The sequence below is a fragment of the Sciurus vulgaris genome (genome assembly GCF_902686455.1).
Source record: "Sciurus vulgaris genome assembly, chromosome: 2".
In the NCBI taxonomy this organism is placed as follows: domain Eukaryota; kingdom Metazoa; phylum Chordata; class Mammalia; order Rodentia; family Sciuridae; genus Sciurus; species Sciurus vulgaris.
Window position 1 is genome coordinate 120,407,470 of NC_136462.1, and position 283,445 is coordinate 120,690,914.

The window sequence follows — 283,445 nt, forward strand, 5'->3', positions numbered from 1 at the left end:
GTTTTTGATACTAATCTCATTGCATTTGTTAGAGAATGTTGTATGATGTTGATTATTTGGTGATTATTAGAACTTGGTTTGAAGAACAATATGTAGTCAGTTTTTATAAATGTTCATATGAGCTTAAAAAGAATGTTCTTGAATTGTTGGGTTCACAATTTTTACAAGTTCATTAGATCTGGTTTGTTAATTTTGTTTGTTACATAGTCTCTATTTTCTCACTGGTGTTTGGTCTGCTTTCTCTATTAATTTCTGAGGAAGGTGTTTCAAAATCTATGATTGTGGATTTGTCCCATTTTTCCTTGTAATTTTGCATTGTTTATTTTTAAAAATTTTTATTATTCTTTTATTTATTGTTTGTTTGGTACCAGAGATTGAACACAGAAGCACTTAATCACTGAGCCACTTCCCCAGCCCTTTTTTATTTTATTTTGAGACAGGGCCTAGCAAAGGTGCCAAGGCTGGCTTTGAACTTGTGATACTCCTGCCTCAGCCTCCAGAGCTGCTGGGATTACAGGCATGTGCCACCATGCCTGGTTTGCTTTGTTTATTCATGAGGTCATGTCAGAAGGTGTATTTATCTTTATTTAAGTGCACCACACAGAAAAATATTTCAAAAAGAGAAAACAACAATATAACCTGCACCCAGTTCAACAAAAATGAAAATCACCAGCACCCTAGTTGCCTCTCTGTTTCCTGAGTAGCCCCTCCCCAACCATCCTGACTTTGAACATAATATGTTAGTTTGCCTGTACTTGAACTTCATATAGTGGAATTACGCAGTGCGTGCTCTTTGTGTAGAGCTTCTGTTCAACCTTATGATTGTGTGAGATTCATCCATGTGATTAGAGAAATCACCCATTCTCGCTTTTGTGTGTTCTGTTGTATGAAGGTACCACACTTCCTGTACTTATCCTATTGTTGATGGACATTTGTGCTGTTTCCAGTTTGGAGCTATTACAAATAATGCCATTGTAAATACTCCCTATAGGTCTTTTGGGAATTGTTAACATTTCTGTAGGCTTGTGTCCAGTGTGTTGATGCTCAGTTTTGGTAAATGCTGTCAAAGAATTTTTTATATACACCAATTTACACCTGTCCAGTTATGAGAGTTTCACTGACACTTGTTATTTTATTATTATTATTATTATCATTATTATTTGGTACCAGAGATTGAACACAGGGGCATTCAACCACTGAACCACAACTCAGCCCTTTTTATTTTTTATTCTGAGACAGGGTCTCACTAAGTTGTTTAGGGTCTTGCTAAACTGCTGAGGCTGGCTTTGAATTTGTGATCCTCCTGCCTCAGCCTCCCCAGCTGCTGGGATTACAGGCGTGCACCACCACACCTGGCCTGACACTCATTATTGTCATTTTTTGGTTTTAGGCCTTCTAGTATTAGTATTGTGCTTTGTTTTAGTTGGCATTATCCTGATGAGTAATGAAGTTGAACACCTTTGTTGACTGTCCTTTTGGATATCTCTTATGTAAATTGTGTCCCCTCTTTTTTATTGGGTTATCAATCTTTTTCTTATTGATTTATAATAATTTTTTTATACTTTGGATGTGGATTTTTTGTGTTTAAAATATCTTCTCCCTCTCCTCAGCCTCTCTTTTCACTCTTTAATGGTATCTTTTTATGAAGGGCTGTTTTTAATTTTAATGTATTCCAATTTGTCAATTTTTTTCTCTATGGCTAATACTTTTTTGGACCATATTTAAGAAATCTTTGTTTATACCAAGATCATGAAAATATTCTCCAGTTTTCTTCTAAAAGCATTCTTTTCTGTTTATGATCCATCTGGAAGTTGTTTTTGTTTATGGAGTCAGTGGAGTCAAGTGGAGTCAAGACTCTTTTTTTCCTATGTGGATGTTCAGTTGATCCAACGCTTTTTATTGCAAAGGTTATCTTTTCCCCACTATGAGGCCTTGCCACATTTATCATTAGTTAGGTGACCATATGTGTTTTGTTTCATTCTGTTTTGTTTTGTTTCCACCTTTTGGATGTTCCAACCCTGCTACATCTCTTTCTCTGACTCTTTTCTGCATCCCTCTACCACTTTTAAAAATCCTTCTGATTGTACTGCGTCCACCTGGATAATCCAGGATAATCTCCCCATCTTAAAGTTAAGTGCTAACAACTGTAATGTTCTCTGCAACCTCAGTTCCCTGTACCATGTAACCCAACATATTCACAAGTTCTGGGGATTAGGACATACATATCTTTGAAGGTCCATTATTCCACCTACCACAATGAGTGACCCACTTTCTCTGCATCCTCACTAGCATTTTGTGTTGTCATTGTTTATAACTTTAGTTTTCCTGATAAGTGTGTAGTGATATCTTCTTGTGGATTTTTTGTTATTGTTGTTTCTTTGTTTTTGTTTTTTGGTTTTATTATTTATTTATTTAGGTACTGGGGATTTAACCCAGGGCCATACCCAGTTCTTTTTATTTTTTATTTTGAGACAAGATCTCTCTAAGTTGCTTAGGGCTTTGCTAAATTGCTGAGGTTGGCTTTGAACTTGAGATCCCCCTGCCTTAGCCTCCCAAGTCACTAGGATTACAGGTGTGCATTGGGATTACAGGCATGTACCACTGCACCCAGAGAGTTGGATATATGGTTTGCAATACTTCCTACTGATCTGTAGCTTGTCTTTTTTTCTTTTGATACTGGTGATTTAACCCAGGAGAAATTTACCACTGAGCCACATCCCCAGTCCTTTTATTTTTTATTTTAAGACAGAATCTCAATAAGTTGCTTAGGGCCTTGCTAAATTGCTGAGGCTGGCCTTAAATTTATGATTCTCCTATCTCAAACTGCTGGGATTATAGGCATGTGCCTCTATACCTAACTATACCTTGTCTTTTCAACCCCTTAACTGAGTCTTTCATTTAGAATAGCCTTTTTAATGTTAATGAAGTCAGGCTTATCAAATTTTCCTTTCATGAATTGTGTTTGTGGTGTTAAATTTAAGAACTCCTTGCTTAATTCTAGATCCTGGAGATCTTTTCTCATCTTTTATCTAAAAGTTTTATAGTTATAGATTTTATACATACATTCATGATCCATTTTCAGTTAATTTTTGCATAAGGTGTGAGGTTCAGGCAGACCCCTCCTTACCTTCCTTACCTACGTGTGTCCAATTGCTCCAGTAGTACTTGTTGGAAAGGCTGTTCTTCCTCCACTGAACTGCTTTTGACCTTTGTAAAAAAATCAGATGGGTGAGCCAGGCATGATGGCGCATGCCTGAAAACCTAGCTACTTGGGAGGCCAGGGCAAGAGGATTGCAAGTTCCAGGCCAGTCTCAGTAACTTGGCAAAATGTTGTCTCAAAAAAAAAAAACCAAAAAGGACTGGGGCTATAGCTCAGTGGTAGAGTGCTTGCCTAACATGCATGAGGCTCTGGTCTCAATCCCCCGTACCTCCCCAAAAAAGTCATTGAATTTCTATGTTATGTATATTTTACTACAATAAAAAGTTTCTAATTCCAGTTGAATTTCCTCTTTAACCCAAGAATTTTTATAAGCGCATTTGAAATTCTTCAGGTGGATATTGTTTAATTTGGCTACTCCTTAAAAAATAAAGAAAAGAAAAAAACTCCTAATTTTATTAAACAGGGTTTGGGAACATGTCATGTAGGATTTCTGTTTTTTGAGTTTTATTAATTGCTTTTGTGGACTAGTGTTTGTGTTTGGAAACTTCGTGTATGCTTGAAGAGAATATATGCTTTTCAGTTATTGGGTAAAATATTTTAGTTTACCTTTAAGATTAAGCTACTTAATTATCATTGAACCATCCACAGCATTAGTTCTTTTCTGTCTCTCTGATCTGTGGACTTCTGGAAGATGTATTAAAAATCTCCCACTCTGTATATGCACAATGAACCCAGTGTTCTCTACAATTATTATGTGCCAATAAAAAAAAGCCTTTCGTTTTCAGAAGAAACATTTGTGTTTGCACTGTTTTTGAGTAAAAATTTCAAAAAGGAAAGAAAACCCTCCCACATTGATCGTAGATTTGTTTTATCCTTGGATTTTTGTCAATGCTGTCTTAGAGGTGTGAATGCCTGTCATGCTTTCCAGGTGGACAGTACTGTCTATTCATATAGCACAGCCTCCTTGTTCTTCATGTATTTTGCCTCGAATTTATTTTTTCTGATGTTAACATTGTAACTCCCACCTAATTTTTTTAGTATGTACCTAATATACCTTTTTTCTATTATTAAAACTTATTAAAAATAAAATAATTCTCTGAGGTTTATAATAATAATGATAATGATAATAATAATAATAATAATAATAATAATAAACAGTCCTGTGCTTCACCTGATTCCTGTTCCCTAGGGTCATCCCTTTCAACTTTGTTTCTTCTGCTCTTTCCTACCAAATATATATATATTTTAAATAACATGCTTTCCTGTTATTTTTTCAATTTTCTATATGACTTACTGACTTCCTATGGAGATTGAAGAATTAGCTCTCTCACATAGGCACGCACACAACTTCCCTCCATCCTTTCAGTAAGATGAAATTGCAATTTTTGCGTAAGTTGGTGTTCAATGTTTTCATTATGATAATTATGCAAACACTATTCACAGCTGGTCCATGTAATGAATTATGCTCATACTTCTTTTCTTATACAACCTTTTGTTCTCTCTGGAGTTGATAATTACCTTGTTTTTCTCATTTGCTTATTTTCTTTATTTCTATTGCTGCAGCCCCAAACTTGTTGCCGAAGTACAAATTTCCTCCCAATATATTTACATAATTAGATATCCGATTGGTTTCTTTTCTTCCCTTGGAGACACCTGGAGCACTGGGCCCTCTCCTCCCACCAGAGCTGCTGGATTTCCAGGATGCACAGTTTTCAACCTGGGACTTTCCTGGCCAACATCCCTGTGTCTTGCATCCTCTGTCTTCCTTTTCTTGATTTATTTCCTCTTTGAGATAAAGTACCTTCTTTAGAGAAGCAGGTGATGATCCCAATTTTGTGGGTCCCAAAATGTACACAGTTATAAGAAAAATCACAAATGGAAAATTATGCATCATAGACAATATTACTTCACAATGAAAAAAAAAAAAAAGAAATGACAACAAATTGCCATTTGGGGAAAATGGTAAAAATGAGCACAAACCACAAAATCAGGAAATTAACATTAAATTGCATTGCATACTTTATAATAATTTTCTCCTGAGCTTTTTAGTTGGTGTTAGTCAAGTTTCAGTCAGAAGATCCCACTAGAAGGATGTAGTTCTTTCTCTCATATCTATTACCTATCTATCTATCTATCTATCTATCTATCTATCTATCTATCTATCTATCTGCCATCTATATTTGTTACGGGGCTTTGACCTTACCCAGCTGTGGAAGTTGGTCAAGCCCTCACACTTTGTACAGCCTTTCCTTTGCCTCTAATGCTGGAGTTTGATGTCCACAGGGCAGGCCTGATGGAAAGGAAGATGTGTATAAAAATGGAAGTGACCCAGCAAAAGCTGGAACCAAGAGCAAGAGCTGGGGCCCATGAGGACAGACCAGAACTGTTTCTTGCCTTGATCACATGGGTGTCCTTCAAGAGAAGTTGGTGCCTCCCTCAAAGAGCTAACTGCACACCTGTCCCAACTATCAGAGAAGTTGAAGGGAAAGAGGAGTATTCACAGACCTGCTGCTGCCCCACACATAGAAGTGAACGGGCAGGTAAGCAATGAATGGCTGCTGTTTGTCTTCCACTCTCCATGCTGCCTTCAAAAATATCTCTTGTGGTCACTCCAACTGGGATTATTCCAGAAAGGGAATTCTGAGAAACTATTCAGCCTAGCCAAGCTAACATATTACAAAGCCACTGACTGGGCTTCTTAGTGGAAATGATTTCACAATATTTTCCTTAGAAAAAATAAAAAGATAATTCAGGCATTTCTTTAGCATTTTTGATCAAAACAATTTTTTCCAGTGCTGGGAATCAAACTCAGGGCTTTGCACATGCTAGGCAAGCACTCTTCCACTGAACTACATCCCAGCCCCCAAAATTTGTTTTTATTAATGTTAGTTGAGATTCATGAAACATCTGACTTCACACAAGTAGATTGAAGTTCCTAATGCAGTTGCATTTTTGTATTCTACCAACAGATTCTAATAAGCTCTACTTCATGTGATTCCCACTCAAAAAGAAAAAAGAAGCTGAGTGTGGCATACACCTGTAATCAAGTGACATGGGAGACTGAGGCAGGAGGATCCCACGTTCAAGGCTAGCCTTGGCGACTTACTAAGATCCTATTTCAAAATGAAAAATTAAAAAGTGCTAGTGATGTTGATCAGTGACAAAACCCCTGTGTTCAATCCCCAGTAAAAAAAGGAGAAGGAGAAGAAGAAAAGAGAAAAGAGAAAAAAAAGTGCCCTCATTTAATTAATAATTTGATTAGGCATGAATATGTAACAATGAATCTCACCATTATGTACAACTATATTGAACCAATGTAAAACATGGAAAAATTATTTGGTTTGGCATAGAATCTAATACCATTTTCCTTAGGGTTTTTTGTTTGTTTGTTTGTTTGTTTGTTTTGATTCTGGGAATTGAACCCGGGGATGCTTTACTACTGAGCTACATCTCCAGCCCTATTTATTTTTTTTATTTTGAGACAGGGTCTTGCTAAGTTGTCCAGGTTGATCTTCCTGTCTTTGTCTCCTGCATAACTGAGATTATGGGTGTGTGCCACTATTCCTGGCTTACCTTAGTATTTTGAAGGTACACATCTATTTTGCAATATAGAATATATTCTTGACCAAGACTCCTGACTTTGACTAAGCCTTAATAAGAACTGAATATTCTTCTTACAAATTTGTACATCTAATGATGCAAAGAATTTTCTTCAGACTTGTTTTGCCTCTACATTTTTTTCCCTTCCCTACCCACATACATCATTGCCAGATGCTGTAGAACAAATTCATATAATGATATAACATTTGGCCCTGTCCCTTCAAGTCATAATGCTGGTGAGTGGGCCCAGTGGGTGGTAGGAATATTCCCAAACCTCTTTTTTGTAGTAAGATAACCACTAGCACATAAAGACAGCTGAGGTGCCCAGTCAATAGCAATTACCAACTGTCAGACATATATCGAGGACATCTGGGACCCTCCAGCCCTCTTGAGTGGTCAGTTGACAACAGCCGTATCAGTAACCTCCGCAAGAACAACAGAACTGCCCAGATCAGGCTGAGTGGTACCACTCTGATCCCAGCAATGTGGGAGGTTGGGAATAGAGACATGTACCCAAGTCATTGGGATTACAAGTTTGAGGCCAGCTTTAGCAATTTAGCAAGATCCTGTCTCAAAATAAAAAATAAAAGGGTCTGGAGATGTGGTTCAGTAGTATAGCACCCCTGGGTTCAGTCTCCAGTACCAAGAAAAAAAAACAAAGAAAGAACTGCCCAGATCACTAACCACAGGATTGTGAAAAATGATGATAAATCATTTTTGTCTAAAACCACTAAGTTTTGGAGTGTTTGTTTGTAGCAATAGATAACAAAGCACTTATAAATCACATCTAAATGAATTTTCACAAACCTAGTAGGAATGCCTTTCTTTTAATGGATAACAACTGATTCACAATTTATTATCCTTAACGATACATTTGGATTGGTTCTTAACACCTTATTTTGAGTTTTCTAGACTCATGCTCCCCTCCCCCTCCCCCATCATTTTGTCTTTCTTTAGATCACGATTTATTTATTGTATTTTTCCTGTCATGGTCTGGATATTACAAATCCTATTTCTGTTCTTCTGGCCTTTCTTATTCAAGAAACAAAGGAATCTATCTGAATCTGTTTCCTCATTGTTCCCTTAGCTATTGGGTGTGCTTCAGGTTTAATTAGGTTGAATTTTACCCATCAGAAGGGAGTTACAGCGAGTGGCCTAGAAAACTATGAAATATAGAGTAAAGCAATCAAAATCACCACAGGAAGGAAGCCCTGTGGGTCCGTCTGAACGGACGTGTGAATGGATGCTTCTCAGAAAATAGTGGAGGAATGCAACCCATCAGTAGAAGCCTTTACTTACCAGCCACCTGTCTGACACTTATCAACAGCATCAGTTCCAGACATTGGCTGAGTGTCTGCAATGGCTTGTTTCTTACCCTCTGCATTGCCTTGATCAAACTTCAGGCAGCTTCTCTTTCCTACAGGCTCCAGAGCTCTGCATTCTCCAAGCCTGAGATAGCACAGGAAAAAAAAAAAAGTGGACCATGACCCCATTATCAGCCTCTCCTGGGAGTTGCCTGACTGCAGCCAGCACTTCCTCCCAGGCCCTCTTGCAGGTTCAGCTTCGCCCTGGAAGATTTTCCTTGTTTTTGCTCACCCCCGCTTCACCCCAGGAAAAAAAAATCGCTTCTTTTGTTTGATTTTGAGATGCGTAACAGATTCTGGAGATGGGGTTCCCCATGTTGAAATGTGTTTCTTTCTAATTACATTCTCTCCTTATCTAAGTGTGGATTTTTTAAAGTTTAACAAATGGTACATAGTCACCATTTCATGGGAATGAAAATGTGGGTAATATCAGAAACCGGGAGGGCCTACTCCTTACAGTCAGAAATACTATTCACACATGCTTCTTTCCTGGGACTTGGTGCTTGGGGTGTAGTGGGTGCTTAATGTGTGTTTTATGAATGAATGAACAAACATTTGCTAAACACAAGAGACAGAAAAGGACCTGGTGTCTGGCCCCAGCTTTGCCTAGGTGCTAGTTTCTCCTCATTCACAGTTGAAGCTGTCAGGAATTATGGAAATACGTCTTGCTGCTATGGAAATGAATGCAGTCACAGGGTGGGCAAACCAAAGTTACTTTTCTGAGAAAGTTAAGACACTCAAGAGCAGATCTCTAAGAGTCTTGGCTTCTGCAAGAGTTGGTGATAGGGTGACAGTAATCAAGTTCACATGGCTCACTGTGACAGCTAAGAGAACTGTTTGGAAATGCAAAAATTATTGCCAGTTACTTGAGATCCCCACCAGCCCTCGCCTTGCCTTGCCCACATCTACCTTCTCCAGCTTCTTGCAACCAGATGTGTACACGTGTCCCAGCAGCCGCCTGGCCCACCCTGATGACTGAGGCAGGAAGTCGATCTCTGCGCCTCAGCTGCTTTTGAGAAAGCTGAGTCAACTAAAATCTGTTCACTCTTCTCCCTGAATCTGCTGCTCAGGCTGCTCCCCACCCGCTGGAGGCTTTGCCAGGTCTTGTCATCACACTCGACCATCTCTGGATTATTTCTGGATCCATATCTGCCCTCTGACACACCTGGCATCTTTGCCAGCTTCCTGATGTCTGTAACTCTAGGAGGCATGGAAAAATGACACTGTCCAACAGATATTGTCCACTGTGCCAAAATAACAGAATCACCAGAAGTAATCTGGGCACGCATGAACGTCCCTTGGAATGGAATACCCCCAGTCCCTGCTTTTCTCCATCTGCGTAATTTGTTTTCCAAGGAAAAGTTTTGCAAACATTTATGCATCTTGAGACATTTTTATGATTTGAGTTTCTAATTTTGATGGATTTTTTCCCCTTTAGTTAAGAAATCATTTAAATCCATTTAGGGCTGATTATTTCCCCTCTGTAATAGTAACAAGCTAGGACCAATGGAATTATCCAGTCATAGGAGGTACTTCCTCACCATCCTGTGTGCTCTTTGGGGTTTGGGCTGAAGGCTACTGACCTCCTCCCACTGGCCTTGTGGCTAACCTGTGGCTTGGCAGCCCAGCCCTCTCTTTTTTAAAAAGTTGACCTCTTCTTGGCCCTTCCCAACCTGACAGAGCACCTTCTTGTTCAGGGTGGGGAGAGGGGCTAATGGAACACAGTCCCACCCACGGATAATTGATGACAAAATTACATTCAATACATGTGCACAACCTGCTCCCTGTTCCATGAAAGTGGCTGCATCCAAGGAGCTGCATCTACCCCCCTCCTCCACCCCTGCCCAGAGAGGGCATCTTGTTAATGAAAGCCTCAGGTCACTCCCAGTGCCCCACACCCCCCTCTTCTTTCAGTCACATGGAAAGCCCAGAAGGGGGTAGGATGATTACAGTCTCACCTCCCACCTTCCCAGCTGCATGGTTGAACAGCTGAGCATCAGTCTAGAAAAGTCACCCTGAAAAACAGTTCTAGTTTGGGAAGGTGACACATTCTTGCTCTATCCCACTGTGGTCCTTGCAGTGGGGGGAGTGTGTCCTGGGCTGAGTGTAGGAGGAAGCTAAGTCTCAGCAGTCTGAGATGAGACAGGTACTTCAAAAAATCAATCAATCATTTATTCAATATCAATCAATCAATTTTTTTTCCACTTTCAAAAAAACACTAAAGGTCATTTGAAAATACCAGTCACTGAATTAGCCTGGGTTCATCACACCAATAACTTGCATTACCACATTGTTTCCTTGATGCTTTAAGAAATTGAGTAAAGTTATGTTTCATGATTTGGAGGCAACAACTAAAATATCCTGTGAGGGAATAAAAGGGGACTTTTTTTTTTTTTTTTTTTTTTTTTTTTTTTGGTGCTGGGGATCGCACCCACAGCCTTGTGCTTACAAGGCAAGCACTCTTCTGACTGAGCTATCTCCCCAGCCCCAAAAGGGGACATTTTGATAACTGATAGGACCTCCCTTTTACAGCATAGAGCTGATTCTGTGAGCTATTCCAACAAGCATGCTTTCTATATTATATCAAGCAAATTATGAAAAAAAAAAGTGTTCTCCCTGTCTCTTTGGGTATTTGGAGTTTCAAGTTTTCCTGATTTCTGTAAAGATTTTAATGATTTTGATGAAGATCTATAATGGTCTTAATTGCAGAAAATGTAAAACCAAAGATGTTTGATATCATGCCCAAATTCAAAGTAGACCTTGTTCATCTAGCTGAATTCCTGGCAAATGGAGCAAATGTAAATTTTGGAAAATTCCACTCAGTCTATAAACTTTTTATCCAAGAAAAATTTAGAAACTTACCTTGCTAAATGTCCGGAGCATCTTTTATATAACCCGGCTAAAAAGAGATGTGATTTGCTTGCCTGCGATATTGACGATTTCATAATGAAATTTGTGATCACCTTTTCAGTTCTCTCAAATCATGCAGAAGCAAGCACTTTATGAGCTTGTTGACTTATGGAAATGGAAGAAGATAGACTTCTTAGACATATGCCTACAAGATGTCATGTAGAAAAGATGTTAAAATGTAGACCTATCATAAAATCACATTTCAAAGTGTGAGATGAGAAAAAAATATCCTTTCTGTAATTTGAAAATACACTGAGGATGAGAACAGAGAAGACTACTGTCAAGAGGAATATGTATGCCATGTCTTCAAAACTGCTTCAGAATATTTAAGGGACCAGAGAAAAGGATGAACTTTTTACCTGACTCCTTCCATTTAGATGTGGGTTGTGACAAAAAAAAAAAAAAAAAAAAAACCCTCATCTGGTGGAAAATGACTCATTTCTTAGTATAAGACTCTTTTGGAACTTGGGGAAAAAATCATCAGAAAAGGACAGCCAAGTTAAACAGGACTTTCTCAATTTCTTTGCTAAAACTGTAACTTATTGAGAATCCAAATTCAATTTCACAAGTTTGAACTGCCTCTGTGCTTTACATCCATTTTCCCAAGAAAAGTGGCTTACCTTAGATGACATTCAAGGGCCTTTGAAGTGTTTTAAGATGATGGAGTTTTTATACACGGTTAGCTTGTCTGATGAATTTATGGATGCAAATACCTGGCTGACATTTGTCTACTGAACAAGGCTGGTCTATAACCAGCCTTTCCCTACAAAAGGTAGACATTAATTCCCACAAGTCTAAAAATCTGCTGTTGCTAGTAAATAAAACCTACATATTCCATGCTCAGACACTGTCGAGAAGATATTTAGCTTCATGTCATCACATCAATCTGACACAAGGAATTGGTGTACTGTGGGCTTGCGAAGAGCAGAGCTGGAGGTCAGAGTGACTTTTACATTTGCCTCTATCTGGTTTTACCACTACATAAAAGAAAAGATCGATGGCCTGAATGCCACAGGCAATCATAGAAATATTTTAGAAAATGAAACTGGAAGAGAAACAAATCTCCTGGGGCAGAAGAAAATGTGTCATTAGTATCTTTTATTAAATATATGTAATATTTGTTTGGTTAATCCTATTGCATTTATGTTTTCCTTTCTAGAAGGCTTATATTTGCATATCTTAAGAATATACAATAGCCAGGTGTGGTGGCACACACCTGTCATCCCAGCAGCTTGGGAGGCTGAGGCAGGAGTATCGCAAGTTCAGAGCCTGCCTCAGCAAATGGAGGTGCAAAGTAACTCAGTAAGACCCTGTCTCTAAATAAGATACAAACTAGGGATGCGGATGTGGTTCAGTGGTCGAGTGCCCCTGAGTTCAATCCCTGGTACCAAATAAATAAATAAATAGTCTATAAAATCTAAATATTGGGCTGGGGTTGTGGCTCAGTGGTAGAGCACCTGACTAACTGGTGATGCTGTCAGACTGTGCTGTCAGAAGCACTCAGCACTGTGCTTCTGAGATTACTCATGCTGTCATGCATGTCACTAGTTCAATTCTCTTTGTTACTAAGTAGTGTTCCTTCATATGAACATACCCCTGGTGGGTTTTTTATTTTGTTATGTTACCCAGGCTGGCTTTGAACTTGCAATCCTGCTTCAGTCTCCCGAGCAGCTGGGATTACAGATATATGCCACCTTCCCCAGTTTACCCCTGGTGTTTTTGTTTGTTTTACCTATTCACTAGCTGGTGGACATTTGGGTTGTTTCCAGTTTGGGGTGATTATGAATATACTATTATAAATATGTGCATGCAGGCTTTTGTATGAACGCATGTTTTTGTTTTTCTTGGATAACTACCCGATGACAGAATTAATGGATTGTATGGTAGTTGTATATTTTGCTTTGTAAGAAACCCCCAAATGATTTCCCAAAATGACTGAACCATTTTGCATTCCCACCAGCAATGTATGAGCTGCTTTGCATTCTAGCTAGCACTTGATGATTTCAGAGTTTTTTTTTTTTTTTTTTTTTTTTTTTTTTTTTTTTTTTTTGCTTCTTCAGTCATTCCAGTAGGTGTACAGTGGTATTTCATTATCTTAAAGTTTCACACCATGCATTTTGATGGACAGTCACAACTGCCTCCCATGGAATTGAGACAAAAAGAAAATATAAAGAAAGAAAATTCCTCCTGTGAAACCAAAGAATGGGAACAGGTGTGGTCAGGGTCTGGGAAATGTGTGTGACATGGAGCACATCCTGGGTAAAGATTTAGCTTTGGCTGAGCAAGAGTATGTGGGAGTGGTCAACCAGACCCTCCCTCCCCTCCGAAGCTCAGAGCTCTGAACGTTCCTCTGTTGCAGCTTCAAGAGGAAAGAAGGAGTGGGGGAGGGGAGCGGAGAGCTCTTGCTCAGAACGTTCATTCTTGGAGAGTGGTGTTCATGTCACTGGTTGTGAGCTCCATGAAGGTAGCTGGTCATCACTTTGTCCACTGCTCTGCCCCCAGAATCTGTGGGGGTTCAGTGCCAGCCTCAAAAGGAGCCCTCGAGGTACTTGTGGAGTGAATGAAATGAGCCAGTGTCTCTGGTCTGCTTAGGCTACCTCCCCTTACCCTCTCACTAGTAACCATCACCTGGAAGCGGTGACTGTGCTCTTTCTGCAAGTCTGGGAAAAGCCTTATTTTGCTCACCTAACCCAATTCATGGCCCATTTAGTCATCTCTTACCCCCTCCACTGTCCCCCTTCCTCCCCCTTCTTCTCTGTGCTACTGACACAGCCTCCTAGCCACCTCCCTGCCTTCACCAGTCCCCTTATCTCCCCCACTTTGTGTCTGTTTATCTGCAGTGGATGCCAATTTTTTTTTTTTTTTCTTTTTAATTGGGAATTGAACCCAGGGGCACTTAACCACTGAGCCACATCCTCAGCTCTTTTTTATATATTTTTTTAAATTTAGAGACAGGTCTCACTGAGTTGGTCAGGGCCTCACTAAATTGCTGAGGTTGGCTTTGAAGTCTTGATCCTCCTGCTTCAGTCTCCCAAGCACTTGGGATTACAGGTATGCACTACCATGCCCAGTTAGATGCCAAATTTATAAATCCTAGCTCTTATTCTGTACCTCTCACATCCAAGCACCTGTTCTGGCTCCTAGGTACATATAAGAGAATAGCCATCAGAGCGTCTGGTCCTGGCTCCTTCCTACATTCCAGCTCTCAGTGGCCCCCTGGAAGGCTCAGAATTTTGGTCAGATTCTACCTTCATGTCCTGCCCTTTCCAAGATCAGACAAGATCAGGCCCGTTCAGTGTGGTACGGCCGTAGACAATCCTGCCCTTTCCTGCTGAATTCCGTCTTGTCCAGTCTGAATGGCCCCTCATTGGAATGGAGGGGACAGAATTTGAGAATCAGAGTCTTGAGTTTGGATTCTGGTCCTCTATTTCCTAACCAAAGGGACATCAATGAATTCTTTAATGTGAACCTTAATGTTCTTTTTTCTGGGCAATAGAAGTTTCTGCCTTGTAGTGCGGTTGTAAGGATCTGTTATATATGAAGGGCATGGCTTGTAGCAAAGAAGAAGAGATATAATTGTTGATAATTCCTGCCTTTAATAAAAAAGGAAAAAAAGCTAAAAAGAGGGGTATGATGAATAAAATTTTTCTAATTCTCTTCTATCCAAAAAACAGGAGGACACTTCCCTAAGGATGTTGAAGGAATTGCCTAGGTGGAGGTAGGATTTCAAGGGTGGGTGCCACTGCCCCCACCTAGTGAGTAGCACACCCTGAAGAGAATCTGATCAGTCAAGATACTGCCCCCTACTCCCCTCTACCTTGGGACACAGGCCTAATTGGTTAAAACCCAAGCACATAGCAAGAGGAAACAGTCTGTGAAAGAGAATGCTTCCATTCCCAACTGCAGACATTTGGGACCATTCCAGGAGCGAGTATCATGAAGGAAAAAGAAAAAGACAAACGAAAGCAGCTCCCTGGCTGGAGGCTCCATAACACCAATAAGTATCTAAAGGATGGTTTGGGTTTGCTATGGTTTGTGTGATGGTGTCCTTTCCAAAATTCGTATTGAAACTGAATTCCCAATACAACAGTATTACAGAGTGGCCTTTAGGAGGTCATTCTTTTCCCTCCTAAATGAGATTAGACACCATTAGAAAAGGGTTTGAAGGAGGGAATTCTCCCCTTCCATTCCTCTGCTCCTTCCCTCCAGAAGACATAGCAACAAGGCGCCATCTTAGAAGCAGATAGCCGTCCTCCCCAACAACTCAACCTGCTGGTGCCTTGATCTTGGATTTTTCAATCTCCAGAACTGTGAGAAACTATATTTCCTTTCTTCATAAATTCCCCATCCCAGGCGTTTTGTTACAGCAGCACAAATGACCCAAGACAAAGTTGTTCTAAGAAGAAGACCCTCAAAACTTTTCCAAAATGGATGGACCTTCTTGAAGTGGAAAGTCCCTCCAACTCCAAATTGATGGGATTCTAGAAGGGACATGATAATTACATATCAGGGAAGAGAGTATAGCTTCACATGGGCTCCTTAATTAAATGTCTTCTGAAGTTCAGCCTCATTTTAGGTTCTACAACTGTGAAGGTTTTGGGGTCTCCATGGAATCCTAGTTGCTTGAAAAGCAAAAATAAGTAGAAGCAGCTTGTATGTCAGTAAGACAAGTAATTAAGGAAAGTGGATACATTTAAAGCCAGGTTACATCAGCACAAAGAGATGTACACAAAGCTGAGTTATTTTTAGTGTTTGGTAAAGGAACATTATTCTTCTGACAATAAGCATAAAGAAAGCAATTAGAAACTCCAGGAAAACCAAAACCTGTACAAAAAGGTCAAAGCCCATATACAAATCAAATGAAATGTGGTGTGCCTTTGAGCAACCGATGAAGCATATGAAAATTGGATACATTTGACCTTGATACTAAGAACCCCTTCCAAGTGGCCTGGGTATCATGACATTGAATCAGGAGGGATGGAAATGTAATCCTTGGATATTTCTTGACTCAGCAGTAGCAGTGAACTGCACGCATGCGGACATGAGAATGTAATATTGGTTTATTGATTTTTTAAAAACTTTTAAAGTCAATCTATGGGCAAAATACAACCAATGCAATGATGACTTCAGAACAATATCTAAATATCATATTTTAAAATGTAAAAGTAAGACAATGAAAGACGCAAATTGAGAGGAAAGAAGTTGAAGGAGAAGAGGAGAAGCAGGATGATGTCTGTCATTCTATGTAGAGGGATATTATTAGATTTTATCTCCACTCTGTGAAATAGGAAGTAAGGTATTATTTAAAGCTCCAATGTCACCAACAGAAGAACCAAGAATATTTCAACTAGCAAAATCCAAGAGGAGTAAGGAGAGATGACCAGGAGCCACCTAAGTGAACTGAGACCTTATTTCTCATAGGAGAGTATATTTGTTTTCTAGGGCTGCCACATTATGTACCAAAATCTGGGTGACTTAGACAATTGAAATTTATCACCTCACAGTTACAGATGCCAGGAATGTGAAGTCGAGGTGGTGGCAGGGCTGGTCCCTTCTGAGGGTTGTGAGCTGGGATCCGTTCCCTGCATCTCTGCAGACATCTGCCCCTTGGCTGGCCATCTTTGGTGTTTCTTGGTTGTTGAATTCATCACTGCAGTAGCCACCTTCCTCTCTATTTGCATCCTTCCTGTGTCTTCACATTGTCTTTTTGGTGTCTAAATGTGCACTTTTTACAAGTACACCAAAAATTCTAACCTTGATCTTGGTTTTCCAGGTGGTCATTAAGGTACATTTGTCAAGGCAGGAGAATAGGACACACGAAACAACTTGTAGGATGTACACCTTTTAAATATTTGACATATGGTGTGTGGTCCTCCCCCTGTACCCACACCCCTAACCCTGCAAATGTTCCAGGCAGGCCTGAGGTGCCTGACCACAGCAGAAGTAAACACAGAAACCGTCAGAAGTCGCCTCTGGAGAGTGGCGAGAGGAAGGGAAAGTGGGAGAAAGACGATTGTAGTGTTTTGTTGTAAACTTCTCTATCAATCTGATTTTCTGTTTGACCATTTACATGCTTTACTTTGGTAAAACTTAGGAAAATTATTCAAATTCCCACTTGCTCCCTAGAGTCTTCCTGATCCCCAGCTCTCGCCTCGCCTCCCTCCTTCTATAACCTTCAGTGGCTACACACCCTGCTGTCCTGCCCCAGGCTGCCCTTCCAAAGACTCTGCAGCCAATGCCACCTCTCCAGGCCACCTGCCTTCTCCTTTTGTCTCCCCCTAAGGTGTTCCTCTGGGCTGAGGTCAGTGCAGCCTTTTCGCTCTGCCCTTCCCATGGCCAGCAGCCTCAGCCAGAACCTGTCCCCTCCCTCAGTGTCCAGCCAGGGCTACTGCCTCCTAGTAGCCCCCATGGGTTGGGAGGATCCAGGCCCTTTTTGCAGCCGGTGTCTAGGGGTTGGTGTGGAGCAGCATGGAAACAGCACCGCAGCCTTACACGTTAATGAGAAGCAGGTGTCTGCAGCACCACGTGGCTCTCTGCTGTCAGCAAGAGGCGGGTCTTGCTCCTGCTGTCCTGGGCCTTTCCCACCACAGTTCTCTTTCTGCTTCCCCCTCCCCCTTGCATCTGCCCCTCTTCCCCCAGTTTTCCTTGTTCTCTCTCTATTCCTCTTTTCCTCAGGGGGACCCTTCTTTACCCACAAAACCTGTATCCATACTTAATCCTGGCCTTTCACCCTGACCCCCAACAAGGCCCTTGGCCCATTCCTAGGCCCTTGTGGCTGAATATAGGGGCAAGATCCTAACCCTGGAACTCTGTTCCCAGTTTAGAAACTTGATCTAAAGCGTCTCATTCATATTCCAAAAGCCTTTGGAAGAGGCTGAAAACTGGACATCTGCCCTGGGGGTGTGGCCAGGGCCAGCATTGCTGGAGATTGCAGGACCAGCTTGGAGAACAAAAAGGATTCCTATGAAATACATCCCAGGGAGCCCTGCTACAGAGAAGGACTGAGGGGAAGGCCAGGAGGGGGCAGTGAGAGGGAGGGCAGTGACACACAGGGAACAGGGCTCAGGAGTCCCTGGACAGAGTAGGAGGGCTGGCAAAGGTTTCCGGCTGGAGGACAGAGGTCATTCTTCATTCAGTCACTCGACAACTATTTATTGAGCACCACCCAAGTGGCAATCCCTTTGCCAGGACCTGGGAGACAGCAATAACAGAACCAAGTCCCCACCCACGTGGGCCTCACACTCATATTGGGGAGACATATGAAAACACACTAAAAGATATGTTGAATGACAAAGTCTGTTTACATAAGGTGGCGTGGGAAGGACTTTCTGAGGAGTAGCATCTGAATGAATTTTAAATGACCAAAAGAAGTGAGCTCTGCAAATATGAGGACACTGTCTAGTTTAAGGAAAGAGCAAGAACAGTGGCCTTAAGGTGAGAGCAGGTGACATGTGAGGCTGGACATACTGCACAAGGACAGAGACAGTGGGTGACTTCAGAGAAGTAGCAGGGTCTTGATTTACCATGAGGCTAGTCCTGGATTCCAAGGTCCTGAGAGAAGGGGAGAGTCCCCAAGAGGCGGAAGTGGCATATGGAGAGTAGAGAGGAGATGGGAGTGTAGCTACCCCATGTAGGGTGAGGGTGGCCTGGAATAGGGCCAGTTAGGCACAGCAGGAAGAAGATGTGGCCTGAGCCATTTCCCCATCGATGGCTCCATGTGTGCACACGGTGAGCTGAGGCTTGCTCCTCTCCACCCAGAATACACACCACCCAAGCACAGGTGAAAAGGAAGCACAGGCTTGCCTCCCTATACACACACAGAGAAATAAAGATGCACGAACACACGCACAGACTCCTCATATAAATGCAGACATTCGTGAGAATTCTAGCATGGCAAGATATCAAGGCTGGAGGACTTTAGACCAACTCCCACATAGGACAGAGGAACGGAAGCCCAGAGAATGGAAATCTCATTTGGTGGTCTAGGCAGACCTCAGTAGGTCCCCTCCACGTGTACCAGCCCAGGGCTCCCTCCGTGGCCCCTCTTCTCAAGGTTCAGGCCAGCCAGACCCTCCCTAGAGACCCACAGGTTTAATCAAGTCCCAACAGGAGTGAGCTGAGCTCCTCTCAATTATTCCAGCAAGCTGTGTGTTGGACATGTGGGCTGGGGACTGAGGTCAACTATGCCCTTCGATCAGGATGATGACAGCGCCCACAACTATGGCCGAGCTCATGTTGCAGCAGCACCCCTCCGTCTGTTCCAGGGCCTGTGGTGCTTTGTCTCTTTCTGGGCCTTGTCTCTTTCTTCCTTTCTCTGCCCTGGGTCTACCCTGACTGGCTGTGATTCCATCCCCCTCCCCCTTCCTCCAGGTCTCTCTCCCACTTCTATCTCTCTTTCTCTCCAGTCCTCTCTCTTTATGCTGGGCTCCATCCCTCTCTCTCCATTTTCTCTTCAGGATCTTTTTTTTTTTTTTTTTTTCCCTGTCCAGGAAAAGTTGACATGGCTCCATGCCAGCAGCAGCCCAGGGCCTCTCCAGGCTGAACAGCCGCTGCTGGAGCCGGGCTGGCCACCTTGTTTGGAGATAGCAGGACTCAAGCAGAGAGGAGGTGGGAGGAGCAGGAGAGAGGGCTGAGTCTCTGCAAAGCAGGAAAGGGAGGGAGTGGAGGAAGTCCCTGTGACAGTGACCAACTGTTCTGGTTTGCCTGAGAATGTCCAGATGTTAGCACTGCAAATCCCGCGTCCCAGGAAACCCATCAATTCCAAGAAAGCCAGAACAGTTAGTTGTTCACCTAACATGTTGCCATGAGTCCTGGGGTCAGGACTCCCAAATATGAACCCTTTTTCCCCTGCCAGGGCCCCCGATTCTCCCTTTCTCTGCTGCAGGGTTGCTGAGGGCCCGGGATGGTATAAGGACTTGATAGGGTCTGAGAAGAACTCTCCAGTCCAGAGTCTCTGGGTTGCCATCAGTGATCTGGGGACAGTCAGGGTGCCACACCCATCAAGGCCCCCCACCTCTGGGTTTGAACCATGGTGGCCCAGGCACATTCAGGGAGCTTCAGGCTGGGAAGAGGATGGGACACTGGGCTTCTGGCTGGTCTCCTAGCTTACTGTTATGTCCTGTGGGGTGAGTTTTACAGGAAGAACTTCAACTGGGGACAGCAAGGAGGAGAGGGACAGCCCAGAAGGTAATAAGTACCTTGAAAGGGTACATAACAACTCCTTAAGCTCGGCCCAGGGTGGTCCCACATGTCCCATTGCGAAACACCACAGAGGGTCAGATAGTCCTTAGCTGAAGTCCACTCAGCCCTGGTGACCCTTATCTGACTGTCTTTCCTTGTGGTGGCACAGGGCTACACTCTGCTGGCTGCAGTAGGACCTGGGCAGATCAGTGATTGACACGCACATTCTGACTTCTGCCTAAGTGGGCTGGTTCCTCTTGCTTCTCCTGCCCCCAACCCTGGGGTTGTTCTGACTAGGGATTCTGAGAACAGCCTAGTAGTGTTTGGCTACCATCAAGGTCTTCAGTGACGGAGAGTTAGAGGCCAGAGTTCCCAGACCCCAGGAATGCTGGTGACACACTCATCTACCCAACTAAGTGTTGGTCTTCTATGCCATATGCAGTCTTCTCTGCAGTGTCACCCTTGTAAGGGACAGCATGACCTTGGGCACATCCCTTCCCCAGTCTAGGCCCAGAGTCCCCATCTATAGGACAAATGGATGAGCCCTAAAGCACTTCCCTTTCTGGCATCCAAGGAAGAGTGGACTCCCCGATTCATTCAACCAAAAATGTTTATTGAGGTACTTCTCTGTGCCAGAAATGGATAGCAACTGGGAAGACAAGGCATCTGCCCTCAAGAGACTCCCCCTCTAATACAGGGGTTCCACTTTAAACACATATGAATAAATCATTGCAATTACAGGAAGTACATAAAGGAAACCAGGAGGTTGTGAGAGCAATGAATGGAGACCTCCTTCAGACTAGGTGGCCTCTGAGGGGCTGCTCCGATGAGGTGGGATTTAATGAATGTGCCAGGAGGAACTAGCCACACCAGGAGGGACTGGGGCTTGGACAGTGGTGGGAGTTTCACTCTAACCCTCGTGTTTCAGAGGATGGGGAAGAGAAGAGAACTGCGAGCTTCCTTAGGTGCCTGGATGTGAGGATGTTGGCAAGGCCTTTGTGCAAGTGAGAGTGCAGCCAATGAAACCCCCTCCACCAGGAAGTTCTCCCTGACTGACACTGAGGTCACTGGTGTCCCACCTGCTTTACTGACCCCTGGATGTGTATGCTTCCAGCTTCCAACTCACCAATTCAGGACTTTCTCAGAAACTCTCCAGCACAGAAAGGATGATGCAGGAGGGGGCTTCATCTGCAGGGAGTGGGATCTAAATTAAACCACAGTGATATCCTCAGCATCAGACCCCGGCATTTGCAGACAGCACACTGTGGACTTCTGAAGCTTTGCTTGGTGAGAGAGGGGTGTGATGAGCTGGAATCAGGCTCCTCAGACGCTTCCAGCCAAAGATGGTTCCTGTTTGTTCTTGGCCCTGCCAAGAGTGTAAGTTAAGTCACGAGCAGAATTCAGCAAGTTAAGAGACAGAAGGAGCAGGCAGCTTGGGCGAGGGTTGCTAAGGGGTCATGAATAGGCTCATCTGTGGAGGGTAGGTTGATCTAGTCTAGAAAGTTCTTTTCGGGCACTCCCTCATCTTTTGGTTTCTCCTTCAGCTCCCTGGTTTTCGATCTCTTCGTGTTTCCATTTCTATTCCCCTGGGCCCTCGTATTTGGAAAAAAATGTCCAATGTATACCCCTTCACATGGTGTGTGGACTGCCGGGTCCAGAGGGGACAAGGTGACTGCATGGATGTACAGCACGGATGGTGGATTTCAAGCACTTCGAGGCCACAGAGAGAATCTTCCAGGAGTGAGGCCCTCCACCTCAGGCCTGTATGCCAGGTGGGCAGTGCTGGATGCAACCTCTCTAGGAGCCTGGGTGTCCCAGAAACCCAGCCAGGGACACTGATGCTCAACTGGTTCATGTCCCAAGATTTCTGTGAGCCAGGTTTCCTGTAGGCCCACCAGCCTCCTGTCTCTCCCTGCTCAGTTTGGGTGGGGTTGGGGTTGGACACTTGGGAGCTCCCTGGGCACCACCAGTCGAAGCTGCCTTGGCCAGCAGGATGTTTTCCTAAAAACACGCCTAACATTCTGGCTTCTTGCTGAGGGTTGGGACCTGGCAGCTGCTTCATACACTTTGACCTTCTCAGTTTCTCACTGAGACCCCCCTCCTGCCCGTACACATAAGTACACACTCACTTCCACACACAAACACACACATCAAGACAGACACAGGGTGTCACACCCACACGGACACACAGAATCCCAGCACACAGAGACACAGCCGATCCCACCCCACAAACTTTCTGAAATGCAAATCCACACACACAGCCTCACAACAAAATCTACGCTAACACCTACAAACTCATCCACACACAGTAATACACAATCTCAGCCCCCTAAATTTGTGCAGGCTCACACGTACACACACAAACACCCGGACAGACAGCTGGGAGAAAGGAGCCGCTCTTTTTTTTCCTGTTTGAAGTGAGGTTAGAAGTTTCCCACTTTCCATGAGATCCAATTTCTCACCCTCCCCCCCATAAAAACCCTTCTGGCCTCATCTTTTCTTGGGTCCAGTCCAGACAGTGCTGTGTCTTTAAGGAAGTTGAAACTGCTAAAAGTGAGAGAGGAAAAGGGAGAGAGAGAGGGAGAGAGAGAAAACACAACCCAAAAAAATTTGGCCTCTTTCCCCCTCCCGTTTCTGGTGTCACTTATGAAACACGGGTCCCTGTTGTTGCAGTGCAGCAGTTGTTTTTCTGGATGAAGGAAGCAAGTAGCTGCCCTGGCTCCTCCCTGCAGCCTCATCTCCGTGCACGGTTCCCAGGCCACAGGCGTGCAAATTGAAGGTGCCGTGGGACCAGGCCGCCCCTTCCTCCAGCATCCTCCTCCTCCGTTGGGCGCCCTGGCCTTGCTAACTCTCGGCGCTAACTTTGTCCTTTGTTGCTCTTTGGTTCCATCTTCGAAGACGCTCTGCTGGACTAAGGAAGAGTAGTTTGAAGGTAAGTCAGGGCGGAGGAGGGCTTGCAGGGCCTGCGGGTGGAGGCAGGGCCTGTTGGACTACTTGGCACGTCCCTGTTGGTTCAGGGTGCTGGGGACAATCCCTTGCTTGGAACCATCCAGGGAGCATCTTGCTCCTTCAACAACCAAGACCCCGGAAATCCCAGCTGTGTTTGGGTCGAGCCACTGGCCTTGCCCAAGTCAGCTGAGAGGTCCTGGCAGGGGTTTATTTAGGCAGCTGCCTGGTGTAGTTTGAACAGAACAGGCCACGGGTGTGATTCTGCAGAAAGGGCCTGGTGTCTGCTGTGGTCACGGCTGGAGCAGCAGGAGGGAGCGGGTGGGGAGATGGGGGTGGGTGCAGTGCACAAGAGGCCTTGTCTAGACCAGGGCAAAGCTTACCTATGGGGGGCTCCAGTGGGAGGGACTGCCGCCAGGATGTGGGAGGGCAGGAGGGTGGTTCTGTAAAGAGCTGGAGGAGGGGGCGTCTGGAAAACAGATTTCAAGTCATAAAGCGAGCTAGGAACAGGCTGAGGCAGGGAGAGCTCTCTGTTCGGAGAAGTTGAGATCCTCTTTCATCCTTTCTTCACCCTGCCTGGCTGCGTGATCTTGGCAAGTCCCTGCCCTTCTCTGGGCCTCAATTTCCCCTTCTGCAGAATGGGGATGGCGGCTTTAGCTGGATTATGTGGGAGAGGGCCTTGGGATGGGGGTGAGTTTGGGCTAGGGTCCTGGGAGGGACGAGTCATTTGGGCAGGTCCTCGGGATCACCTGGGTGATGTGTCCTTTTCCACAGGAGGTACCATGCAGGAGCTGCGCCTGCTCTGCTGGGCAGTTCTCTTGGGCTTGGTGCAGTCCTGCCCTGAGCCCTGTGACTGTGGGGAGAAGTACGGCTTCCAGATAGCTGACTGTGCCTACCGTGATCTGGAGGCTGTGCCACCTGGCTTCCCAGCCAATGTGACCACACTGAGCCTGTCAGCTAACCGGCTGCCGGGCTTGCCAGAGGGCGCCTTCAGGGAGGTGCCTCTGCTGCAGTCACTGTGGCTGGCGCACAACGAGATCCGCACAGTGGCTGCTGGTGCTCTGTCCCCTCTGGGCCACCTTAAGAGCCTGGACCTCAGTCACAACCTCATCTCTGACTTTGCCTGGAGCGACCTGCACAACCTCAGTGCCCTCCAGTTGCTCAAGATGGACAGCAATGAGCTGACCTCCATCCCCCGTGACGCCTTCCGCAGTCTCCGAGCGCTGCGCTCGCTGCAGCTAAACCACAACCGCTTACACACGGTGGCCGAGGGCACCTTTGCACCGCTCACGGCACTGTCCCACCTGCAGATCAATGACAACCCCTTCGACTGTACCTGTGGCATTGTGTGGCTCAAGACATGGGCCCTGGCCACGGCTGTGTCCATCCCGGAGCAGGACAACATCGCCTGCACTTCGCCCCACGTGCTCAAGGGCACTCCGCTCAGCCGCCTGCCGCCACTGCCTTGCTCCGCACCCTCAGTGCAGCTCAGCTACCAGCCAAGCCAGGATGGTGCCGAGCTGCGGCCTGGCTTCGTGCTGGCACTCCACTGTGATGTGGACGGGCAGCCGGCCCCCCAGCTTCATTGGCACATCCAGACGCCCGGCGGCACTGTAGAGATTGCCAGCCCCAACGTGGGCACTGACGGGCGTGCCCTGCCCAGCACCCTAGCCGCCAACAGCCGACCGCGCTTCCAGGCCTTTGCCAATGGCAGCCTGCTCATCCCTGACTTTGGCAAACTGGAGGAGGGTACCTACAGCTGCCTGGCCACCAATGAGCTGGGCAGCGCCGAGAGCTCAGTGAACGTGGCACTGGCCACACCGGGTGAAGGTGGGGAGGACGCACTGGGGCGCAGGTTCCATGGCAAAGCAGTGGAAGGCAAGGGCTGCTATACGGTTGACAATGAGGTGCAGCCATCTGGGCCTGAGGACAACGTGGTCATCATCTACCTCAGCCGTGCTGGGAGCCCTGAGACTGCAGCAGCAGGGGGAGGGGCGGCTAGGCAGCCGCTCCCAGGCCTGTTCCTGCTGGGCCAGAGCCTCCTCATCTTCTTCCTTGCTTCCTTCTAGCTGTACCCTGACCCAGGCATGGCTGGAGCAGGAGGCCTCCCTAACTTCTCTCCCACGCTGCCCTTCCTCCTTGTAAGTGCCCAGGGCTCTGGAGATGGCAAGGTTTGAGGCCTGCTTAGGCAACTCCACATTTTCCTACCTCCCCTCCTGATCTCTTCTGGGACACCCACCACCCCAGCTTCTAGACCTGCTCAGAGCTAGTGACTAGGATCCGGGAACTTGATCCCCGCACTCACCGTCTGTGGTGCTAATGCTGCTAACAGCATCGCCGGGGTCTCCCTATCAGGGGCGGCATGCTAGAGGGGTGATGCCCTAACCAGCCTGGGAATTCCAGGCACTGTGACTGACAAGCTGGTGGGGGCTACCCAGGAGGTGGGAGTGGGCATGGGGGTGTGGCTGAGATGTGGCCTGGGGCAGGCAGCACAGGAGAGGGTCAAGGATGTGGGCAGTAGCCGGGGATTCTGCGTGCCCTGCTGGAGCTCCTCTTGCCCCCCTGGTGTTCTCTGACCTTGTGGGGGGATCTCAAGAGTACTTCTGCCCTCACCCTAAACAGGATGGAGGATCCAGGCTGGGCCTCCCTCCCCTCTCACCCTTCCTCTCAGCCTGCGCCCTCTGCCCAGGACACCCCTCTTCTTTTTTCTTCAAGTATGCATCTACAGCCTGCCCCTCCTAAGAGGCCAGCCAGCCTAGGGGTGGCAGAGAAATAAATAGCATTTCTGATGCTTCCCTGTGTCTGCCTGGAGTTTTGTCTGGATCTAAGAGTCCATCCTGGGGCTTAGGATCAGGAGTCGCAGAGTCAGGATAGCAACATATGTGTAGCCACATATAGGTGCCCACATAGGACATGAGTCTATGGGACATACACGGACCCTGTGGCAGGCAGCACGGGAGGGGTGACCCAGCAGCGAGTGGGGGCAGGGCCTTGGCTTGAGAGGGGTGCAGATGTTTCCTGCCTCCAAATTAGCCCACAGGACAAATGGGGGTAGGAGCCTGACAACCATGACAAAGTTTTCCTGGGGTCACTAGTGACCCTGAGCAGTGCTTTATACCAGCAGTGACCTCAAGGCATTTTGGAAATGGAAGGATCTGGGTTGTGGCCTCACTTTCCTGTCCTCCCTCTGGAAAAGACGTTAGAAATGGAGTGGAAAGGGGGACATACAGGGCGAGAGGGAGGAGAGATGAGAAGGGAGGAGGCAGGGGGTATAGGATGGGGAGAGAGAAAACTCCAGAGAGACTGAGAACAGGAAAGCAGACAGGAAGGAGAGCCGGGGGGAAATGAACCGTGCTTGTCTCTCCACTTTCCAGGAAGATGAGATAGCATTCCCAGAGGTCTCAGTAGGAAATTCTCCCCTTGGATTAGATGGGTAAGTTACTGACCTGGGGTGGAGTGGGGGTGGGGGCTGGCCACAACTGGTGGGTCTCTCATAATGCGGGAATATGGGTGCGTTCAGACCCTCGAGACTGCAGAACCTCATACTTGTGCCAAGTCAGAGATGTCTCCCTACTGTCTCCATTCTGTCAATTTCAAGAATGAGGACACTGCGCACAGGGACAATGACCCAGAGGGGGAGGCTCTGCAGCCTCTGCCCAGGGTTCCCAGAACTGCTGAGCTCAGCGAAGTGGAGGAGTCTGAGGAGTCTGGGGTAGCAGCTGTGAGCCTTGGCAGCTGGCCAGTTCCTCCCCCGCCTCCTGGTCCACGTAAGGGGCCTCCCCCTGTTTCCTGGTTCTCCATCAACTTGCAGCTCTGATTGAGCTCATGTCTCCAGCAGTCAGTAGCCTGGACTTACGTTTGTTGGAAAGCAGCAGGATGGAACCAGATTCCATGTGCAGTGCCACCTTGGGTAAGTCATTGCCCATCTCTGGGTTCGGTTGCCTCAGAAATCAAATGACAGGGTAGAACTGAAAGGGTAGGACAGGTATTGCTTCAGGGCTCAACTGACTAGTTATGGAATGCTTGACTATCCTGACCTGACTTGGACCCTGCCGTCTCGTTCCTTTCAGAGGTGAGTGGGCTTAGCTTCTTGAAACGGGAGGTGCAGGTACAACCCAAGTCAAGCAGCCTGGGCTCAACTGGGCCAAGTGCTACTCCCCTGTCTTGAAGTCTTCCCTGGCTTCCACTGCCCTTGAGGAAGCCTGAATTTCCTAACCTCTGCACCTTTACTTGTACCGTCCCCAGCCTGTGCACCCTTTCCCTGTTTTTCATTCAGCTAAGCCAGTCTTTAAGATGCAGCTCAGATACCACCTCTTCCAGGAAGCCTTCCAGATGTCCCCTGTCCCCAGTGTGGTGCAATCCCCTTCTTTGCTCACAGCCCTAGGTCCTGTAACCCAGCTGATCACATTCCATTGTGACTCTGCCTCCTCATCAAGAGCAGAGTCCGAATCTGAGTTCTTGTCTCTGGGACACTGTCCATGGCTAGCTAACACAGGGCCAGAAAGGCATTTTCCAGTGGGCTATAGGGGGAAAGAGCATGCCCTCTTTGGCCTCCCTGGGCAGCCTGGAATGTGGATTGGAGTTCCCCATCCTCACTTTGTGTTTCAGGGTCTAGTGGGCAGGAACAGTGTGGGGTTGCCGGTCTCTAATTGCACAGACCATGGACATTTCTTGAGGCCCGCTGCCTGTGCAGCGACCATACCTTCCCTGTAGCCCCCAGTCCCATCGTGGCCCACACCCAGAGTCTCTCCCTTACTCAAGCATCTCCTACCCGCACCAAGCCCGGCAGGGAAGGGTCCCCAGTTGATCTCAAACCCCTTCCCTTCTGCATACTTGGTCTACTGTCACCCCACAGTGCGGCACCCCTGTCCCACCTCCAAGCCCTTTATTCATACCACTTCCCCAACACTCCTCCTTCCCACAAAAACTCTGCCGGTTCTTTAAGATTCAGAAGTTCAACATACACTTGCTTGGCAGTGGCATCTCAGAGTCCCATCTTCATCACCCAGAGGGATGTATCTATGGGCTCTCTCTGCCCCCATCTGTGCCCAACCCAGCACATAGCCAGATACTCCCACTCATCCAAGTGTGGATTGACTGACGGTGTGGGCAGGGTTCCCCTGCATCCCCTCTCCCCATAAGAAGGGCTGTTGCTCAGGGACAAGTTTATTATCAGGAACACACTAACTTCTTTCATAATAGCTAAATGCATAAAAACTACAAAAATAGCCATCTCTCAGGAGTGGGCAGCTCGGTGTGGGGCCTGATCTGTGACTTTGCCACGAGGCAGGAGCCCATGTCTTCCTCATGATCTTCCTTTCAGGCCCCACAGCTGGGGAATCTTCCCGCCACTCCTGGAGGAGAGGAGAGGGGAGAGCTGGGGAGAGGGAGCACCATGGCTGGCAGCCACAGAGGGCCAGCACTGAGGTGGGGCTGAGCTGGAATGCAAGGCTGGCCTGGAATCACGGAGCCTGTTCAGGAGAGGCCTCAGTGAGGCCCTGCAAGGTCGGTGGGCAGAGCCAGGGTTGGGAGGGGCTTGGATGCGGCCACCCTGCTCCGCTGCTCCTGGACCGACAGCCTAAACCCCCAGTTGCTTTCTCCAGAGCCCTCTCTGCATTCCAAGACCAAAGCGGCAGATGAGGGTCCTGCTGAGACTCACAGGAGGAACAGACCTTCATTCAACCTTAGTGAGCCCAGTCCTCAGCTGGTCACTGGGGCCCTCATCCCAACAACCTGCTGAGGTGCTGCCAAGGGGAGGGGCTGCCATGGTTGGGTGGTGCTGGGAAGGGAGGAGGAGGGTAGACGGGCATGTGCCCCGACATACAGGGCAGATGGGCTGCTTTCCTTGCCCTCAGGCCTGAGCACCGTTAGCCTGGACACCTGACAGGGCTGTCTTCCGGAAGGCCTGCAGGGCTGGGTTGTTCAGTAGTGTGTAGGCCAGACCCCAGCGGGCCCTGCTTCGGCTGGCTCTAGGCCCCATTCCCTTGGCCATAGGGTCCTTTGTCTGTAGCAACTGCATCCCTGAGAGGAAGAGAGACCTTCTGTGAGTAACTCTAACACCCAGTCAAGCCTCTCCAGGCCCCAGACTCTGCAAATCCCAGAGAGTCTGCAAATCCCATGCATAGTAAGGGTGTTGAGACTGGGGTTCCAGCTGCCAGCTTGGAGTGGGAAATCAGAAGAAGCTGGGGTTGCAGAGGGGGGATTGGTGAAGGCTCAGGATGTCAGGTGGCAGACAGAAGCAGGAGGGGCTGAGGTTGGTGGAGGGACTAAAGGCAGGGCTAGCACAAAGGCACAGAGCTGGCTTAGTATTGCCTTCTATTATACACTTCCTGGGCAGTAGGGAAGGAAAGACCTCACACTTCCTGGGGAGAGGTGTGGGTAGCCTGGTGAGCATGACAGAGCCCCTTAGCAAGGCAGCCATTTCCTTCTGTCTGCATACATTTGGGGTGGATTGGAGTATACCTTTGTATCACTGGAAAAAAAGTTATCACAAGACTGGACCAGGATGGGGGACCTCAGGCAGCCAAGGGGGAGAGGAGTGAGAATTTTCCTGGATGTTCGCTGTGCTGGCAGCGGGCATGCTGAGTGGGGCTTGCTGGGCCCCCATCCCAGTGGGAGGGCACACCTTCTTCTTCCTCCCCAGTTCTGAGGTTGCCTTTGGGGCCTGCTGGGGCTGGGGACCGGGGGCTCCGCGCTGGAAGTAGCAGTGTGCAGAAGGCCATCACGGCAGGATGCGACTGGCTGGCCTCCATCTTCAGGAAGTTTCTGTATGTGCAGTAGCCTGGGATGGGGCAGGGGACAGCAGTGCTTGGGCAGGAGGGGGCCAGTGGCAGACTAGAGGCACCCAAACACTCCTGATGCACGCAAGGACGCACATGTATCAGAGCATGTGGACACATCAGGCCGTGTCACACACACTGCACAAGGACATGTGTGGACCCATGGAACATGCCACACGTACTGCACACCCTGCAGAGCCCCAGCAGCACACAGAACCCACAGATGCTCACAGTCACAAACATCCTCCATGAACGAATCTGCTGGGAGGTCACTGTAGGCCCCCAGCCCCTGCCCAGCAATCTTACCGGGGTCCAGAGTGGCAGCTCTTGGTGGCAGCAGACTGAGGTCCATCTGACTGAGGTGGACGGTGTTATAAAGGGCGGAGAGGGACACTCGCCAGGTGGCCACCACCCCACCCACCAGCATGTTGATGGGAAAGAGGAGAAAGGTGGCAGCGTAGAGCACTCGCCTGGGGCAGGGAGGAGAAAGGCTGAAGCAGGCTCCCCAGAGCCACTTCCCCAGGACCAGAGTCACACCTAGAGACCCACAGCAGCTGTGGACTTATTGAGCACCTACTGTTTATTAAGTATGCCTTCTGTGAGGCATGCTCTATGCTAGGCCTTCCCTCTCAACCCACCACCCTGGAAGATAGGTGGGAGCACCTTCTTCTGTAGAAGGGAAACTAAGGCCTAAGAGAGCCTGGTGACTTTGCCAAGTCTATCTAGTTACTCAATGGCAGGACTGGGATTTTAGTTCATTCTTTCCTTGAACCCAGTGTCTTCCACCTCCTCCTATGGGTTCCCTGTCCACTAATTACAAATTCTTCATGGGGCCAAAATTCTCCCACAACTCTGCCATCTGACACAGAACCTCTTTTCTGCAAAGTGAGGAGATGTAGGGTTTTGGGGGGAACTGAGGATCCAGGGAGAGGAGCATAGATCCCCCAGATAAAAAAGGCTCCCAGAGATACGAATTGGAAAAGAAGAACTCAAACTATCCCTGTTCGCTGATGACATGATTATATATTTAGAGGAACCTGGAAATTCCACCAGAAAACTCTTAGAACTCATAAGTGATTTCAGTAAAGTAGCAGGTTACAAGATCAATGCCCATAAATCCAACGCATTTTTATACATAAGTGATGAATCTTCAGAAAGAGAAATTAGGAAAACTACCCCATTCACAATAGCCTCGAAAAAAATAAAATACTTGGGAATCAATCTCACAAAAGAGGTGAAAGACCTCTACAATGAGAACTATACAACACTAAAGAAAGAAATTAAAGAACACCTTAGAAGATGGAAAGATCTTCCATGTTCTTGGATAGGAAGAATTAATATTGTCAAAATGGCCATACTACCTAAAGTGCTATACAAATTCAATGCAATTCCAATTAAAATCCCAATGACGTACCTTACAGAAATAGAGCAGGCAATTATGAAATTCATCTGGAAGAATAAGAAACCCAGAATAGCTAAAGCAATCCTTAGCAGGAAGAGTGAAACAGGGGGTATTGCAATACCAGATCTTCAACTCTACTACAAAGCAATAGTAACAAAAACGGCATGGTATTGGTACCAAAATAGAAAGGTAGATCAATGGTACAGAATAGAGGACACGGACACAAACCCAAATAAATACAATTTTCTCATACTAGACAAAGGGGCCAAAAATATGCAATGGAGAAAAGATAGCCTCTTCAACAAATGGTGCTGGGAGAATTGGAAATCCATATGCAACAGAATGAAACTAAACCCATATCTCTCACCATGCACGAAACTAAACTCAAAATGGATTAAGGACCTCGGAATCAGACCAGAGACCCTGCAGATTATAGAAGAAAAAGTAGGTCCAAATCTTCATCTTGTTGGTCTAGGACCAGACTTCCTTAACAGGACTCCCATAGCACAAGAAATAAAAGCTAGAATCAACCACTGGGATAGATTCAAACTAAAAAGCTTTCTCTCAGCAAAGGAAACCATCAGCAATGCGAAGAAAGAGCCTACAGAGTGGGAGAATATCTTTGCCAATCATACTTCAGATAGCGCACTAATCTCCAGAATCTATAAAGAACTCAAAAAACTCTACTCCAAGAATTCAAACAGTCCAGTCAACAAATGGGCTAAGGAAATGAATAGACACTTCACAGAAGAAGATCTACAAGCAATCAACAAACATATGGAAAAATGTTCAACATCTCTAGTAATAAGAGAAATGCAAATCAAAACCACCCTAAGGTTCCATCTCACCCCAATTAGAATGGCGATTATCAAGAATACGAGCAACAACAGGTGTTGGCGAGGATGTGGGGAGAAAGGTACACTCATACACTGCTGGTGGGGCTGCAAATTAGTGCAGCCGCTATGGAAAGCAGTGTGGAGATTCCTTAGAAAACTTGGAATGGAACCACCATTTGACCCAGCTATCCCACTCCTTGGCCTATACCCAAAGGACTTAAAATCTGCATACTACAGAAATACAGCCACATCAATGTTCATAGCTGCTCAATTCACAATAGCCAGACTGTGGAACCAACCTAGATGCCCTTCAATTGATGAGTGGATAAAGAAACTGTGGTATATATATACTATGGAATATTACTCAGCCATAAAGAATGATAAAATTATGACATTTGCAGGCAAATGGATGAAATTGGAGAATATCATGCTAAGTGAGATAAGCCAATCTCAAAAAGCCAAAGGACGAATGATATCGCTAATAAGTGGAGGTTGACACATAATGGGGGGGAGGGAAGGGTTAGAGTTAGGGTTAGGGAGGGGGGCAAGTATAGAGGAAGGAACTACTGTATAGAGGGTAAAGAGGGGTGGGAGGGGTGGGGGGAAGGGAAAAAAGTAACAGAATGAATCAAACAACATTGCTCTATGTAAATTTATGATTACACAAATGGTATGCCTTTACGCCATGTACAAACAGAGAAACAACATGTATCCCATTTGTTTACAAAAAAAAAAAAAAAAAAAAAAAAAAAAAAAAAAAGGCTCCCAGAGATGATTTATGTCATCTTATGCCAAATATAGAGAAAGATATCTTGGTAAGGCAAGCTCTTTCTTCTACCTGCTGTGTAGGACACACTGAAGAAGAGGCTGTGTGCCCTAGGGAACCACAAACTCAGAGACCACCTCACCTGTTGGTTAGCTCTGGGTGTACATGGTGAGTCTCCAGGAAGACCCAATGGGCTGCTATGATCTGCAGGGTCACAGCTAGGGCCAAAGTCAGCCAGAAGGGCCTGCAGGTGGGTCAAGGAGGGTGGTTGCATTTAGCAGTCCTCTACAAAATGGTCCCAGAACCCTCTACTCCTTGCCTCACTCACCATGAAGACTCCAGGGATCGTAGGAGCAGGAGGTTCCTGCCGTGCAGTACAGGCATGAACACCAGGAAGGCAAGGGCTGTGGTCCCCAGGAAGAAGATAATCTGCTGCACCAGGAGCCCTGCAAAATCAGAAGTAACAAGGAGACAGACACCAAGTTCTTTGGGAACCGGTCCACCTCTGCCTCCCTCAGGAATCCAAGAGCTTTGGATCCAAGGACTGGCCGAGTTTCAGATCCCTGCTCTGCCACTGCTTAGCTATGCTGCCTTGAGCAAGTAACGTTACCTCTCTGAGATGTGGTGTCTTTCTTTGCAAAATGGTAATAGTAGTCCCTCCCTCGGAGGGCTGTCATGTGATCCAAAGAGATTCGATCAGTTGCAACTCTTTGAAATCAAAGACTTTACAAGCATTATTTCCCCCCACTTGCTCCTGAGTTCATGGGGACAATACCATCCTGTAAATTAACATTTGCATTCCTACCAGCCAGAGCCTGGTGCATCATAGGTGCCCAAGAGTTGTCTGTGGAAGCAACCAGACATTGATCACATGGGATAATGTGTACAAAAGGGTTTGGGAAGCCAGGCATGGTGCCACACGCCTATAATCCCAGCTGCTCAGAAGGCTGAGAGAGGAGAATCACAAGTTCAAGGACAGTCTGGACAACTTGCCAAGACCATCTCAAAATAAAAAATAAAATAAAATAAAAAGACTGTTATGTCACTCAGTGGTAGAGCACCCTGGAGTTCAACCCCCAGTACTGGGAGGAAAAAGAAAAAAGAAAATAAAAAGATGACAGAAATCATGCCTTTTCATCCCAATACTTCCTCTCCATTATCATCCTATCATCTTTCTCCTCCTCCAAGGGGGTGAGAACCAAAGTAACTGAAGGGAGAGGCGCAGGCCCTTAGATTCCAGCCGCCTAGTTTCAGGATGCTTTCCTGGCTGCAGGGGCCAAGGGGAGAAACAGGACTCAGAGGGTTCCTTGAAGCCCATCTGGTCCAGCTCTCTCAGGGCAGGAACCCCTTGGGAATCCCCAAAAATGTCCATGGAACCCTGCTTTCGTATCTGAGTGACAGGGCTCCCCTCACCTTCTGAGGCAGCCCATTGTGGCACAGCCCTCCCTTACAGGAGCAGGAATGTGCCACCTTGAACTTGCCACCTCCAGACTTGGGTACACCCCTGCCCATCAACACCTGGTGGAACCAGGGTTGGTCTTCACGGGAAGGGTGCCCTCCAAATGCTCCCTGATGCTCTTGCTCTACATCTGCCCAGCATGACTAGGACCAGCTGAGTGTGAGTCCCTCCCCCAACTGGAGTCAAGGTCGGGGGCAGGGGTGGGGGAGGGGGCTCACCAAGGCAGGTGAAGGCAGTCTGGTAGGCACAGAAGCTCATCCAACAGAACACGGCCTGGCGGGACGGTCGAGTGCTCTGGAGCGGGGGACCCAAGTCCAGGGCAGCCCCTCGGTGCAAAGCTTGAAGATTGGCCCTGGGGTGTGAGCCAGGGAGGCAGTGCCCTCAGGGAGGAGTACACACTCCCAGATGCCCCCTGGGCAGACTCTGGCCAAGCCCCTAGCCTAAGTACAACCCTCAGCAGGGGTGCTCAGAGCTGTGGGAGCTCTGAGGCCACTGACTCAAGCTGCGAGGTCTTCCTGGAAGAGGTGATGTCCGGGGAGTCTTACAGGGTGAATAAGGAAACAAAATCAGGAAGAGGTTCAACCTGAGCCATGTCAGAAGAGTGGGAACCAACATCGAGAATGGAAGAGACACAGTTGGCCACCAGGGCAGAAGGCAGGTGAGCATTCTAGTGGAGCCTTGAATGCTAGGGTCAGTGGGGCCAAACCGGTGGGAAAAGACCCCTGAACAGGGTCTCTGAGGGCTGTCCAATGCGCAGCACCTGGGGCCAGTTCTCTGACATGGTGAGCGCCCGCCTCCCCTTCCCTCACTGCCGGCTCCCACTCAGAACTCATCTCCCCTCTGCTAGGATGCCTCAGGCTCTTCGGCACTCACCATAAAAGGGCAAGCTAGGCAGCTTGGCCCCTGCCCCTGCCAGGCACCCATTCCCGTTGTTGGGTGCACCCACCTCTCTGCTCTTGCCCATGAGGTTCCTCTGGCCTGTAGCACCCTCTGACCCTTGCCACCTACCTCTTCTTCCACTCCTAGGTAGAACACCAGCTCCCCAGGTAGCCTCCCTAATTAATTCAGCTCTCCCAGTGGCCCCTTCTCAGAGGTGACCCCCTCCCTTCAGTCACGCCCCATGCCCCTCACAGGTGTTTTCCCAACCAGACAAATGCTCAGAGGGAGCGAGGGCCCACCTCTCCACCCACCACTGTGCAGTCAGTCTCCAGCAGACTTGGTGACAGCCCGGGCCTGCACAGGCCTTCCCTCCCTGCAGCCCCAGGGCTCCCCACATGCCCTCTTGGGTCTGCCCCCTTCCCACCTCTGTGCAGGGTGAGTCAGAGCTGCCACCAACCTGTGCGTTGTCAGCGAGCGAATCAGGAGCAGGAAGGTGAGTGCGCAAGACAAGACCAAGGCGGAGATGTAGCAAGCTGGAGGGGAAGAGGGGCCACAGTGGGAGGTCAGGGCCTGGGGGGTCTCTGGGGAGCCTCCAACCTCCTGCCAGAATGGGACCTCGGTGCGAGTTACCTTGGCCCCCATCCCCTTTTGAATCTTGGGACCTCTTGGTCCCATTCCCATCTCTCAGGTCTAGTGCAAACTGACGACCTCAGCAGCTACATCCTGCCCCATGGCGTGGTGTCCAGGATGGGGAGAGGACAGCTCTGAGACACATACCTGACCTTCACCTGGGTTTTGTGGCTTAAACTTGTTGTGGTCTTCAGCAAGGGATTCCACCCAACCCAGCTCCTGCCTCTAGCTCCACCACTTCCTGGCTGTGTGAACTTCAGGGGGGCACTTCACCCCTGAGCCTTGCTTTGTTGGTGTGCTCCCTGCCAGGCACTCAACCACGCTGCCCATCTCCAGGGTAACTCAAGCCACAAGCCCGTCCCTGCCTGTATCGATGACCTTTGTTTAGGGCACAGAGGATGTGAGTCCACAGCAGTGTGCCAAGTCTATCAGGACAAAGAAGGTGGCCCTGCTACCTATCTCTGGGGTGTGGCCCCACCTCTCAGCTCCCTCACCCCCAACCTGGCCATGCACGCAGGTAATGAGATTGCTGGTTCCATGGCAGCCGGGAAAGAGTGGAGGGTGTGTTGGGAACAAATAATAAAGAGTATCAGAGTGCAGCCCTCCCACCCTCCATCCACAGCCAGCCTCACCCTGGACCCTCAGAGCAACCTCAGGAGGTCAGACACAGGAATTGTTCCCAGGAGGCCAAAGAAGAAACCAGCTCAGAGAGGAGGCCTAACACAGCCAACCCCACTGCCAGGCATGACAAGTGCAGTCTGCCACCAGATCCAAAATGATCCACAGCTGCCTGCACTCTGGGCTTGTAAGTCAGCCCCAAGAAGTGTCCCTGGTTCCTGTGTTTCCACCAGAAACCTGGAAAAGTGATGGCAAATACACATGGGTAAGACACATGCCCATTCCATGTAGCCAGAGATGTGGGGGCAGTGAGTCTCGGCACTGGTGGCACACTGGGGGGACCTGAAGCTGCCCAAACTCCCCACTGCCTAGGCTGTATCCAGACCAGTTAAATGAGAGTTTCTGTGGGTCAGACCCAGCAAGGTGCTGGGAAAGCAACCGGGATTCCAGGGTGCAGCCCGGCCGAGCAGCACTGGTCTGGAGGTAGAGCCTTCAGGAGTCTCTTATGAGGCAGGCAGGTGGATCTCCCATAGGCAGATAGGATAAGGGCCTTTGGAGAAGGATGGGAGGGGAGCGGGACCATCACACCAACCTAAGAGGAGACAGGAGATCTGAAAGACATCATGTGACTTGCTGCTCCCTGCCAGAGTTAACCACAATGCCTTCTTCTGTCATAGAATACTTGTCTCTGTCCCTCATAGCTGCCACCACAGCAGCCTTCCTTAGTTACCTTTGCCCTTACCCCTCACGACGGCTGTCCACAAGCAAGCAGACCCGTACCTGAAATGCTTCCCCTTTCTTGAAAGAATAGTCAGAATTGACTGGGAACTATAAATGCAAGGTGTGGTAAGTAGAAGACTCACGGCCCTGGACACATCACTTCTTGCCGGAGCCTCAGTTTCCTGTTCTATGAACCAGGATCAATAATACTGATCTAACGGGGCCACTGCAAGTAAGGATCAGAGCTTGGATGTGAGTATAGCTAGGCCATGTCTGTTCCTGCCTGTGTCCCAGGTCACAGCCCTCCCCAAACCTGTCACCTGTCCAGGTTGTAGGCCTCAGCCGCAGCTCCCAGGCAGCATCCAGTGTGAGAGCTGAGGCATTCAGGCATGCGGTGGGAAGGGTAGGCAGGGAAGGAAGAGGTCATTGGCCATGCCCCTGCCTCTTCCCCACTCTACACCCCACTTCCTGCCATGCAGCCATGCCAGTGTGCCTTGGTCTGTGGGACAGGATGATGTTAATGGTCAGGAAAGCTGCTGAGCAGTCTACAATGCTGGCAGTCTATGCTCCCAACTACCATAGGTCATTCCCCAGGAGCCAGGGGTTCCACTATTGAGGGGCCCTCAGATTTGCCAAGGGGATAGGCCCCAGGACTCTTGATCTCCAGACTTATGGTGATGGAGAGAGCCCCAGCCTGGGCTCCAGGTGACCTGTGTGGCTCCCTGACTCTGCTCTGCCCTGCAACCCAGCCTCAGGTCAGCTGTCTTCCTGCACCCAGTGGGGAGCATTTGGGGAGGCCTGGGAGGTGGGGTAGGGAGGTGACTGCAGGAATAGGGCTGCAGGTGGCATCTGTTATTCCTGGACTTAGGGACACATTTCAGGGAAGGCAAGGAGAGAGGAGATGGCCCGAGCAGAGAGGGACTAGGAGAGAAAACAGCGCCTTGACCAACCCCATCCCCTGCCAGGGATTAGCACAGAAATCCTGGCCCACTGCCCCACATCACTCTCCTTTCCTCCTTCCCCTCCCTCAGCTCACACTGCCCAGCCTTCTCTGTCACCACTCCTGGGAGTTGGTCAAAGACCCTGGGGCTGGGGACAGGGACCCTGAAGAAGCTGATAAGGGGCAGGGGGCTGCCCAGACAGGTCCCTTCAGGTCTCAGAAACTTGGAACTGGAAGCTCCAGTTGCCCCCATTTGGAAATGAGGCAATGGAGTCCCAGAGAGGGGAAGGAAGGTGTCCGAGGGTACCCAGGATGTCTGTGGCAGGCTGGGACCCAGCTTGGGTATCCTGACTCCTGTCCCCTCTGTGGCTTCAGGGCTCCTGAGGAGGGACCTCACCTTCCAGAGCCCACAGATAATGTTTCACCAGCTTCACCACCTCCTGCCTGTCTTCAGAAAGCACGATCCCAAAGCCAGCCAGCAAGAAGGAGACGTCCTTGGTGACCCCTGCCCTCACCTTCTGCATGGTAGGAACCACGCTCACCAGCAGTAGCAGAGCCACCTGGGAAAACCCCACAGTGAGGACATCAGGGCCTGGCTATACACATGCCAGGCATCCCACCCAGAAAGTGTTTCCTGTGCAAGCAGAGGGACTTCAGGGGGTAGCATGCTAGCTACAGCCACGTGCCCAGCAAGTGGATTGGAGTGTCCTATCCACACCTTATACCAGCGGCCACACACCTCTACGCAGTATGTTACAGACACCTCTGTAGCCTGGCAGCCCCCAAGAAGCATAAATGCATACTACACCTCTGCCTATCTATTATCTATGGATCTAGCTAAACTTCAGAATATAAAATTTCTAATTTTTCTATATTGGACAAAACAAATGAGTATTGACATTAAATGTAGAAATACCCAGATTCAGATTTTGGCGATTCTGGGATAACTTAGCTGTAGAAACTCAGCCAAGTCAAAATTCTCTGAGCCTCAACTCCCCTATCTGTAAAAGGGAGAGAAATTATACCTTCCAGGATTTAGTTTTGGGTTTTTTTTTTTTGTTGTTGTTGTTGTTGTTTTGTTTTGTTTTTTTTTTTTTTTTTTGCGGGGAGTGGGGCTATTGGGGGGGATATTTGTCAAATATATGATCTCATTAAATCTTCTCAACTAGCCAAAGAGGAGAATGATTCTATTTTTTCCACTTTGCAGATGAGCTAACAGGTTCAGAGAGGTTGAATGGCTTGTTCAAGGTCACACAGGAGGCAAATAATGGAGGTAATATTTAAATCCATTTTTATGTGACTCCAAAGCCCATGCTCTGAGCTGCTATATGAGCCAACAGGGCTTTCACCCTTCCCTTCTGGGCCAGCACTCCCAAAATGGCCAGAAACAGTTAGATAGGATCATGGGTGGGACATTTGGAGAGCTGAGTTGGGTCTGAGTTGTTCCAGGTCTGGGGGTTCAAGGATCCAGAGGAAGATGGCACTACAGGGCATAGGACATACCTGGTAAATGACTGTCCCTGTCAAGGTGGCTGAGATCACCAACTTCAAGGGGAGGCGGAATCCTGCAGAACCCAAAAGAAGGGGTGTGGTGAATAGTACCACCAAGGCTCAGGGGTCCCATCCCTCCCAAGGGACCCAGGACCACCAAGGCCAGGCCAGGATCTTGCCCTTATCCCAAGCTGGCAGTTGTCTCTCCTGACGACAAAGGAGTGGGGAAACAGGAGCCAGCCCTCCACTGCTGCTTCTGGGCAAAGGAGAGGTGAGGATACCTGTCCCGCGCAGTACCTGGCTGTGGAGTGTAGGTGTAGCCTTGGCAGCAGCTCCAGAACCGGGCCAGGAAGCCATGCTTGGAGGTATGACAGGAGCTGTAAAGACCCAGGCAGGCAGGAGAGACCCCAGGTAAGGCTCCGGCCCTAAGACCAAGCCACAGAGCCTGGTCACTCCTCACCTCTGTCCCCACTGGGCACCAGCTTCCTGAACACGCCTACTCACCAGCACCCCCACCACTCCATGTGCCTGGGACCTCACCCGCTTTCCTGCTTCTTTTGGCGAAGGAGACTCCTCAGATACTCTTCGGAGTAGCTGCTGTGCAGCCCCTGTGGAGACGGGGAAGGAGTTGAGCAGATGAGACCCGCCTTGAACCATTCCTGGGACCCTGACTTAGGGCATCAGAGTGGACACTGAGTAGGTCCCCATAAAAACTTGGCTGTGGTGGCGATTGTGGAGTATGGAGAGGGTGACTTGTGACCTATGGGGTCAAGGTACATGACCTGCAAAAGTGTCCTCTTTTCCTGGCAAGGAATCCTCCTCTCGATGCTGTTCTTCTTCCAATCTCTCTCTTGCTTTACTCGCTGCTTCCCTTCTCCCGCCCCACCTTCTTCTAGCTGTGACTAGGGTAAAGGAAAGCCTATGTCCCTTGGGCCCATCTCTGACTAGGACACAGGATGGGGCCATTCTGGGGCAGATCCCCCAGGCTTCTGCTCCTGCTCAAGGGAGATCACAAGGGTGATCAGATTTGCCTAAGCCACATTCCAGGCCTTAAGCTGCCTGCAAAGTGGCAGAAGCCCATGGGAACATGAGGTTAGCAACTGCCCTGGATCACAGGGAGAACAGGCCATGGTCACCTGTTGCCACAGCAACACCAGGACCTAGGGCTGGAGTGGGTCAGCTCAAAGCTTGACTGGTCCTTTGTGGTTTAAATCTCTTTGACCAAAGTCCAAAGAGGATTTTATTCCTTTCAAGTCTTGGCAGAGAGGTTTGCCATGGAGGAAGAAGAGAGGCAGAGGAAGCCCTGGAGAGGAGAGAAGAGGACCCCCATGGGAGAGCTGCTTCCCTTTTCTAAGCCAGCCATGAAACGGAGGGGACCACAGGCTCCCTGGAGGAGTGTGAGCCTCAGGAGGGCAGGGGTGGCAAGCACCAAGAACCCCCTGCCTGCTGTGCGGGAGCCCGACCAAGAGGCTGGGGCCTTTGAGACCAGAGGGCTGCCCGGCAAGCTGGCCCACCTCGCCTCTCCTCACTCCCCATTCCTCCTCAGCCTTTCTAGAACCTGCCTCTGCCCCTTTGAGGGCCTCTGGAGTGTTCCTCTCTTCTCACCTGAGAAAGCCACTTGGCCCTGCCTACACCTGTTCCCATAGCATCTGGAGGAGCCCACTGCACATTTCACATGTCTTGTCCGTGTGTGTCACTTCACCCATCTCCCCACCACAGGGAGGCTCCTGGAGGCCCAGCAAGGATCGGTCAGCTCTGAGGCCCTAGCACAGAGTTCAAGGCCTGACATGTGGTGGGTGTGTCTTAATAAGATTGCAGTATCTTTTAAGAATTCTCTCTCACAAGATGTATCTATCCATCCATCCAAAAATTCAATATTTGCTGAGTATCTATTATGTGCTACAACCTGCTCTATGCTGCCAGTGTCACACCCCTCTGTCACCTAACTCATGCTCCTGCTCATGCCTGCAGTGCCTGCTCCTATTCTCTCCCCACTGCAGGCCCTGCTTGTCCTTCAAGTCTCTGCTAAAGTCTACCTCCCCCAAGAAGCCCTCCCAGACTTCTCCTTTGTCCGACATCATCCAACTGAATCCAGCCTGGCATTGATTTGTAATGCAGTTCCGCATTCATCCTGAGTCATTTCAGCATCTGCAGAACCCCGAGGAGGCCCAAGGCTCCTGGCCCAGCTCAGTTCTCCAGCTAGATCCTCAGGGTTTCACAAACAGGGCTATGACTTCCTGTTTTCTGATCCAGTTCTCCTTTGTTGAATTCCTGCTGTGCACACAACCCAGTGCCCCGGGTATCCTGAGTGTTGATCAAAGGCCCAGCCACTAAGCAGTCACCTTGTGACTCAGAAAACATTTTCTGAGCACTTCTTACCTGCTAGACCTCATAGCAAGCATGGCCGTGTATTGGGGACCAGAGACATGGGGGAGTCTGGTGTCTTGGCTGCTGAGTAGGAACCAGCCCAGCCCTGCCCTGTCCCTTCACCTTGGAACCTGCTCCTGTCCTGTGGCTGAAGCTTCGCACCAGCTGCACCGGGTACCACACACTCAGGAATCCAAGGCCCAGCAGGAGAGGCAGGGAGGCCAGTAGCGAGTAGTACTTGTAAATCTGGACAGACACACAGACACTCAGATAGACCCACCTTCTGCTTTCTTCCCTGACTAAGAACTAGAGTCCGTTTCCCTTCCTACCTCATACTGCCATGAGGATGCTCTGGAGGGCCATGGGAAGGCTTCCGGTTTTGGGGACCCCCAACTTTGGCCACCCCTCACCAACACACCCACTTCACGTTTTCAGGCCCTGTAGAGATGCTTGCCCCTCCCCTAGGCTCCTGGACTCCCACAGGCCTGGGAGGAGCCAAAGGGAGGTTACTAGTCCCCGCGCCACCCCCAGGGGCTGCAGAGAGCCCTGAGTGGAGGATGCCCACTCCCCAGGTTCCCATGTTCCGGGCATGTCAGGACACAGGCCCCTGAAAATTGGACAAAGGCCTAATTTCGTCTACATGCAGTTTGCCACCTCGGAATCAAGAAGCCCATGCGCTGCCTCCAGAGGCCTTCCTGGGTTGGGCTCCTTATGTATTCATTCATTTGTTTGTTAATTTCATGTCTTTTTATTGAGAACTTAGTGTGTGCCAGGTTCTAGGTGTGAAAAAGACCCACCAAGTCCCTCCTCTCAAAGAAACCTCCTATCTTCACCTCGCCCCAAGGGATTGGTCCTACCGACTCTATTTATTGGTGGGGAAACTGAGTCTCAGAGAGGTAGCACTTTCCTCAAGTCACCTGGCATCACTTTTCTTATTTGTTTTTTGTGTCTCCCCTTCTAGAACAGCTCTTGGGAGTCCAAGGACTTGGGTTGGCCTGTTCACAGCTGTATTCCAATGCCTGGAGATGTCCCTGGTATAGAGTACATGCCTCAAACACGTTTGTTGAGTAAGGCAGACTGGGCAGCTTCACAGTCCTGACCAGCAGCTAGGGAACCAGGTTCCGAGGTTCTGGGATTCTCTAGCCCTCTGAGACCGTCCCCCAACATGGTACCTGCCATCCTCCATCCCTCTTCACTTCCGTTCCCACTCCAGCCTGACCTAGGGAAGGCTGGGGAGTCAGTGAGGGGGGTTTGCTGGCCTTCTCTTCTTCCTCTGCTCCCTCCTGACCTAGAAGTTGCTAAGGGCAGCTTGGAGAAGCTGGTTGGCACAGGTGCATGTTGAAAGATGTGGAATCCCGTGCATAATGAAAGGAGGCAGAGAGGCCCAGCATACAAGCAGAGATGAAAGGAGCCATGCAGGTTGAAGCAGGCTCCTCCATGCGCCCCCTGCCCCAGGCTATGGTGAGTCAATGGTTACCTTGGGTGTCTGGGGACACTCTGCCCTCTGCCAGACCTGGATGCTAAAGTGAGCCCAGGATAGTGCGCTGCCAAGCAGGTATGCAGCTCCATGCCCGGCTGTGGCACAGGCAGCCAAAGGGTAGTAGAGAGCAGGATAATAGAGCAGGGCCAGAATCTTCCAGGACTCTGGAAGGTGAAAGAGGCAGAGAACACATGAAGGGGGCAGACATGGGGCCTGAGTGGTCCCCACTCAGATTTCTCTCCCATCTCCCTCTTCCAAGCCCTCACTGGGTCTATGGGCAAGAGCCCGGGGTTCAAACCCAGACTCTGAACAATATCAGCTGTCATCTGGGGCAAGTTACCTCTTGGGGTCTTGGCTTTCCCATCTGTGAAATGGAAAGAATCACAGTATATCAACAAGGGCAAAAGGAGAAGGTCTAAACACAGTGCTCAGCCCAGCACCTGAGTCAGTTCCTGATAAATTAAGGTTGTACTTTGTTGCTTCTTTTTCTCACTCTCAGTTCCCTCCACTGCAAAATGGGGCTAATGTCCACCCTTCGTGGGGTCTAATGATCTAAAGCAGTCATGCCACAGAGCAAAGGCTCCTCCCATTGACAAGTGCTCTGGTTTCCATCACCTCCCGAGCCAAGCTTAATACTCCTGGAACCCACCCTGCCCCATCCCATCAAGCCTACCCCTGGCCTCGGATGCACTGGGTACCTGCATTGGGCAGTGAGGCAAGACTCAGGAAGGGCAGCGGGTCCTTGTCAGAGAGCAGCAAACACAGGGAGCTGAAGAGGACCATGAAGACAGCAGCGGGCACTGTCTGGGGTCTGTCCCCAGCCAAGAAATTCACAGGGCTGACACAAAGACAGGGAAGAACAGGAGAGGTTGCTCAGTCCCTGTACCCCCATTACCTCCAGCTATGTTCCATAAAGAGGGTGGTAGAGTCAGTCCCACTTCCCAGATGGAAAAACTGAGGCCTAAGGCCCGTTCATTATTCATTCATTCTATAAATATCTGTGAGTGCCTCCCATCTACCAGCTCTGGGTGCTATGGCAGAGGGATGCACACACAGTGGCAACAAGCACTGCTTCCCCTGCCCACCCAGGAAGGTCCAGGAACCAGCCACCTCCTCACTAATCCATCTGTCTGTCTGAGATGGCAGATCTTTGGAGAAAACAGTGAGTCGCTGCTTCCTTGTGCAACAGCCCCAACCCTGGGCTGGGTGTGGCCCAGGGTATAGGACAGACAGCAGGCCCAGATGTCCCAGTGTCAACCCTCTGGGCTCAGGGCAGGCTTCTGCTTCTCTATTCCAGCTTGCCCTCATGAAGCTCTTCCTCTCCCAACCCTCCCAAGTAGGGCAAGCTCTTTCCTGGGCCAGCCAGAGACCTCAGGTGGCTCACCACAAAGCCAGCACAGCAATACCCATTTCAGTGTGCAACTCAGGTCTCGGGTACAAAACTGTCTACACCAGGGTTACACCTGCCACTTCCCGCAACCCTTTGGTGTCTCCTACACCAGTGCCCAGTCCCATCTCCTCAGTGTCATGCCTGCAGGCTCTGGGGTTGCAGGGCTGAACCAGAAAGAAGGAGAAAGTTCCAGCTGGAGGCCAGTCCCTCATCAATCAGGGTCCGAGTGAAAACCTCAGGGAAAATGATGGTTAAGATAGCATCCGGTGGCTGTGACCAGTCCAAACCCTGGAGCCTGTGTGAGAGGACTGTGTTCCCTGAAGACTTTTCCTCCATTTCCTGGACCACAGAAGCAAAGGGAGCTGGGCAAGTCCCTCCCTTCCCTCCGGGGTTCCTGACTAATCCAGGAGACCTGGATGGGGGTGGGGAGAGCCCCAGACAGAGAGAAGTGGGGGTGTCTCTGAAGCCAGATTTGGCTTTTAGGTACCTAACAAGTTGCCCACCCTCCCAGAAAACCCTGTCAGTCAGGCCCCCTGAGTGGAGGTATCCAGGCCCTGGGAACCAACCTGGGCAGTCTGGGCCTGCCATGCCCACAGCTAGGCCAGAGCTGGTGGCGCCTCACCAGCACAGCCAGCAACAGCAGCACGAGGATCTGGAAGGAGAGTACAGAAGATGCTCAGGGTGCCCAGGGTGTCCCCAAGGGTCTGCGTCTGGACTCAGTTAGTCCCAGAACACCTCCCACCCACCCAGTACACCCTCATGTGGCATCTTGAGGACTGGCCAAGAGGTGACAGAAGTCTGGCAGGTTGGACATGGCCTGCATCCTGCTTTGGGCCCCCACCTGGGGAAAACTTCCAGATCCCTCTATGACTCCCAGGGTCCCCCTGCACCAGCCCCAGGAAAGGACACAAACCCCTTTGCCCAGACTGGAATCAGGTTGCAAGCCAGGTTGAACTCACCGATAGCGAGGCCAGGCAGGCATGGAACAGGGCGGGTGGCACACTGGGGTCACAGGAGGGCACAGCCCTACAGAGCAAATGGAGGCTGGCTCAGGCCCCCTGAGTGTGCAGCTGGGCCTGGGATTGGAGGTTGTCTAGGCTGAGGCTCCACCTAGAACTTTCCAGCACTTTCTGCTCCCCTCATGGTATGCTGGCCCAGTGCAGTGCCAAGCTCCAGAGTGATAGAGCCAGAGCCAGGAGGCTCCCGGGAGGAAGCAGAGGGTGCCAGCTCAGTGAGCACCTTTCTTGCTCACCCAAAGCCTTCCTATCCTTCAAGGCCCACTTCCTCACTCCTCCTCCAAGAAGTCTCCATGACTACTCCTGCCCTCAGAGCTCTTCTCAGAACCTCGGGTCTACTGCCTGGATCAAACACCTCATTGTATGATTTGCCCTCTACTCACTGATACCTCAGATTGATCTGTGACTGAAAGGATCTTTCCAGGTCCCCTCTTTTCCTGTTTTCATGTCATTAAGAGTTTCCACGTACAGTTGGGCAGGTTGCTTGCTGCACAAGGATGCTCGCTCATGGAATTGAGTATAACAGGAAGTGCCCCCCACGCCCTGTACCTACAGCTGAATACACCTAAATGGGGGGCCCTTTATCTAATATCACAAAAGCTTCCTCTGGTTTGGCAGAGGTCTTGCTCTCAGGGCAGCTGAACACAGAGGGAGGACTGTGGTGAAGATAAAGAGATCAGTGTGGTCAGTGAAAGTCTCCCTGACCAGGTAGTATGACAGAGAAAGCAAGTCAGCAGGAGCCCTGAGCTCACAGCTGGAGCTGGAGCTGGGTCAGGGTGATCTCCAGGTAGCCCAGCTGGAGTTCGTGAGCCAGAGGAAGGACACCTGCATGGACACGGGGTGAATGCAGAGCCCTGGGACCCTCTGAGGGACATCTCCCCTCTCCAGCTTTGTTTTGTTCAGGAAATGCCAGAGGGCAAGCAGTAGAAAAGAAACTGGTCCTTGGGCTTATCCTTGGGGCGTGGGGCCTGAATAAGTCTTCTAGACTAGGGCAGAGCTGGCTTCTTCCCAAAACCCTGGTGGAGGAGGGGCCATGGAGGCAATCAGGTTTCCAAGGCTAAGCTGGGGCCTTACCTCTCCACCCTCAGCTCTGCCTTGGCACACTCAGGGGTGTGGGGTGGGCTTGGGCTCAGTCCCATCCTCAGAGCTCAGGACCACCACTCAGCCCTCCAGTCTGCACCCTTCGGGTGACTCAGTCCTGCCCTACTCTGTTCTCTGAGGCCCAGTCAGGACAGAGACCGGCACACTGTCCTGGAGCAGCTGAGCCAAACTAGGAGCCGCCCCAGCCCTGGGAATCTCCTCCAGGGCCCTGTCTGGGAGAACATCTGTATCCTCTGCGGTCCTCTTCTGACCCCTCAGCTCTGTGTTCCTCGAGCACATGTTTGGGTGATGGCTTGTGGACTTGGGTTTTGTGTCGTGGGACAGGCATCTCACGGGGAGTCACGCAGGGAGGGAGGGAAGCTCCATGCTTAGAGAGGACGGAGAAATGGGGTTGGATTTGAGTTTGAAAGATGGGTAGCATCTTTTTAAGCAAAGAAGGGAAAAGGAAGCTCTGTTGAGAGGACAGCATGAGGAAGCAGTGACAGGCAGAGTCAGTGTGACCGGCACCAGGCAAGTCCTTTTAGTTTGATGGAGGCTCAGAGGGGTGAGAGACAAGGTTAGAGCAAGCACAGAGGCACTAGGAAGCCACTGCGGGTCTCTGAAGTAGGATATTTCTGTGGCTGAGTCCGTCTGGGCCACTCTTAGAGTGCCCACCAACCCTGACTCCAGCAGTGAGGTGCACGGGGGAGCTACCATCCGGAGCGCCTCAAGGTTTTCATGCACCTCATCACTGGGGTGTGACTCACACTTGGAGAGGTGAGCCCAAGTTCATCTTCGTGGGATTCCCCTGAGCACCCAGCTTCCCGCTCCCAGCTTTCAGGGATGGGGGTTGGGGAAGGGCAAATCTCTAGACTTGCTTTTACTAAACAAGTAGATTCAAATACTCTTCTTTAGTCTCATGGGCTCCATGTCCTACTGTGGGAGAAGGGAGCTACAGAGTCCAAGTACCACACACATGACAGGCAGCTAGCAGTCCCCATCACCCAGTTCCTACCATGCCAGGACTTTATTCTGAGACTATCTAAATATGCCAAGCACAGTACTGGTTGCAGGCACCTGGGTCCCAGCCAATGCCCAGGCCCTTGTGCTCTCAAGGAGATAACTTCCAGGGCTGGGGATGTAGCTCAGTTGGTAGAGTGCTTGCCTCGCAAGCACAAGGCCCTGGGTTCAATTCCTGCACAAAAAAAAAAAAAAAAAAAAAAAAAAAAAGGAGACAATTTCCTAGAATCCATCTCAACCAGTCAGGGAAGGTGAGCGGGGAAACATCCACTCAGCAGGGCTGTTCTCCAGGTGTCAGAACCCTGAGTCTTTCAAAGGATGGCTCCTTCCCCTAGGCCTGGGTGGGGCCTCTGTCCCTGCTGGGTGACCCAAGCCTGGCCGGGGTGCAACCTCAGCCCCTGGGGAGGCACTTGAGCATTTTTCTTCTTTAGTTTCAAATTTTAATGGAGAACAGATGTTCTCACATCTGGTTCAGCACCCTCCCCCCTTCACCTTTCCAGTTCCTGAAACCCTCAGAGGAGCAGGGAGGCAGGGGAAGGACCAGGGCCAGGAACAACAGGGCCGAACTGAGCTCTGGGTCCCACAGAGGCGACAGCCTTGGCAGCAGGTGGGGGCACAGAGAGGCCCAGGTCCTCTGCCAGAGTGCCCAGACTAAACAAAGATAGAAAGGGTCTGGGCCAAGAGTCCTTGGGTCACCCTGGGGGGTGCTGGCTGCCCCCTCCCTCTCTCTGCACCCTCCCTGGCTTTGGCCTGAGCACTCTCAGTTACAGAAAACAGAACCTCCTCATCTTCCCTCCCCAGACTAAGCCATCCCAGACAATGGGCCACAGGGTCCCTCCCTGAGTGACTTCCCCCTAGACTTTGGTCCCAGTTATCTGCCTCCCCCACTCTTCCTCAGCCTGCTCCAAGAACCTGAGGCTTGTAAACACCACACCCTAAGTCCTCACCACAGAGACCAGTAACCCCTCCACTGCTTCCCCATCCCGGCTTCAGGCCAGATCACCCAGGGAGCAGCCCAGGCCTGCTGGAGCTGAACCTGCAAGGATGGGGCCCAGGAATCTGTTTTTAACACAGCACACAAGTGCTTTTCAGATGACCAGGTTCCCCCACCTCAAGCATCTTAACAGCAGGCCAAGGGCTATTGTTCTATATCAGAAGCCCAGAGAGGCTGTGACTTGCCTAAGAGTCACACAGCAAATGACTGGTTGAACCAGTTCTTAATAGCTCTTGTTCAGGGTCTGCACACACACACACACACACACACACACATACACACACACACACACACACCAATTGGTAACCTCTGCCACACCCCACTCTGGAGTCAGGAGTGCCACACTCACCCCTCTGGCTGGACCTTCTCGCCCCCCTGGGGCTCATCGATGTACCAGCTGTTGTAGTCATCATCTGCTGCCCCTGAGAACGAGGTCTGGTTCCCTGCTGCCTGGGACGACATTCTTGGGCCCTTCTCCTTTGACCCCCAGACAAGAGAGAGAGAGAGAGAGAGAGAGAAAGCCACTACAAATGTGAAAAGAAGCTTAAAGGAAAGAAAGAAAATCCTAACAAAGAAACATTTCTTTTTAATCCTAAAGGTTACTTTCTTGCTTTTAGCTCTCTGGGAAAGCCCTCTGGGACTGCAGGCCTGGGGAGGCTGGCGCAGGAGGAGGGGAAGGGCCTCTCATGTTCCTCCTGTCATGTTCCTCCTCTCCCTTCCCGTCCAAACGTGCCCCATCCTGTGGTTATCTTAGTGCACCCCCTCAGGGTCCCTGGGCTCTCATGGAGTACCCATCTGGTCATTGAACGGCAAGCAGCTGACCTTCGCTCAAACGACCATTTTCCAAAATTTTCCCAGTCAGTCCAAGCTGCCCACAGAGACCCCTCTCCGTCCCCTCCCAGCCCACCTAGATGGACCCGCAGACACAGCAGAAGGGAGGACCAGGAGGAAGGAGTGCAGAGATGAAAGGGTGGGCAGGCTGCAGGAGGCTGCGCTTGGTCTGCGGGACCAGGCCCTCCCAGCTGGGTTTCCACCCCTTCTGTGCTAGGGGTCCAGCCCCAGGGGCCCAGCCCAAGCCTCCCTCACTTTGCCCAGGCTCCCTGGAGACCATCCCCCAGCCTCAGCCTCCCCCTCTCTCACCATTTGTGCCCAGGTGATGGGGATACACGTAATCCCAGACAAAGCCCCCTCCTGGGAGGAGGTCCCAGCACTCTGGTCATCTTGCCCTGGAGGCGGGCAGCCAGGAGGGGGGCAGCCAGGAGGGCGGCACCTGGCTGCACATGCACACATACCTGCTTCAGTGCCTGCCCCCGAGCCCCCACATCTCTGCCCACTGCCTTCCCAGAGTCCAGCCTTGTGGCAACCCACAGAGGGGGCTGAGCGGCTGAGGCAGGGAGCAGGGCCCGTCCATGACTTCTTCTGGGATTTCCATGAAGAAGGCCGCATGTGTTTCAGTGGTAAAACCTTTTTGTTCCTACAACTTGATTTCACAAGAAGATAACTCACCCGCATGGGCGGAAATGAGTCCTTTAAACACGAACCAGATCCAGGGGCAGGCAAGGAGTGCCCCGCCTGCCTGCTGCTCCTCCAGGGCCTGGGGCGAGGGTTCCTCCCGTCCTCCTCCCCTGAGGAGCTGGACCCCTTGCTGCCTCCCCTCCCTCTCCCTGGCCCAGCCCGCAGGGAGGGGCGAAATGCAGACAGGCAGAGAACTGTGCTCAGCCACTGCCCCTGGGTGGGGGTTTGGGCCCTGAAACTTTTGAGGGTCCCTGTCCTTCCAGTACTCCACAGGGGCTTGGGCCTTGTCCTACCCAGCTATGTGTTCAGCAAAGAAACTTTTCTTAAAAAAGACATTCATTTGTTGCAGGGCCTGGTGGCATAATCCTGTAATATGTTGGCAACTAGGGAGGCTGAGGCAGGAGAGACACAGGTTTGAGGCCTTGTGACACCCTCAGCAACTTAGGAAGACCCACCTCAAAATAAAATAAAAAAGGACTGGAGGTGTACTTTCATGTTAGAGTGCCCCTGAGTTTACTACCAGTTTACCCCCACAAAAGCATTTGTTTATTTTTTTCCATAGACACTTATTGAACGCCTATTATGTGCCAGCAGTGTTCCCTGAAATGAGAGAGAGTACAGTTCTGAGGGTGGAGGGCCCAGACGAGTTTAAAATAGCCTCGGGAGCAGAGGGTTGCAGAGGGGAGGCACAGGTGCCCTGATTATATCCTGGGAAAATGAATTTGGTCTGAGAATTGGGTGTGGGGAGGATTCCTGAAGAAAATCACTTTGGGTGAAGATCTGAAGTTAGGAAAGCCAGCTGGGCCGAAGAAGGGGTGGGGCAGTTCAAAGTGTGATCCTGACATGGGGAACAGCCTGCGTGAATCTCAGGGTAGCAGGCTTTGAAGTCCTAAGCCTCCCCACCCACCCACAAGGCAGGATTAGGGCCTGAGCACTGGTAACCTCTTCCTCAGCCTCCTTCCCAAACAGCCACTCTTCCAGGAAAGGGGCTCTGACCTCCCTCCTGTACCACAGAGAGGTCAGCTGTGCTGACTCAGAGCTGAACCTGAGGTCACTTGATGCAATGGGTCACAGAAGCCCATGACCAGGCCCTCGGATCCCAGGTTCTCAGGTGAATCCCTGAGGGTGGAATCCCTGCCTCCTCTTCCCTTCCTGATGCACAATGCCTGGCTCTGGGGTCAGAGAGGCTTTAGCAATTGAGTTTGGTGAAGCCATTGCTTGTTCTGGTGACTATCATTTGTCCATGGGCCTGTGCTGTTGTGCCCTGAGGCTCACCCACTGGGTTTTCCAGAGCCTCTGCTCAATGCCAAAGCCCAACTGCCCATCGCCACTCAAGGATCTGAGACTCTCAGCTTAGAGTACAATCAGCTCCTATCTGATCTTAAATTCCCTGCATGATACCTCCAACAATTGGAGGCTAGAGTCCCAGAGAGGAACGCCCTCCCTGCACGCGGCAGAGATGTGCGTGCGGTTGGTCAGAACCACGTCCTGCCCTGGAGGGAGCCTAGCTCTGTCTCTCCCAGGCTCATTCACTCCTTCAACAAATATGTGCCAGGTTGTGTTCTTGGTGCTAGTGATACAGCACAGGACAAGTCCTGCCCCTCGGGCAATTTAACATAGAATGGGGGTGGGAAGGTGGCTGAGAAGGAAAATAAAGCAGGGAAAGAGAAGAGAAGCAGAGACACAGAAGATGGCTGTTCTGGATCCAGGTGGTCAGGGAAGGCTTCAGTGAGGAGGTGGTATTTGGCTTGTAGCTGAAGGGATGGAGGGACCCCATCAGGCTACCTAAAGGAGTCTCTACTAGCATCAGGGGTGCAGCCAAGTTAGGCCTAGTGGAGCCAGGCACAGTCCCTCCCTCACCTCCCTGAACCAAACCTGCTCCTGCTAAAGGACTACTGTGGGCACTGCCCCTCCCTGTCCCCCCTCCACAGCCCAGCTTCCATCATAACACCTTCCTCTTCAGTGGGGAGACCCAGAAGTCACCCTCAGGCAAGCCCTATCAGAGGTGACTGGAGGGCTTTGTCCCTCTCCCCTGACGTGGGCCCAGCTGGCAGAGGGCATCCTTATGGCAGTATGGTATAGATACCATGGGCAGGGCTGAGCTGCAGACAGGAAGGGGCTGGTGGGAAGATAGGGTGGGGCGGGAAACGCCAGTTGGTAAGGTGGCCTACCTGAGTTTGAGCCCCGGGCTGGCCCTGCGGCCTTGAGTGGGTCCCTTCCCTCCTCGGTCTTGGCCCAACCTCTGTCTCCTCCAGCCTACAGATTCTTCTATTGTGGGTTCTCCTGCCCAAGGCCCCCACTCCCTGCCCTCAGTGACTTCATGGCCCAAGAATGTGCATCCAGCACATCAGACACTGGTTATAGCAAGCAGATCAAAGCCACAGAGGCTGGCTGTAACTTCATGGGTGCCCCATTGCCTTCTGCCCACCTTCCTGGCCTCCAGCTCCCACATCCCCTCTGGCAGAGGCATGGGATAGTCCATGGGTACTGGGTGGCCACAGAGCTCCAGCTTGAATAAGACCCCACTTCTTGAGCCCAAAGTACCTCCTTAGCCTGGGGCCAGAATAGCTTGGAGCTGCAAATGGGAGGGCTGGTTCTCAGATGTCAGGAAAGAGGCCACCTGGCCAGACTACAGAAGAATTACTGGGGACAAGAAAAGGGTAAGATGCACCACTGAAGAATTTCTCCAAAGGCCTGGGGAGCAGGGGCAGGGCCTGCCCTCAGGGGTCAGTTGCACAGGAATGCTGATACCCAGGAGAATCAGAGACTAGCCCTGCCATCAGGACAGGAGAGGAACTCAGGAGACAACTGCAGAGGCTCAGAGGAAAGGGAGAAAGAGGGAGGAAGGTGATAGCTGGGATGATCTTGGGGGCTTCCTGGAGGAAGAGGGTGGAGCAGAGCCCTGAGGCCAGAGAGGGTCAGGAATGGTAGCAAGAATGAAGTCCTAAGTGTCTCAGGAGAGCCGAGAGGTGGGAGAGGCCAGGAGAAAGCCCATCTGGGATAAGGGCAGGGCTGGCCTCCTGCTGAGGCCAGCAATGAGACCCTGTGGGCACACTCGGATGAAGCTTATGCCAATGTCCCAGGAGTAGCTGAGGCCAGCAGGACTCAGGATGGATTTGGATGGGGGTGGCTAAGCCCGGCCCACTGTAGGAGGATGTTCTCAGCTTCTGGACTATGAGCCAATGAAGGTCATCTGCCACCTTGGCCTGGCACAAAGCTGCCCTGCCCCCTAGGCTGGAGCTGGCCTGTGAAAGCCTTGGGACAGGGCTTCCTTCCTCTCCATGCTTTTGTTCAAGTTGATTAAACCTCAGGAATGCTTGTGACAGGAACAGAGAGGCCTGCGTGCCTGCCTTCAGCTGCCTGTGGTTATCAAAATCTTCAAAGGGCAAAGTGCTAAGATCAGAAGGAGCTAAGAGTTGTCTGGAAGGAATAGAGAAATTCAGCAGCACCCCACAAACTTAGAAACACTCCCAAGAGCCCCGGACTTCAGAACCCCTCCAGAACCTCAGCAACATTCCCTGAATTTCAGTAATGACAGTAGAACTCAGAACCTCAGTGTTGTACCCAAGCGCTCTCAGAAGTTCCAAAACACAACAGAACTCTAAAACACCTTAGGGCACCAACTGTACTCCAAGGACCCTCACTCGGACACTGGCAAAGCAAGGACAGGTTGTGGCAGAATGAGCCAAACCACAGTGAGCAGCTGCAGGAACGAGCGACCTCCCCCAGGACTCCCTCGGCTCTGAGTCCAACAGCACACCCCAAAGTCCTCTGACACCCAAGCCCCAGTAACACCCCAATCCCACAGCACAGCAGAGAGGGCCCAAAAAGGGGTGCTTCAATCTTACAGTGGGGCATGGCCTGGGCCCACCTGGGCAGCCTGGTGCCCTGTGAGTCCATGGGTGAGCAGTCAAGGCTGAGTCAAGCTCAGGCACTCAGGGACCTCAGGGTCTGCTCACGTGGACACTCTCGCACACACGTATGTGTCGCGCACACACACAGAACAGCATCCAGCACACATAGGGTCTTAACTAGCCTCTCTCTCTCTCTCTCTCTGTCACACACACACGCACACACACAGGAGAAAGAGGAAGAGTGTGGCTCTGACGTCCTCCATCCCTCTCCCCTGCCATGCAAGAGGCAGAGCATCATACAGTACATAAGCCCTTCCTGGAACTCTTGTCGCCCTCACCAGTAGCACCATCCTGACGTGAGGAACTTAGGTCATGCTGCTGTGGTGGGACTAAGGACTTGGTGAGGAGGAGAAAGAGGCAGTGCGTGCTTCCCCTCCCAGAAGGCTGGGCACGAACTGATTCGGAGGAGGGAAGGCAGGGAGGCAGATTTCAGCTCAGTTCAAGGGAAGCTTTCTTACTCTCACAAAGTAAGCAATCAAGAAAAGGCTGAGCTGGGTGCAGGTGGTGCTTGCCTGTAGGCGCAGCTGAGGCAGGAGCATCACATAAACCCAGGAGGTTCAAGGCCAGCCTGGACAATATAGCAAGACCCTGTCTCAAAAAAAAAAAAAAAAAAAAGACTGGTGACACCTAGGTGCTACAGAGGGTTTCCTGCCTTCAGCTGCAGACAGGCCAAAGGCCATGAGGATTCCCCAGCTGTAAGAGCCCCAGATTCTCCTTTGCCAGCACGCGCTCCCTAGACCACTATGGTGTGGTCTTGAGAAGTAGCTTCGTGCTGGACACTGACCGCAGGACTCAGGGCAGGGCTCTCCTCCTGCCTGTGAATGTAACATTGCCCTGTACTGGTTCCCCAGTGGCCGCTGAGGACAGCCATCCCCTGATCCCTCAGAATGCCCGCCCTATCAGTCCTGCCCCTTCCTGCCTCCAAGCCTCAGCTCATGCTCCAGCCCAGGGCCACCCCTTCTCCCTGCTCCCCGACCTGTCCCCATCCTACCTGGCCTTCCAGGCCCTGCTCCAACCCCACCTCTTCCAGTCGCGTCTTATTCTCTCCCTCTGTTTCTCTTCTTCGGTTTCTTATCACTCTGGGGAGACTTCAGGGTGCTCCCCTCACAACTGGCTTGATTCTGAGACCCTCTGGGACCAAGAGGCTGGTTGATTGTGTGGGCTCAGCAATTGGCCCTGAGCAGGGTCCCCAGCACCTGCTTTAAAAGGTGCTTGATCTCCTCCTCCCCCACCCGGAAGGCAGCCCCCTCCTTCCCAACTCTGGCCCTGCCCCTCCTCCTGTCCCCCAGATCTCCCGCCTGCCATTCCGGGATCAGAGAAGCCCACCCCACCCCCTCCTCCCTGGCTGCGAAGGGGCCCCACACAGCACACAGGGCAGCTTGTCTCCCGCAGCGGAGCCTCTCCGCCCCTCAAACCATTTGCCCGAAACTTGATCTCTTTGGCCCTCAGAGTCACCTCAGTGGAGAAGCCTGCACAGGGCTTTGATGGCTGGGTTTCCCCAGCTGTGGTGTGGATGGGCTCAGGAACCCCCTACCTCCCCTCATTTGTCACCATCCATCACTCCCAGGAGGCCATTGCCTGATGAATTGCACTGAGACCGGCCACCAACTCAGCTTTTAATAACCGATCAGCATCCTGCTGCTGCCCAGCTGGGCTGAGGGCCCTAACCATGGTTGGGAGGGGTGCCCGCAGTGCAGGAAGGGGGTAATCACACTTTCTTGTGACTTGGGGTTGGAAGTCAGGTATAGTCCATCCCATGGGGAAGCCAAAAAGACCCCCTCAGAGAGCTTTCTCCTCCAATCCTTGTAGAGAGGCTGCAGTTCTGGGGTCCTGCTCATCACCCCTGGGCACACTTCTGCAAACCCCAAGGCTACAGGGACAGCCAACCCTGACTTCTCAGCACCTGAGCAGGGTTCACCGTGCTCCTCCCTCCGCCTCCTAGAGGGGACACCCAGCAGGGATGCAAATAAGACCAGGGAAGGAAAACAGCAGCTTTAAAAGTATAAAAATCCCAGGGTGGGGGAAGGAAAGCTAATAGAATGAGACAAACAACATCACCCTATGTACACGTATGAATACACAAATGGTACAACTCTACTTCACGTACAACCAGGTATAGAAACCTATGCTGTGGCAGGAGGGAGAGGAGGGGTGGATAAAGGCTGAGACAAGAAGGGGGCTATAAATTCTTAAGAGAAAGGAACTGGGGAAGGGGTCTCTTTCTCTCTGAAGACTAAAGGCAATGCAGTCAATAAACGGGTTGGACAGTCTAGAGGCCCAGGCCTTAGGGATGTGAGCCTGGTTTCCAGGATGAGAGGGCGCAGGGGCAAGAATGGTGCCAAGGTGGGCAGCTGCCAGGAGGAGAGAAAGGCAGGGAGAAAAGCACCCTCTTTGCAGCCCAAGCCAAGACAGAGAAGTGGTGAGCCAGCTCTGACCTGCCCGCCATCTTCCTCATGCAGAATTGTCCATAGAAGAAGGATAAGACCCACATAAAGAGATAGGCATGATGGTAGTGCACACTTGTAATTCCAGTAGCTCTAGGAGGCTGAGGCAGGAGGATCTCAAGTTTGAGACCAGTCTCAACAACTTAGTGAGACCCTGTCTCAAAATTTAATTTTTTTTAAAAAGACTAGAGATGTATGTAGCTCAGTGGTAAAGTACTCCTAGGTTCCATATCCAGTAACCAACCTGCCCACACCTGAAAAAAAGAACTAAAGAACGAAAAAAGAAAAGACACACACGAAGGGAGAAGTGACCTCTGGCTCACTTTTAGGAATCCATCGCCAAAAAAGCTTACATAGATAGGCAGCCAAGATGCCCAAGGCTATTGTAATAAAAAAAAAAAAAAAAAAAAAAATCGACAATAAACCCAATATCCATGAACAAGTTTTTAAACCTTTTTTTTTTGTTGTTGTTGTTGTTTTGTTTGTTTGCCATATTGGTGTTTGAGCTTGCTAGGCAAGCAAGCACTCTACCACTGAGCTGAGCTCCCATCCATAAGCTTTAATAATCTATATAGTGAAGTGCCATTTCTTTGGGGTTTTGTTGTTGTTCTTGATGTTTATTTCTTTTTTGGTACCAGGGTGCTTAAACACTGAGCCACATCTCTGGCCCTTTTTAAAATTTTTTATTTTGAGACAGGGTCTCACTATGTTGCTTAGGGCCTTGCTAAGTTGCTAGGGCTGGCTTTGAACTTGTGATGCTCCTGCTTTGGCCTCCTGAGTCACTGGGTTTACGGGCATGCACCACCATGCCAGTGTGAAATACTATTTCACTGTTAAAAAAGAACAAGGTATTTCCTGATGGTAGAACTTCCAAGACATACTGCCAAGTAACAGTAACACAGTAACCAAGAAAGCTAGTTGTTGAACAATACATCAGTCGCAATCCCATTTTATGCTTACACTAGGTAGATGTGTGTGTGCGTGCGTGGATGCGTGCGTGTGTGTGTGTGTGTGTGTGAAGATATAAAAGTGAATCTGGCAGCCACACAGCAAACTGTTGGCAGTGGTCACATTTGAAGAGGGGTGAATTTGACAGAGAGCAGGGGATTTTCACTTGTTTGGAATGTGTATTTTAAAACTTGCATTGCCTATGTAATTTTTTTTTTTTTTTTTTTGTATGTAATAAGCAAAAGGAAACTGTAAGCTCTGTTGAAGGTTGATGTGAGCACAGATCTGTGAAGGCATCACTGAGTTCAGTGTGAATGGATTTCATCCCTAGCCTCCCTCCAAGTAAGATGCAGCCCTAAGATACAGACTCAGCATTGGCCAACGAGTTGGGAAAAGAAGTTTTAACCCAGCATGGTGGTGCACACCTGTAATCCCAGTGACTTGAGAAGCTGGGGCAGGAGGATCGTAGGTTCAAAGCCAGCCTCAGCAATTTAGTGAGACTCTAAGCAACCTAGTGAGACCCTATCTCAAAATTAAAACAAAACAAAACAAAAAACAGGACTGGGGATGTGACTCAGTGGTTAAGTGCCTCTGGGTTCAATCCCTGGCACCAAAAAAAAAAAAAAAAAAGTTTTGAGCTTAATTCTTGGGATGGATATGTTCTTTAAAAAGGGAAGTGCTTTCTTTATCCCTTCCTCCTTCCAGCTGGCTGAAATGCTGTTGTGATGGCTAGATCTCAAGAAGCCATACTGGACTACGATGCAGAGGTCATAAAGTTCAGTAGGATGGAGCAGTAAGTTAGCTGCAAAGACAGAGCCTGAGCTAAGTTCACATCATAAGGCTGCCAGAGACCTCAGAGCCTCCTACTGCACTCTATATTCCCTCACATCCAAGGGAAACTTAAGCCCAGAGAGATCACATGATGTGCCAGATCAGTGACTGAGCTAAGTTTTGCCAGAGATTCCCACCCCTAAGCCACCCTACCCCCACTTTACTCACCGCTCACTGTTTTTTTCCCCAGAAACCTCCCTTTCTAGAACTTGGACTATGTTCTGCTCTGTGGAAGCCCCCCATCCAGTTGGTTAATCTAAATGGAAGGTCTGGTGCACCTGTCAGCAGAACCTTACCCAGGTCGCTCCCTGTGTGTCTATCTTTCCTATTTGACTTTTCTCTATCTCATTATCCTTCTGTCAGTCTGTGTGTCCCTGTCCATCAGTCTCTCTTTCCATCCCTATTATTGTCGCCCTGTGTCTCATCCTAACTCCGTCTGTCTCCTATCTTTCTGTCTCTCCTTCTGTCTCTCCGCTTCATTCTTTCCTATGAGTCTCTCTCTCTGACTTTTCTCCTCCTCCTCCTCCTCCTCCTCCTCCTCCTTCTCCTCCTTTTTCTGTCCCTCCATCTTCCCCACCTCTCTCTCCCTGGCTGTTTATCTCTTTCCTCTAAAAGGTTTCAGGCAGTACCTTTCCTAAGCTAGACCCTGCCCTGCCTAAGTCTGAGCTTGTGCCTGGCCAGGGCTGGCCTGGTGCTGCCCCTGCTGAGGCCTGCTCTCTCTGCCCCCTTACCTGTTCTTTCTGTCCCCGGCACTACTGGTGATCACAAGGAAGGACTGGTGCCAGTCTCAGAGCCCCCAGAGTCTGCAGGATCCAAGCCAGCAGGACACCACCATCTGGAGGTTGAGTCCAGGGAGTCTGCTGTAGTAGCTGGACAGCTGGGTATGCAGAGGCAAAGGCCAGTCCTGCTGGAGCTTCCCGTGAGGCCACCCCCACCTTCTGCCACCCCTGGAACTTCAGGCACTCTGAGGCAAGGCTGGCCAAGGGGGGCTGTCGGAGCGAGCCCAGGGGTCACCCAGGGAGCCCTAACTCTCCTCCTCCAGTTCCTGCCCAGCTAAAGTCAGGACAGAGGGCTTAGGGGAGGCCTGAGCTGCTCCCCGGAGCCTGGGGTAGGACACCAGGAGGGAAGGCAGGGTATGCGGCCTGAGTGGGCCTGAGGTGTAGGGACAGGACCACAAATGCCATTTACAGGGGACAGTTTATAGGCCCTCTGTGGAGGGAGGAGACCAGGCTTCTAATTTTGTCTTTACCATTTACTAGCTAAATGACAACCGTGGTCCTTCCCTGCTCTGGATCTCAGTTTCCCCATCTGTGCAGTGGAAACAGAAGGCTGCCATGTTTCACTATGCCAGCCTGAGTCTGTGACTCTGTCACCCTCACAAGCCTGTACTTGGATCTGAAGGGAGTGGTATAGGACTTGCAAGGGAGGGGAGCTGCGGGGACAGCCTGGGGCTGCAGGCCCATGTTCCATTTGTGGAGCAGTGGTGACCGCCTGAGCCCGTGGGCCTGGGAGTCAGAGACCTGCATCCACCCTTCACCACCCACCTGTTCTCTGGAGACTCTTTTATCCTCTGTGGCAGGGGATGTTGGTCGCAGTCCCACGTCCAGTAAAGATCCAGAGGACTCACAGATGTCCCTGCTTTACCAGGAAGACTCAGCTCTGAGCAGAGACCAGGAGTGGGTGGGCAGGGAGGGAGTTGGAGGTGGATGCTTGAGGATGGGTGTCTAAGAGCCCTCAGGACCCTGGGGAGGGTTGGGGGAGGGGTAGGCTGAAAGGAGTCATTGTGGGAAGCAGGAAGAGGGACTCTGGGGTGGGCTAATTACAGGCCCAGGCTCTTCTAGACAAAGCCAGCGGCTTCTGAGTGGCCATTCTTCTGGGGGAAAAAAGAAGAGTCCAGGCCCTATTAAATCATTCAGGCTGGGGCTGTGGAAGGTGGTTTGGAAGTCAGCCTTCCAGGGCTGCTCCCCCACCCATCCCACTCCCTCCCAACTCCCTGGGGTTGGGGGCAGTCAGGCCCTGACACCCAGAGACAGCCTCGCCTGGAATTTAAACCTTTGGAAAACTGCCAGTGGCTGAACTAGGGAGGTAACTAGGAGTAGAAAGAATCCTGGGGTGGGAGTAAGGACCTGTCCTGCTCTGCACTGTTGGGCTTAGTTTCTCCAGCTATAAAATGGGCATGTCATCGAGCCCTGCCATGCTAAAATTCACTGAGATTTCCAGGCTTTCTCTGCAGAACTAAGGCCAGGTCTCAAGAAGCCTGATCACCAGTAGCCCCTGCCTCCTGCCCTGCTGCTTACCTGCCTCATTGCTACCCTTCCTCCTGGGCACCAGCTTGCCCATGGAGGCCCCAGGATGCTTCTCTCTAAGGCCAAGTTTGACTCAAAATCCCCAAATGGTTTTTGCTTCTCATGGATGAAATCCAGATAAAACAACCAAAGACAGAAGCTGAGTTGGGTTTGCCTATTCATTCATTCATTCATTCATTCATTCATTCATTCATTCATTCATTCCATAATGCTTTAACAATGCCCAGCCACCCATCCCTTGCCCAGACCTGTACTGGATATGTGCATGTGATTCCTGAAGAAATGTTCAGTTAAGGGTAGACAGGTCATCACATGAGATAGGAAAGGAAGAGGGCCTTGTTGCTCATCCAGGTAGCAGGTAGAGGTTTTACTAGTCAGCGGAAGTAGCAGATGACTCCAAATAGAGCTAGCAGTTTTGGGCAGAGGAAACCACAGTGGCAAAGGCAGGAGGTAAGCAAGGGCAAAAGCTACTTCTCCAGGGCATGAAACAAGCCAGTCACAAAAGGACACATACTGTACGGTTCCACCCATCTGTGTACCTGGAGCAGTCATCCATAGAGACAGGTGGAAGGGTGGTGACCAGGGCCCAGGGAATGAAGAGTGGAATTCTTGTCTAATGGGCACAGAGTTTGTTTTACAAGATAAAAAATAGTTCTGGAGATTCATTGTACAACAAAGTAGATGTATTAGCACTTCTGAACTGTGCATTTAAAAATTATTAAGTTTTTTTTTTTTTTTTTTTGTTTTGTTTTGTTTTGTTTTTGTACCAGTGGCTAAACCCAGGGGCGCTTAACCACTGAGCCATGTCCCCAGCCCATTTTTATTTTTGATTTTGAGACAGGGTCTCGCTAAGTTGCTAAGACTGGCTTTGAACTTGCAGTCCTTCTGCCTCAGCCTCCCAAGCTGCTTGGATTACAGACATGCACCACCACGCCTGGCAAGATGATAAATTTTATGTTCTGTTATTTTACCTTTTTTTCCTTAAAAAAAAAAAAAATACACACCCACACCAAAGTGAGCCTAGCCTGGAAGCATAGTGGAGGAGAGGAGGCCAGACATGGGGTAGGAAGTAGGGAAGCCAGATGGCAGAAGGCCCTAAAATCATGAGAAAGCCAACATGGCCACCTCAGAGGCTTTGTAGAAAGTTGGGGAGAGAAAGGAAGGGGAAGGGGAAAGAGGGGACATATTGAAGAGACTCAGGGGGAACAGACTGGGGAAGATGGGCTCTGGGCAAGAGACTTGGCCCCAGGGGCACAGGGTGGGGGTGCATGCAGTGCACAGCGGTTGACCCTCAGGTCAAAGGTACTGATGCCCATCTGTAGCATCTCTGGGATGCACTTCAAACATGCAAAGGAATACAGCTGCTTTACTGAATCACTGAGTGCCAGGACCAGGACGGCCCATGCTCACCTACTGGGGCAAAGGCTTCTAAGCAGCCTCTGCCACTCACCTTCTCCCCCATAAGACTACCTTGTCGCCCTTCCCAACAGGACTTATAGAGCTTCAGACCACAAGAGCTGAGGGATGGTTATCCACTTGCTCCCACCTGTTAAGCAGAAGAGGGCACTGGCACCTAGATCAAGAGATCTACCGAACTTCACCTGCAGGGCAGGTCACTAGAATTCTGTTCCTCAGTTTCCCCTCGGGGATCTGAAGAAACTGAATTTTAATCATTGCAGAGGAAGCATGACGCATACATTGGGACTCTTAACTGGACTGGCCAATACCATCTTTGGACCAGCGTCTTTTCCTCTATGAAATCATGCATTCCGGTCAACATAATTCATTCCAAGTAAACTTTTAAAAGAGCAATCTAGGCTGTCCATAAATGTTCTCTTCAGACTCAGAATTGTTCTTTTGCAGTTTTAGAATACAAAATTCCTTAATAGAATTCATCTGAAGCTTTGAGCCAGTCCTAGGGCATGCTCAGTAGGAGAGAGTATAGAGAGACTTAGGTTCAGTTCTCGACTCTTGTTTATTGACCATGTGATCTGAGATGGATTTCTTTACATTGTTTCAGCCTCAGATTCTTCATCTCTAAAACAAGAAATAGGGTTTGGGGTTGTGGCTCAGTGGTGGAGCACTTGCTTAGCACCTGTGAGACACTGGGTTCAATCCTCAGTACCACATAAAAATTAATAAATAAAATAAAGGTATCGTGTCTGTCTACAACTAAAAAAATGTTTTAAAAAATCAGGATATAATTGTATGTACCTCAGAGAGCTATGCAGAGTGCCTTATATCTAATAGCTGCTCAATGAAAAGCATCATCAATGATAATGATATTGATAAAGGATAATGATAATGGAGGTGATGATGGTAGTGGTGGTTATGGTGATGGTGGTGATGGCGGCAGTAATGGTGGTGGTGGTGATGGAGATAGTGGTGGTGGTGGTGGTGGTTGTTGTTGGTGGTGGTGGTAATGGTAGTACATGTGGTTCTTACTGAGGGGTATCCATCGGGTATTAGCAAGACTCAGGATCAGGGAGGATGGATTTCAGCTTGACCATTCTTCAGTGTGAGAGTCTCTGAGCTCTTTGTGAAGTGAAATTGTGCCCCATATTGTGTTTTGATTAAGAGGGTAAACTGAATTGGGTGCTCAGGGCACGCTCCCAGGGAACAGACGCCACCCCTTCCCTCACAGCCCAGTTCACACCTGAGTGAAGAATCCTTGGGGGTGAATAGACATATGGAGACAGGCTTTCCCAGAAATGGAAAATTCTGGATAGCATACACCCATGTACCTCTCCACTCTGATCCTGCTCTGATTTTTTTCCATAGAATTTATCATCTTCTAGCTTACATTATAATTTATTTTCTATATTCATGTTCATTTTTGTCTTCTTTCCCTTCCTTTCCACTAGAAAACAAGCTTTAGGAGGGTAGGAATCTTTGGTTCACAATTGTATTTCAAATGCTTAAAATAGCACCTCACACAGAATATATGCTCAATGAATATTTGTTGAAGGAACAAATGCTAAAAGAGGGATTCATGGCTGCCTTGGTTCCCCAGGACAGGCCCAGCTTTCTGGCTTGTTACCTGGTTTCTCAAACAAACCGTGAGAGGTGGGGTGTGGCCCTGAGCACCCAGCCTTTAGACTTTCAGACTGGGCACAGGCTGGGACTATGGGCAGGAGAGCAGTGCTCAGCCTGGGGTCAGGCCCCGAACATGACCATGTCCTTTAGGGGGCCTGAACCCTGGCTCCCTGCATCCTTGATAGGGCGGAGGCTGAAGGCTGAGGAGAAGACACTGGACCTGGAGTTCGAGGTCTTGAGCGTGGGATTTAACGAGAAAGGCAGATATGCCCTGCGGCTGTCAGCTGAGAACCCACTGCTGGCAGGCTCTGGAGATGGCGTGCAGTTGCAGGTGAATGATGGGAACCCCCTCCCAGCCTGCTCTGCTGTCACTGATGTCATTGAGCAGCAGGATCCTGGCCAGAGCCTCACCCTCTCCAGGAACAAGTTCATCTTTACTTTGCCCAAAGGTACAATGTGGGAATGGGAGTGAGAGGGAGAGAAGGTCCCTGGGTTTCTGCCCCAGCCCCTGTCAAGGACCCTAGGGAATCTCAGGATTGCTGGGAGGGGTGGGCAGATCCCCAGACTAAACTCCAAAAGCCTGGCCTGAGTGACCTTGGGGATACTGGCCCTCTGTGAGACATTCTGTGTGACACAGGATGCTGGTATTGCTCCCACAGGGTTGGGTGAGGGACAAATGGAGGGACAGGTGTGAATTTAAAAGAACCGAGCCCACAGTAGGTTTGGATCCAGTCCTGGGTAGTGCACATTATAGTGAGTAACACTAGAACCCGCCCTAAGTGCTGAGCCCTGAGCATCACTTAGTTGTGGGTATGGGGGATGAACAGGGACAAGGAGACTCAGATCTTGCCTTCTAGAAGCTTTAAGACCAGGTGAAGAGAGGCAGGAATCTTAATTAGAGAATGGCTAAGAGAGCTAAAAGGAGAAAAAGATCCACCCTGCCCAGCTTCCCGGTGGAAGAGGGGCATGAGGGAATGGGGAAACAAAGTCCCAGATTTTGGTGACGAAAATCAGGGGCAGGTTGAAGTCTTCCTTGGAGCAGAGTGGCTTCAGGACCCAGGATGGTCCCATAGGCTTAGCGCCCTCCCTTCCTCACTCCAGTGGGCTGGTACCCAGCATGGGTAAAGGGAGGGAGCTACAGGTGGGGACCTGAAAGGGGGCTCACCCACCAGGGAAAACTTTGCCAAGCCTATTTGGCTTTGACTCAACAGCTAGGCAGCCCAGGTAGGGAGACCCCAGAGACCACATTCAAATCCCACGTTTCCCACCCAGGATTCTGCAAGAATGACGGGCATCATGATGCGCGGTTGCGAGTGGAGGCTCTGCGGCTGGATGGAGCCTCAGGACAGGCAGCCCAGCGGGTGGGCCAGGCCATCTTCCCCATCTACCCACGGCCAGACCAACCCCGCATGAACCTGGAGGCACGGGAGCATGAGGACCTGTACCGCTACTGTGGCAACCTGGCTCTGCTCCGGGCCAGCGAGGACCCCACGATCCGCCACTGCGGTGGCCTGACCTATAGCGTGGCTTTCCATGTGCACCGGGCCCCTCGGCCTCCTGTTTCAAACAGTCCTCCAGCACACAGCCAAACAGAACTGACAGCACCAAATCCAGAGCCTCAGCTCCCCAGGCTGCAGGTGGGTGCTTCCTGGGTCCCATTTCATTGGGCAGAGCAGCAAAGCCTCCCAAGGCTGACTCCTTTCAGTCTGGGGACATGCAGTCTGTCCCCATGCAGGAGTCTCAGCTTAAAGGGACAGACAAAAAAAATAAAAACAGATGGAACCAAGGCCACACAGAGCAGGAACACAGGAGGGTGGGGAATCTTTTGCTTGGTGTGTGTGTTCCCTGAGAACACTCTCTCCTTAATCTCACATATTCTCCCCAGGGTTTGAGGGAGGCTCTGTCACAAGATAGACATCTCCGCTGTGTGCCCACCCTCAAGTTCCTCCAGCTCCCACTGTGACCAGGAGAGGCTCATCCCTGAACCAGGACCCTGGCAGCCTCAGGCCCAGGCAAGGGGGTCTAGTCCTTTTCTGAGCACAGGAGGGTTTCCCACTTCCGCAGCCAGACAGCGTGTCTAGAGGCCTCAGAGCCAGCACGAAGAAGCCACTAGAGTAAATGGTAGCCCATTTCACAGGTAGAGAAACCGAGACTCAAGGATACATGATTCCATTTAATGCCAACAACATTCCTGGTGACACAATAGTGCTTGGAACCCAAAGCTAGGTCAGTCCTTAAGGTGGGGCCCTCCTGCAGTGCCTCTCTCCCAACCAGTGCTCTGGTGTGTTGCTGGGCAGAGCCTGGGTAAGGGGCTGAGTCTGGCTGGAAGAGGGCTGGTGGATGGGAGAAACCAGAGGAAATGGAGGGTAGTGGCAGAAGAGCAGAGGTGGATGTCAGTTTGGAAGGCATTGGGGAGCCACTGGAGGGTTGTGCATAGAAAGACAGGAGGGGAGCTGTGGCTTTGGCAGAGCGAGCAGGAAGTGCATACCAAGAACCCAGGGACCAACCTCTCTCTGCCAGGGCTCCAGCCTGTTAACATGGCACACTCTGGCTCTGTTCATTCATTCGTAAGTCAATCAACACATGCTTTTGACTCCTCGCTGTACCCCCAGGTCTGTGCTGTGTGCTGAGCTTGTAAAATGAGATGGGTGTCACCTAGATTCCTAGGGAACATTCTGTTCCCTCAGATGGCAAGTTCCCTGGCTTCAGAGCCTGGGCCCTGGCCTTTCTGTCCTATGGTCTATCATGGGACAAGGCTTGTAGGAGGCTCTGAGCTTGGGGACAGGTTGATCCCTCTACTCCAGGTCCCAGCATGGCTTGGTCACCCCCAGCCCTGGGCCACAGGGCCAGGCTGCTCTTTGAAATGCATGTGAGGGAGGGTGGGGCTGCTGGGGGAAGGGGGCTGGCTAGATGGCTGTGGCAGACTCGGCAGCTCTAATTTCTGTTATTTAAAGCCATCATCTCTGCGCCACACTCCCTCTTAAAGTGTCAGATGTCTGCTTCTACCAAGACAAGAAAATGGTTTTAAAGGGAGAGAGAAATCGCCCCCTCCAGGGGGTCAGCAATCACAGCCCTGACAACAGCACAGAAGCCCAAGGGAATAGACAATGGAGTGTCCCTCTAGAATAGAGGGCTGGGCTTGTAGTCAGGCAAACTCAGTCCAGCCATTCAGAGACAGGAAGACAAGCATCTTTCTGGCATTGCCTTTTGGGGGCTCAGACACAGTTGGAAATCGGCATCAAGACCAAGCTCAGGGTTGGGGATGTAGCTCAGTTGGTAGAGTGTTTGCCTCGCCAACACTAAGGCCCTGGGTTCAAACCCCAGCACCGAAAAAAAAAAAAAAAAGATCAAGTTCAATGGGACCCACATTGTCCTTTGGACCTGTGTCAGTTCCCTAAGGAAGTGGATGTGACCTAGAACCACAGGGACCCTCAAAACCACACACTCTTCCCTGCATCTCCCAATTTGTGGATAAGGACAAGGAAGCCCCGGAAGGGAGGACTTCACTCAGCTCTCGTTTGTCCTATTGAGGGGGAGAAATAAAGTTGGAATGGGGGGAGGGGCAGCAGAAGAAAAGGTCTTGAGGAAAAAGGCTAGAGAAGACAGAAGAGGACTCCATTCTCGGGATGTAGTTCCAACTCAGCAATATTCAGTTCAGGTCCAGGAATGGATTGCTGGGCTCCAGATACAAAAGTCTAAATTCAAGGCCACCTCCTCCAGGAAGTTTGCTCACCATTGATTTCATCCCTTTCAAGCTATTCTCAGTCCTGTCTGCATTAGGCATCTCAACAACTGAATCTATTCAATTTGGGACTTTTTCGTAGGCTCAAAAGTTGTTCTCTTATTTTCATAGTGTTTGCCATTTTTTCAGCCAGAACTGATGATGGTGATGGTGCTGGGCAGTGGAGATGGGGTCAGGGGAGGCATGAAGGACAGGCGATTGGGAATGCAAAGATTAGGATGCTCAAGGGTAAGCAGGGGACGGGGCAGTGTTCAGGGTGTGACCAAGACCATCTTCAAGGACTGACTTGAATCACTTTGTTTCTCAGCCCTATAGGTTGCTGGCCCTAAATAACCACACAAATGCAGGGTTAAGAAGGAACAGTCCCCACAAATGTTTTCAGTGTGAAACAATCAGATGCCAGGATGAAGGTCACTCCTAGGACCTCTGACCCACAAAAGAGGGCACTGGGAGTTTGCCAGAAGGGGCTACAGAAGGTTCTCTCAGCATGAAAGGGCAACCGCTGGGGGTTCCCTGCCAGCCACAGGCACATGGTGCGTCCTCACTGGGTGGAGCTCCCCCAGACTCAGCCCACTCCCTCTGCTGTCACCTCTTGGCAACTTTGAGACTATCTGACTGGCCACCCCAGTACCCTGCCCCTCCTTGTCCAATGGCAAGGGTGAGTTATCAGACCAAAAGGAGGTGGCCGGCACTGGGCAGAGTGGGTGGGTGCCCGGGCTCCAGGAAGCTGCAGAAAAGTGCAGTGGGAAGCCTGGCCAAGGGGCATCAGAGGTGACTCTGCTGAACACCTGTGAGGGCAAATGATGTCTCTGTGAGGGCCTGGGGAGGTCACAGCAGCTTTGTGCCTGGAGCCATTGGGTCCTCAAAGACTGCACCTCCTGAAACCTCACTCCCTACTCCTAGAGATCTCTGACAGTTCAAGGACAACTTCCCATGGGTAGAGCTGTTTAAGAGGGAAACTTTGGACTGGAAATTCCCAGGGATAAAATATCTGGACACATGAATTTAAAAATTCCTTGTTCTTAACTCTGGGAGCCATCCTAGGGGCTCCGTCTGGAGGCCCTGAGCTTCCTCCCACACAGCTCTGCGCTCTGGATTCCTGGCAGGGAGGGAGGAGGAGGAGGGCGAGGGCGTGGTGGGCTCCCTCCCCCAGCAGTTACCTCTGTCAAACAATTGCAGTTTTGTTTCGTGGAAGCAATTGGGTTTTCCAAGAGCTTTTTAAATGGCACTTTCAAGGGTTTTTTCCTTCCTTTCTTTCTTTTTATTTCTTCCATTTAAAACACCTTCCCCTGCCCCCCGCCGAGGGGGAAAAATGAAAGAAGAAAAAGCTAATAAAGCAATCACCAAAAGCTGAGCACCTGGCTCCAAGCCTGTGCATTCTGATTGTGGATTTGGCATCCACAGGCTGGAGGGGCTTTCATTAAGGAGAAATGGAGGGGAATGGAGACCAGTCATGGACTACTAGTGGCTTGCCTAGAGTCCCCTCTGCCCTCAGTCCCTACACCTCTGAGGCCGTGTCCTCCCTTTGTTCCTCCCTGTTCCCACCCTCCATTCTGCCCGTCGGCCTCAGCCCTGATTCTGGCGGGAGCCCCAGGCCAGCACTTTCCCCATCCCAGGCACCCTCCCACCTCCCGGCCAGATCACTGCGGAGTCCTTGCTCTCCAGTCTCTGCTCTGCTTTTAAATTCATTATGTTTTTTATTGCTCGCTGTTTCTATTGCCCTGGAGACTAGAATGGTTCAAGCAGGGAGAGACCCCCAATGTGGATTTCATTAACTTTACTCTTTACTGCACGTTGAATCTCTGGGGACTGGCCTGGCTGGGAGAGACGGGCACCTCTTTGTTCGTGCCCCTTCACGTAGGTGCCAGCCCTTTTGCAGGCTGGCTTCCCTGGTTTTGAGCAGTCTCCCCTCAGAGGCTCCGTCCCACTGTCCTGGGGGAGGGGAACTCCAGGCCCATTTCACAGGTAGGGAAACAGGCTCCAGAAAACACCGCTTGGCCTGAGCTGAGGAAGGTGAAAACCGGTTAGACCAGGACTGCCAACACTTCTCAGGCTGATACCCCAGTCCCTCACCCGGCGACCCCAAAACTGCCCCTCCCCTGCTTTTCCTGCCTCCATCAAATACAAGGACCTGCAGCAGGGCAGCCCCTCCTTGCAAATGAGGCAGTTTTATAGGCTTTAGAAAAACACTCCAATTGTTCCCTCAATTACCCTGGAGCAGATTGAATATATTAATCTCTCTCTTAACTCGAGTTAGAGACTTGGCTGCCGCCCCTCCCCCCAGCCACCAGCACCCCTCCACTGGCACGTGCCAGGCATCAATTCCCAGCCCCCACCTTCCTTCGTCTTGAGCTCTAAGCAGGTCAGCATTTGTCCAGGCTGCATGCTTCTGCTCAGGCTGTGCCATCGCAAGCAGGCACACGCATGTGCATACACACGTGTGCGCTTGCGTACACACACACACACACACACACACACTCGGCAGACAGCTGCTTTACATTTCTCTATCAATTTTCATTGATTTTCTCCTTTGCCACTCTTTGAAAGAGCTTTTTTCTTGAGTAAATGCGATTGTGGGGGCTCCCCCCCAGAAGGGGGCGGGTGGGAACTGCAGGCGGCTCCCCCTTCTCCTCCTGTGACAACTGCCTCCAGCTTAAACACACTGTGCCCCAGGCAGCTGAGCCCGTTAAAAGCTACCTGAGGTTTCCCTTTGTAGCTCGATTTTCTTTTATTTCAGGGGAACAAAGACACTGTCAAGGCGCTCTCAGAGAGCATCGTCACCCACGCAGGGAGGGGTGCAGACCTGTCACTGTGGTGGAAGGTTGACTGAGGCTGGCAGGAGGAGCAGGGCAGGCCAATACTAGCCCTGGGAGCGAGCGTGGGCACTTCCAGTCACCCCAACCTCAGGAGGAGAGGCCGGGGGCTAAATGCCCCACAGTTACCTTGCTGGCCTCGTGCCAGCTCCTCTTCCTCCTCTGTGTGAACTGAAACACTTTTCTGCCCAAGGGTCCTCCAGAGACCCCAGGAGTCCAGGGTGGGTATCCTGGATGGGACCTAAAGGTGCATAAATTAGAGAAGTCTCTTATTTATATCCTTGCTCAAGCCTGTCGCTCCACCTCCACCCTGCCTGATTTCCAATCATGGCTTTGAAGTTCCATCAGGATCTGCGCTTAGAACTCGCTGGGTGGAGTGCCAGATTTGAGATGCAGCCAGCTTAGGGTGACAGGCAGGTACCTTGGGGTCAGTGGAGCTGAATGCAAATTAAGCTCTGCCATTTATTTAGTAGTCGTTTGACCCTATGCAAGTAGCATCTCCCCCAATCCCCATTGTCCTCTATGACTGGGAAGATTTAATGAGTTAGGGTCCCGTTAGTCCTGCCCTCCAGGAAGTACTTAATGAATGTTTGCCATATTCGTAATGATCGAGTTGGGATGTCTGTGTTAGGCAAGGTAGATGGGTCTGGGCCTCCTCAGTTTTTGCATCTAGAAGATGGGGTTGCTCCTTCTTGCCCAGACAGGGAAGGGTGTCACAAATTTGTGAGATGCTCAGTCTCTGGGCCAGATACCAGGCTCCAAGTAGAGAAGGCCAGCCTGAGTGCTAGTCTGGGAAGTGGCTCCTTTAGCAGATTGTGGTAAGGAACACACCAGATGGTCCTGCTCCCCCTCCCCCAGCTTCCCTCCTCACTTCCCCCACCACAGCCCTGGGGGCTGACACTGGCTCCACCTGGAGGTCTGTGTGTGTGTGTGTGTGTGTGTGTGTGTGAGAGAGAGAGAGAAAGAGAGAGGGGGGGTGTGTGCTTGATGTGGTGGTGTAGGTTGGTGTAGGTTGAGATGCAGAGGAAGGGGCTCCTGCCTCTGATGTCCTCCTGGTGGGCCCAGCCCTGATGAATAGCTGATAAGCTCCAGGGGAGGGAAAGTGGGGCAGCCTTCTCATCTCCAGAAGTCATCTTCAAGGTGAAAGAAGGGGGATGAAGTTCAGGAGGACCCAGTTATGGTGATCTTTTCTGGTCCTTACATCCCTAGGAGATGAATGTGTCCCTAACCCTGAACACAGCCAACCTCACAAGTACTCAGACACACAACACATGTATGTGAGCACACACAGACCCACCACATCCTGGATTTGCAGAGACCCTCCTCTTCACAAAGATAGGGTTCACACCAACACACTGAAGAACACACCTAGGAAGTACACATCCTCCCCCACCCAGACCCACGCATCCTGGAGACCCTCCTGTCTTCATTTCGATACACACCCCCCCAAGTGTAGTTGTCTAAATGAGTAAGAGGTGTCAGGGACATGACATTTGTGATGTATGAGGTGAGATTAAAACTCCATGTGAAACCCATCTTTAATACAACTCTGACAGCAGATGGGGGAGGGCAGCTGGGAAGGAAGACTGACAGCCCTAGTCTGCCACCATGGCCCTGATGAGGTTGGCCTATTAGAGATCACCCCAAGCTTGTTCTGCAGAGTCCCAGAGTCAGGAGCAGCTGAGGCCAACAGGGAGCAGCCCCCTTCCTGGGATAGAGGAGGATACATATGGGATGTCCTTTTCCATCTGGATCTGACAGCCTGCCCTGGGCTCCATGGTTCATCCTCCCCAGGCAGAAGGTGACCTTCCTTCCTTCCTTTCTTCCTTCCTTTCTTTTTTCCTTCCTTCCTTTCTTCCTTCCTTCTTTCCTTCCTTCATTTACCTATTCACTCCCCCAAGCAGTAAATTAGATTGCTGTATGCCCTGCCCTTGGGGAGATGCCAGGCTGGACAGTGGAGGAAACAGGAGAGCAATGACTTTTCAAGCCCACTGGGACAAGGTGGGTGGTCATCAAGGACACAGTCTGCTATAGGGAAACAGTCCTGACTGGGAGTCAGGAGGTTCTGGCTTAAAACCTCATTTCCCAGTTCCATCTGAGCACTTATGACTTGAGCAAGTCACTCAGCTCCCTGGATCACAAATTCCTCATCTGTGCAAGGAATGGACCAAGTAGTGCTTACTGACAAGAAGGAAGGGAGGTTCAGGTGGGGAAGAGGGTAGAAGTTACATGGTACATTAAAGCCCACCTCACACAAGTCAGGAAGACAGTTGAGTTCTGCCCTCAGGACGGTGGGATTCCAGCAGGACAGAGAACAGCTTTATGGTGCAGAGGACAATAGGGGCAAATGGGTAGAGGCAGGAATACAGAGGGGTGCAAGGGACAAACAAGTGGGAGGCAAGCAGGAAGTATTTTCGTGGGATGGGGGAAGTTAGTAGGGGATGCCAAGGAAATGAACAGCCATCCCTGAGGGCTCTGCACTCTCTGCTATCCCCTTCGTAGTGGAGGATTCTCTGAGCCAGGCTGGCGAAGGCAGAACTCACATCCCACTGAAGGCCCACAAAGCCCATTGGAGCTTCACCTTGGTCCAGGAGGTGGAACAGGAACTGAGCCCCTAGAGGAGATGAAAGACTTGCCCGAAATGTCTTCTTGATTCTAGCGGAAAGGCCAGGTTGGAATCCGGGTCTCCACGGCATGTTTCAGTGTTTCTGATCTAGTAACCAGCACACAGGTGGGAATGACTTGCAGTATCCCTCCCCAGGGAGACTCACACTTTGCAAACTGTTCTTAGACCACTGGAATAAGGTACAGAACACTGGGCTTTCTGGATCCTGTGACAGGATCATGAGGAAGCAGTTCACAGGAGCAGATTTGTTCTTGGCTCCCATATCACACTAAGACCAGCCAAAATACGTTACTCTGTGTTCACTGACCACCACAATGAGTGCTCAATTGCACTGGATATTCTGGGAGCAAGGCTGGGAGTAGAGGCAGGCTGTCATGGGTCAGGGTCTAGGGCACCCCCACCTAGAAAGAAGTATTGTATAAATGTCTTCACCCAGAAACAAACCTTTAGCCCTTACTGGAGGCATGACAGGAGTCACAGCCACAAAGGTTTACAGTGGCCAAACTTTAGACTGAAGTTTGAATTGAGACTCTTGCTCTGCCTTGCACTAGGTATTTCTGCACTAGTCCTTTGGCTTTTCTGACCCTCTGTTTTCTCATCTGTAGAAGTGGGTAATGGTACCTGTTTTGCAATGTGGTTGTGAGAGACTTGGATAATGTACTATCCTCACAGCAGACCAGGAGGGCTTCTTGGAGGAGAGGGGATCCTAACAATTCCCAGAACACAGAGAGCTTGGAAATTAACATGGGTTCAGCCTTGGAGACAGAAATGATCACACAGCCTTACCCCACTACAGGAAGCTATTATGGAGTCTCCCAGCAGCGTGTTTGTTGGGCCCTGATTCTGTGCCAGACATGGCCTCTCAGAGCTTCCAAGAAGACAACAGCACCACAGTGAAACCATGCAGTCGCTTGGGTATAGGAGGGAGGCAGCTAGACCCATCCCATGGAGGCTAAAGTCACAGAGGAGTACACTTGCCCCTTGGACCCTGGGGGATTGGTTCCCAGGAACCACTCAGATATCTATATATCTAGCTATATATCTATATCTATAATCTATCTCTCTCTATATATATTTGCATATAATCTATACAATCCTCCCATGTGCTTTATTTATTTATTTAGAGACAGGGTCCCACTAAGTGGCTGAGGCTGACTTTGAAGTTGTGATCCCTCTGCCTCAGACTCTGGAGTAGCTGGTATTACAAGCATGTACCACCAAGCCTGGCTCTCCTGCATACTTTAAATCATCCCTAGGTTATTTATAATGCCTGGTACAATGTAAATGTTATGTAAATGGCTGTTGTACTATATTCTTTAGGGAATAACAACAAGAAAAAAATGTCTATACACGTTCAGTACAGGCACAATTTTTTAAATTTATTTTTTTGTAGTACTGGGGATCAGACCCAGGGCCTCATACATGCTAAGCATCTGCTGTGCCACTGAACTATACCCCAACTCCAGACAGAAATTTTTCTCAATATATATATGTAGGTATGTATGTGTGTGTGTGTGTGTTGGTACTGCGAATTGAACCCAGGGGTGCTTTGCTCCTGAGCTACATTCCCAGCCCCTCCCCGACTCTTTAAATTTTGAGACAGGCCCTCATTAAGTTGCCGGGGGTCTCGCTAAGTTGCTGAAACTGGCCTCAAACTTTCAATCCTCCTGCCTCGGCATCCTGAGTCCCTGGGATTACAAGCACAGGCCATGGTACCCAGCTTCCAAATATTTTTGATCCAAGTTTCCTTAAATCTGCAGATTTGGAACCCGCAGACTCAGAAGGCCAGCTATACTTGAGTCAGGACAGGAAGGCAGGGAAGAGAGCAGTGAAAAATTCTAGTTTCTCTGTTTTGCCACCTTCCACCTATGGGACTTACCTCTCTGCAGCTTATTTTCTCATCTGTAAAGTGGGGGTGATGGCAGTCCTCCCCAGAGGGAGCGTTGAATTGTACTTAAAGAATACAGCATATGCTCACAAAGGGGCCAGGATCATTGGGCAGGTAAATGGCAGCTTGTCAGAGTCACAGGGTTGAGGCTGCGCTCCAGTGAGGTAGAAAACCAGAACAGGACTCAGAGACTTGAGAGAACCTGGCTTCTTTGGGGAACGCAAAGACTCTCTGTGGAGGTGGTATGCTGGGGCAGATGAAGGCCCAGTCATGGGGACCCCCACCCCTCACCCAGAAGGAAGCTTGCCCTGAGCCATCACTGGGCCAAATGAAGCTGAGGCCCTCGGGTGGGCACGTGTGTGGGAGGGGGTAGACATTATTTTAATCTTCCTCTTAAAGCATAATTGCTTTTTGTCTGCGGGTGTTCCTGGAGACGCCTCCCTGCGAGATTGCTTGCCAGGCTCCTCTCTCTTCCAGGAGACAGGCAGGGCCAGGCCAGCTCCACGCTGCATTAATACGCTGCAAATGCGATTTCATGGCCTCAAATGAGATTAGGGCCAGAGGCTCTGCTCTCTGGGTGAGACGGCGGTTCAGGCAAGGGTGGCCAGACTGAGCAGAGAATCTGAGAGAGGGATCCCAGGCTGAGTTGGCCTGAATAAGAAGTTTCCTGTAACAGGAGCCCCCAAGACCTACTGGGTCTCCTGGCTGCAGAGCCAACCCTGAGGCCTCATCCCGTGGGTGGGGTGTCAGGGCTGACCTCCACCCAGCCCCAGGCTCCCCACAAGCACTTTATTTTGGAACAGCACTCTGATAAAGAACACAAGTTCTGTAGCCCAATAGCCTGGTCCTAAAACTGATCTCCTTTCCTCCTGGTTCTGCCTTAGTTTTCTTATCTTTAAAGTGGGAACGATAGCAGTGACAATCTTGGATGCGGTTATAAGGACTAGCACGAGTGGCGCCTGCACAGTGTAAGGGCTCACTAATTGTTAGCTGTTATGGTGAGGTTCATATACACAACTATTCACACCCTAGTAGGGGGAGAGGCACTGAAGGCTTGCACTCTAGAGAAGGGGAGGTTTTGGGGTACAGGCATCACTGTCCCAGGCTAAAGTAGCAGAGAGGAGGAAGGTATCTGATGCCAATTTTATCTCCCATTCATTCAACAAGCACCCACTTGGTACCAACTCTGTGCCAGGCCACATGCTGAGTCCTAGGGACCCAACAACCCCCAAGTATGGTCCCTGTGCCCTAGGGAGACAGACTGTGTCTGAGAAGTCCATAGTGGGTCATGAACCAGGGTAGGGGGAGGCCCAGGGCTTGTGGATCTGACACCCTGGAATGGGGGTGGGGTGGAGGCGGTGGCGGGGAGGTTTCAAGGAAGGTTTGAGGGAGGCTGTGCTGTTTGTGTCTTGAAGAAGAACCATAAATTATTCTGGCTGGTTGAGGGAGGACAGTGCAGGGATATGGGCAGTGTATCTGAAGTCTCCAAAACTGGAGAGACCACCTACTTCTTGGGGGGACAACAGTTGTGTTGTGAGACTTAAGTGTGGATGTGAGGCAGGGATGGGGTAAGCCGAGAGGGAGGTTCCTGGGGAGCAGACCAGAGGCCTGCAGAGGTCTCCCAAGAACTTGGGGCCTTGCTAAACTGTTAATCGAAGCAGAGGAAGGACTTGGTCAGATCTGTGGTTTGGCAGAGTCGGGGGGGAGGGGACACAGATCTTTTTCAGACTGGTTGAGTCTGGCTGCCCTCTAAGTGGGTCCCCCCACCTTGGCAGGGCAATTCTGCCAAGGGAAGGGAATAGCGGGCAGCTTCATCACTTACCCCTTTATTCAGCCCCTTGGTAACAAGTTATTGATTTTTTTAAAAGAAAAATGTCCAAAAGTCACGTTGCACTTCAGCAAAGTGATTTATGAATTGATGGTGGGACCTGGGTGGCCAGAGCTCTGGCTACCAAACCAGAGCTACCAAACCAGAGCTCTGGCTACCAAACACTGAGAGGAATCCTACAACACGTGCCTGCTGAGCAAACGGAAGCGGTGCTGACCAAGAACGAGAACGCTGACCCCTTTAACATCCCCCCCAAGTCTCCTGTCACCAAAGCCCCCCGGCTGTGGGGGCACCATATTGGCTTCATATTGGTGTGAACATGAGGGAAAGCTCCCTTTGGGGGCTGCCCGCTATGTGCTGGGCTTCATTCTCTTGTCTAGTCCTCACCTGGCTCTGCAGATCCGCTTGGTAGGTGAGGAATTAGAGGATCCAAAGTGTCAATTGACAGTTCCCTGTGGTACCGGTTGAGTTCCAAGGTGTCCTGCTATTTTGGCTGCCCACATCTTTCCTTCCCACTTGGTAGCACTAGACCAGGCTGTCCCAGGGGACTGGAACAAGGGGCTTAAGACAAGGTCAGGACTATCATAGAACAGGGTCTGTGACAAAACATGGAACATATAGATATAGCCCAGTAGCCAGTTACTGAAGTCACCTCTGTCTAGTAAGGAACTGGGGGAAGGGTGGAAAGCAGTTCCCCAGGACCCCAGGATCCTACCACAGCCCACGCGGCCAACAAGCCCTGAGTCAACAACCTGAATCCAAGGGCTTGGCTTGAACTGGGAGTGAGCCACCATGAGTGCTTCCAGTCACAGCTGGGTGTCTGACCCACCAACCCTCAGGGTCCAAAGGACCCATTTGTGCTGGATAGAAAGGCTTCCTCCACACACCCTGCGTCTGCCCTATTTACAGTGGCCTCCCCAGTTGAGGCTCTAGAACTTGCCTCCATATTCTCCTCTGCAAGAGGAGTGTCTGGGCTACATGACTACAAAGCCCCAATCTGTGTGGCCTCATTCAAAAGGACAGGTGGAGCCAGGCATGTGTCACACACCTCAAATCCCAGCGGCTCAGGAGGCTGAGGTATGGCTGGGTTGAGATATGCAGATGTCACCCCTGCAGACAGTGCTCACTCTTCTGGTCCCTGTCTGTCGGGGAGAACCACGTCTAAGTCTGAACTTGGTTAGCTGAGAAAACAAGCCATGTATGGAGTACTTAACTGTCAGTGTTAAGTGCTTTACCTGTGAGGTCTCACTTAGCCCTTGGCCTCACTGTATAAGAGAGGGAACTAAAGCCCAGAGAGGTTTAATATTTTGTCCAAAGTCACACAGCTTTGAAAATCATTTGCTACAAAATCACACTACCTGATTTCCCACCTCAAACAACTCAGCAGCCCAGTGAAAGCAGGAAAGAAAATGAGAGTCCTAGGGGTGGAGGCAGGACAGGGTTAAGGGGAAAGTAAAGGCCAAGCTGGGGGTTCTGGGATAGACATGCTTCACTGGGACTTGCTGCATGGGCAGTTAGGCCCAAAGGGCTGCCTTCTCAGAATCCAGGCCCTGGAACATGGAGGAGGAAGCCACATCAATGATTATAGATTACACGTACCTACCAGACTCTTCTTGCTGCCCACAAGCCCAGAGCAAAGCCCAAAAAGGAAGCAAAAGCCCTCCTTCTCCACTAGCCTGCCTTGGATTCAACCACAGGGCCTCACTCCTGCCTGAGTGGTGGGCTCCCTAATGACTGTGTTTGACCCCTGGCCACCTAATGATGCATGCTCTGTCCTGGGGGACAGGTTGAATGGGGCAGCATGGTTACCAATTAGCTGTAAGATTAATCATTACCTGCTTCATCTCACACTGGAATCACCCTGAGTCATCAAAGCCTGGGGCTGGACCCTGGGCAGTGCAGCAGAAGTTTCTCTGGAAATTTGGGAAGCAGGCACATGTCCCTGGGCTGGGAGAGGTGGAGCTCCCCGACTGGGGAAGGGAAGAGAAGGACGAATAGCTGGGGCACATGCTGTCCTCAAGCCCGTCTCACTGGCCAGTGGAAGCAGAGCTGGGGAGGTTAGGACAGGCACAGGAGCCAGTGTCCCAAGGCTCCTTGGTCCAGGGAAATGGACAATCATTGAAAGGCAGTGAGAGGGCCCTCCTGCTGGTGGCTGCTGGGTGTGCAGGGCCTGCTGGTGCTATGGAGCCAGAGGGCCTGAAACCAGTGCCCATTTGCATTTTGTTCCTCTCAGCAAGAAGAGCACAGGGCTAGGGCTGCAGAGGCAGAAGCTCAGATGCTAGGTCAGTCAGCTGTGGGAGAGAGCCCAGAGCTTTGGATGCTGGAGTGGCATAGCTGTCCCATACAGGTGAGAGGAGGTCCCCAGCCCCACCCACCCCTGGCAGCCCAGAAGAGGGGGAAAACTAGGAGTGGGACTCCTGATTTCCACTGCCAATTTTCTGGGTGATCTTGACTGGTCCTTTCTAGTGCTAATCAAAGACCAGGCCTCAGTTTTTCTGTCTCTACACTGGGGAGAACCACCTCCTTCCTGCCTCTCTCTCTGGACAGGGGATAGAGGAGGAAACTCCTGCCTCCTCACTGCCAGGCTGGTCCTGCTCTTGAGCCCCAAACTAAGCAAGATGGGAAGGCCCCCAAGATGGGACCAAAAACAGCTGGCAGAATAGTAAGGCAGGCCACAGGTTTCTCCCAAACAACTCTAAACCCCACCCAGCACCCCTAATCATCCTTCAAGGCCTAGTTTTCACAACCTGCATGAAGCAGCCTCCCATCTCCACTAGTCACTCTTTTATTTTTTATTTATTTTCGGTTCTTTTCAGTTATGTACAACAGCAGAACCCATTTTGATATATATCTTATATATAAGATATATATGTAAGATATAAGAATATTTCTTATTCTAATTAGGACCCCATTCTTGTGGATGTACATGATGGTGAGATTCATCTAGTCATTCTTTATTCTGCCATTTTGTCCTTCTGAAAGCATATAGAAGTTAGGTATGTGACACATACCTGTAATCCCAGCAACTTGCAAAACTGAGACAGGAGGATCACAAGTTCAAGGTCAATCTCAGCAACTTAGTGAGACCCTGACTCCAAAAAAATTTTTTAAAAGTGGAGGGTGGGGGTGTAGCTTAATGGTAGAATGCCTCTGGGTCCAATCTCCAGTACAAAAAGAACTTTGCCTGACATGAAGTGCTTAATAAAAAGGCTCTTTGTCTTTGTAATAATTTTTGTGTGGCTCTCAGTTGGATTCACCATAATACAGCTTCATACTTTAGTACCACTGTTGGTTCATACATGATCCTCTTTAATTGTTTAATTACAATTTATTTTCAATAATACAGTAGTTCCCCCAACTGTTATTCATAGGGATATGTTTCAAGACCCTCAGTGGATGCCTGAAACCATGGATTGTACCAAACCCTATATACAGTGATTTTTTATACATATGTTTATGATAAAATTGAATTTATAAATTAGGCATAATAAGAGATAAATAACAATAACTAATAACAAAACAGGACAATTATAACAGTATACTACATTAAAATTTATTTAAAACTCATGAACTGTTTATTTCTAGAATTTTCCATTTGGTACTTTCAGACTGTGGTTGGTTACACCACAACTATGAAAGAGAAACAGTGGTAAGGCAGGGCCACTGTACTCCCAGTAACTGATCACTCAATCTAAAAAACATGATGTTACCCACAACATATCTACTTAGGCATCCTTTCCCTCTTCTCCCTCTTCCCACCTGTCCTCCAAAAGAAACCTCCTCTTGAATTTTATTATTAAACTAAAGGAAGACTGTAGGTACCCAAAGAGGTAGGATGGCTGCAGATTCTTTAACTGAAGTAGCTCTTGTACCAACCAAGTTGCAACTCCCTTGGGGGGCAGGGCCTGGCTGTCCTTTGCTTCAGTGTGAGGTACCCTGGGGTACCAAGAGCAGGAAGGTGAGGACTGGATGCCAGGCAGCAGAAAAGACAGCTCCAGAAAGAGGAGATCCCACCCCACGGCACCTGCACATGGGCCTGTGTGACTTTGGCTCTGCCCTGTGATGTCACACAGTGTTGCCCTGGTGATCCAACTGGGTCTGGGCAGAGAGAGGGCCACTCCTCTCTTCACCTTCCTGGGGGTGCTAAGAGTCAATTGCCCCAGGCCCCTGACCAACTGGCCATGGCCCTGATCCCCCAAGGTTCTTCCACCCACAGAACTTCTTGGTGCTGAGAAAGATCCAGACCCCCGTCCACTGCCCACCCTTCTGCTTTCCCCGGTTCAAGCCTCAGGGCTGATATATAGCAGCCAAGAGACAGTACTGACACTCCATATTCTTCATCACCCCCAAAGACTCTAAGGCACCCGGGCCAGCTGCTGGGCAGGACTGTTCATCCCAGGTACCAAATCCCAAGATTGCTAAACAAAGCCAAACACTCCTGTCCTGAGAGGATGGGACGGAAAAAGACGAAGGTGAGGACTGGGGACAGAGGCCATGCACCTGCATGAACCCATCCCTCCTTCAAACTCTGTTTGGTTCGCTTCCCTTCTCTGGGCCTCAGTTCTCACAGCTGTGAAATGGGTGGGTAAGGCAGTCTCTATGGCTCTTCCTATCTGGACGTTAGGACACATGGGAGTTGTAATGCAGTATGCTCGCGGGTGTTGTGGAATCAGACTGCCCTTACCTGCTTGCTTCTGTCCTCTTGTTGCTGGGCTCAGAGAGCCCACCCAGATGGCTCATCATCTCCTGCAAGATCCCTGCAGCACCCACACCCTGCTGCCCCCATACCCTCCTTGCCGCTGCCCTGCCCTCCCTCCTGAGGCCTAGGCCCCCTGTTTGGTACAGATGCTTGAACCCCTGAAGAAAAGGCATCTGGGATCTGTTTTGATTACTACTCAGAACAGTGTCTGACACATAGTAGGCATTCAATAAAAAGCTGTGGCAGAGCAGCAGGGCCCTGCCAGGAAGGGACTAGAATCTCAGTGCAATGAATGCCAACAGCTCAGTGTAAGTTCCTAGATTGCCACCCTCCTCTTTAAGATTCCTAGACTGTAATGCATCCAGACTGGCCTGACCCAGGAGCCCTAAGCAGCCAACTGGATCCCACCTGCCCTACTAAGCTGGAGGGACCCAGGCAGTGTGAGAGTACTGAGGGGGAGCCAGATGTTTTATTTGATGGGTAGCTTTCAGAAATATTTTATTTTTTAAAATTAATTAATTAAATGTTTGATACCAGGAATTGAACCCAGGGGCACTTAACCATTGGGCTACATCCCCAGCCCTTTTTTATATTTTATTTTGAGACAAGGTCTCACTAAATTGCTTAGGGCCTCACTAAATTGTTGAGGCTGGCTTTGAACTCACGTTCCTCCTGGCTCAGCCTCTCACAATGCTGAGATTACAGGCATGCGCCACTGTGTTTGGTTCAGAAACATTTTAATAGCTGGGTAGAATCCTCCACAAGGATGTTCATAATGTATATGAAGCATTATATATTCATATTCCTTCTTTTGTGAATCCCCAGATCAGATCTTCTATTGGGGAGATGTTTACAAACGTCAGTGCTTTGCATATTAGGGATTTTAATCCTTTTTTATTCCACCTTTTTTTTTTTTTTGGTATTGTGGTGAATTGGGGGCCATTATAAAAATTGGTGTGGAGGCTTAAAAATGTAATCAAAATTCTTTATGATTTCTAACTTTTGTTTCATCATCTTCTTTTCTCCCCACTTGGTGCTGGGGATGGAAATCAGGGCCTCACACATTCTCTGCCACTGAGCTCTACCACCAGCCCCGTGTGATCTTTTGAAAGGTTTTCCTGCCCCAGATGCTACAACCTCTCGCTACTGTCAATGAGTACTCAGGTTACAGGGGTTACAGCCCTGAGAATGAGCCCCACGTCCAAAGCAACGTGGTTTGGGCAGAGCAGAGGCCTCAGGTCATGGGGACACACAAACCCTTGTTCTAGTCCCAGCTCTGTCGCCACTGGCTCAGCCGAGTACCTTGGGTAAAGGGGTTTCACTCCCCGAGTAGGTTTCATTGCTCTAAAGGGGCCTTCACCTGGCCATAGTAACCCTGGGCAAGTCCAGATGCTGAAACTAGAAGGAGTGCAAAGAACCATTTTAATTCAAGGCCCACTAGAGTCTAGTAACGTGCCCAAATGACAGATGAGGGCAGCCAGGGCAGCCTCTGAGGGCCCAGCAGAGCCTCTCCAGCTGGTATGGCTTCCAGACACAGGAGCCTTCTGGAGGGAGAACCTGGGTTTCTTAGCTTCCAGTGACCTTCCAGATTCCTAGAAGGAGGGGTGGCAGGTAGGAGGGACTGAGGATAGGGAGTGGATTTCATTCCATCCCTATCCCTACCAGAACCAATTTAAGCTACCCACTCGTGGGAGCTGAATTAAATGGGCCATTAACTCCTTCACTGCTGGTCCTATCCTCCTCCTCTCCCCGCATCCACTCCTCTCTACACACATTCCAAACTGCGCTGAGTGATAGGCAGTCTTGGGGCTCCGAGGACAGCTGCTGGCTAATCCTGGCGTATTAAGGACAAGTCTGCCTGTCTGGATTGCCAAGGCATGGATCAAATGGCTTCCAAGCCTGCCACATGTGAGCCCTGTGGTATAGCTGGGAGTCCACAGGCTTCCATACTCAGGACCTGCTTGCCATCTATAGGCTGGGTGACCTTGGAGGGAACCGAGGCAAACCCTCGCCTAGAAAAGTGGCCTTCTGAGCTCTGCTCTGAGCAGTGGTGAGTGGGTGAGCTGAGGGTGAGTTTGAGAGCCCAGCGTTGCTCCCAGGCCACAGGAGACAATCAGAGGAGGTGAATTTCCTCCCAGGATTCTCTCGCTCCATGGATGCATCCACGGCCTGAGACTTAGGGAGGTTCGCATCTCCCACAGTTCACTCCCCAGCATGTGACCCAGCACCAGCATTTTTTTCTTCTCTTTTTTTTTTTTGGTACTAGGAATTAAACTCAGAGGCGCTCTTCCACCAAACTGTACTTCCCAGCTCTTTTATTTTATTTTGAGATAGTGTCACACTAAGTTACTGGGGCTGGCCTCAAACTTGTGATCCTCCTGCCTCAGCCTCCCAAGTAACTGAGAGTACAGGCATGCGCCATGGTGCCTGGCTCCCACACACGCATCTTCTATTCCTTCAAAAATTCTTCATTGCTGGTCAGGAATGGGGGACATGCAGGGAACATGGATTCTGACACAGGGACATCTCTGAGGGAAGAAAGTCTGCAGATTTCCATTCAGAAGTTGGAAGGAAAGGGGGAAAAGGAAGGTTGAGGCCCTGGCCCACCATTCCCACTGGAGTCCTCACCTTTGGCCACAGGCCTCCCTGGCCCTGGACCCAGCCTGCCCAATGGGCACATGCCCATAGGCCTCACCAGGAGGCGCCAGCCTGGCAGCTGGCCTCATGCCCAGAAGTGAAGCATGAGCAGTGCCTGCCAAATCCTCTGCAGGCTATATTTCCTGGAAGGCTCTTCCTGAGGGGAAGGCACAGGGCCGGTAGGGAAAGAGACAGCACAACTCTGGGCCTTGCTAGAGGCCTACTTGAGCTCTGGGGCTGCCAGGGAGTCAGTGAGAGACTGGACGCTGCTGTGCTTCTGGACCTTCACTCTGTGCCTCTAAGGTGCTTATAGTAGGCTAGTGCCCCCATAGCAATGAGGCTCAATCTAGGGGTGGGAGGGACATTAGCTGCCTCACTGCAGGAATCTCAGGCACATCGACCAGGAGGAGGGCTGCATTCCAAACACTGCCCTGAGGCTCAGAGAACTGGAGGCAAAGCTGGCTAAAACTTCACAGACCAAACCTGATGGGGACTGGGTTGGGGAACACTGGCAAGCATGCAATCTGACCTCAGAGGGGAGGCAGCGGGCTGTGGCCGTCTCCCTGCAGTCCCTCCATCTGGTGGGGGTTCCCTCCCCTTCCTCTCACCCTGACCTGGCAGGGGAATAGTGGAGGCTGCTGGAGTTGGGGGGCCTCATCTCTCATCAACACCTCTGCAGATGGTGACAGGTCCTGCTGCAGGAGGGATGGTACCCTCCTCAGTCAGAGGAAGGGGAGGGGCCTCTCTGTAGAGCTGGCACTTCAGAGGTGGAAGCAGGGAGCAGGTATATTCTCATCCTCTAATGAGTCTTTTGTTAGGCAAGGACAGCCTACACCAGGACAGCCAAAGGAAGCTTGGGAGCAAGGTACAGGAATAACGGTCCTGCGTAAAATCTGGGAAGAGCAGCCCAGGCAGAGGGAACAACCAGGACAAGGGCTGGGAGGCAGGAGGAAGTTTGGTGTGTGTGAGAAACAGCTAGGAGGCCAGTGTGGCTGGAGCAGAGTGAATCAGGGGACCCGGGACAAGACAAGACTCTGAGAGACAGGGAGCTATGGCAGGATTATATGTCAAGGAGTGGTTTAAATTCCTAAAGGATCCCTCTGGCTGCAGTGTGAGATGGGATGGAATGGAGAGGGTCAGAAGGGAAAGAGCCATGAGGAGCCAGAGCAGACATCCAGGTGTCTTGGGACCCAGTGCTTGACATGCAGAGGGTGGGAAGGGATGATTCTAGAGATGGATTAAGGTAGGGCTGACAGGATGTGCTGATGGACTGGATGAGGGTTGTCAGGAGGACTCCAAGCTCTGGGGCTTGAGCAAGTACAAGAATGGAGCCCCCGTTAGTTGTGTTGGGGCAAGAACTGAATGAAGTCACATCCCTAAAACTCCTCAGGGTTGAGCAAGGCCTCAAGCACTTAGCCTTTCCTTTTCCCTTTGCCTGAGGCTTCTAGGTGCCAGAAGGGTACCACTGTGCCCTGGATCCCCAGCCCAAGGAGGCAGCAGGTCAACTCCCAGACAGGCTGGTCTAAATTCTCAGTGTCCCTGTGGGGAAATCCACTCTCAGAATGTGGCTGCCCTGCGTCCCACAGTGGAAAGCAGCAGAACTAGGCAATCCCAGCTGCTCCAGCAGTGCTCATCAGAGGCCACCAGAGCAAGCAGGTCCTTGCTCCTCTCTGGGCCTCAGTCTCCCTTAGTATAACAGGACATCCTCCTCCGCCCCTGCCCCCAGGGCCTGCCCTAGAATGCAGGTAAGAGGGTCAGCTCTCAGGGCCCCATCTCTAACCTGAGAGCACCATTGCTTCTCTCCCAGGGCCATGAAGGCCTCTCCGTATGGCTACGTATCAGCAGAAGGGACAAAGGGAATAGGTGGCATCCTGTCAGGTGATGCCTAGCAAGGGTTAACATCAGTCTATTGGGTCGACTCCAGGTACTGGGAATGAAGGTCAGTCAACCAGCCAGTACAGAGGAAGGATCAGGACACCCCAAAACCACTCTCCTCTCCTCTCCTCTCCAGCACTAGGTGTTCACCCACCACAAACATCCCCAGCTCTGCCACCTTCCCTGCCTTCCCCTGCTCTGTGGTCACACAGCCTCATCTGGCCTCAGACACCTCCCTCCCCTTCCCACTTCACTGCTCCGTCCCAGGCTGCAACCTTCTGCCTTCTGGCTTGAACTGACTTCGCTTTACATGTTCTCCCCACCCTTGAAGGCCTCCGTCCCACTGCCCTTCCCAACTGCCCCAGCTGCCATTGCTGTCCCCTCTCAGCAACTCTCATCACTGTGCCCCTTTGGGTCATGAATCCATGCTGTCCAGTTGTTGAGTCCCTGCACAAGTCTGCCTAGGATGCCCGGCCTAGGAGGTCTGGGCATTACACGGGCAGCACCTCTCCTCCTCCACGTGCAGGGTTCTCTGGGGAGAACACATATCCATCATCTCCACTAAAACAACGATGACTTCACAGATGGGGATAAGCTTTATAATGTACAGTGCTGTGCCCAGGAAGGACCTGAAGTGACTGACGGGTGGCTGAGGTGAAGTTACAGAAAAGACTGAAGAAGGTGGCCAATCTCTAGGACCTGAAGAGCAGGTGGGGTTGAGGAATTATAAGTAAAGATAGACGCAAAAGCAGAGGCTTAGAGGTAGGACCTGACTTGAGAGGGGAGGTGGCCTTTCTCCTGCTGCAGGAAGGGACAATCCAGGACTGGAGAAGAGACACTGAAGGGCATGTGGCCTATGGGACAGAGGTAGGGAGAAAATGGTTTCGAGGGCAACTGCCCTGTAATTCTGGGGTAGGGGAAATGACAGAGGAAGACAGCTGCTAAGAGGGGAGGCTAGAGGTTATAGAGGGGCAGTAAAGGGAGATGCCAAGTCAAAAGAGGCCACTCCGCTCTGACTCTCCCCACAGGTCACTGAGGGCCCAGAGAAGCCCTTGAACACCTCCCAGAGCATGAAACCTGACATCAGCCACCTGTCTCCCCCTAACATGGAGACCATCGCGGTCACTCTCCACGGGGCTACCAACCTTCCCACCTGCAAGGATGGCTCTGAACCATGGCCCTATGTGGTAGTGTAAGTAGCTGGGTGAGGGTGGGGCAGCAGTGGTGCTGGGCTGTGAGCAGAAATTAGGGGATGAATATTTGGATAATAAGCACCAGAGGGTTCAGGGGAGAAGTTGCACAGGGGCCGTGGGCTCTGCAAAACAAAGGCCTGGTGCACTTCCTTGCTATGTGGCAACTGCACATAAGGCCAGGAAGGAAGGACACCAAGGGGTCCAGAGGGCCACTTCTTGATTCCACAACCAGTCAGGCAGGGCTTGGCCACAGCTCCACCTCAGCAGGGCCCTTGTATGCAGAGGCCTAGGCTGGGCTCAGTCGGAGGTGATGGTCAGAGAGATGACTTAGGGTCTGCCTCTCCTGTCTTTGGATGCCCTATCCCACCATGCCCTAGATGTTATGGTCCTTAAAACCACCCTCCCCCTTGGCCCCCATCTCTCTCCAATCATGTCCATCGTGGGGCTTCTTTTTTCTTTTCTTTCTTTTCTTCCTTTCTTCCTTTCTTCCTTTTCTTTCTTTCTTTCTTTTGTTCTTCCTTTCTTCCTTTCTTCCTTTTCTTTCTTTCTTTCTTTTGTTCTTTCTTTCTTTCTTTCTTTTGTTCTTTCTTTCTTTCTTTCTTTCTTTCTTTCTTTCTTTCTTTCTTTCTTTCTTTCTTTCTTTCTTTCTTTCTTTTCTTTCTTTCTTATCAGGTGTTAACCAGGGGCACTTAACCACTGAGCCACATCTCTAGCCCTTTATATAATATATATTTTTTAAAATTCAGAGAGAATCTCACTAAGTTGCTTAGGGCCTTGGCTAAGTTTCTGAGGCTGGCTTTGAATTCTCAATCCTCCTGCCTTCCCTCCCAACTTCTGGGACTATGGGTGTGTGCCATCGTGCCCGGCTGTCAGGGGGCTTCTGGATCCTTTAATGTACCCCATAGCCCCAGCCAGCAGTTGATGATACACACTTCTCCTCCTGGTTTCTAAGCCCCAGCATACCATATCTGCTGCCCACCTCTCTTAGAAGGCCATCAAGCAACAACACAGTGTCCAGTAGCCAGCCTTCCCTGTGGAGGTGGGACTTCTGCTCAGTTTTTATCTTAGAGCATCATGCATTAATTAACCTCTCCAAGGAGCTTGTCTTCCCTTGACCCCTTCTGTAGACACTGAGCAGCCACAGCCTCCCACCAAGCTACGCTCTGCCAATGCTGGCATCATTGAGTTCCTGTCTACAGGCTTTTACCTGCATTTCCTTGTGGGGAGTGCCTGTCCCAACCTTCCCACCCACTCCTGCTGAAATCTCACCTTCAATGCCTCGATAATGATGCCTCCTCCAGGCAGCCACCAGAGTTCAGCTCTTCATCCTCTGAAGCCCCACAGCAGTGGCAACACTAGACTGAAATACTTTTTATAAATATGGTCTATGTGTTCCTCTTCTATCCCCCTAACTGAGGCTCCCTGAGGATCTCAAGTTCCATTCTCCATTTCTGCAACATTGCACCCAACACAGGACTGAGCACAGACTTACAGCCAAAGAGGCAAACACCTGGTTATAACAAGCAGCCCGCCTACCACTCACAGGGAAAGGGGGATAGATGCTGTGCTGGAGACCAACAGGTGAAATGCTTGCCTTGCTTGCCTCCAAAACCCATTTGCGCCAGCCCAGGGCCTCAGCCCTCCCCTCCCCCACCTCCATTTCCGTGGTGAGGGAAGGACAGGTGGCAGAGAGCGGGCTTGGCGGGGAGGCTGGTTTCTAACAGGGAGCTCGCCTTCTCCTCTCAGCTATTTCCATAAACCAATTATCGCCGATCATCTCGGGAGATTGAGGCCGTGCCTGTCACCAATCCAGCCTGGGCGGCAGCGGGGCGGGTAGCTGGGTGGCCGCGTTGCTCCTCAGCAGGACCGCAACCCCGCGCCATCACCCCGTTGCTATGGAAACGAGCGGGGGAGGGAGCCTAGGCTACTTGAGCCTGGGTGGGAGTGTGGAGAACTGGGCACACCTCGTCGCCTGCGCCCTCCCAGTGGCAGCGACTTGTGGGAAGGAGAGGGGGAGGGGAAAGCGCATCGCTACACCCTTCTCCTTGCTGGGAGCAGGGCCTGGGCCAGGACGCACCCGCTCCCAAAGCTCCAGGCAGAGCTGCCACCAGCTCCAAGTGGTGCTAATGAGATGCAAATGAAAGGAGAAGGGAGGGATTCTGAGAACAGGGCCCAGCTGTCAGGACCCGGAGGTGGCTTTCAGTGCTAGCCCCCAGCCCCAGGCAAGAACCAGAGGGAGGGCCTGAACCTTTAGAGTCCCTAGACCTTGGAAAGAATTTGATGTCCTCCTGTGTCTAATCACAATACACAGCAACAAAGCATACGATAGGCATAGGAAAGTCCACTGAAGTTCTCAGTTTTTCTCAGGAGTATTTCAGTGCTTTAAAGAAAAACTTATAAATACTTATATGTAAAATCTGAAACTGTGAAACTCCTGGAAGAAAATAGGGGAGAAACTCTTTACACGAGTCTTGGCCATTTTTTTTTTTTTTTTTAATTTGACACCAAAGTACAATTAAATCAAAAATAAACAAGCAGGACTACAACAAACTAAAAAGCTCTGTACAACAAAGGAAGCAATCGACAAAATGAAAAAAAAAAACCTATGGAATGAGAGAAAATATTTGCAAGTCATGTAAGGAATTTATACAACTCAATAGCAGAAAAAAGCCTGATTTTAAAATGTCCAAAAGAACCTGAATAGACATTTTCCAAAGAAGATATATAGATGGCCAAGAAGCATGTGAAAAGGTTCTCAACATCACTAATCATCAGGGAAATGCAAAGAAAACCACAAGGAGATACCACCTCATGCTCCTTAGGGTGGCTGCCATCAAAAAGACAAGACAAGAAGTAACAAGTGCTGATGGGGCGGGGTAGGTTTAGGGTTGGGGGGGGATCCTCATACATTATTGCTGGGAATATACATTGGTGCAACCATTATGGAAAACAGTATGGAGATTCCTTAAAAAATTAAAAATAAAACTACAATATAATCCACCAATTCTACTTCTGGATATGTACCCAAAGGAAGAGAAATAAGTTTATTATAAAGATACCTGTACTCCCATGTTTATTGTAACACTATTCAAAAGATATTCACAAGATATCTACCTAAGTGTCCATCCATTGTTAGATGGATAAAGAAAGTGTGAGATACATTTAACCATAGAAAGAAGGAAATTCTGTCACTTGTGACAACATGGTTGGACTAGGAAGACAGACATTATGCTAATGGGATAAGCCAGACACAGGAAAGAAATATTATATAATCTCAATGTGAAATCTCAGTTGAACTTACAGAAGCAGAGAGTGTAATAGTAATTGCCAGGGGCTGAGGATGGGGACCTATTGGACTTGCCATTATTAGATGAAAAAGTTTCAGGAAGCTAACATGCAGCATGATGATCATAGTTAACTACATTATATTATACACTTGAAATTTGATAAATCTTAAGTGTTCTAACAAATAAAAAGGGTAACTATATGAAGTGATGGATGTGTTATCAATTTGATTATGTAGTGATTATTTATAGTAGATATGTCTATCAAATCATCATGGTATAAATTTTAGATAAATTTTTACTTGCCAATCATACCTCAATAAAACTGAAGAATATACATATATGTATAAACTTTTACATTCTTTCTAAATACTTTTTGTCATCATCATTGTCCTGTTTTCTGGTGTCCTAAGTTTAGTCTCCCAGCTTGGTTTCCTGCTGTCTATTACCCCATGTTAGGTCAGGGAGAGCAGCCTGGGGATCCTGTCTCAGCCTCCTTCCATTCTTTCTGGCTTTGTTTCTTCCCCATCAGAAAGGTCCATAGTTGGAGCGCTGGGTGGGGAGAGAAACACAGGCCTGAAAGGACCCCGAAACCATTCACTCATTCACCCCATGTGATGACCTGAAGGACGTTCAGGCCCAAAGATGGGGCTTTCTTTACTTGGGGCACAGCCACTTCACCCCTCTGCAGGACCCAGCCTGAAACCAAGCTAGCAATGGGACACATCCTCCAGTCACAGCTAGTCCAGTCTGGCAGGTCCACTTGGCTCATCTATGGTTCTGCATCTCTTCATAGAAATCATGTCCGCTTCCAATCTGACCCCACTTCTGCATTGAAATAGATTTCTCTAGAGTCCCTAGTGACCACCATGCCTCACCAATGGTATCTCTTCTTATGCAACCTCCCAGTGGCATTAGTCCCTGGTGACCACTCACTCTCTTTAGCCCTTTTCTTCTCTTGGCTTCCAAGACACCACACTCTCCTATTTCCTCCTATGACCACATCTCTTCATCTCTTCTACTTAGCACAAAATGTTGGCCAGTTTGTTTTCTACCTGAGGTTGCTTTCTCTTCTCTCTCTCTCTCTCTCTCTCTCTCTCTCTCTCTCTCTCTCTCTCTCTCTCTCTCCCTCGGATCTCATCCTCATCCTGGCCTCAATAGTGACATTTTCTTAAAACTCCCATCTAGTCTATCAACAAAGTATGTCAATGGTCAACATCTATCTGTCTTTTTCTTTTTTTGGTACCAAGATTGAATCCAGGGGCACTTAATCACTGAGCCATATCCCCCAGCCCTTTTTATGTTTTATCTTAAGGCAGGGTCTCACTAAGTTGCTGAGGCTGGCTTTGAACTTAATCCTTCTACCTCAGCCTCCCAAGTCACTGGGATTACAGGCATGTGCCACTGCCCAGTTCAGTGTCTCTCTTATCGCTTGAATTTGGCTGCTTCTCTCCACCAGCTCCAAATAGCAATAACTAAGTGTTGATGAAATGAATGAATCTGGCCCTGTTTCTAGATCGTTGTGTGATTTGGGGAAAGTTACCTCACTTCTTGATGTCTAACAGAAGAGAGTCAAAGGGCAGTAGAAAGAAGCCAGACTGGAATCAGGAAGCCCACCACCCCAACTCCCTGTGTGACCTCTGGCCAGTCCCTACTCTTTCTGATCTCAGTCTTCCCATGCCCAGGATATAAACTACAGCCTCCATGCTGGTGCATACCTGTCTGGCCTGGGAAACCATCTCAGTTTGTTAGAGCCCCAGCAGGGCCACCTGAGACAGATAGATGCCACACCCAGGCCCAGGTCCAGAGTCTCTCCTGGCTAATCTAGGTCTGGCTGGAGGGCCTGGTGCCTGACCAGTGTCCAACACCTGTCTCCCAGCTTGACACAAAAAGACCTGCCAGTCAGAGCACCACAGGGACCAGGAGAGTAGTGGCATTGACAGGTGGGAATGCCCCAGGGGGCAGGATGGCTGTCGGGGAGGAACCAGCCGGGAAGCGGCCTGTGGATTCTGACCCCTAGCCAAAGGCTGGTGGAAGGGCTGCCAGTGTTGGCAACTGCTGCTTTGGCTGCCCAGACCTAATGAGTGGTGACAGGGGCAGCACTGGGAAGGGAGGCTGTAGCTTCCTCTGTGCACATGGGCAGGCTCCGCCCAGTCGGGGCAGAGGGTGGGTGTCAGATTAGGGCCCTTCAGAACCATGTGCAGAAGACCTTGTGTTTTTATTGTATGCCTGAGAGTCCTGACCTGGGCCCCACATTCTATGTTCTTGGTCACAGACTGAGCCCTGACCCTGGTGACTAATTGGAGAGAACACTGAAAGGAGGACAATTGCTGGAGGTCTTGGTAATAGAGGGATGTTAAAGAAGTACCTCCCATATACTGACAAATATGCCAGGAGAACGTGTTTCATATAACTTAATTGTCACCCAGTCCTATGTATTAGGTGTATTATCCCCATTTTACCCTTGAGACTCAGAGCATTTCCATAAATGAGCCAAGTTCACAAAGCCTGTGAGTTTCTAAGTGAGGATCCAGAATTCTCAACTCCAGAAGTTCTTTCCACTGCATTCCCTGCTTTGGTCTTACAGCAGTTAGTTTCCCCTCTGGGAAAGAGGCTGCTGGACTCAGGATCCTGACCCATGCTACCAGAGAGAGGCAGCGACCAGTCTGGAGACCCCTCCTGGGCTCTAGGCTGCCCCTCCTCCTGGTCTGGCTGTGGCCTTGGCCAAGAGCCCCAGAGGGCAGAGATCTGGATGGAGAGGGTGGAGGCTCAGCATGACTCACAGGTGACCTTTGTCTCAGCAACCAGATGGTTGGGCTCAGCAAAACTAACAACAGTACTCGAGGACAGTACCAGGATAAAGCAACCCCCATTTGCAGATAATGTCCCCCTCTAAGCTCACTGGGAATTCAGTTCTCCACACACTGGTTTTCACAGAACTGCACTGGGAAGCAGTTTCATAACCCCATGTGTTAGCCAAGGAGGCCGAGGCCCAGGGGCATGAAGGGATTGGTCTGAGGTCCTGCAGCTGGCCAGCAGAGTGGAGCAAATGAAGACAACTGTTACCATCTGACCACTGTCTCTTGCAGAGACTAAGCCTCCTTTCCAAGCTGGAGGACACCCCTGGGGAAAGAGACAGGGTTGGGAAGCAGGCCTTGGGTGGGGCCTGGGAATCTATCTCCCCTGCAGGACCTCAGCCCTGTGGCCTGCTCTCCTGCCCACACCTGCTCCATATGACTTTGGTCCCTTGAGGCGCAGAACCTCAGAATTTTTGTTCAGTGAAAATGTTCCTGTATCACAGAGCTATAAACACAGCTGGTGTCAGTGGTTAAAGGAGGGCTGCCCTGAGACCCGCCCCCTCTCAAGTCAGACTGAAGTTATAAGGATTCTTTCCAGATGTTCCCTATCACCTCTGCTCAGTGCCCCTGAGGTCTTCTCATGCCTGAAACATGAATTCATACCCCCAAAAGCATGAGCTCTCCCCCAGAATGCTGGACTGCTGCAGAGCAGCCCAGAGGGCAGTACTGACCAGGAGAAGTCCAGGGAGATGGCAGGTAGTGGCAGGCCATGGGGCCTTTCTGGTGTCCTTATTACATTATGCTCAGGCTAACGCCTCTGCTTATTCCTGAGCATGCTCAGAGTAGCTTTCCTGGCTCCTCCTCCCTCCACAGACATCATGAACAACCAAGAGCTTGATCCCCCTATAGGCTTTGCCTGTCCTCCTTCCGCCCTGCCCCACTCCCCATGGGCTTTAGGAGCAGATGCCAAATGGTCTGGCACCTAGCGAAGAGTGAGGTGCCAGACTGGACAGGAGCTGTGTTTTTAGGTTCCAGTTCAGCGTCTCCTGCCCTCTGTTCTCCCTGTTTATGTCACCTTCCATCCCTCCACACACCCAGTAAGCTTCCATCAGGAGAAGCCACACCAGGCATACCAAAGTCAGTGCCTTCAGGGCCCAATTAGTTACATAAACCCCGAAGTCAGCTGGTATGTGATAAAACAGAGAATAGAAGAGACTGGCAACAAGAAGGACCCTGGCTACTTCAGAGGAGCAGCCTCCAGTATCCTCCCGCTGATATCTGACTTGGAGAAATCGGGGCTTGGCTCGTCGGTTCCCTCTGTTTTTGGAGAGAAGCAAGAAATTCAGATTTCTGTGCAAAAATTGGCCATTTTTTTTTCATGCAGGCCAAACAGCTGTGGTCAGTTAGCATCTCTACAATGGCCCCTCATTGTCTTCTCCTCCTGAACCTTCAACTCATGTCAGATTCAACGGTCACATCCAGCTTCACTGACTTGTCTTCTCCCAGGAGAGTGACTTCCGGTGCTGTCCCTCTACTTGTTGGAGTAGACATTCCCCCTTCTTGAGGTCCCCTCTCTCTTCACTTCCAGAATGGCCCCCTCTCCTGATTGTCTCCCTTGTCTCTAGTTACTCTACCATGAGATCCTCTTTGTCCCGTGACTATAAATGTAAATGTTCCCCACTCAGTCTTGGCCTGTCCTCTGCATCTCTGCTTTCCCTGAGATCTCCCTCAGTTCAGGTTCCCCAACCACCCCCAGAACCCCTGTATCCAGCTCTAGCCTCTCTCTTGAGCTCCATGGACCCACTTGCTAATGTGCATATCCACTTCAGACTCAGCCTTCCACAGTTGACCTCCTTATCCCCCTTCTCTAAGGATGCACCAGGTGCCTGGAACCTTTGAGACACAGAGTACCATCACCAGGGAGGAGCTGAGCTCAGGATGTAGCCTCCTGGTCTGTAGCAGTAGAGCCAGAAGCCAGGATTCACACCCTGGCCTGTGAGCCCTAGTGCTAATTCACCTCTCCAACCTTCACCACGGCTGACCTGGGAATGTTCTGAGTGCTATGAGATTTATCTTTGTGGAGGGCAGACCATAGCCTCCCTGCTCCCTGCTCCCACACAAAGATGGGGACCAAGAAGGACTTTGGCTGTTGGACATGACCCTCTCCTCTCCTGTTAGTCATTGTTTGACTTCCTAGGCAGTTCTGGGCCTGAGGAAAGTGCTGTGTGTGTGTTAAGGTGTTTTGTGTGCGTTGGAGAAGCAGGGCCCCTGGACCAGCTCAGGATTGTGGCTGGGGTCTCACAGAATGGTTCACATGGTCATCAGAACCAGAACCAAAATCCAGCCACAGGGTCCTAACCTGGGATAGAGAGACCAGTATCCAGGCTGAAATAAGGCGCTCAGGGCCTAGGCCCTTGAGGAAGCCCAGACCCCACAGCAAGGCTCTGCTTCCTCCCACTGGGGATATGCTGTTGTGACAGCCATTGGAATCTGATCACTCCTTCTAGCCAAGAACCTCTTTTAGGATGGGGCTGAGGAGCTGCCTCTGTATGGAGAGCAAGTCCCAGCATGGGCCCAGGGGCTGCCAGGAAGAGCCACAGAGGACAGCCTGCCTCTGTCTTCATGTGCTTCACCACAATCCATCTCTCTTCCTGTTCAACACTCACTGGGCCCCTTTGGGCCCAGGCTAGGAGCTGGGAACTGAGTTTCTGTGGTGACCAGGCAGGTCCCTGCCCCTGAAGTGCTCATAGTCTAGCAGCAGGTGCAAGTACACAGGTAACACTATCCCTACTTACTTGTCCTTTGTCCACATCTCCTCAGAGGGCAGCTTCAGCCCCCTGCACTTGGGCATCAGAAAAGTTGGTCTCTTTGAAGGCACAAGGGGACACTCCCTACCTCAGAACTTGGACTGAACACCACCCCAATTAGTCCAGGAATAAAAATTAGAATGAACCTCTTTCAGAAGTTGGGAAGTTCACCTTCATGTCTGACCCAGCTTCTTCCTGCACAAACTTCCTACACAGAAAGGGATAGCTCAGCTGAGAGGATGTGCAGAGCAGCTGATGGGTTGAGAGAACCCTAAGTCATGGAGAGATCCTCTGAGCTGTCTCACCCAGGCCTACTCCTTGCCAAGGGTACCGTCATTTCATCCCCATAGAGCCATGGTGGTGACCGACAGTAGTTCCCCCTGCCTCCCCTAAGAAAATGGTCCCCGGTATACCTCACCACGTATGCCACAGGGTGAAGCTCCAAAGGCTGGCAATGGTGCAGGCAGGGGCTCTTCTTGGTCCTGCACTGGCCTCAGCCTCAAACAGACAAAAAAAAAAAAACCCTCTGGAAAACAAGGAAATTCTTTCCAGAAAAGGGTGCAAGGTGTGACAATGTCAAACAGGAGGCTTAAGTCTAACTTTGCACCAGTCACTTTTGTGGGCTACAGTTCTTTCTTGGGCTGTACTGGGAGACTATTCCTGCCTTACCCACCTCCCTAACTGACACAGGCCTGGAACAGGGCTGCTCGTTGCCCATGATGCTCCCCAAGAAAGGTCGGGGTTATTTCCGATAAGTCTAGGGAAGGATGGGGTGAGGAAGAGGCATTTATTTTTCAGAGATATTTTTGCCTTTACCAGAGTTCCTTGGAATATGCCCTTGCCTACTTGCTCCCTTCAAGGGGAGGATCCAGGCCCAGACAGATGTGGTGTCTTCAGTGTCCAATTCATACCCGCCTTGTGCCAGAGTCCGTTATTCTGTAAATTGAGGCCCACCTGAGGTGTTGTAGCACCATCAGCAGTTAGTGATGGTTCATTAGACTCCAATTAATAATGAAACCCAGGATGAGCCCATCGTTTTGCTGAGAATAACAACCATGCTCATGTCTTAAGTGGCATCCTCCGGAGAGCTAAGAGACCACAAGGACCAACTGCCCATCTTCAGCTACACCTACATAGAATGGGGGCACTGTTGATGGCTGAGTCAAGGTAAAGTGGGGGGATGAGAAGAGAGCTTCAGGCCGGCTTCTCCCTTCCAGATTCAGCACCTCTCCTCTTTGAGAAGTTCCTGGGCACAACTTCCTACCCAGCATTCCCAGGGGAGCTTGGCCAAGGCCAAAAGTGTGAGGACTTTTCCCTCCTGCTTGTCTGGCTTCAGAGGACATTGCAAAGGGGTATGGAAAGAAGAGAGCTTGAGAGGGAGCTCAGTCAGGAAGGCCCACAAGCCTCTCTCTCCTGACTACACCAATCCTCTAAACCTGGATCAACCAGACGGTCCCTCTTGTGACCTATGCATGAAACCAGCTCCTAGCCTGCTCTGAGCCTTAGGCTCTGTCCTCCAATTGGGAAGGTCCTCTTCTTCATCTCTGTGAGTTCTACCTTCTTTGTGGAACCTTCCCCCACTGATCTAGCCAAGTAGACTCAGAAACAGGAATGCAGCCTTTGATCATCTTGTTCAGACGACCCTCTGCAGAGCCAACACCCCAACTCCTGTCCCTGTTGCATAAGGCTAGGTTTCTGGATCAGGAAAAGGAGTTTTAGTGCTTTCCAGGGATGGAGGGAGGCCTCTGGCCTTGGACTGTGACTATCTCTTATACTTCTGGAAGATGGGATAGGCTGGCCTCTGTGGCTCAGAGGCTGGCATGGGGGATTCAGGTAGAAGAAAATTGTCCTGCCTTCTCAGATCAGACTGAGATTCAATTATGACATCCCAGCAGCTGGCCTGAAGGACTCAGTCTGAACCTATCTTCCCATTCTGTGTCTCAGGTAGGCCAACAATAGGGCCATGGTAGACCCTATCAAAGGGTCACAAGACCTCTTGTCCCACTGCCCCTCCATCTAAAGGTCTTCTCTTTGTCCATCCTTTCCTATGCCTGCCTGCCTATTTCCTTCCCAGAGGGCACCTGAAAACATCCCTCTGGACTTTCCTATCCTCCTAGGAGCCTGCCCAACCAGGACCCCAGTAGCCAGTACAGACCTGAATTCAGGCCCTTCCCTTTCCTTTGCCTTCCTGGTGACTTTCCTGTGATGTGATGGGCACTCAGGACAAGCTGGGCTGCCTGTATCCCAGACTACCAAAGCCCTGCCTGGAAGGAAACCAGATCTTGATGATTGCGTGCACTTTGATGCTTTGAGGGGAGTGGGAGGCTAAGAGGGCCAGGAGGACCAACAGGGCAACTGGGAGAGGTGGCTCAGGTGTGAATAGGAGACTGTGAGGTACTTTGAGGGTTGGTAGATAGGGTACTAAGAATGGATGACATTGCAACATACAAACCTCTTTGGAGCACGGTGTGTGGGGGCAGAGGGGTGGGGGAGTTGTGTGCCTCCAGCTCCCTTTCTGTCTCTGTCAATGTCCTGTGCTCTTCCACTGCTCACCTCCACTCAGCAGCAGACCCTGGGAACCAGACAACACATCTCAGTCATGACCTTGCAGGAAGAAATTTGTTCTCATTCCCTCCCACTCACAGCTGCGCTGGGGCCTGGCTCCTCTGCCTCCTGCTGGGGTGGAAGTGAGCCCCAGGGACCTCAGGCTTGGAACTGGGATTTGTCAGAGACACTGCATAACCCTCCTGCATCCTGGGGGAGGGGTGGGCTGTATCTATCACAGCTTGGGGCCCAGGGCTGCCCATCCTGCTACAGCTGGATTAAGTCTGAACAGCAGGCATCACTGTTAGTTCTTCCTGCCTGGCGCCAGGCTGAAGAGCCAGGGCAGGGCTTTGGGGACGGGGGGATGGGATTTTCAGTCCTTGCAAACAATCTGCAGGGATGCAGGTCTCAGAGAGGCCCCAGTGGGCCCTGAGGTTGTACTGGGAGGTCTGAGGGAACTCAGGACCTGGGGACCTAGAACTCAGGAATGTGTCCAGCTTGGGGTACAGAATGCGGGGAGGGAGTGGAGGGTGAACTGGTTCCCTGCTCCTATTCTGTAAGGAATCCGAGGCCCCCTCTTACTCTCCAGTTTCTAGAATCGCATCAAGGCCCAGAGGAGTCAGCTGTGCCAGGAAAAGCCATTACCCTGACAGCCTCCCTCCACCTGCTAAAAGCCTCCCCCTTCCCCTGGGGCCTCCCTCTCATGCCTCCATCTCCTTCACCTAGCCCTGGCCACCTCTTTGGTGTGTATATTCAGGGGGGAGGGGAGACTTAACTCCTTCTAGGCTTGAGGGGAGTCAGTCCTTGGCTCTGCCCCATAAATAGTCCCATCTCTCCACCTGGAATTCCTCCAGCCCACTGCCAGGGGAACTCCTATAAAGAAGGGGAGGGGAACAAGGGGCTATAGAGATGTGGGGGTCGGTGGAACATAGGCTGGCAAGTACAGGTCATGGATTCCGATCTGAAACCTGTCCCTGTACTGGTTGTGACTTGGCGCCTTTGGTTATGTCTTCTCTGGCGCATACGGAGCCACTTGAAGATCCCTGGGAAGCCCCAGAGATGAGCCAATATCATTCTGTGACTTTTGGGGTCTAGAAGGACGACTCTCCTTCCTCCTGACATACCCTCTGTGCTCCCCCTTTCTGGTGCTCCTGTGTGCTCCTCTGTGCTCTGCGGGTATAGGATGCTGCTCGGGGACACAATGAGGCCTGATCCTGCATTCGTGCTGCAAAGGAGCAGAGGGTGGGCAGGAGGGACCTGGAGAGCTCTAAGATCTCTGACTTTGAAGGTGCTCTCAGGAGAGAGAACCAGGGCACAGGATGGCATGAGAAGGGCCTTATATAGCACCCACCCCTCAGTGAGCCACGGTCACAGAGCAGGGAGGAAGGGACGCAAGGGGTGGAGGAGGCAGGCTGAGTTCCACTGCCCTGCCAGGCTAGATGCCTTCCCTCTCCAACCTGGCAGCCTTCCACACACCCCCAGGCCACAGCAGCCCTTCATAATTGTAGGGCGCCCATTCTGTCCCTCAGGATCCACAGGCCGTGTGTCTGGACAGGGCTCCTTCCCATCCCAGTCCTCCCTCAGGGCTCACCTTCCTTCCCCTCATGCTGCCCTCTATCAGGTCCCTTCGAGAAAACACCAGGTCATTCTATATGACAATTAGGGAAGAGCGTGAACTGGGGCCTCCTGTTTGCTAGGAGTGTTTCCTTCTGATACTCAACTGCCCTCTGTGGCAGGCACTAGTTAGAAGAGTAGAGGCCCAGCGTGGAGCCAGTGGCTGGGGAAAACATGGGCTTAGCCCCAGATCTCTGAGCTTTAAAACCCGTGCTTATCCAAGGATTTCACATCTTGACCAGGGCAGCCAGGGATCCCCATTTGTAGAACCAGAATTGAGTTATGATGAGAAGAAACCAGTCCAGGGCAACCAGTCAGGGTCACTGAGGCTAGGACAGTCAGTGCTATGAGTTGATAATAAGGAATTACATTTTATTTATATACTAGTAATTAAAAGTAGTAAAAGGGCTGGAGCTGGTAACTCAGTGGTAGAGTGCTCGCCTAATATGCACAAGGCCCTGGGTTCAATGTTCAACAAAAACAATAACAATAGTAAAAGCAATAATAATTACTAATAATAATTACACTTTTATGATACTTAAAGATGTGCCACGCACAGCACGTGTAAATCACTTCATTCCCACAGTGGCCTTACAGGTTGTTGATCATCCCCATTTTCCAGATGAAGGAAAGAAAGCAAAGGGAAGCTATCTACTTTGCCCAAAGTCCCACAAGCTAATGGTGGCACTGGGATTTGGAACCCAAGTGGCATGGCTGCAGGGTACCCATTGTCATACTTCCTCTCGAAGCAGAGGAGTCCTCAGTTGACTCCTAGAGCTTAGAGATGTGACTCTCATAAGAATGGTTAGGAGCTGGGCCACAGGAGCAGGGCCACAATGTCATTAAGTCTAAAGAACAGAAGCAGTGGTGAGGACCAGGAAGTTCCTGGAAGAGAGAGGCTTGGCTGGACTGAGAAGGACTCCAGACTGGTGTTACTGACGCAGGGAGCAGGTTGGGTCTGAGTTTCTGGGGTGGCTGGCCTGCCCCACATTCCCTTTGGGGCCTCTGAGGGTGGGCTAAGGTCTGGTGAGAATGCCATCCCTCCTTCCGACCTGGATTGATTGGGACCCTTGGTACAGCTGCCTCCCCTGCTGGATGTGTGGTGTGGCTCCCTGCTGCAGGCTTTCGGGGAGGAGTACTCACCCCGTGATTGCTGTAGTTAATGTGGCAGCATCTTTTACAGCCCTCCCTGACAGAATAACCAGAATAGCATCTTCAACACGAGGAGCATTAACTTTGGAATTGAGCTGTCTGATGGCTTTGGACACGTAACCCAGATACCTTTGGGCTACACTGGGATACAGATTCGAGCTCCCATCTCAGGGGGGCAGCCTGGCCCTGACAACCTGTGAGTGCTTGAGGGTCTGAAAATCCTCACTATCACCCCCATGCCCAGCTACAGGTACCAGGCTATGGGTGCCCAGCCTGTGGCCTTGGGAACCTGGGCCAGAAGCATAGAAAAATGAAGATCAAGAGGATTGGACATCTGGGAGGAGCACCACACAGCCACACTATTTAGAGACTTCCTCCCACTAAACAGAACCTAGAGAAGAGGATCAGGTCAGGAAGAGGGTCATGTACACAGACACCTAGAGGGGACCTTCCCTAGGAACACTCAGGAAGTCTGATCAACATGGTGGCTGGTGGCTGAGTCTAAGTGAAGGCCACAATAGTGGCCAGTAGATGGTGTGACCCCAGAGCAGGCAGGGCAGTCGAGGGGGAAAGCCTGGTGTCCAGGCCAGGGATGAAGGATGACATGAATGTCTATGTGTAGAGTTTGGGGGACCTCTCCAAGTTCTGTCCACCTTTCATCCAGATTTATGGACATTGGAATCCTGGGGCAGGCACGTAGCAGGCAAAATGCCTCCCAGATTCACCCTGTCCCTCTCTCCCCAGGGAAACCACATCTAAAGAAGCTGACAGACAGAGCTCCAAAGCAGTCACCTCGGTGACCTCAGAGCCCACCAGATCCCCCATCTGGGGGGACACAGTGAAAGTGGAAACCCAAGCCGAGAATTCAGGGCAAGAAGGTGAGGCTGGGGGCTGGGTGGGCTGGTGTGTGGGGGAGGGGCTGTGAACATACCCACCAGCCGTGGAAGGCAGAAGCGTGGAAGGCAGAAGCGGGTTCTCCACTCAGCACAGCTGGAGGCCACCTGAACCGCCTCCCTGGGCTCAGTTAAAAGCATTAAAAAAAAAAAAATCATAATACCGTCACGCCTCATCTCCCCAGCCTGCTGGAAAAATGACTTGTTCCACATAAACGAATGCAAGCTTATCTTTTTTATGACTGTTGTTATTATTTTCATGGTTGTTATTACTGCTGTCTCCCACTGAAATGGCACATTACAGCTTCCTGGCATGTGCCCATACATTGATCATTGGAGTCACCACCTCCCAGGAGGAACCGTGATGCTCCCATTGCTTAGAAGAGAACACCGAGGTTCAGGGAATTTGAATAACCAGCTCAAGCTCAAGTACTCAGCATAGAGTCTAGGATTCAGTATTGGATCCAGCACTACATGTTCTCACTGGAGCTCCTGTGTTCTAGCTGCTTCCATTTATGTTTTTTTTTTTTTTTTTTTTTTGTTATTCTTTTGATTTTTGCTTATTTTGTACTGGAGATTAAACCCAGAGGTGCTCTACCACTGAGCTACATCCCCAGCCCTTTTTATTTCAAGACAGGGTCTCACTAAGTTTCCCAGGCTGGCCTTAAATTTACCATCTCCTGCCTCCACCTCCCCAGTAGCTGGTGTTACAGGCATGCCTCACCACCAAGTTTTAGTTTTTATTCATGTCCCTAGAATGGACACTTATCCCTGCCTATTCCTCTCTGGGTGTCGGACTGAAACCTCCAGGTACGGGTGTACATGCACACATGTGCACACTTGTGTCTTTCATGCTGTGGGCATCTAACATCTAGCCTGGTCGAGAGCTTGGCTGGGCACACAGGAGTACTGGCTGGCTGGTGCAGGAGCTGTGGGGCACTGGCAGCACAGATGACAGGCCCAGCTGCATCCCTGGTCTTATCCAGTCAGGCTGACTTCTTGTAGGTGACCCTCTCCCCTCAAAATCTTAGAGTTCCTTTTCACCTCACAGAGGGCAAGAGCCACTGCCAGAGACTGTGGGAGAGGGAGAGGGAATGGGCAGGGAGCATCCCGTGAGAGGGGAGGAGGCAAATTTGAGGTCCATTCAGAGAATTTTTTCCTGCCTGTAAAGGGATACATGAAACTGTGGGGATGGTTTGAGACAACATTAAAAAAAGAGGACATTGGCTGAGGATTTCATGCAGCTGCCTGTGTGTGCCTGGGTGCGCATGTCTCTATGGATGCCTGCATGCTGGCTCATGTGTTCTTGTGAATGGTATTGTGTGTGTGTGAATATGTGCTATCTCTGTGCCTGTAGGCAGGCATGTCTGCGAGTCTTGTATGTGTGTATGCATGGGTGTGTCTGGCTGCAGTAGTGTGATCTGTGTGCCTCTAGCAGTGCATGTGTATTGTGTGTGTATGTGTGTGTGTGTGTGTGTGTGTGCGCACTTGAGCACATGCACACATGCATGTGCATGCAGGAAGTCAGGGGTCGTGGTATGTGGACCTGGGCTGGATCCTGTCCTGGGCTGTATACATCTGGGATGAGAGAGGGAAGGATGTGATGAGGTCGGTGTCCTTGGGGTTCATCTGTGCAGCAGAGAAGCCGGCAGGACTAAACACGAGAGGGATGGAGGGTGAGAAGGCAGCACTGGCAAGCAGGGAATATTGGCAGGCACCTCTTTGCAGATTGAAGTAGCTTGTTGGAACCCGGTTGCTGTGGTGATGCATGTGGTGGGGGTGGGGGAGATGGGGGCCAGGCCAAGAGGTGGGAGGAGGGTGGGAGGTAGCTCAAGGATGTGTTAATGAAAAGCAAAGGGGGAGTTGCAGACCCTGGGTCAGGGCCAAAGCAGGCGGGTGTCAGAAAGGGCCTCTGGCTGCACAAAGGGAGCAGTGGGAGGCCGGAAGGCGAAATGCCCAGAAAGGAAGCTGATGAAGCGTGCTTGTAGCATGCGGACAGGAGCAGGGAGGAATGGCTGTCCACTCCCCCAAGTTACAGCTCATCTGCCAGCTGCCTAACTGGAGCTCCAGAGATGATGGCATGGGAAAGGCAGGGTACTTGTCTCCTGCTTGATCTTAGCAAATCCCAACCAGATCCAGGAACTCATGGTCCCAAGGGAGTGGGCAGGAGGAGCCGCCACCTACACAGCTATTGTGGCCTTGATCCAGAGCACTGGAATCCCCCAGCTGAGTTCTGCCCAGGGCTGGATGAGTGTGTGGAGAGCTGCAGTTGATTAACAAGAAGGAAAATCGTCACAAGGAGCATTTGCACAGAATTGTGTAACTTAAAACACATTCTTCTCCCTCAGCAATCCCAGGGAAGGGACAAGACTTCTTTCTTCATTTCTTCCTTCCCTCCCTCCCTCCCTTCCTTTCTTCCTTCCTTCCTTCCTCTCTCTCTTTTAAAGTGTGAGCATTTTTCAGAGCAGGTCCACAAAGCCCAGAGAGGTTAAGTGACTCACTAAGGGTCACAGAACAAGTCAGTGTCTTAGTAGTGGAACCCAGGTCATCTGGCTTTAAATCCCTCACTTCAGTCAATCTCAAAGCCCCTTTCCTTTGAGCATGAATCCCACCAGCTCTTAGCTGGTGTCTTTCCCTCTCTGTGTGTTCAGGGTAGCTGTGGGGAAGAATGAAAAAGGAAGAACAGTTGGTAAAGCCCTCAGTTTCCTTCTGATCCAAATGACACAATCCCAATCCAAGCAACCCAGCTGCTGAGTTTGGGGTTAGCACTAGGCTTCACGTTGGCTGAGTTTTCAAGGACCAGCAGCTGTCCTTGGTGCTGAAACTTCCCCTTCCCATGAAGAGAGATTCCCAAGGGTCTCCCTTGGGCACATTACTCCACCCTTCCTTCCTTTCCCATTTTTCTATAGATCTCTCCTTTATCTCCTCCCTCCTCCACCTCCCTCATTCCTCCTCTCTTCTTCTCTTCCTTTGTTCCTTTCCCTTCTTTTCTCTCCTCAAATCAGACTTTCAAGAATGACCAGATGCCTCAAGGGTCACCAAATCCAGCCTCACCCATCATCCATTTTCTAGCTGTGTGATAGTGGCCCAGTTATATAACCCATCTGTACTTCATTGTTCACATTTTTGCAGCAGAGATGGCAAAACCATGGTGGGAACTTGTTGGAATAATGGTCAAGGAGTGCTCATTCAATGTCTGGTATACACAAGTACTCAATAAGCAGAACCAATGTAATTCCCGGGACACTGGTGTTTTCCTTAAAGTTCATCCTGAAGTTCATGCCATTTAATGATAAAAATGTGGTCTTATTTGGAAGGTGTTTACTAAGTGGAGCCCTATTCTTAGTGTTGAGACTAGTTTTTATTTACTTGGAGTAGACTTTTATTCATAGTTGCATCAAAGGATTTCTTCAACAGACCACTTTCCCTTATTGAGTTTCCTCACCTGAAACTATGGGAGTTGACCCCTCTCCATCCTGCAGGAGCTGATTGGGAGTGTTTATGTCCAATGGAAAGGGCCTTCCTGCTTGCCTGTGTATCTCTGTGTGCACTTGTGTGTCTGTTGCTGTGGGGGTGCAGTTTAGTTTTGTGTGTCCATCCCTGGGCTGGGAATTTCTTGGCCATAGGAGAAATCACATTTTAGAGTCCTAACTGCACCTGACATGGGAATTTGCCCTGTTCAAGGGCTCAGACAGTGCTTGTGGAGTTGTGAGCACATGTGTTCCACGCATGTGCTCCTGCTCTTGGCAATGTCTCTCGCCCCTCACTTTCTCACCTCACTGGGAGGTAAGATGGCCTGTTAAACCCTGTTCTGACCCTGTGTTCAATTTTTTTCTTTCCAGATGTGATCCTCAAGGTGGTGGACAACAAAAATAAAGAGGAGCTGTTGTCCTACACAATCCCCATTAAGTACTTGCGTGTCTTCCACCCCTACCACTTTAATCTAAATGTAAGTCACAGCACTGGCCTCTGGGCCTGACCTCTGGCCAGAAAGGGGGAGAGCTGGTGGGAAGGATTTTGATGCCCTCAAATAATCTAAGAGCAACCTTAGACATCCCATGCTCACTCCACAGTATGACTAGCCTAGAACCATATGGCACTCAGAAATATCACTCCTGGCAGATAGATAGAAATAATGCCCATAAGAATTTGAAATTTTCATAGGGCATGATGGTGTACCCCTGTAATCCCAGCTACTCAGGAGGCTGAGGCAAGAGGATTACAAGTTCAAAACCAGCCTGGGCTACTTGACAAGAGCCTGTCTCAGAATCAAAAAGGGCTGGGAATATATCTTAGTGGTAGAGCTACTACTAGTTTCAATCCTAGAAGGGCATGTGTGGGGGGGGAGGATTCATCTCCATAAAATAACCCAATTTGCATAAAACAACTACCACATTAAATGAATACACCAATGGAAGATTTCACATATAACAAAAGAGGGAATGGATCTAAAAATCAAGGCAATACAGTGTTTACAGAGTACCTACCATGTTCCAGGTCCTGTGCTAGATGCTTCCCACACCATCTAGTCCTCAAGGTGAATTACATTTTGCCTACATGAGACTGGGGCTCAGGAAGAGGAATCCTCTCACCCTGGATTACAGGGCAAGCAAGCAAGGGGCAGAGTTGAGGATGAGCCCAGGCCATGCAACCTCTTAAGCCAGTTCTTTCTGTGCTGTCTCCACATGTTGTGTTGGCAGGAGGAAGGCCCAGGAGAGGTTGGGGCATGTGGCAGATAAAGCATTCCCTGGAATGCATCCCTGTAGGTTACAACTGAGCACCAGCCTGGACCTCCCAGGTTAGTTCTCCTGCTCTCATCCAGTGTTAATTGGGGGAGGGGAGAATTTACTCCTTCATTGCTCAAGTACTTATGGCATCTACTATGTGTAAGACATTGGGCCACCAATGAGCAGAAGCATCAGGCCTCTATCATGAGATAGAGTAAAGAAAAATGTGAGGCCAAATTGTCTGGGTTCCTGTCCCAAGTCCAATATTTATTAGCTGAACACCCATAGGAAGCCAGTTAACCCCAGGCCCCATTTTTTGTCAGCATTCCTCCTGCCACAGTCATCTGGAGGGTCCAGTGCAATGAAGGGTAAAGTCCCAGGTACATTGGAGATACTCAGTTTGGGTAGTCTCCCTCCTCTGTCCTATTTATTTATTTATTTTTGTACTGGGGATTGAACCCAGGGGTGCTTAACCACTGAGCAATATCTCCAGTCATTTTTTATATTTTATTTAGAGACAGGGTCTCCCTGAGTTGCTTAGGGCTTGGCTAAGTTGCTGAGGTTGACCTTGAACTCATGATCCTCCTACCTCAGCCTCCTGAGATGCTGGGATTATAGGCCAAGTGCCACCACTCCAGGCTCCTCTCTCCTTCCAGGACCTTTCCAAGAAACTCTTCATCATAGCCCCAGGGGTCTTTATCTTTAGCAGGCCCCAACAGAACCCAACCCCAGGCCTTCAGGATGAAGCACAGGGTCATCAGGGAAGCAAAGATCCAGAGAGATGAATGGCTCCCCTTGGAGACCCAGCAGCTCTAGTTTGGGGAAAATTACCCGGCCCATGGCCCTCCATCCACTTACAGCCCAGGCCTTGTTATCACATCTTTACCAAGAGAGCAGATAGCAGAGTCTTTGTGAGGGCGATGAAATATCCAAATGGAGAGCAAAGATTTATTATATTGATTTCCTTGGAAGGGCTCACAGGGACCATGAGCTTTAATTATCAGCTTGGAGCCCCAGTGGAGCAATGCCAAGTGATCATCTGCAGAGGGCTGGATTTATGACCAGCCTCTGCCCCTTAGATAGTCTCCTTCTTGTGTGTCTTCTTCCCCTACCCTGTCTTCAGTCCACTCAGCCTGCGAAATCCAGCAAGGACACTGCAGAGCCCCAAATGTATGCCACTATCGTTCGGAAGAGCAGCTTTATCCCCCACTACGTCGGCTATGACCACACAGCTCTGGAGGTACCCAACTGTAGCCTTCTAGGGTGGTGGATGGGGTGGGAAGGGGCCAGGCTTAGAGCAGGCCCTGGGTCTTGCCCTTGACCATCTCTGACTGGACTGAGAGAATGGAGTACAAGGGTCCAGGGAAGAAATCAAGAAGGGAGAAAGCAACTGGGTCTTTCTAAAATAGCCAGAGTAGTTTATGAAGTCAAACCTTGATCTGGGATAAAGGTGCCCTAGTCAGTCTTCCCCCACTGCCCTTGGAAGTGAGAGAAAAAGGGCTGAGTGGGAGCTTCACTCTTCATAGTCCCCTGCCTGGCCATGCTGCAGAAAGGACAGGAGTCTCCCACAGCTATGCTTCCCCAAATGTCATGGAAGTGAGGGTGAAGCTCTGTATGCCCCATCTTGGCCCATAGCCTCTGACTGTTTTCAGTCCTAACCTTCCCTCCTGAGGTAGCAGCTCTTGACCTAGGGCCTAAGTGCCCCAAACGAAAACTTAGGGTCTCCCTAACACTTGCTGGGGTTTGGCTAGTCTGCCAATTAGGTATCTGGGAGCTCATTTGCTCATTAATTCAGTCAACAACCATTTACACAGCCTCCTCCATTAGCCAGGCCAGGACTGGGTCCAGCTTGGCCCCTTGACCTATCACCCTGCACCCCTTGGCCCTTCTGCAGCTTCAGAAGGAACAGTTGATGCTCAAGAAAGACATAGTCCAGGGATCTGGTTCCTCTACCCTTCCCCACAGCCTTCAAACTGCCCGTGAGTAGCCGGTTCACATCCACTGTGGTCTGGGTACCATTTACAGGACCCAAACTCTGGTCTTCCCATACCCCAGCATGGCGGTTGGATCTCCCCAGCCCCCTATAGCACTGTGAGCCTGGCAGGGCAAGAACTATTCTTGAACCCTATTTCTATGTCACAGCTGGGGACACGGAGACCCAAGGGTGTATGGAGTCTGGCGTAGGAGCCCAGTGCTCCTGACCCACAGCTCTGCTTCCCCATAGCCAACAGGCATCCCATCTCTCTCCTTTATTCTATCGTGCCCTTTCCTGAGGACAGCCAGCTGCTCACTCATACACAGAATAAGGAAGAGTAGCAGTATATGGCCTTGCTGTCCCCAGGCTGCACTGCACAGGGAGGGAGCCACATCCAGAAGATATGGGCAGAAACTTGGACCTGCGGGGGGCACTATGGGACTGCCCCACCCCAGCCGCAGTCCTCTGACTTGTGGACCTCTCTGGCCCTCAGCACTCCTGCTTTAGCACAGAACTTCCCCTGTCTATATGACAGATATGGCTGCATGAGCAGATGTCTGCTTCTAATGGCAGACTGGAGAGCACAGCAGGAAAAGAAATAGCTTCTGTTACTCACCAGGCTGTCACAGACAGGTGCACTTGGGCAGCTGTCTCATTCACACATGACCAGAGTCAGTGCAGAACAGGTGGAAATTACCCCCTGCCCTTAGACCACCCCCTTCAGCCCTTACACCTGTTGGAGTCCCGTAAGCAATGGGGCCTTACAGCTCTCCCGTGAAATGACACCTTCAGAGATTCACTGGGAGACTTGGTGAGAGCTGAAAGGCCCTCAGGACTATTTTGAGCCCTTATCAGCTGATATGTGTGTGGAGTTAGCTGGCAACCAGGTGAGATGGGTCCTGGCAGAGGGACCTTAGGAGAGGCTACTGAGGGAGAGGATCCAGAACAATCCTCTCTCCGGCCATTGAAGGTCAGAGTTAGAAGGATCATGGACATTATGGTCCAAATCCTTAGTGTACAAATTGGGAAACTGAGCCCAAAGTGGAACAGGGACTGGCAAGGTGATCCAGCTGGAATAGGCCTGGCGAAGTCCTCTTCCCATCCCAAGGTTTGCCTGAGGTGTGGTGCCTCAGCTGTGCCCAGATCCCCTTCCCCTTCCTGCTCTTCTTCCTTAGAATTCTACCATTCTCTAAGATCAACTAAGACCCAGACCCTCCCTTGGGCCACTACCTATCTCTTCCCCCACTCCCAGGTGTCTGTATTTCTCTTTCATACTCAGACAGAGGCAACCTCTCCCTTCTCTGTCCTCCCTCAACAATGTGATACTAATTTGTCCTACAAACATATATTGAGCTCCTGCTCTGTGCCAGGCACTGTGCTAAAAGCTGGGAATGCAACAGTGACTGAGCCAGGGATGGTTCCTGCCCATATGGAGCTTGGGCATCAAACAGACAGAAAATAAACACAACATTAAAGAATAAGCACAAGCTAATGAGTGCTGTGGAAGAGGAATGCAGGGACCAAGGGAGCGAATGGTTGGGCTGCTTGAGCAAGAGTGGCCAGAAGGCTGCTCAGAGGTGGTGCCATATAAGTTAGAGGAGGAGGAGAAGCAGTAGCCGTGATGAGTTGGTGGGGGGTGGGGGCCCAGGCAGAGGAATCAGTACATGCAAAAACCCTGAGGCAGAAACAGGAAGAACATGTTGAAGAGTGAGGAAAAGAGTCTGGAACAAAAAGAGGGGGCTGGGAGTTGGCAGATGTGGCAGAAGAGCCAACGAACTAACACATACATACAGGCCTTGGCAACATGGTAGGAACTATGGAATGAAGACTGGGGGTGGAGCTCAGTGATAGAGTGTTTGCCTAGCAAGCATGAGGCTCTGGGTTTGGCCCCCAGCATGCAAACAACAGAGTCTATGGAAAGCATTCTAAGGAGGCCACTGCAGGGTCTGAAGCAAGGGAGTGACGTGAAGACCCCATGCATTTCTCAGAAGACTGTTTTTACCACAGTATGTCAACTTGCCTGGGAAAGGGAAGATTGGGCATGGGAATAGAAGAGGAGTGTCCCCTGGGGACACTGTCCATTTCTTCTCTGCTGCATTCCACCAAGAGCACGGAAAGTAGCACCAAGGGATGACAGAGGACAGAGATCATCATGGGCAGGCAATGGTGGGTGGGTGACAGCTGGGATCTGATGAAGAGAGTAGTCCAGAGATGCTGATGTTCCCTTCCAAATCAACCCTGGCTAGGGAAGCCTTGTGGTGAGCTGGCACCAGGGGAATCCAAGGAGGTCTGGCTGTAACCTCTGACCTTGGGAAGTTCAGTGTAGTTGGAGAAACCAGACCTAGGGTTGGTACTCTCCATTTAGGTGTCCTCTCACAGAAAATCTAGTCAGAGACTCTGTGTAGCCCAGAACAAGCCTGGATAAGGTTTTTTGTCCCCTTTGATTGACAGAAACTGAGAGGAGCCAGGACACCTAAATTAACCCTAATTCTGTCCCAGGAGCCACAGGGGAGTCAAGGGTAGAACCCAAGTCCCCTGACTCCTCCCAGACCCTGACTCTTGTGTCACATCTTGTCCCCAAAGACCCCTGCTATAAGACATTTCACTAAGTCCCAGCAGTGCCCTAAGGAAACTGGGGGCACTTACCTTTCATCAGAGAAGGCTGCTTCCTGAAGCAGGGCAGCCCTGAGCAGAGCAAGAACCAAGTAAGGCAGGGAGCAGGGAAGAGCAGGTGAAAGGGGCAGACCATAGCTGGGGAAGGAAGAGCAGGCAGGCTGGCAGTATCTGTGGGAGGGCTGAAGGCCACATGGGCTTCACCTGCCTCCTCTCTCCTCCAGGTCTTCCTCCGGGGAGTCAACGAGCCAATGGTCAACAACCCCAACCCCATGGTAGTGGTTGCCCGTGTGGTTCCCAACTATAAGGAGTTTAAGTAAGCAAAGCCCAGGGGTGGCATGGGTGAGGAGCTGGGAGCAGTGGACAGAGGTTGGGAAAGGCTGTCACTGACACCACAGGAGCTCCAGAAACCTCCCCTCCCCCAAGAGCTCCCCAAACCCCCTCCCATACCCAGATCTGAGGTCCCAGAGAGCTTCCTGCAGCAGAGGTCTTTCTTTCCCCTAGAGACTTCAGACCTCTGGGAAAGAGGCAGCTGGGACAAGCTGGGGAAGGGGATGAGGCCTGCATGGAGCCTGAGGAGCTGGAGGGAGCCAGTGTATGAGGATGAGAAGGAACCTTTACCCTTCCCAGCCTGCCTCCCCAGCTCACACCCACCATCCCCACAGTTCCCTTTCCCACTCTAGTTCAGGGACACAGGCTCTGCCTCCAAAAGAAGGCAGCCTAAGGCCATCTTGGAAATCTGTGACATTAGCCCTACCTGGGAATTCTCTTAGTCTCCTGGAAGTCTCCCTGGTCCCCCAGCCCCAACTTGTCCCCACCTTCCCAAGACCCCCTTTAGAGTTTGCTGGATTCACAGTCCTCAGGAGGGGATTCGGGCTAGTTTGACCACTGGAGGTCATAGAGGCCAAGTGAACATGGTTCCCCAGTGAATATGTGCTCTCTGTGACAGAATCTCTCCTGGGAGTTAGATCTCTGCCCCTTGTCACTTCCACTGGTTCTGATGATCCAAGAGAATCCCCTAACTCATGTGCACCCCCTGTGGAGTGTTTATGACCTATGAGCCCCGCTTCTTGCTTGTTGGAGGAATGAAGATGACTGATGCACTAATGTCCTGATGCCCAACAAGCTCAAAGCTCAGAGTCAGTCTCTCTCTCTCTCTCTCTCTCTCTCTCTCTCTCTCTCACACACACACACACACACACACACACACACACACACACACCTCTCCATACCCCTCAAGCCATTCTGACAAGAACTTCCGAAGAAGAGGTGGTTTTTGTGTCTGATACTGGGGATTGAATCCAGGAGTACTTTTTCACTAAAGGGTCTTGTAAGCTGCTGGAGGTCTCACTAGCCTCATGCTTACAATCCTTCTGCCTCTGCCTCCAAGTCATTGGGATTACAGGTATGCTCCACTGTGCCTGGTTCACAAGATCCATTTTAAAGATGGGAAAGCTGACCTTTCCAGATGTGGCCAAGGCTGCAGCAAGTAGTCAATAAAGGGACCTGGGAGCTGCAGCCCATCTCTTAACAAAAATGAGCATTTCTAAAGTTTAGGCTAGCTGTTGGAAGGACCACGGTCCTCCAGTCATGTCACAAGATTCCAGCCTGAATGAGGCAGGCCACTGCACTCTACACCTCTCTCCCATCAATCCAGAGTCCAACAAGGAGTCCCAGCTGCCAGGCTGAGGACAGGGCCAAGAGTACTAACCCCTGTCTCCTTGCTTCCCCAGGGACAGTCAGGCCAGACAGAGCGCGACCTCCACAGGGCTGCACATCATTCCGCTCTCCTTCCCTATCCAATCAGTGATGAGCTTTGATGTGCCTCCGGTCAGCAAGAATGGGTACCCTCAGGTATGGTTCCTTCCCTCATTTCATCCTCTCACTGGTTCTTACTTCTGGTAACTCACCCACATGTTCACTGCTTCACTCAGTCAGCCATCAGTTGACTGATGAAAGAGAGTTTGCTCTATACTGCTACAGACCCAGGGCAGGTCTTGTCTGTCAGGGAACTCTTGGTCTGGTGAAGATAGGAGTCACACAGGTGGAAACATTAAACATCAACCCAGAGCATCTATCATCTAATATCAAACCAGGAAGGACAATCAGAACAGCAAAAATCAAAGCAGACACAAGGACAGATATTGTATGATTTCACTTATATGGGATTCCTAGAATCAGCACATTCACAGAGATGGAAAGTAGAATAGTGGTTACCTGGGGCTAGGGAGGAGGAAGAAGGGGGAGTTCAAGTTTCTGTTTGGGGTGATGACAAAGTTCTAAGAATAGATAGTGGTGCTGGTTGCACAACAATCTGAATGTATGTAACACCACTGAATTGCTTAAAATGGTAAATTTTATGTTAAGGATATTTTACTACAATAAAAAAGTTTTAATGGATCAGAGGAGAAGGTTGTGAAACCTAGGGGCATTCCAGAAGGCAATCTTGACTTTTTGATATGGGGAGGGTCGGTACACGGTGGTTGAGAGCAGCAAGAACACAGTTTGAGGTACAGATACCCGGGATATGTACATGCTGGGGGTGGACAGGAGGGCTGTGTGTCACATCACACTAAGTTGAGGATGATGGCGTACACTGATAATGGCTGGGTCCTGGGTAATGGCCCTGTTGGTCTTTTCCTGGTATGCACGTCAGTGGGAGCTTATCCTACACAATGGTTCCAATCTGTCTAGGAGAACAAAGGGGTTCTTGGAAGTTCCTCCTCTTTTCTATCCACCAGCACTCATATCTGGCACTGCAAAAGTAGAACAAGACACCCCTTTGGAGTCCCAGCCTTCATTTAAAGGCAAAGACATTTGAAGAAGGCTCAGACACAGGCAAGAGTGATGGTGGCAGGGAGGAGTGGGATAAAGGGGGGACCCTGGGGACAGAAGCTTCAAACCCAAACCAATCCTCGGCCTGATTTCCCCGGAGTCACCTCACACATGGCCCTGCATTTGCCCAGAAAATTATGAACCAATCAGCAGGCTGTCCCAAGAGGCGGGAGGCACTGCCTGCTTTAATGAGTGAGCCCCCTCCCGTCCCTGGGCCCTCTCCCTGCCTAACTAGCCTGAGTGGGGGAGGTGCCCCTCACTATAGAGAATTCCCCAAGGCCTTTTCTATGTGTAAGACTTGAGGTCAGGGATCTAGGATACTTGCTGAAGGTCACCCAGCACCATGGCAGCTGGGTCAGGTTGAGAACTCACTGGTAGCCTGCACAGAAGTGCCCAGGTACTGGCAGTGAGCAAACAGGAGTGAGCTGCTACAAGGGGGTAGGGTGCAGTGGTTAGCGACCTACTGGGAGGGGCACCATCAGCAGCCCTGGACTTGGGGTTTACAACATCTCCCGCCCTGTCCCCTCTGAGCTGCAATCTCATCTCTACAGTTGATCGGGTAGGGATTTGACTAGGTGACTTCTAGAGCCTGTCCTCTCTGATATCTCGGGGTACAGTGGTTTCTCACCAGCTGCCACCTTACCGAAGTAATATGGGCAGGGGTTGGAGAGTCCAGCAGTCTTGGGTTTGATCCCAGCTCTGTGACTAAATAGCTATGTAACCGTTGTCAAAATGCTCAATTCCTCCAGACCTACTCATTCCTATTTTATCGGGCTATTAGGAGAACTTAAAGGATCATCAGGGTGAAACAGCCAAGCACAGGGCCAAGTTAAATGGATTCGGTCCCCTTCAGACCTGTACCTTTCTTAGTGCTAAATGCTCCCTCTGAGGCCAGCCTCCCAATTGTCCTTGTTACATTGGACTTCAGGTAACAGAAAATTTAACTCAGATGGACCTAAACATTTAGGATGATTATTGCCACATGTGGCAAGAAGTCTTGACATAGGATGCTGCCAGAACTGGCTGTTCTCAAAAGACATGGAATCTTTTTAGCACACCGAAACTGCCTTTTTAGTACCCCAAAAAGCTCCCGAGGCAAGATGTTTGAGGCATCCCATTCAGATAAGAACAAAGGTCAGATAAAGAGGGTAACTTCTTAAGTGTGGTTTTTATGAGAAACCTTTCTTTGTGCAATACTCAAGGCCAGAGTCCCAGCACCCTTCCTGAAGGTCACCCCACATCATGGCAGCTGGGCAGGTTGAGAATTTCACCAATCCCTCAGCAGACCTCCCCTCTCATCTCATTGGTCAGAATTGGGTAATATGCACTTCTCTGAGCCAATCAGTGAGGAGGGTGTGGCTCTACCTTGCTGGTAACCAATGTGCAAAAGTGTGGAGAAAGGAGCTTTCTGGATTAGAGGGTGATCTGTTGCCTGCCAGGCAGGAAGGAGAATGGTGATGAGATGGGTGGACCTGTGTCTCCTTCACTGCTCTCAGAGCCTGGTGAGAACTGCAAAACCGGAACTTTGATGAGTTCAGGGATGGTGGGCGGTTAGGTGCCTGAGATTCACCCACTGGATCCAGCAGGCTGCTCCTGTTGCCTGGCCTCCTGCAGGGCTAGCGCAGAGCTCTCAGGAGCTGAAACACAAGCAGGGTTGAAAGATCCATCTGAACCATACACCATCTCCTCCTGTCTTGGCCCAGGCTCTCAAGGGGCCCTGTCCCTCCCCACAGACTCCTCCCTAGTGCTGGCCTTCTCTCCTGCGTGGACCATTGCAGCAACCTCCCCCCAGGCCATTTCCATCTACCCTCTGAGAAGCAGGCTGGGCATTCCCTGCCTGGGACTGGGTCCTTCCCTTGCATCCCTCATCCCTATCACCAACAGAACAAAGACCCCCTTAGCCAGGTCCCTTAAGACAGTCCTGTGTCTCCTCCAGCCTCCTGGCTCATTGCTCAATTCACTCAGGCATCTCCCAGTGCCACAGGAGGACTTGCTGTTCTCTACGTTGTCACCTCCGGCCTTCACCTCTCCTGTACTCTCAGTCCAGGTGCTGCTCCTTTCCTGCCCTCATCCTGCAGGCCTCCTTGCCCCAGGTCAGAAGGTGTGGCTTCTCCTCAGACATCCACAACCTTCTACATGGATCCTAGGGGTGTGTGTGAATGTGCGTGTGTACACGCATACACATGTGCACATGTGCTCACTTAGCCCTATCGTCTTGGAAGGTGGTGATCTCTGGGTAGGGGTAGGTCTGGCTTTAGCTCCCCCATATTCCCTGCAGCACCCACATGTGTCTGTCATGGAGATGTCCCCCAGTCAACATTTACTGGGTTCAGTTGAACTTTCACTTAATAGCAAAATGTCCATTGTCTCCTTCAACTTCACGGTAAGCTTTCAAGGTATGGATCATAAGACTTCTTCTCAGAGAGGTCCCAGAGAGGGTGAGGGGTTTATTGAAGGTCACACAGCAAGGCTGAGGCAGACCCAGGCCCAGAGTCCAAAGGGCCTAGCTCCCTGGAGGCCCCACCCCAGCATCAGCTACCTGCTGTGACTCTCCCAGGTTGGCCCCCATTATGCCTGGGCAGAGCAGGCAGCAGTAGGTAAGTGGGCCCAGAAGAAATAGAAGGAGGGGACATGGGCCCATGGAATAAAGGCTCTGTCACCAGGGAAGGTAAGTCTGCCTCAGTGGCCCCAGGGGTTAATGGCTTTTCTAAAGATCACAGCTGAGGGTTAATCACATGCCTTAATTCTATAGCCCACTCTGGCCTTTCCCATTAGCATCTGCAGGCAATGTCTACCCCCACTCTGCCCCCACCCAGCATATACATCAGCCTTCCCAGGGCCCTGACATCAGACTCTGCAGGTTATATTTAACCTTGAGTCACACACACACACTCACACACACACGAGAGAGTGAGAGAGAGAGAGAGAGAGAGAGAGAGAGAGAGAGAGAGAGAGACAGAGAGACAGTGAGACTGACCCTCCCTCCCCAGTTCTAGTCTGAAGGGATCTTTCCTGGGGGACTTACCCTGGGAAACCATTCAGGGAAGTGGCTGTCCCTCATTAGGCAGGCAGCCACTCACCACCTCTTGCTTTATAGACCCCATTTAGACACATTAATAGGTCCCAGAGCAGACAGCTAGCATCCATTAAATAACTCTCTTCCAGGGTGGGGGCAAGGAATGGGGCAGCAGGGGGATGAGCCACAGGTCCTTCCTGAGTGAACTAATGCTTAGCAGCTGGTCCAGGCCATCTGGATGCCTCTCTGGTACCCAGGAGAATGGGTGTCTCTGGAAGGGACATGGTTTGGGGATCAGTCCTGAAAGATCACTCTGAAGCTCCACAGAACCCAGAATCAGCTTCTCTGGCTTAGCCTGGTGGCCAAATGACCATCCCTAAACTTCATCTTGAGTGTCTTAGGGTTACTCCACTCCCATCACCCCAGTCACTACCCCCTGACCCTGCACTGGCCACAACCCATCTCCCTGGGGGCTGGCCAGGCACAGCTGAGCCTTAAGCTGGGCTTGGGAATACCAGAGCCAGCTATCGGTGTGACAGGCATCAGGGCCCCACCTCCACAGAGTGGGACAAAACCCATAAAGATACTCCTCCTTCCTGCAGCAGCAACAACTGGAGTCAGTGGAGCATGCGTACTGATCTTTTTTAGCCATGACCTATTTCTACAGGGGAGCAGGAGGTGGGAGTGGCTGCCCCTGTTGCTGACAGCCCCTGATGGGGCAGAGGCAAGGCAGCCACTCAGAGAGCCTGTGCTGGTGACCACAGCCCCTCCCTGCACTGAGGCCCCACAGGGCTGCCTCCCATCTCGCCACCTTCCAGTCTCTGCAGATGCCAGGCCTCCCCCAGGGTCCTTCCCCGTTCCAGTTCTCCACACATTCCATACTCAGTGCCACATCCACATTTCATTGCTTGTGCCCCTTCCCACCCAGATCTTTCTCCCTCCCTTTACCCTACCCAATCTCTAGTCCTTTGGCCTTAAGGGCATTTTCTCTGGCCCCCGCAGAATGTCTCATGTAGTTCCTTATTTGGGCATTGGAGTCGATGCTATCTTGTTTCATTGTCTAAGTTGTCCCCATGTGTATGTATGTCCCAGCTGCTGGCTTAGTGTGCCATCAAGTGCCCCAGCACTGGACGGCCCACATCACAGACACATCAAGGCTCTGCCACAGCCTTCTGGGAGGGGATGGTGACAAAGATAGGTATCATGTCTAATTTCACATTTAATGCTACCTCTAGCCACAATTATAAACATTAATGCAACACTTTGGGAAAACAGTTCACCAATCAAGCACCTTAAAAATATGCTTGTCCTTTAACTCAGCAATTGTTTTAGGTATTTAAACCAAGGAAATAATTTGGGATACAGAGGTATGAGGCAAAGAGCATTTAGTGCAGCATAACTGCAAAAAAAAAAAAAGTGAGGAGAGGGAGAAAATAGGCCACTTGGGCATAACAGGATAAAGTCACGGGTAAAAAGAATTTCTTAATGACTCCGGATATGCCTAGGTTTTGATGGTAAATGAGAAAGGAAGAATACTGAATGGCAATTACTGGAATGTATGTACAAAATATGGCCAGAAAACAAAAACCAACACAGTTTTATGAACAGTTTTCTTTAGCGTAGGAATATAGGGGTTTTATGCTCCTTTTAATTTTATTGTATTTTCTAAAATGTATTCAATAAGTATGTGCTGCTTTTGAAATTGAGACAATCATTTGTGGCATATATATATAGACACACACACAACTGGATGTCTGAACTTGGGAGAAGCTAAGTTCAGACACCTGCTCCCACCCTCTCTTTCCAGCTGTCCAAGCCTGGGGGACCTCCAGAGCTGCCCCTATGGAATCAGTCCTTCCTCTTCCAAGGCCGAGATGGAGCCACCAACTTCTCCAAAAACGCAGCCTTGGTGCTAGAGTACTACTCTTCCGCTTCAGGTAAGTGTCTCTGGTCCCACAGCAGAGCAACCCTGCACCAGGAGATCTGTATTTGTATGAAGGGGTGTTGGAGCCATCTGTCTTTGCCTTCTGCAAAGATGGGTTAAGGGTCCCCAGGTGCCAAGACAGACTCCCAGTACAGGCAGACAAGTAGAGGAGGATTCCTGGCTGGATTCCCTGTCCAAGTGGCAGCTGTAGGGACAAGGCCAAGACACATAGGCCTAGTCCCATACTAGCCTCCTGGCTTTTACTGCACCCACCAGTAAGGAGGCAGGGGTGGAGTCCCAAGTTCATGGCTCTCAGAGCCCACGGGGAGGATGGGGGAGACAGGATTCAGAGACAAGTTGATCCATCGTCTTACTTCCACACTCTGGAATCAAAGCCCCCAAAGGACAGAGACAAGGATGATCCATAGAAATACCCAAGGGCACAGACTCTGTTTAGAGTTGGCTTTGAATTCACAAAGGCTTGAAGACTGAAGAGAAGGGATGCATGTGTAGGTGAAAACCAGGAGCAGGAGAGCAGGTGTGGGGGTGGGGTGGGAGAACTAGATCTCCGTATCAAAGGAAGGGGTGCAGGTGGGCCCACAAGCTGGGATGAGAGAAGCTGGGTGGGGTCTTTGGTGGGAACCCCAGTTGGTCTTTCTCCCACAGTGAAAGGCAGCGAACCATGGACCTTCGGCAAGCCCCTAGGTGTCTCCGTGTTGCCGCTAAAGAGTCGTTTGTACCGCAAGATGACAGGGAAAGGTGTGAAAGGGCTACGTATAGAGCGGCTCCCCATCACTGTGAGTTCCCCTGCCCTAGAGGGTCCCCCACCTGGTCCCACCTCCCCTGCAGATCTGCTCCACCTCAACACAGCTTCCAGGAGAATGTGGTGAAGCTGAACCCTGGGGGATCTCTCCAACACCAAAGATCAGTCTGGTTTCTGGGGCTGAAGAACCAAGACAGAGAAACCACCTTTGGGGAAGAAGGACAGGGAGGACCCCCCGGGGACAGTGACAAGAGCTCAAGTTCCCAGCCAGATCTGGGTGTGAATCCTGTCTTGCCCCATCCTCTCCATGGAACCTAAGGCAAATCACTCTACCTCTCTGGACCTTGGAGTCCTCATCTCTAAGATAGGATCAACATGCCTGGGACACAATCTCTATATAACAGGAGAGTCAAGAGCTCAGGTTCTACAACCAGAATGTCTTTCTGGGTACAAATTCTGGTTCCACCACTTACCAGCTTACACAACTGTGGGAAAATTGCTAAAAGTCTCCACACCTCAGTTTCCTGCTCTATAACTTGGGCATATAGTAATAGTACTTTTCTCATAGCATTGCTGTGAGATTTTGTCAGGAAATACACAAAGCACTTAGAATATGTTCTCAAAATAGAAATAATATTATTATTGTCAACCTTTTCCCCTAAAATACTTCTGGCCATGCTGACATAGATGATATCAACAAATAGGAATTTCTACTCTGCCAGGAGATGAACCTGGAGGTACCATTCAGGTCTCTATGGAGTCAAGAGGGGACTATGGAGGTGGTGAGGGAGCAGAGGCAGAGGCCCTGACCTCAACCCCTGCAAACACCTTCCTAGGAAATGCAGAACAGTGGGCAGAGCAGAGGCCCGAGGCTGCCCTGGCCAGAGTGGACTGACTGCTCCCTTCTCCTCCCTAGGACACCAACCTGAAAACCATAAGTGGTGAGGCCCCCACAGTGGATCTCTCCTTCCAACTGCTTTCCTCTGAGGTAAGGCTGTGTGCCAAGGGGACAACAGGGCTGGCAGATGTGTAACTCCTCCTTGAGTTCCAACGTCTTTCACAATCGCTGGCCTTATTCAAGGCCAGGGGGCCAGAGACTTCTGGGAGAAGGGAACTGCCAATTGGGATGCTAATGTCTGAGGGTGATTTGAAGCACCAGAAAACCAGAGGAAAAGCTGAGGTTAGGAAGAGGAATGCTTAGTGCAGAGGGCCACCTAGACCTAGGAGTCAGTCTCTGATCCAGACCAAATCAAATCTGTTTCACTGAGGTCAAGGTTCTACAAGGGTAAATTAGGATCAGTTTGTTTCTGCTGTTTCACAAAATTAGCAGCTTAAAATAGCACCCACTTACTAGCTGACACTTCTGTAGGTAGGTAGTTCCACACAGTGTGGCTGAAATCAAGATGTTGAAAGGGTCATATTTCCTCCCAGAGGCTCTGGAGAAGAATCTGATTCCAAGCTCATTTGGGTTGCTGTAGAATCCTGCAGTGTTGGACTGACATCCCAGATTCCTTGCTGGCTGTCAGTCAGGGACTCTCAGCTCCTGAAGATCACCTATATTCCTCCTTACAGTGGCCCCTCCATCTTGATGCCAGCAGCCATTTCCAAATCCCCCAGACACTTCAAAATTTTGAATGCCTCTCTGTTGGCAGCCAGAGAAAATCCTGTGCTCTTAGAGGGTCTGGTGTGATAAGGTTAGGCCCTCTGGACATGTCCCTATTTTAGGGTCAGCTGGATCGCATAACACACCAGAATCACAAGCACCATAGCTGACCATACTGCAGGTTGCAAGGATTATGGCATGGAATCTTGGGGGTCTGTTGTGAGAATCCTGCCTACCACAGCAGGGTTGGTCCAAATGGAAAGGCACCAGAGGCCCAGCCCTGCTGATCCTCTAGCTAGCTCTGCCCAGGCTCCCAGTCCTGGTTGGATCCTAGTCACTGGCTACAGTGTACCTGACAGACAACTGCTAGAATTTTCTCACTTTCCTCTCTGTGGTTCTGAGATGGGGGTGGTTTGACCAGGAACCCAGGAAATGTTCAGGAGCTGATGTCTACGCTAACCCACTCCTACTAACTCCCCATGCTTAGAAAAGTAGTCACCAGCTCTGAGGTAGTATTTAGCCCTGGGCAATGGGACCTCGCCATGAAGAATAAGGGGAGGTCCATGGTACAGGATATGAAGGGGTACCTCTAGGAAGGTACCAGCCCAAAAAGATCTCCCCCCAAGTCTCTCCCTGCCGTGTGTGTTCAGCATTGTCCTCTCAAGAGTTCTCTATTTCCTAGTGGGAGAGAGCTAGCTAGCTACACTCTGAGAGCACCCCCACCCACCACCACCAAACCCAGCGCAAGAACAAGAAGCACCAAAGGGGGCGGTCACAGAAGAAGCAAAATCCAAGAAAGGGCATATGAAAATTTTCACAAATTTCTCAGATAGGACCCCAGCCCTCCAGGGCTTTTCCCAGGGTCTGGAATCTACCAGTGGCCACCACCAGCCCCTTCCTCATCTCCCTCTGCCTCCTGCTCCCTGCCCTGGGCACATGCATCCTGGGACTAACAGGGGTGTTGGTGCCTCTGGTCAGGGGCCTGGTGGACCCGGGCAGGCAACAGGCAGGTGGGCAGGACACTTCCCCAATTGCCCAGGGGCTGGGCACAAAGGTCTCCAGTGATGAATTATTCACCAGAGCTGTGCTAAGTGCAGAATTAATCCCTTTCCTTCCAGCTGGCGGCCTCACTAAATTATCCCTCCAAGTCATGCGGGAAAACGCTGCCGAATTCATTTAGCTGCTGAGTGTTTTGATCTAGGCCTTGTGATTTTAGCTTCCCCTTTCTCAGCCCCCTCCCCCTGGAAGTGGGTAAAAAAACCCTTTTAGTAATGGATTTCCAAGAGGAAAGGAAAAGAAAAGAGATCAAGATTGGGTGTGTACCAGGAAAATAGTACTAGCGGAAATTCCATTCCATCAACCAAGAATTCATACACACAAATTCCACACATACACACTCTCATACAGTCACATTTGAAAGTCTACATGGAGATAGTCACATATGCACAGATGTGCACACATGCATACACACACACACACATCTGCAAGGTTGCACACATTTAATGCATACGTACCTGCTCACACATGTGTGCAAACCAACAGACATCTTCACACCCATTGGCACCCACAGAAGCTAAATCACCTTTCAGCTTAAGTATTTCTTGGTGAATTTACCTGAAAACTGGCCCATAAGGACTCACTTTGACCCTTGAATGTTGAAGACCAATTTAGGGGACTGAGTATGAAGTGCTAGTGTGGGTGGGTGTCCCATAAGGTTCTTGTGGCCATGGCACCCATTCATTCATTCCTTTAATCTGTGCATATTTGGTGAGGTAACCCTAAATGCCAAGAACTATGCAAGGCGAGAAGACTTTTGTCTGCCTCTATAGACTGAAGTGGGCAGAGAGGACAGTGGCCATGGAGACAATTGCCTCAAGCTCACCTTCAGTCGCCTTGGACATGGCTCTGCTCTTGTCTGAACACTTTTGGCACATTCTCCTTAAGGAGAGGCAGGAGGGTGTTGAGGATTGATGAAGGGGCCAGGTGGCACTGCAGGTAAGTCTAGAGGGTCCCCCTCCCTGCCTTCCAATCACCTTCACTACAAACCATCATTGTCTTCCATGCCACTGCAAACATCTATGCATCTGGGTTTTAGAGATATTACTTGAACATAACCCTCCAAATCCCCCCATTTTATAAAGCTTGCATCCTGAGAAAGCAGGGAATATGGAACCAACATTGAACAAGTAAATTCATAAGCAGGAATCAGCTAATGATAAGTGACCTGATAAAACTCAAAGTGACATGATAGGGAGTCCTTGGAGAGGATTCTTTGAATAAGATATCTAAGTAAGGTTATGAGCAAAGCTGCTATAACAAAGAGACCCTGTTCCTTCCAACCTATTGTTCAACTAAGGTGTTGCCTGCAACTTCATGGTGGAGGGCACCTGGTTTCCATTCTGTCTTGTATCTGCGGAAAGGCAAAAGTACAGCTAAGACCAGAATGGTCAATTCTTCCACCATTCAAACCAAACACTGTCTAAATCTCCAAAAGCCACCACCTGGAGATATTAGAGTCTTGTGGACACTTCAGCTACAGTGGGGCTTGTGATAGGGAGCCTCTTGGGACCTCTGGTTCATGTGGCTGACAGCTCTATCTTAGGGCAGCTCAGCTGTTTGCACAGGGTCAGATGGGCTACAGAGAGGAAGTGCTTCATGAGAAATGAATATGCGTGCTCTATTTGCACACGGCCTCAGTCTGAGGACACCATCTTTTTCCCTATGAGCCTCCACGTCCAGGAGATCCAGGCACAGGCTATTCTGCTTCTGATTTTGGTGAGCACGACCTCCAACACCCACCATTTCCACATCACCCTTTCTCAGAGCTCTAAGAACAAAAGCATGGTGGGTTTCCAAATAGAGAGTGAAAAGGGCTCTCTCAACACCCCACCCTGGACAGGAATATCCTTAGCCACACCCATCATGGTGGTCGTTTCACCCTCTCCCCGTGCTCTGCCATGACAGGAAGCCCACTTCCTCCAGAAGCAACCCATCCTATGATTCAGTAACTGAAACTACATGACAGAAATGTTCCCCCCACAGGGAGCCCACTATGCCTCCCAGCCCTCCCTCTGTCCCAGGCTCCTGGCTCTGCCCTCTGGGGCTGCAGTGCACCCAGCAAGCCTCCTACACAGATCATATCATCAACCATCAAGCATGTTTGTGAGCTGATAAGCTAACAGAGCCTACAGACTGTGAATGGCAAGAGGTGGTGATCTCTGGTTTGGGATTTTGTTCTTGACTATGGTATATTGGTGGTGGGTTTGTTTTTACCCCTAGTGGGATTTCTCTATGGGAATTTTTTGCTTAGAGTGATCTGCCTTAAGCTAGAGTTGTATATGCAGGTAAGTACATGAATAAATACACACAGATACATAAAAACTAGAGTATATACACCTAAACATATGCAGAAATCCTCTCTTTATCACATAGTTGGACTGTTAGCCTTAGAGGTTCTTTAGGCTCCAAGAATCCATGGCCGTTCCACATACACATGCACAAATCAAACTTTGGTCTCCTGCTTTCCCCCTCTGATCTCAGCCTCTTTGAAGAGTATATGTGGTCCCCCGAGAGGCTGTACTTCTCTTAGTTCTTTTTAATGAACTGGTTTCAAGATCCCACCGAATCCTGGGTGCCCTCCAGCTTGTGGCCAGCCTCTTTGAAGTACAGCAAACACTAGCCAGCTTCCCCAGGCACACAGTGGGTACTCATCAGGTCCATCCCTGCCTCTGCTTGGAAACACACCTCCCTCATCTGGGTGTTCATCCCATGTCCTGTCTTGGGGCTGGGATTTGGGACTCAATGTCTTGTCCAGGAAGAGGGTATCAGGTAGAGGTAAGGCTACATCCACCCCTAACCTACATATAACCCAAAAGACACTAAAAAATTGAAAACCCTTAGCTTCCTTGGATTTTGGCACAGGGGGGATGCATTTGAGGAGAGGAAGTAGTGGTCCTGCTACCCACTTGGAGGGAAGCAATGGCCACCACAGTCAGGTGTAAGCCCCATCTCCTTTTCTTCCTCATTGGGAAAGGGTAGGGCAGTCTGATGCCATGAAAAGAGCTATTCTGATGCCTTGGTCACAAAATCCTCTCTGGAGACCAGCCCAGAGTGGGGAACAAGTGGCTATTTAGCAAATGTAGGAAGAGAGGGCAGGGGACAGGCAGAATCATGCTGGCTTTTGATTAATAGTCATGAGATTTTTTGAAAGCCACATATGATGACCTTAGGCTGGTCCTTAGAGAAATCCCAACATAAAACTGCCTCTACTTCTTCACCAAACACAAACATTGCTGCCTGAAGTCCAATGTCCATAGCATGATATTCTTCTCCATTGGCTGTATCCTCTGTAAGGTTCTGTTCCCACCCCCAAGATTCTAGCTCTGTAAACACCATCATAAGATGATGATGGATACAGAGAAAGAGACCCTTCCCCTCTCACCATCTCCCAACACCCCTGTCTTCCATTCCTTACCCAAAGTCCCCTACTCTGTCTTTTCACTGTCTGGTTGCAAGGCAGAAAACAAAGTAAAGAGGCCTGCCCCACCACCCCATTTACATGTGCCCCTTCCTCACCAGCTAAGAACCCAAGTACAGTTTGGAGGAATGAGAAATAACAGCTTGTGCTTGTCCAGGGCTAGCCTGGCCCTTGGGTCACGGATGCATGGTATGGAGGCAGGTCTCATCTCCCACCATCAAAGACTCCTATATGCTTTTCACAAAGCCTGAACCCATCCTGTGGTGCTCTGTGCCTTAAAGCCAGTATCATCCCCACAGTCTCTTGGCTATCATGTCTCTCTTCCCAAGCTCCCCACCTCAGAGACAGGAAATTCAATACTCCTTCCATACTCCTTACTCACTTCTCCAACAGTGACCTCCCTCCCTCCCAGCAAGCCCTCTCCTACTTCTATCAGCTCCTTCCAAACCTCTTCCCTCTGTCCCTGTGGTTTCCTACCCCACCCACCTTCTCCTTCCTGAGGCCATCTCCAAGGAAGTCAGTTCCCATGCCCATGTCAGCCATGCTGATGTTTGCAAACTTTTTTAGCAATTCTTTTTTTATATACTTTATTTTATTTATTTATTTTTATGCAGTGCTGAGGATCAAACCCATGCTCACCCATGCTAAGCAAGCAGTCTACCACTGAACCACAATCGCAGCCCCTATAAACTTTTTATATCCTCCCCATCCTGAACCAACTCTCCTTCCTATGGCTGCTCTTTCTTACACTTGGTTTCTGATTTACATCCTTCCCATTGTCTCCCCTTGACAGCATTCCTCTTAAAGTTTCCCCCAAAATGATGGAACCCAATCTGCATGGGTGGGTAAAAAGGACCATCACCCCTTTCTCTAAACAAATTCTTCACTTTGGTGTAGCCAGTCTGTTGTTTACCTTCATCCTTACCAAGGCAGTGAGAGTCCATTTGGAAATGGGAGTCCATCCACCTGGCATGTCTACTGCTGTACTTTGAACTTAGACAGGGTTTCTCCTCTCTGTGGTATTTCACCTTCTTCATCTCAGTCCACCTTCTAGGCTTGAGGTCACTCTGGACCCTGATTTTATCATACAACACATCCAGAGTCCCACTCACACCCCACCCCAAGCTCCAGGTCACCTGTGATGATGTGGGGACACTTTTAGTGCTGTAACGTGTGCATGCACACCCGCAGACCTAGGCTTGGATCCTGTACTTTATTCTGGTCACTCTTCACTTCATTCCCTTATCTGTAAAAGAGGTTGTCCCAACCAGCCAGGGATACAGTGAGAACAGAATGAGGGGGATCCATGCCCAGGACAGTGTCCTACAGTCACTGGTAAAGGGAGCTCTTAACACGGTTCACCGAAGTTGCTGACAAACATGATGAACTTATCAAGGATGAGGACAGGGCTCCTGGAGGAGGGGGGACATTGGAGCCCCAATAATCCATCACTCAGCACTCACCTTTCATGACAGCTGCTCCACCAGCTTCATATCCATAAGGACATCAGGGGGCCTTGTCAAGTGCTGAAGATTAACATCACCAACACCACATTTGACTTCACAGCAATTTTTTAGAGAATGAAGAAAGGGGAAAGAGACAATTCTTTCTCTAGAGGCCAGATTTGCTGGACTTCCCAGTGTACCCTGGGAGCTGTGGAGGGGATAAAGAAATAAGCCCTGCTTCCCAGACCAGGGCAGGACAAAAAGAGCCATAGTGTTTCCAGTCATTGTAATTCAGGAGACCTGATGCAGGTTAATCTCACATTCATCACCAGCCACAGAACCTCAGTTGCTGTGGGAATGTGAGTCTGCAACTCCCTTTGAGAGGCAGAGCATACTAAGTCAGGATGTAGGAATGTCTGAAAAGGTGGACATTTGGACTTTCCCCAGTTCAGTCTCTCCTTACAAGCCAATGCATAATTGATAGACTGAAGAAGCGGGAGCAGGGAAAGATGGGGAGACAGGGCATAGGCTTCCAGACCAAACTTCTCAATGTGGGTCTGACCTTGTGATTCTCCCCATCCCAAAGGTGGACCACCCTAACCTAGACCTCTTTCAGCCAAACCAGATGTATCACAGCTAAGGTCATTCATGTATGAGTTCATTAACCATTTATTAGATCTCTAACCTACGCCTTACAGTAAAGCACTCCAACAGATTATCACCACCATCTTGCTAAGAAGGTTCTAGTTGAAATAGGTACATTGAGCATACACATATTAGGGGAAGCATCACAAAGAGGTATGGTTTGAACCCTGTGTCAAATGGTGGCTTAGAAATTGACAAGGCAAAGGTGCATCAGGCAAAGGGACCTGCATGTGCAAAGACATGTGACTTTGCACAGGCTTGACAGTGACTAGAGCCCATGGGACGTATGGGGTTAAAGTGAACAGTGAGACTGGAGATGAGGTGTAACCTAAATTGTGGAGAGCCTGGATGACAGGATAGACAATTTGAACTTTGTCAAAAAGTGTTGTGATGCTAAAGAAGTTCCTTGAGTAGAATGTGGTCTGACCTATATGTTGTATAAAAGTCTCTCTAGATGTGAATAGGGGGAACTCAAGAGAAAAGATTAAATACTGAAAGAGCAGGCTTCAGGCTAATGAGTGAACTCACAGTCCATCCACTGGACCACAGGCAGGGCTCTGTTTAATACTAGAACCCCTGACAGAATTTTAAAAAATCTTTATCAGTGGCTTCCCTCCTCTGACCCCACAACTTGCTTTTGGATTAACACTCTGACACCATTTTCTGGGAAATAAATGATGGCCCCAGTGAGGATTAACACCGGGACCCTTGTAGACTGAAAGACAAACTTGGCCTCAAACTCCTCCACCACAGCTGCAAGACCATGCAGGATACCATAAAGGAGGCATATGTGCAGGGAAGGCAGCAAGCCCTCTTGAAGGGCCTGTTGTCTGAGCCTTGCCCACAGCTGAAGAGATAAGAACCTACAACTGCGGCCACAGGAAATGACAAAGCAGTGACTGATCGGGGAGCCGCTGCACAGGGCTCATTATGGCGCTTGCCAGCGGGCGAGACACCCTTATCAGGGAGAAAATTGCATCAGGCCTCCTGAATTACTAGCGATTGGAAGCAGATTTCTTGGGACGCACTTTGTTAGATACCTAATGAGCGGGATACAGAAGAGCAGAGCCTAAAGCCGGTGGGGCGGGGGACAAATGTCTTTGTTAAACAGAATTTGTCAGTTTCCGCTCCAGGCTCCCTGGGGAGGGTTCAGGGCCAGCTAATTGAATTAAGAGCATGTGCTCTCCAGCTAGAAGGCTCAGGGCGGGGCAAGAGGCAGGCAGGCAGGCAGGCAGGCCGGCCGGCCGGAAGGCGGGCATTTTCAGCACCAAGGACAGCAGCTGCAGTCTGGCTACTCTGTAATTGCCAGGGCAGGCTGGAGCTGTTGCATTTTGCATGATCAGGGACCTAGGGGTTGGAGGGGTAGGAGGGAAGCAAAGGATGTTGGGTGAAGGAGGGAGACAGATGACCTAAGAAGCTGCAATCCTGGGATGCCATTGGCTTGCTTTGTCTCAACAGACCCAGCTCTGCTGGCAACAGTGAGGGCTGGAAGTCTGAAAGGGCATCTTCTCCCCACCATGGTGCTCACATGTGTTGTGGGCGGCTGTGGCAGCCAAGGAGTCGTGCTCTGGGAACTGAGTCTGAGCTAGCGCATGGCCTGTGCATCGCTTTGAGCTTTCAAAGTCAGTCTCCAATTATAACTCTAATGAAGCAGGATGTGCTGCATCCACGCAGCAACAGAGTGAGGGGCCACTTGTCAGCCCCAAGCTGCCCCAGAAGGTGGGGCAGGGCCTGCCAACTAGAAGAGAAAATAAACAGGATTGCGGGGGTTGGCCAGCAACCCCCATCTCACCTGGAAGAAAGAGAACAAGGCAAGGCCAGGCCTGAATAGGGAGGAATTTCATCTCTCAGCCTTCACCCTCTCCCCATCCTCCAGCAGCCTGGTCCCTCCCCGTTGTCTCAGATAAGCTCCTTTCCACTAGGAGCAAGAAGGTAAAAACACATTTCCCTCCCCAAAATGTGGAAAGACTGAATCTAAGGAGTTGCAAGGGTCAATGTTGGCCAAAAAGAAAGGGAACTATTAGGAAAACCTAGGCACTGTGATCTTCTGTGTGCCCTGCACCTCATATGACAGCAAATGCCCCTGGCTTCCCCTGCTAGGCCTGTGCTGCTGGAGGTCTACAGATGTTTCTATATGTCACCCACTCACCTTGCCTCCAAACCCCAAGCCAGGATGGATCCTGGCAAAGTTGAATGGGACAGAGGATCAGAAGTGTGCACAGAAGACCTGCAGGGTGGGAGGTACAGCATGAAGCAACTGTGTGGACAGACAAGGTCCATGAGGGAGAGCAGAGCACAGTAGAGCCCCTGAGTCTGGCAGGGACTACAGGAAGGGTTGCTGGGGGTGGGATGGGCAGAAAACATAAAACCCATGGACACTCTGCCTTTCCTCATAATACCTCCTGCCCACCAGAAACTGATGAGGTGAAGACACTGGTCTGGATTAAAGGTTAGGCTCCTTTTTAATATATCTTTGTGATGAAATTAATTATAAATAGTAAACATCAGAATCCGCATAAATGTACCTGGTGAGTGCCCAACTCTGACCAGGGCTCAGTAAACAAGCTCTGGGTCACTGAATTGACCTAGCTGGTGCTGGGGCCACACAGGGTGGACAGCAAGGAAACAGGCTGTGGGGGAGGGAACTTCCTCAGCAATTGTCCCTGCTTTCAGTAATGATGGGGGCACCTCTGGAGACCTCTCTTGATTTCATTACTTCTACTTCCTCCCCTAACTGGATTAGACGGCAGTCTATGAAATCCCGGGCATTGAAATTGGCTTTCTGCCTGGAAATGAGGAGAAATATCATTACAGGTCCTGAATCAGCATATCAAGCCCCAGGGGCTACCTGGCCAATGGGGAGGTGGCCTTCTTTCCTTCATTCTTCCATCCATCCATCCATCCATCCATCCAATATGCATTTCATAGCTTCCCTCTGCAGCCAATCTGGTTTCAGCAGTTCTGATTAGGAGAGAGGGATGGTACTTTTCTCTATTTAAAACACACAACCAGAAAGTCCTAAATCATCCAATTCAGATGCTACCTTGAGTGTATCCATAGGATAGTTTCTGAAGTAGTTGAGTGAGACAGCCAGGACTGATGCTTATGGACAAAACAGGCCCAGAAGTCCTGGTTAGGACATGCGATCAGTGATCTGCCAAAGTCAGCCTCAGAGTCACCCAATTCCCCCCTCTTCCCATTCCAAGAGACTTTGTATAGCTGCTTTATATCCATTTGCTCTGGGGCAGGGGCGGGGGGGAGGGGGGATTGGAGCCCAAAATGGACTGGATGACTGTATACCTGTATGACTGTTCCTAAGTCTACTGACTCAAGTCCAAATATATTTGGACCAAATTACACACCAAATTTTATAGCACATAAAGGAATCATGTAAAGGCTATCAGTGGTCAAGTAAAGAATTCTTGTCCTAACTCATCTAGTCCCTATACGTGGATCCACTTAGAGAGATCCACCCCTACTCATTCTCACTCTGGGTGTTCAGGGTCAAGCACTGGGCACTTCCTACCCTGAGCACATGTGTCCTGGTTGGTGCTATGCCTATTCCTCTATTTGCTTCTAGCACAATACTAGACCTGGAACAAAGTATCTGCATGTAACCAAGAGAGGATCCCAACAGCCTATGTGAGTTTGGACTAGCTTACCTTTAAGGTTTCTACAAACCTTGAGACTGCATGATTCTTAGAACAGGCAGAGTATAGAACTAACCACAGATTTCAAACCAGCTTTACAGTAACCCATCCCCAAAGGGAGCACAGACATGTCCCAAAGCATAATGAACTTAAAATGTTTGTAAAGAAAATAAAAATAGCAAGCAAGCCTGGAACTAGAGAACAAGGTGAAAGCACAGATAACTAACTGATGGGTTGGAAGAATCTAGAAAAACTGCAAACAAGTGTGGGCAGAGGCATCAAGGCTTTCTGCAGGGGAAGGGATGCAGTAGGGCCCAACTTGAGACAAACAGAGATGAGAGCCATAGTCATGCCAGAACTTTGAAGAGGAAGAGGCCCATGGGAGTATACAGAGAGGAGAGAGACTGTGATGGTGATAAGACTGAACAATGATAAAGGAGATTAAATGGAAAATGTCTACACAGCAAAGGGTGTCAAAAAAGTGTAGGACTTTTAGAAGCTTCTGAGTAGGGGAGAGATGGGTGGCATATTTATTTATTGAGCACCTACAAGGATCCAATGTGTCCTTGCTTAAATTTATGCCTTAGTGTGGGCACCAGGGGAGGGAGACAGACAGTTAACAAGTAAGCCATTTTTTGAAAGTTAATTTTCTGGCAGAGTAAGTACTAAGAGCAGAGTAAAATGGGACTCTGAATAGAAAGTGTATTGGAAGTGGGGTTACTTTAGATAGAGTAGGGGGCTCTATCTCAAAAGCTTTGCTGAGAACATCATGTCTGTCTGGGCTGAGATTTGCATGATGAGCAGGGACAGCTGTGGTAAGATCCATGTGGCCCTCCAGGTAGAGAGAGCAGCAGATGCAAAGGCTCAGAAGCAGGGAAGAGCTTGGATTGTAGGAAGAACAACAGGACAGTGTGGCCAGGACCTTGTGGGCAAGGGGACTGTGGCAGACCGAACATGGAGTCAGGCATCCTTGACCTTCTGAGCCATGAGGATTGGGAGACTTAGGGTATAACACAAGACACAGAGAAAGGGCCTGTCCAAAGTTTCTCTGCATCTTCTCAGAGACCAGAAAACTTCTTGACACCAAACAACAGCAGTGTTCTGCCCATCCTGGACCCCAAGATCCTAGATGAGAAGCTGGGTATCATCCACGAGTCCTGGTCTGAGGCCACCATGAGCTCCACAATGAACTCCAGTCAATCCACCTCTAAGGATGTAGAGGAAGAGCCTCAGATTCCAGAGATGCCCCATGACATGGTGAGTGTCCCTCCCTTGGGCAGGGCAGGATGGCACAATGATGAGGACCACGGGAAGGAGACTCAAGGGCCACCTCTGGGACTGGTTCATCCCTGAGGCAGCAAGTAGCACTCCTGTTAAGGGGGTCTTTGGGCACCCCCAAAGACAAGCTGACGGAAGGCATGGATTCATCCTTTAACAGTTTCTTCATCTTTTGAATGGAACTCTCATGTGACTTTTTTTGAAACAAACCCCAGCAACACTTATGGAACCCAGGGTTCCATTTATTCAAGTCACTATCAGCTGAAGGGGGAAACCCGCCCCCCCCCCCCAGAGACTAGTTGTAACTTATAGAAGAGGAATTTGGTGCTCAAAGACAAGAGGACACCATTTTTAGGCACAGTATCTGTCCTTGATCATGGGACTTTTGGCATGGGGAGGAGTCACTGCAGAATCTCAGCCCCTTGGTGCAGTTAGCTGGAGAACAGGCCACCCAAAACACAGTTTAATCAAAGTCCCCAGAGGAGGTACTGCCCTAGTTACCATGGGTGACTTCATTTGTGGCTTCCTCCCTTCTTCCACAGCGGATCCCATGGGGAACGCTGCTCCAGAAGATCCTGAGAAAAGGCCCCAGAAAAGGCCACTGGCCCAGTAGGAAACCCAGGTCCTCCTCCTCTCAGGACCTGTCCCCCTCCATTGACAGCCTCCTCATCTACCCCTGGCATTTCTGCACCTTTCTGGAACTTATGACATCAGACGAATAGAAAGGGTTGCTACCTGCTTCGTGTCCCCTCCCACCAGGAGCAGGACTTCCTGTGGTAACCACAGCTCTCCTCTCGTGGGCTATTTCTGCAATTCCCTCCTTTCACCTCTGCCCCTTGGGGAAACCACTCTCAGGAGCCATTTCCAGCATGGCCATAAATTGCATTGAGAATAAAGATTCAGATCTTGTCCTTGGAGATTTGGGGCAGCATGAATAAACCAATTCCCTGCTGCCCCTTAAAGTCTTATCCGGGACCCCCATCCATACCTTCTTTTGCCTGTAAGCAGCAGTATGGGGCTGGGGGGAGTAGCAAAAATGCCAGAGAAGAAAGAAAAAGGGAAAGAAAAGTGTCAACTAAGGAGAAAGGCAAATAGGAATAAAGGGGAAAGGCGACCCTGGCCACTGCCCGAGAGCAGCGGAGAGCTCAGGGCAATTCTCCTGCCCTCACCCCACTCTCAGGGTTGGGCCACCAGTCACGCCTCTGTCCTCATCCCTGCAGGCAGGCCTCAACACCTGCATCACTCCGTCTCTGGGAGCACAGACATCAAGTGCCATCTGGCTGGACAAACCTCTCATGTCCAATGCCTAAGCACCACACCCTGTATCACCAAGGTGGGAGCAGTCCCCAGCCGCTCTTCTCATGCTTTACATGGGAGAGTTCTCTGGCTTATAGTCTAAAGGGCAAAGAATCCATTGTCTGCATTGAGAGCAGCATGTCTGGGGGCCTGGGTTAGGTTAGAGATATTTATATATAATGCTATAGATTTGTTTGGGGGAAGTGAAGCAGGGAAAGGGTTGGAAGGGCTGGCTTGGTATCTCACTGTGTTTATGAAATGTGATAGCAAAACCAGCAGAAGAGGAAGGGGCCTTTAAATATAGGATGGATTTGGTAGCTGGGCAATTTAGACAATTATTTGTAAATATCTGAAATGATATTATAACATGGGCAGTGGGCCAGTTAGTCTTGATTTTCTCTTTAGGATTACACCAAAAGACAGGGGACTAGACTGCAGCCTGAGAAATCAAGGTTAGCCATTAGGAGGAACTGTCTTTGAGCAAGAGTAACCACTGAGTGACAGAGGGAGGAGGGAAGGACGTACACAAAGGCACCAAGACAGGCAAGATTCTGGGAATTTCAGGTGACAATGAGGGGCTTGGGCTGCCCATGCCCACAGACTATTAGAGGTGCTGTGAGTTTGGCCTAATGGTGGAACTCAAGCATGCCCACCGGGACAGCACCTCTGGCACTCTCACCAATGTGCCATGTACCTGGAGAGAAGTTTCCTCAATCCCTTCCCTCCCTCTTGCTGGATTCCTAGTGAAGCCACAGGGACTGTCTGTTGGCTTGCTATTAATTCATGTCCACTTGAGCTCCCACCATCTGGCCTAGAACTAAAGTGCACAATGAAGCCTTGTCCCTGGGCTCTGAGTCTCTGCTGAGGCCTGGCCTAACACAGACATTGGCTAATGCCTGTTGGCAACATAATGGGACCCCTGGCTGGACATCAGAGCACTAGAAGGAAACTTCAAGTTTCTAGCCCATCCCTTCACTTTACCAAGGGTGGCCACTAGGTGGCCCAGAGGTGGGACCACACCTGCCCAAGGTTTTCTGATCTCACTGCCCCTAGCCACTTTGCATCTAGCCAAGAAAACACTGGACAGCCACATGGCCCACATGCTCAGCCAACCTGGCACTATTGGGTCCCTTAAACACTCAGAGAACTCAGGGCAGTGGTCTCACCTCTCCCTTGCCCACCCTAGTCTTGGTTCTGTCCTTGACCTTCTCACCCCTGATTCTCCCCACCCCATGCTACCTCTGCCTCTGCCTCCTCCCCTTCTCCATCCTTCACTTCCTCATCCTCATCCTTATCCTCTCCCTGCCCCTCAACCACCCCTACCTTGGTTACCCTGCTGGCTCTTCCCACCCCTGACATATTGTCCTAGCTGGGACACCCAGCTCCCACTCCAACTCCTACAGGCCAGAGCCCAGAATAATCAGAGCAGGACCAAGACACATACATTCGTGCAGCCGGTACAGCCCAGTGACAAGCAATAGAATGTGGGTGGGTAGCAACAGTGTACAGCTCCATGACCATCACAGGTAGCCCTGCAGAATGGGTCACTGTTCCATAGCAACCAAACATAATTGCATAGCAATGGATGAACTCATGTGACCAAGAGGCACAGTGACAAGCAATAGAAGATGGCCATGGATCACAGGAGCATAGCTGCCTAGCAATAGACCCCAGTTGTAGAACGATGTCACACAGTACTACACTGTGGGAAGATGTAATTGTGACCCAGTCGTGAGTACAGAGCCTGTTGTGTAAGCTGTAGACATGGTTACAGGGCAACAGAAGATCTTGAAGAGCCCTGGGACATACTCAGGTAGCAATGGCCCAGTTACAAGGCATATGACTCCTGGACTTGAATCTGGAAGCAATCACCAGTAGCAGAGCCTGTGAGTGAAGCAGTGGCCCTGTGACATGGCAGCAATTGCATAGTAACCAAACGATGACCCCAGCAACCCCCTTGGCTCTCAGCTTAGCTGTAAGCCTCCTGCATCACCTGACGGAATCCTGAGCGCCTTTGTCTAGGTCTACTCTCACGTGCAGTCCCCAGAGCCCAGGAAACAATTTTGTCTGCGATTCCCTCCAGAGCCTACTCTGGCTTAATAGGAAATTGAACATTTTCTGGAGAAAGGAGCACCTTGGGAATGGAGGAGGGAGTGGGGGATGCTGTCTGTGCCTCTCTCGGCCATTCCCTGTGCCTTCTGGCCTACTGGTCCCACACCCACAGGCACAGCCCACTGGGCTGACTGGGGCTCCCCACCAAATGCACCCATATGTCTCCAGACACCTGACTTTGACACAGAAAGTTCAAGTGCCAATTTGTCTGTGTGGTGCCAAGCTGGTCCTGGGTGAGTGAGGCTACTGAGGTCAAACGTAGGGCCCCTGGCAGAGCTGAGGGGAAGCACGTGCCTCCCTCTGAGTGGGACAACTATGGGACAGTCATGAGCACGATAAGTGAATGTCAAAGGCAAGGTGTCCAGGGTTATCCCCAACATGGCAACTTGCCAAACACCCATCTGTGAGCCCCTCTCCTCCCCACCACAGACACCCCAGCCCACCTGGCACTGCACCAGATCAGGTCTCCCAATACCAGGATGACAGCAGGTGAGTTGAGGGGGCTCTGTCCAGTCTCCAGGCGGCCAGTTCCACTCACAAAGGCTTAGGAAACACCTACCGAGAGTCCTCCAGTCAGGCAGAAAACCAGAACTCCCCACCCTGCAGGGCCCAGTCTGCATCCCCCAGGGAGGGGAGGGAATGGGGGAATGACAAACTGAGCCCCTGAGCACTGGAAGTTCCCCAGGACACAGAAGTGAGCCACCTCCCCAGACCTTTAGGCTTAGCCACACAGGAAGTTATTTGATGATGGACAAACAGGCCAGGGCATGACTGGGACAGTGTACCTTCTCAACAGCCACATGTACCTAGCACTGCTAGGCCCACCTAATATGCCCTTAGTAAAACAGAGGAAAGCAAGGAGGACTACCTGGAGGAGGTGGGCTTTACTTTGGATCAGTTCTGTGGCTATTCAAGAAGTGTGCGCGTAGTGTTGTTGCCAATCCAGAAACTCAAGCATGGGTTGCTCTCCTGTCTGCCTCCCTCTCTCTTCCTCTCTCTACCATCCCCCCACACTCTACCCCCCACCACCATTCTACCTGCTGTTTCTATGTCTGTCTTCTGTCTTTCTCTGGTTGTCCCCATTTCTTTCTGAAACCCTCTCACTTGCTCGCTCTTTCCCTCCCTCCCTCCGCGATGCTCAGAGGAGATTTGTGGCAGACCAGAGGGCCCTCATACCAGGAGATGAATAATTGACAAGGGTTGTTTAAAGATTCAGTGGAGTTTTTCCAACCTCCCTACACTTGAATAACTCATTTCTTTCATTCTCTCTTTGAAAGCTCCCCCTCCCCCTCTCCCTCTTCCCATCCCCACATCCCGGCTCTGAGTATAAGCTTTTGTTTCTTTTCCCTTCTGGATTCTGTGGACCCTATGAGGATCCCTCCCTGGATCCCCTGGTCTCTTCAAGTACACCTACCCCACCCTATTTAACCTGGCCCTGAGGGTGGTAGGTGGTTTTCAGCTCAGAGGACCCCACGGGCACAGAGAAGACAAGAGAGCCGTGGCTTCTCCTACATCCCACAGCAGCAGAAGTGGGGCTTAGGCCCCAGGAGGCAGGCCTGCCATCCCAGGGCCCCCTTCCTGCCCAGGCAAGCAGAGAGCTGCTGCTCTGTCCCGGGGTGCCCGGAGCACTTGTGTCCCTGTGTCTTGATTTTTCCACCTGGGATACAGGAGAGCTGCTCACCCTGCCCTGTCTGCCCCTAAGGATCCATCGGGACAGGTGAGGGGCCTGCGAAGGCGGCTGGCCGTGTAGTTGTCGCCCCTAGTCTTCATTATCTTCTTGGCATGGCCTTAGGCTGACCAACCATCTCCATTTGCCCTTGGCAAACCTGGCCGGGGATCACCCACAATGGCATGGAAATGCCCCTGTGGCATTCAGGCTGCCACACCCCCTGCCCCTCAGCGCCCAAGGCCACAGGGCACACACCTCTGCCAGACCCACCTGGCTCCATGCTGTGACCGGTTCTTACAAGTTCCCACTGTTTCTTGAAGTGACCTTGAACTCCCTTCCCCTCTCTGGGCCCCAGTTCCTGCCTCAGGTCAGTAGAGGAGGTTAGAACAAATGTGCCCAAGTCCCCTGGGGCTCTTGCACTAAGCCTTGGTCCTGCCCCTAGGCCCCTGCCCCAGGGTGAGGTCTGTAGACTCTGGAGGCCAGACCCAGCCTCAGCAACCTGAGCACCGCCTGGTGGCCGGTGACACATCCTGAGCAGGGGCCTTGTGCAGCATACAGGCAGTACTCACCAGAGAGGGGACCCAGCGCTCCCCTGGACAGTGCCCGCATCGGTGGAAACAAGTGGCAGGAACACCAGCCAGAGCGAGGACCTGACAGTCCAGGTGACGCAGGGCTGGCCAAAGCCAGAGTGGGCAGACCTCACAGGGACCAGGGTTCAGGCACTGAGCCCAGCCTGGGAGGCAGGTCCCCCAGGGCTGAAAGCAGGAGCCCACCAGGGACCCGGATTCTCCAGAACCACCAGCAGCAGAAAAAGCTTGAAAGACACAGAGAGTGAGACAGAGCAGAGCCATCTGGTGCCCACCTCAGCAGCCTCCTGACAGATGGCCCTGACTCAGCATCCCCTTCAGGCCACCCCACACAAGCCACAGCCAGTCCCCAAACACCCCTCACCCACCCCTTCTGCCCCCACACCATCCTCGCCTCCCCTGCCCAGCCTTCATGGCCCCGTCTGTCTGGCCCATCTGCCCTCGGTCGCCTTTCCGAGCACCCCAGCACCCCGTCTGGCCACCTGGAGCCAAGGTCCACCTATGGCACGTATGCATCATATGCTCACAAAGACCAAGCGTCCTCCGCACTGCTGCTCCCCCAAGCCCAGCGCCTGCAGGCAGGGGTCACCTCAGGGCTCTAGCCGCCCCCTCCTCCTCTGCACTCCCGCCAGCCCCTGAGCCAGGAACCCTGCAAACTAGTGCTGGGGGAGGGGATTCTAAAAATAAATCCGTGTGAGCATGCACAGTCCCAAGCCAGCTGAGAACCCTCACCAGCACTCTTCCCTTCCTGTCCCTCCCCCAGCTCTGTCCTTTTCCTCCTCCAGCTTCTGCATGCAGAGTGCTTACCAAGCATTTAAGGAAAGGAGAGAGGGAGGGGAGAAAGCTGGAAAGGAAGAAATGAGGCTCCCAATCCACACATGTGCCCCATACCTCCCCTACCAACACCTCCTCTCATCCATGCAGCTCTATCAGGTTTGAGTCCCATTCCCACACTCAAGATCTGTGTGACCTTGGAGAAATCACTCTACCTCTCTGATCTTGCCTCCTAGTTGTTAAGTGAAGGGAATACTATCTTCCCGCCTACCCCTTAAGGCCATAGGAAGAGTTAACCAGAGAGTGGATGGCGATGCATTGGAAACTGTAAAGGGCAGGAGGCTTATTCACAGCTGCTGGGTTCATGGGGCCCCTGGAGGCCAAGAATAAACAGAAACACAAAACCCCTAGGCCTCTCCCCCTGACCCTTTCTCCAAAAGGGCTCTTCCCAGACTCCTGACTCCTCCTCCTCCTGGCGCCCTCCCCCTGCGTCTCAGGCGAGCCATTCTCCTCCTCCATCCATCACCTGGGACTAAAGAGATTAATAAACGAGACTCATAACTCAGCTGCCGGGATGCAGCAGATATTTACGGCTCCGTTTCAATTTGCAGAGAGATTAAGTGTTTGTCGATTTATTGTCTCTGGGTGTGTGAGCGGCTGAGCCAGCCCCGTTGGCCAGCTCCCCTCCCCCACTCCAAGCACCCAGTCTCGGGTGGGCTCCTGCCTCCCTACCCGACTTCCCACCCCTCGAGCTGGTGGGGAGCCTGATACTGCCCAGTCAGGAAAGCCATCGTCTGCTGGAGGGGCCTGTCTTGATGAGACTTGTCCAGAGGGGCAAGCGGCCTTGACCCAGGGCCAGAGCCGGGAGGCCTCAGAACAGGCATTAGACAGGGTGGGCAGCAGTCATCCTCAGGCCCACCCAGAGGGCCCACAGTGGCCCTCCTCCAGCTGCTCTCTCCCCTGCTGGCCAGGGCAAAGTGCCGGGAGTCAAGCCCCACCTTCCCGACCATTCTCTGGCACCCACAACCCCAGGCTTCTGCCGTGATGGGCCTGAGCCCCAGCTGAGGGCTCTGGGGGCGCCCCCTGCAGCCCATCCCGCCAGGGGTCAGATGCTTTCACAGGTGCAGCCTGAGGCCCAAGGATGGCTGTTGGAAGAGGATAGGGCTGGGAGCTACATTTGTGCTCTTTCCCTGGACCCTGTGGACTTGGAGGTGGCCCTGGAGACGGAGAGGGGCACTTCCATGGAGAGCCCACTACCTACCTAGGGAGGAGCCTGCAGAGGCCTAGGGACATGAGCTAACCCAGGGAGGCTGGGAGAAGGGGCATCATCCCCAGGGCCATGCGGGAGAGGACCTGACCCAACATGAGCAATGCTCAATAGGCCAAGACGGGGAAGTTGAGCACAGGGAGCCGAAATGGTAAGACTCCTCACCTGCATGGACCTTCCCCCAGCTGCCTCTCCCCAGAGCCTAGCACGTGCACCCACTCATTCACTCAGTCACTTTTTTGAGCACCTTCTAAGAGCCAGGTCTTATTTCCTCACCCCACAGGACCCCCCTCCCCCATTTATGCAACTCTAGCAGGTTGATGTCCTGTTTCTACCACTCAAGAGCTGTGTGTCCTTAGAACAATTACTCCGCTTTTCTGATCCTATCTTCTCATTAAGTGAAGGGAATGATCTCCCTTACTTTCCTCTTGAGGCTTTGCAAAAGAGAATGGGTGACAGTACACTGGAAACTGAAGGGCTAGCTGTCCACATTTCAGGAGTCTTAATAGTCAGCATATTCATGAAGTCCTTCAAGACCGAGGTGGGTGGGGGGCAGCACGACTCACCCTACCTCTCCCTCTGACCCCTTCTCCAGAAGCTCATCCCCAAAATGAGTGATAATTACATAAAGATAATTCCATAAAAGGGTCCCTGTCCTCAGGAAGCCCTGGGTCAGAAGAGAAACATAAGAAGTGAGAGGGAAGAGACTGCGGTCAGGACAGGGCCCCGTGTGCACCTGGGGCTGTGGAAATGTAGAGGGGGTATACCTAACCCCACTCCCACCTGGTCTTGTCCCAAGAATCTGCAAGTCTGCAGATGTCACTGTGATAAGCAAGAGAGAGACAAGCCAGCTGAGCATTATATCGTATGAAAAAACGATAGACATCTGCCTTTTATTGGAAGCAGGCAAATGTAGGTGAACTTTTTCCTGCAAAAGGAACCTGTTGATCAGTCAAGCAGAAATTACATGTGTGTGTGTGTGTGAGAGAGAGAGAGAGAGAGAGAAGAGAGAGAGAGATCTTTCTTAGACCTGGCCTGGGGTCTCACTAAAAGGCCCTTTTTGTGGTTCCTTCTAGACTTCAGTTTCTTTATCTATAAAATGGGGAAAATACCCGCTCCAGAGAGGAGAACATGGAAGGGGAGAGCTGAAGGGGTGGGCCTGGTAGTGAATTGAGCAAACCAGGGCCTGGCCCCACACCCCCTAGACTTGGCTCAGAGGGCATGAAGAGGAGAGGGCCACCAGAGGTAGGGAAGGGTAGCCTTACAGGAGAAAGAGAAGGAGACCCTGATCTGGGAGTCACCTGGCTGAACGTTCCCCTCTCTTAGCCTGTGGCCAAGCTGCCATCTGTGGGTAAGGGGCCTGGCCTGATGACTTCCTCCTCACTCCAGGCAAACCAGGCAGACAGGGATGGGTAACCTCCTGGCTCTGCCTCTTGAGGAGATGGTCAGCACTGCCTGGTCCCAGTCCTTCACTCACAGTGGCAGCAGAAGCACGGACCCCTCAGTAAATGAGGCCCAAAGGATGAGGTCATCAACTGCTGAGGGCTTGGGGACAACTGGGAGAGATGGTGCCAACCCAGGCAGGGGGGCTGGTCCCTTCTGCAACTTGTCAGCCTACCCCTCCGGGGCCCTCCCATTAACTACTAAGCATACCTGTCCCTATTTATTGAGCTCTTGCTCAGCATCTTTCGACCCAATTGCATTTAATTTTGTTGTCAACCCAATGAGGAATGTACAATTATCAGCCCTGCTTCACAGGTGGGGAATCTGCTGATGGGTGTAAACCCCTGGGGCCACAAGCAAGCCCCAGGAACCCAGGGTTGAGGCAGCCAGGGCCAAGCTGGGTGACTTACAAGTGGAGGACAGGGCTTGGGTTCTCCCAAGAGAAGGAGGCCGCCTCGGTTTCCTAGTAAACACTAAGACACTCTGTAGCTATGGATTCCCTCCCCCACCCACCCAGAACATTACAGAGTAAGCAAAAGGGCCCACATACCAGATGTCTAAACTCCAAATAATTTAAAGTGAGCAAATCAAGTTGAAGCAAGAAACTATGAAATAGTTTCTGTCCCTCTGCCTTTAAATGCACCATATGAAAAAAAAAAAAAAAAAAAAAAAAAAAAAAAAAAAAAAAAAAAAAAACTCAAAATAATTGCCAGAGCCCACACAGGACACTGACATCAAGGAGAGCAGCTCCCAGCTCCAGGTCTCAAACCTTCTTGTCCCCTTCTCAGCTCACCTTCAGTTCCACAATCATGAGACTTTGTGGGGATCTTTCAAGTGCCTAAGAGTAGACCGCCACCTTCAGGAGCTCAGGAGGTGAAGCAGGAGGGAAGTCTTGGTCAGGTACCCTCGATGGGCTTGTTTTAAAGGGGTGCAGGCTTTAGGTGGGCACATCCCCTTGGCCCCAACAACTCCTCACCCAGGGGAAATGTTGCACTCCCAGTTGGACCAGTGCAGAATCGTCTTACACAGGGGGCTCAGGGCTGGGGCCTTTCTTGTCTAGGGCTAAAAGCAAAAGCTCCGCTACACACAGTTCCTCCCCCAGTTCTATGACTTTCTTAGGGTGCTGCTCCTGCGCTCAGTCAGATTAAACGCTTTTCAGAACAATCCAATTTCCTTTGACACACAGACTAAAAAAGCCCAGTGAGTGTGTGCGCGCGCAATACACACACACACACACACACACACACACACGGTGCTAAATATCCAATCAAGTCCTCAGATAATAGAGAACGACCAGTTCACTCCCAGTTTAATCAGATAAAATGCCCATTCATCGGCTCCTGCCAGCGCAGACATCCCGCCAGCAGCCGCCAGGGCGAGCGCAGCCGGCTGGGCGGGTTGCAGGAGGCGCTGGCTCAGTGGGCTGGGTCTGCGGGCTGCGCCTTTAAATCTTCCAGGAGGGGGGCGCCGCGCCCACGGGGGACTAATTATCCCTCCGCCTTTAGCCAGCTCTTACTCAAACAGACAAAAGGGGGCTCGCGGTCTTGATGGCGCTAAGCCTCGCAGTAGAATTTTTTTTTTAACTCTCAGATATGCAAATCCACCTCTGCACGCTGGACCTTAGGATGGGCTGAGAGGTAGCTCCGGGGAATTGGAAGAGCCAAACAGAGCAAGGGCGACTGGGGAACTCTCAGAAGACTAGTTTGGGAGACTGGGTGCAACTCAGGCTTCCTCCCGCGCTGGGTAGGGAGCCCTATCTGCACTCTAAAGGGTGTCAGGGGTGGTGAGGAAAGCCCCTCCCTCTGTCTTCTCCTTTAGTGAGGTGGGGCCCCACTCGGGAAGCTGTTCCAGGCTGCCCTCCCCAAACCCCTTCCTCCCTAGGAGACAGCCACCTGGTGCTGCCACCTGCTCTGAACTCTCGCATGGCTCTGTTCTCCCTCAGCAAGAGGAGCCCCTCTGCCTGAGACCTTCAAGGCCTGCACCCCACTCCCTTAACCGAACCCAGAATATTCTACCCAGCTCTACCCCCACCGCCTTTTAGCTCCAGGGCTTAGCTCTCTCCTCACTCCACCCTGTATCCCCTCCCTGACCTCCGACTTGTTCCTAATATGCAGTGGGGATTCTGCAAGTATGCACCCACTGAATACATCCCTTGCCCCTTCTGAAGCAGCTACTTTTACCAGGTGATCTGGGGCACAGCTCCAGCCAGTTCCTGTAGGAACCTCGGTCTTTTTAGCTGTGAAATGGGGATATGCTGAGCCATACCCCACAGACTGACTGAAAAGGCCCTGGTGCCTGGAGAGGGTTCTGTGAGCTATGAAGTCTCCTCCTATGTCTTATTGTTCATAGCAGAGAGAACAGCATAGGAAAGTTGCTGGGGGGGGGGGGGGCGGCTGGGGACAGGTTCCAAGACCCTTATATGAGACAACTGTCAGCTGCTCCACAATGTGTGAGCCTCTGCCCTGCTCATTCCAGACTCTCCCACGTTGTCCACCAGCCATCTCAGCAGGAGGGTCCTAGAACCTGAAAGTCAGAGGGGAACAGAAGGGCAGGGAGGAGCAAGAGGAGACCCGCTTGGTGCAGATGGTCCAACTAATCAGGATTTGGATTTGAGAGTGACCTGGGCCTGGATGGGCAGGGACTACCCAAGAGACCCAGTAAGGAGGGTACCCCCAGGCAGGGGGAGCTGCCCCCATGAAGCCCCCTTCCTTGTTGCCACCTGCATCTGTGAGGGCCTGGGTCCTGTATTTCCATTATTTGGGAAGAGACTTGGGCAGTAGGTAGTGCTGAAGGAGGGCAGAGAAGCTTCCTACTGGAGGATGCTCAGGGTAGAGGCGGTGGGTCACGAGCAAAAGAGTGGCCAAATGAGGTTTGGTAGCAGACTGGGTGAGGAGGGGACTCTGAAGGGACCAACTCCCTTGAGGTTCAAACCTCAACAGGCAAAGATGAACACAGGAATTTCTGAAAGCATTGCCCAGAATTCTAAGAACTGAAGCACTTTGTGAAGCTATGGGGTGACTTGCAGCCAGGCAGAAATTGAGTGTTTTCCAGCAACATAGGGCTGGAGGGGCAAGGGATGGGCAGTGGGGATTCTGGCCAGGGCTGGAGGCAGGAAAGGTGATCCAGCCAGGAAGGACAGTTGGAACAAGGAATAACAGCCCCTAAGAGAATCCGGATGGGGCCTGGGAGGCGGCAACAAGGTAACTGGGACATGCCCCATTCCCAGGGCAGGACTGCCCAGGCAGGACCTTAAGGATTCCCCAGCCATGCTGCCTCCCCCTGAATGTGCTCCTTCTGGATCACCAGGCATGGGCATTGGGAGCAGAGGACCCCTCTCTCTCCACTGCATCTTCCAAGGCTGGCTTTACAGGGACTCAGAGGAAGAGGAAGGGAGGCCTCACTTTCATTCCCCTACCTCCAGCTCCCCCATGACAGCTGAACTACCCTATCACCCATCCCTCCCCATCAACTACGCCCAAGGCTCAGGATAATCTGGCCATTTGGATCTTCCAAGAGGCCCCATACCTGGCAAGGGCTCCTTCCCTCAGGCAGAGGCTGGCAGGTGCCCCCAGGATCCCCCCCCCCCCCCCCCCCCCGGAGCAGTGGAAACACATGTTCACAAAACTAACGCAATGGGGGAGGGTGAAAGAGCTCTAAGCGAGGCCTGGACAGCACACTCTTCCAAATAAGATAGTGCTCCGAATGGTAGGATCCCCATCCCTCTGGGAGCACAGCTGCCATCCACTGGAGTTAGGCTGACTGGCTGGGGTAGCAGGGAGGCTGCACCCCGAGGAGCTACGGTCACCTCGGGAGTGTATCTGGAAGGACTGCAGAGATTCTGGCTGGGAGCGACTGATTTGGGGAGCCAGGATTTTGCTCTGATTGGATGCTAATAGGAGGGAAAGGCAATTCTGTGAGTGGGTCTCCTGATAGCTCCTATCCAGAAGGCAGGGGTGATGACATGAGATTAAAACGGTCGCTGGTAAAGCAGCAGCCTTCATTCACTCATATTGACCAGGAACAGGAGAGGTTTGGTCATTTTTGTGATTCAGAAAATGTTCATGTTTTATCTGTGTGCGGACAGAGGAGTCAGAGTAGTTGCATGGTGCTGGGGAATTATGTCTAACAGGAGAGCACCAGGGTCCCCCTGTGGCGAGCCAGCAGCCACACTCACACTCCACATGGCAGCTGTCTTGTTCAACACTAGAGGCCGCTCCTTTAGTCTTCCTACAGCCCTCTCCCCATTGAACAGATGAGGAAACGGAGGCAAAGAGAGGCAAAGTGCTCACTAAAATCAGCAGTAAACTGGCAAATCTGCAGCATAAAGCCAGAGCTCTCTGACTTCAAAGTCCATTTCACCCCCTGTCCTTGGCCTGGAGACTGAGCCTCTGCTGGCTCCTTAGGGTACACGGCCCCAAATTGTGTTCCCTTGGCATCCCAGCTGGGCACCTTTCACTGCAGGGACTCAATACTGCTGTCACAGGCCTGTAGCAGTGTCAGCAGCCACCTCAGCCCAGGCTGATCCTCGCCACCTAGAGGTGTGAAGGGTAATGAGGCCCCGTAATTAAGGTTTCTGGAGCAGCGACCAGGAGATTTATAGACAGGCTTTGTCAATAACTGTGCTCCTGGCTGCAGATCCAGCAAGACATCGATAAGTGCTCGTTACAGCTTCTCCCTGCTCCCTGCCCTGTCCCCCACCAACCCCTCCCGAGTCTGTCAGCCGCCCGTTCGAGGCGCCTGTGTACACAGGCTTCGCTCAATTAATTTGCACTTGTTGGCACCATCTGTTCTTTTCATGCATCCTTATCAGGAGCGTGTGGGTGCTGCCTTCTCCTCAGACGCCTCCAAAGCAGAGAGAGGGCAGCCCTTCTCCATGCAGGGCTCCCAGGGCAAGGTCATGTCTCAGACTGGGCTCCTCAGGGTCCAGCACCACCTACCCACTGAATCTGGGGTCATGAAGGTAAAGGTGAGGTTTCATCTCCTTCCCAGTCCCCGCAAGCCCCTCGCTCTGGTCCTAGGAGGCAGGGCTCCCATTCAGGTTCCAGCTCTGCTCCCAAGTTTGAGGTTTGGCAGGTCTCTGATCCAAGAACACTGATATCTTTGAGTCACAGGCTTAAGAAAGGGCGAGAAGCCACTTCCAAGTCTCTTATTTCTCTTGAGCAGCATCAGTGGAGGGCCTGGCAGGGGCCTGGATTGGACAGCTCCCAGGGTGAATGCGGTGGGGCATGGCTTAGTGGCTCCAGGATGCCAAGGCAGGTGGCCCACCCAGAAAACTGAGACAAGCTGGCATCTCAAGGATGCCTTCACCTGGCTGTCCCCAACTCGAGGTACTCTTCTCTTTGCTCCAGAAGTTCTCTCGGCCGCTTCCAGCTTAAGAGACTGCTTTCTGACCTCAGCACAGGATTCTGACCCCGGAGGACTGTGAATGCTGAGTCAACTCTGCACAAAAGTGCTGTGGGAGGCCAAGCGACCTCTTGCCCTCTCTGGGCTCTGCTGTCCTCCCCAGCACACTGTGTGTGCTTACAGAACCACTAGGCCTAGTAATGGGAGAGTCTCACTCACAGTCATGCTTGGCACCAGCATGTATCTCCAGCCCGGCCACCCCACCTGACTGTGACAGGCTCCATGGTGACTGGGCCTTAGCCTCACATCCAAGGCCTCCATCTCCCACCAGCTGTCCTCACCACACATCCTGACTACTGCACTCCCCTGGCATGCCAGATGGCTCTCACCTTTACACTATTGCTCCTGCTGCCTCAGGGCAGTACCCCTTCCATATGCCTGCATCACCCGACACACTCCTACTCATCCTTCAGAATCCATCTCAGGCACTGAGATGTCCTCCAGCAGCACATCAAAAGCCATGGTGCAAGCATTCAGGAGGTCAGCCTCGGACTGTGCAAGCCTGACCTGGAACTGTGGAGAGGCAGAGAGCAGAGCACCCAGTGGGGCTCTATGAGACAGGGTGTGGGCTCAATGGGGCCATTGTGGGGGACTAGGGAGGTATCTGGACCTTCCTGTAAAGCTGACTTCATACTTGGGAGTGAGACCTCTCCCACCAGCCAGCTGAGCATGGTTACCAGTGTCCCGCAGGCCCCACCCTGATTTCAGCTGAGCCTGGGGCCAGCCGTCGGGTAGTCCACTGAGGAAGGAAGTGGGAGGCCTCAGCCCTGACCCTGTGGGCTGAGAGCCAACCGGTTGAGGTAGAAGAGCCAGCCCCATGGTCTGAGGAGGTGGCTAAGAGTAAAGACTCTGGAACTAGCTCCCCTTCTCAGACAGGACGCCTAGCCTCCTTGTGCCTCATGCTTCCCCTCTGCAAAACGGTGTGCTGTGGCAACTTCCTTGGGCTGCTGGAAGCCTGAGGTCAGATTGATCTGTTGGAAGTGTTAAGAACAGGACTCAGGCCCTGGCAAGTGCTTGTTATCTGCCAAGTTCACCCTGGAGAATTGAGAAAAGAAGCCCAGGAGGGGAGCAGAGGCTTTGTCAGCAGAGGATGAAGTGCCTCATCCTGTTGGTGGAGGGACTGCATGAGGGAAGCCACAGAAGCAGGACCCAAGTGGGTCATTTGTGCCCTCAGGGGTTCTTAGGCTGCCAGATGTGGGTGGGCATGGGAGAGGAGTTGCACTCTTTCTTTCTTTCTTCCTTCCTTTCTTTCCTTATTTTCTCCTTCCTCCTTCTCCTCCTCTTCTTCTTCTTCCTCTTATTCTTCCTCTTCCTCCTCCTCTCCTCCTCCTCCTCCTCCTCTTCTTTCATTTTGTTTTGCAGTACTAGGGACTGAACTCCAGCATGCTCTACCAATGAGTTACATCCTCGGCCCTTTTAATTTTTCATTCTGAGACAGGGTCTTCTAAGTTGCTGAGGTTGGCCTTGAATGTGTGATCCTCCTGCCTCAGCCTCCCAAGTCACTGGAATTACAGGCATGCTCCCCATTGCTCTGCTTGGGGAGCTGCACTATGAGGCTGGAGACCACAGGGGACCTTGACAGCCAAGCTGGGTGAAGGAAGTGTGAATAAAGCCCCAATACTATGGGATCTCTGCCCTCCTTCGCTCTTCATCCTCAGCCCAGTCTAGGGCCTGCCCTGCTTCCTGGGATCCACCCTGAAGGACACTCCCCAGCCCCACGAAGAACGCTCATCTTCACGTTGGAATTCTCTAGTGTGTCTCACCAGGCTTTAAGGGCCGGGGAGCTCTTCAGCACCCATTTCATAGATGAAACTCCTGAGCCTAGGCTGATCTCCCTGGGGCCCACCTGGGTTTCAAGGAACAGGCACAAGCCATTCAAGGGTGCAGCTTCCCCTCCCTCTCAGCATCCCACACCTGTTCTATGTCCAGTGATGGACCCTGAGTGTGCCCCTCCTGCCTCTTGCCAGAGCAGGCTGGAAGGCAGCCATGTCTGAGGCCTGGCTGAGCTCAGAGGATGCCTCCACGTGGTGCATTATTGATGGGGCCTCTAATTGTACGTTTCCCAAAGTCTACAGGCCTTTGATGAAAAATTCATGGCACGCCCGAGGATGGGAGCAGATTCAATCGATTGGCAGCTCAGCGGGCGCAGGGCTGGGCCCCTCATGGGGAGGGGGTTGGCTGCAAGCGGACTGGGAGGGGGCACGGGTCTGTCAGTGTTGTCTTCCTCCCAGGCTCCTAGCACACACAGCAGGAGGCGGCAGCCCATTTCCCTGGTAGGTAGTTCCAAGGCAAGATCAGAACAGTTTAGGGCCTGCATCTAGTCCACCAACTGGGTGACTGATGCCATCAGAGAGTGTGGCTGGCCCCATGTCAAGTGTCCTCCTCATGTCCCTGGGGGAGTATTGGGCCCTCCAGAGCCTTCCATGAGCATCACACAGAGCAGGGAATAATGTATTGGGAGCCATTTTCATGTGGCAGGTTCTCTGCTCAGAGCTTTATACCCCCAACCTCACGTGGTCTCCCAACAGTTCAATGAGATGGGTGCAGAGAATGCTCCATTTTACAGAGGGGAAGCTGAGGCTCGGAGATGTGTCCAAAGTGCCCAAACCAATTAATAGCAGAGCCCATGGATTTTCCCGCTTTACCAGGCTAGCTCAAATGTGGTTTACAGAGCAGGGTAGGGATTTTATTCTACTCCTCTGCCCATTCTTATACTAAGAAATCTCACTAAGAGGGGCTAAGGTTGTAGCTCAGTGGTTGAGCGCTTACTTAGCACATGTGAGGCACTGGGTTCGATCCTCAGCATCACATAAAAATAAATAAAATAAGGGTATTGTGTCCATCTACAACTAAAAATATTTGAAAGAAAGAAACCTCACTAAGAAAAAGTGCACTAAGTGAAAAGTGAGGCCCACAAATGAAAAGAAGCCAGGCCCCCTTGCAACACTGATAGGACAGATGCCCCCATTGGTGGAGGGAGATTCTGACACAGGTAGAGGTGTCCATCTAAGACTATCCAGTCACTTTCCATTGTTGTGCCACCACTGAGGCCCCAGAGAACCCTAAACATTCATTAAACAAATAACCAAATATTTATGAAGTCTCAGCTCCAGCCAGGCATCTGCTGGCCCCGGATAGGGGCCTATCATGAAAGGCTCAGGGCCGAGCTTGCCTGAAACAGGCTGACGAGCTCCCCACGCCCTAGGGAGGGGTCTCTGCAACCAGGCTGAGGCAGTTCTGCCTTCCTGACCAAGGCGTTTCTAGGTGGTAGGCTGGCTTGTTTGGGTTTGTTTTCCCTTTGCTTCCCAGAGAGTTCCTTCTAAAAACACCCACCCATGTCTCCGCTGAACTAAAGAGAAAGGAATTTGACCAGACCATCAGGAAGGCAGAGACAGGGAGGCCCTAGGGGCCAGGCGTGGGACCCTGAGTCGTACTGCGCAGCTGCAGAGCAGAAAGTGAGCCCAGTTTGGGATGTTGTGGGGGTTCCTGAGAACGTGGGCTGCAAAGAGAGGGAAAACTGAGGGGAAGAGGGAGAAGGACAGAGAGGGTAAGGCTGAGGGGGAAAGAAAAGAGAATGAGGAAGCAGGGGCACAAGTGGAGATGGAAGGGGAAATGAGCGGGGAGGCTGAGGTGCAGCTGGAGAGCAGGCTGGGGGAGGGATCCTGAGACTGGGGCTGGGGCAGTCAGAAGCCCCGGGTCCTAAAGGGCCACCAGAACCCTCCCCAGCCCTGCCAAGGAATGAGCCTAGCCTGATTTCAGCCACCACCCAGGTGCCCTCTACCCTGGAACAAAGGGGAAGTGGCCCCATGGGCTGTCTGCTTCCAGCTCAGGGCTGAGCTCCGTCACCAGGCAGGCACTTGTTGTAGCAACAGTCCCTGGGGACCATCCCAGTGAACAAGACTGCTAGCAGCAAGGATGGGGGAGCCAGGGGCCCCACCCCCTCTGGCCCCCAAAGCTGCTCTGGGCCTGGTTGACAGCCGCTCTGTAAGTCTGCCCCCCCCCCCGCCCCCGCCCCCGCCAGCTTCTCCTGGGAGATGAGGAGTCTGTTCACCTACAGGCAGGTGTGTAGGGGTGTGTTGCCAGGCAACCGCTAGAGGTGTTCCCAGAGCCTGTACAAGTGGGAGGCAAGGAGGCAGAAGACCAAGGCACTGGCTCCTAGATGTACATGGTCACAGGAACCTTCTGCAGGACCCCAGCCCCAACCAAGGCCACCTGAGCCCATAGTCAGAACCCAGAGAAGGAGAAGAGCAAGACTTCTGGGGAAATCACTTAAAGTGACCCTTGTCTCTTGCTAATTAAGCCCTCACTTTGTCATCTTGGAGGTCTAGCCCCAGATCCCAGTCGGCTAGGCGGGGAAGGTTTGCCGAAAGTGCAGACCATGGTGCAGGGCTGTGAGGAACAGTGGAGGTGGCAGATGGGAGCATTCAAGAGGAAGCAGTTTAGTCTGAGACTACAGGCTTGGGTGATAACAATCTTTTAAATTCAGGACCCTGTTCCCCAAGTATTTCTTCTACTGAGGCAAGAACTCCTGAGCTCAACCCCAGTAGTTGTCAACCCCTAGATGCAGACGAGGGCCTCTAGAGTGGCAAGGGCCTCTTTGAAGGTCATCCAACAGCTGCGGTCAGAAGTGAGATGAGAACCCAGGTTCTGGACCCCAGCCACTCTTCCCCCATCCCACAGGAAGCAATCAGAGGCATAAACTCTAAGCAGGGGGCATTCTTGTAGGAGGAGACCAGTGGGGGACTCTCTTTGTGGGAGAAAGAGCAGGGTCACTTTGGGGAGAGGTCAGCCCCCTGGGGAAGCCCTATATACCCCTGGACTGGGGACAAGGACTGGCCCCAAGTCGCTATCAGCAGAGGGAATACCTGAGTCACATACTAGAGAAGGAGTGATTGATAGCTGAGCTTGGGGTGGTGGGGTGTGAGGGAGGGGCGGGGGGCATCTTCCTGGAGGAGGGGGGTCCAGAGTGGAGCCTTTTAGATTACGCAGGGTCGAGGGAGGCCTAGGGAAATGAGAATGGGAAGCCAGCCTCTTCCAGAAGCCCCACCCCATGATCGCCCCAGCCCCAGCCCCATTGTCCAGGCCTGGTCCAATTAGCCTGCCTGGCTCCTGCAGGGGCCAATTAGACAGGGACTGGGGTCAGCTGCCGGCCAAGGCCCTGCCGCCCCTCGCCCCTTGGAGCTTCACCAAGCCAAGCACAAAAGCTTTCTAGACACCATCTCTGTTGCTGCAGGAAGGGAAAGAACAGAAAAAAGGGAAAATTCATTCCTTTTGTTTCTTTGCTGTAACCTTGGGCCGAACAAAGAGCTACTGCCTCCCCCTCCCTGGGAGAGTGGCTTCCATAGAGCAGGGAAACCTGTTTTAAACAGCAATGTGCACAGATTTGTTGTGGCTGGGAGGCCCAGCTGATGTTCAAGGGAAATAATTTCATAAGCAGGACCTGGGGTGAGGAGGCCCCTAGTTCTAGAACCTTCTGTGGCTCTTGACTGTTTTCTGTTCAGGAAGCAGAGCTCCAGGGCCTGGCACTCCAGGTCCCACTTCCCCAGCTGACCCCACAGACAAGGTCAGACAGACCTTTGTGTTTTTCTGACCCCCGAAAGTCCAGGCCTGTGCTGACTTCCACACCTGGGCTCTGGCCATTCCCATACCTCCAGTCCCACCCAGTCCAGTCAAATCTTACTTCTGCTTCAAGCATCTGGACTCCAGTCCCTCCCTTGCCTTGTGCCTCCTAGTTACACTTTCCTGTGTCCTGGGGCGAGTCTCCACTCTCCTACTGGCAGCTATCTGAGAACAAGGTCTACCCTGCCCAACAGAGCTGAGCTTAGTGCAAACCCCAGCTGCCAGACCTTATTGGGGAGGAGGTAGAAGGGAGATTTGTAAGAATGGGCCTGGGAAGCTGGGACCACCTTGGAGTGGCAAGTAGAGTAAGGACCCACCAGTACCACACCTCTTCCAGGTTCTCACTCTCCAGTTGAGGTCCCATCCCACAGACCGTCCTGGCCAAACCTCCCCAGCCCTGCTATCTGGAACACAGCCTTTGCCATTGGGCCACACCCTAACTGCCTGATCCAGCTGGGCCTCAGTGTCCCCACCCAACCCAGGGGCTCACAGACCTCCCTTGCCTGCCCTCTGGTGGTGATTAAGTTAAAAGGGAATGGAGGGAAAGAAAGGCTTGGTTACTCCATTCTTTTGTCATATTGTCCCACACTGGGAAGAAAGAGAGCTTGGCTGGGTGGACAGTAGCCAAAGACAGAAGGGTCAGGGATCAGGTGGCATCAGCCTGGATGTTCCTCTGAATAAGGGGACTGCTTAGCCACAGTGAGCTTCAACTCTTGGGACAATACTGGTCTCATCTAATCTTTAGTCGCAACCCCCATTGAACCCCATGCTTTCCTGGGACAGACCCTTGGGGCTGGGTTCTTGCTCCCAGTTCCTTGATCTTGGGACAAGGTCGGGGTGAGGTCAACATCAATCTGCATAAACTGAATGTTTTCTTTTTTTTTTTTTGATACCAGGGATTGAACCGAGGGGCACTTACACTGATCCACAAACCAGCCTCTTAAATTTTAAGACAGGATCTTGCTAAGTTGCTGAGGGCCTCATTAAGTTGCTGAGGCTTGTTTTAAAAAAAAAAATTTTTTTTAGTTGTCGATGGACCTTTATTTATTCATTTATTTATATGTGGTCCTGATAATCGAACCCAGTACCTCACACATGATAGGCAAGTGCTCTACCACTGAGCCACAACCCCAGCCTGAGGCTGGTTTTGAACTTGCTATTCTCTGACCTCAGCCTCCCCAGCTGCTAGGATTAGAGATGCACCATGCCTGGCTCCATTTTATTTTAAAGAAATGTGGTTAATTCCATTGATTTTTTTCTCTTTTCACATTTTTATTGGTGCATTATAGTTGTACATAATTATGGAATTTGTTGTTACATATTCATAGTGCGCACAATGTAATAATATAATTTGGCCAATATCAGTCCCCTGCACTTCCCCCTTCCTCCCCACATCCTTGCCCTGGTCCCTTCCCTCTACTGATCTCCCTTTGATTTTCATGAGATCCTCTCCCCCCACATCTTTCTTTTCCTTTTTCCTCTCTAGTTTCCACATATGACAGAAAACATTCAACCCTTGACCTTCTGAGTTTGGCTTATTTTGCTTAACATAATGATCTCTAGTTCCATCCATTTTCTTGCAAACAATGTAATTTCATTTTTCTTTATGTCTGAATAAAACTCCATTATGTATATACACCACATTTTCTTTATCCACTCATCTGTTGATGGACAGATTAATTTCCTTTAAAGGTGTTGGAAAACTTAGTCTATCAAAAGTGGCTTCTTTGATATCCAGAGGGACAAATGAGGGATAATCTGCCAGGAGCAGCACCCTGGCCAAGGTTTTGCCTGAGAAAAGCAGATAGGTAGACAGGCCCACCCAGGAGCTGGAAAGAAAGTTTGTAGGTGGTGTCCAGCAGATGGGAAATGCCATACTGGGTGGCTCAGGGATGGCTGCTAGCCAGAGGAGGTAAGGTTTCAAAGATAGAAAGGGGCCCAGGAAGCCTGGGCCCAGGGTTCAGTTCTAACAGAAGGTCTAGTTGTGCTGTGCCTGACTACCTTGAAGTTCAAAGATGGAAGTTTATTATGAAGGGCTTTGTCAAGAGGCCAGGGAAAATGTTCTAGTTATATATTGCTACGTAACAAATCACTATCAAAACTTGGTAACTTCATCATTTTTTCTTGTGTCATTACATCTCACAGTATTGTGAGTCAGGAACTAGTCAAGACACAGCAGAAAGGGCTTCTCTCTAAGTTATTCAGGTCATCAACTGGGGTGACTTACAGGGCAGCACTAGGACAGCTGGGGACCAGGTACTCAGGGTAGTTGGACTTCCTCACAGCATGGCAGTCTTGGGGACACAGGACTTCTTCCTAGGGACGGACAGTGTTCTGGGAGGGAGGGGGAAACTGCAAGTCTTCTGCTGACTCCAATAAGCCCCTAAGGCCAGTAATGAAGGAAAGGGGACTTAGACTCTTCCTCTCAATGAGAAGAGTAACAGCATTTTCAGTCACCTTCTGCCCACCAGAGAAGAAGGTCCTATTTTGAGACAGCACAAAGAAAACCCAACTGAACCTACCATTTGATCCAGCTATCCCACTCCTCGGCCTATACCCAAAGGACTTAAAATCAGCATACTACAGAGATACAGCCACTTCAATGTTCATAGCTGCTCAATTTACAATAGCCAGACTATGGAACCAACCTAGATGCCCCTCAATTGATGAATGGATAAAGAAACTGTGGTATATATATATACAATGGAATACTACTCAGCCATAAAGAATAATAAAATTATGGCATTTGCAGGCAAATGGATGAAATTGGAGAATATCATGCTGAGATAAGCCAATCTAAAAAATCCAAAAGACGAATGATCTCACTGATAAGCGGATGATGACACATAATGGGGGGTGGGAGGGGGGCAAGAATGGAGGAAGGAGGACTGTATAGAGGGAAAAGAGAGGTGGGAGGGGTGGGGGGGGAGGGAAAAAATAACGGAATGAATCAAACATCATTACTCTATGTAAATGTATGAATATGCAAATGGTATGCTGTTACTCCATGTACAAACAGAAACATCATGTATCCCATTTGTTTACAATAAAAAATAAAAAATAATAAATAAATAAATAAATAAAAGAAAACCCAACTGGAAGGGAGGCAGAGAACTAGGAGGCCTACCTAAAGGAGGAGGCTGAAGAGAGCAGACTAGAGAGCCAGGAGCAGTGGCAGGGGAATTCTGGACAGAGGAGATTCATGGAGAGCTAATGGGTACACCATGTGAGCTGGTTTCTCAGGAGCAGAGAGATATCATGAGGAAGTAGAATTGTCTCTCTGCCTTGTTTAGAGTCAAGGCCTGGCCAGGCCCAGGGGCAGGACTCTTTCTATCTCTGACTCAAAAAAGCAGCCACCATGAACTCTAAGGGCACCTCTCAGACCTGAGGGAACGGGATGGCTCATGGGCCTGACGGACATGCCTCCCCTCTTCCAGCAGGCTGCTCACCTCGTAGTAACTTCAGTCCCTGGTGAAAGGAGAAAGTCAAGTGGCATCTCCCCCGTCACTTTGAACATGGTAGTTCCAGTACCCCTACACTGGACTCACGAGACACTCCCTCCACAAATGCCTACAGACCTAAGTACAGTCACAGCTGTGCTCTCGTGAATGAGGCAGTCTTGACCAGATCACCTGGTCTGCCTGCACCAGGACCAGCTCCCTGCTAAAGAAAGTTGAATGGAAATGCCTCCCTTTCAGACTCCTTCCAATCAAAGGGAAAAATAATAATAGTAAGGACCTGGTCAGTAAATAGACATTCAACAAAGGGTATATATGTCATTAAGGCACCCGAGAGCTCCAGAGCTGCCTATCTGGGCTGAGTGTACACAGAGTATATGTGGTTGGTGGATAGAATTTTATCTGGTTTGCAAAAATTTAGGCTCAGGGATCTGCTGCTGCGTGGACTGGCAGAGTTGGGATGACTTTTAGGTTTATCCCAAACCCCTCCCTTCGATACTCAGCCCTGCACCTGGTACAGGACAGAGGACCCAGCTGAGGTTCAGGATTCACTGTGTGACCTCAGGCAAGTCAGTATACCTCTCCGGTTTCAATGGATGGTTCTTAACAGAAGGTACCCCTTAGAACCTCTCAGATGGGAGTTCCAGGGCAGAAAGTCTGAGAAGGCCAGCTGGACCACCTAGAGAGGGACATATGGGCTGGGGACTGGAGAGTGAGACACCCCCCCACACACACACACATTCCTCTGCAACGTAAGCTGTGGGACCTGCCTTAGGGGACCTCAAGTCTGTTTTGAGACAGACTGAAGCCCAGCATCCGTGGGAGGCGGCTGCCCTCTGCTGGCTGCAAAGGCAAATCACATACAAGTGACCTAAGCCTGCCAGCGTGGATTTGGGGGCCTGGGGACCCAAAGGTTGAGTGGCTGCTCAGGGAAGGGCAAAGAAGGGGAGAGGGCATGTTACCAACCCAGCAAACCCAGCAGCCTGGCACAGCCTTGCCGCCCACCCTCTGCGCCCACTCCAGACTCCTTTAGGAAGCCCTCTGCACCCTGGGTTGGCCAGCCTGCTCCGGCCCCCTTTCCTCCTGCCTCTCTGGCCATCACCCCATTTCAAGGGCTCCTCCCACCCACTCCAACCCCTCCTTCACACCCCCAATCCTGAAAATCTGCTCCCTTCCCCGAGGCTCCAGTTGTACCTCCTGGTGGTCTGTCCTCCCACTTCCCACCCCTCTACTCCTGCGTACCCTCTGCTGTGCCCAGTCTTTGTGGGCAGCCCCTGCCCCCATCTCCATGCTCACTGCCTCTGCCCAGTGAGAGTCCCATTGTGTCTCACCCTGCACATGGCTCTTGGCCCTCGTCTCCCCTGTCCTTCCTTTGTTCTAGGCAGTCAGAGGGTCTTATCCCACACTGTCTGGCTTAGGCCCTTGGTCAGCCTGCAAGATGGAGACCTGCCCTCTTTGGGTTGCCCTGCTGCTTCTCCAGCTGCATCCACCTCCCCTCCCCACATTCTGTCCTCCAGTAACTCACCTGCTTTGTCCCTCATCACACATTCCCATGTGCCTGCCTTCTTCATGGTGTTTCTACCTGGGACCCCAACACGCCATAGAACACCCACTCATCCAAGAGCCAGCTCAGATTGTCACCACCTCCAGGAAACCTCCAGGGCCCCCAGGCTGGGAAAGAGCCTCCTCTAACCCCCTCTGTCATGGATACTTCCTACCATCTTCTCTCAGAGGAGAGGCAAGAGCACTGAAGGCAGGGACATTCTGGTCTCAACTGTGCTCCAGTGGCACAGACCTGGCACTCAGTGGCACTCTCCAAGTGTTGATTGACCTGGTTTATTGGGCTGCTTCTGATGGAGGCTTTATAACTGATTCCCTGTGACCTTGAGCATGCTACTACCCGCCTCAGTCTCCTCGTCTGTACGCTGAGGCCATGAGGGTCCTTCTGCTCAACACTGCTGGTAGTGGCCACGGGCATATTTGAAAGCCCCCACTTGGGTGATGGACCTCAGATTGGGCCACAATGCTTCTTATTTGGGAGGGAGGGAGCTAAGCATTGCCCCCTTCAAGTTTTTGTAAAAGATAATCCCTACCCTTCCTCCTCAATGGAAACTGGGCTTTCGATCCTGTAAAAGGGGAGTCATCACGTGATCATACTTTCTGTACCCAGTGCCCAGGGCTATTGTAAGAATAATTTTTAAAAAATCATTGGTGGTGCACACCTGTAATCCTAGTGGCTTGGGATGCTGAGGCAGGAGGAGCATGAAGTCAGAGCCAGCCTCAGGAATTTAGCAAGACCCTGAGCAACTCAGTGAGACCCTATCTCTAAATAAATACAAAAAAAAAAAAAAAAAAAAAAAGGCCGGGGATGTGGCTCAGTGGTTAAACGCCCCTGGGTTCAATCCCTAGTAAAAAAAAAAAAAAAAAAAAATCATTCAGAAAGTGTTCAGGGAAGGGAGTTACAGCTGTCAGGCACCTGGGAGCCCATTTACCTCATGCCGCCTCATTCTAGAGTAACCTTGAGGGAGGTGATTTTCCCATCCACGGCTCAGAGGACAGCTGCCACCCTTCCAAAGCCAAAGAAGTAGTGCCAGTGTGGCAAAGGCTGTTGGTGCTCAGTGGCAGTGGAACAACACAAACTGGGGCCTCTGCCATCTGTCCTCTCAGCAAGCTCTGAGGGTGGGGGTCCTGGTCATGGGGGTGTCAGTGGTGAGAAGGTGCAGTGGGTGCTCCAGGATCAGGCTTGATGGCTTGGAGTCATTGGCCCCAGAGATTGTGCCAGCCCAGAGAGAAGTCTCCCCTCCCCCAACATACTGGCATCTGGGGAAGAGAGGGAGCATGCGGCTGGTAGGCAGGACCACAAGGCGAATCTGGGACGTGGTGTCCTGCGTGATCTCAAGGCTGGGCTGTGACGCAGAGCCTGACCCTGAAGAACCCTGAAGGAGCTGTAGGGAGAGGTCAGGGCTGCCCTGCAGCTGTGGCCTCACAACCCAGCTGTGCTGCCTAAGATACCCTGCTCAGCTGAAGAGGATGGGCCAAGCAGAGACAGAGGAGCCAGGGCCAAGGGGCCACTCCACTCCCCTGTGGGGCAGCCAGGTTGGGGTGGGACGGGGGCCTGTGGAGGAGGATGGGGCCAGCCTTCAGGGTTAGAGACCACCGAACCCATTGCCCCTCCTGCAGCAGGCTCCATCTGGCTGAGTGAGAGCCACCCCCCACCAGAAGCCCAGCTCAACCTCTGTCACTTCCTTCCTTGCTCTGGGTCTCAACTTTATTCATCTGTCAAGGGAATGTTAATCATTACAGAGCTCTGCTTACCAAACCCCCGCCTCCACCCCAGACTCTGGAGTTGGAGAACAGTGGGCTCTTAGAGAGCATGCATCCCTGAATTAATCAGACTCAAGGGGTGGGCCAAGAGACAGGCAGCCCTTCCCCCTGGACTCCTCCATATGTGTACACACACACACACACACACACACACACATATACACACATGCATGCACCCAAGTTCTGGATGGGTATCATTCATGTTCTTTTCTCTCTTTTTTTCTCTCTCTCTCTCTCTTTCTTTCTTTCTTTCTTTTTTTTTTTTTTTTTTGTACCAGAGATTGAACCCAGGGGCACTTAACTTCTGAACCACTTCCCCAGTCCATTTTTTTTTTTTTTTTTTTTTTAGAGACAGGGTCTCACTGAGTTGCTCAGGGCCTCACTAGGTTGCTGAGGCTGGCTTTGACCTCAAGATACTCCTGCCTCAGCCTCCCAAGTCATTAGGATTACAGGTGTGCACCACCACGACAGGCTCCCTCATGTTCTTTTCATTTCACAATAGAGTGTAACCATCTCTGAGTTTGCACAATTAATTTTAGGTCATTCTTTGTAATTATTGCTTGTAGAACAGGGCTAATCAGATTCAAACTGAACGGCAGCAAGCATCTTTGAACAATGTGTGTGTGTGTGTGTGTGTGTGTGTGTGTGTGTGTGTGTGTGTGTAAGAGAAAACCCTAGAATTCTATTTGTGATTGTCCAGAGCAGACATGTTAAGAGGTTAAACCAGGCCTGGAAAAGAATGGAGGAGAGCAATTTCTTTTGCTGAAATGTGATGGGCTTTCTCCAGCCAATGTACTGGATCTCAAAACCCCTGTCAATCATGAGCTGCCATAAAGAAGACTTAGATCTCAGCAGAGGAGTGGATAAAGGAGGTCAGGGCAGCAAGAGGGAAGAGGAAGGGGTCTGACTAATGCATCCATTAGAACAAAAATGAACTGGGATGAGAACAGTACCTCCAAATTAGATGTGGCTGGACAGAAACCCAGGCAGGGGCTTCACACACCGACTTCAAGCCTCACAGCAACCCCAGGTATCTCCTATATGAGGACTCTCAGGCTCAGAAGTTCTGAGCTACACAACCTGACAGTAGCCATGCTGGGCTTCCGATCTGGTCCTGGCCACAAAGTTCATCTGTGTGTGGTCCCTGGTCTGAGTATCCGGGTAAACATGCTGACTGGGGACACCAGATGGGCAGATCTGGAGAAGCCAAGACCTGGTATTCAGCAGGGGCAGGTGCAAGGGACTGATACCAGTTAGAGAGAGTCCAGCCAGAAAGCTAGACAGTGGCAGGTGACAAGTGGTGTCTTATGATCCCCTGTGTCTGAGGACTCCTCCCCCAGAAGCCAGTAGCCCCCTTGTAGCAGGTGGAAGGCAGTGGCTGGGAAGCCAGGCCACATCCCCAAGCAGCATGGGGCCCAGGTGGGAATTGGGGACAGTTTGCTTCTTGGGGGTTTGGGAGCCTGCTGGGTCCATAAGCCCCTACCCCTCAGGCAAGGCCCCAGCTTCAGAAAACCCACAGGCCACAGGGCTGCACAAACTCCCAGGCAAGCTCACCTCCCTGCCCCATCTTCCCTCCCCACCCCACCTCTGCATCCTCTATCCGGATATTTCTGACTTTTTGCATTGGATCCCCCTTTTAAATATTGTGCTGCTTAGGTTTAAGAAACTCCATAATTTTTAAAAATAAATAACAGTAAGTAGTTTCTGATTATAAAGCAAATGCATATAAATATACCTTATTAATTTTTCCTTTGCATATATGGGCAGACTTGAAAAGATAAGAAAAATGATTCTTGTTGATAGCCTGATTTTATCACTTCTCATTATAGCATGAAGTATTCATGGGTGGGAGCCTGACGGTGGGGTCGCACCGTGCTTACGGACAGACTCAAGTGCCAGAAGGCCTGGATTTCAGATGCTGGTTCAGCTGTGCATTTGTTTTACCACTGAGCAGGTTATTTACCTCTTTTAGCCTTGGTTTCCTTATCTGTAAAATGTTAACAGTACCTGCCTTTATAGGCTTGCATGAGGGAGGCCATGTAAAACACCTAGAAGGAGATCTGGAACATAGTAGATGCTCAATGAACATCAGATATGAGGATCATTGTTATTTCTAACCTCATTACTGTGTCTGCTTCCTGGCCCCAATATTGCACCCCACATCTTGTAGCTGGATTTTTACCTCGACCCTGAGACCTTATCTGAGTCTTGTAGGCCTACCTTGTGTCCCTTCCTGACTGCTGGGCTGGTTGGGGGGCTGGTATCAGAATCAGCTCCCAAGTGGCACTTAGTGGGATTTCTAAGAGGCTCTTCCCTGGGGTCAGTGACATAAGGGGAAAAGAAGAGAGAGAAGGCAAAGGAGTGGTCATTATTTGGCCAGCCTCTAGAATCATAGCTCTGATCCTTTCAAGCCTGTTGCCCATTGGCTTTCTCATCTGGTGTCTGAGTCCTGGGTTTCCCTCTGAGTTGGCATCACAGGAGTCAAGTGGTCCCTGGGAAAGCACATTAGTGCAGCAGTCCTAATGCAACCAGGAAGGATTGGGAACAAGTCATAACCAGCCCTCAAGAGAGATGCTAAAACTTGGGGTCACAGGTTGGGGCTCATGTGGCTCCTGGGCCTTTAAAGTGCCCCACGGACTCCCAGATAAAGGGATATATGTGAGGTGGAAGCTTCCATGGGGCTGGAGACTCAGCTCTAGGCTCTGGGATCCACAGGAGATGAACAACTACCGGCGGGCCATGCAGAAGATGGCAGAGGACATCCTGTTGCTGCGGAAACAGACCAGCACCTTGGAGTGGGAAAACCGGATGCTGAGAAGCCACCTGACCCAGCAGGAAGTAGAAGAGGGGCAGAGCAAAGATGAGGTCTCAAACCTGGGTGAGGATGTACAGGCCACTAAAGGCATCCAGAATCCTGTCTGGGCCAAGGCTCTGGGTTGGAGACAGGGTGCTGGAGAACTTTTCCCAGATATGCATGCAGGTGGACTTGAACTAGCAGGACCCCGCCACACACACACTCCATCCACAGACACTCACGTGGTCCCTGCCCAGTGGTCCTCTCAGGGGTGGGAAATGGAGCATCCAGTCCTGTCAAAAGCCCCACAGCTGGGGCAGGCCCACAATTGTGCTGATCCGCGCTGGGAGAGGCTCCACCCTGAGCCAGCTCCCTGCCCATCCCAGCGATGTCCATGAAGGAGAAGCTGCTGCTGAAGGAGTTGGACATGAGGAAGTTGAGGGACAAGGTGCAGCATCTGCAGAATGAGCTGATCCGGGTGAGCTGGGGCTTCTGGTGATGAGGGGAAGGGAGCTGGATGGGCAGTGCTGAGAGAAGTGTCTAGAGCAGAAGATGGCATTGAGGGCAGGGTGACCCGCCTATAGAGGATTCAGCAGGGGGCTGAGTGGACCCCCTCAGCCAAGAGTGACTCCCAAGCACCCATTCTCTCTCTTCCCTCCCCTCACAGAAAAATGATCGAGAGAAGGAGCTGCTCCTCCTGTGCCAGGCTCGGCAGCCCCAGGATGCGCAGCTAAAGCGGTACCAGGACAAGTTGACAAAGATGAAGGCGCTGGAGGAGACTGTGCGGCACCAGGAGAAGGCAGGTGCAGGGGTTGCCAGCTGGGGGCCTTCGGATGGGAAGGTGTGGCACCCCCAGGCTAGCCCAGCCTCGGGTGCTTTGCCTGCCAGGTGATCCAGAAGATGGAGCAGGTACTAGAGGACAGGCTACGGGAGAGAAAAGAACCCCCGCCACCCAACAAGCTGCAGGGGAAACCCAACGTTGGCGGGTCTGCGCCCCTAAGTGGATGTGAGTGAATTGACTCCCCAGATTTTGCCCCATGCCTGGAGGCTCCTCCTTCCCAGTTCCCTCAGCTCAAGGAGAATCTGCGAAGAGAGGCCGTGCTCAGTTATGCCTGCGGGCCTGAGATACCCAGGAGGAAGCTGCTCCCCTCTCGGGCACTGAGCACTTCCAGAATGCCCCAAGCTACTTCCTCCTGCCAGGGAGCTTCTTAGGACAAGATAGGACACTGTATGAGCCAGGCCAAAACCATGCCCGCCCTCAGTGGGAATAGCCCTGCTCACTAGGAGGACTAAGACTTGCCCAAAAGAGGGCCACCTGGGGCATCAGTTCCCAACCCCTTTACCCATCTCTCCACATCTTCAAAGATTCTGTCTCTGCAAAGCAAACAAACAAAAATGCTTTGATGAATCCATGATCTGTCTTTCTCACTGGTGTTAACCACAGCCACAAATCAGAGGTGGTTCCGATGAGTAGGAAAGAACCAGGTGACCCCCATCAGATCTGTTCAAAGCAAGAGATTACCCTGTGCTGCCTCTGTAGTTCCCCAGGACAGAATGGAACAAAATGCTGGGACAGATCAGGGCAGAGACTTGGAGGCAGGACAGCCCATCTCACAGACACCCGTGGCCATGTCCGCAGCTATCCCCCTGCTCTCAGGCCCTGGCCTTCCCCTGGGTTCTACGAGAGAGAACCTGCCTATTGACGTTTACTCAGTGCTGCTGGCAGAAAACTCAAGGCTACGGGCAGAGCTGGAGAAGAACCACCACGCGACAGGCCCCATCATTCTACAGCAGCAGGCCCTGCCGGTAAGAGCCACCAGCACAGGCTTGGCCTTGACCCGCCTGTGCCAGTCACCGGGTATCAGTAGTCACCCTCAGCACTGTCCAAGTTGATGATCAAGACCAGGAGCTAGGCTTCCCAGGTTTGCCCATAAGCCTGGCATCCCCTGGAATGTGAACTCTCAGGCTGTGCTCTTTTTCTCCTGGGAATGCATGAATCTGAAAGCTTCTACTTCACCTGCATCCTGGGAGAAAGCAAGTCCCTGTCTGATCCTTAACTCCTTTTGCCGTATGGCTTGCTACCTTGGAGAGTCCTTTTCCCCATCCCAGGTGGACTATGGGGAGTTGGGAGCAGGTGGAGACTTGGCAGAGCGGCTGCAAGAGACAGATGGCCCAGGCCACTCCAAGCGCACAGAGACCTTGCCCGCACAGGTGGGTGTCCCAGGGCCCAGAGATGCCTTAGTCCCACTCCACTTCCCAGATTGCTCCCCAACTGTAATTGGAATTATAGCCTGGGTGGGGTACACACAGGAGAGGGTTTCTGTCCATCTCAGGACTTGCAAGGGGTGAGCTATTTGGAAGCACTAATACGTGGACATCCAGGTAAAGTGTGGAGGTTGGGGAGCCCTTGCTTCACAGATGTTTTCTCCCTACAAAGAGATTCCCTGCTGAAGTATCTTCTGTGCATTCATGGGAGCCCCTTGATGCATTTCATGCTTGAAAAATTGATGTATAATTACTTTAGATGCCCCAAATCACGGAAGAAACAGCTGTGAAAAAAGCACATGTCCAGCCCTGTGCTGAATTTTGGGATGAGGGTCAGGCCCAGGTCTGAGGCTCTGCTTTGGGGAGCCGGTTGGAAATCAAACCTGACTGTTTTCTCCTTCAGTGCCTCGCTGCTTCCTGAGCTCATATCATAAGCTGGGGTTATCTTGAGTTTTTGCTTTGCCCGTAGGATCTTCTTACCAGTACTTCAGATAAATTTAATCTCCTGGCCAAGCTGGAACGGGCTCAGAGCCGGATCTTGTCCCTGGAACGCCAGGTGGGTGAGCTGCAGGGGTTGATCAGGCTAAGCAGGTTCTCTAATCAGTCTGTGGCCAGGATGGGTGCTTGGTGTAGGTCCAGGATCTGGGGTCAGTCTTGGACCAGTACCAGAGTTCAGTGCACAGCCATGGTCAGAGTGAAGGACCAGTGTAAATCTTGAGTCAGGGCTCACTCAGTGTGTTGTTGAGATGCAGAGAAGGTCCACTAGTGTCTTAGACTGACTGCGTGGTCCCTGCCCCTCCCCTTTCTACCCCTGAGGTCTCTTGGAATGGTGTCAAGTCCAGAGCTTGCCAAGAGCTTGGCTCTCTGCTCAGAGAGCATGCTTAGGGTCTAGCTGTCCTAGCTCTCAGGGATGGGTCCCACTGCCCACTGGTCCTCCAGTTGTACCTGTCCATGTCTTCAGTTAGAGGACTCAGCTCGACGCTGGGGACGAGAGAAGCAGGACTTGGCCACACGGCTACAAGAGCAAGAACACGGCTTTGGGCCCCGCTCAGGCCCGATCATCATAAACCAGCCTGTAAGTGACCTTTTTAAAGGAGCTGGAAGCCAGTCGACCTCACCCAAATCACTGGGAACTGAGAAAAACTTGGGAGGCCAGTTCCTGGGCTGTGCATCAGAAGTCCTGGGCTAAAGTTCCTGCTGTATGGTCTCAGTCTCCCCACCTGTCTGGGGGAATAGAAACCCCTGCCAAAACCACCCCTTCCCCCACAGATTGTTGTGAAACTCAAGGAGAAGATGACTGTGGACAAGGGGCAGACCACACGGGCATTTCTGCAATGTTCTGGCACTGCCCATGCTCTAGGACTGTTTGTTTTGTTTTATGATACCAGGGATTTAACCCAAGGGCACTTAATCACTGAACTATGTTCTCAGCCCTTCTTAAATTTTATTTTGAGACCAGGTCTCACTAAGTTGCTGAGGCTGACCTCAAACTTATGATCCTCCTGCCTCAGCCTCCTGGGTCACTAGGATTATGGCATGTGCCCTCATACCAAGCTGTCTGGCACTGGTTTTACTCATGGACAGAGTAGCTTGTGCCTCTACACCCACCCAGTTCCAAGGTTCTCCCCCCATCAGCCACCCTTTTGAGGTAATCATAATGCTGCTGATAGGCTCCCAAGGCCTGCTCATAGATGTCCCTCAAGTTCAGCTCTAAGGATACTGGCCCCCAAAACCAATATCCTGATTTCTCCTGCTCTTGAGCCATCTGTTCTTGTTCATGGTTGAGGCTCCATAGCTCCCGTGAAGGCCCTGAGATGGGAACACATGGCCACCTTTGAAACTCACTTGAGCCCTGTGGACTTAGAAAATTCAAGTGTTCCATGCTATGATCAAATGTGTCTAGAAATCTTTGAGAAGTCACAGCCCACTGAGTTTTGGATCCTTGCCTTACCAGGCAAGATGCCCTAGAATAGGTTGCCCCTGGGGATGGAAGTGTACTCACTAGACTTGCTTTGCATACCACAGAATGCCTCCACCAACTCCAAGGACCTCAGGCAGCCCTCTAAGCTGGAGCCTGTGCAGCCCAGCTCAGACACGAAGCTCAACAAACCCTCAAACCACTAGAAGACCTCTAACTTCCAGCAGGCCTGAGCCTTCCCGAGTGCTGGGGAGTCTCACCCCTACCCGCCAAAGATGACTTTATTAAATGTTGTACCTCAGTGAGCTTTTGTCTCTTTCCTGAAGCAAGGTAGCCTGGGACCCCCTCCACCTCCTCCCAGACCCAACTCTGGCCCTGAGCCCTCTGTGGCAGCCATACAGCCCCCAACCTGACCTGGAAGCTGGTGTCTTCAGAAAACCAAAAGCCATAATGAACCCAGGAAGGTGGTAAGAAGAGGCACGAGGGAAGTAGGACCCTCCTGAAGTGCCAGGGGAAGTGAGGCCACTGGAAACCAGGTCTGTTGGCATACAGGAGGAAGGCCAGGACTTCCCACCTGCCCAAATATATATCCTATCAGAAACTCTTTTTTTTATTTTTGGGGGTGGGGTTTGGTTTATCAGATGCTCAGTTGCTTGGAGAAGGGAAAAACTTGAAGCCTTCCTGTCAACAAGGGCTGGGCTGAGCTGGCTATACTGTGTCCAAATGCAGCCAGAGACAGGACATTTCACAGATGGGACTGGGGGAAGGAGTCCTCACTGAGTCAACAGGCCCAGGTTCTGGCCACAAGCATGCTGCGTAACCTTGGGTGACTGGAAACCTCTCAGAACTTCAGTGTCTTCTCTCCCATGCAGAGTTGGACATCTTTGGTGGTGAGGCCATTTCCAGCACTGACATTTCTGAGTTAAAGATGACTCCAGCCCAGGGAAAAGAAAGGAAGCAGGGAGGAGAGAAAAAGCCAAGAGGGAGGAGGTGGGAAAAACAAAAAGGCTACAAGCTTGGACCCCAAAAGTACAGTTTATTGTCTTCCTGAGGTGGGTCAAGAAGGGGAAGAGGTGAGGTAAAGGGAAGAGACTCAACTGAGACCCAAATCCTCCTGCCTGAAAGGCAGGGTGGGAACAGAGGACTGGAGATGGAGAGACCCTGTGCCCCACCACCAGGCCATTCCACTACGTTACTGCCAGCCTGGTTGGTGGGAGAGCAGTTCCATCCTGATCATGCCAGGGCTGGGTCCTGTTTGAAGGGCAATAAGGTGAATAAGATGGGCTTCTCAGGCACCAAGATGAGGTTGAACTTGGTACCCACATTGCTGAGATGTTGGATTTCAATTTTGAAGTTCTCCAGCACCTGAGAAAGAGAGCAGTGGGCTTAGGGTGTTCTGTCTCCCCTGAGCCCAGCTTGTTCACCTGCCAGTGGGGCCTCTGAGTGTGATTGAAGCCTCTAAGAGGTGCACAACCAGCTCCACATTTAACCCTGCATGCACCATGTCCAAAATGCACCACTGGTACTCTGTTCCCTGGATTTAGACCTTGGCTTAACTAGTTAGCAATACTCCCTCTCCTGCTCCCACCCCCATCCCATCACCTGAAGGGGAATGGATAGCCAGGGGACACTGGTGGGTGATAAGTGGGTTAACTCAAGAATTGTGGGAGAATTGCAGGGAATTGTGGGAGACAGATATGCCCTAGCTATATAATCTCTGAGCTCTGTGCAGAGATGGGAAGAGTAGGGCTGGTGACTACCTGAGGTCCAGGGCTAGCCCAGGGTACCCAGATGTCCCTAAGCTCAACTCACGTGGATGAGTAATATGGTCATCTCCAGCTCTGCAATCCGGCGGCCCAAACACTGCCGAATACCCCAGCCAAAGCTCAGGTACCGGAAGTAGGTGATGTTCTTGTCTTTGCTCAGCCATCGGTTTGGGTCAAAATTGTCAGGATTGGAGAAGAACCTGGGTTCTTGGCTCATGGCGTAGTTGGCCACTTGCACCAGTGTCTGGGGGAGAGGTGGTCAGAGGCCTGAGTGGGTCCCACCTTCCCACAGTCCTGAGCACAACACCCAGCTTTCCCATGTCCCTGAGCTCCATCCCTTCCACTCCTCATCCCAATCCCCGTGGGGCTGCCCACCTTACCAGGGCCGGATGTTCTCCTCACTGTATGACCTTAAACAAGGCCAAGCCCTTCCCTGAATTTTACCCACCAAGTGAGAACAACTGAAAACTCAAGGCTGGGATAACCTGCCCTTTTTCCTGCCCTTTCCTCAGCTCCAGTCCCCCCCCCCCCCAACCCAGGCAGACTGCGAGGTCTACACCCTAACCCCAGACATCAGAACATTCCAGTGATCATTACCCATGGTGCCTACCACCTCTACTCTTCATTCAAATTTGGACTGCTGCTGCTGAGAGCTCTACAGGGCCCTAGGGCAAGGCAGAAAGGCAAGACAGAAGCCCCCCATCACCACCTCTGTCTGGAATTGCAGCCTGCCCCCAGCCTCCTCTGTCTGACCAGCAGAGCCTGTAGCTCCTTGGTTGTACCTACCTTGGCAGGAATCACGTAACCATGAACAACCACGTCACAGGCGAGATATCTCTGCACAGTCACAGAGATGGGGTGGAGTCTGTGGGGAAGAGGATGCTCAGAAAAGGATAGCCACAAAACCTGGCCATACCCAACCCCACTCCTGCACCAGCATGGCATCTCAGACCTGGCTGCAGCTCCCCAGTCCTGCATCTGAGGTAGGACTCAGCATCTATCTCCTCCTCTCCATCCCCAGCCTCTCATCTCCTGCTTCTAATTGCCTGTACCTCCCCATCCTTGGAAGTCTTTCCCCAAGCCCTGCCCTGGCCCTGCCCAGGGGTTAGGGAGGCAGGGGTGGATGTGTGCTTGCCTTAGCGTCTCCTTGATGCTGGCTTTGAGGAGTGGGACCAGCTGCAACATTGTGGCCATGTCTCCCTGGGCCTGGCGCCGGGCAGCCAGAACCTCTGCCCTCAGCATCTCCTGCACCTTCGGGGTACGGGCCATCTCGTACATGTGCCACTGCAGGGTCATGGATGTCTGGCAGGGAATGTGGGGGTGCAGAAGACCAGGAGGGCCCGTCACTGTGAGGCACCTCAAGGTGAAGGACCCAAGCTAAATTTTCATTTACAAGAACCACTCCCCTAATAACCACCTCATCCCAAGTCTCCACACCCACCTGCAAAAGCAAAACACAATTTGAAAGGCAAATATCCAAGAAGGGCTTCTTGCCACCCAGGCAGGAATGTTTGGTGTAGCACTTGACCCTGGCCTCATCCCTCATGTCACTAGAACCATCTGTCTCCCCAGGCAGTAAAGTATCAGCTGCACTGCTGATGTCTTCCTCTACGAAAATCCAGAGGCCTCAAATCCTACCTCCAAAAGGGTCATGCTCCCAAATGACTGCTGTTCCTGATCACATGCCCCAAGGCATAACGGCCCTTCCCCATCCTAAAGCAGCAGAGCTTCAAGTAAGGATCAAAGGTACTAAAACCAGACCTCAGACCTGCCCTCTGCATTGTGATTAGTGTGTGGGACATACTGAGATTAACCAGTTAATCTCAATACAAGCCAGAGATAGTAGACATTAATCGTCAAACACCACAGTCCCAGATTCCTCCATGGTGACAAACTAAACCCATTTAGAGTCCCAGACTGGAATACCCTCCCTCCTATGAGTAGAACATGGATCATTGGTGTATTATCTTACCAAGGATCATGTTTCTGTCTGAAAGGTTTAGATACCTTTCTCTTCCCAGCAGGGACCACAATGAAAAAATGGCACCCAGTCCCTTTTCAGCTCTAAATCCTTGCCTGGCTCCCTGGATCCTCCAGGAGAAGTGTGGAGGCTCCAGCCTGACCCAAGTGACCCCTTCAACACCTGCCTGCTCTCTTCCAGTGCCCCCCCACCTCTCCAATATACACTTGATGCCCCAGCTATGCAGAGCTACACATAGCTCCCAAAGCCCAGAAATCTCTCCCATGCTAATTCCTCTTCCTAGAATTCTCTTCCCCACCCACGAAGCAAGTGTACACTCTTTCAAGACCCTAACCACATGTGTGTGAGGTTTTATCTCAGTACCTCCATGGCCTGCCATGGAGTAGGTAGTTGGGAGACACTTGGCTAATAAGGTAGTTAAATAAGTCAGTAGCTGTGTGACTTTGATCAAGTTATTTAACCTCTCTATGCCCCAGTTTCCTCATCTAAAAAAGGAGGATAATGGTAACATAGTTCATAGAGTCCCTTGGCAGCATTACATAGAGTCCCTTGCCAGTATTACATGAGGCAATTTGTGTAAAAGTTTAAGTCACTGCCTGCCAAATAATACATGCTTAATAAATGGCTCCTCATCTTTGGTGCAGATAGTCACCTTTAGGAGATTTCCTCTATATAACTCACAATGAAATATTTTTCAAATGTGTGCCAAAGCTCCATATACAGCCTGTCACAGGAACCGAAACTTCTCCACCAGAGTGACATATAAAAGTAATAACTACCAAAGAAAATTACTAACCTAGGGGACTTTGACACATGCATCTTCTTAGTTCTGAAATGCAATTCCTTCTCTCTCCTCCTACAAGGGACTTCAAGATACAAGTTGAATTTGAACTCCTCTCTGTTCTACAGGGAGATGCCTCTGGCATCAAGTCCCTGTAACTTGGGTGGCAAACATCTGCTCATACCTCTGCCTTCCTGCTATCAGCTGCACTGAGTGCCTCTAAAATTCAAGGCATGGTGGCTCACATGTGTAGTTCCAGAGACTCAGCAGCTGAGGCAGGAGAATCACAAGTCTGAGGTCAGCCTCAGCAACTTAGGAAGACCCTGTCTTAAAATTAAAAAGATATTAAATAAAATAAAAAGAACTGAGGGTGTTGCTCAGTGGCAGAGCACCCTGGGTTCAATCCCCAGGACTACAAAGATAAAATTTGCCTGTCAATATTCTAACCTCTACACCACTGCACTTGGGGATAGGAGCTTTAAAGAGGTAATAAGATTAAAAGAGATCATAGACCCTAATCCATAATGTCTGATGTTCTTCTAGGATGAGGAGGTTAGGACACAGACATGCACAGATGGAAGCCCAGGTGCAGGTAGAGGGAGGAGACAGCCTTTCATGAGTCAAGAAGGAAGGCCAATGAATGAATCAATCCTATCTGCACCTTGATCTTGGACCTCTAGCCTCCAGAACTGAGACAATCGCCTTCTGTTGAAGTTATTGGGTTATGGTGTCCTGAGCAGATGAACATGGCCCTTACCTCAGTCATTTAAGAACCCTCGAAGCATACTGTGTTCACCTCTATAGTCTCAGTGCCTCTGTCCCAAATAATAATCCATAACGCTAAATTATTAACTCACTGTCCAGTTAGCATGGGGGGAGTTTAAGAAGAAGGGAAGGTCCACAGGACAGATAGGTTTTAATGTTAAAGAAGAGAACTTTCTGGGGTACTACGCAGATAGCAGGAGGGATACCTCACAGTAGTTGCCTCTAGGCATTGGTGTGGAAGGGGAAGAGGGAAAACAACAAAAAGACCCTGGCGGGCAGAGCCCAGGGCAAATTCCTGTGCCCTGCAAGCTTTCTGAGGTCCTGCCAGTTTCCCTAGATCTAAGTGAGCTGTATCCTCCATAGGCCTGGGGGAATGCGGCCCTCCCACAGCTGGGCCTCCGCAGAGCAGGATTCCACATAAATCTTTAGCCTTTAAAGACTTACACCAAACCTGGGCCTCACCACCTACACCTGGTCATGCTCTTCTCATAGGCACAGAGAAAAATGTCCAATCAGCCTCAAACCCTGCCTGTGGGTAATCTGACTTTGATGTCACCCTCCTAGGAAATGAGTTTAGAGAACAGAGCCAGGACAGGGAGGCTTAGTCCATACGCGGAGGACCCCCTTGGATTGCAGGACTTCAGACAACCACACCACTGGTAGGGAAGGTGCATGGGCACAGGAAGCAGAAGATGTACCCACAGCCACTCACCGTGTCCACACCTCCTGCCAATAGCTCAGTAATGTTGGCCTGGATGTCCTGGAAGGATAGCTTGTTACTTTCCAGGAGACTGTACAGGATGCCACGGTACCTGTCACTGAGGTCTCTTTTCTGTCTCAAGTCCCAGTAGAAGTTCTGGGTGTATCTTTCAGCTGTGGAGCAGGAGAAAGAACCCAGATGGGGTGGGGAGGGTGATCTTTGGGAAAAAGTAGAATCAAGGGCTGGGGATTCTGAAATGCCCTCCTTTGTAGGTTGTCATTTTACTAGGTACCTATACTAAGCCCTTCATATCTGCTCATTCATTTAATTCTTAGCCACAGCTCTATGGAGTATGTGACATCACTCCCATTTTTCAGTCAAAGAAATGGAGATTCAGAGAGACAGTCAATTGTCCAAGATCATGTGGGTGTAAGGGGCACAGGTGGCATTTGACTCCAGCATACCTCAATCAACCTTTTCCACCTGACCTTCCCCTTCCTCTCCCACCCAAGTCCTGACTCCTAAAACCCAGCACAGCTGGGACTCAGACACTGACCCTTAACCCTGCAGGGATCTTGAGCTCCTTGAGGAATACTATGAACATCTTTCCCTCTCTAACTCCAGAAAATTCTAATCTCCCCCAGCAGCCAGCCTTAAGCCCACCATCTCCAGGGCTTCCAGGGCCTTCCTGACACCATGGCTACTCACCAGAGAGTGGTTTTCCTACATGGCAAGTCAGTGTCCATTGACAAAGCTCAGGAGAAAAAGCAGCCCAAGGCCTGGGACTTCCCGCTGGATTGGTCTCTCCCAGCACGGAGCTCCCACCCCCTAAGTAAACGAGGCTCTGCTGGCTCCCAGGCCTGAATGCCCTGGACAGAGCCAGAGGAACCCTCACCTTTATTGAAAATAACATCCCATGCAGCCGCATGGTCCTTCCAGGTCTTGGTTCTGAAGAGACGAAACAGATCTGGGGGCAGGCTAAGCATGGGTACACTGGTGCAGAACACCTGATAGATGGCATTGATGAACTTCTGGGCCTCAGGGTCCACAATCTCCTCCAGCATCCCCATGCGCTCCCCAAATATGACATTGCTGATGGCTGCAAAGAGAGACTAAGGCTAAGGAGCTCCTTCCAACCAGGTCATCCAAGAGCCTCAGCTCCCAGGATCTCCTCCATCCCCACCATGCTCAGGAGTCCCTGATCCACCCCCACCTTCCTCCAGTAAAGAAACCCAGGCCTGAGTCCCAAAGGAATGAGAATACAGGATGAAAGAAAGCTGCTCTTCTGGCAACTGCTCAGGTCCCTTAGACGTTGACAGGTTTACAGAAACCCCTGAAAAGGAACGTCTTGATGGGAAGCAGGGTCTCCAGACATGCCAAGGAAGGCCCCATGCTGGGATGAAACTGCTCTGCCCACCATTCCTCCAAGAGGGATTTCTCACTGTAATGGATGAATTGGCAAAATTCACAGGTCAAAAAGGAGAGTGGGGACATAAATACCTGGGTAATCAGCCACCTGGAACCTGAGAAGTCACACAACCTCAAGTTCTTTTCACCTACCAGGTGAATTTGAATGCTTGTTTTATACCAAATTCATGATTAAAAGCTGATTTTATTCCCATATCTCCTACAATGACCACACGATCACCAAGCCACATGCCAGTGCTGTCCCCTCTGTCTATGCAGCATGACTTCCTAACCCTGTCTGGATAAATCCTACACATCCTTCAACACCAAACTCAGATTAACCTCCCAACCTTCTCTCCTACCAGACATCGAGGGCGTAATTCCAGGTGAGGGAGACTTGCAGAATGAAGGGCTAAGCCAAGCTCTGGGTCTTGGGTGGTAAGGAGGATCTATGCTTTGGGGGCCCTCACCCCCTCAACGTGAATGCCAGATAAGGGTAGCTGACAGTGGAGGACGTGTTCAGCCACTCATCCCAGAAGCCAATCTCAATGCTTCTGCAGAGTCTGTGCTGAATCTCAGGTTGAGAGAGGGAACTCCAAGCTCTCCCACCCTCAGTCCCCACTGCCAGCCAGAAGCAAGTCTCTTACTCTCAAAGGCAAAGCGGAACAGGTCATCACTGAGGTCTCCTGAGAAATTTCCAGACTTCTGTTGCTTGACACGCCTGTTCAGGACACGAATGAAGTCTTGAGACACCGCATCCATCATGGGCACAAAGTTCTTGAGGGCCTCCGGAGTCATCATCTCCTGGTTCAGGACCACTCGGTTTTTCTTCCAGTCTTCTGAGTCCCTGAGAAAACACAGGCCCTCAATCCCCATGGTCACAGTCCCCAGGCCTGACAAACACCGAGGAGTGACTTATCCTCGCAGGAGCTGAGCAGAGCTGAGCATGTGGCGCTTGGGTGTCCTTACCTCCTCCCAGCACCCCCTGCCTGTCAGTCACCTCCTCCCTGTTCTGCCTGGCCTAGGAAAGGGAGAAGGAAGGAAGAAGGTGACGGAGAACAAAACTCCAACCCCTGATCACTTCCTCTGCTATCACCACTATAAACCAAAAGTTCATGTTCTTATCACCCTTTGAGCAACTTTCAAGCTATCCAGTCCCTGTCACTACAAGCCTGCCCATTCCACTGCACTTCCTCTCCTCCTGGCCCATGTTCACCTTCACCATCAGGCACACCCCACCATCACCTTCTCTCACTCCTGCACAAATAAACTGACAAAGCTCTCCTCCTCTATACCCACAAAGTGACTGATATTCACTACAGCAGGGGGAATCTCAGGTACTCAGAATTAATCAAAAACCTAAGTTCAGCAGGACACAATGGCAAGCACCTATAATCCAGCTACTCAGGAAGCTGAGGCAGGAGGATCTCAAGTATGGGGTCAGCCTGGGTAATTTAGTGAGGCCTTGTCTCAAATTTTAGAAACAACTGGGGATGGAACTCAGTGGCAGAGCATTGCAAGCTTGTGAAAGTCCTGGGTTTGATCCCACAAAAAATAAACACACAGCTGATTTCCGGGTACACTCTTAAAAATCAGTCCATTCAAAGCCCCCTTTGTGACTTGGGAAACATATTTTTTGCTAGTTGGATATAAGAATATTATTATAAACTCATCACCCAACATAAAAACTAGGAACTGGATCATGGCTTGCTTTCACCCTCCTGGTTCTCCCATGCCCTTCTTCCCCATCCAGGGACCGCCAACTTGGATCCTTTACTCTCTTTTGTGTATGGTTTTATCCCATGATAATTTATACTTTTTTGGGGGTTACTGAGGATTGAACTCAGGGGCACTTGACCACTGAGCCACATTCCCAGCCCTATTTTGTATTTTATTTAGAGACAGGCTCTCACTGGGTTGCTTAGCACTTCACTTTTGCTGAGGCTGGCTTTGAACTCCTGCCTCAGCCTCCTGAGCCACTGGGATTAGAGGTGTGTACCACCATGCCCCACTTCATTTATTCTTAAAAGGTACCTTTAAAAAATGTATACTTGTCTTCAACTTCTTTAAAAAGTTATGCTTTCAGGGACTTGCTTTTTTCCATTGGAATATATATATATATGTAAAATTTTTTTGGTACCAGGGATTGAACCCAGAGGTGCTTAACCACTGAGCCACATCCCCAGCTTTCTGTATTTTAGAGACAGAGTTGCTGCGTTGCTTAGGGCCTTGCTAAGTTGCTGAGGCTGGCTTTGAACTTGCAATCCACCTGCCTCAGCCTCCCAAACTGCTGGAATTACAAGCGTGTTTCACCACACCCCCTGGATTCTATATTTCTTCACCATTGTGGGACATGGAGTCTATTTATTCCGACTAGTATGCCACCATTTGCATATTTATATTTCTGTGGGGCTTCTTGGTGCCTTCCTTATATTTGCTATTATGAACAGCACCTGAGCAAACACTCTAGCACATGTCCCCTGGGTAGATGTGTTGGGGGGTTTTCTTTGGAGTGTATTCCTAAAATCAGAACTGTTGCATCATGGGTACGTGAATAGCCAATTTCAGAATTATTCGCAATTCCAAAGTAGAGGCACCAGTTTACATTCTAATCAGCTAAGAACAAGAGTTCCAGTTGCTTCATTCATAACCTACTAATTCAAGTTTAATTTTTTATTCTGGTACCTGGATTTAGTGCCAGGGGTGCTTCTATCACTAATCTTCATTCCCAGCCCATTTTTAAAATTTGAGACACTGAGTTGTCCAGGTAGGACTCCAACTTGCAACCCTCCTGCCTCAGCCTCCTCAGACACTGGGACTACAGGTGTGCATCACCACCAGCAGCTACATTTTCATTTTTGATGATAATTTGAACACAGTAGCCCCTACATTAAATTTGCTGACTTACCTCTTCTCATTGCCCCTTTAGACGGTGCAGGACTCATTGTGGCAGGACCCTGCCCTGTCACTGTTCTTCCAGCCCCTGGCCCAAGGCCTAGTTCATAGTGGATGTTCAGTAAGGTGAACAATGAAGGAGAACTTCCCAAGGTGTTTAATTACTCATAAAGATCTTCAGCCTGACATTTCCCTGGAGGTTGGCAGGGCAGTTCACCATCCCCATCTTCACTGTCACTTGTGTTATGGAGGCAAGAGGATGACAGGGTCTTGCCTAGAGGTCCTGCTTGGAAGGGCAGGGCAAGCCTGATCCCAGTCCTCCCGTCAGTATCTCCCCCCTCAGGACTCCCCCATCACCCTGAAAAGGGCTCAGGACTCACTTCAGAAGGACTCCCGTGGGTCTCTTGTAATACTCGTGATAGGCAACCCAGGGCGGGACGTTGAATCGTTCTGGGGTGGGACCTTCGGACTTAAAGATCAGGGCCGCATCTTCAGGGTCTATGATATAAACTGACTCCAGGTTGCCGAGCTTCTCCCTGGAGGGGTGGGGAGAGGGCTGACATCAGGATCCAAGGAGAGCCAGAGCGGTCAGGACTCACTGCACGACTGCCTTATGGTTCCACAGCTTTCTTGCTGTGTGACCTGAGGCAAATCCCTTAACCTCTCTGAGTCTCAGTTCCCTTGTCTGTAAAATGGAGACAGATATAGTACCTCTCAGAGTTGATGAAGGACAAAATATACAGCGAATTAATATGACTGAACACCATTGTTACACATCCTAGGAGTTAGATGGTTGCTGCTGTCACAAGGCACATCCCCAGGACTAGCCCCAGCCCATCCCCAGCACATCCCCATGGACCAGCCCGTCTTCAGTCCTAACTTCCCTTCCTGCGGCAACAGACTCTCAGAACCACCACACACTTTCATGTCATCCCTGTAGGGCCTGTCCATAATCCAGGCCAGCTAATCCCTTCTAGGATTGAGATTCTGCGAGTGGTCACCCTGTCCCAAGAGTCAGACAGAGAGCCCTTCGCCTCTATGAAAATCAAGCTGCAATGAAGCATCAAGTCCCGGACACAGAAGCAGAGACAAGAGGGGCTCTCAAAGTACTTTGCGGACAGTCCGTATTAAAATGCAACCATTCCATGTGACTGGCATCCTCGTAAGAAGAGGAAAGGAGGACAGAGACCCCAAGGGACAACCTCGTGAAAACAAGGGGAAAAGATGATGTCTAAAAGCCAAAGAGAGAGGCCCTAGGATAAACCAACCCTACAGACACCTTGATCTCAAATTTCAGGATCCAGAACTGTGAGGCAGTAAAGTTCTGCTGTACGAGAATGAAAGGAGCTGGGCACAATGGCACACGCTTGTCATCCCAGCAGCTCGGAGGCTGAAGCAGGAGGATCACGAGTTCAAAGTCAGCCTCAGCAAAGGCGAGGCGCTAAGCAACTCAGTGAGACCCTGTCTCTAAATAAAATACAAAATAGGGCTGGGGGTGTGGCTCAGTGGTCGATTGCTCTCGAGTTCAATCCCCAGTATCCCCCCACCAAAAAAAAGAATGAAAGAAAAACAACAAAAAGTCCCTACTACCAAACAGGAAAAAAATTCCACTTCCTGCTTGTATCTGCCTTTTGCCTAAGAAAGGTTACTTGAAGATATAGTTTAAGGCAGATCATCACAAAAACATGCAGCTGCGAGCCAAATGTGCTCTCCCACCCCTCTCTCCTCTCCCTCTGTATCCCCTGCACCTCTTGGAGAATACCATGCTTACCACCCAGCCATAAGGCCTGGGCCCACCATCTTGAGTCTCAGCTTTGGCTTGTTCATGGCCTCCCAGAAAATCCCCTCAGTGTTTTCTCGCTATCAAGAATTAGCTCCATCTCCCAACTGGAGTTTGCAAAGTCCTTGATTTGTTCTCCGTGTTATCAATCCCTCTCCCGGGAAGCCCGCCAAGGCAATGACCTGACATCAGAAACCCGCCTGTGGGGTCCAAGAAAGAGCCCAGGCTGGAAGGAAGCTAAATGTTCACCTTTAAAAGACTGGCTTAAAAATATGGCTTCTCTGTACCATGGACTACTGTGCTGCCATTTAAAATTATTTAGAAAGAGAAGAGCATGCGCCGTGGGACCCCACCATAGACATACACTCATTCCTCGTGGTACTCAAATGTGACCCCGGATAAGACTGGTTCCAATTTCCATTTTTCATTAGTGCTTGTCTGCATTTTCTCAACTGTTCCATAAAGAATGGAAACAGGCTTCATGGCATGGGGGAAACTACAAAAGCTGTATTTCAAATTCCTCAAGTTTATGCAAGAGTCTATTATTTCCAGGCTATAAGTTGTAGTGTCATCCTGACACACAGATCTGGAAGTCATACAATGTGGGTTCTGGTCCTGGTTTTGTCCTGAGGAGCTGTGTGAACTTGGTAAGAACTTTCTCCTTCCTGGGCCTCAGTTTCCCCATCATAAAATGGGGATAATAGCACTAACTTTGAGGACATGTTGCCAGCTTCAGATGAAAGTGGATCAGAGGGTTAGTGAAATAAGATGCTCTGAGGGGAAAGGGAGTTCTGAGGAATAAGGCTGACCAAATTGTATTGTTTTATTCCGTGCCTGTGTAAACAGGTAAACAACTATTCCACTATTAAGTATCATTATAATGCATTAATAAAAAAGAAAAAAATAAGGCTTTCCTACTTGAGCAACTAGGAAGTAGAGAAAGAAAGGGAGGGAAGCAGGGATAACCAGGGGTGCACCTGGGGTAAGACTGGGGCACAGGAACAGACAGACCTGGGACAGAGAGGAGGAGAGGAGATGCAGCAAGGAATAGCTGTAAGAAAAAAAAAAAAAAGGCAATTTGGACTTTGACAGGGTTGTGGGGGAGGGAGGGAGCAGTAAGGCCCCAAAACAAGCAAGCCTGACTCTCATGGCCACCCACCCCCTCAAGCCCTCCAAGATGTCACATCTGTTCCTTCCCCACCGTGACCTTCCTATTAGAATTCTTCGAGTTGGGACTGGGGCTGTGGCTCAGTGGTAGAGCACTTACCTGGCACATTTAAGGCACTGGATTTTGATCCTCAGCACCACATAAAAATAAATAAAAGTACTGTGACCTGGCATGGTGGCACATGCAAAAAAAAAAAAAAAAAAAAGCAAAAAACAAAACAAAAACAACAAAAAACAAAGGTATTATGTCAATCTACAACTTAAAAAAAATTTTTTTTAAATAATTATTTGAGTTGATAAAGAACCTGTCACTTAAACTGAAAGCACGGCTCCTGGAGGTCTCCCCTCCAGTCCCCAACTATCACATTCAGCATCTCCCATCCCTTGAAGCTGCTCTAGGAAAAGCCCCCAGGAGTAGCTTGAATGTCACTAACCTAACCCATCAGTAAGCCAGGGACAAGCCATAACCCTGGGGTCTATGGTCAAAGGGCCAAAGGGTCGAAGTAGAAGCAAGCCTTTCTTTTCCTTCCCCTTCGAGAGGAAAGGGACAAAAAAAAAAAAAAAAAAAAAAAAAAAAAAACCAGCTGCTCTAGAGCCACGCAGGGCTGAAGAGAGCAGTTAGCACCCCAGCAGGATGGAGATCTAACTAGTGATCAGGCACCCTTGCCTCAGTGTCCTCCTCTGACCATGGGGACAACAAACTTTCCTTACAAGGCATCCTGGGGATAATGGCTATGGGAGGCATTTGAGGGCTTGCTCTATTACCACCCTCAGCCACCATGAAGTTTCAAAGGGGAAAGGAGAGGCCTTTGCCATCCCCACCACCATGTCCAGCCTGGAAGAAATAAAATCAGAAGGTAGGCAGGAGTCTGGAACTAAAAACAGACCATCTGGGGAGAGGGGAGAACAGGAGAGCTGCCTAGGCCCCTGCACCTCCCCATCCCGTCTGCCTCTGCCCTCTGCCAGGCTTACCTGTAAATGGGGCCATACTTCTGGAAATTCTGCACATGATGATAGTGGATTTTGCCAGGACCCCTTTCTCTCCATAAATGGTACAGGTTTAGCCAGCCATTGTCACCAGGGGAAGGGATCTCACTGAAGGGGCGAGGACTGCGGGTGGAGACACCAGCTGTTCTTCCAGTGGGCACTCTGGGATGCCCCAGGCCCTCCCTGGCAGCACTCAAGAAAGGCTGGCAACCTTTGACCAAGACAGAACGCTGGGGAAGTCCCTTAGCCAGCATTCTGTCCACACAACTGCCACTCCACTGGCTCTGCTATAAGAGAACTTGCTGGAGTAACTCTGTCACTCGACCCTGGGACCAAGCTTATAACTACTAGCTCAAGGCTAAGATTGTAGCTGATAAAGCCACCCACAGGCCTCCCTCCTGCTGCCAGTTCATCCTGCAAACAGTCCCTCCCAGTGTGAAGTCTCAATCTGGAATTTCTGCAACCAGCAGGGCTACCCCAAGACAGGGATACTCTCGGTCTCTGTCCTCAGTGCAGTGCCAGCCCCTGGAGGCTCTCAAGATTCATGCCTGCCCCCTCCCCAGGGCCAAGGCCTCCTGCCAGCCCCTGTGGTGGGTCCAGGTGCTAGCAGACATCCTTTAAGATGTGCACACAGCCTGGGACTGGGGACAAGAGGAGCCCAATAGGAAGTTGCAGCCACCTTGCCAGTTTGGGGGCAGTTGTCTTCCTTGTGGCCCACTATTTACATGTCTGATTATAAACTGTATGGTTAGCTGATTTTTTTTTTTCTTTTTGGCACCCGGATTGAACTCAGGGGCACTCAACCACTGAGCCACATCCCCAGCCCTATTTTGTATTTTATTTAGAGACAGGGTCTCACTGAGTTGCTTAGTGCCTCACTGTTGTTGAGGCTGGCTTTGAACTCATAATCCTCCTGCCTCAGCCTCCTGAGCTGCTGGGATTACAGGCATGTACCATCATGCCTGACTGGTTTGCTGATTTTTAAAGTTCTATTTTTTTCTGTTTGTCAACTCCCCTGCCAAATACCCTATAGTCTCTGAAAGTGTTATGATTGGCAAATGTTGCTATCATTATTATTAATATTATTATTTCATTATTTATGTTACCAGAGATTGAACCCAAGGGTGCTTAACCACTGAGCCATATCCCCAGCCCTTTATTTTTTATTTTGAGACAGGGTCTCACTAAGATATTAAGGCTGGCCTTGAATTTGCCAATCTCCTGCCTCAGCCTCCCAAGCTGCTGGGATTATAGGTGTATGGCACTACACCCAGCACTACTATTATTTTTTAATTTACAGTCATGTCTATTCATGTAGAACTCTGAAGAAAAAGACAAACAAGAAAATTAAGATATTCTGAGTCTTTAATGTTGAATAAAAGAAGCCAGACGTAAGAGTACATGTTGTTGAATTCTGTTTTGACAAAGTTGAAGGATTAGCAAAATTAATTTATGATATTAGGAATGTGGGATAATAATTTGGAGAGAATGTGAGAGAACTTTCTGAAATTCTGGGCATGTTCTTTTTCAGAAGTGTATTCACATATGTCAAAATTCACTAAGCCACACACCTGCGATTATTTCATTTTATTGAATATAAGTTACTTGATAAAACAGTGATTGAAGGCAGGCACAGTGGCACATTCCTGTAATCCCAACAACTCAGGAGGTTGAGGCAGGTGGATCATAAGTTCAAGTCCAGCTTCAGCAACTTAACAAGACCCTGTATCAAAATAAAAAAGGGCTGATGGTTTAGCTCAGTGGTAGAGGATCCTGGCTTCAATCCCCAGTACAAAAAAAAAAAAAAAAAAAATATATATATATATATATATAGTGAACACAAATTTGCATATTTTCCTAGTAGATTGTTTTTACAAAGAAGACACTGACTCATTAGTAGGACTTAAACCCAAAATAAGCTTTGATGCAGCTTCTCCCTCCTTAGGTACTGTGAGAAGGAGAATGATGTCCCTGCTCCAGGGAGAGTGGATTTTCACTGTGGGCAGAGTGACAATCACCTCAATACAACACAGAGAATAGGGAAGGCAGGCACTGGAAGCCAGTGGCCCTGAGAAGCACTGAGTCACTGCAGTCTGGCAAGGAAGGGGCAACAGTTCTTTCAGTGGGTCCCAGCAAGAATGACAGCCCCACCATACCTGAGTGGTTGCCCTACCCATCCTGGTAGCAACCCTCTGATTCTCTCAATTTATGGGACCAATTAACCTGGTCCTGGCTTTTATCAAAACATTTGGGCATCCTGCTATTCGGGCACAAATTCCCAGAGATTTAGTGGTGATTCTCCATTTTATGACCCCTCACCTTCGCTCAGAACAGGAGCCAAAAATCTGACTTTCTCAATATCCTTTGCAAATGGCAAGTAGGCAAATGACTTGGGCTCCACCAATCACATGTTCTTTCATGAAATGTTGGTTGAGAAGGTAGCAATCTGACAGGATAGGCACCATGTGAACCCACTCTGCAGCTACAGTGCCTGAGTTCTGCGGGGGTCAGTGGGCAGCCACCCAGGTAGCTCTGGAATGTGATTCAAATGATATTTTTGACCCCTGTGGCACACAAGTCTGGAGATTTTGTGAACTACATAGTCTCCCTTAATAAAACTTCTTTCTGGTTGCATCCTAGTTACAGCAAATTCTGTTGTAACAATTAAGAATTCTGAATGATACAATAGTAAACAACTAACTATATTACTTAAAGTGGGTCCTGCTCTTATGTCCTGGTTGCACCTAAATTCAAACAGCTGAGTCAGGTCATTTGACCCATCCTACTTTTATTTTATGTACTACAGGTGTTAACTCACTAAAGGGACCAAAGAAAGTCTCATGGCAAAAGAGTATTTGATGGAAAGAGGACAAAAGATTTCTTATGGGGACTACTACCATAATACCCAAAGGCCCACCACCCTGAATTAAATGTGAAAAGCATTTTGCTGCATTTTCTTCTGGGTCTTTTTCTCATTCATTCTTCTTTATTTTCTTCCTTCTTTTTACAAAGGGTTGAACTTTATTTTTACTTTACATATCAAAATAAAACTATCCATATAGGTGGCTTAAAAATTCAAGTTGCACTTGTATCACTCCAAGTTCAGGGAAGCAGACCAGTGGGAAACATGTATTAAGAGACTAATTGAGCCGAGCATGGTGGCCCACACCTATGATCCCAGCAACTCAGGAGGCTGAGACAGGATGATCACAGATTTAAGGCCTGCCTCAGCAATTTAGTGAGATCCTGTCTCAAAATAAATATAAAAAGAGCTGGGATGTGCTCAGTGCTTAAGTGTTCCTGGATTCAATCCTCAGTACCACCCGACCCCCACCCCACCCCTCAAAAAGAGAGAGAAAGAAGACTGATTGGCTTAGGCAGTTGTGGGTCTGACTTAGGTCAGTCTGAAGTATGTGGGGCAGCCTATCAGGATGCATGACGTTGCTATCCACAGGTGGAATCTTCTTCAGGGAAGCTTCACATCTGCCTTTCAACTGATTGAAACAGGTCACTCAGATAGCCCAGGGTGATCTCCCTCACTTCAAGTCAGCTGATTATGGACTTTAATCATATCTACCTTCACAGCAACACCTAGATTAAGGTTTGATCAAATATCTGGGGACTACAGCCTAGGCAAGTTGACACAAATACTATCAGTACTACTGACAGTACATAAAACACTACATTCAACTGATTAGAAGTTCTACTGAACTTAAGAGAAAAGAGCAATCCTCCCTAATCTTGATGCCACTTCCTGGAGGGGCAAGGAAATCTCTTCTCCACAGAATCAACCACTACATTCATCTTTATTTCTTCTTGGAAGCCTCTTCCTGCCATGTGCTTTCCTAATCCACATTGCTCACCTCTGTGCAGGTCACTGCTGTCAGCCAGGGACCACCCCACCCCTTCATCAGCATCGTAGAAACTTCCTTTGTCTCACTCCTGTTTCTTGACCCCATGTCTCTTCTGTCTGGTTGGAATGCATCCATCTTTCAGTCCCTTTGTTAAAAACAGTGTAGAAAACATACATTTTTGAGATTTGCTTACCTTCTGATGTCTTTATTCTGCCCTCACACTTGGTTAAGAGGTTTGCTGGATACAGAGTTGTAGGTTGGGCCAGGTGTGGTGGTGCACACCTCTAATCTCGGCGATTTAGGAGGCTAAGGCAGGAGGATCACAATTTCAAAATCAGCCTCAGCAACTTAGCAAGATCCGGTCTCAAAATAAAAAATAAAAAAGGCTGAGGATGTGGCTCAGTGGTTAAACTCCCCTGAGTTCAATCTCTGGTAACAAAAAAAAAGTGGGTTGGAAATAATTTTCAATTTGTTAAAATTATTTTTGAAAGCATAACTCCATTGTCTTCCACTATCTAGAACTACTATGGAGACGTCCAAAGCTATTCCAATTCCTGAATCCTTGCATTTCCCCTTTTTGCTCCCTGCAGGTAAGCTCTCAGCACTTTCTTTTTATTTTGGCTGCTCTAAAATTCACAATGCCCCTTGCCACATCAGTTCTTGGGCTGGACCTTTGGCAGTCCCTTTCAGTATGGAAACACATGTCCTAAAAATCTTGTATAATTTATTTCATAATTTCTGTATTCTATTTTCTCACTATTCCTGGAACTCCTATTACTCATATGCAAACCTCCCTTTGGTTTTCACCAAAATCCTGTAAGAGTGCTCCTGAATCATCTCTTGTAGAAGCTCCATTGGTCTGTCCACTAAATGTGATGTATTCATTTATGTCCAAAACTCTGAGTTACCAATATTGACTTGGATGGTTAGGTGGGAACCAGACCATGTGGGGTAACAATCAAGTGTGGAGGCATTGCCACATCTACAGCACTGGGCATCTCTAATCCAGGCACTGGGCTGGGTGAGCAGGGCCCAGGGGACATGTGGATCTTGCCCTGGGGAGAAGGCACATTCTGGGAATCAGCCTCAGAAGGATTCCAGCATTCAGGGAGCATCCATGGGCTGAGACTTGGTAGCCCCTTTCAGGTGGGCTTGAAAAGATAAGCCTTCTAGAAAAAGGTAAAAGGAGACATGCTAAGCCAGGCACAGTGGCATATGACTGTAATCCCAGCAGCTTAGGAGGCTGAGGCAGGAGGATGGCAAGTTCAAAGCCAGCCTCAGCAATTTAGTGAGGCCCTAAGCAACTCAGCTAGACCCTGTCTCTAAAAAAGCAGGGTGGGGCTGGGGATGTGGTTCAATGGTAAAGCATCCCTGGGTTCAAATCCTGGTACCAAAAAAAAAAAAAAAAAAAAAAAAAAAAAAAGTGAATAAGTGCTTAGAGAAGGCAGACAGAACCAAGAGAGGGTTGGGAGAGGATCAAGTCTCAAGAAGAAAACAGTTAATTCACTGAGCACTAGTGAGAGGCTGCAGGACCTGAAGTGGTATCTGCGTTTTCCATTCCTGTAAGTCTTGGTGCTTTAAGGACAGCTAAATCAGGATGGCGTGTGCAAGTCAGGAACAGCCACCCACAGTTTACTGGCAGCATACCAAATTCCCACCCTCCACAGCAGCATTTCCAGAGAGAAATGGAAGGGAACAGGAGAACACAGAATGCCAGGGTCTCCATCACATCTCCTCATCAAACCCACCATGGTCAGCCACAGCTCTGCCTCTTACCAGCTAATGCCTTCAGACATGGGCATGGCTTCTCTGAGAGCAACTGTCCACCTCTGACAAACAAAGCTAACTGTCAGGTTCCCACTCATCAGAGGACATCATTTGTGAGGCCCAGCACCTGCATGGCCTTCCCCTTGAGGAATGTGATCATGGGGAGCAGGGACCTGATGGAACCTGGATAGGTAACCCAGGTCAGGTCAGAGTGACTTTTTCTTTCCTTCTTTGGGCAAAAAAGGGAAATTTAGACTGGCTGATAGGAAGCAGGGCAAGAGGGAGTAGGTTAGAGGCCTGGAGCTGGGGGAGGAGGGAAGAGGGACAAGACCCATGGGAACAGGAAGGAGAACAGCTCCAGAGAAAGTTCTTTCCAGGTAACAACACCATGCCTGACAATGATAAGTAGGAATGAGGAAGGGGAGAAACAGAGACCACAAGAAGAGAAATGACTCCCAGAAGACTGTATCCCCACCTGAGCCCCTGACCTCACCTCATTAGCCTCTGTGAGAGTGTGCAGGACATGGCCTTGTCTGGCTGCCTGTAGCATGTCCCACAGGCTGCCTGCATTCCTGTCCTACCCTGCCCTCCTGACCCATGACCCTCGACTTCCTCTAAAGCCCCTGCAACATACTGCCCACGGGGAGCAAACGGATCAGTCACCCAATGGAAGTAGAGAGGCCTGGCATCAGGAACAGGAAGAAGATCCTGTTCCCTGCTTCTGCCCTGAGGGGCAGAAAGAGTAACCAGCATACTTGGCCTTGGGTAAACCCTGTGGTCTTGTCTATATCAAGAAAATATACTGAGCACCTAACATGTGCAGAGTACTTCACATGCATTTCCTCTTCACAGTCACCTTACCAGGTGGGCTTGTACTTTTGTATACAGATAAGACAGGGCATGGTGCTGCACACCTGTAATCCTAGCAACTCGGGATGCTGAGGCAAGATATGATCACAAGTTGAAGGCCACTCTGGGCAACTTAGTGAGACCCTGTCTTAAAATAAAAAATAAAAAGGGCTAGAGAGGTAGCTCAGTGGTAGATTACCTCTGGGTTCAACCTCTAGTACCACAAACAGATGAGGAAACTGAGACCCAGACAGGATGGCTACTTGCCCAAAATAACAGCTCTGACTAGCATCTGAACTGGGACAGGAGCACAAATTTTATCTGGCCCGGGCCTGAACTCAAGCCCTTTACTATGCTGCTGCGAGGCGGGCCTGGGGACACTAAATAAGGATAGTCAGCAGTGTGAGAGAACACTGCAAACCAGAGATGGCGACAGCTACAGAGGCCCTGGGGTGATTTCTGTGAACTCCCTTATACAGATAAGAAGACTAAAGTTCAGAGAGGAGCAGAGACCTACCCAGTGTCACTAGAGTGAAGCAGGGGTCAGGCCTCAAGTTCCCCACAGAGCCACAGGGGCCCCAGTCAAGGATGGCTCTTTCCCCAACCTGTTCTGTGTGAGACCAGCTCCCCAAAATCACCTCTGATGAACCAATTTAAAAATTATGGAAAAAAGTTTACCGTAGATTGCAAGAGAGGAGGTTCTTCACTGATGGTGGAGAGAAGGCCAGAGATGATGAGAAAACCTTCATTTCCCCAGCCTTGGAAGAACTTGAAACGAAGGAATTTCACCTTGGAGCCTGACTCCCCATCATCCCTAGCCAGGTTGACCCTGATCTGGGCAGTGACTCAGCATGGCTAGCTCACAAAGAAGTCTGGTTCATTGATCTGAGGACCGTGACCAGGTGGCTTTGGACTCACTCCAAGACCTTGAAAAATGTGGCCACCAGCAAACCCAGCATGTCAACTCTTCCCTGTTGCGTTTCTCAGCTCCTTCGGCCATACCAAACCCCCAGACCCATCCTCCTAGCCCAGGTCATCCCCCATACACACACCCTGCACTGGCCACTCCCCAAACAACAAAGACTAATCAGAGACTTACCAATCATCTCAACAAAGCTAAAGTGGCCTCTCTCTCTTTCTCTCTCTTTCTCTCCCCTGCCCCAGTCTTCCTCTTTCTCTCTCTCTCCCTCCCCAATCTTTCTCTCCCTCTCTCCCTCCTCGCCACCTCTCTCTTTGGTACAAGGAATTAAACCCAGGGGTTTAATCCTAACCACTGAGCCACATCCCCAGGCCTTTTCACTTTTTATTTTGAGATAGGGTGTCACTAAATTGCTTAGGGCCTCACTAAATTGCTGAGACTGGCTTTGAACTTGCCATCCTCCTGCCTCAGCCTCCTGAGCTGCTGGGATTACAGGCATGTGCCACAGCTTCTGGCTCTAAAGCTCTCTTGATAAAAGTATGTACATCAAAACACACACACACATTCCATGTAGAATAACTCATGATGACTTCACTATACCTCATGTTTTACATTGAAGAATGACTTCTCTCTCTTTTTTTTTTTTTTCCAAATTTTATCTGCTGATAAGTAGAGGTTAAATTTAAAACATACGTAAGAGATGGAAAGTAGATTGGTAGATTGGTGGTTGCTTAGGACTGGGTGCATGGGGGATTTGGGATGATACATAAAGAGTATGGAAATTCTTTCCTTTTCTTTGTACCAGGGATTGAACCTGGGGGTGCTTTACCACTGAGCCACATATATATATACACGTGTGTGTGTGTGTGTGTGTGTGTGTGTGTGTGTGTGTGTGTCTCACTGTGTTATTTAGGGCCTTGCTAAGTTGCCGAAGCTGCCTTTGAACTCATGATCCTCCTGCCTCAACCTCCTGAGCCGCTGGGATTACAGGCATGCACCACCATGCCCAGCTGGTATGAGGATTCTTGGATTCTTGGATTTTTTTTTTTTTTTTTTTTTTTTTTTTTTGTGGTGCTGGGGATTGAACCCAGGGCCTGTGCATGCAAAGCAAGCACTCTACCAACTGATCTATATCCCCAACCCCAGTTTGGGAATTCTTATGGTGATGAAAATGAAAATGTTCTAAAATTCATTGTGGTGATAATTATACAATTCTGTGAATATACAAAAACCATTTTACACTTTAAATGGGCGAATTTTATGGTACCTCTATCTCAACAGAGCCATTGCCAAATATGCACTTACAGTACACATCTGTATCCCCCTGGACTTTTCTCTGGTGTTCATCAGCCTATGAATCACCCTGACAGCAGAAGTTATCCTGACACAGCCTCTTGACCCAGATTCCAATAGCATTGAACCACTTCCAACAAATTTAGAGCAGCAGCTTTTTTAGCAGAAAAGTAATGAGCACTTATCAAGAGCAGCTGTCATTCATCCTAAAGGAGTGGAGGCTACTCCATCAGGCATGAACTTTCTGATGAAGACAGCCTGGAAAGAATCTGTTTTGCATCACTGATGGCCTCAAATCTGCAAGACCTTGTGATGATGGCACTGGAGGCAATGAGCCTCCACAAAGAAAGTCATGCTCTTCCTCTTAGGATCTCAAAAGTAAGGTGAACTTCACCCATTCCCCATGGAAGACTTGGCAGTCCTTATCTTAGCAGTCACACCAACTTGGGCTCAGGCTTGCATGCCTCCTCTCAGCCCATGTGTCATCACCTGATCTTGTCCATTGGCCTCAGACACATTGCTACCCAAGTCCTAGGCCAGAGGCCGGACTGTAGGGATCCAACAAATCGGGTCCGGCCACTTGCCCCAAAATCCAAACAGAAAAGGTAATCCAAAAGCATAAAAGAAACTTTCATCTCTGGAGCTCACAGGAAAGACAAAGTGACCCACTTCCTTAGCCCTATCTTCAAGGGGCTGACGGTGACTTTGACATTTTATAGAAAGAGGAATGAAAGAACCTAGAGGCACTCACAGCTGCCAAAGCAGGTGATATTGATCAAGTACAGTCTGTCCATCATTACCTCAGGATTGGTCAGGCAGGGTCTTGTCCCAGATAAGAAAGTTCTTGTTGCTTGGGGTGTAGTTCCAGCTCAACACAAGATGCTTATCAGATCAGGCCTTGTTCTTGGGATCCAAAGTGACTCAGCAAAGAAGCTGGTAAAAATTGGAGGCAGAGAGATCAAGCCTTTAATCCTGCTTTTAGTCACTCACTGGACATTTGCAGGTGAGTAAAGAGTCCAGGTCCTTGCTACAATGTCACAGGAGAGGCCTGGAGTTAATGGGATGTGAGAAAGGGTTTGTCGGAGGCTTCCAGAAAACATGCCTCCTCACTTCAGCTGGACAAAGCTGAACGTACTAGTGATTTTTTGTTGCTTAACAAGTTACCCCAAAACTTAGTGGCTTACAGCAACAAATGCTTATTACCTCATGGTTTCTGTGGATTGGCCACCCAGAAGCAGCTTGCTGGATAGCTCCAGCTCACGGTTTCTCATGAGGGGCTGCTGTAACCAGAGGCTTGACAGGAGCCAGAGGTTCAACTTCCAATCAGTTCAACTTCAAGAATTTTTCAATGGCTGCTGGCAGGAGGCCTTGTTTCCTCTGACTGTTGAGAGGTCTCCATTTTTCACCTCCTAGGCTACTTCAAGGGCTGCTTATGTGTCTTTCCAAGATGGCAGCTGCCTTCCCTGGAACAAGAGATCTGAGAAAGCAAGCAGAAAGCAGCACTCTTGTATGACCAGGTCTCTGAGGTAACAACAACACTTCTTTTTTCTGTTTGTTATAGCAACTCACTAAGTCCATATATATATATATATATATATATATATATATATATATATATATGGAGAGGAACAGGGCTCCATATTTCTCCATATTTGAAAGGAAGTATCAAAACATATTTAAAGCATATTTAAGAGGCATGCTCAGGAAGCCTATGCCCCCAGGCATTTTTGTTGTTTTGTTTTATAGTATTTGGGATTAAATCCAAGGGTAATCTACCATTGTGCTACATTCCAAGCCTTTTGTTTGTTTGTTTGTTTGAGACAGGGTCTTGCTAAATTGCCCAGGCTATCCTCAAACTTGTGATCCTCCTGCCTCAGCCTCCTGAGTATCTGGGATTACAGGTGCGTGCTATTTTATCTGACAAACCCCAGAGATTTTTAGCAGTCATTTTTCAACTACAAAGAGCTGGTTTGGTGAAAGGTATAAAGAAACCGGGACTTTGATACCACCATAGACTAAACCACCCCAAAGAGGAAAAGAAAGATAATACAGCACACATTTGACAGACTTTAGGGGCAGTAGTAAATCGGGGTTGGAGAGGGGAAAGCAATTGATTCCAACTCAGAAACTGCAAAAGTAGCCTGTAAACCCAGCAACTCCGCAGGCTGAGATAGGAGAATCGAAAGTTCAAGGTCAGTCTCCGCAATTTAGCAAGGCCCTAAGCAACTTAGTGAGATCCTGCCTCAAAACAAAAAATAAATAAGTAAAAGGGCTGGGGATGTAGTTCAGCAGTAAAGCACTCTGGATTAAATTCCCAGGACCAAAAATAAAAAAAGAAACTGCAAAAGCAAAAGGATCTTGGGGGGGGGGTCTTAATTGCAATTCGGTTGCACAGATTAATTGTAAGTCAGTGTTCCAGAAAAGGCAAGGAAGGCAGAAACATATATGAACAAACTCTGTCAATTTATTACAAAGCAATAAAAATGACTTTGCGTGGCAACTTCTGTTGGAGTTGAAAACAAATCCTACAGGACAGGGCCTGTGTGACTACTAGAAAACAGAGAACAGAATGTGTACAGTTAGTAATCATGTCCACAGAACAAGAGCCTGATAACCCCTCTATGTACATCCTGAGTCCAGGGTCCAGTGTGCTCATCTGTTATGCAGTCAGTAACTAAAGTTCACATTTCTCAGCTCCAGCTGGAGTCTGGCATAAATCCTGCTTTCAATCACCTCCCTATTCCATTTTGAAAAGTTCTTCCCATGTAGTTTTTGTCATGATTTTTTTCTTCTATTTCCACAAAGCCAAGGGCCCAGAGCCCCCAGCAAAACAGCATTCCCAGCTGGGGGCCCCTGCAAAGGTCATTTCTGAGGACTGGCCAGGGCCCCGCCCACTGTGGCCCTCCTATGAGAACACGCCCACATGGACTTCCTATGGCCATAGGGATTTTCATTTAGTACCCTGTGCAGCACTTCTTTTTCATCTAAGACCCAAGATTCCTAAGTTTGGAGGAACTCCTGTACCCTAATTTAAAAGATGACTGAGCCGGCCAGGTGTGGTGGCACACACCTGTAATCCCTGTGGCTCAGGAGGCTGAGACAGGAGGATCACAAGTTCACCAGGACACAAAGAGCAGTTTAGGACCTCTGTAAGCCCTGGCATTTCTCTTTTTGACAACTTCCCTCCACATCAGTGCAAACATTAATATGTGAACATTTTGCTCTAAAGTTTTTGAAAGGGTTTGAAAGGAATGGTGTTTCTCTTGAAATTTTTTGGCTAGGAATAACTGCTTTGACTTGCATTGGAGAATTCTCTAAAAAAAGAGAAAAACCTAACCCAAGCATTCTTTCAAATGTAATGAAATTTTTATAAATATGAAGTTTAACAATTAATGAGGTTGATATAATGTTACAGTTGGACATTTGATTAAGAATTTATTGATTTCCATTTGGCAGTGTTCTTATTTTAGAGTCAATATATTTTTTTCCCACTGTGACGTTCACATGGGTCCCTTGGAGTTCCAGATAGTGGGCTTCTCAGTGGGCTGAGCACACTGGGCCAATAGGTCTTCCTGTCCTCCCACACTCCACACCCCTTATACACATGTACACATGGGAAAAACACTCATCTTGGCTGGACTGTGGAGGCAGAGTTCAGCTCCAGGTGCAAAAGAGGACAAAGCAATGTCATAGAACCCAATCATGCCACATTGTGTGGGAAAGGACTTACTGTAACCAGTGACTGGAGGTGCTAAAGGCACAGAGGCCTAAAGCAAGCTATTGTGGGGAACTGGCATGGACATGTCTTTCCTCCTGGGGAGGGTGGGTCTGGGGTAGAAGGGAAGAAGTCACCTGCCTTGGTCTTTATTGTTGGCCACAGAACTTTACCGCACTTATTTTGGGACTGCAGCCTCTGCACTGCAGACAGGTGGGCGTCTGCACAAGCAGGCTTTGAGAGACTTCTGGATGGCACAAGAGCAGCATCCCACAGGACACAAAAAGTCCAACACTGAGAAACGTCCAAGTGCACAGGTTACTTCAGCATCTCCTAGAAACCAGAGAGAGGGCTGAGCTGGGGCAACTGTCAGCCATATCTGCGGCAGGGACTGAGATAGAGAAATGCCACTTTGGCCTTACTCCTTTCTCTGACTGCCCTCCTTCACTCCCACCCCTGGCCTTCTCTGGCCTCTCTGAAATTAAACAATACGCCACTAGGGGGAGCCAAAGTCCACCGCAACTGCTTTGGGCTAGGATGCTCTGCCGCCGGATCTGGGAAGAAGGTGGGTTTCCCAGGCAAAGAACTGAGGAACTAGAGCTGAGTCGGGGACATACCCAGGAAGGAGATGGGACAGCCGGCCCCGGCCCAGAGTGGGCTTATTTGGCCTACATAGTCTGCTTTGTCCAAATTCTCAGTAAAACCGAATAAATGAGCGGACCCCGGCAGGCGCAAGTCCCCATTTACTAGATGGAACCTGAGTCCCTGAGAGGAGGTCAAAGGAGTTAAGACAAAGCTGAGGCCAAGCCTGCGTCCGCGTTCCCTGCTCCATTCCCTGCCCTTGTGGAAGGCGCTAGTGAGGAAGATGCCGCCTCCTTCAGGAAGGGCGATTCCGGGAGCTAGGACCGGTACCCTCTTGGCCCAGGAGCGTACACCAGCACAGACGCCTGGGCTGCGGTCTACTCTGGCACGGGTGCGGGGCGTGCGGTGACGATGAGCCGTGGAGGTGCGGGCTTCACCTAACAGGGTGAACCGAACACCAAAGCATCAGAATGAGCTCATAGGCCGCGGCTGCAGGTAGAGGGGGCGGGGCTCGGGCCCGGAGTCTCCCGCATTGGACGATGGGGTTGCTGGGGTGCTCGGGTTGGCTGGAGGGGAGGAGGCGGGACGAGGGCGGGGCTGACAGACGAGAGGCTCTGGAGAGCTAAAGCTTGGGGAAGGTGCAGCGACCTGGCGTAGGTGTTGTGGCTCCTCCTGGGGCTGGGATCTGAGCTGCACAGCTTATTTAGCATCTAGGATGGGCATTGGCCGTGTTGTCCCCAGGCACATGGGCATAGGTCCCCAGGTGTGCTGCGGGGAACCAAGCTCCAGGTTCCTTCTGGTAACAAGATCTGCACCCTTCTGCACTGCCCTATACCTCCCAGAACTCACGTTTCCCCAGTCAGGGACAACAAGAATCCAGGACTCTGGCCTGCTCCTTCTGTAGTTCTCACCGACTTCCCTACCAGCAGAACCAGGCAGACGTCCAGCCCTTTTCCAATCCTTCCATCTCATCCTCCACCCTCTTCTTTCCCTTAAACAGTCTCTCTCTGGTGTCCAGGTCACAAAGTTTTGCATACACAGCCCCTAGCACAGAGTTTCCCACTCTCTGTGATTATCCTTTCACGTCTAAGGTGGGGGGCAGGGCAGTGAGCAGGGGGCAATATGGCCCCCCCTTGTTGCAGGCAGTGAATTATTTCATTCCACAGACATGTCCTGAGCACCTATTATAAACAGGCCCTGTGCTGGATTATGGTTTGAGTTGTCCCACAGAGTTCAAGTGTTGGAAACTGAATCCCCAATGCAACACTGTTGGGAGGTGGAACCTTTAAGAGGTGATTAGTTCAGGAGTGCTCTGCCCTCATGATGAACTAATGTCGCTCTCATGGGAATATGTTCATTATGGAAAGAGTAGCTTTATTATAAAAGTTTGGCCCCTCCTCTCTCTCTCTCTCTCAAACCAGCCCTCCTGCCCTTCCATCTTCCACATTGGATGATGTAGCCTGAAAACCATCCCCAGTTGCAGGCCCCTCAACCTTGGATTCTCCAACCTCTAGAACTATAAGAAATAAAACTTTTCTGTGACCACTCTCGTGTATGCTGTTAAAAGAGCTAAGTCATCTAAGAGCTCAATGACAAGGTCTCAGCATTGTTATCACCCAGTTTTCACAGAAAATTATAAGACAGAGAGCTTGAAGAAATTGACATGTTATCTCCAAATTAGGGTGCATCTTAAGCTGTAGGGTAAGGATGTTTGCAGAAATGGGTTGAACTTACAGGTCATCATTGAAAGTGACCAGTTGTCAATGTCAGGAAGAAAGTTTACTGGGCATGATGGTGCACATCTGTAATCCCAGTGATTCTGGAGACTGAGACAATAGGATCACAAGTTCAGGGCCAGCCTGGGCCATTTAATGAGACTCTGTCTCAAAATAAAATAAAAAAAGGGAGTGTAACTCAGTAGAACACTTGTCTTCCATGTGTGAGGCCCTGAGTTCAGTCCCCAGTGCGGGTAGGGGATGGAAGAACAAGGAGGAGGAGAAAAAGAAAAAGAAAAAGAAAGAATTGGTCCTTTGGCCCCATGTCACGGTAGCAGGTATTGCTTCAAATTAATAAGCAAATGCCTACACACAGGTGAGTTCTGTTTGGGCAGAAGAGCAGTAAATAATTATTTGTGTCTATACAAGAATCTATCACAAGGTTTTCTTAAGTGGCACACTTTTGAAATCTGAAAGAAGAGCCAGGCACAGTGGCATAGGCCTGTAATCCCAGCAACTCAGGAGGCTGAGTCAGGAAGATGGCAAGTTCAAAGCCAACCTCAGCAAATTAGTGAGACTCTGCATCAAAATAAAAAGGGGCTGGATTATAGCTTAGTGGTAGAGCACCCCCGGGGTTCAATTCCTAGTAAGCGGGTGGCAGGGATTTGAAATTGGAAATTACCTTTCTGCACCCACAAGGTCCATGTCCTCTCAGGACAGTACTGCTGGTGTCCACTAGAGGGCAGTAGAAAAATGGAAGAGGGTGAGTTCTCTGTTCCGTCCATCCACAGAGGATGTGAGGAGCCTGATTTAAAAAAAAAAAAAAAAAATGCCAGCAATTCGTATGTATTGAGTAGTTATTCTAGGCCAGCCATCCTTCTAACAATTTATTTTTAAAAGTAACTTTTTTGATCCACCAACCCTATAGATGGGTGTCCTTGTATTAACTCCATTCTACAGATATGGACACATAGGCCAGAGGGGTTGAATAACTCACCTAAGGTCACACAGATAGTGAGGAGAAAGTCAAGGATATAAGCCCTGAAGTAGAGCTGTAAATCCTGCATTCCTAACCCTATGCAGTTCTTTCTATGAGGAGGGAGGGGCAGATGGAGACAGAGAAGGCAGCCAAGGTCCCCATGGATAGAACTCCAAAGGGCTCTTTAAGGCCAGTTCCAGAAGTAGGCACCAGACAAAATCTGAGACCCCCCCACACATACACCCCATGAGCCTCCCAGGGACCTGGCCTAGTACCCTCTGTCATCACCTGCAGCACCCCTCCCATGCCCTGCCACCATGGTGTGCCCTTCCAACCACTGCAGCCTCTCTGGCTAAACATGTGAAGCTGGCTTCCCACCCCTTCTACCTTGTCCCCCAACATCATCCTGGCTCAGGCCTCCTCGTGATAGTTAAGAAGGAGTCAGTAAGCAGTGGTGACTGCTGCCCAGAAGCCAGGGTCCAGTGAGGAACAGGAGGTTGATGAGACTCTGTCCAGGGCAACCTTGGGAGGAATTTCAGGCTTGAGCCCCACCTTTCCTGGTTTGGGTTTTTTCTGTGCAGGCAACATGTTCACTGCACGGTTGCAAAGAGGACTTGCTGGATGACCTTGTAAAAACGGTTTACTGGTCCTGCCTCAGTTAGTTCCTCTTCAGCACACTAATAGGCTGGCAAGACCAGGGGCTCTCAGGGTGGAAGGGCACCCTGAAACTGCATGGCTCAGTGTCCAAGTTCATCTTTCCAGAGCAGGACTTCTCAACCTCAGCACAACTGGATTTTGTGCCAGGTAAATTCTTCCTTGGGGGTACCTGCCCCATGCACTGTAACATGCCTTCACCAGATGCCCCTGCAGCTGGCCCAGCCCCACAGCCCACAGTACCATGCCCCTCCTGCTGTGGGCCAAGTGGGAGAGGTGCCGGAAGGTGGCACACTGCCCAGATCGTTTGGGAGAGTAAGAGACAGGACCTCCTCAGGGCTAGCTCTCTGTGATCCTTGCCAAGGCCGCCCACACCTGCCTGAATCTCTGGGACCCCTAGGTCCTGGCCTAGGATCTTGGATCCCAACCACCCCAGGACCCTCAAACACAGGCTCCTGACATAGGCTTTTCCTGTGTCCCCATAAGAGCCTTAGGTAAGGGCAGAAAAATGGAGCAGGGGCCTGAGCCAGACCTGGTGGCAGATGTTGAAAGTAAGTACCCTCATCTCCCAAGGCAACACCTATGCCTCAGTTCTGTCTTCTTCCAGCCCTTCACTGAGTCCCTGCAGGCAAGGAGGCCCTGCCAGAAGGGCCAGAGGTAGAGGTAAGGCTGTGTAAGTTGAAAAATATTCAGTAGTGGCTCTCTGGACTGGAATGAGGGAACCCAATCTGTAGGCTTTGCCCATTTCTGTGGTGTAAATAGTGCTACTGTGTGAAGCCACCAATGTAATGTGATAAAACACACCATTATAGTGTTTTCACCACCAGATACAGTAGACACACACAAAAACAAACTGAGCAGAGATGACAGTAAAATGTAGTAAACTAGAAAATTGTAGTAAACTAGAAAACTAGTTCCTAGTGTGTGTTTCCTTTTGAAATGGAATGTATTTAATTATGAGTTTATGTAATTTCATTGTTAACAATGACTGTGTTTAACAGCCGGCTCAGAAAATTCCTGAAATTTCCCATATGAGGCGGCGTGTGGCTGGGGATTGAGGGTGCTCTCTGAGGGGGACAGGCCCACCCAGGACTGCATGGTCAGTGAGGAACAGAGGGACACACAGGGACTATGGAGAACCCAAGGAAACATTGACCCTGCCCAGGCCTCAAGGAAGACTTGCTGGAGGAAGGAGGTGGTGTCACTGACCTGAGGGAGGAGTGACAGCATCCCAAAAAGGGAAAAGATGAGTGCTCCAGGCCGCAGGGGGTGCCGGGAAGAGGCCAGGAGAGGAGCAGGCACTTGGCATGAACCAGAAACTAAAATCAAGTAGCTTTGTTTTGCCCAGGGTATGACGGGGTCCAAGCCAGGTTTTGCCATTGATGCCTTTGTCACTTCGGCCAAGTTCCCTCCCTTCTCCAGGCTTTTCCCCTCTGTCAAATTGGGGCCTGAAGCAGATGGTCTCCGGGTCTGTGGGGGGTCTAGGGCCCCAGAGCTCTGTGCCAGAGCCTTGTGAGGGTGAGTGAAGCTCATGGTGGGCAAACAGCCCACAGCAAGCCCTCCCTGCCACAAGCCCTCCCTCTTCCCCCATTCCCCCAGGTGATCCCCAAAACTCCTGGATTGGCTGTTGGATTGTATATAATTACAGTCATTTTTAGAACACTTTGCTGCCTCTTCTAATTACCAAGCCATGCAATTCCAATTACGTGTCTCAGGAAACATCTCAGGAGCCCCTTCCCCAGGGCCAGTCGACTGCAGCCCCCAGGCCAACCGGAATGTTATGGGAGGGCTGGCACCCACTAGGGTGCTGCTGGGCACTCTCTCTGTGGTTCTCTTCCAAGACGGAAGCCCTGGACGGGAGGCCTGCCCCGGGGTGGCAGCAGATTGCAGGGCTTGTGACCTGGGGTGGGGGTTAAAGGGGCTGCTTTCAGCTGAGCAGGAGACCTCTGTCTACACAGCGGTGAGTCTTAGAGCACCGGGGTCTGTCGGGATTTCACAGCACAAGTTAGGGCTTGTACCCAAGGAGGTGGCTGTGTAAAGTCTAAGAAGCAATGTCCCCAGGCAGGTTCTCTGGTCTCATTCCTGTCACCAGCTGCCAAAAAGATCCCCCACCCTGCAGGGAGGTCACCAGTCCTGCCTCTCATACCACCTGTGACTGAGACCTCGGTACCCTGAGAGGAAGCCTCTGTTATTTGGGGGGCTCCATCTCAATTTCTACCTACCAGCCCCACCTCAGTCCTCTGAGGCCACTCTTCACCCTGTCCTCTGTGAGCCAGTGGGTCCTGCCCACCCACTGGTCCTCTTTAGGAGGTGCCTGGAGCCCACAGTCCATCCTAGGGCACTAAGGTCATGGCTCTATTCCTGAGCTCTAACCCTATTCCTCCTGCTCCTTCTCCCAAATGTCCCATCCCTCTGCTCCCAGATTCCCAGCCACCACCTCAGGTCTCCATCCTCTACCACCTAGACTACTGCAAAGGCCCCTACCTGGTCTCCCTGCCTGAGTCTGACTCCTCCCACAAGAGGCAGCAAAGCATGGAGGTTAGGCCCGCGGCTCCAGTGGATTCCATTCCCTGCTCCTTCACTTACTAGCTGTGTGGCCTTCAGCAGGTTAACTAACCCCTCTGAGCTTTGTAGTCTTACTCATATCTATTTCCTAGGGCTGGCTGTAAACAGTTATGGGGATTCAGAGTGACCAGTAGGGCATGAGAGGAAGGGAATAAAATGAGACAAAAAGGAGCCAGCTCCCTAAGGGCTTCAGTGCTCAACTAAGGCCTATGGTCTTTCTCTTGAGGTGAGTGGAGAGCCTTCAAGATGAAGTTTGAAGTCTCTGGTCAATTTTGTGCCTTGGATAGTACCCAGGAAACATCCACAGAGGCTGAGAGCCATTCTGTCCTGGGGGGCTGACCCACAGCTACATGGTGCAAGTAAGTCAGAGCCAGGCCAGACAAAGATCTTTCCCCTCACCAGACTCCAGGCCCATGAGTGACCAGGACTGGACTCCTGGGCTCCCACCCTACTTCCAGCCCAGGAGAATGGGCCTGGGGGCAGGGTGACCCTAGTGCTGGGAAATGGGGCTGCAGGCCCTGGTGGTCCAGGCTCCTACTGTGGGCCTCCAAGGCAGCCTCCTGGAGCTCCTGGCTGACCTTCCACTGACACATATCCACCACCTGCAAAGCTCGTTCACAAACATATCATTAGTTTGTTTAATCCTCATAACAGCTCTGGGAGTTGGAAGTTATTATCCCATTTTACAGAGGGCAAACTGAATAATGTTATGGGCCCATCACGTACCCATTAGCAGCCTACTCACAGTGGCTAATGCCCATGTGGGAGGAGGACTGAGGGCTGCTCTAAACCCAGCTCGTCCTGCCATGCCCAGAGCCAATGGGTGACGCGTGGACTGCTGGGATCTCCCTGAGGCAGCTGGTTCTGGGGAGGCAGGAGAGGCAGCACAGAGAGATGGAGGGCAAGCGGGGGTCCCAGCTGGGGTCTGCCAAACACCAAGGAGAGAGAGAAGCAGGGAGGAACCTTGAGGGCAGGGAGAATGGAATGGGGGCGAGGGGGGCAGCTGAAGAGTGACCTCTAAATCTGACATCTGAGACCTCTGAGTCACCCTGCAAGTTGTACAGAACAGGGAAATTGAGGCCCAAGCAGAAATTTGCCTAAAGCCCCTCAGCCTGCCAGAGATCCAAGCCAGGACCTGTCCCAGGGCCACCCAGCTGGGGAGAACGAAGGAACCAGCCCCAACAGGCCTACTTAGCACTGGGCTAAGCAACAAGAGACAGAATGAAACTTCTAACCCCTGGGCCTGTTTGGATAGCCAGCAGGGGGCAGTGCTGCCCAGGAGTGGTGACCTCCAGTATCCTGCCAGGTGGCTCAGGCCCCTCCTGAGGTCCCAGAACAGAATTAGGGCTGGAGGAATGGGGCAGAAGGAGGGGTAGTTCTTAGGGTGGAAAGACTCCTGAGCCCATCTGGATACCAGTCCTTTTAACCTGAGCACAGAAGGAAATAAGCTCTTTTTTTTTTTTTTTTTTTTTTTTTTTTTTAAATAAGCTCTTCTTTCTCCTTGCATGTCCATCCGTGGAGAGAACATTCTGCAAATGCACCCAGTTTCATCCAGATTCTGCTCTCAGCAGGGCAGAAGAACTGGAGAAGAGATTGTTCCCCCGTCCATAGCCCAGCATGGAAAGTTGTCTTGTAAAGGAAGTTAAAGGAACTCCCAGAGGTCCCCATACTGAGTGTCCCCCATGGGTTCCAGGGTTGTCCCTTAGCACCATCTTATTTCGGGGGTGGTGATAAGATGATCCAACTGCTGTAGGGAGACAGGGAGGTGTCTCCAGTACGGTCTCAGGTCCTCCTTAGAGGGAGAGGAGAGAATCTTCCCCAGGACAGTCAGGGAAAGAGGTGGAAATTCAGAGGGTAAGGAGGGCCCCAGGGTAAGAAGGAGTCTGCAGGCCCTCAGGAGAGACTCCCCAGGGGCAGGGCCACTGGTCTGCCCAGGTGAGGGGACTCTATGTCCTCCTCATCAGCCCTACTACTCCTCCCAGTAGCAAGGATTTGTATTCTATAACCAATCTCCTGGGATCTCGTCCCAGTGGAAGCCCAGACTACAAATCCCACAGGTCCAGCTTCTCAGGGCAAAGATCCCAGGGCAGTAGATAATACAAGATGGGTGCGATGGAGGATATTGGAGGCCCCCAGACCAGAAAGATCCCCAAGACCCGCCTCTCTCAGAATTTAAAGTTCCTAGAGGCTGGGGGCTCCATGTAGCACTGCTCTACATGGCTGTGGTCCTCAGGCCTCAACCTGGCCATGCCCAGCCAAGGATGAACTGATGCCACCATAACCCCACACCGGGGCAGTGTCTGTGGGAAAGCCCCCATTGCTGCCCACAGGTCTCACGATTAACCCATTAGTTCTCATAAGCAAATTGACTCCACTGCCCAGAGAACAGACAGAGCAGCCAGGGACTGGGGAATCACAGCAGAAATCCTGGGGACGAAGAGGTAAGGAAAGCGGAAATGGAGACGCATGCAAAGGGGAGGGCAGCATCCTGACAGGTGCACCATGTGGAGGGACTGGTGACTCACAGGACACACGGAGGGGCATTTCCTCCCAGAGCCAGACAGGGAGGGAGGCCCTTTCAGTGAATCACTGCGACCACTCCCACCACCTCACCGTGACATGATGTCAGAGTCAGGCTCGTTACTCTCAGCCTGATCACCCTCATTCAATGGCCATCACCCTGACCTGGACCACAGTAAGCACTTCAGATGGAAAATCCCTTCCCTTTCCAGGCTGTATGAAGCGCTGATGGTAAAGGCCAGCCTCCTGGACCCATGCCACCTGTCACCACACCAGCGTCCTGGAAGCACCCCTTCTCACCCCTCTGTACAACTTTACCCCCACTCTTCCTCCTGCCTGGGTTTCCCCTCCACTCTCTGCCTCAGCACCTACTCATCCTTCAGATTTCAACCCAGTGGAGCCTTCCCCAGCCTCCCGACTGCATGGGTCCCCAGTGACGTGCTGCTGGCACCACACACCCCAATCTGCATCACTTGCCAGAGTTTAGTGCCTGGTTAATGGTGAGCACCTGCCTCCCCCTCTAGATCTGAAGTTCCAGGAGGGAAGGAACTGGACCTGGTCTAGTTGGCCCCCATTGTCTCCACAGCATGTGACACAGTGCCAGGCACATAATGGGCACTCAATAAACATCACTGAATGAACAGATTCCTCAACTGGTTAGATATCCCATGGTGACTCTGCAGCCCCTCTCTTCCTATCCAGCCTGGCTCTTCTTGGGCCCTTTCACCTGCATCCCTCAGAGCCTCCTAATGTCTGGGTACCAACACACACCCCAAGATCAAGAAGAAAACTGAGACTCCTGTAAATTCACCAACAGATACAGGGATAGCCTCATGACACCAGGTCCTCTGACCCAGTGACTCAGAAGGAGCCAGTCTCTTAGAATCCAGTCCAGACTGGAGAAGGTCTCCTCCTCAATTTCTCATCTGACTGCTATTTCCAGACTCAAGGTCTATGGCCCTCAGAGATCATCCAACTTCCTCCTAGAAACCAGATGCCCAGAGAAGGTCAGGACTCAACCCAAAGTCACACAGCACAGCCGCCATAGAGCTGTGCCAAAAATCCAGGGCGCAGACTCCTGCATAGGGTTCTCCCCGTGCTAGAATAAACGTGGCTATTTTTAGGAAGCTAATTAGCAAGTCAAATATGACTCCTGCTAATAATAATACCACCTTTATGCTTTTCAGAGTCTCTGCATCACCTTATATGCTCCTGAAAGAAGGGAGTGGGCCAGGCAGTGAGGCAGGCGGTAAAAAGTGTAGTCCCTAGAGAGGCGGTGACTCCTCTGAGCTCACTGGTGCTCAGACAGTGAGCCTGCTTCCTACCCTCTGCCTCAGGCCTGGCTCCAGCCCCAAATCGTCTTCTCAGCCCTTGAGTCTCATGTGGCCTTGAGGCCTGGCATCCACTGGTGTTTTTTCCCCTCAACATGTACCAGGGGTGGCTCTGGGCAGGGTGGCATGGGCAGCCAGCTGTGCGATCTGAGCTGCCCCTCAGCTGGGGACTCAGAATGAAGGACAGCTTTATCCCAAGAGGAGCCTAGGTCAGGCGCAGCCCCTGGTCCTGCAACCCTATCTCCTACCTGCTCCCCTTTCCCCTGCAAAGGCTCCTCACATCTGGCAGCACCAAAAAGGGCCGGTGGATGCAAACATGAGGTCAGATCCTCAATTGTTTCCTGAGCCCTTCCCAGAGGAGCAGCGCACTTCCTCCCGGGATGCAGCTGGGCAGTTCTACCAGGGAAACCGACAGAGCAGGAGGGGCAGAAACTGAATGTGACAGACGATGTGATAGAGCCCCCATTTCTCAGGTGGAAAGCTGAGGCACAGGCCAGAGACCAGAGCACTGTGAGCCCCTTGTTTCTTGCAAGAGCCTGTGCTGAACCTCAAGGGCATTATAGCTGATGGGGTGGTAGGGTAAGAGGGTCCCTAGACCTGTGCCTGGGAGCCTGACACATCAGAACAAGGACCTCTTGTCCTTGAGGGTCTTCACTCAGACACAGGCAAGGCAGCTCTGTGCAGTTGTGAGAGCTTCTCAAAGTGTGTGGTGTGGTTGGTGTGGGGGTTCAGGGTAGCAGAAGGAGGAAGACACTAAGACGACCTAGAAGGTACAATGCAGTGGAGAGCAGAGGAACCTGTGGCAGATGAGCACCTGCCCTGTGTCCCACCCCACCCATGGGGCTGACTGGCAATGGATGAATCTGGACTTATCGCCCACTAGGAGTTCGCTAGGACTGGGCCCCACGTGTGGTAGCTGTCCCCCATGCTGGAGTCTCTCTGCTAGTCAGGCTAGTCTTTAGAGGACCAGAAGGGAGGGGTGGCTTGACAGGAGGGAGCCAGGCCTGGAATATGCTGATGAGGGGAGAGAAGGAGAAGGGACCACCCAGGAGAGATAGGGGTGTGACTGTCCCAGGGAAACCTACAGGGCCAGCAGGTGCCTCGCCTACATTACCTGGCAGGTTGAGGTGGACAGCCTTTTTGCCTGGCCCTACTCGCCTCAGCAGCATCCTCCCAGGGGAGCCATGTTGGCTGCAGGACAACCACGCCTGACAGGGGACGAAGATAATGGTGCTGACACAGCAAAAGCAAGGCCATTGGTGGACAAAGAAAGATGAGAAGGGGCTGCGTCTGCAGGAGACGCCACTCCTAATGTGGCATCAGGCACTGTGGTCTGCATGGGCGAGGGAGGAGGCAAGAGGCTCAGTCCAGCATGTTCCTGACCAGACACTTGGGAAGTGGAACTAGGCCCTGCTTATGGGTGCAGCTCAGGGCCTGCTGCATTCTAACCTGTCACACCTCCCCGGGGGGTCCAGGACCCTCCCATCCCTGTGGAAATGTCTCTGAATTGCCTCTTCACCCTGATGGCAGGGTCTGCTCACCTCACTTCCTGTGTGCCCCCCACCATGCCCTGAAGGGTGGGGCCAAAGAATGTACCCTAAGAAACAGGGAAGACCAGAAATGGCCAAAGTGAGCCCAAAGACAGGGCCGAGTGGGGAGCGGGGGCTGCCTTGTGGCAAATGTTGTGCCCCATGGGGGAGGTGCCCAGTAGCAGGGTGGCAGGACAGGTGTGGGAGCTCTAATGTCAGCCTGTCACACAGCATCAGCAAGGGATCTGCCAGCACTGGATGAGGGCTGGGAGCCTCAGGGAAGCTTTGGCTTTTCAGCTGAGTGAGCGAGAAACATTGGCTAAAGTGGAGTTGGTGCCCCACTTTCCAAACACAAGCAGGAAGGGCTGCCCACTGCCTGCAGGGCCCGAGTCAGGGTGGGAGGTACTCAGTGGACACAGCCAGCCTGGGCAGTAGAGTCCAAGACAGGTGGGGGACAGTTGGCTGCAGCCCCCTCCCCACTTCCACATGAGGAAAGCGAGGCATGCTGGGTAGGAAGGGAAGGCTGAGGGAGTGGAGCCAGCTCCCTGGACTGTGGAGTCAGCAAGGCACAGTGGCCTGCTCACCCTGGTCCAATGGGGCTCTGGGATGCCTCAAGGGCCAGGATGCAGGCAAGTAAGGACATTCACTCCAGAGTAGGTTCTGGAAGTTCCCGAAGGGCAGCATTGCCTTAGACCCAAGCAAGAAGAGACCCCTTGGGCTGGGGTTGTAGCTAAGTTGTAGAGCACTTGCCTAGCATGTGTGAGGCACTGGGTTCAATTTTCAGCACCATATATAAATAAATGAATAAATTAAAGGTCCAACAATATCTAAAAAAATATTTTAAAAAAGAAGAGGCCCTTCCCAGGACTGTGTTTTCTAGAGGAACCCATTCCTGCCCTTCTCTCACCTTACTCCTCCAACAGGGGCAAGGAGACATGCCTGCCTAAGGTCCATTCTGTCTCCTCCAAAAGCAGGAACCCAGCATTCCCTGCCCACAAGACCTCAAATCCCACTCCAGAGTCTATATGGGCCTTGCTGCTTGGTCTAAGGAGTGTCCAGGGGCAGCCTTTGCTGGTTACAAGGATAGCCCAAAGGTGAATGGTGAAGTGCAGCTGCATGCACTGGCCACAGTGGGGGCCAGGGAGGGGTTGAGATTAGCTCCCCCTATGTTGCTGTGTTCCAGGACTTGACTCCAAGAATCCAATTCTAAATGAAACCTGGCCTTCCCGGTTGTCACGAAGGTATATTTGCCAGTGTAGGAGGAGAGAACATATTCTATTTAGCAGTTTGTTGGCTAGATTTGTAACTTTTAAATATCTAGACATATGGTGTGTGGGGCTTCCATTTTTACTCCGGCCCTGGGCCCAGCAAAGGTTAGGGGTGGGAGCATCAGAGGACAAGCCCTAGCTCCCAAGTCCACCCCTCAGGTGGACCCCTGGGAAAGGGACTCAGAAGCCCTCTCCTGGACAGCAGGAAGCACAGCTAAAGCTGGGGTGGGCAGGGGTGCAGTGAACAGCGGACTCCAGCCACACCTACTGGCCAAGCCCCCAAGGCTGGTGGTGGTTGTAGGGTCCCAGGAAGCTGAGTCTTGAGAGATGAGGAGAGCAGGGGCACCCCAGAGAGCAGCTATTCCCCAGGGTTGGGCTTCTTCTCAAAGCTGGGAGAGCCACAGAAAAGTTGAGCCTGTGGCCCACAGTTACACAACCTGGATGGTGACGCTGTGCCCACACCCCGAGATCATGCAGTGTACATATCTGTCAGCCTCCAAGGTCCATCCAACTGCACATCCTGCTCCAGTGCCCTTTTCCTTTATTTGGGCTCCTCCCTGTGGCCAAGACTTTCCTGCTGTTCCCATGCCAGCATCTCTCGCCCAGAGGACCTTGCCCATTGACCCCCTTTTCCCCCAGCCTCAGCCCCTCCTTCAAGAGCCCACTAGAAATCACCCTACTTCAGAAGGAAGCAGGATAGCACCGAGTGAGCCCTGCCCCCTGTCCATAAAGGAAGAGGTCCCAGAGTTGGTTGTGGCTGAGTTCAGGATGGGACAAGCCTGCTTCCTCAGAGACTCACCCACCCCCCATTTAAATTCTCCACTACCATTTACTCCCTGGTGATCACTCACAAGCTTCTCTGTGTTTCTGGGCTTTTTCATTTATGAAATGAAGATAATAAAATTAGCCTTGTAAAGTCGTTAGAGCAATTAGATAAAAGGTGCAGATAGGCCTCTCTTGTGCCAGGAATGCCACAGGACTCCAGCCTTCAACTCAACCCCTCACCCTCCTCCTGCTCCAGCAACAAACACTCCTAAGCTCCTCTGTGAGCCCAGAACCAGGCCACTTTGGGCTCTGCCCTCCACCCTGTTGATGGAGATGGATGCCATCCCCAGGGTCAAGCAGGTAGAGAGGGTCTCAGGAGAACAGAGGACCCAAGGGAAGGAAAAGTGTCCTGCATTAAGATGACAGCTCCAAGGTTCTAAGAAGTGCCCAGCCCTTGGGAGGACACATGCTCCTGGCCCTTTTCCCATTACACCCTCTGACCTTGCCCCGAGTCATGGGCACTCCAGGATTTGAGCTCACACAGGCCACAGAGGACTCTTTGGAGGACCAACAAAACCGGAAGAGATTTCCAAATCTTTTTTTCTCCATCCTTTCTTTTCCTGTGAGTGGCCTCCATGGTTGATGCCCACTCCCCATCTCTAGGCACCGGGACTGAGTGAGCTCCAAAATGAAATAGGAAAGGAAGCTGAGGACTTGACCTTCAGGGAGCCGGCGGTCCAGCTGGGGTAGGGGTATTCATGTTTCTTCCCGAGCCTCCTTCTGGAAGGAACCCAGGACTTGCAAAAACAAGAATGAGGAAGCACACAATGGTGTGGGGCCCTACATGAAGTGCCTGTGACCAGAGATGTGACCATATGTCTGTAACAGGGACAGGAACTCATCCAGGAAACCATCACCAGAGATAAGTGAGAAGCACAAGAATTTACATGACCACACCAGCATCTGGGCAGCCCTGTGCAGGGGACAGTTGATACCATGCCTGTGATCTCAACAAATTGCCAGCCAGTGTGACTCCGAGTATGTCCCTGCCTGCCCACATTCCCCTGTCAAATGGGGAGAATAGCAGTGCTGTCTCCAGGAGGTCGTTTGAGGTCATTCCAGGTGAACAATGACTCACTTTTCTGTACAGGAGCACCCCATCAACAAGACTAGTTCCTTTTCCCTGATCTTAAAGATAGTTCTGACTTTCAGAGAAGAGGAAGTAGGTAGATTCTTAGGAAACCTTAGATCCACGCCTAGGCAAGTGTCTCACTCTGCTAATTCAGTAGGTGAGATCCAAGCATGCCCAGAAAGGGCAATCAAAACCAAGTCCTCTCACCTGAATTCTCATCCACCCCGCACCTGTCCCCTCCTGGCACCCTTTGGACCAGATTCTAGAAAATTTGTGAGCCTCTGGAAGCAGACACAGGCACCTGAGTGTCTGCAGCCTGCGGGTGCACAGCCAAGACCCTAGCCACACCCAGATGTCCCTGCCTGGGGGCTGGTCAACATGGTCAGGCCCCAGACTCTCTCACCATCCCTCCAGTCCTGCTTTCCAAATGCTCACAGGCTTCCTGCCTTTGAGTCTTTGCAAAAACCACCTTTCAGCCCTAGCCACACCCTGTATCCATATCCGCTGGGCTGACGCACCCAGAAGCCTTCCCCTCTTTTCTATGGTCTCCTCAACACAGTCAAAAGCCTACCAACCTACCTCCCTCTGTCCCTCTTTTTTTTCCCCCTCTTTCTCTTTTTCTCTCTCTCTCCCCCTCCCTCCCTTACCTTTTCTTTTGCTTTGCTGATGGTTTTTTTTGTGTGTACTCTTTCTCTCCCTACTGCCCCCCCATCACTTATGGTGGGGGACTCTGCAGTATGGGACTATGAGTTTACATGACTGTATCCTTATTCCTTCCTTCCTTCCTTTCTTTCTTTCTTCCTTCCTTCCTTCTTTCCTTCCTTCCTTCCTTTCTTTCTTAAAAAAAAAAAAAAAAAAAAAAAAAAAAAAAACCACCAGCTCTGACTGGTATTGTGGGATAACACACAGAGGCCACCTTCTGGTGCGGTGCGGTGGGAAAGGCTCCCCTCCATCCCTGCTTCTGTCTCTCCTCAGCTCTGACTACATTCTCCTTGGTCACCACCCCAGTCTCCCTTCTCCAACCTGCCCCAGGGAGGCCCCAGGGAACCTGCCATCTTTCTGCCTGGCCTGGCCCACACCTCGACCTCCCCCCACGTCCTGTCGCTGCCTCTTGGCATGGAACCTGCTGCTTGAGTCCTTCCTCTCCTGCTGGAGCCCACCAGCCTCTGCCTCAGCCCTGAGACTGTGGTCCCCACTTGCTGCCTCCATTGCTCCGGCTCCCACCTTCCGCACCCTGGGCCCTGACTGCCATCCCAGCACCCCACCAAGGCCTCACAAACTCGGCTCTTCCTCCCAAGGCAATCCTCTGCCCACACCTGACTCGGCTCCTCAGCAGTGCTGCAAACCACTGGCCGCTCTCTCTCTTCCTAAAACATGCACCCACTCTCCAGGCTCCTTCTACCTCCCTAACCACCCCACCTACTGGACCCTTCTTGGTTCTCCTTCCTCTTCCAATGCTGCCCTCAAAGGAGCCTGACTCAGGCTCTGTCCTCGCCGTTCCGCTCCCACTCGCCTCTTGCTGGAGAGACAGACCTCTCCCATCCCAGTCTGCCTCTCCTCCTGCATCTTCAATGCCCCAGCCCTCTGACTCCAGACCAGATAATCCATGTGCCTGCTGGACTTCACCTCCAGGATGTTCCTTGGGCACTCACAACTAGTTCTACCCACCCCTGAGGCCTGCCCCATCTTCCCTCTCCTTGATCCTTAGCCTGGAGGCCAAAAGGGACATCCGCTTTCACTCCCTCCCTCTCGCTCTCATCCCATCTCAAGGCAGCAATGCTGTCCACTCCCAAACACATGCCTAGACATTTCCTGTCCAGACCTCTTCCAAGCTGCCCATGAGACACTATACTTTGATGTCTCGATGCTCAGCTCCTGCTCCTCCCAGCACCCCAGCCCTCCCCCTGCTTCAACTGTCCCCAGCCCCAACTCTCTCCTTCCTGTTGCTCAGACCAAAAACCAAGGAGACATTCCCGATCCCCCCTCCAGTTCATCAGCAAGTGCTACGGTTCTGGTTTCAAAGAATACTCAGCTGCCACCACCTTGGACCAATCCACCATCATTTTTCATCTAGATCATGGTAGTGGCCTCCTAATTGGTCCCCCTGCTCCTGCCTTGACCACTCTTGCCCCCAGCTATGCTCAGTTCCATGACCAGAATGGACCTGTTTCAGTCTGTCACTGGGTCATGTCTCTCTCCCGCTTAGACTTCCCCCTTAGCTTGTCATTTCCCTCAGGGTAATGCAAGTGGTTTGCCCCCTTGCATCCCTGACCTCCTTTCTTGCTCTTTTCCCTCTTCCCTTTGCCTGTTCCCCTATAGCTACACTGCAGAGGCCTCTCCTATTGCGTCGTTAGCAGTGAGGCAACCCTGCTGCGGTGCACCACGATCCAGGAATCCAAAGCTCCAGGCAGGTTTATTTCTCAGCCATGTTCCCTGTCCATGGGATCAGCAGGGAGCCTTACTCCACATCACCTTGATGGAGGGACCATGTCAGGGACATCTGGGACTTCACCTGCTAGTGAGCGGGGTGAGAGAAATATGAATCACTCACCAGCTCTTAGATGCTTCAGCCAGGAAGGCACACTCTCATCTCGCTTCCCAGAGTATATTACAGATTGTGCCCAGTCTCAGAGGGAGGATGTGTAGCCCTCCCCTGGACCCAGAAGTCAAGGAGACTGGCACTGCTAGAGAGAGGCATGTGCACCATGCTGCTGCTTCTGGAACATGCCAGATGCACCCCTGCTCAGGACCTTTGTCCTGGCTGGTCCTTCTGCCTGGAATGCCCTTCCCAGATTTCTGCACAACTAACTCCCTCACTTTCTTTGTGTCTATATTCAAATGTCCTTTAACAAGGCTCATGCTGCCCACCCCACTGAAAACTTCAGGTGCCTCCTTGATGCCAATCGCCCTTACCATATTGCATTTTTTCCACAGTTCTAACAGACAGATTACATATTTCTTGTTTTATTTATTGTGTCTCCACCACTTAGTAGCCCTCAAGGGTAGGACTACTTGTCTGATTTGGTGACTGGAACAATACCTGCTGCCCAAGAGGGGTGTAATAATTTTGCTGTGTGAATGAATGAATGGGTCCTGGGCTCCTCCCTCTTCCAAAGCACCCATGCACAACTCATCACCAGGTCTTACTCACCTCACCTCCTTAAAAGCTCTCAACTCTACATCTGAGTGCCCAAAGCCACTGTCCTCCCCAGGCCCACAGCGAATGTGCGTGCGTGTGTGTGTGTGTGCATGTGTGTGTGTGTGTGCATGTGTGCGTGTGTGTGCATGTGTGCGTGTGTGTGTGTGTGTGTGTGTGTGTGTGTGTGTGTGTGTGTTGCTGGGAAGGGATCCCAGGGCCTGTCTTCTCTGGATCCTTTCCTCATAGCTTTCTCATAACAGCTCCTGACTCTCCCTCACCTCCTGCTATCCCACTCTAGCCCAGCCACCACTCTGAAAGGGGAGAAAAATGATTGGGTGTGGGCTCTGGAGCCAGACTGTCTGGGGTTCTCTCTCTCTCTCTCTCTCTCTATCTCTCTCTCCTCTCTCTCTCTCTCTCTCTCTCTCTCTCTCTCTCTCTCTCTCTCTCTCTCTCTCTCTCTTTCTGCTATATTCAAGCCGTGTGGCTTTGAGCTGGTGCCCCAACCTCTCTGTGCTCCACCCCCACATTTGCAAAATGGGGATGATGATGATAATAGCACCTCTCTCATGGGGTTTGGAGGGTTGAGAGGTCTCAATGAGACCGTGCACATGAAGCATATCATAAATGTGCACTATTGTTTTGCAGTCACCTTATCTTGGTACCAGACAAAACAGATTCAAATCTGCTGAAAACCGTCACTTGGCTCCTGGTAGTTTTCAGTTTCTCCTTGGAGCCCAGGTGCCCTCCCCGCTGGTCTGACTCTCACTGCCCTGACACTGTCCCTTTATTCCTGTCACACTGAACTCCCCAGAGTCTTCTGAGCATGTCATGCTGCTCCCCACCCCAGCCGTGAGCAGCTTTCTCTTCTCTTCACACAGACTTGCACTTGCTTTTTCACTTAACAAAAATCCCAGAGCTGTTTTGCACATTCAAATGTAGAAAACTTTCATATTCTTTTTTACAGTCACATAATATTCCAGCACAGGGACAGGTCATAGTTGCAGCTAGTCCTACATCAATGAATATGCAGGGTGTTTCCGATCTTCTGCCATCACAGAGTGCTACTGGATTGCCATGTGCACATGTCATGTGAGAGCAGGTCTCTGGAAGACAAACCCAGAAGTGGGATTGCCGGGCCCAGAGGCAGGAGATGCCAACTCCCACTGCCTTACCAGTCCAGGTGCTCCCCAACAGAGCCACAGTCTGGAGCCAGGGCTGAAGAGCTCAGGATTCATGTCTTCCTCTCTGTACCCGCTTGCGTCCTTCAAAAGTAGGGCCCAAACTGTGTGGGGCTGAAACCAGCTCCGCTTTCTGCTCAGTCAAGGTTGGCCTACTTGAACCTATTTATGGGGGCATTGGTGGCCCAGTTGAAAGGCATGGTAGATTGCCAAAATGGGAGGCTGGCCCCTAGGCCCTTCCAGAACACTGACTCAGGTTGGGAAGGGCATGGACTCTTGCCTGGGCTCCCCCACCTGGATCTCTTCTCTCTTAGATGCTGCCTCTGGCCTCCCCATCACACACACCAGTACTCATGTGATGTCTTCCTCAGAGACGTGGTGAGGCTGGAGTGGTGGCCCAGGCCCCAGCTCCCAGCCAGCCTTGGCAGCCAGACCCCTCTTGGAGAGAATGCAGAATGTCAGACACTGCATGAAGGGCAGCCCAGGAGAGCCAGCCCCAGCTGAGCCGTGGCTCCTGCTTCCCGCAGCCCACACCAGGCGGAGCTGAGTCAGCCACCATCTGCACAAGGGATGGGGGCTGCGGAGCTGGAATGCCTGGGAGACCCATGCCAACTTTGTGCGAGAGGCGTCCCTGCGCAGATGTGCTAGGGGCTCTGGAGGGACCAACTCGCTGCCCTCTGCTGGTTCAGGAGAGCTCCGCTTGCTCCTTGGCTAAGTCCTCAGGTCTTTGGTTGCCCACCTGTCTCCTGTCCTCTGCCACCTTGCCCCACAGCCCCTGGCACTACAGTCAGTCCTGTGGAACAAGTTCTTTCTCAACCACGCAGTTTCCTCAACTCCTTCTTGCCCAGCTAACTCCTACATTTCCACAAAGACAGAATTCTAGAATCATTTTGCCCAGTCTGGTAGTACCTACATACCGACGAAGCACCTTGTCGTTTTTAAACCCCACTTCCTGAGTCCCCCAGCACCCCATCCGGGTTCACTGTCAGAGCTCTGAGCCCCACAACCTGCTCAGAGAACTCGTCCTACACACAGACCCTGCACATCCTGTCGTGTGTTCACAGAGCCGCACAGGCCTAGCAGGGACAACACAGGGGCTTGTGCCTGAAGTCACTGAGCTGTCTGTGTGGTAAGGGGGTTTCAGCCATGACGAACCCCTGGCAGTGCTGAAATCCCCCACGTCACTATGCCCCAGCACAGGGCAGCCCCTAGGAAAAGCCAGGCCTCAGAGGCTTCTCACTAAAGACCCAGAAACTGCCCCAGAAGCCCCACAGGGGAAGTGAGCCTTTCCAAGACCAGGTTAGAGGGAGGTACTTAAGGACAGCATCTTCTGGGCTTCCCCCAAACACTTGAATTTTAACATGGTGGTCACCAGGACAGGCCTGGGAGCTGCCGGGGTATAGACCGAAGGGTACCGTCAGCCTGAGTGGGCAGGTCTCCAAGAGGAGGAAGTGAGGAGGAATCAGTGGGCATGAGGACAGAAGGTGGACTTGAGAGTCGCTCAGTCTCCTCCCAGTTCCCTCCCAGTTCCCGGAGCCACTGCCTAGCCTCCTAGGCAAGTGAGGAGGGGTCCAGAGAGAAAGTACATCCCCTCCTTAGCGGTCTGGATCTCCTCTCCCAGTGCCCAGAGCCCTTAAACCAAAGACATACGAGCAGCCCCAGACACTCTCCAACAGGGCCGTAAAGGCCTGTGGGAGAGCCAATCCAGTCCAAGACCTCACTCCCACCAGGACCATCTTTGGGAAATCCAGGTCATGGTATCTGATCGAAGGGCATGGAAAGTGAGCCTCCAGGCTCTGGCAGGACCTCGGCAGCCCACCTACCCACTCAACACTGGGACCCCGGGTCAGCACCCCAACTGGTGCCACCCCTGTCTCTGCCAGTGCCTTGGGCCTGCCAGACAGCAGATAAGACTCTCCACTGCCAGGAGGACAGGGTGCTGCAGAACACCTGTCCCCACACACCCAAAGCACATGCTATGGTCAGGGACTCACCCTGGGAACCTGTGAGTCAGAGAGTGTGTGTGAGCAAGGTGGTGAGGGCTTTCAATTTAGTTCTGTAAAGTTTACTCACAGAGTAAATACCTCCCAAACCAGGTACCACCCAGTGGAGGCTCCCAGCTAGGAGGTATGAAAGCAGGAAAGGCCATTGGTGTTGTTGGACAGCAGGCTCCATTCTCCCGATGCCAAGGATGGACCCCGCCAGGCCTCCAGCCTCCACCTCAGACTCACCCCCAGCCCCTAGGGATCAAGATGGGCTTGGCTAAGAGTCTCCTCACCACCACCCAAAGCCCAGGGTCTCAGGGGACAAGGAAGGCAGAACTGAAACTGAGCAGAGGAGAAACCGGTCTGGGCAGGCCCCAGGGGCCTCTGTCTCTCACCCCTCACCCACACACACCTGACCAGAACCTGGGAAAATCTTTAAAGCTTGTCTTTCTCCGACCTGGGCTCTCAGCCTCCTGCTCCCTCCCCCACCAACCTCACCTACCCAGGCCTTGCCACATCAGAGCTGAGCATCCAGATACCAGGGCTCTGGGCTTCCCTTGGTCACCGCCTTCTGGGGTAACCTTTGGCAAGTTCTTCCCTCCTCTAGCCTCTGTGCCCTCACCTGGCTTGGGCTGCTGGCATGTGGTCTGGAGATGAGGTCTGGAATGGGCTCTAGAGAGTGATTTTCAGGCTAGGATGAGACTCTCCATGTCATGACACTGAGGTCCTGGGCACCTTGGTCACCACCCCTCCCAGAGATGTGGGTGCTGGAAGCAGGCAGAGCAAGGCCCCAGGGCAGCAAGGGCCAAGACCTGCCCACAGCTTCCATGTTGCCCCCTCTGACGCTCATCCTGCTTATCCCATCCAGGTAGGGGCCCTTGTCACTCAGTGTCTTCCCTCACTTCACTCAGTGCCAGCCACCACTGCTTTCTATGTCCTCTAAGCGCTGCAAGAGTAGCCTGGTCCCTACAACCACTACCCTGAGCAAATGCCTGTGTAGGTGCTTGACAAAATATGTGTTGGAAGAATAAAGGCACAGAAAATAACACGAGTTGGCGAGGATGTGCAGTGACTGGAACCCTCACGCTTTGCCGGTGGGAATGCAAATGGTATTACCTCTGTGGAAAGCAGCTTGGCCATTCCCCAAAAAGTTAAACAGTTACCATATGATTCCGCAATTCCACTCCCGGTTAAATAGATTCTCCAAAGAACTGAAAACATATGATCACATAAAAACTTGTACACAAATATTCATACAGCATTATTCACGATAGCCAAAAGTGGGAGCAACCCAAATGTCCACCAACCGATGACTAGAGAAACAAAATATGGCGTAGTCATACGCTGGATTATTATTCAGTGATAAAAAGATGTGAAGATATTTGCTTTGACATGGAAGGCCCTTGAAAGCATCAAGCTGAATGCAAGAAATCAGACACAAAAGGTCTCATATTGTATGAATCCATTTATATGAAATGTCCGGAAGAGACAAATCTCTAGACGGAAGACTAGTGGGAGAAGAAGGGGAAAAGAGGTGACTGCTGATAGGTATAGGGTTTCTTCTGGGTGATGGAATGTTCTAGAATCATTTAGTGGTAGGGGTCACACAGTATGAATATACTAAAAACCACAGGATCAGACACTTTAAAATGGAGATTTTTGTTATGTAAATTAATTCTCAATAAAAAAAACAAGGCAAACAATCTCCACAGGGACATGATTGGAGGGCCAAACCCATCTGGCTAAGCTAGTTTGCTTGACTATTTGTGTCCGTCTGAAAACATCTCCACACACAAGCATTCTTTGCACAGGGAAGCTCCCAACCCTGCCCTTAGATTCAGCCTGCAAGGAGTAGGTGGGGACTGCCTAGGGAGTCCCAGTGGGCCCTCCTCTATGTTCCCAGCTTCAGGGCAACTGCACCCACGAGGAAGATCCTCGAGGTCCAGAGGTGTCCCAGCAGGGGACCTATTCCCATCAGCAGTCACCTCTTTCTGAGGGCAGGATGTGGTATGACAGAGCTTGAGGATGAGAGTACCCTCCCAAAAGGCCCCTTTTGGCCTATGTTCCAACCCTGTATGGACCAGTATTTGGGAAGTTCTTCCTTTGCTCTGACCACAGTATTCCACTTGGAGACAGCAGTAGGCAGAGGTTTCCACTGAGTCAGTCTGATTCAGCCTTCACTCAGCCTCAGGCCCACATGAGGGTCCTCACCTCCAGATGATCAACTTACTGTAATGGGGCAGGATGTGGGTTTCCTCCGACCCCCACAACAGCTGCTCCTGACCAGGTTGTGGTGGAAGCCAATGAAAGGAGAAGGCTGATCACCCACCAACCGCCTGCCCTGTGGGGCTTCCCACCAGAGTGGAGCACCACCCCCACCACCCCACCCCTAGGCAAGTGCCTAGCAGGGCAGATTGTTGAGGTACCTCAGCCTCCCCAGGTCTTGGAACAGATGGTCCCAAGCCTTAGGTCCTCAGGGCCCATGTGTGAGGAGCCCTGGTCCACTGGGGCCGGCTATGTCCAACACCTGACCTCCCAGAGTGACCTGCCTGTCCCCATCTCTGCTCTGTGTGTCCTCTGTGAGCCCAGCAAGTAAGAGGAGCTCAATAGACAACTAATCAATGAGTGAATGAGATGGGGGAAGATGCCTCAATCTGTTTCTTTCTCTTCCTGTACGGTTGAGTGAACCTAAGAGAACTTAACCACCGAGCCACATCCCCAGCCCTATTTATTTATTTATTTATTTATTTATTTATTTTGAGGCAGGGGCTCACTGAGTTGCTGAGGCTGGCTTTGAACTCTCAATCCTCCTGCCTCAGCCTCCTAAACCGCTGGGATTACAGCATGTGCCACCACACCCAACTCAAACCCTGTTTCTTAAGGATAAAGAATCAGATGCATCCACTGCTGTGAGATTTTGGTAAGCAATTTATCTTTTCTGTACTGCAGTGACTTTAACTATAAAATGAAGAAAACAGCCAGACACAGTGGCACATGCCTGTAATCCCAGCAACTCAGGGACTGAGGCAGAAGAAGCTCAAGTTTGAGGCCAGTCTCAGCAACTTGGTGAGACCCTTCCTTAAAAAAAAAAAAAAATTAAAAAAGGACTGGAGACATGGCTCAAGGGTTAAGAACCCCTGGTTTCAATTCCCAGTACCAAAACCAAAAAACAATGATAATAACAGTATAAATCTCAAAGAGTTGGTGAGAAAACCAACATGAGCCACATAAAGCTTTGAGGACCCTCATGCAAGCAGGTGTGTGATACACACACATGTTCATTATTGTTCACAGTAGCTGTCTTATTGAAGCCAGGCTGGTTGGCTGGTCAGTGTTCCTGTCTGGTAAGGAAGGTGGAGGTAAATGACACATTTCAGAAAACTCTCTGGGCTCTGTCGGTTCAGCCCCAGTTCCCAGGATAGACCTATAAGGACTTCAGCTCCTGCGCCCCCAGCAGGGAAATGTGCCTCCTTCCCTGAAGCCAGGGCTGACTCTGCCTGCCCATTACAAGCCTCTTCCCTGTGAGCCTGCACTGAACAGGTGCTCAGAACGGGCAGCAGGCCCTGGGCTGATGGTGGTGGAGGAAGACAGGTTCTGGGGACACCCTGGGCCCAAACACCAGGGCAAGGCATGTCCTTGGTGAACTCAGGGGCTTCCTGCTTGCTCCCCCTTTGTGGGATCACTTCCACCCTGGGACACCAGAAAGGTTGGGCTTTCCAGGAAAGCCCTGATCCAAAGCCCTGATCCGCCCAGGAAACCCAAGCACCTGGCGGGGCCTCATCCGGTCCATTGTCTTGAAGGCATAGGAACAGAGGTCTAGTCACCATGACCACCCACCCCAGGGATATTCAGTCTCCAGCTCTCCATGGGTGGGGCACATGAGCAATCGAGCTTTCTCCCTACAGTCACCTCACTCTGGGGCTTTCTTGTGGTCCAGTCACTTCCTGTCCCCAGCCCTCCGGTGGGTCATACAGCCTCTCAGCAGGACCCCAGGGAAGGGGCATGCAATGGGGCACCATCAACTCGGCAGGGGAATCAGATGTGGGTTTGCCCTTAGCCTGTGAACACATGCAAGGAGAGCTTCACCTGTTTCCCTTTATCTGAGTCTGAGTGCATGTATGGAATCCAATAAGGGAGGATTCTGTGTGTGGATGCCCTTGTACCCAGATGGCACGCCTATACATGTGTACTAGGAAGGGTGCCAGGAGTGTGGTCCTATGTGCCTGCGTTATGTGGATGCATGATTGCCTTATGTGAGTGATCACAGAGAAAAAGCCAGAGAGAATCAGGAGGCGCTCAGAGAGACACACACAGAGAATGAGACTGAGTCTGACAGAACAACAGAAAGTCAAAGTAAGATAACACAGAAGCCCATCTTCCCTGGGCTCTCCTCTCATGTTATCAATGTTCTACCTGTATTTATACCCATGTCTTGGGGTGGCCTCCAGAGGAGGTGAGTAGGGAGCAGATGGAGTTCAGGAAAGGCTGTATCAGGCTAGGATGCCAACAGGCCCCACACCTCCTCACTGGCAGAACCAGTTTGGAACCTCTCCAAGGCCTGCAGTTTCCTCAGGCTGAGAAATGGGCCTGAGATCCCTAACCATCCAGGACGTAGAAGAACTCCAGCTGGCTCTGGGCTCTTGAGGGAGCTGGGGAAGAGGGAACATCCAGAGCCAGGGCCAAAAGTCTTCAGACTCTGACACCTTGGGAGTGGCCCATATGCAAGTTGAGGAGGACTTACATCTGTTGAGAAGTGAGGGGAGAGGTGGAGGTGAGAAAACCTCAGGAGTTCGAACCCTTCCCTTACACCTTTGCCTTGGCCTAGAAGCATCTAGATTCCACCCACCCCTGCTTCCTTGGGGCAGGGTGTTGTGTGGGAAGAGGCAGGAGACCTGCATTCTAGGCCAGGCTCTAACAGCCAGGTGGCTCTGGGCAAGGAGCTCCCTCTCCCTGGCCTCATTCCTTGTCTAACAACGGTCAACAATCTTACAGCACCAGCTCCCTGCCTCCAAGGATTAGGAGACCTCAGGGCAAGAAGGGACTTTGCTAACAGGGTTCCCGGCACCGGCCGTGAGAAGAATGGCCCCATGAGCTCAGCATTTCCTCTCAGCTTCCCCCAAAGTCGCCCCCTGGGAGAGAAAGGTGACTGTGGTTTCCGTTGCCCCCACTTCCTACAGCAGGGACCCTGCTCAGCTCAGAGCATGGAAACTGTCATGGGCCCACAGTGTCATCTGCACACTCATTATTGCCACCAGGAAAGGGCTCCACACCTCAGCCTCAGAGGAAGGTGCCCCAGCAGGGATCCCCCAGCCTCCAGGTGAGGGCTGAGTCCAGGCTGAGCATCAGCATATGCAGCGTTTGGCCACAGCTCTGCCACTGAGGTACAAGTGGCCTTGAGGACTTCTCTTGGAGGGTTCAGTGGGGCATCCTGCCTGTCCCCCTGAGGTGCCGAGCAGGCTGGAGCTCCAGGAGCCCTGAGCTGGAAGGCACAGCTTCCCACTGAGGCAGGATAAAAGAAATAAGGATAGGCAGAAAAGAAGCATGTGGGATAACTCAAGTGGCCATGATCTAAAGTCCACTTTCACATTTGATTAAAAGTCCAAATTTAAGTCACTTACAAATAAAAAATATATTTAAAAAAATTACTTACACATACTTGATCATAAACAGCACTATTGAAGCAATTCTTAGAACTTATCCACAGATACACCAATTAGTACTGTGTTCACAAAGCAGAATCCATCAAAAACAAAGAGGAAAAGTAAATGACCCATCCGGTAACTGTCAACACGTCAGTAAATGACACCCCGCCCCCATACCAGTAATGGTCAACATGTCCAGTGACCAACACAAAAAGAACTAAAAGCACAGTCTGAGATCACATGCCTGCACTATTGGTTTTACGTGTCTAAATACGCCCAGCTACGATAGAGCTGGCTGGCCCTTTCCACCGCCTGCACTCCACCCTCTCTCCCTCTCAGACTGTGTACTCCTTTCCTTCTCTCAGTAAAATCAATCTGTGCCTCACTTAGACCTGACCTTAAATTCCTTTCAGGAACCCCAAGGCCTGAGTCAAGGTCCAGCTCCCTTTTGGGGGACCTCCTCAGACCCTCGGGCTGGTAACACCATGAATAATAGCTATGGAAGACCCAACACGGGTAGAAGGTCCCTGGCACCCAACAACTCCTCCTAAGAGCCATGCAAAGTATGGGTGGCAACATGCTTTACTTACGGCAGGCTGCCAGATCTGAGAGGGGCAGCCCTGCTCCCTGTGGGGCAGGACAGAGACGCCATCCCACACTGGGGGATCCATGCCTAAGGGCAAGGCCAACAGGCCTGCCTACCTGGATCTGGCCCCACCACTCCATCCTGTTCAACCAGCCCTTGCCAGTGGCTCACACTTCCCCCACAATCTGTGTTCTCCCACTCACGCTTCTTGACTGCATTTCAGGGTCCACTGCTTGGAACACCTTCACCCCACACCTGTGTCTGGCAAGACTGCCCTGGAGGTCAGGAGTGGACAGAGCATGGGGTCAGAACCCAGACTGAGGACTGAGTGGGGGGCAGACCTCGGCAGTGCTGGTGACAGGGAGCGCTGACTCAGGGTCCCCAGAGCCCAGGGCAGGACTGAGGCCAAGGAGATGGGGGTCGGTGGCTGGGGCAGCTTGTGCAGACAGTTTGGATTGTGGAGGAGCTGGTGGGCGCAGGGCCCGGCTTGGCCCGGGTGGCTGTGGGGGAGGCTGAAACTGCAGACTATTTTTAGGCTCCTGTTCAATTTGAGAGACAAGGATGCTCCAGGCTACGAGCCCTCCTTCATTGGGGAAAGACTAAGGTGGCCCCAGTTCCTCCCCAAACCACTCTTTCCCCACCAGCTCAAGGTCTCCAGAGCTTCCTCTTCTGTCCCCAGAGTCCGGGGACTGGGTCAGAAAATAGACTGGAAGCATCGCCTGCACCCCAGGTATGCAAACGTCCTGAAGAGGTGATTTCCATACTATTTTCACACTGCCCTGCTTCCTGACCCAAAGGAACCGAAAGTCCTCTTTCAGAGGACTCTCAGTGAGCAGTGCATTCACCCAAGTCCCCCTTGAGCTACCCTCCTGGATGTCAGGAGAGGGTGACGCAGCTCTAAAGTCAGAAAGCACAAAGTGGGGGTGAGGGGGTCACGTGAACAGTGGTGGAGCCACGGCGTGGGCTCAGAGTAACATATGCTCCCTGAAGAGTAGTGTTCATGAGTTTCATTCACTCATTCCATGAATAACTTATTGAGCACCTACTATGTGCCAGGCACTATTCTAGATACTGGAGATTCAGTTGTGAACAAACAAGATGAAATTCCCTGCCTTTACAGAGTGGATATACTATAGAAGTGCTGACCAGTAGAGATGCAATTTAAACACATATATAATTGTTAATTTTCTGTAAGCCACCTTAAATAAAAGTTAAAGTAATAGGTGCAATTGATTTTATTATATAATTTACTTAGGCTAATATATCCAAACTATTACAATTTTGATGTGTTGCCCATATAACAATATGAGATAAATCTTCTCTTTCACATTATATTACTGAAATCCAGTGTGTCAATTCAGATGAGTCACATTACAGGGCTCAGTAGCCCTTGGAGAATGCAGTCCTAGAGGAAATGGCTCATCCAAGATCAGGAGAAAGGAATGCCACAATTGAGTAGTGATGCCTGTAAGGGCTGGTGGATCAAGACACAGGCCAAGTGTTTGCCCTCCTCTGCCCTGTAGGACCAACCCCAAGCATGTGTTCACCTCTACCTACACCCCATCCACATTGGCCCACATAGTTGGCCTGCCCTGAAGTAGCTGCCAATCTGAGTTCTGAGCCCTGGACCCCGCCTGGACCCAGCATTCTGGCATGGGCACCATTGTGCAAAGAGGTTCTCATAAGCTAACAAGGCAAGTGCCTCCTGGGTGTGGTCCTGTGCCCTTTACCCTGGTAGAGTTGGCTCATGGCCACTGGTGACCCTGAGAATGTGGGGTTTGTTTTTGTTTTTTCCCAAGGTCTCTTCTTCCTGAATCCAACCAGTACCAACATAAAAGTGCTTCCTGAGCCTGATTTAGTCACTCCAGTCCCACTACACCAGCTCCCACCCACAGACCTCCTATTACCCTGGCACCCTCACCAGGGTCACCCACCCTGCTGGGATCATTCCACATTCTTTCCCACATGAGAGCCTAAGATAAGGCCACAGAAGGAGCTAGAAACAACCAAGGATGGGGAATGGGCTGTTTGGGTTAAGACAGAAAGGAATGGGGTATAAGAAGAACTAGATCTCAGCCTCAATTGTTCTTACCATCATTATCATCACCATCTCCCCTACCCCTGCTCAAAATCCTTCAGTGGCTCCTTAGTACCTGCAGGATAAAGATCTAGGGCCTTAGTTCTCAGGATCTGACTCTGACAGAACCATCCAATCTCACCTCCAGACACTCTCCCTTCTTTTGTCTGACTCATTCATTCAACAGATTATGTGAAGCATCCACTATGTGCAGGCATTAGTGTAGGTGCTGCAGACATGTCTGTGAACAAAACTGACCCGGAGTCCTGGCTTCGTGGAGTTCACTGCATTCTAGTCAGACCCTGGCCACCCCGTGGTCATGTTGCGGGAAACACCAGTGGAGAAGCAGCAAGCAGCACCGGAGAGGAGAACTCCAAGCTTTATTCTACACTGGTGGGCCCAGAGGAGAACAAACTCCAAATTCTAAGTCCTAATCCACAGTTTCTCACAACATGGTTGTTTGGCATCATCCATCCCATCCTATCGTTGGGACTTTTATCCTCTTTCGAAAAAAGTCCTAATCTAGTAAAAAGTCCTAATCTACATGACTTAAGGCCTGTGCAGGGTCTCTAACATCAAGCCTGCTTACAGAAACAGATAAGAAGAAAGGGCTCTTTTCATAGGCATCCGTTAAATCTCTAGCATAGGTGTTTACATTTCAAGAGAGAGTAGCCTGTAGAGACAGTGATTTACAATCCAAAAGGTAGAGACCCAGTGGTTAATTAGTGTTCCTGAAGAAAGGCTGAGGGGAGGGGAATGACCCTTTCCCCAGGCATTGGTTTCTTATCATAACATTTTTATAATTTCATTTTACAACCAGGTCTGGTTTTGCCATCACATTCCCTCTCCTCCTAGACGACTCTATGCATTTTCTAAGGCCTCGCTCAAAGCCTTCCCTGAGCAAACCCAGAGGGTTAGGTGCCCCCTCTGGTCTCCCACCTCCAGCCTAGGATGATCACAGCGATAGTCACCATCCACTCCCACATTTCCCTCCCCTACCAGGCTTGGAGGGTCTCAAGGGCAGGGACTGTGTTTTCTCCTGGGACCCCTAGGGTCTGCTTTCACGCGTACCTCTGAAGAATTCTTCCCCGCAGCTCTGGTATGAGCAGGCTGAGGCATCAGGGTTTGGGCGTGGGCAAGGACTCCTATGGAGACTTCCAGGTCATTCTGGAACCTCTGCCTGGAAGCATCCTCCTTCTGCATCCCAAGGGAGCAAATTAGGGGTGAAGATGTAAACAGGTTCCAGAAATGTAGGGCATGACTGGAGACAGGGCCTGCTGGCCTTCAGGTGGAGGGAGTAATTAAGGGTTTTAGGCAGCAGAGAGACAAGACAGCCGAGGCCTCCCCAGGGGAGAGATGATGGCAGGATGTGTGGAGAGGGTAGACCTGAGTGGACCTGCAGGCTCTCCCAGGAGGCTGGACACTGGTCCTTCATAGCCTTACCCCTTATCTGCCTTACCCCTTATCTGCCTCCCAAAGAAGATGCACAAAACAGGGCAGGACAGGCCTGGCTCCTGTCCTCAGACAACGTTGGCACTGCGGGTATCTCCGCAGCAGATCCTCCCACCACCCAGGCTCAGCCTAACAGTCCTACCCACCCACTGCCAGCCAGAGGCCCCTGGCATTGCTCGCCCATCAGGGCAAACAGACAGGAGCCTGTGCCTGGCAGCCCCCTCCCTGATGGCTCATTTACATGGGATTTACATGGACTCATTTCATGCCTCGATGCCCACGGCTTCCCGCCTGGCCCAGCCTCTCCCAGTGCCTCTGTGGAGACAAAGGAGTGTACGCCATCCCTCAAGTCCCCTCCACGGGCCCATCAGGACATCAAGAGCAACTCTGAAGGAAAGAGGGAGACTGCTGAGATCCAGAGAGGACAGGGGGCACCCTGGAGGTCTCCCAGCAATCCAGGAGGGGCAGGACTTGACCACACTTTCTTCACTAGGTGCTCCGCTCTCTTGAGGCTGGACCCACTCCTCCCACTGGTGGCCTTTCTTCCAGCTGAGGTCACACTGAGGGGAAGCTGTGAAGCCCCTCTGCTGCTGCTGTTTGGTTGAGAGCCGGGAAAGAAACCAACTGCCAAGACCAGATGAGCACATGAAGAAAATGAGGCTCAGAGAAGGCAAGGATCTGCCCAGGACCACAAAGGGTAACAGCAGCCCGGGCCTTTTTCCGCAGTACAGGGCTCTTCTGGATCCTTCAAACTCCCAAAGACCCCTGGTCTAGAGCACCTGCTGTCACCTTGGTCACCCTGGGAAGGTTGGGTGTGGAAAGAACTGGGAAGAATTCTCAGTTCTGGGTTGGCCCAGAAGAGCCCAAAACAGACCAAAGTGGAGAGGGAATGCTGTGAGTGAAGCCATTTCAATCCTCTGGGTTCTGCCAGAAGCTGGGCTGACTCAGAGAGGGGAACTGTCCTAAGGCTGCCACACACCCACAACCCCCACCAGCTATTACTTCTCAGGAAAGGTTCCCAACGAACTCCAAAGGCTCCCCACGACATCATGAGCAGGCAACAAAGAGAAAGGAGCAAAGCCCAGCAGAGAGAGGAAGGGAAGGTCTCAGGAATATCTGGACTCCTCTCTACACCCCCCTCCCACTGTCCCCACCCTCTATCCCAGAACCATTGCCCTTGTCCTGACCTCCATTCATGGAGCAGCTCCCAGTAACCCTCTTCACACTGTCCCCTCTCTGGCCCTGTCCCCTCCGTGCGCAGCCCTTGCCTGGACCCCTATCCTGCCTGGCAGCCCAACCTGGAGTAAACCTGCTTTCCTGCCCCCAGCTGAGGCCACCAGCCTACAGTGCACACACATTTCTATGAAGGTATCTCAGGGGGCCCTATTTGATCAGCTATCTCTCCCAGAACTGCCCCTTGAAGGCAGGGAGGCCTAAGGCTGTTTCTAGCCTGGCCTGGGCCTGGCTTCCCAGGGGAAGCAGCCCAGGAGACTGGGAAGGCAGAATGTGGTGCAGGAACCATCGGGGCTGCAAGGTCAAGGCTTGGGCGAGTGGTACACTGCAGGGAGTTGTACATGCAGATCTCATCCCTGCCTCTCACTAGCTGAGGCTCCGTGAGCCAGCTCCCAGGGTCTGGAAGAGAAATGTGAGGATACATGTGGTGCTCACACAGGCAGGAGATACCAAGCAGGAAACAGGAGTCCCCACCCCCACCCCCACCCCAATCCCAACCAGGACAGTTTTGCAGGCAGGGAACAGGCACAGGTAAATAAATAGCTCGTTTATTAGTAATATGTTACATTATTAAAGTGCATTGAGAAGAGATACAGGGCGGAAGCTGGAAGGCCACCGGCCCCAGGCCCTGCCCCAGACACAGCTGGAGAAGGGCCCAGCTCTTTGCTGAAATCCATGGACTGGGGGCATGGCCGTCCACTTGGAGAGCTTGGCCCAGGCCATCCCCACTGGAATTTTCACAGTTTAGCCTAAGTTATAACATGTCCTGAGCTGAAGGTGGGAGGATAGGAGCATGGAAGCACAGCCCCTGGGGAAGGGGGCTGAGAGGAAGGGAGGATGCCCCCCGCCCCCCAACCCCCAATGCCAAGGGCAGAGTCCTGGAACCTCCCCCGAGGACCCGGCTCCTCCTTCTAAATGAATGTGGTGAACCTAGGGCTCAGTTTTCTCCTTCATTCTCCCCTGTCTCCCTCACCCCCCACCCATGACCACCCCCACCAGGGGCTCATGCCCTCAGGCTGGGCTCCTGGGGCAGAGCCAGCTCATGCCACTCTCCTTGAACCCATGCCTGTCCCTGGACTCTTACCCCAACCCCAGGAGCCTCAGACTGGGACCAGTGCCCATCCCACCCATCCCAGTCCCTCCCTTCCCCCCTCCCCCCAGCATGTAGTTTTGGTATTTTCATACAGATGCAGTCGGAAGTAGCTATACATGAAATAAGCCTAACATAAAAATAGAGCTTTTTCCGTCCTTCCGTCCGGAAAGCAAACATCCTTCAATAAACATGCAAGGCGACTGTCCAGTGGGACCCAGACTGTGACGGAGCTGCAGAGGGCAGGGCCTGGCAGGGCAGCCCTGGCTGTGCAGGGACACCAGCCACCCAGATGTGGGGGAAGGAGGCAATTGGGTACAGAGTCGAGGAGGACTCAGGCCTCAGCCCCAAGGTCCAGAAATGGGGATCCAGCTTCCTTACCAAACGCACCCCCTGGCCCACAGGCTCTCAGGCCAGGAGCCTCACTGTATTTAGTCAAGTGCGAAGAGTTTTTGAAAAATATTCTCCAGAAGATAAAGTCGGGTCACTGCTATCCCACTTCACAGTTAGTGCCTTCGTTCTCTGGCTCCCACTGTTCCCACCCCACCTGGGGCCCAGCAGCCGCCTGCGGCTGGACATCTCCAGGCCTTTTGCCCCCCATCGGGTTATTCAGTTCCCCTGAAAGAAATAGCAGGCAAGGAGCTTCCGGGCCAGCCGGCTCTGAGTGTGAGACTTTTCCAACGTCCCTGGGCTGCAGAAGCCCGGGACATTTCCAGCCCCCGGAGGCACTAGTGGACCAGGAGGCTAAGAGCAAGCGTGGGCAGGATCCCCAGCCAAATGGAGGCAGCCAGGGCACGGGCACGGCCCATCAGCTGCTCGGCCAGGGCACGGTCCTCGGGCAGCAGCTCCCAGTGTTGAGCCTCACGGAGGTAAGAGCCCTCCTGGGCCTCACAGCGGTAGTGGCCATACTGGCGGGCCGTGAGGTTCTCGATGAACAGGATGCAGTTGGGGCTCTGGTGGCCAGGCTCACAGCTCTGTTCCACGTTCTCCTCGTGACGCCACGAGTAGGTGGCATGGCGGGACTCCATGGGGCAGCTCAGGTAGTAGCGAGAGTTCTGGGCCAGGGAGACCTTCTGCAGCGGGGCCTCATCTGGGGAAGTGGGGGGAAGTCTTAAGGAGGGGTTGAGGGATCCCAGGGAAGGCTGTGTCCTCCCATGCAGACTGAGCTTCTAGGGCAAGGCTTCTAAGTGTACATGGGGGACCCGGTCTCTAATTTTCTCCTCTGTTCTCCCATAACCTTCATCCCACCCCTCTCAAAAGCAGCACAAGGCTCTCTTGGCCAGACTGCCCTGCCCCATCTGCCTGGAGCCTGCAGGTCACATTCATGTCTCCCTCAGACTAAAGCAATCGGGGGCACAACTGTACTTCACTCATTGGAATTGTGGCCTGTGAGGCTAGATCAGGTACCTGGTTTTGGGTTGGGACATTCTTTGTGTGGCTCCACTGGATTAATGGATTGCAGCACCGACCTAGAGTTGGAAGAATTGAGGCTCAGATGGGAGGCTACAGCCTGGCCCCTGGCCTGTCCTCACTCCCAACACAGTACTGGCAAAGAGAAAGGTCTTGACAAAATAGCCCCACAGTACCTCCTGCAGCCCTTCAACACCACCCCCACTTCCACACCCACCTTCTCCCAGGGACAAGAAAACCCAGGCAATATACCGTTGGGAGCTGTAGATGGACACACAGTGGTCCTGGTCCCAGCCACAGTAGGGGTCTCGGGACATGAGGCAGCCATGGCAGCCCCCACCATAGACCTCACACAGGTCCAGGGGCACTTGGCTCACCTCCCACTGGGAGCTCACATATAGCTTCCGCTGGAAAGAAAGCAAGGCCAGGTTAGGACAGGGCCACGATGCTGAATTCTAAGCCCCCAGACCATGGGGTCCTGGGGCATGGCAGGCCCTGAGGACCAAGGGATTTTAAAATGACATGCAAAACACATGCAAAGAGCCCTGCCCTCAGTTAGCTGTTGAGGTAGCCCCACAGGACCAGAGTTGGGGTGGGGTGACTCACCCGGTCAGCATCTAGCGACATGGCCTGGATGGCAGCTGCACGGCGGAAGGGCTGGATCTCCATGATGTTGAAGGCGAGGTTGTGTTCCCGCTCCCCTGACTCCACCACCTTGTGGATGGTGCCCCTGTCTGTGGGCAGTGGGCAGAGAGTCAGTGGGCAGGGGCCCTACCTCAGAACCAGGCAGCCTCCCTTGAGGTTGGGTGCCAGGAGAGATAGGATGGGGAAGGGTAGGAAGCTGTGACTCAGGAAAGGGTGACAGGACTGGGGCAGGGTTGGGTGAGGAGAGTGTGACTGGGAAGGTACACAAAGCCCAAGGGCAGCCTGGAAGTTTCCAAGGCTGATCATTCCAGGAGGCCTACCGCTCCTCAGAGAGGGGCCCCAATGTGCCCAAGGCTACATGGGAGGCTGTGGTGTAAAGGACAAACCAGGAGTCCTATGCTCATGGATTACCTCCTTCACCCCTACACAACCGCACCAGATGGGCTTCTCTTCCCACTTCACAGGTCAGGGAAAGAGGCTCAGAAAAGTTACCAACTTGTTCAGGGTCACACAGCTGGTGATCAGAAGAGAACAAGTTGGAACCTTGAATCATCAGAACTCCACCCCTCAGCTTCTTCCAAGACTCCCCTGCCTCCTGGACTCTTAGAGGATATATTTTCTTTAAATAATTTTTAATTTTGTAACAATGCTAGATTTCCAGAAAAGTTGCAAAGATAGTACAGAGAGTTCCTGTCTAGCCTTCCCACAGATTCCCCTAACATGACTGCCTTACATAACAATGGCACATTTGTCACAACTAAGCAATTGACATTGATGCGTTACTATTCACTAAACTGCAGACTTCATTTGGATTTCACGGGTTTTTCCACTAATGTCCTTCTTTTGTTCCAGGATCCAATTCAGTACTCCACGTTGCATTTAGTCTTAGGGGATATTTTAATTTTTTCAAAATCTTAGATCTGAAAAGAACCTTAGATTCCTTATAAGGGGTCCCCAAGGTCACATAAGCAGGTTGCTTGTTACACCAATACCCTCTCCACTCTCCACTGGCACCTGTTGGGAACTAATGGGCATCCTTACCCCTGGTCCTCCTAATCCCACCTCACCTGCTGTCCCAGTTTCTAGAATAGCCTCCTTCCCTTTCTCTTTCCCTCCCCATTTCCCAGGGCATCACCTGCCCCAAAAAAAGCAGTCAGATGATTGCCTGCCTGGGACAGTTTCTCTCTAGGCCTCTATGATTCTCACCTGCAGACTCTAAGTTCTGGCCAGAGGCTCCTCGGACCTAATAAACCCTCAGCCCAGTCACTACCTCTTTTTCTCTTTCTCTTTCTCTCTCTCTCTCCCTCCCTCCCTTCCCACGCCCCCCACACTTTTGCCTATTTCTAAACAGCTATAGAAACAGCTCCCTTGGTAAACTTCTCAGGAACAGAATCAATAATTTCTCCCAGTAATCTCCCTCCATTAAAAAAATTCTACTTTTTATCTGGCCCCAATATTTTCAAAAGCTCCAGGCTCCAAAATGGTATCTCTCACATGGCCCTCAAGGAGAACCAGACATCTCCCCTAATCCTTGAGTGTGCTGGCAGCTCAGGTCTGCAGGAAGTGCAATCAAGCCCAGCCTTCTCTGCCCTGATTTCTGCTCCCAGTTTTGTATTGTGACCTCTTCAGGCCTACTCCCCAATTCCCTGCCATTCCCTGACTGACCACAACGGCTAGGCCATGTACTCTGAAGGTAAAGCAAGAACTGGGGCCTGTGGGTTCAGCCAGAATGGGTGAAGGGGTAAAGAGATTGAATCTCAGGACCCAGAGCTCAGGCCCTTCCCTATGGGAAATTCCTCTCCCTGAGGCTTCCAGAAGCCAAACAATGGCCCTGGACTTATAGCTTTCAATCAGGCCACCACAGCCTGGATAGCCCCAAGGTGAAACAGCAGCAGGAAGTCACATGGGGGACTGTGAATCATTGAGGGTGGGTGCCTGGGGCCTAAATGAGTGGCCCTGAAGGTGCTAGGGCCCTTTCTAGTCTGAGGAAAGCCTGAAGCCCTGGTCCACACTGGCCTCCAAGCCCACTCCCAGGGTCCTTCACTTGCCCACAGTCTGAGATTAGGAAGCTGCCTCAAACCCAGTTCGGGGCTGGTTCCTCCATGCCCAGCAGCTTCCCAGAATGCAGAACCATTTCCTAGGGCATTCCACCCAACCTCCCCCAGGAAGGCCTCTGGGGAAGAGAGGAGGCTACCTAGTCCTCCATGAGGCTCCGTCATGGCTCTCCCACCTGGAACTCCTTCCTCATGTTGCACTAAATTCTGAGTGAGTCCTACCAACTTCTTGAATGTGTCCTCTCACTCGTACAATACCAAAGTCAGGCAGAGATTCTATAGTCCTCATCCTGCCTGGCAGGGGCTCTCGGGAGGCCCAATTCCCAGGCCCCTTCTCCTGACTTTCCATATCTCTTCCCACTATCTTCTTTCCTGAGACAAACATGTGGACCAAAGTTATCCTGGGCTCTGCTCAGACTTGCCACATTTCTGCCTCAAATCCCAAAGTATGCTCTTCTCTCATTCTAGGACTTCTCCTACTTTTCCCTCTGCCCTGCCTCTTCCAGGAAGCCCTCCTCACCTTCCTGATCTTCCCCAGCCCCACACACTAGTCCCTAATAGATAGAGCCCCTCAATTCCCTTCCACATGTGAAGATCCAACCAAATGTTACCTATGTTATTCTTTATACCTTTCACATCCATTTTTACAAAGCAAATCAGGGGGTCCCAGGGTAGCTCCTCACCTGTGGTTAAGTAAAGCACATGGAAGGTCTCCCCATGACTGGCTTGCATGCGGTGGACAGCCACTTTCTGGTAGTGGTACTTAGAGTGGAATAATGGTGTCTTCAGTGGCCCCATGGGTTCCACCCTCTGCGCCACCTCAGGGTGACTGTCAGCCACCTGGAAGGTCTCTGTGGGTATCGGCTGCTGGTCTGGGAGGCACTAAGGAGAGCAGGCCTGGGTCAGTCAGATGGCTGGGAGGGGACTTAGGAGAGGGCTGGGACCTGGGTCACAGCTGGTATCACTGCTCACCTTTCCAGGCCGAGGGTTGGGAAGGCTCATGTGGTAGCCCTTGAGTGAGGAAGTGCGGAAGACCTTGTCAATGTCACCAAGGGAATACACACAGACAGCAGAATAGTTCCTGCAGGGACACAGAAAACACCTCAATAGGCCTGGGCCCCACCCAACTCCACTCATCCAGGCCAGCCCCATTCCAATGTGGACCACAACCACAGTCCCCTGATGTGTGAGTCAGGACTATCCTTGAAGCTGAATGTGGAGCCTGGCACAGTATTACCAAGCATCAATGGAGAAAGGCAATGATGGAAGAGAAGTTCAGCCTAACTTTCCTCCACTGACATCTAAAACCACAACCTTATGCTCTGCTGTAGCATGGCTGAATTCAGAGGCCCTACTCTACCCAACATCAAGACAGAAGTAATCCCAACATGGGCTGAGTAATTCTCTTCTCTAGCCCCTCTGGGCACAGGATGCAGGGTGCTGATGCTCCAGGAGGCCAGACCTCCATCCCCTCCCCAGTTGGTAGCTCCACCACACAGGAACCACAGAGCAGGGTCTTGGCTCCCCAGCACTTTTGCCTGCCTTGTTTTGCATCAATGAGAGCGATTAAGAAGTGTGAATTATCAAGCACAGGCGGTGCCTGAGCAGGTGTGATAGCACCCAGCACCCGGCATCCAGGAGAGGCCTCAGCAGCCTTTCCCAGGCCTCTGAGCACACACGTGGTAAGACACACAAGCATGAGTGTGCATACGGTGCATGCCCACACACCATGTGTACACGCTCACAAATACAATGGTACATACAATGCGCTGCCTACCCCCACCCCACACCCAGCAATAGCCCTGTCCTCAAGCCTGTGATCCTGCTCAGGTCACACCAGCAGGGCCCAAAACTCAGATCCCTACTGGACACAGATCCAATGCCAGCCCCAGTCCAGGACAAAGGTCACTCATTTACCAGGGATTGGAGAAAACTCCATAGACCCTGGTGTCCCTCCACTGGCCGTTGGGGTCAGGCAGAAGGAAGACATCCTGCAGCCGGTTGAAGTTCTTGTTGGTGGCAGCATCACTGCACACAAGCATGGCTTTCAAGAAGGTGTTCCACTTGGAGACTGATAGTGAACTTTCACCGCCTTGGTCTCCCTAGAAGGACAAGAGGGGAGAGATGGCTTCTCAGAATTTGCCTGGCTGCCCCACACACCCAAGGCATATGCTATGAGGAATGTGAGCCCAGGGCTGTGGAGGAGGAGGGCAAGCTGTAAAGTGGTCAGGACCTGCCAGGGGATGGTGCAGGCAGGTTTTCAGGTCAGGCTCAGTCAAAGGCCTGGTTGACCCAGGGCACAGGGCTCACAGTGAAGTCCTGCTGCAGAGGGTGCTCAGTCCCCACAGAGCACACAGGCTTAGACACACATCTGCTCAGATTCTCACACAGCACAGCTTATTCATATAAGCAAAGCACACTCAGCAACACACTGTCACTCACACACTTGCACACCATCACATATGCATAGGAGTTCAACCATCTTTACCTACTCAGATGCAGGAGGATCTGTGCACCCACATTTGCTCCCACAATCCCACACACAGACTCACTTACACATGTGCACACATGGGGCACACACCCTCACTCACCCCTATTGTGTGCTGACACATACTCACCCACTCAGCCCCCCTCACACACCCACTCACCCTGCACAGCTGGGCCACACGGGATATGTTGAGAGGTGCCTCGGGATTCTTGTCAGGATTATCTTCCCGGAAGAAGTAGTAGATCTTGTCATCATAGGCTTGGTCTTGGTGCACGATAGTGGCCTTAATGAACTGTGGGTCTGCCAGGGACACAGGTGAACAGGTGTGAGGCTGGGTTGCCTGCATGAGGGACCCACCCCAACCCTGCCACACTTTCCCAGGGTCTACACAAGCCCAGGGAAAATCAGATCTGGAATAAACACAGAACATGAGGCCCAACACCCCAAGGGACCCTAGACTCTGCAGCACCACCCCACACCTGTTTTGCCCTCCTACAATAAGATGTCATCGGCCCAGGAGCAATGACTTCATGCCTGGGGACTAGCGGAAGGTCCTTGGGGGCTCCTATGTCACTTCTGCCTAATTGGCAGAGCCTTAATAAGGAGAGGGGTGGCTGTCCCCACAGGAGCTCAGTAGAGGGATGAACTTGGGTCTGGGCTTCCTCTGTGTTTGCCCCCAGAGTGTGTAGGCCCATCCTGCCTCTGCTTCCACAGCCCAAACTCCTTGGCCCTGCCTGCATAGGCCTGAGCCAAGACCCTGCTTTCCTGAATGGTCCCCGGGGAGATCTGCAGCCCTGGGTATCCACATCCCCTAGTCCAACCTGGCCCAGCTGAAGCCACACTCACTCTGCATGACAGTATCACTGGTGTACAGTTCACTCTCGCCCCGGATACGACGAAAGCGAGGGATCTTCCCATTGTATTCCTGCTTCCGGATTGTGGAGTACACCTCATCCCCTAGGGACAGTGTGGTGGGGGGGGGGGGTGTTGGCAAGGGCAGAAGTCCTTCTCCTAGGGCCCAGGCCAAAGAAGCTGACCATCCCTCCCCAAGTCTGGTGTAGCAGCATCCTCCAAGCCACCCCCACAACCCTGCAGCACTACCTCACCTTCAAAGAGAACGAGGGAGTTCTCATCCGGGCTGAAGGGGGCATAGCCTCTCATCTCACCAAGTGGCACTACAACGGTGCCATTCACCTGGGGTACACCAAGGGGGTTAGATAGCCACATGATCTTATAGCCATTATCCCCCACGAGGACCTGTTTCTTGACCAGAAGGCTCTCCCTCACAGGGATTCTGTTCTTGGGTAAGGCCAGTCTCAAAGCTCCCCATCTCCTTTCTGCAATAAGGGGCTGAAGCCCACCCAGGAGAGAGGGAGCTCAGGCATGGGGAGCAGAGGTTCTCACCAGCTTCCAGCAGCTGGGGCGGCGGGCATTGGTGCCACAGACCAGCAGACCCTCACTCCGCCTCTCCAGGAGCGTGATATAGTTGTCACAGTCCTGTCCCAGGAAGAGAAGGAGAAAGAAGTTGGGTTGGTGGAAGGCCCTAGCAGTAGGACCCTCAGTCTTGGGAAGTAGACATCAGAAGTGCTCAGAACAGGCGGCAGTCTTCCAGGACAGTCCAGGGGGTGTGCCTCTGTCTCTACTTCCCACTGCCCCCACCAAGAACAGAGGCCTCCAGAGAGGGATCATGTCTTCCACTCAGACTGGGGATGGCCCCAAACCTCCTCCTTCAGTCTGGGGCACCCTGGGCAGAATCATGCTTTCTTCCTCAGAACCTTTTTTTCTTCTTTTGTGTGTGTACATGTGTGTGTGGTGTTGGTGGTGGGGGTACTAGGAGATTTAATCCAGAGGCACTTACCATGGGGCTATATCCTAGGCGTTTTTTATTTTGAGTATATATTTGTGATTTTTGTTTGTTTGCTTGTTTTTTTGTTTTTTATATTAGAGACTAAACCCAGAGGCGCTTAACGACTGAGCTACATCCCCAGCCCCCAGTTTTTTTATTTTGAAACAGGGTCTTGCTAAGTTGCTTAGGACCTTGCTAAATTGCTGAGGCTGGTCCCTGAGTCGCTGGTATTACAGACATGTACCACCACTTCTGGACTGCCTCAGATTCTTAAGGTTTCCTCCCTCATTCCCAAGGGGGCTAACTGCCTTCCCCACACACATACACTCATACACTCACCTGCCTGTCCAGGCAGGATCCTTTTGTAGAGCCGATGTTTACCTGGGGAAGGGAAAAAGCATTAGTCCACTCTGCTAGTGGTAACATGCCCCTAAATACTGTCCTGCAGCCTAGGACAAGCCCTAGATAAAGTGACCACTATTTTCATCTTACAGGATAAGATGTACAACCCACGCTAGGAGAGTGCAAGTAGATTTCTCAAGATTACACAGGCTGGGGCCAGGGTTGTGGCTCAGTGGTAGAGCACTTGCCTAACATGTGAGGCACTGGGTTCAATTCTCAGTACCACATATAAATAAATAAATACAATAAAGGTCCATCAACATCTAAAAAAAAAAAAATATATATATATATATATATATAAAAGATTACACAGGCTGTTCAGTCTGACATTGGGAGCCAAAGCCAAGACCTCAGGAAATGGGTCATGGATTCTGGAGCCTAGCTGCTTATCTCAGCCTCCCCCATCAGTGCTACCCACATGGCCAGGTGTGTTAGTTCCTACACCAAATTGGACTACCTTTAAGGAGCCTCTCCCAGAAACCATTTGTGGATATTAAAGTGGAAGATCCAAGCTTTCATTCCCTGAGTCCCCTCCCCAGGGTCAGAGGGGAGAGAAGAGGCAGTATTGAAGGGGGAAGGAAAGGGGAAGAGAGGGGTCTAGGCTCACCGTTCGTACAGAGGCGTTCTTGCCCTCGGGGAAGTCAAAGAGGTAGACCTTGCCTCGTCCACCAACCCACACGGAGGAGCTGCCTGGCTCATGGAAAAGCACAGTGTGGGGCTCAGCCTGGCCAAAGTCCACCCGGTCCTGCCCTGCCCGGCCTGAGAAGGAGGAAATGGGTAGAAACATTAAGGATGGGCTTTAGCAAAAGGACCCCTGATCTACCCCTGGCATACCAGCACTTGTGTATGTCTAGTGCTCAGGGCATTTGAGACCTCAGAGAAAAGGTCTGGGGTGGGATAGCACAGAACTCAGAAATTAGGAGTCACCTCGTAGGATCCAGCAATTGGCTGTCCTCACCCAGAGTTACGGCCCCTCCCTTAGGAGGACAGCTCCTCCCTCCACCTTATGTGAGGGGAGTTGGGGAGGGTTTGGGAAATGTTTGAGGAGAACAGACCCATCCCCCAAATACAGGCTGGGCTGGGGCTGGGCTGGGGCAGGAAGACCAATGCCCATCAGCTCTGCTGCCACAGACAACAAGCAGCCACCTCCACCTGGGCCTTCCAGTGAGCAGCAGAGCTTCTAAGCATCTCTCTTAGTTCCAGTTTTCCCAGAATCCCTTTGTTCAGAACCTCAAGCCCTCCTTGAAGAAGCCCTGTTCAACCCCACCCAGCTGCCGCTTAGTGGACACTAGATCACAACAGAAGGGAATCATAACATCCACTCCCTCACATTTCAGTTGGGTAAACAGAAGTCAAGGGACAGGCATCCCAAGGGCAAATGAAAGCTGTCGAGTGGCGGGCTCTGAACCAGGGCCTGTGCTTCTGTTCCCTGCACCATTCTGTAGCAAGACCCACTATAGCCTGGCTTCACCCACTGAGATGCCAGATCTCCTGGGGATAAGGATCAGTTCTTCCTCTCCAGCAACTCTGGGACAGGAGGACCTTCACAGAGAACAGCCTGGGCCTTTCAACAGAAGAGCTGACCGGGACAATTTTGCCCAAAAAAGAAACTGCAACCGCCGCCTCCAAGGAGAGGCTGTCTCATCTCCGGTGACATTGCTGAGGTTGTCCTGGTTGCAGGACTAAATTACAGGGATGGGACAGCCTGTGGTTGTGCCCTCAGCAATCAGACACTGCTAGCATCTTCCCATCTCTGGTCAGCCTTGGGCCTCACCCAGGAACTTGGTCTGACCACTGTTTTTTCAGCTGCAACCAACTCTGGGACAGCCAGTTTGGCAGTGACACCCAAGTAGGACAAGCTCCAGTCTAGAGAGAAAAAAACTGCCATGTCCTCAAGTCTGTCCCAAATCCCTCTTGCTGCCATTTGAACCATTCCCACTGATCCTCCATTCAATGGGGACAAGGAGCAGCTGGACCTCACACTGAATGACCCACACCTTCATTCTCTTTCCTTAACACATATCCCTGTGTGGCCAATTCACCCCTGGAAGTGGGAGTATTCTCATTTTGTACCTCTTCTGTGGCTTGGCTCACTATACAGAGTAGGAAACTGAGGGCCCATGGGGTACAAGCCTCGCCAAGGTCATGCTAGCAGGCTGGACAGATTGGTTCATCCAGACAGTATCAGTTCTCAGGAGCATTCAGGGAAAGGTCAGCATGGTTGGCCACAGAGATGTGCCAAATTCACTGCCCTCTGGTTGGACTGGCTCTCCTGGGGCACTCCACTAATAGCTTGACCCAGCAGCTCAGAGGAATCAGCCCTCCTAGATCCCAAGGCTACCCACTGTCAGCCCCAGGTGTGTAGGGCAGGGGCTAAGAGCCCAGCTCTGTGCTGCTGTCTTGGAGTGAGCATAGGATGCTGGCAGATCTCGGCACTGCCCTGCTCTGACTTAATTCCAGATGGGGTAAAACTGGAATGCTGGGGTCAGCGGCCCACAGAGACATGCAGTCTTCCTGACTCAGCTCCACAGCTCTCCTTTCACCTGCAGCCTGAGTTAGCTGCCCATGTCCCCATGGACCAGCGGATTCAGACAGTCTGCAGCCCCACCTCCCCTCCCGCTGCCTCCACAGCCAGCCTGGCAGCCAGGAAAAGGTACACGGGAGATGTTGGGCTGGGGCCTGAGAAACAGTGCTATGGACCAAGGGATAGAAGCCTTAGCCCTCGGGCTGTGCTGGCCAACTCCACCAGGCCCTTAGTCCACACCAGCACCAAGGCCACAGCCTGAGACCTTGGAGGGACAGGCAAGGCCAATGTAAAACTACAACTCTACTTGTATGGGAAGAGACTCCAGAGGGGACGCTGGTGGGAGCCCTTGTCTGGGAATTTCAAGGTTATCAAAGGGAGGAGAACAGTCCTAACAAAGGAGTCCTGTCTGATGCGGGAGACAGCCTGCTCTGGGGAGTCAAGACCGATGGGTGAGGCACAGCCTGGAAGGTAAGGTCTGAAGGGGAGAACTGGCCCTACTCTGGGAAGCCAGGCTGAGGGTGAGACAGTTGTACAACAGGAAGGTTCCACAGTTCTCTAAACCAAACAACCTCAGTAAAGAGTCCAGGGCTGCTCATGAAGTATATGCTGAAGACATGAAGGGAGGAAGAGGGCTGCCAGCAGCTGGGCGACAGTCCTGTGTGGATCTGCAAGGTTGTTCCCCTCAAACACTGGCTGCAATGGCCAGGGTAGGGGGAGACACGGTCTGTTCACCCCATTTTGCAGAAGAACAAACTGGAAACCAGGATCATTGCCTCCTGTGACCCCAGGTTCCTGCCCTTCCTGGCTCTGTGCCTGGTGATGTGTAAGGAATGGGGTGGGGGAATGGCACCAGCTCGGCCCCAGGACAAGACCTTGGCCCATTCTCCACCACAGCTCCAGCCCCAGCTCCTGCACTGCCCGAGGCCCTCAAAGGGCCTGATTGTGCCGGGGAAGTGTCAGAGCGGCAGCAGCTCCATGAATACATGAAAGGAAGCTTTGTTCAGGTCAGCAGGAGAGGGGGCTGGGGGCTCAGGGGCAGGAGGGCTGCCTGGAAGTGAAGGCAGCACCACGCCATCATGGCCAGGATCTGTGGCCTGGCTGGATCAGCACGAGAGAGCTAGGCCAGGGGAGGGGACAGACTTTAAGTTTCTGCCTAGGAGGGGCTGAGCAAGTCTGGGGACTGCCTTAAAAAGGCCCAGGCCAAGGAAGGAAATATCGCATCCTTAAACACTTTATTTTTTGCTGGTGTATGAACCCAAAGGGATGGGGGAGGCAAATAAAAGCTAGATGGGCCAGGAAGGGGGGGTGAGGGGAGGGACTCCAGGCAGGCCAAACAGCCTGAGCAAAGGTGGAGAAACAGATTGTATGGTAGGTACAGAGGACAGAGGCCACGTGCTGCAGCCTAGCAGAGTTCTAATGAGAAAAGAATCGGGAAGGTAGGCCCTGTGTGATGGGGGAGGGGAGGAGCAGGCAGCCCAAGGACACACTGACCCACTGTCCATCAGTCTCCCCTGCTGCCTGCTTCTGAGGAGCAGGGCCAGGAGTGGGAATGCCTCCCCTTCCTCTGGCATCCCCCCACCTCCTGGCTCCCCCTGCTTCCCATCCTGTGTCTAAAAGGAGCACCGTCTGGCACCGTGTCTCCCCCCTCACTCCCCGGCCTGACGCATTAGTGGCTGACTAAGTGGTAGCTAAAAGCTCCCAGAATAACCAGGGGTTCAGGCAGAGGAGGGGGCTAGGGGCACATGGGGAGGACATGGCCCCAAGGCAGGCTGGGCACAAGGAAATCCACCCCCATTCCATGTGATTCTGAGCCAATCCTTGCTCAGCTGGACAGAGAAAGAGCACACTCAGGATGCCCCAAACCTAGCCAGATCCCATGCCCCTTGGTCCCCACCACCTCAAAGTGGCAAGGCCTACAAGGCCCAGCCCCAGCTCCAGCCAGATATAAGGATTAAGTGGGAAGTGGTCTCATGCAGCTATAGCCCCCAGCCAGCGGGCGCTGATTCTGTTTAAAAAAATCAGGCCTAGCTGGGCACTATGGTGCACACCTATAATCTCAGCAACTCAGGAGGCTGAGGCAGGAGAATTCTAGGTTCAAGGCCAGCCTCAGCAACTTAGCTAGATTGTATCTCAAAATAAAGCTAAAAAGGGCTGGGGGTGTAGCTCTAGTGGGTTCAATCCCCAGTAACACACACACACACACGCATACGAATCAGGCCTGATTCCTCTTACCAAACCCCACTGTCTCAGCAATGGACTGACTAGCAAATCGGCTGCAGACCCTGTAGGGTGGGTTGTCCCACAGCAGGTCTGCCTGGAGGGACATCATACTTCATATTCACTCTGGTCCCCATTATCCTCATTGTTTGTAAAACAGGGGGTCATCTTTAGGGGAGGACAGAGAGGGGGGTTTTGTCCACAAAAGAGGCATCGAGGGCTGGCCCCGGTGGTCTGGTCTGGCAGGCAGAGCCTTCCAACATGACCCACTGACCTGGTGAACCTTGAGTGCTCACCTCAAGGAGCCCTTTGAACATGGGCGGAGAGAATGGCAGGACTGAGGGCATCTCAGCAGGAAATGCTCAAGTCAGGCAGCCAAGGAGCAGAAGCCAGTCCACCTCAGGCCGGGAACCCAGCCACATCTGTCAGGTTCCTCCACCCACAGTTTTTCCATCTTGCATTGCTGGGCCCCCTTGCACCCTGGCCTGACCAGAACACTTGGCAGAGAAAAGAGAGGCCACATGGATCCCAGAAATTAGCCTGCAGCTTTTCCACCCTCAGGAATCCCACACCCCACAGGTCAAGGTGGAAGGGAGGAAATCCAAATAGTCACTGAGCTGAGGGGGCTCAGAGGCCAAGGAGGCTCTGCCGCTGGCCCAATGGCACACAGCAAGGGAAACTAAGGATTTCTGGAACCATTACCCCACTGCATCTCTCCAGGCACGTATCCTAGACTTCTTGAAAGCCTCTGATTTGCAAAAAAGCTGTCTTAGTCTCTCTCTACTTCCCTGCGTCATCCCTCTCCCTACCGCTTCTCTTCCTTGTTCGTTAGGTGCAAAGTCACTAACCTGACAACTGAAGGGAATCACCCGCCCACCCACCTTCCAGGTGGGGCCCTGATCTCCCAGGGGGTCTTTAGCAATGAAGTCTTAAACCCAAAGGCATGACTAATGATGGAAGCACAGGTGCTATGTCAGAGGGCAAAGAAAAACCCTTCTACTGGCAGCAGGTGCACAGGAACAAAAACATTCCATGGCGTTATCTTCCCTGATATGACCAGGAAAGAGGGCGTGAGAAGCCTTGTTTTCCAGGGTGGCACTGACCTGGTGCTAAGGATAGGTCACACACAGTTGCTATTAGGGTCCTGGCAACAGTGGGTAAGGGCCAGCTTCCAACAGATGCCTGGCAAAGGCACAGCCTCTGTGCTGGTGCTGGTGGCGAGGCCTCAGTTCACGGAGGTGGTACTAGTTCACCGAAGAACAAGATGCCCACCTCTGTTTATCAGCATGGGAACAACGAGCTGTGTGCTGGGCTGCATTGGGAGCATCCACTGCCCAACAAGGTCAGCGGTGGGTGGGAGAGGAGGGCATCAGACCTGTGCTCAGCCTTGGCTCCAAAAAGCTCGTGGTAACTTTGGCACCTGGATGGCTGTGACTATAAGCAGGGCCTGGCCTTCCTCAGTTCAGTCTCTCTTGGGGGGATGGGAGTTGGAGGGGTTGATACTTGTTAAGATCTGAGTTTTATGACCCACCATGATTCTCAGAACAAATCACAAGACAGTCAGGGTTTAGTTCATGGGTCATTTTGGGAAACCCTGACTGTGAAAGCTAGAGAAGTCAGAGTCCATTTTGTGGAAGTGGAGACAGTAACTGACAACTTCATCTGCCTCACTAACTAGCCCAAGAAATCCCCAAACACCCTGCTAAGAAGGCAGGACAAGGGTCTGCATCCCCATTTTACAGGTAGAAAAACCAAGGTCCCTTCAAGTCACTAAAAGCTGGGTGCTCTCTGTACTGCCCCCTGTGCTCAAAGGACCAGGCTTGGCTGCTGGGAGTCTAGCTGGAGCAAAATCTTGGGAAGAAGGGGCCATGTGAAAAGTAAGCTTTGGGGGAGATGAACTGAGTGGGGTCAGGTGGGGAGTGAAGGCTGCCACTAAGCTCTGTAGGAGGAGGAGAAGGCTCTGAGCTCAAGCCTGGAAAAAGCAGGAAGCCCAGGACAATCACCAGGTCCTGTCTAACTTCCACCTGTTCTTTAGCCCAGCAGGTTCCAAAAGCCCCAGTGAAGCCAAGGTCAGCTGGTGGTTCCTTCAAAGCAGAGAATGGTCAGAGGTGCAGGGCCTGCCCTTGGGCCCAGAGCCAGGGCAGGGATCAGGGAGAGAGTAGAGGATGGTGATAGCACCCCAAGTAAAGGGAGGGAGGCAGGTGGAAGACTGTTGTGAAACAGAAGGTCCCCCAGCCCTGGCCTTGGCCTGGACCAGCAGGGGAGACAGTGCAAGGGCAGACAGCCAGCACAGCCCATTAGGGGGAGCTGCCAGGGGCCGGGCTGCCAGGACTGCATTCCATGAGAAACCAGAGATGCCAGAGGGGAAAGAGGATGTTGAGTGCGATGTCGATGACAAAAATACCCCCTCCTTCAACTCCTTCAAAGCATTTACTATGTGCCAGGCACTATTCCAAGTGATTTTTAGATGTATTAACTCATTTAATCACCACTGAACTTGTATAAGGTATGTCTCTTATTATCCTCATATGATAGATGAGGACAGTGAGGCACAGAGAAGCTGAGTAATTTACCCAGGATCACACAGCTAATAAGTAGGGGAACAGAGGTCGACACTCAGGCAGACTGACTGCAGAATCTGTGCTTGTAACACTGTATTCCAGAAATGGGCCCTTCCAGAAGGGTGGGGCCCAGCCAGAGGCTACTAGGCTACATGACCTCCACCTCTGATACCCTGAAGAATATATATAAGCAAGCATGAGTATGTTCCACAGGGAACCGGAATCTGGGAGTGCAGCATGGGTCCTAGCCCTGAGTACTGACCAAAATGACTAATTGGGAAGATAAACCTCCTGAGACCTCTGCTCCCAATAGAAAAACACACTGTGGTCTGAAGATGAGCGTGGTAGAGGGCAGGGCGTGCTGACCAGCCCTTATTTACTGCATGCCTACACAGGTTCCCACCCAGGCCACAGTCAAAACACTAGCTTCCGCCCCTGGCTCCTCAGCTCAAGAATCCAGTGGGGATCCCACTGCGCCTCCCAATAGGGACCGACTCCTCAGGGCAGGGCCCTCAAAGCCTACCTCACCTCCGTGCACCTCTGCCACGGCTCATTCCCGTGCTTGCCCTTGCCCCTTCCCTCATGCACATGGATCTCACCTGTCCTGAAGCTCTACCTTAAATCCCTGTGTTCCAGAAAGCATTCCAGACTGCTCCAGCCCTCACTGATCCATCCTTCCTGACCTTGTGCCGTCCACCGTCTGGCACACACCATCTTCCCTCAGATCACACCGTCTGGTAGGATTTTCACCTGGACCACAGGCAGGGTCCTGCAGCACATGAGGACTAGGCCTCCTAGGGCTCCATCATCATCCATTTCCAGAGCTGGGCAAGAAGGGACAGCTGGGACAGTATGGAGAAGCCTCGCTGGAGTGGGCCAGGTCCCTGGCAGAGGAGTAGGCATTTTAGAAGGGGTTTCTAGCAGCTGATAGGGTGACACTCATTGTTGTGACCTTCCTTCCTCAGTTGGTTGGGCCAGGGCCCTGGGCTAGAACACAAACAACACAAATGGCTCTGGTGCTGTGCCCTGCTCCACCCTGTGTCCCCTGTGTCTCTGTCCTTCACTCTAACCTGGCTCCTTCCCCTCCCCCAGGAACCCTTCCCTGATTGCACCAGCCCACACCTACCTTTCCGACTCTTAACTACTGTCAAGGTCCTAGGCTACACCTCCAGGTTACTCCTCACCTCCCAGGCGTCCTCACTACGTCACAGGCAGGAGGCCTACCTCTCTAAGCACCCAGGGGCTCCCCAAGGGCAACCCCAGGGCTTCTCCTCTTGCTTCTCCGGAGAGGAGCTGAACATAGATATAGGCATGGAGGCAGAGATTGGCTGCCCTCCACAATGAGGGGTCCCCCAGGGTGCTGGCACAAAGCCCATGGCCCTGATTAGAAGCAGGGGTTATAGGAGGCACAGTAGGATCAGCCTAATCCCACACTGCCCTGACGGTTAAACCCAGATTAGCCCAAGCCCATGACACGGATCAACCTGCCCTAGGGACCTAAGCCTAGCCATTCCAAGGAAAGCCCAGAAGAGGTACATCTATCTAGCTGGTCCAAATCTAAGGTCCTGGAGAGATGACAGTCCTCGCTGATGTGGCTCCTGAATACAGACAGCTCTGAGGGAGCAAGAGTCTGAGCTCAACTGAGCTAGCTGAGGAGGAGATGGGTACAGGGAGCCCCAAACCTGGGACAGCACAAGAGCAAATAGACAAGTGGGTAAAGGTCAAGAACTGGGGAAGAAGCAGGCTTAAGGCAGAGGACTCAGTCCTGGCTCCAGCTCTGTCTGGCTTGCTAGGTGACCTTGGGCCAGTGTCTGTCATCTTTGGGCCTCAGTTTCCTAATCTGAGGATTGTGTGGTTGACCCAGCTGACCTGACATTTCTTTTCTGACGTCCTAAGCTCTGCGCGGTCAGGTTGTATGGGCTGAGGTCACCCAAGAAGGTTCCTCAGAGGAACTGAGAAAGAACTGACTGAATTCTACAGGACAGGAGGAGGAGAAGGGTGAGTGGAATGGAGAGGGGGACAGCCCTGAGGTAGGAAGGGAGCAGGGAGCAGTGAGGAAAGAATCATGGAGTGGAGGTAGGAGAGGCCAGGCCACTATCTGGCACTGAGGAAAGTGGTACTTTGTGGCTGTGTGTTCTAGGTAGAATGGTGACACAGAGGGATGAAGGGGACTTGAGAGAGGTGAAGCGCTTTCCTAGAGAGATGGCAGAGCCAGGGTCAAAGCCCGGTGGGAAGAAAGGGTGTGGAGAACCACTCCATATCACTGGATAGTGCCTGTGGCCTGGACTACTAGAGAAGGACAAGCCTCTGAAGAGGCAGGGGCATGGTCCACCACCCTCTAGCTTTCTCCTTGGACTGCCTGGTTCACTGAGGACAGGAGAGCTGGCAAGGCCACGGGTCAAAGGCCATTTCTCCCCCCTGGGGCCAAAGGCCATTTCTCTCCTTCCTGGAAGAAGGAAGGCTTCTGGGGCAGTCAGGCCTGGCCATAAAAGGAAAGCAAGAGAAACGGAAACCTTTCAGGCCCCGAGCTGCCAAAAAAAATTGGGGAAGTGTACTCAGTCTCTTGTGACAAAACCAGTCACCCTGCATTGGGTAAAATGAGGGATGTGGAGCTGAGGGTGGAGGCCACACGTCAGCTGTGGCCCCAGCTGTCAACTCCAGGGCCATTCGCTCCCATTACCGCCATCTGCAGGCTGCCAGACCCTGTCCCTTGGGCTGAGCCCTCCTCAAAGATTGATACTCAGCTTGCCCTGCTTCCTCCAAGTTCTCAGAACCCACTCTCAACTCAGAGTTATCTACTCCCACTAAGGAAATTAAGGATCCTGGAAGAGGAAGTCAATTAGAGGAAGGGTGTCTACCCACCTCACACAGGACCTGGATGGTGGGTGGGAAGCTCCCATTGCACGGACAGTTTCTACAGAGGAAGAGTGGAAGGAGACAGAGCTGAGGGACAGGCCTCCTCACCTAGAGAATCCCTTGTGGCCAGGGGTCAATGGGGAAATCCCTGGTGTCCCTGTACCCAGCCCCAGCTTCCCATCAGGGAACTGCTGTGGGCCACAGCAATGCAAGCACTGGAGCAGCAGGTGCTTCTCAAAATGATACAGCCTTCTTCCTCAGTGGTGGGCTGGCCATGGAATGACAAGTGGCCCAGCTCGGATGTCCCCTCCTGTAAGAAACCTTCCTGGTCCCCAGGTCCCAGCCCAGGTTGACTTCATATCTCCCTTTTGGAGGCTCTGTCTCTGTGGTCCTAGATGTAAATTTTGGGGTCTGAAATCCTCCTGTCCCTTTTCTCCCCCAGCCAACTCCTACTCCTGCCATCTCAGCTTGCCACTTTGTCCAGGAAGCCCTCTTATTGGGCAGATTGGGTTAAGCACCTTCTCAGTCCCCATAGTTGCCCATCATTATAGGCCCTGCTACATTCCATCTTACTATAGATTTGTGTCCAGGGTATCAATTCATCAAGTTTCTCATTGGTAGGTCCCCCAGCCCGTGGACCAGCACAAAATTCACCCCAGAAAATATCTGCTGAATGAATATGTTTACCCTTGAGGCCACAAGTCAAGAAGCTACTTCCTCCAACTAATCCTCAGCCTTTGGCCCATGAGAGAAAAAGAGAAAAAAAAAAAAAAAAACATGAAAACTCAAGGATCTCCCCTGAGGTTTCTACCACTCAGACTCTACAACAAGTTGAACAGGGTACCACAGCCTCTGCCTAGCCCTCCCTATCCCAGAGAATCAGGAATTCTGAGGCATATGGCTCAGAAATTAACAAGCCCCTCCCCCAACCTCTGTGGGCATTTGGGGAAAGTGAGACAGAAACAAGCAATGACCTGCCCAGAATCACACAGCAAATTAAGCCAAAGCAGAGCTGAGACCAGAACAAAGCTCCTTCCCTCCTACCTCTCCCTTCTGCCCATACCAGGGTCACTGGCCTATGCCAGTGTCCATGTCACACCCCACCCCACCTGCTCTCAGATTCTTCACTGTCCAGGACAGAGAGATCACAGAGCCTAGTAGACAGTTTCTGGTGACATCACCAAGCATCTTTCCCAGCTTAGGAAACTCCCCCCTTGCCCTGGGAATTGCCCCCCCCCAGCAGTTCTGCAGGGGGAGTTCACCTTGAAGGTGATGAATACATCCAAGTCCCTGAGGAGGCAAGGATTTCCACTGGAAATGCTGATGCTTGGGGAGCCCCAGGTGTGACCTCATCCCCTGGAGAGGTGACAACAACCCCTTGTCCTGGGGAGTGGCTTCATAATGGCTCCCCAGAAGCCACCGAGTCAACAATAACATCCTGTTGTTTAATTGGACCACAGAGAGGGCAGGACCAGCTGGGCAGGTAGAGACTGGAGACTGGCTGTTTCCCCCCTCTGGACAGGCTGGCTCACCTCTGACCCTGGAAGTCAACATCTTTCTGAGCCTTTCCTTCTCCTCCAACCATTGATGGACTAGGGGACAGGTGCACAGCATACACAGGCTTGCCAACTCCTGCGAATCCCCTGCCCTCACCTGCAATCCACTCTTCCTGCGCCTGCTTAAGAAAGGTCAGGATCACACATTCACATCCTAAACTGAACTATGTGTCAGTGACACCCCGGGGAGGGGGAATCCCCCAAGCCCGTCTTGCCCTAGTAAGCTCTGAGGGTCAAAGATAGGTGCAGAACTCAAAGACACCATACTGGCACATCTCTCCCCTGGCCCAAGCTGCTCTGCACCAGGCCTTCACTGGGCTGCAGAGGCAGCAAACTTTCCAACAAGTGCAGGCTGGGACCCTTCCAGAGCCCCCTGCTTCAACCTTTCCCTAAAGCTAGGGGTTCAAACAGTAGAAAATAAAGAAGCTTCCATACCTGTCCCTTCACCTGTCATGGTCCAAAACTAAAATCCCAATCTATGCCTTCTAGAAATATGGTTCTGGAACCACTACCGTCTCTGATCTAGTCATTCCTGGTGCCATACCCCACCCACTGGTGGACAGGGCTCTAGCTTTACAGCAAGTCTGGAAGGGTTCCCTTCTCACTCCACTCCTGGGTTTGCCCTACCCAAACTCAGTTCTGTCCGACTGCCATGTGTCACCCCACAGGAGACAGGAGGCAGCTGTCAGCCAGGCATACTATCACCAGCTGGTGGCCCTGGTGGGCAGGTGAATGGCAGGGCCTGTCTGGCCAGTGGGGTACCTGGCATTGATGAAGGAGACCACAGGCTGTCCTTGGACTAGATTGGTAGGTGGCTGGCGGGCCCTGATCAGTGGGGGTCAATAGTGCATCACCAAGCAGAGGACATGGCCCATGTGGTCACAGCAGTGATCTGCAGGCAGGGGAAGGGGGGCACAGGAGCTAGGTTGGGAGCTTGGAAAAGTGGGTAAGAGGTCTGAAAGCAGCTTTAAATAGCCTCAGGGTGGAAACTAAGTGCCCAGGATGAGGAGATATGCATTATGTGCTAAGAAGTGGGTGTACATTAAGTGTGTGGAGGGGGACATCAAGGGAAGACTTGGGGCGGAGGCAAGCAGAGCCAAATGCAAGGGGTTTAATGCAGGGGGAGATTCCAGAACACTCAGTCAAGGCCATTTGTCCCTCTGGACATAGCTCATGTGCTGTGGTATCCAAGACAGTCAAGAGGACTGAGGCAAGGTAAAGAGACTGGGAGGGCACAGGAAGCCCCTGCTGGAGCAGAAGGTGTGCAAGTGTTCACATGAGAAGGTTGCCAGAGCTCTAGCTAAACTACTCCACTCACACCAGGCACACCTCTGCTGGATAGCAGCGCTGGAGACCAGAGCATCTCATTTATGGTTGGAGAACCACTTAAATCCTTCTCCACTCCCTAAGGCAAAACCAGGACTGGTCCTGCACCTGATCATAGCCCCCACCTGCACTGGTGAGCGCCCATGCTGCCCAGTGACCTTGGGCGAGTCGCATTCCCTTCAGCTGCTGCGGCAGTTCAGGACACTCATTTTGTGTGTGTGTGTGTTTTTCCCCCTTCTGCTAAGAATACCTGCCCCAGATAATGCTCAGACTCGGGCAATCCCTGCAAACTGTCAAAGGCATCAAAGGATTCCCGGTGGGGACAGACCCAACCAGCCCCCCACTGTGAGTCCCACCACCACCACCACAGGGGAGACGCTGAGACACCAAATTTGGGGACAGAGCTAGTCCGCCTGGGGGCGGGGAGGCATTTATATGCAATGCAGCGGAGGGGAGCTCAGACCCTAGAGGCAGAAAGCCTCAAACGTCCGCCTATCCAGCTTTCTGTCCCATTGTACAGGGGTCTAAAGTGAGGTGCCCTAAGGGGAGACTCTCGTCCCCCAGGTTCTCATATCCACCGTGGCCTAAAGACTGCACCCCCGCCCCAGATCCGTCTGCTGGGGGGGGTCCCAATGGCCTCGCCCCACCCAATGGGCACTGCCCCCCATACCAGAGCCGATTCGTGGTGACAACTGCCACGTGCGGGCAAGGGGGGAGCGGCCGGTCCCGGCATTGCGGAGACAGCGCCCAGGTGCCCCAAGCCCCCGCACCACACCTCGTCCGGGTTCGCCGCAGGGTGCCCACCCCCTTGCCTGGCCGGCGCTCCGGGCCGGGCGAGGGCGGGGGCAGGCGGCGGGGTCTTTGTTCCCGCAGCCGGAGCGCAGCGGCGGCGGCAACGGGTCCGCGCCCCCTTCACCGGCCCAGCCAGAGCCTTGCGCGCCTGCAGAGCCCGCAGCTCATAAGGAGGGGGTCCGGATGGGCAGCCCAGACAGAAAAGGGTCCTGCGGAGAAGACCCCGCTCTAGAGGACCAAAAGCAGCTGGGGGCCGAGAAAGGGCCCGCACCCTCCCCCCGCGCCCGGGCGCTGCGGCTCCGGGCTGCCTACGGACTTGGAGCGACTTAGCCAGGGCTCTGGCCCCAGCCGCTCGCTTGCTGCAGCGTTACAGCCTGCTCCGGCGTGACACCACACACACTCACATACACTCACCCAGACCCACACACTCCCTGCGGGGACAGCCCGGGTCCCGCAGAGCCGCGCGCACGCACTCCCTCCGGGTGCTGCACACTCCGTACCCGCCCCGCTCAGCGACCGATCCCGCGCCCCGCCGGCCGCGCGGCGCCGCCTACCTTTCCAGACGGCGGAGATGCGGGGTCCGCTCCTCGGGTGGCCTTGGGCGGAGGCGGCGGCCGCCCAGAGCGGCAGCAGCAGCCGCAGCAGGAGCCTCGACCGAGCCGGCGGGCTGAGGACGCGGGTGCGCGGTGCGCTGGGGGCGGCACGTCCGGGAGGAGGAGGCGTCATCCCGCAGCCCCGGAGCGACAGCGGCAAGCAGCCGAGACTGAGCCAGCGCCCGGCCGCAGGCTGAACCTAGCGCCAGGAGGCGGAGTCAAACGCCTGACCCCACCCCGCCCCTCCCCCGCCCCCTCAGCCTTTTCTCCGCTCCCTTGCTGCCCCAAGCGTGAGTCGTGCGGGCAGCCAGGGGATCCTTCGCCACGGACTCAGGAGCAACTCCACCGTGAAAACCCGACTGCGAACAAGACAGACTTGAGGTCTGTCTTCGGCGGCAGGCCCCATCCCCTCTCTGGGCCTCAGTTCCACTCCTCCTACCCCATGAAAGGATTGGTCTAGAAGTCGTGGAGGACTGAGTCTCTGAGTGCGCAGACTGCCTAACACCAGACACCCTCACTCTGGCCAGCGCTTAGGTTTGGAGCCTGAAAGTCATGGTTCTCAGAGGATGGGCTTGCCTAAGCCTATCAGCAGGAGCATGATGCTTTTTCCCTGGGGGTGGGAGGGCAGTCGATGATGTGTGGGGAGTGCGCAGCGCCCCATTATTGCTCTGCCTGTGAGAACACTGGGAATTTTTCATCTTGGCCTGGCTCCCTCCCCTCCCTCTCCTCTCCCCTCCCTTTCCCAGCCAGCAGCCTTCTGGGCTGCCTCCCCCCAGCCAGCTGGTGTACGCTCAGAAAATCCAAACTCATTTCCATGTGAGCAGAGGGGGATATAATTAGGAAGGCCCCTTCCCCAAGTGGAAAGGGGAACATCCTACATGCCCAAGACTGTCAGGGAGACAGGTTAGGACCAGCTTGAGGGATCTCTGCCAATAAGGTGTCTAGGGCTTAGCTACCAAAGGCAAACTGATGACCCAATGATGATGCCCTTGGAAAGTCCAGGCCCAGTCTCTCTGCAGTCACCTGGGCAGCCCAGGCAGCTCTGCCATTAGCCTCTCAGAGTCACCTGCCTGTCCTTTGTAAAATGGTTCTCCTGTCCCTCAGGCCAGAAAGGGTTTGGATCAACAAGCTCTACTTGAGCCCCAGGGAACCACAAATAGGAAGACCACCCAGCTCAGTAAGTCCTTATCCAGTGCATGCCAGAGATCTAGACCAAGGTGTACTGCACTGACAGGAAACAGGGTGAGGAGGTGGCAGCAGAGGCAAATGAAGATTCGACCTTCAGAACTCACAGACTTAGACTTAATTCAGGCACTGCAGACACCAACAAAGACACTGGGCAGGATGCCCTGGCCCCAGCCCCAGCCCTCTTCCCTGCTCCATGGCCAGGAAAGTATTGCTACCAGGAAGTTTAGCTTTGCCATTCCACATTTTGCTTTTAACTGCCTTCTCCTCCTTCCCTGAGAGCCCCAAGGTATCCTAGCAGGCCAAGAAGAGGGAATCAATATGCCTCCAGAGATAGTTCCTGGACCCTTGGGTGGGGCTACCAGCTTCAAGATGCCAAGAATCACACTGCTCCAGAGGGAGGCAGGCTGTGGAGAGTCTATGATGTGTGGCCTGCACCCAGACCTGCACCCCAAGGCTGTGACCCTGAAGCCAGCAGCATGACCTGGCCTAGGCTAGCCTCTGAGACTGACACTTGTTGTCCAGCCCAGGGCCTCCTCTGCCAGACAGATGGCCCCTGGTATCTTCTCTCTCTGTAAAAAGTTAAGGCAAATTAAGAAATCACCAATCCCTGCCTTTAAGAACTAATTCGAGCAGGTTCAAAATAAAAACTTTACCCACATGCATAGTAACTTGCAAAGTGCAAACCACTTCCACCTACATCATTCCTGCCAGTACCGCATTCTTTCCCTAAGGGAAAAAGTATAATTCCATTCTAGAGAAGAAAGTGAGACAAAAAGAGGGACAGGTCCTGTCCAAAGTCAATCAGTAAATGATGGAATCAAGATGGGAACCCAGGTTTTCAGATTCCAGTAACAATTGCTAACATTGCAGTTATTAAGTGCAGTGCACATTTCATAGCCTCATTTTAACTTTTGCAATCCTAGGAGATGGGTGCTAATATTCACCTCCTTCACAAACAAGGAAATTAAGGCACAGAAAGGAAATGTGATGTGCTCAGGAGCACTTGGCTGGCTAGAGGTAGAGTGGGGATTGAAACTTGGGTGTTCTCTCTAGGGCCCACACCCCTAACTTCCCAGTGTGACATGCCTTTGTACTGCTGCCTCCTGTCTGTGACTGCAGTCTAGGTCCATATGATCCTCAGAAGGACACAGATGGGGCCCAGGTCACCAATTGCTGATCAGAAGGACCACAGACTAAGCTGAGCCTTCCAAGCAACAGGGCAGCAGATGGAAACTGGGGTAAATGCCCAGGTACATTTTTTAGGCTGGGGTTGGGATGAGGGAGTAGTAATGAAGACTATCTTCACCCCAAGCCAGTCAACCTGGGGATAAATGGCAGGACCAGATGGCAGCCCACTTCTGTGCAGGCAACTAAGGGAGATGAGAACTGAGTCTGTGATTTGATGCAATAACTATGAAGGGAAAGGCAACTAAGTGATGGAACAATAGGTACTAGCACCAGTGTTTGGGCACAGACTTTACTGCCTTCCAGCAGCACAGGGAAATCAATTCAGAATGGCACAAATGATGACAAGGGCCTGCATGCTTCTTTGGAGGCCAAGGCTGACTCTTGGGCTTGAAGTGAGAAAGGGGAACAACCCCTACTCACAGTCAATGATGGGAGATGGACCAGCAGAAGAAGCAACAGCTGTAGATACTGACAGATCTGAAGGGGAGGCATATTCCTGTCCTTCCCTTCCCACGACTCCATAATCCAGGCAAGGGAAGAAGGGACTGAGAAAGGATGTAGGAGAAAAGGAGAAAAACAGAAGTTGTTTCTTGAGTCCTGTGGGCAGCAGAGGCACAGCCAAATCCAAGAAGTGGACCTTGGGAAAGGAAATGGACACATATAGACCTGAGCTTCATGACCCCAAAGCAGCAGAAGCCCTGAGCATACACTCCAATATTCTAACCAGAGTCTCTCACCTTTCATGACTAAATATGGTTTATTTCTCCATTCCCTGAGCTTCCTCTGACCCTTCCTCAACCTTAATTCCATGGCTGCACACAACCTTTGCAGGAGTGACCCACCCTAAACAAGCTGGTGGGAGGTATAAGGATTCAGTGAGATAACACATGCACAGGTGTCGTCACCCACAAACTGCTTGCCTTCTTTCATGGATACAATGATCCAAGAATCCTAATTCCTGGGATTATTAATAGCTTTCAGAAGGTATTCAGCCCCCATCAATCCCTAAATGCTGTATCCTACCCCTGATGTGAGGCTTCAGAGCTTAGTGGACACCCAGGCCTGCTACTAACAACAGCAACAATTACTAATGCCCACCATGACCCTCTCCCCATTGCAGGGAAACAAAGAGACCAGACAGGTCATGAGAATGAATGAAGCCAGTGGGCTGGGGCCTGGGGAACTGTGTTTACAGGGTAGTTTTTATTCAACTCCATGTCATGGGAACCAAAGAGAAGTATACCCAGAAGTGACAGGTGATCTCTGATTTTTCAAGAGAAGCTGAAAATTCAGTCTTTATTGAAACCATTAGTTTTAAATACTGACAAATATTTCAAAAGTTAAAGAGGATACCAATGTCCCTGACCTAGCTCTTGGAAGATTGCATGGGGGTTTAGGGTAGGCCCAGCAAGGAAAGTACAGAAACCCCCTTCAGACCCTAAGGTCACACTTTACCCCAAGCACTCTGCCCACCAGCCAACCCCTGCCAACATGTTCCCCTTAAGTACCTGCTTCCTTCTCCTAAGCCAGCACAGAGCCTATCATCTCCCAGGCATTTACTCAGCCCCCATGAAAAGAGAGCTTCTCACAATTGCCACTAGCTTGCTTAGCCCCAAGGGTCTACACTTCCCAGGGGCAACCCATTCCTTCATCTACGTTCTCTGTCCTAGTCATTCTAGGTGCATTTTAATTTGATTGCCCCTACTCTAAAATTGCTAAGATCTGGGTCAGGCCAGTCAAGTTCAATGAGAAAATAAGTAAAAATCCACAGAAGGATATTCAGTGAGGACAGGGGGTTGGCAGAGAAAACACAGACTCTTCTCTTTCCATTAGAACACTCAGATTACCTAAAACATGACAGGTTGGGGACAGCGCAGTACCCTTAGCCAAAACTCAGCCAACACGGATGGCACTTGGCTTGTGATGGGAGCGCCACCTGGTGCCCAGTCTGGAACAGCCAAGACTTGGAGACGGTGTATACACTCACAAGCTTCCTAGAGACAAACTCCTCCCTCCACCTCATTCTCATGCCCTAAATTCATCTCTGAGCCTCTATTCTCAGTGTCTGAGGCCTGAGGGCAGAGAAGAATCCCATGAAAGTCATGTGGAATCCAAACAACATCTCCTGACTAGATGAGGCTGGGAGGCCAAAGGTCAAGTCCTGGCTTGGCCACTGATTCTTAGGCAATTCCCTGCCCCAGGCCAGGCCTCAGTTTGCTTACAAAATGAGAAAGAGGATCTAAAGCTGCAGTTCTCCTGCTCTACCTACTCTCTAGATCAGAGACAGTTTTCTCATCCTACCTTCTGCACTTTCTGCTCTTTATGATGAATTCGGTATGCTTTCAAAATGATCTCTATCAGGTAAAAGATGTCCCACAACAGGATTCACTTCAATGAGGAGATAGGCATGCAGAGTGGTGCTTTCTCACGGAAAGTTCACTTTCTTTCATGAATGTAACGATCCAAGAATCTCAATTCTTGGAATTGGAAGGACTTGTCAGAGGAATCCAGTCCAACTTGGGAGCCCCTCCCCACAACCCTTCTGACAGCCACACAGCTTCTGCTTACCTGCTTCCAGTGATGGTGTGCTCCCTCACTAAGCAGCCCTGCCCCATCTTGTTTAGCTCTCACACTAAGTTTTCTTTCTCGGTAGAAGACTCCAAACAGTGGTCCTACCTCTGCCCTATAAGGCCACACAATGTCTAATACTTCTTTCCTGGCATACAGTCCTTCAATGATTTAGAAGTCATATCCTTTTAAATCTGCTCTTTTTCAGGGTCTATAACCCCAGTTCCTAATAAGTCTCTTATGGGACTTTTATTGGAAGTCTCTCTAATCCTGGTTGAGTCCTAGAACATGATCGGTTAATCATTTAACAAATTTTCACCAAGCAGTCCAGTTTGTGTCCTTCCCTTCCAAAGATTAGGCCTCAGGTCACACACAACACCTAGGACAGAAGCTAAAAAGGTAGACTTCCTTAATCCAGATTCTACCACCTATGAAGCCTCTGCCTTATTAGGTTTAGACACCATGCTGCTAAATCCTGTTCTTCTGAGCCCAGGGTCATCTTTCGTTCAATTCTCAATCATTAGTAGTTTTCTAGGATGCTGAGTTAAGGATTCTGAGTTTGAACCTGAACCCAGGAGAATTGAGACCCTGCTTCTTGCATAAGAGCAATTAGTTTTCTGGACTTCCCTGGCTGCTCTTTCTCTAGATAGGGTTGTCTTGCTGTCCAGATCCTGATTCCACCTAGAATATTCCCCAGCCCAGTTCTGAGCACCTGTCATCTCTGATGTACACAGTCAATATTCACTTACATAAATTGAGGGGATATGTCAAATAGGACAAAACTGAGGTTTGAAGGGTCTGAGAAGTTAAATCATCTACGGAAAAGTGACCTAAAGTTTGGTCATTCTAAGAAACCTAATTCCCTTCCAAGACCTGAGCTGCCACTTCAGGATGAGTGGTGAGCAGACCCCTTCAGTTCCCTGAGTGGCTTCCTGGCTTGCCAGGCAAGCACATGGCCCCAGGTGGGTTCCTTGATGGAATCATGGCTGACACACTCACCAAAGCCCTGGAAAGACATTTCCTGGCTGTTAAATCTCCTAACAAGAAGCACTCATCTGCACAGGGAGGTGATAACATATCCTTTTGAAGATTGTTATGAGGATCAACTGAGATGGCACACATAAGTGCCTATCTCAAAGCTTGGCACAGAGGGTGTGTGATAAATGAGCACTATTGTACTGCACTGCTGTTAGCTAGTTTTGCCAAGGTAGGGGAGGCAAGTGCCCAGGGCACTGCAAAAGGCATTTCAACATGGAGGAAGCAGAGTTGTTACCAGCAAATGCAGAGCCTATGGGAATAAGACAGGGTAGGGCCCAGGGGAACCAGGGGCACAGTTGAGCTGAACTGAACCCTAGCCCATGGCCAGAGGGGGTCTAACATGTTGGGAAAGTCTGGGGAGGCAGAGGGAGGCCTGAATGAATCCCCACCATCCTCACCAAACATTTACTGCCAAGGCCTGGGGCAGAGGAAACAAGAAGCCACCTCAGGGTAAGGATCTGAGAGCTTTCTTGGTTTGGGGCCCAGGCCAGATGGGGCTGAGGCGAGGAGCAGAACCTGGGCCCATGTGCCCAGCAAGCTGTGCCAGCCCAGCCCATGTCAGCCCAGCCAAATTTGAGTTATATCAGGAGAAGGGATCTGTTCAGAAATTCACCCATCTCTGCATATTTGCATATTCTATTTTGGGGTCTCTCTTCCCTTTTTTTCCCCTCAGCTTCCTAGAAAAGTTCTTGCAATCAATTCCAACTTCACCTCTGTTGAACTGCAAATGCTCACTCAATCCCATCTCCCCTCCAGCTATTGCCCTGTCCCTCACCAACAAGATCCTCTAGATTTCTCTGCCTGTTGCCTCCAGTGCCCCCTAATGTATTCAGTCCTCCACCCTGCAATCTGGGTCTGGTTTACTGTGTCGTCATCGCAAGGTCACCACAGCACAAGTTTGTAAGGCCAAGGTCAGCCTTCCTGAACCATGAGGACCATGACCTCTTTGTCCAGTTCCTTCCACTCCCTCTGCTTTGGTGATTCCGGCTCTAGTCTTCTAGATTTAGCAGATCCCACCCACCTCTTCCATGTTTCCTACCAAAGACTCACCATTTCCTAAAAAGTCAAACTCCTTAGTGGCTATTATCTTTTCCTCCACCTTTCCCTGAAAAGTTGAATTACCTTTTCACATGATGAAAATTCAGCCTTGAACTTAAAACTTCCTGATCACCAGGAAGCCCAGGTACATTCAACTGTCTACTGGATATCCTTGCCTCGCTTGTACCTCAAGCTCAACATGTCCAAAAATGGTCTTGCATTCTAAATCCTAACCCCCAATTTCTTATTCCTGCTGCATCACCACCTACTCACTCACATTCTGCCTCCTCCCTCTTTCTCACCCTCAGATCTAGTCTGTCCTTCACACCTCACATCCTCCCCTCCACCCAGCTCCCCTGCTGTAGTTTAAGTGAAGGCCTCCACCATGTCCCATCTGGAGACAGCAAACATCCTAGCTGGTCACCCACCCCCCTCTCACTTCCCACAAATGCACCCTCCATGCAGCTGTCAGACTATCTTACATATAAATCTGGTCCCCAAATGCCCTACCTAAAGCCATTCCAGGGGTGCTCTTTGTCATTCCCTGGATAAAGCCAGAGCTCCTCAGCCTAATCTAAGCCCTCATCTAGTCCTCCCTACTTCAGTCAACAGTCAGCCATAGTTGTACACTTTCTAACCATAAGACTGTAGACAGATGATCTCCCCATCTGAATTTAGTGTCCCCATCTGTTCAATGAAGATGATCGTAGGTATTTTCACCTCTTCCAAAGACTGCTATCAATTCTGACCCCTTAAGTCTGTTTCCACCCTTTTCTTCCATTGCATGCTGCCAGGCCAGCCCTCAGTTCTAAGCAGATCACTGCCTCATCTTCCTTGATGGGGTCCCTACCTCAAACCTGTCTCCTTCCCCCCTCTGTTTACCTGCAGCAGCCAGACTGACCTTTCTAAAAAACAAAACTGATTCTCATGATTAAAATTCTGACTCCCTACTGTCCTCAGGGTAAGCCAAAACTCCTTACATGACCCCTGCTTTGCTATCCATCCTGACAGGGCTACAGGAGCCATATTCTCCCCTAACTCCCAGCCTGCTGAGCACATACACTTCCCTGCTCAATTCCTCCCTACCCTTCTGATTTCATCTTGGCTACCACTTTTTCCAATCGGCTTCACTCACTCTCTCACATACCTTAAGTGAGCTCCCTTTAACGGAAACCCCCATAGGCCTTGGACTTGCCTGGTCCAGGTCTTATCAGGCTGTAGTGTAAACATGTTTTGTCTGTCTTGCCAATGACACAGTTCCATGAGAGCAAGGATGCTATGTTTACCTGGTGCAGAAGTGCAATGTTTGTTCAAAGTGTGAAAGGGACAATGGTGAGGAAGGAGTCTTTGGTCCTGGAAAGCCCCAGGCTTAGTGGGGGTACTTATCAGACCCAACATATACTACTTAAAACTTGGCCACAGGAAGCAAAGCCAACTTGCCAAGGCCCTGGAGGAAAGAGCTGACAAAGAAGGGAAAGGGAAACGGTAGGTTCGCCTCAATTCTGGGAAGCTGTGTAACTGGTACTGGGGTTGGTTCTGGCAATAGGGCAGGCTTACCCAAATACTCCACAGTGTAATGGGGTTGGGAAGCTAAGGAGCCCCCGTACCTTTGAAGGGCCTTAGGGTCAGAGTGAGAGCTGCCACAGAATGGAATCCAGCTCCAGGCAGCTGTATCATGGGAACAGGAAGGGCTATGTCAGCCCCATTTGACCACCACGAGCCCGTGAGGATAGAACCAGAGTTTGTTTCCACCACGAACAAGCAAAGGACTTTGGGTTCAAAGACAAAGCTTCCTGGTCTTTGCTCTCAACCACAAGGCAGCTGGGTTTCAGGCACACCAATGAGACCCAGAGAGGCCTGGCACTGGAGGCCCAGAGATTGAATCTTTCTGCCAAGGCAAACACCTTTTGACATTAATTCTAGGGTTGTGTAGGAATGCAGAGAAGCTTCAAATTTCTGGAGGAGACAAAGAACAATGGGCTGTTTGGGACATATATGGAATAGTGGGTTCTTCTGAGTGCTTCCCTTTAAGAATAAATGACAAACTAGAGGATATCCAGAGAAAAGGGGACCAAAACAAGAACAGGTTAAAGGAGCAAGTGAATCACCACACTCTCTTTAAGTAACTAAATGAAGAAGACAGAGCACACTTGTTCTACGTGGTTCCTTAGGGCAGAAAGAGGATTTGGGGTAAATTCTCTGGGGAACAGTTAAAGAAAGAATAGATTGTCTTTATAAGTTTAAGACTTTTGTCCCAGGAGAAAACAAGTAGAAGCCAAATAGCCATGAATGGGGATGGTGCAGACGGAATACCTGCCAAGGTCTGGGGCAGGAACAGAGCTCTGAGCATCTTTCTACCCCGATTAGTTCTCATATGAACCCAAACACCATTAAAGGCACAGGAATTTTTCCTAACAAAGTACTTGAAGCACATAAAACCCACTTTCTCAACCTGAACACTTGCTCCACTGCCCCTACTAGCTCAGATCAGCCAGAAAGGTCAAGCACTGGACAAAGCAGGAGAGTTGACCATCAGGTGTATTGAGGAGGAGAGAGATGGACACATCTTCACAAGTTATCTCCCATCATCAGCAGCAACCTCTGTAACTTGCTGGGGGTTCAGAAGGAGCAGAGGGTTCATGGGGCTCCTCCAGCAAAGATGAGTTCCAGGGCTGCTTGGATGTCCCCCCCAGTGGCCTGAAGGGCCCGCAGGCTCAGCTCATCATCCTGGATGCCCATGTCACGTAGCTGCTGCAGCTGGGGCTGCCATTGACTCTGGAAAGACAGGGTGGACCAAAGCTGTTAACTGGGATGCTAATGAAGACATACTTAGGTCTATGGTTTTAGAGGAAAGAAAAGAAGATGAGAATCCTACAGCAAAGTTTGCTATACTAAGTTCCATGGAATGGGTTCTTCAGAAACATTAAAAGGCTTGAGGGTTAAGAAAACAAATTCAAAGTTTTACAGTAAAAAAGGATCAAAAGAGAAAATGCAAATTACTGTCTCAATTCTTTCTCCCATATACATATGTGCACGCATACACACACAAATAAATGGAAGACGGATAAAATTTAAAACTAGTTTGGTTTTTTAACATATGTAGTGAAGTCTTACTCTTATTTAACCCCACTCCTAACCCTCCTACTCCAGGTAACCAATTTTATTTCCTTCAAGGAATATAAATGTATATTCCTAGGCAAGCACTCTACCATTGAGCTACAACCCCAACCCTTTTTATTCTTTGAGACAGGATCTCACTAAATTGCCCAAGCTGGTCTCAAACTTGGGATCAGCCTCCCAAGTCACTGAGATCACAAGTGCCCAGTTGTTTTTACCCTTTTCTTATATTTACCCTTATGTTTTTACCCTTTTCTTATATTCCTGTTCTACATCCACCTTTGCCCTTTTCCCCCCCTCCCCTTTTATTTTTTAACATAATTAATCTATCCTGGAGATCTTTCCATGTTGGTACATAGAGAACTTTTTAATACATAATATTCTAACATGTGTGTCCTTAAAACACACCAAAACTGGGCTGTTTCCAATCTTTTCCTATCACAAAAGCTGCAGTAACTGACTCTACAACTGTCATTTTCTACATGCACATAAATCTCCAGGATAAATTCTGAGAAAAGGGATTGCTAGAATTATATGGGTTTGAGACCTATCTGTACTTCCTTTCCAGTGAATAGTCTGTTCATGTTATTTGCCCCCACTTTTTTTGTGGTGCTGGCGAGTACTCTGCCACTGAGTTACATCACCATCCCTTTTGCCTATTTTTCTATGGAGTTACTAGTCTTAATTTCTAGAACCTCTATATATCAGGAAGATTTCACCCTCTGTGTGATATGTTAGACTTTCCCCTCAGTTTATTGTTAACTTTTGTTTAGTTTTTGTGGTTATTGTTGTTTGGGTTTGATTTGCCAGGCAGAAATTTTCACTTTTACAAACTCAAAATTTATAACTCTTATTTTTTAAATTTCTAATTTTTTTGGTACTGAGGATTGAACCCTGCAGCACTTAACCACTGAGCCACATCCCCAGGTCTTTTTATTTTCTATTTGAGGTAGGGTCTCACTAAGTTGCTAGGGCCTTGCTAAATTGCTGAGGCTGGTCTCAAACTTGTAATCCTCCTGCCTCAGCCTCCCAAACTGCTGGGATTATAGGAACGTACCACCATGCCTGGCTTATAACTCATTCAATGGTTCCTGGATTCATGAAAGGGCCTTATCTACTCTAAGGATTTACAAAAAAGACACACACATTTTCTTCTAGTACTTTCATAGCTTCATTAATATTCCTACCTAATGACAGGAAGAAGCGTACAACACAGGGAAAACTGTGTATTCACATGCAGGAAGAAGGCACTGGGGAAGAAAGGCAAATACAGAGAGCCAGGCAGGGGAAGACTGTAGAGGGTTTAAAAAGCACACATCAACTCAAGAGGCTGATGCCGGAGGACTGCAAGTTCAAGGTCAGTTCAGCAACTTAGCAAAAAGTCCTAAGCAACTTAGTGAGACCCTATCTCAAAGCAAGTGCCCCTGGGTTCAATCCTCAGAACCAAAAAACAAAACAAAACAAACAAACAACAAAAAAAAGCCCCATACATCAACTTGGAGGCCTTTGATAGGCTAGGTGGAGCCAGGGCAAGAGCCGAGCTGCAGAACCAAGTGAACAGGCAATCTAACAGGGGAAGAGGAAAGCATGGAGAAGTAAGTCGTCCTCATGTCCTATGCCTGTTACCCTCATGGTCCCTGAGGGCCAGTGGAGTAGTAAAAGTCACGTCTTTACCACTTCATGGCTTTGGGACCCAGACAAGTTCCAATGACATTCCCTGCACAGGCTTACAATGAGAAATAAAGGAAGCAGATGTAAAGCTAACAGCTCACACTTGAAGGCATGTGATAAAATGCTGAGGCCCTGGGTTTTCCACTTGGCTGCTAGGGTGACCCTTCCTCTTCTTCAAACCTGCCAAGCCTCCCTGGTAACTGTTAGGATAAATCTAATCTCCTTAGGTTGGCATTTAAGGCCCCTTACACCCAGCACGCCCAGGCTTCTGCTTTCTTTCTCTAGCGCCATCTCAGGACTTTTTACACTGGGATACTGCACTTTAGCCTCATAGTTTTGAGTAAGTCACATATGCCTCCACACATCTGCTCAAACAGGGATCCAACTGGAAATTATTCCCTTCCTACTACAAACACCCCCTTTCCCTGTTTGGTTAACCACTAATTCTTGCTGGGTACAGTGGCGCACAACTGTAATTCCAGTAGCTTAGGAGGCAAGAAGCAGGAGGATTGCAAGTTCAAAGCCAGTATCAGCAATTTAGCAAGGCCCTGAGCAACTCACTGAGACCCTGTCTCTAAAGAAAATATAAAAAGGACTAGGGAAGTGGCTCAGCTGTTAAGCGCCCCTAGGTTCATCCCCAGTATCAAAAAAACCACAAAAGCCAAAAACCAAAACACAAAACCTGCTAATTCTTTGATAATCAGCTTAAATACCCCGGCCTAAAAAAAATTTTGCCTAACCTACGCCCTCACTTCGAGCAGCTGGGTTTCTCACCTTGCTGCTCCCTACTTCCATACCTGCCTGGTGTCCCATTATGGCAGGGATGAAAACTGGTATGCCCCAAGACCCAGCATCTGGACCCAGACCTAGTATACATATGTTCAATGATCAGCTAGTGCTCACTAAATGAATGAATGACTGCCTGACTAAAACTGACATGATTATACAAGCTAGTCAGTCAGGACAGTCAGGTCACGGACATTGGGGGCAGGAGTAGAAACCACAGGGACAACTGTCCTTGGTGAGAACAATCATACCTGTCACACCTAGAGCAAAGCATGACAAATGAGAAGCACTCCACAACACAGAAAAAAGCCTGGTATCTAAAGCAACAAGAGGGCCACATGGAAGCCAGGAAATGAAGAAGACTGACCTGAAGGCTAGGCTGCCCAGAGGCCTGCAGGGCATGCTGGAGGGCTTGACTGAAGAGATCATTGGTGATAGGTGTTCCTGACTGGACGCCAGAGGACATTGGTGAGGTCCCTGATGAATGGCCCTAGAGAAAAATCAATCAGAGTCACCTCAAGAACTATCTCAACCTCATGACAGATATAAACTATTATCACGTCACCCCACAGTGCTCCTGGGGTACCCAACTACTACCTCCCAACAGAGACCTGCTATGAGACAACCACATGAAGGTACCTAAAAGCTATTTATGTGAGCAGAAAAGGTTCCATTTTCTTCTATTCCAGGAAAATGGACTCCAAGCGCATTACTCAGTCTAAGATCCCAGTTCTGAGAGAAGGCCTTAGAAGCTGGAGTTAATTCATCACCAGGAATGCTTAAGCTGGTGATAACTAGTCCCAGTTAGGGATGAGGAAGGGCACATTACATGAGGGGGGATTCTTTCAACTACTAGGAGGAATGAGCCAGGCCTGTGTCAGACTTCTGAGCCCCAGAGGCAAGTAAGGGGGAAGTCACTTGAGTTATAGCAAAAAATTCCCACCAGGGCTCCAGGGTTCAGCTCAAACCAGATCTAGCACCTGGGTCAGCAAAGGCAAACCTATTCTACCACTGGGGAGCTTCTCCCTTGGGTGCATGGCCTTGATGTTCCCAGTCCTCTCTCCATACCTGAGTGCCAGGAGTTGGCGTATGAGAGCTGCTTTCTGGAGTACTGGCCAGGGCCAGGGCAGTGGCCAGTTCACTCTGGGTGATGGGCCGGGGTCCAGCAGCTCCACTGTACCCCAGGGAGGCTGGGCGAGAGCTAGAAGTGCTGCTAGAGGGTGTAGATCGGGTGCTCTGGAGAAGGGAGGATCCAGAATCAGGAAATGAAACTGAAATCCCCAAAGGAACCCCTCTCCACTCCAGAAATGGTTCCTAGGAAGACTGCCTAAGCCCCCAGGTCCCAAAAAGAAAATAAAAAAGGAATAGTATGACATGGTCTTGGCTCCCAAAAGAGCCTACCTATGACCACTTCTCAGCCTTGGAAGTGCCAGGTCCCAGGGAGGGGCTCATTCCCAGCACCATCTCCCCTAAGCAGCAGGCAGCTGGGCCACTTACTGGGTGAAAGTCATCCTCATCATCTGAGAGCCCTTCAAACAGGAAGCCACCTGGAAGAGAGTGAACAGATTTCAGGAGGAAGAACAGAAAGGCACAGGCGCAGCTCCAGATCTCAGCTCAAGTTACTCCAAATTCATATTTCATCTCCCCTTGGAAAATTACAGGACAGATGCACTTCCTGACTCAAACTGAGAGTTCCCAAGGAACGCCCTCTGCCAACACTATACATAGCTGCAGAGGAAAGCAAATCCCTGGGCCATTACTGGCTCTGGAGGGGCCCATGGTACTCTCTTCAGGGGCTCACCTGGCATATCCCGGTACGAGCTGGAGGGCATGCTTCGGGAAGAGGAGTCAGCTCCTGGCATCGGGGTGCTACCTGCTACTGAGTGCAGAACCAGGATGATGGCATTGACCAGGGCTGGGTGAGCAGGCACCAATCTAAGACAGGAACAAGAAGAAACCCAAAGGTGATCAAGAAGGAAAAGAACACCCTCATCCATGACAGCTCTGGGTGCCCCCTCACAATGACAGAGTCGCCTGTGTCTTCTGCATCTTCAGTCAGGAAGCTCTGTTCTGCTAATCTGCCCTCATCAATGACAGCAAGGCCCTCAGTTTCTAGACTCTATTGCAAATCCATCACTTTCATCTCAGAAAAAGCATGATGGGAAATGTATAGGCTGGGCTCAGAGTCTGGTCCCAGACACCATTGTTACTATACTGGGCAACCTTTGACAACTTCCTTCTCTTCTCTGGGTAGGGTCATTTACACTTGCAAAATAAGGGGATGTGGCCTCTTCTGTCTTTTCTAGCTCTGATATTTTAGAGAGGGCTTAAATCCTTCAGAGACTCTAACATCTACCAAACAAAATCTAAACTGTCCCAGGCACACAACGCCCCGTCCCACAGAATTTTGCTTCATCCTGATACTCTTCACATGTTCCTGACTGAGTTTTACTACGCCCAAGCAGCCCTTGCTCCTTTTCACCTCTTGACATATTTAGAAGGTGGATCCAGTGACAGGCTGAGGATGGGCTCCAAGAGCAGAATCCAGGGCAACAATTAGGTTTCTAGCCTAATCACATGAGGACAGATATGATACCCTCTAATATGATGATTATACTTACGTATCCAGCATGTTAGGATCAGCAAAGACAGAGAAGAGGTCCTTGTCCTGGAGAACCCCTGAAAGAGAACACAACCCACTTCAGAGAATGAAAATCTGGTCAGACCCAGGAGGGAAAAGAGGCATTAGTCTCAGAATAACTGGTTCGACAGGAACACACAAGCCTAAACCTACCCTCATGAGAAAGGGAAGAAACAAAGCCCCAAGCAGTCTTATGTACCTGAGTACACTCCTTCCTCTTCCAGTGGGGATGTTCCCCTGCCTTCCATCTCCCCACTGTGCTTCAGTCACACACTGAATACTAACACACTGGTCTTCCTCCTCTGTATCTGGGTTCTTCCCTCATCCACCAAGGTGTACAGGAAGTCTTCCCTAATTGTGGTGATTCAGGCTAACTGTAGCCCTCATTTGGCATGCTCATACCCTCATCTGTGATGCTACTTAGGCTATTATCACTCTGGAGGACTGAGAACTCTTAGGGGATGAGTATGTAAAACACATTTTGATCACTTTCCTTCTACCCACAAGACCAGTGAGTTTTTAAAAGATGGTCAGAATCACTTTAGGGTCATGGCTTTCTCCTGGTTTCTCCTTTTCCAACAACTCCTATTTCCTCAAATCCTTTCCTGCACTTACCCAGAGCAATGGGGTCACTGCTGAGGCCTGGGGTGGCCACAATGATTTGATCCAAAGACTCTTTGTTGCCAAGCATCTTAAAGACCTGCAGGAGAAACAGGGAGGACTAAGCATTCCAACTAGCTCCATACACTCATCAAATGCTCACATTCTGCTCAAAGACTTCCTCCCTCTATGTGCTTGCATATACACCACAACAATGAAACAATATCCCCGGAAACGGATGAGCTTCTTTTTGCTCTGAGATTGTAGCTTACTGGAAAGGAAACAAAGAATTAAAAAAAAAAGGGGGGCAAGTAAACCCCTAATCTCTGTGATTCTTTCCCCCACCATAGTTCTAATACTTACAAAATGAAAGGTCTCATTACAAAACCAATAACAAGGTCCCAAAAGCCTTTTTAAATCTCCTTACAATTGCTATTTCATATTCATATATATTGGGAAGTTCACAGCTGTATTAATTTTCCTGTCAACTTTCCTATAGAAAGGCATCAGCCCATTCACCAGTGGGGAAATCCTTGTTAAGGGGTGGTAGGCAGGCAGTTCAGCCAAAGCCAAAGAATGAAGCCCAGCAGAAACTGTGTAGATCCTTTGGTTGCTGTCATGTTCATTCCATGAGGCCAGTATGATGAGAGGTTATATCATTATCATTAGAGGGAATCAACACCAACCAACACCTGGCTAAGAAAGGCTCTCTGGGAAAGATAGGGCTCTACTGAGGCCCACAGACAAGGCAAAAACTCCCAGAGGAACTCTTGGTTGCTGTGGCAACAGGGCTCCCAGCTCCCACTCTCCACCACCAGCACCAGCGTTCACACCCTCTCCTGCAGTCCCAGCTCACACTCACCGCCTCCCTGTAGGAGGAGCTGCTGTGCAAGGCAGTATGTAGCACGCGGAACTCCCTCAGGGCAGCCACTTTGTCCACAGGTTCTGGAGGACAAGACACTCACAGTTACCCTACAGTCCAGGCCCTTTCCTTGCCAGAGACATAACAACATCATTTGAGCAAGTGCCCAGCTGCAACCTGGTCAACACATTCCCTTCCCTCATCACTCTCTAAGAATGTGAGAATCCACTCAGACCCATTTGTGCCACAGATATGAAAATTGCACTCTCCTTTAAGTATTTTTAGTAGATAAACAAATTCTAGTTCAGGCCAACGGGAATCTTACCACATGAAAGAGTGCTCTGATCAACAACTCACCACAGGAATTCTAGACTTCTTACATTTGACAAGGAGGAAGGTATAATCAACTCAGGAGACACTTATGCAAGGATTTAAATAAGTGCTCTGCAAACCATCTTAACAATACAGTGCTATGCTAACACAGTATGTTAACAGAATGAAACAGTACACAGAGCTGTATTTGAACTCTCTGGTAAAACTATGTAACAAGTGTCAGTGTACATAGGGTCCAAAGCTGGAGGGGACAAGAGGAAGAAGAGCATTCAGATAAGGTAATAGGTTCAAGGGGTAACTGTTTTCTCCTTGGTATTCTTCCAGGTTTCTGTAATATTATTTTCAATCTTTAAAAAAAAAAAAAAAATAAGGAGAACCAAGAAAACACACTGATCCCAAGGCTCTTAACAAACTTTCCATCACATGCCCAACAGCAAGGCCCAAAACTCCTCTTTGATCTTTAGACACTGATTCACATATATGGGAAAGTTTTGTAATAACCTCAGCTACCTGTGGTTACCTTACCATAAAGGGCCTCAGTCCATTTCAAATATGGGTATCAGCAGGGAGATTAGGTAGATATGAAATTCATTCTGGGTCATACTTCTTAAAGTGTGGTAATCCTCACCAAGGACCGCTACTTGTGTTTATGAGTTTGTATAGACTATACCATCTGACTTCAAGGCCACACTACCAAGGAAAAGTGATGCAATGTAGCAGTACCCTTGGATGCAAAGTAGCAGTCATGTTCTCATCAATAGTCTAATAAGGAGGGCTGACTCTTTCAAAACATACTCATCTCAAATAAGTTATCCAACTTACTCATTTAACAAACAAGTACTGAGCAAGTACCCTGTGCCTGGCTTTGGGCAAGTCACAGGAAGCAGAAAATAAGAATCTTTGCCAACAAAGGAATTCTTGGGGCAGTAGGAGAAATTAGACTAGATCAAATTATAAAATAGTACACTGATGGCCTCAGCAGAGATATGTATGTAAGCAAGGGCCATCACTAAGAGACAGGGCCAGAACCCAGAGAAGATCTGAGAGGGGCACTGAAAGTAGAACAGATGTTTCCTAGGGAAGAAGTTCTTCCAAGCCTAAGTGAGAACATGTACAAAGACATGGGAGAATAAGAATGTGGTGCTCTGAAGGAACAGCCAGTCATTTTTTTGTGTCTGGAGCTCAGGATACACATCCATGCTCAAATAGCAGGCTAAAGTGAAATCCTGAGAATTTATAACACACCATGGAGAACCACTAAAGGGCTTCAGGTAGGAAAGGACAGACAAGTCAATTTTCTTCCTAAAGGCTCTCATCCAGTGGGAGAAGAATGTACTTCCGTTGGAAGAAGAGTGCCAGAGGAGAAACTAAGTATTATCACAAAACCATTTCTTTTCAGGTTGAAAAGTTATTTTCACCTCCCAGTAAAATTTTTTTTGGGGGTATCAGGGATTGAACTTGGGGACACTCGACCACTGAGCCACATCCCCAGTCTTATTTTGTATTTTATTTAGAGACAGGGTCTGAGTTGCTTAATGCCTCACTTTTGCTGAGGCTGGCTTTGAACTCATGATCCTCCTGCCTCAGCCTCATGAGCTGCTGGGATTACAGGTGTACACCATGGCACATGGCTTCACCTCCCAATAAAAAGTCCATTTGCTTAGCTCAGCTGGTAGAGTCCTTGCCTCACAAGCACAAGGCCCTGAGTTCGATCCCCAGTACGGCAAAAAAACAAAACAAAACAAAACAAAACAAAAAACCCTCCATTTGCTTAAAAAATAAATCTCCATGCAGAAGTTAGAAAGAAATGGACTCTAAATATCCTAAGCTAGCAATGAGCTAGCACCCACTTGGAGGATGGGAGGCAGCCAGCCTATTGGAAAGCATATGGGCTCTTGAACCTCCAAAAGCTAGGTCCCTATCAACTCTAGCATTGTGCTTTTTGTTTTATTTTTTGGCACCAGGGATTGAGCCCAGGGGTGCTTTACCACTGAGCTACATCACTAGTTCTTTTTAGTTTTTGAAACATGCTCTTATTAAGTTGCTGAGGCTACCCTCAAACTTACAATCCTTCTGCCTTAGCTTCCTGAATAGCTAGGATATAGGCATAAGCCACTGTGCTGGACTCTTGCATTCATTTCTAAGTGACCTTGAATAAATACCTTTCCAACCCTTCTCCTTCATCTATAAAATGCTAATGTTACCTACCCTGAAAGGCCACTGTCATGATTAAGTGAGATGTCAGAGGGAAAAAACCTAGCTTCACAGAAGCCATAAATGTTCCTTTCCTTTTGTTAATTCCCTCTAACAAAAGAATAGGAACCTAAACACAGGAGAACACTTGCATTTGAACAAGATGGGTTTAGTGCTCAATACACAGAGGAGAATGCAAACCAGAGAGAACTGCAAGGTGTCTCAACAAGAGGATATTAGAAATGACATATAGGATTTAAGATTTGAAGTCAGGTGCAATGGCACACACCTGTAATCCCAGCTACTTGGAAGGATGAGACAAGATTACAGGTTTGAAGCCAGTCTTGGCAACTTAGTAAGACCCTGTCATAAAATAAAAAATAAAAAGGGTTGGGGATGAAGCTCAGTAGCAAAGCACCTCTAGGTTCAACCCCCAGTACAGGGTGGGGTGGGGGAAGATTTAAGCTTTTGCTGGGTAAATATGGGAAAGATGGATTTTGCTCTGAATTGAAAGCCTTCAGGAAGTGGGGGCAATTTCATAATTGGGGGTGGGTACAGGGGATTGAACCTAGAGGTTTTAACCACTGAACCTTGTCCCCAGCCATTTTTTACATTTTATTTAGAGACAGGGTCTCACTGAGTTGTTTAGTGCCTTGCTTTTGCTGAGGCTGGCTTTGAACTCTCAATCCTCCTGCCTCAGCCTCCTGAGTCACTGGGATTACAGGCGTGCACCACTGCACCCAGCATGTTTAGGTCTTTTAATGACCCTTATTGAGAAGGAAGGAAAAAATACTGGAGTTACTGGTAAGGAAGCAATAGTCATTCTCATTAGCCAGGATAGATGGATACATGGTCACTTTTGTGGTTTGGATAATGTACAGGTTTTGGTCTCTGCTCAGAAATGATAGGGATCTTGTTTTTGTCTTGATCCATGATGATCTCAGAATGTCCCTGTCTAAACCTGGTGACCTGTGCATTTGTTCACATTCTACGAAAGGACTCTTGCTTGAGTTCCAGGTCAGCCCTTGGATGTCAGGGGCTGGTTTTTCTTTCTCACTTCCATCTGGGTACAAAAGATGTTTTTGTCCTTTATGTTTAGAACTGAAAAGAGGATAAATTTCAAACTGATAACTAGTGACAACAAACATGAACATCATAAAAATATATCAAGTTGACAATTTTTACATAGCTTACCTTTATCCTTGAAGCTTTTAAAACACAAATATAAAATTTAAATTATGAATTCCAAGTAACACCTTCTATTAATAAATCAAAGACTTTACAGGTTTAGTATATTTTCTCCAAGAGTGACTTTAATGTTATTGGAATATTTTCTGGAAAATAAATTACCAGTACGGCAGGAGTTGTTAGCTGACTGAATGAATCACTGCCTTAAGCAGCTGGCAGGATCATTTGCTCACATGAAAACAAACTACAATGTTAGAGGAGTACAAGAAGTTTTCAGCTTTTTTCTAATGAGAACAGCAACAGTAAGAAAAGGAAACAAAGTTCATTCAAAAATAAACTATTAATCTAAAGAGTTTAAATGGAAACACACTCTCTGTCCCATTAGAAAACATCAGGTAATGAACTTAGAAAATAGAGAATTAAATCTCCTGCCATGGGCAACTATGTTTATCAGTGTTGTATAATCAAGCAAGTAATAAAGGTATCCCCTTTTCAACACTGCCTCTTTGTTCCACCCAGGCTCATGCCTCAAGAAAACACAATCCCTTCCCTTGAAGATATTACAGAAGCTCTGCTGGTCTGACTAAAGGCCAACACTCACTCACCTGGTTTCTGATCAGGCTCAGGCCAGGATTTTCGCAGAACATGAACTGTGGACCCAGGCTGAATGCCATAGAAGTCAAGTGTCTGGTCATCTTTTAGCTTCCGGCCACAGTAGATCAGATCTAAAAAATAAGAACTGTTCATTTATATTTTGTTCCTCAAAACAATTTAAATAGTTTTTGTTCCCTGAGAACCTTATTTTGGTTGGACAGAAAGCTGGAGAATAATATCTACTTTAAAAAAAAATTTTTTAAAGAAATACACTTTAGCCCAGTATGGTGGCCTACACTGTAATTCCAGAGACTCGGAAGGCTGAGATAGGATGACTGCCAAGTTCAAGGCCAGACTTAGCAACTTAGTGAGATCCTGTCTCAAAATTTCAAAATAAATAAAAAGTAGCTCAGTGGTAAAACACCCCTAGTTCAGTCCTCAGTACCAAAAACAAAAGAAACACATTTTAACAACAATCGTTAGCAGGTACAAACCCATAAGATGGAATTATACAGAATCCAACCATAGAAGAGCTCTAGAACTTAGTTAACATTGTGGAAACTGCTCCATTAAAATGAGTAGAAACAAAAAAGGATAAACCCAATCCAAATGAGACAGAAAATACCCAGTTAAAAATCCTTAGCTAGTGTAAATTACGTTTACAGCATAATTTAATTATACTTAAAGTCCTCCTTTCTCCACTTGAAAAGTCCGTGTTATCTTCATTTCTTTATTTTCTGTCTTCCCTCTAATCAATAAGCCAAACAAAAATTCTTCTAATCATTTCTTAAGATTTAAGGGATACATTGAGGAGCCTTCCCAGATCAACAACTCCTTCCTTGGCCTACCCCAAATTTTTGTGCTTTTAGAGAAAGAACTCAATAATATAGTTAAGGAATTATGTGATGAAGTAGTTCAGTATAATACATGACTGAAATGGCAAGAAAGAGTTCTATTATGAATTGTTTCTCCTCACCTAACACTCACATCTCTGAAGTGTTAACATTATGAGGCAACAAATCCTAAGCCTTTAATTCACTCTGGTAATTCTAGAAGTATCCTCCCCACATAAGAGATCAGAGCAACAGTCCAAGCCCAGTCCACAGAGACTCACCAATCAGCTCAGGGTCTGGAACAGACTCCTGGAGTTTGCCAGCAATAAGCTGCTTCAGAAATGAAATACTATATCCCCCTAGTGAGTATTCTCCAAGTTCTGTCTCTGGCAACCGAAGAATAGACTTTGGGGCAAGTGGCTGGTCAGCCAGCTTCACTGCCAGATGCCAGTCTGAGAGAGACATCCTCTCTCTTTCGCGCTCTCTCTTTCTCCCTGAAAAAGAATAAAACCTTAGTAGCTGAAAGACAGATCACCATCCTACTCCACCTCCACCCACCAAAGGGTTGGATGACAGACAATTCAATGTGACACTGTTGGAGAAGCACAAGATGGAACATCAGGAGGCCAGAACTAGAATACATGGCTCTCCCTTTATTCATCCTGTGATGGACAGCAAGGAACTTCAGTTCTCCAGGCCTCAGTTTCTTCATCTTTAAAGTGGACATAAAATACCATCCAATCTAATAGGAATGTTGTGAGGTTCAAGTGAGATTATCCAATCCTCTTCCTCCTATGCACTGCTTATTTCTAATTTTTCCTTCATCTCTTGCTTTATTTACAACAGCTTTATATCAAGTTCCCTGCCTTTTTTTGCCTTTCTCTATGAATGATCTACATTGCCACCCAACTCATGATTTTAAAATAAATAAGTGATCAAGTCTTTCTCTTGTTTAGAACACCTCCACTGGCTTCAAACCATGAATAAACTGAAACTTCACAAAGTCATTAATTTTGCCTCCTGATGTCTTTCCTCTCCAACAGAGCCTTGCCCTGTGCCACTCTCCCAACAGGTTAAGTACACCTCACTATGCCTCCATTCCAAATGAAGTTCTCTCTCATCTTACACCTTTGCTAGTTTCCTGATTTCAAGTCTTCCCTTTCAGTCTCTTAGCAAACTGTTACCAAGCCAACACAAATACAATCTTCTCTATACTCTTCTTTTTCCTGTTGTTCCCACATCCTCTATCTCCTCAGGGCAAAAGAGCACACACACACACAACTCTTCAAAGTCCTTGAAAGCAAGCATTACAACTTTTCACCTTTACTGTCCCCATGCCTGGCACATACGGATGCCTAGAAGTCAAGTCAAAAGCTCGGAACATGGAAGAGTCTCATAGGCAAGTTCTTGTTTTAGCCACCATTATTGCTTTCAAAGAGGCCTCTTGTAAAGACAGAGGAAAACGCTGCCCATCCGACCTTAAGACATCCATCCTCAAAGTACTCATCCGCCTCCAGGTTTAAAACAAGATTTGTATACCAATCTCACTTAATCCTCACAACTGTTCCCTGGAGCAGGCATTATTGCCCACATTTTACAGATGATGGAATCAAAATTCAGAAAGGCCCAAGGTCACAGACAACTAGTAGTGAGGAAGGAACAGTGTCTGGTGGTGACCCCACCTCTCCGGTGGGACCAGTTACTTAGCCGACCCACGTCGAGCCCGCGCGACCAGGGACCCTGCGCCCTCACCCGTCCCGCGGAAGGAACCCGGCCGCAGAGCCGCCGGTGTAAACACTCACTCTGGCCCTCTCGCCGGAAACCGGAAACTCCGCGCTGCATTCCGGGAGTTGCAGTTTCCGCTGCCGCCCCGCCCCTTATAAATAGCCGACCAGCAAGGGGCGCTAGTGGTAATGCTTCCGGTTCCGGGGAGGTGTGGCTCCTGATCTGTTTGAAATCCCCGGCGGGAGGGCTTTCGGGGAGAGGGTACTGTTTCCTGTCAGATTAACAGGCAGCGAGTCGATGGAAAGAGGTCTGGTGTGGATTTTTCTAAAGAGGAGAACAGACTCCGAATTCCCGCGCTCTCCTGAGAAGCCTTTGAGGACAAGCGGGGCTGAGGGAACGCCCGTTCCTGGGCCGTCGGTGAGATGGTGGACCCCGGGTCCCCTCCCGCCCCGCTCCTTCCCTCCAGAAGGGCCTTTTCCCAGGCGACCTCTTCAACACGCCCCTCTGGTTCCCCGCAAACCTCACGTGAAGACGGCGATCCTTGGGTGAAGTCAGCCACTTGTGTTTGTCACCGCTGAATTCTCGCAGGGGACCTACCAATGGGATGTACAGAGACCCTTCAAGATTTGGGTCCTTAAGAGGAGTTACAAAGTCGGGTTCCTAGCACACCCTGAACGGACAACATTGGAGTTCATATAACAGTCATTCGTAGAATCAATTTGGGGAGGGGAATTTCCACTGAACTCTCAGAGAAACTGCATATTTTAGATGATTGAAAAAGTTTTACGTGGTTCAAATTAGATTGTGTTTGCACAACAGTTAGGATTAGCTAAAATCAAAAAATGGCTATGACTGGAGTCACGGAATTAGTTCAAAAACTAAGGAGAGCAATAACCACCACCACAACAAAAGGCGACTATAAGAACATCAGTGCCAGGCGTGATGGCACATGCCTGTAATCCCAGTGGCTTCAGAGGCTAAGGTTCCAAGCCAGCCTCAGCAATTTAGCAAGGCTGTAAGCAACCTAAGCACCTTTGGTTTCAATCCCTGGTACCAGAAAAGAAAAGGGAAATAAAGTTGATCATAATAGCTAAAGATGATCCTGTGTGCGTGGATGTAAAAGCTGAATTCTTTTCATAGAATTCATTTTCATTCTTCTGTAGAGGTTGGGACTATGGCAGAATTTGAGCAGGATAGTCCGAGGAGAGCAAACTGCATGTTTGGGAGGAGGCTAATCCTGGAGATCCCCAAAGTCCTTCTTTCCCCATCCTACCCATCTTTGGATACACCCTCTTTTTCAGGAATTTTTTTTAAACTGGTGATTGAACCCAGGGCACTTTATCACTGAACTACATCCCCCATCCTTTTTATTTTTATTTGGAGATACATCTCCCTAAGTTGCTGAGGCTGGCCTCTTGCTATCCTCCTGTGTCAGTCTCTGGAGTCACTGGCATTACAGGTGTGTGCCAGCAGGAACAGCTCAGGAACATGTGTACGGGCCCTCTTGAGCTCTGTCCTATCTAGTATGGTCCTTGAACTGAACCCCATATTTTATTGTTTCATTAAACTAATACTGTGGCTTCACTGCATCCAGGAGAAACCAGGAACCCTGTCTCTCTTTCTCTCTCTCTCTCTCTCTCTCTCTCTCTCTCTCTCTCTCTCTCTCTTTCAAAGTGGAGCTGAATCTACTAGGTGCTCATAAATTTGTTTTGATTAATTTCATCATAATCTCCATGAAGGATGGACTATGACTTTACCTTCAGCAGTTGACTAGGGCATGGTACATAGTAGGTTAGCAATAAATATGTATTGAATGAATAATTCAGGCTGAAGCTGTTTACCAAATGTGACTCTCTTGGTGTAGCCTTTTGTTCCCAAGAAAGGGAGTAAGCTTCTCTGACTTCTTAATCATATAATGTTCAGAAACATTGTAATGATAAATTTTAAATGAGCAAATGAATAAAGGGATAACCCAGAACTAACCAAAAAGGTTCTTTAGAACCCAAGTTAGGAAGTAGGTGCTGTGCTCCAGAACAAGGGTCAGGTCTTAGAGAAAATTAGAACCTGGACCCAAGACAAAGATGGAGCAGAAATTTGTTGAGAAGAAAAGTGTCCAGGCCCAGTCCTTCAGCCAGTTCACATTTGGAGGCATTGCTACTTCATTAGCTCTTTCTGAGAAAGTGCTGGGCAATTATTAAACTTTCAAGAGTTTATTTTATCTAGTTAGTCACTTTATTGGAAAACATTATAACAATGGACATTTTTATATTTAAAATAACATTTTTAAGTTTATAAAACTAATACCAGGGTTTCTAAGTCTGGCAAGATAGCAAATGAAAAATATCTATATTCCTGCTACAAACGCATGCAGTATAAAATAATGACATTAAAAATCACATAGCTGTGATTACAGGAAAGACAGGAAATCCTCAGATACTAGAGACGAAGGAGGAACTGAAAACATGACAATGAACTTGAGAACTAATGAGTACTTCTCCAGAAAGATCTGTGGTCCTGGAAATCTTGCTTGGGGGTTTCTGTTTTCAGCATGTTTGAAGCATTGGGCCCCTCAAAGGTTGAAACTACATAAAATTGAAATCCTTAAAATATTTGTACCCTAAGTGAAAGGGCAGACAAGAAAGGAAGAGAGAAAAAAAGGGAAAAAAAAGTATATCAGCACTTTAAGAAAAAAGTTCTACAGGGAAAAAAAAAAATATATATATATATATATATATTTTGTTGTTGTTGTTGTTGTTGTTTTCTCTAAGCATGTGCTTTGTGTAAGTTTGAAGTCAAACCTTCCAAGACTCTCCAGGATCATTCAAAATTGATCATGGAGCACTTTGCAAAGTAAATATAAATCCTCTTTAGAGTAACACTTATTTTCTGAGTTCTTAATCATACCATGTTCAGAAGCATTATAATGATAAATTATAAGTGAGCAAATGAATAAAGAGATTACCCAGAACCAACCACACAGGGTCTTTGGAAACCAGGTTAGCAAATAGCTGCTAAACAAGAGTCAGGTTTGGGGAAAATCTTATTTTTATGCTTAGATTTTGTATCAAACCCATGCCATCTGACAGGAAAGAAGAAAATGGAACTGAAGATGATTTCACACCAAGAATTAATAAATATTCATGAAAACAACCCACTAGAGAGAGAGAGTCAACAACACCAAAAATCTCAGCTACTAGGAAGTAATATAGGAAATACAATTTATTAAAGACAAAGATAACAAGTCTGTAAGACACAATGCCAGCCAACCCACAAATAAAATTCCTCTCCACACTTGACTTCCCAGAGAGCTGCAGATATGGTCATTTCTGAAGAAGCACCTGATCATGTGGCAAGGCCTGTTGGCTCTCAAGAATGACACAGCTGCCATGCCACTTCATTTTGTCTCTGGTAACAATGTCCTGGCTCCTTAGTCCTTCCTCCTCTCTGAAGGAGGCCCCCTCACCAAGCATCCCCCAGAAGATGCAACTGGAGGCCTCACAGGTGGAATGAATTGCCTGAAGAATGATGGTAGAGACAAATTACTGTCTGCTGCTGGCTCTGCCCTGTGATCATGACCAAGAGAACATGGTGAGCCAGACTTTCTCTCTAGGCTGCCTTAATCACTTACCTGCAGGCCAAGAGGTGTAAGGAATCATTGACGTCCCCAACACTGGCTCTAATCAGCTCACTTACTGCACTACAGATCTTCCTGCTTTGAGTTCTCTGAGAGTCACCTGTCCAGTCTGGCCCCTGACTTCCTTGCCAAAATCTCCAAAGTCTCTCCCCATCTTAGGATTTTCATTGCCTTTGTGTGATCCATTGAATGGTCATCACCTCAGAGTATTTTCCTGAGACTCTGAAAAAAAAAAAAAAAAAAAAAAAAAAAAGCACTGTACAACCCAGCCAGATGAAGGAGACGTTGCAAAGGGGACAGACTCTACCACCAAACACCATCTTCCTGCACCATGCACCTGCCTAACTCCGTGGAACAGACCTCAGGTGGTGGTGCTGCTACCTTGTATATTTATAGGACACTTTTGCCCAAGACTAACCAACAACTGAGGGACTTTCAGGCACCTTGGGGCTGTGCTTCTTTTTTGGAGAAAAGAAATAGGGCAGTGGAATTTTTTATTTTGTTTTTAAGAAACAAACAACTGCCTTTGCACTAAATTAGTATCTTGGACTTTGGCACAGTGAAGACAAACAGTGACACCCTGGACATCTTGGCGTATGTGAACATACATCACAAGCTCTCATAAAGAACTTGGAACTGGGGCTGAGGTTCTAGCTCAGTGGTAGAGTGCTTGCATAGCATGTGCAACCCACTGGGTTCAATTTCAGCACCACATATAAATAAGTAGAATAAAGGTCCATTGACAACTAAAAAATAGTGAAAAAAGAAAAAAAAAAAAAAAAAAACTTGTAACTTCTACTGAACCCTTGTGGTCAAGGAACATTTCATTGTGTTTTTGTTTCTGTTTTGCCCTACCTCCTCCCTTCCTCTGTTCATCTGATTTGTCACCTTTCTAATTTTCTGGTGCCACCACCTTTGACTCACCAGGATGTATAGTTTACAGTTGAACAAAAGCAAACAGAAGGATTTTATTTCTTGGTGGGATATGAAGAACTCAGGTGTGCACATATAAATGTATAACATATATTTATATATAATAACTTTAAAAAGTCAAATTTCCCTGACATACATTTTTTAACTCTGCCAAAAATTTGTTTTCAGAGAAAATATTATTTTCAGACTTAGACTTTGTTCTGTCACTCATTTGTATAAGTGTGCATCCTCACAGCATGGGCTCTGCTCCCTCAATATGGAAGTGCCACACAGCACCCTATAAAAAGATGGCCAGTCTACTCTTCCTATGACCTGGGCCTCTCTCCCAACTTCCTAACACTTATTAATTTATGAAACTTTTCTCAGCACAGTTTTGTGTGTCCATTGGATTACAAATTTTATTTAAAAACTCAGACAATTATAAAACATTTGAGAACAAAACTTCTCGGAAACAAAAAGTATTGTCACTAAAATTAAAAATTCAACAGAAGAACATCCTTATCAAAAATGTGTATTACAAATATCTTCCAGTTTGTGGCTTGCTCTTTTACACTCAGTGGTATTTTTAAAGAATTTTTTAATTTTAGTAATATTCAGCTTATGAAATTTTGTTTTGTTAGTGTTTTTTGTGTCTTATTTAACAAATCTTTCCCTGCCCTAACCTAATTGTGAAGATAAATTCCTATGTTTTCTTCTAAAGTTGGTTGTTGTTGTTTTTCAGTTCTGGGGATCAAACCCAGGGCCTCACTCATGCTAGGCAAATGCTTTACCACTGAGCTACCCAACCCTGCCCACCACCCTTTCCATAGTTTTAATATTTTTCACGTTTATGTCTGTAATGGATTCCAAATTAATTTTTGCATATGACGTGAGGTAGGCAGCAAGATTCTTATTTTCATATGGTTTCCGGTTGACCAAGCATGATTTTTTTTCTTAAATCCTGTTTCTACCAAATTTCAGTGGCAGCTTTGTCATCAATCAGATGATAGTGTATAAATAGGTCAATTTCTGACTATTCTGTTCCATTGATTTATTTTTCTATCATTGTGTCAATACCTCCATCTTAATTTATTTTTTTAAAAAGATAGGCTCTCACTGTGTTTCCCAAGCCGGCTCATATCTTAATTTCTGTACCTTCAGAGTATGTCTTGATATCTAGCAGCATAAGTCTCCAAATTCATTTTGCTTAAGATGGGCATGACTATAGAGGACAATTGTTAACTTTTTATATGCTTCTAAAATTAAAATTTTGTTGAATTAAATAAATATGTATATATTCAACAAAATTAAATTTCACTGCACATTTGTTTAGTAATCTACATATTTCACTTAGCTTGAATATTTCCCCATATGCTCAAATTGTCTTTGAGAGTGATATTTTTACTTTTCATTTTGAAATAATTTCAAGTTTACAGTAAAGTTGCAAAAATAGTACAAAATCACTCCCTCCTGCCCTTCATCCAAAGTCTCCATTGTTCACATTTTATAACATAATATCTATAATTCTTTCTGTCTGTATATTTATGTATTATTATTTCCCCACCCAACACACACCCCAGGCCATTTGAGAGCAAGTTGCATACATGAAGTTCCATTAAACCTAAAATATTTCAGTCTATATTTTCCGAAAACAAGGACATGCTCCACTATACAGCCACAGTATAATCCATCAGAATCTAGAAATTAAAGAGTACTGCCATCTAATCCACAGATCTCATTCAAATTACATCAACCATCACCAGACATGGTGGAGCACGCTAATCCCACCTACTTGGGGTGCTGAGACAGAAGGATCACAAGTTCAAGGCCAGCCTGTGCAATACAGCAAGATCCTATTTTTAAAAAGAAAATTACATCAAGTGTCCCAGTTGGGTGTAGGTTAATCAACTCTACTTTTTTCATCCTGATTTCATTATACATATATAATACTATATACTATTATACATATATAACTCATTGTATATATAATGGTATATATAATGAATTCATATCAATATCTCAAATTCCAATCCAACACTACATAAATTTTTATGTCCTTTCCTTTCTCTGTAGTTTTCACCCATTTTCCAACAGTAAGAAACTCAGCTCCCACTTCCCCATATATTTACTTATATTTGCTCATGTTCAACGGTACCAGAGAAATGGAGCCTCTTCAATTTGATTCCTGAGTCCTTTTGATATAACTTCTAGTTTTTGGTAGTGTTCTTGCTGTCTGTCATGACAAGTTCCAGGTTCATCTTGTTTATTTTTTCCTTCCCCAGACACAAGAATTAGTCATTTCTTTAAGACACTCACATAGTTTTTAGTTGGGAAATCACATTTCAAGAACACAATCTGGGCAGTAAGAATGTTTATTGCTACTGGATTGGTCATTATTTCCACGCTGCTTTTTTTTTTTTTTTTTTTTTTTGGTGTTGAGATAAAATTTATTCTTTTAAAAATCATAATTCAGTGACTTTTAGTATATTCAAAAGTTGTATAATCATCATTGCTATCTGATTCCAATATATTTTTTTTAAATTTTAATTAAAAATCATAAATTTACATAGGGCAATGTTGTTTGATTCATTTTGTTATTTTTTTTCCCTTCCCCCCTCCCCTCCCATCCCTCTTTTCCCTCTATACATTCCTTTCTTCCTCATTCTTACCACCCTCCTTATCCCTAACCCTAAACCTAACCCTAACCCTAACACTAACCCCTCCTACCCCTCCCCCCCGTATGTCCTCATCCGCTTATCAGCGAGATCATTCGTCCTTTAGTTTTTTGAGATTGGCTTATCTCACTTAGTATGATATCCTCCAATTTAATCCATTTGCCTGCGAATGCCATAATTTTGTCATTCCTCATGGTGGAGTAATATTCCATTGTATATATATGCCACAGTTTCTTTATCCATTCATCAACTGAAGGGCATCTGGGTTGGTTCCACAATCTGGCTATAGTGAATTGAGCAGCTATGAACATTGATGTGGCTGTATCTCTGTAGGCCCAAACCTTCAACTTGTTGGCTTAGGAGCAGACTTCCTTAACAGGATTCCCATAGCACAAGAAATAAAAGCAAGAATCAACAACTGGGATAGATTCAAACTAAAAAGCTTTCTCTCAGCAAAGGAAACTATCAGTAATGTGAAGAGAGAGCCTACAGAGTGGGAGAATATCTTTGCCAATCATACTTCAGATAGAGCGCTAATATCCCAAATCTATAAAGAACTCAAAAAACTACACCAAGAATACAAATAATCCAATCAACAAATGGGCTAAGGAAATGAACAGACACTTCACAGAAGAAGATGTACAAGCAATCAACAGATATATGAAAAAATGTTCAACATCTCTAGTAATAAGAGAAATGCAAATCAAAACTACCCTAAGATTTCATCTCACCCCAATTAGAATGGCGTTTATCAAGAACATAAGCAACAATAGGTGTTGGCGAGGATGTGGGGAAAAAGGTACACTCATACATTGCTGGTGGGGTTGCAAACTAGTGCAGCCACTCTGGAAAGCAGTATGGAGATTCCTCAGAAAGCTTGGAATGGAACCACCATTTGACCCAGTTATCCCACTCCTTGGCCTATATCCACGCTGCTTTAGTGGGTGGGTCTAGAGAAAGAACTATGTTTAGAATTAGAAATAGAGATCATTTGTTTTGCTACAGGGTTTTAATTTAATCTTTCTCTCTCTCTTTCACTCTCTCACTCTCTCTCTCTCTTCTCTCTATCTGTTTTGGTACCAAGTATTAAACGCAGGGGCGCTAACCACTTAGCAACATCCCCAGTCCTATTTTGTATTTTATTTAGAGACAGGATCTCACTGAGTTGCTTAGCATCGCACTTTTGCTGAGGCTGGCTTTGAACTCTCGATACTCCTGCCTCAATCTCCCAAGCCGCTGGGATTACAGGCATGTGCCACCATGCCCGGCTTAATCTTTTCTAAATTATATCATTATTTCCTTTCTTTGACATTGGAATCCCAATTCTCTAGAACGTATGCAATTACAGAATTTTAATATCCCATAATTACCCATTTATTTTATCCCACAATACATATCCAACCATCTCAAAATAGCAATACTAATACTATCATAACCAATATAACTATTGAGAAAAGTTTAAAATTTTTTCTGTTTGTGCATGTATGAATGTGACAAAATCCACTAGTATGTATAATAATAATGCACCAATAATAAAAAATTGCTCAAACCTCCTTGAGATAAATATTTCTGCATATGTTATTATTCTATTCCCTCCATTACTTTTTTTCCATTTTAACAGATGTACTATATATCATTTGAGCTTATACCTATCAAATATTTTACCTTCTTTTAACTTCTTAATTCTACAAATAATGTTTAATACTCGCTTCTGAACTGTGCTGAGGATTGAATCCAGTGCCTCATACTCGGTAAGTACTCTAGCACTGAGCAACAACCACAGCCCCTCATTTAATCTTAAAAAAAAATTTTTTTTTTAGTTGTAGGTGGACACAGTACCTTTATTTTATTTATTTTTATTGGTGCTGAGGATCGAACCCAGTGCCTTACATGTGCCAGGCAGGCGCTCTACCGCTTAGCTACAACTTCAGCCCCCATCATTTAATCTTAATTACCTCCTAAAAGTCCTATTTCCAAATCACATTTAAAGTTACATTCAGGGTTCAACATATTAGTTTGGGAGGCAGGGGCACACATTTCAGCTCA

At 50.2% G+C, this 283,445-nt stretch overlaps 6 protein-coding genes across 16 annotated transcripts; 2 read left to right on the forward strand and 4 right to left on the reverse strand.

Annotated features, from left to right (window-relative positions):
• Positions 1–22,784: 22,784 nt before the first annotated feature.
• Positions 22,785–25,953, forward strand: ISLR (immunoglobulin superfamily containing leucine rich repeat). The gene is made up of 2 exons (XM_079127332.1): positions 22,785–23,146; positions 23,935–25,953. The coding sequence occupies exon 2, from the start codon at positions 23,943–23,945 to the stop codon at positions 25,227–25,229; it is 1,287 nt and encodes a 428-aa protein (XP_078983458.1). The 5' UTR covers positions 22,785–23,146; positions 23,935–23,942; the 3' UTR covers positions 25,230–25,953.
• Positions 25,954–28,314: 2,361 nt separating this feature from the next.
• Positions 28,315–53,629, reverse strand: STRA6 (signaling receptor and transporter of retinol STRA6). Of its 2 annotated transcripts, none has more exons than XM_079127321.1 (20): positions 52,971–53,629; positions 49,377–49,504; positions 45,877–45,943; positions 45,484–45,569; positions 44,226–44,365; positions 43,868–43,891; positions 43,525–43,691; positions 42,171–42,293; positions 40,221–40,288; positions 39,978–40,057; positions 39,693–39,754; positions 38,587–38,749; positions 35,739–35,814; positions 34,621–34,754; positions 33,272–33,389; positions 33,086–33,187; positions 30,246–30,409; positions 29,786–29,941; positions 28,985–29,181; positions 28,315–28,514 (listed from the first exon to the last, which is right to left on the reverse strand). In XM_079127321.1, exons 1-19 carry the CDS (start codon positions 53,022–53,024, stop codon positions 29,012–29,014), a joined length of 2,082 nt encoding a protein of 693 aa, XP_078983447.1. In that variant the 5' UTR covers positions 53,025–53,629; the 3' UTR covers positions 28,315–28,514; positions 28,985–29,011. The 2 variants fall into 2 exon arrangements, with proteins under 2 accessions (XP_078983447.1, XP_078983446.1); XM_079127320.1 differs by having other exon boundaries at positions 40,221–40,297; positions 52,971–53,628.
• A 9,733-nt stretch (positions 53,630–63,362) lies between these two features.
• On the forward strand, positions 63,363–167,563 carry CCDC33 (coiled-coil domain containing 33). 5 transcript variants are annotated; one of them, XM_079127315.1, is made up of 21 exons: positions 63,376–64,470; positions 65,294–65,658; positions 87,158–87,321; positions 102,266–102,399; positions 106,257–106,363; positions 108,265–108,381; positions 111,954–112,045; positions 113,463–113,583; positions 119,388–119,517; positions 120,171–120,301; positions 121,184–121,255; positions 133,150–133,344; positions 163,033–163,195; positions 163,498–163,589; positions 163,779–163,910; positions 164,000–164,117; positions 164,751–164,917; positions 165,221–165,322; positions 165,846–165,932; positions 166,338–166,451; positions 167,402–167,563. In XM_079127315.1, the coding sequence occupies exons 1-21, from the start codon at positions 63,900–63,902 to the stop codon at positions 167,498–167,500; spliced, it is 3,273 nt and encodes a 1,090-aa protein (XP_078983441.1). In that variant the 5' UTR covers positions 63,376–63,899; the 3' UTR covers positions 167,501–167,563. The 5 variants fall into 5 exon arrangements, with proteins under 5 accessions (XP_078983443.1, XP_078983444.1, XP_078983441.1 ...); XM_079127316.1 differs by lacking the exons at positions 63,376–64,470; positions 65,294–65,658; positions 87,158–87,321; ... (7 more) ...; positions 121,184–121,255; positions 133,150–133,344 and adding an exon at positions 151,791–151,900; XM_079127319.1 differs by lacking the exons at positions 63,376–64,470; positions 65,294–65,658; positions 87,158–87,321; ... (8 more) ...; positions 133,150–133,344; positions 165,221–165,322 and adding an exon at positions 151,791–151,900.
• Positions 167,564–168,352: 789 nt separating this feature from the next.
• CYP11A1 (cytochrome P450 family 11 subfamily A member 1) lies at positions 168,353–185,731 on the reverse strand (the record flags this gene model as incomplete). Of its 3 annotated transcripts, none has more annotated exons than XM_079125987.1 (9): positions 168,353–168,659; positions 169,107–169,304; positions 169,847–169,925; positions 170,196–170,362; positions 173,300–173,460; positions 174,183–174,386; positions 175,342–175,541; positions 177,970–178,125; positions 185,571–185,731. In XM_079125987.1, the coding sequence occupies 7 exons, from the start codon at positions 175,493–175,495 to the stop codon at positions 168,528–168,530; spliced, it is 1,095 nt and encodes a 364-aa protein (XP_078982113.1). In that variant the 3' UTR covers positions 168,353–168,527. The 3 variants fall into 3 exon arrangements, with proteins under 3 accessions (XP_078982113.1, XP_078982111.1, XP_078982112.1); XM_079125985.1 differs by lacking the exon at positions 185,571–185,731 and adding an exon at positions 181,509–181,777; XM_079125986.1 differs by lacking the exons at positions 177,970–178,125; positions 185,571–185,731 and adding an exon at positions 181,509–181,777.
• Positions 185,732–227,406: 41,675 nt separating this feature from the next.
• SEMA7A (semaphorin 7A (JohnMiltonHagen blood group)) lies at positions 227,407–250,796 on the reverse strand. The gene is made up of 14 exons (XM_079126779.1): positions 250,577–250,796; positions 236,795–236,946; positions 236,125–236,166; positions 235,344–235,436; positions 235,046–235,133; positions 234,786–234,896; positions 234,100–234,239; positions 233,369–233,553; positions 232,424–232,532; positions 232,135–232,333; positions 229,359–229,486; positions 229,005–229,159; positions 228,750–228,811; positions 227,407–228,432 (listed from the first exon to the last, which is right to left on the reverse strand). Exons 1-14 carry the CDS (start codon positions 250,746–250,748, stop codon positions 228,071–228,073), a joined length of 1,998 nt encoding a protein of 665 aa, XP_078982905.1. The 5' UTR covers positions 250,749–250,796; the 3' UTR covers positions 227,407–228,070.
• A 9,359-nt stretch (positions 250,797–260,155) lies between these two features.
• UBL7 (ubiquitin like 7) lies at positions 260,156–274,318 on the reverse strand. 4 transcript variants are annotated; one of them, XM_079126780.1, is made up of 11 exons: positions 274,256–274,318; positions 272,735–272,947; positions 271,632–271,751; positions 267,313–267,395; positions 266,466–266,550; positions 265,831–265,888; positions 265,011–265,144; positions 264,707–264,756; positions 264,278–264,445; positions 263,577–263,699; positions 260,156–260,410 (listed from the first exon to the last, which is right to left on the reverse strand). In XM_079126780.1, the coding sequence occupies exons 1-11, from the start codon at positions 274,293–274,295 to the stop codon at positions 260,273–260,275; spliced, it is 1,212 nt and encodes a 403-aa protein (XP_078982906.1). In that variant the 5' UTR covers positions 274,296–274,318; the 3' UTR covers positions 260,156–260,272. The 4 variants fall into 4 exon arrangements, with proteins under 4 accessions (XP_078982906.1, XP_078982907.1, XP_078982908.1 ...); XM_079126781.1 differs by having other exon boundaries at positions 274,206–274,289; XM_079126782.1 differs by having other exon boundaries at positions 274,136–274,264.
• Positions 274,319–283,445: the final 9,127 nt, after the last annotated feature.

What these genes read in the sequence shown, in the direction of transcription:
- ISLR (XM_079127332.1), top strand. Translation starts at nt 23,943, where the DNA reads ATGCAGGAGCTGCGCCTGCTCTGCTGGGCAGTTCTCTTGGGCTTGGTG.
- STRA6 (XM_079127320.1), bottom strand. Translation starts at nt 53,024, where the DNA reads ATGGACTATCCCATGCCTCTGCCAGAGGGGATGTGGGAGCTGGAGGCC. An exon ending in CCTGCCTGGCCTCGCTATCG is followed by an intron (nt 45,570 to 45,876) that starts GTGAGTTCAACC and finishes CTCTCCTTCCAG; the next exon opens with ATCCTCGTGCTGCTGTTGCT. An exon ending in AGTGTCCCCAGACACCCAAG is followed by an intron (nt 42,294 to 43,524) that starts GTAACCATTGAC and finishes GTGTCTGTCCAG; the next exon opens with ATTTACAAGTACTACTCGCT.
- CCDC33 (XM_079127315.1), top strand. Translation starts at nt 63,900, where the DNA reads ATGCTTAAAATAGCACCTCACACAGAATATATGCTCAATGAATATTTG. An exon ending in GCAAGAATGGGTACCCTCAG is followed by an intron (nt 113,584 to 119,387) that starts GTATGGTTCCTT and finishes CTCTCTTTCCAG; the next exon opens with CTGTCCAAGCCTGGGGGACC. An exon ending in TAGAGCGGCTCCCCATCACT is followed by an intron (nt 120,302 to 121,183) that starts GTGAGTTCCCCT and finishes TCTCCTCCCTAG; the next exon opens with GACACCAACCTGAAAACCAT.
- SEMA7A (XM_079126779.1), bottom strand. Translation starts at nt 250,748, where the DNA reads ATGACGCCTCCTCCTCCCGGACGTGCCGCCCCCAGCGCACCGCGCACC. An exon ending in TCCATCTACAGCTCCCAACG is followed by an intron (nt 228,812 to 229,004) that starts GTATATTGCCTG and finishes TTCCAACTCTAG; the next exon opens with GTCGGTGCTGCAATCCATTA. An exon ending in ATGTCCCAACCCAAAACCAG is followed by an intron (nt 228,433 to 228,749) that starts GTACCTGATCTA and finishes CCACTTCCCCAG; the next exon opens with ATGAGGCCCCGCTGCAGAAG.
- UBL7 (XM_079126780.1), bottom strand. Translation starts at nt 274,295, where the DNA reads ATGCAGCGCGGAGTTTCCGGTTTCCGGCGAGAGGGCCAGA. An exon ending in GCTCCTCCTACAGGGAGGCG is followed by an intron (nt 266,551 to 267,312) that starts GTGAGTGTGAGC and finishes TTTCTCCTGCAG; the next exon opens with GTCTTTAAGATGCTTGGCAA. An exon ending in ATGAGGATGACTTTCACCCA is followed by an intron (nt 264,446 to 264,706) that starts GTAAGTGGCCCA and finishes TCCCTTCTCCAG; the next exon opens with AGCACCCGATCTACACCCTC.